Source organism: Corythoichthys intestinalis, chromosome 5 (assembly GCF_030265065.1).
Source record: "Corythoichthys intestinalis isolate RoL2023-P3 chromosome 5, ASM3026506v1, whole genome shotgun sequence".
NCBI classification, from domain to species: Eukaryota; Metazoa; Chordata; class Actinopteri; order Syngnathiformes; family Syngnathidae; genus Corythoichthys; species Corythoichthys intestinalis.
This window is the reverse complement of record NC_080399.1, coordinates 55,512,453-55,741,466: the sequence shown is the minus strand read 5'-3', so window position 1 is coordinate 55,741,466 and position 229,014 is coordinate 55,512,453. Positions and strand designations below refer to the sequence as shown.

Sequence of the window (229,014 nt, the reverse complement as noted above, 5' to 3'; positions counted from 1 at the left end):
ATCACTTGAAGAGTGAAACTAAAAATAGAAATGAAACACATCAATTTCGTCGCAAATAACAAACAGGTTTGCATCAACGTAAATCAGCGATGATTAGCTGCTAATACATCTAAACGGTTAGCATGCGTTCGCTAGCATTAGCACATCGTTCGACTACACACCTGGATTTAAGTGTCCGATCGCGAGTGGAAGCACACAACAACAACACAAAAGACGATACATACAGGCGTTGCCTCTGTAGATATTTTACAAACATTAAAAAAGAACGTAGGCTTGTAACAGTGTTTCCCCTCTCTCACTAACTCGCTTGGACGCGGCATTTCTTCTTCGCGTGTAAGCGCGCTCTTCTTCACGTGAACGCGTTCTTCTTCGCGTGAGGAAGCGCAAGGGCGCCCCCACTTGAGCGTGAAAGCGCCATAAAAACTAATGCATTTCAATATACTGGTAAATAATACACTTTAACAGGGATCCCCAAACTACGGCCCGCATTTGGTCCGACCCATGAACAATACCAGAGAGCATTTTGAATTTTTTTTTTTTTTTCCTTAATAGTGTTATTTATTTTCTGGCCTTTTTTTGTGAAGAACTCAGAGAGGGTTATTTGGTTATTATCTATTTGATTAATAGTGGTATTTATTATTATTATTATTATATTATATTTTTTATTTTATTTACTTTTGTTCCATAAAGAATCCAGAAAGGGTTATTTGATTGCGGCTTTCTGAAAAGCAATAATTTTTTACATTTTAGCACTCCTGCAATCGTCACACTTTTTCTGTGTTCTGTCCAAACTGACCCCGGCCCCTCATCAGTTAAAAGTTATGTGGCCCTCACAGGAAAAAGTTTGGGGACCCCTGCTTTAACACTTATTGCCAACGGCAGAACAACGACCTATATGCCAATATTCATTCATTCATTCATTTTCATATTTTTTATTTCTATTAGAAAAATGTTTCAGTAAAATATTACACATTCTTGTGCATTTGCCACTTATTGCCACAGTTAATATTGAGGCTTTGGGCCTCTTTTGACCTCGTTGTGAGTTTGTAAGGTTGTGACTTCTGATTAAACTCGATGCCAATCAAAACGTTTGTTCTTCTTTTTCCCCAAATTAGAATCGATAAGAGAATCGATAAAGAATCGAATCGTTAAGCAATATCGATAATGGACTCTGAATCGTAAAAATCCTATCAATTCCCATCCCTACCCATAGACTTCCATACCTATTGACGTGGCACTTCGTCATTCTTTGCGTAACCCCTTATCAGAGGGGGCCGAGCTTCATTTAGTAATAGCCGAAGACGGCACACGCTCATGTCAGATTTAAGCTAGGATTTTTGATGAACTACGAAAGCAGTACCGCAGACAAACAGGAAAGTGATTTTTTTCGAGTATTCAAGGTAAATATATTTTTATATTTTATATTTTTTGTATTATGCATGCGTGATTGAAGCATTTATTCGCAGGAATTTTCTTCTTTGTTTACTAATTTTCCATAACTGACTAGCCTCATAGTTTACTTTAAACCAGGAATCGAGACTGTTTTACGTCCATATATATGAAGAATTCGGGGATTTAAGCATTTATTCACAAGAATTTTCACCAGAAAAGCTCTATTTACGCCAGGTGGCCACTAGCCTCATTCCCCATCAGAGTAGCATTGTAGTTCGACAATATACGTAAAATAAACGCTAACTGCACGGTTTCTTTGCTTTTAACCAAGAATCGAGACTTCTTCACGTCCATATATATGAAGAATTCAGGTATTTATGCATTTATTCACGAGAATTTTCGTCAGAAAAGCTCTTTACGCCAGGCGGCCGCAAGCCTCATTCGCTAACAGAGTAGCATTGTACTTCGACATTATACGTAAAATAAATGCAAACTGCACGGTTTCTTTGCTTTTAACCAAGTATCATGACTGTTTTACATCCATATCTATGAAGAATTTGGGGATTTAAGCATTCACAAGAATTTTCGCCAGAAAAGATCTATTTACGTCAGGCGGGTGCTAGCCTCATTCCCCAACAGTATATAGTGTATAATGATTATAAAGAGCTATTCTATTCCATAATAAATTGTGATTGTATATAGAATTGATTAATAATCTATTTTCATATTATAATTGATTCTGCATGTTTTCCTCAAGTATTAAGTTTCTGATGTTGAATTGAGTGATTTATTAGCTGTTGAAAACTTACAGTAAATTAAAAAAAAAAATTACTATTTTGGTCAAAAACGTATATGTTAAATATTGCTACTGATCCTGAAAATATAGTTGATTATCTCTGCATTTGTTGATTTTTGTGCATCTAGTGTAAAATCTGAATAACTTTTATAGCCATTTTAAGTTGTGTATACTTATGTAAAAAATATTGGGATTTTATACGGGAATGACGATGAATTTTTTTAAATGCTGCTGCTCTTGGATACTTATATATGGCTAAGGTAGGTGCCTGTTTTGGTTTTATGTCGGTAGCAGCTTTGGTTTTGACAAGATTTGAAGTTTTTGAAAATAGGCCCCCTACAAATCGGTCCCGTTTCCCGTGTCATGTCAATAGGTAATGAAGTCTATGGCACACCTCAGCTGCCTGCCTGGAGACAGCAGAGCGAGTGGGGGTTGGAGGGAAGGGAATGGTGACGCCGTTGCAAAAGCGATGATGATTGGCTAGGTGGGTGGATCACGCCCTGCTTCACATCATGCTCTGGCAAACACAACAAGACAGCACTATTGGCAACGGACAGGGAATTTTAAAGGTAGCGCTTAAAACTTGAATTATATTTAATATTGTTAATTTACAGAATATTAAAGGAGAGTTTTCTGCTTATTGTGCAGTAGGCCTAACGCAGTTTCAGAGATTTTCAGTTTATTTGACATTTGTTTTCTTAACAGACTAATATACGTTATTTGATCCAAATAAATACCAAATGTTCTGAAATATTGTATGTAGTGTTTTTATTCTTCAATCAGTTAATGTAAACATCTTAAATGTGATATTATAGAATGTATAATAACGTGTAGAACATGAAAAGTCAATGACTTTGCTGAGTAACTAATTACTCTTACAATGAGGTAACTGAGTTACTAGCTCAAATACTTTCTTGGGGGAGTAATTTGTCACTGTAACTACTGTATTGGCCTGAATATAAGAGGGCCCTGATTATAAGACGACACCCTCTTTTTCAAGACTCAAGTTTGAAAAAAGACTTTTTGAACACCAAATTAATATTTATACAGAAAATAATTTCAGTACATCCTAAACAAAGGATTATAATATATTTGAGAGAAAAAGCATGTTATTTTGCCTGATTCTTAAATCTTAAAATATGAACATTTAAATATGTAAACTAAAGTGCAATCACATTCGTAAATGAATGGCTTTCGTAATGTAAATAAACCAATCTATTGTGATAAAACAACAAAATTGCAATAACTGCATTAACCATCAAATGGAAGTCTAACTAACTTTAGTCTAGAAAAAAATATGAATAAGAAAAAACAATGCAATAAATTAATGCAAACTGGTTAAACTTGAGAGTAGCTGAGATCTGTCATGACAGAACATTGCTTCAATGATATCTGGCGCCATCTAGCGTCGTGAATGGGTATAATGTCTAGACCGCGAATATAAGACGACCACCTCTTTTTCAGTCTTATTTCAATGAAAAAACACTGTCTTATATTCGGGCCAATACGCTAATTACTTTTTTAAAGTAAGATTAACAACACTGTCCATACACAAAATAAAATAACTCGTCCAGTGAGGGTGAAAATGTGAAGTTGGGTCTTCCCATCTGAGAGCACCTTAGATCTTAGAGCAACCTCTGATAAGTGAGAAATCTGAGAACACCGGCAGGATGATCATCAATCTGGACAGCGCTTTTATGTGACAAAAATAAGGTAAGACTTTATTAGACACCAGTAGAAGTGCATCGTTTTCGTGTGCTGTGATGCACAGGCTGTCCACCAAAAAAAAAAAAAAAAAAAATCAAACAGCTGTTTTACTGTATGCCCTAATCATACAGTGGTATGAAAAAGTATCTGAACCTTATGGAATCTTTCACATTTATGCATAAAATTACCATCAAATGTGATCCGATCTTTGTCAAAATCACACAGGTGAAAAAAATTGCTTTAACTAAAACCACCCAAACATTTATTTATTTTCATATTTCAATGAGGAAAGTATGCAAACAATGACAGAAGAGGGGAAAATAAGTAAGTGAACCATCACATTTAATATTTTGTAGATAACTGTCGATTTATGAACATCCAGACTTTTAGAGATGGTTCCCTTTCCCAGCTTTATACAAGTCAACAATCCTTAATCGCAGGTCTTCGGACAGCTGTTTTGAGCCATGATGCACATCAGACAATGTTTCTCATCACGACAATTCTTACCAGGTGTGTGTTTTATAGTGGGCAGGGCAGCTTTAAACCACTCATCAGTGATTGGGCACACACCTGACTTAAATTGATTGGTCAAAATTGGTTTCAATTGCTCTTTAAGTCTCCTTAGGCAGAGGGTTCACTTATTTTTCTTTTCTGTTATTGTTTGCATGCTGTCCTCATTAAATTATGAAATCCTATAAATGTTTGGGTGGTTTTAGTTAAAACAGACACTGTTTTTATATCTGTGTGACTTTGACAAATGTCCGATCACATTTGATGGGGATTTTATGCAGAAATGTGAGAAATTCCAAAAGGTTCAGATACTTTTTCATACCACAGTATGTAAAGCACACGACAGCTCTGGATGCTAACTATCTCCATAATAGTATTGGAATAAATTTGATCCTACAATAGTTTACCGTCAAGATCTGCAAACATTTTTTACATTAAACACACTCCTGCTCCGTCACTAGAGAAGGAGACTGCTTTTACTAGCGGACTTGACACATGAACGCTACTCTCGTCTCATCCTGTCTTTCCTATTCATATTGCTTTTGCTGCTCGTTTTGTGATATATCGATAAGGCTGTCCTACTCATTAATGTTCCACTCGGGTTCAAATTAGTGGGGCGGAACCAACATGACATGTTTATGTAGTTAAAGAGTGACACTCTGGAAGCCCGGCAGCGTGGCAATGTTATGTCACCGCCCTCCTTGCAATTAAAGATGAAAAAGAAACCAATCTTTGTTTAAGCTCAGGTTTGGGGCAACTCCAAATATAGGGGTTCGACTCAATAATGCACAAAACGGCTTCAGATAAGCTGTGAAAAACAGACTTCCAGAAACTTGAGGACCAAAACTTGTGGACTAAAGTACTACAACATCTGATACAAGTCGGGTCAACATTTGGCTAAATGCTGTATACACCAATTTAGCTTTTGTAAAGTGAACCTGGTGGACAACTTTAAATTGTATGAGTGCTTGACGAATACACATTGAGGATGAATGAACCTGATCCAATATAGAGTCGCACACATCATCAGAAATTAGATATATTGGGTGTCCTGTTCCCAAACAGATTTGATGGCAGACACAGGTGGACCATGAGATAATAGATCTTGGACAGTACTCCTTTATGGGGTCAGATTAGTCTCATAAGTACTCGTACATACATTGTGGGATTCGTAAACACATAGCACGCGAAACACACACACATTGTGGGATTCGTACACACATAGCACGCGAACCACACACATTGTGGGATTCGTAAACACATAGCACGCGAAACACACACACATCGTGGGATTCGTAAACACATAGCACGCGAAACACAAACACATTCACCAAATGTGTGTGTGAATTGTTTTACGCGCATTTGCAACGTGCTTCCAATTACAAATTCCCACTTACGAATACAAATTCCCACTTACGAATGTGTGGATCGTTTTGATACCCGTCATGCGCAACTGAGAAGAACACATGCATTTTTTTAACTGGAGCCCGTCTTCAGCCAATCAGACGTCTTCTTCTTAAACAGCCAATCACAAGGGCTGGGCTGTTTCGTTACGTCACTGCTGTGCGCCTTCAAGTCCGGTGTACTGAGTGACAAGTGACAAATGGGGAGCTTTTGTAAAAGTAGGAGCCCCGTTTTTGACAGCTCAACTCGACCGCGGGGACTATCGATGCAAGGTGTCCCGTCGAACGTCCTCGTACGTGTAGCATACGTTTAACGGTTTTGCCTTTCTCTGTCATTGACAGCTGAAGACGTCCCATCCATTTTGAGTGGGAGGACCTCCCATGCACTTCAAATGTATTGGATGTCAACTGGTGAAAAACTCATTGAACCGCTCAGCAGAGGGATGATGAGAGCAAGATTAGATGTCTAATACTGTACTATATGTGGCACATTTTTAACAGGCTTTTTTTCCGCTAAATAAGTCTTTTTAAGATTACTTTCTCCATTTCAAGCCTATTTGAAAGTCATACTTGGGAAAATTCAGACTTCTTAATGTATGATTGTGATGTCTATGCTTAAACCAATTTAAGACCATTTTAAAAGGAAAAAAATAGACATTATAAGCTTGTTAAAAATGCTACCTACAGTGACAGTATTTAAAGGATGGTAGTCTATTACGGATATAAAAAAATATATTTTTTGAAAGACTTGGAGCAACAGAGCTTTCTTGCCAAATGAATCACCTTTGATACACTTAGGATTTAGAACTCTTTCCTCAAAAAAAAAAAAAAAAAAAAAAAAAAAAAGGATGCAAGTCAACTCATGCATCTGCATGTTCCATGAGAAAAACAGGATTTAACAAGGAAAATAGATATTAGAGCGCTTATTACACATTTTTCTTTACAAATTTGGAAAAAAAAAGGTTTAAGACCTTATTTTTCACATTTTGTGATTCTCTGACAATTGCTTCATATTGCAGGCATTAAGGGGTTAAGACCTGCCACATGAATTTTACTACCTTTTTAAACACTTTTTTTTATTGCGACAAACCTAATAAGTGATCAATGATGGCAAGAGAGGATAAAGCGCAGCAGCAAATCCTCAGATCTGTTCTTTGGATGCCTTTGAAAGTAAATAGTGACATTGAGAGCAATCAGGAGTTCAATTATGTGAGGTGAGGAGACCAAGTAAGTTTTGAGACATTTTTTTAATTTAAATAGACATCTCAGACTCCCAGCCTGTAGGAGGGCACAGGCTAGATCTCCTCGAGCCTTCAGAACTTCGGGAAGGTGGGTCTGGTTGTGCCTGAGATCTCCATTGGCCATATACTCTTCCGCAAACTGAAATGGCATTTTAGGCATTCTGTTACATATCAGTGCTAAACAACAACAGCAGCAAAGTTTTACTGCAGAGACTCCGAAATCTTAAAATCATTACCTTTAATGTGAAAACCCCACAGCTACTGTTGTTCTGCTGCTTGTTATGGGCCACAGTTTTGGTAGTCCAAGTTTCTATTTGGAACTCACGGCCCGCCAACCTCAAGAAGTTCCTAATTATTGTTTTATAAGCAAAACAATGAAGATGAACATTGAACTATTAACTTCCATATTAACATAATACTAGGAATTTAAACTTTCTGAAGCGGTTACCTCCAATTCCGCAAGATTTTGCTCATATTTGTCCTCGTTACTCAAGGGATCGTTGATCACCAGTGTTCTCTTAGAAATGTGGACAATCTATAAAAGGTTAGTTCCTTTGTGTAATTCTGCACAATGACAGATTTATGTAGTTAACTTACTAATGAAATTTAACTTCTGTATGGCATCAGCTAAATTAATAGCTATATATAATACATTCCAGAATCGGTAGGTCTTAAGAAAATATAAGAAACCCACTAACCACTAAAATCCAATGAGCGCATACAGGACAGGACAGGACAAATACACTTTTTTTTTCAACAGGGAATTTCCTCTGAAGAACATACAATACCAAATTATTGTTATTTTGGGTTACTGGCGTTAAAATAATATAGCTAAATATTGGCATGAAATGGATTACCTTTCTAACAGGCTGAAATTTTCCCAAAAGCAGACTCCCAGCTACCACAGCAGAGAGTTGGTGAATGGGCTCCTGTTAAAAAAAGGGGTAACAACATTACAACTATACTCCGGCAAAAAATAAATGCATTGAGAAAAACTATATCCAGCACTTGGCTGCTGCCTTTCAATGAGGATATGCATGTATGCATCAAATACTTGCATAGCAAAATAAAAAAATTGGCAAAAGGCAAGAATCTTTGTTATTTGCTAAACACTTATTGCTCCCACTGACTTCATCAGACAGCCAGCCGTTGCCTTTTAGCGTATGAAAAGATGTGTCATATAATTTATACGGTCCAACGACAGCCTCCACCTTGCCTTGATCCTCTGCAGCCCACAGTAATTTAACTGAAAACACAACATTGTTAAATCAAAAAAGTTATTATTTACGGCACTTGACCAGATGACCATCCGGTCAAAATTATCTACTGAATAGGCCAAACCACCAAACAAATCCTGTCGGTCGTTCACCAATTTTGTAAGAGCTGTACGAAGTAGAAGGGTACAATTAGATATACATTTTAGAACACCAACAACAACTTGCCGTTTTATGTTTGCTATTTGTCCTCTCATCCAGCCCATTCGTCTTAGGATGATATGCAGCTGTAACACTCCTTTCAATGCACAGGAGGCACAAAGGTTATCGTTGAGCTGAAAAATTGATACATTGTAAATAAATCCAATTAAAAAAATAAAAAATAAATAAAAAAGGGGGAAAACAACAATGCCAAAATCCCACTGTGAAAATAATTTAATGCATTCAGATACCTAATTGACAAATTCTCTTCCTTGGTCGGACAGGATTCTTTGGGGGCATCTGTGTCTATAAACAATTGAGCAGATACGTTATGCCACTTCTGATGCTGTTTTGTTTTTTAAAGGAAAGGCCTCAACACACTTGGAAAAATAATCGGTGGCAGTAAGAATGTACTGAAAGCCATCCTTGGTTTTTGGGAGAGGCCCAGTCAGGTCTATCCCAACCAACTCCCAAACAGCAGACACCTGTGAAAGGCAAATCCAATATTGAACATATCTCTTACAGCTATTCCTACAAAATCTGAAGAGCACCATGTTTTATCTTTGAAGTTTTTAACTTAATCTGGGTAGATGGCTCCCACCTTGATATGAAGGGAACACATAAAAACCTAATTTTCACGCATGTCCAAATATTAAATACATGCGTGACATTAGACAAAGCTGTTTCCAATTTTTCACGCATGTAATAAAAACCAGAAATACATTTCTTTATTTGATTACACACGGTCAGTATGAAAATATACCTTAATGCTTTGTAATGGCTGTGTCACACACAGCCAAAGAGTTACCAGTCCTCTGACATCCGTCGCATTCAGAGACCTTAAAACAAATCGTCATGAGAAACGGGTCAGGTTAATAAGATCTGAAATAGCTCACCAAAATTAGTTAGTGACAAAATGCAGAAATAAACCATCACATACCCATCAGTCAATGTCCACCGTCATGCCATCCCAATAATTTCTGGAGTACATTGAGGATCTGGTTTTAACAGTGCCTGTGTGTGCACCAATTGAAGCCGAGTGTACTTCATTAAACAGTGATCGTGCTTCTGTTTGGGACTGGATCACATATAAACACAAATACACACAAATAACAATTATATAGCTGTATACACACACACACACATATATATATATTATAAATAACAGCAACATCACAAATACTTTGCCTACTCACCCTTCAGTTTGAGCTTCTGCATATATCTTCTTAAAGCACATTTCTGAGATTCACTATAAATTAGGGAATTCACCCCTAGACATAAAATTGAAAATCTCCTGGAACCTCTTCTCCATGTTGTACACCAACTGTAAAGCACATGCACAGAAAGACAAATTTGAAAAATGACTTCCAAATACTTTATACATACACTCCCGAAAACAATGATTAGCAGTTAAGCTTTTTTGAAAAATTTTAATATATATAGGACTTAGCCTTCTCAAAATATAATGGCTTAATTGGGTCACTAGCCATATGGTTAATTTCTGTATGATTTCAAGCACGAAACTCCATTAAAACCCAGGTGACCCAAATGTTTAATGCTTATATCATACAATGCTAACTTCCGTACGCTGTTAACCGGCTATAATGTAAAAAAATCTCTCTTGAACAATAACCGAATCGCCATTAAAACTTTGGCGACCAACATGTTTACTGCTTAGACGTTAACTTCATTACGCTTTTGTCTTGCAATATCATCAATATTCCAATTCAGTCTTTCGTGTATATGTATTTGCTTACAGAGGTTAGCGGACAAAACGCACTATACAATGAATATACTTTAGAAATATTACTCCCTTCCAACGACAACAATAGAAGCAAGGAAGCTAGTGTTTACTCCTTATCATGAGACGTTAACTTCGTTACGCTTTCGTCTTGCAATATCAACAATATTCCAATTAAGTATTTCGTGTATATGTAATTGCTTACATAGGTTAGTGGTCAAAAGGCACTATAAAAAGAAAATACTTTAGAAATTTACTTACCCGCACGACAACCGCATGAACTGCGTTGTAGTCTAAAAGGAATCTCCAGCCGGACTTGAAGGCGCACAGCAGTGACGTAACGAAACAGCCCAGCCCTTGTGATTGGCTGTTTAAGAAGAAGACGTCTGATTGGCTGAAGACGGGCTCCAGTTTAAAAAATGCATGTGTTCTTCTCAGTTGCGCATGACGGGTATCAAAACGATCCACACATTCGTAAGTGGGAATTTGTATTCGTAAGTGGGAATTTGTAATTGGAAGCACGTTACAAATGCGCGTAAAACAATTCACACACACATTTGGTGAATGTGTTTGTGTTTCGCGTGCTATGTGTTTACGAATCCCACGATGTGTGTGTGTTTCGCGTGCTATGTGTTTACGAATCCCACAATGTGTGTGGTTCGCGTGCTATGTGTGTACGAATCCCACGATGTGTGTGTGTTTCGCGTGCTATGTGTTTACGAATCCCACAATGTGTGTACGAATCCCACAATGTGTGTGTGTTTCGCATGCTATGTGTTTATGAATCCCACAATGTGTGTACGAGTACTTATGAGACTAATCTGACCCCATACTCCTTTGGAAGTAGGCCTGATTAATAAAAATGAATCGAAGTTCTTTTCAGGTTTACATGGAAAATTTGTGGTCATGCTTTGTAGTCCTATCTGCCTAACCTACAGAAATCTCAAAAATTGTGTCAGCTTGTGCATTTCTCAAAACAATTAGTACAAGTAGCAAAACACAGTGGATTACCTGCAAAATGCAGTTCTTGGTTAAAAATCCTTGGTTGATCTCTGAGAAACCCTTTTTAAAACAATATATTGATTCATGGCTGTAGCATATCGATAACCTTTTGGGATGCAAAGGATCACAATATATCACCATTTCGATATTTAGTCACATTCCTATTTGCAACTCGTTCAAAGAAACCAGAAACTGCTTTTTTGATGTTCACAAGTGACACAGTGTTATGAAGATTGAACCAGTAGTTTTTGGCATTTAGGATAGGACAGGATAGACTTTATTAGCCATTGACACCAACAGGTGACAACGAAATTGCGTTCGATGAGTGAGCATCAGGCCGCTGCAGAGGTTCCGCGCCGCCAACATCTCTCTCCGGAAATTACCAGGCATGAAAATCTCTCACCTTTCGGCGAAATTCGCCGTTTTGAAGTAAAAAAGGATAACCTACGTGAATCGTGTAGATCCGAGGAGAAAATTTTTAAGGGGGGGGGGGGCATCGGGTGTAGGCATGTGCCAGTTACCTTCACGGATTACCATGCTATGAAAACATCGCGGTTACAAAACCACTAAAATTTCCCGTCATACAGTAGTACGTATTCGTTATTTTTCATGTGTCGAAAATGCAGCCAGACGTGGCTTGGCGCGGCAGCGCTTCCCCCGCTATTCCAGCAAACCCAAAAACAAGCACTCCAAATGCAAGCCGTAAAATCTTCAATATACTGATCTCTCAAATCGTTGTAACTGAAATATACCAAATGAATACATTTAAAACGTTGTACACTCGTATTTTTCCACATGTGAGTAGCTTCAACAGTTTAGCTTCATGAAAAAGTTCGCCAAAAACAAAACACACATTTTCCTTTCAAATTCAATACACAAAGTTACTAAAAACGTACAAAGACGAATGATAGGCAAGGCTTAGCTAGGACAGCAACTTCATTGACGTTAATCACAGCCGCTGAGAGAGAAACAAGTTTGTATGCGGGGAGGGGAAAAAAAAAAAAAAAAGAGCGTCAAAGATCGCTAATTGCGACAGATGATCTTGTACTAAGCACAAATTCACATTCGCTGGAGGAGGTAAAGTATCACTCCCAATTGTTTTTAGATGAATGCATTTGCCAGCATATTGAATTTGGTGAGTAATGGTTTTCGTTATCATATTTTGTGGTATGACAAAGTTACTGCCGTTTGTTGCAGCTTGCGTTGAACACTGCCGGAGCGTCCGGTAAAAAAATAGCTCCCGTTAAGGTAGCGTCAAGCTTGTGTATTTAACGGTAATATAAAAGCAGTGTTGTCAATAACGCGGTATCGTAATGCGTAACTAATCTGATTACTTTCTTTCAGTAAAGAACAATCTAACGCGTTCATTTTTCTAAATCAGTAATCTTTCCTTGATGCCTGTGCGTTACTATTTTGTTATTGCCCCATAATGTGTGTAGAATGAAGAATACTGTAGTCATGGGAGTGACATCACATGTCACATTTTTTAATCGGGGATGGAACAAAAAGGGTCACGTGTATTACCATGATGCGTGAGCGCTGGGAGTTTGCGCCCAAAACAACATAGCCATGCTACCTCGCCAGGATGCAATGAAATAGGCAGGAGATATACTACAAACGGCTGCATTTGCACACTGGAAACACAGCCATTACTTCACATTTTTGTCCAGTAAAGATAACAAAAATATCTTCGTGCGCTGCGAACTTTTCGCTGGCTCAAAAAGACTGTCGATCGCTATAAGCATCCAATTCAAGCACCACTTGGAATAACAGCACAACAGGTAATAAGACAGCCAGGACTTTTTGATACTGCTCGTGCTCAATCCTCGGTTCAAGCTCAGTTGTTGTTGAAGGTTTTGAAAGCTTAGGTTTAAAGAAGTTCTAAATATCCATCTTGCCTCCTCAGCTGTAGTTTTGGCTAAGCAATGCAAACGGCTGTCTCTAAGGTTCTATAGTCACATGATCTGTTCGAAAAATAATTTGGACCCATTATGAAATACTTTGAAGGATTCCTGTTCATTTTATTCATTTTTGTTGTTTGTTTTATTGCTCTAAAACTTTTATAGACAACATTTTAATGGCCATATTCAATGGTCTTTATTTTAAAGGGGAAGTTCAGAATTTTTTACATTAGGCTTAATCTTTGAGTTAGCCGGGGTTTAATTAGTCGTTGGAGTTGATTTGAACAAATTCTATGCAGTTTGACAGTTATTTGTTAGTTTCAGGGCTCCGGAGTGGCTAAGCTAGCGCGAGTCAATGGTGGTTGAAATCAACTCCTTCAACTAATTAAACCCCCGTTAACTCGAATATTAAGCCTTATGTGAAAAATTAAAATGGTCAAATTTGCCACATGTAGGACGTTTTGCCGACGGCGGACATTTTGGCAGAACGCCGGAACATATTTCCTCCACACCTTTCTCACCTTTTTAACCCCTGACCCATTTTCATGCCTGATTACAGAGCAGTTACAGAAGTTACAGTACACACATATACAACATAGCAGGGATATGACACGACGCACAGGTTACGTGCAGGGATTTTTTGTACGAAAAAAAATGAAAACTACCAGTCATGGCTGGATGAATTGGGGGGGGGGCAGAGATAGTAAGAAAAGGCGGTAGCGGACTGGGCGGGGGCGGGGGGGGGGGGTGCGTGTGTATGCACAAGTCAATGTGCAATGTCAATGATTCTGATGATGATGACAATGACAATAAAATTCTTTCATTCATTCAAAGTCAATCAGTATTTGTACGTGTCTGTAGACAAAATAAGAGTCGCAGGGCCCTGCGACCGGCCGTGAGAAGAGAATCAAGGGCAACAGATATGGCCATCTGTTTGGCTCTCTCCAGGAGAAGGGAGGGGTGGAAGAGTGTTCGGGAAAAGGGAAAGGAAAATTATAATCGAATTAAGCCGAATAAGTAATTTAATATGTCCTTATACAGTTGGTCTTCAGTCAAATTCGCGCTCCTCAGGGCCTCGACAGTTCTGTCACCTAGCGCCAGGTAGCCTCCACTTTTCTCCATCCTTCCTCAGACCGAACCGTGAGTCCACCCAGTTCTCGATACGTGCCTCGACGCGGTCCTCCAATGCCTTGAATCACACAGTTTGATCTGTGGTCAATTTGTTGACTTCTTTGAAAGCTGCCGTCTTGGACACTTTCCGGTAGAGCAGGGTGCCTCCTAAGCCAAGCAAAAGGAACCCCACGAGCGTCACACCAAACAGCCAAATATCCTCGATATCTTCCACAGATAGGACACAGTAAGACACGCTGGCTTCCAGTGATCCCATGAATCTCTCACTTATCCAGCGACGAAGGTACCATCTGGGCAAGACGGCTCTCCAGGTGCACCATGTCTTGTTGAAAAAATCTTGTCAATTGCACTGAGAGACCAACTAACCAGATCCATTTTCGTATGAGGGACCAGCAACAGTTGATCCACAGAGAAAATACAAAAAAAACACAGACTAGACTGACGAAGATAGCAGGAGCAGGGAGGAAACATATCTGCCCCTGTCAAAGGAAGGAAGAAGAAGAAATTCTGATCTGATAAATGTACCAAAGCAATTGAGGAAAAACTGTTAAAGGGCAGACACCCAGTTCGAATTCCAGGATTTAGTGTTATTATTATTTTGTTTTAACGTGAATTAAATGATTTCAACCTTTTTCAATCTGTGGCCTACAAACTTCACAATTTAATTAAAACGGATGTTGGAGCACACCTTGATAACTGTTGGTGTGGCTGTGGTCAGATTTAATTTATGCAAAAACCAATCCATTAAGTATTTATTTATACAGTGGTACTTTCTTTTATCCACGTCATCTTTTTTCATTATACAAACTGTTGATATTATACCCACAAGTACGCTCTTAGCGGAATGACAATTCATTATCAGATCTGGTTACAAATTGTTTCCAAAAAATGTTGCTTGTGAGGGTTCCCTAAATATACTTCCTCAATTGTGTTTTAGTGTTATTGGCATTTGCTGTCACTGAAATATTTTTGGTATCTTTGTTTGATCTAACAGTATGGCTGACTGTCGGCAGTGCAGTTTGACGTGACTGTAACTACAGCCTCGTTGCTGAGTATGAGTCATTTCAAAGGTTGTGGTTGCTTGAGCCTAAAACATAGAGTTGATTAAAAAAACATGACTGTAAGCTACAAACCTGTTGCTGAGTATGAGTCATTTGAAAGGCTGTGGTTGCTTGAGCCTAAATACTAGAGTTAATAAAAAAAAAGAACATCTACTTTATTTGATAATGGGCAATTAAAGATGGATCCTCATGTCGTTACCTAAATCATAGAATCTCATCTTATGAAGAGTGTTTAATTGTAAATACCTGTATAATTGGGCAACAACTTGAAAAAGTTTTTAAGGTCTGACAGCTATTTTGAACAAATCTTTAGATGCCAAATAATTGTTTCTGTTGTTCATTTTTTTTCTCCACAGGTTTCTTACTGTGTTACAAACATGCACACAAATAGCTACAGTGGGGCAAATAAGTATTTAGTCAACCACTAATTGTGCAAGTTCTCCCACGTGAAAATTAATATTTGCGAGGCCTGTAATTGTCAACATGGGTAAACATCAACCATGACAGACAGAATGTGGGAAAAAAATCAGAAAATCCCATTGTTTGATTTTTAAAGAATTTATATGCAAATCATGGTGGAAAATAAGTATTTGGTCAATACCAAAAGTTCATCTCAATACTTTGTTATGTACCCTTTGTTGGCAATAACGGAGGCAAAACATTTTCTGTAACTCTTCACAAGCTTTTCACACACTGTTGCTGGTATTTTGGCCCATTCCTCCATGCAGATTCCCACTAGAGCAGTGATGTTTTGGAGCTGTCGTTGGGCAACACGGACTTTCAACTCCCTCCACAAATTTTCTATGAGGTTGAGATCTGGAGACTTGCTAGGTAGGCCACTCCAGGACCTTGAAATGCTTCTTACGAAGCCACTCCTTTGTTGCCCTGACTGTGTGTTTGGGATCATTGTCATGCTGAAAGACCCAGCCACGTCTCATCTTCACTGCCCTTGCTGATGGAAGGAGATTTTCACTCAAAATCTCTCGATACACGGCCCTATTCATTCTTTCCTTTACACAGATCAGTTGTCCTGGTCCCTTTGCAGAAAAACAGCCCCAAAGCAAGATGTTTCCACCCCAATGCTTCACAGTGGGTATGGTGTTCTTCGGATGCAATTCAGTATTCTTTCTCCTCCAAACACGAGAACCTGTGTTTCTACCAAAAAGTTCTATTTTGGTTTCATCTGACCATAACACATTCTCCCAGTCCTCTTCTGGATCATCCAAATGTTCTCTAGCGAACCGCAGACGGGCCTGGACGTGTACTTTCTTCAGCAGGGGAACACGTCTGGCAGATCAGGATTTGAGTCCGTGGCGGCGCATTGTGTTACTGATAGTAGCCTTTGTTACTGTGGTCCCAGCTCACTGTAGGTCATTCACTCGGTCCACCCGTGTGGTTCTGGGATTTTTGTTCACCGTTCTTGTTATCATTTTGATGCCACGGGGTGAGATCTTGCATGGAGCTCCAGATTGAGGGAGATTATCAGTGGTCTTGTATGTCTTCCATTTTCTAATAATTGCTCCCACAGTTGATTTCTTTACACCAAGCGTTTCACCTATTGCAGATTCAGTCTTCCCAGCCTGGTGCAGGTCTACAATTTTGTTTCTGGTGTCCTTCGACAGCTCTATGGTCTTGGCCATAGTGGAGTTTGGAGTGTGACTGACTGAGGGTTGTGGACAGGTGTCTTTTATACCGATAATGGGTTAAAACAGGTGCCATGAATACAGGTAACGAATGGAGTCTTGTTAGACCTCGTTAGAAGAAGTTAGAGCTCTTTGACAGCCAGAAATCTTGCTTGTTTGTAGGTGACCATATACTTATTTTCTACTCTAATTTGGAAATAAATTCTTTAGAAATCAAACAATGTGATTTTCTGTTTTTTTTTTTTTTTTCCACATTCTGTCTCTCATGGTTGAGGTTTACCCATGTTGACAATTACAGGCCTCTCTAATCTTTTCAAGTAGGACAACTTGCACAATTAGTGGTTGACTAAATACTTATTTGCCCCACTGTATGTCCTTTGCAAAAACAGAACAGTGTTAAATAACTACAGTTGCCCGTTTCTTTCATATGTCCTTATCAATGTTTATCATGATTTTTTTTTAAAAAATAAAACAAGAAGCAGGTATAAGTACAATGTGTTCCATAAAAATGGGAAATCCTATACATTGGTACCTCTACTTATGAAATTTATTGGTTCTGGAAGTATTTCAGTAAACTGAAAATTCCATAAGTGGAGACACGTTTACCATGTAAATGCACTAATCCATTCCAATTCCCCCAAAATCCAGAAATTAATCTTTTATAAAGCATAAAAATCTATCAAAACATGTAACATATACTTGTTACTATTAGATTATTGCGCAATTACACTGAAATAAGAGTTGTGCATAATGTAAATAACAAAGAAAAGTTAATACACTAACGTAAAGCTGTCAGAACACCAGGGATGCTGGGATACACACATACAGGAGAGGTCCCTCTTAGCCAATTGGATGCCAGGAAGATGCTTAGACAATAGCCGATGGCAGAGCAGCGTTAAGTATGTTACGTTCAGTAAACTCTAGGAGCTGTGAGTAGCAGCCCATACTGTATTTTTAAATTTCGTATTCTGAAATTTCTTTCGTGATGAGGCAATATTTGCCCGTTGAGGCGTGCCTTAACCTGAAAATTCCTTATGTAGAGGCGTTCGTAATTAGAGGTACCACGGTAGTTAAAAAACATGTCATAGGTATGTCACAGGCATAATGAGTTCTGTCGTGAAAGGTTTCATGGCTTTAGCAATGTGGTTTACCACGAGGTATGATGCTCTCAGTGCATTCGCGTTTGTTTCTTCATTTGCAAGCTTTTAGCCATATATTATGCAGAATGGACCCTAGTTGTGGGTTCTTCTTTTGGCTCGGCGGGTGGCCATTTCCCCGTAAAAAATCTGTCCAAAGATGTCTGTTTTCAGACATCTTCGCTAACGTGTGAGCTTAATATTTCCGGGAATGATCAAATCTGTTCAAATCGAAAATTACGAACATTTCCGAAAGTATTCCGGAAATAGCCGAATGGGGCGGAGACGTCATAACAAGGAAACGAAAGGTCGAGGCAGGTGCAATCGTTGTTTATCGACGAGAGGGTTGCGTTCGTGTTTTATCAAAAAATCGCTAAAATGGTTCAAACCTTTCATGCTATGTGGTCTACAAATAGCCATTTGTTGCAATGTAGTACCCATGAGTTCCCGAACGTGAAAAAAAGAGCTGGACTACGCAGACAATGAGTAAAGTTCATCCGTGCTAAGAGGGCTAATTTTGCAGACCCAGCCTCCGGCACGGTTTAGTGTAGTGCACATTTTACACCTGAAAGCTATTCGAACTATGGACAAATGAAATCAGGTTTTGCTCAGAAATTGCTGATGGAAGCAGCCACCATACTCGCGCAGCCACCTAAATGTCCCGCGATATCAAGAAAGAGGACGACTGGCTCTGATGAGACCACCCCAGGCTAACCAAAGGAGCGGAGCAGCCAAGCTCGAAATGGCCAGAGTGAGTACTCTTTTATAATAAAAACATATCACGCATTGGATATAGGACTGGACACATGTATAAATTATCGCTCGTAAAATATATAGCACAAATCCTCGAATCCCATTCATATTTGTGTCTGTTGGCAGAGCGAAAACCTATGATAGCACTATAAATGATAATTATTCCAAACATTACATTATTTTGCGGTCACGGTGTATCAGCTTCACAAAAAGAAATGCAAAATAAACCATTCGGGGTTTCCCAGCCGTTGTTGGCGGTGTTTCATCAGTGTGATTGCTCCTCTCAATGATCCTTTCATTAGGCTACATTGGCTGTCGTTTGGGCTCAAATTGATAACCCAAAACACCAAAGAAAGGTTCATAACTCTCCTCGTCACCATTAGAAGAACGTCCGTTGCGTCGGATTCGTCGCTGCAACTAGAAACAAAATTGTCCGCTATCATCGCCGCCATTCAGTACTAAGCACTGAGCCGGTTGTTTCCTCGTAGTGACGTCACGCACACAATACGCTAGATTTCCGGGATCTCGTGGGCGGGTCCTTTTAGCTTGACAATCAATCAAAATTTCTATCATTTTCTTGGTGTTGCGATGTGTGTAATTACACGAAGTGGCATGATATGAATCCAAAAGTCATGCGTTTATGGATAAATGATGGCATTAGCATTTCCCCAGGTGTTGTCATACCCTTTAAGGAATATGGGCCCTGAAATTTAGAGGGTGGTGAGGCATATGTCATTAGCATTGCGAATAAATACACAAAGAAAATATCGTCATCATCTTTATTTTGCTTGAAAGAAGCTACAAGTCCTGTTGACTGGATCTAGTCCCACTATGGGACAACACAAAGTCAAACCCAACATTAGCATAGACAAAAATCCACTGGCTTCCACTGTCAGATCTTCATTCACTCCTGAATCATCCAAACCTTGAAGCATAGCTCAAATAAGCATTACATACGGTACTTTTAAATACTATAAATATCCTCATCCAAAAAAAAAAAGTGTTTTTGAAATACCCAGTGCATTTAAGACATGAGCTTTAGCACGGTAAACATGAGAAATAAATAAATAAATAAATAAATAAATAATTATGAAAGATAAATAAAGGTTCATTCAACTTTGAGCTTTTGAAGCCTGACTATATATTATGACAGAAAAAGGTAAGGTCAACTCCTATCTGTTTAACATGTATGACGCCACATTCCAGGAATCATAGCCGACCTATACGTCGTTTGCCGCATGGCGGCATCACGAGTAGATTCTGGGTGCAGCGCAGGTGCAGCCCACCGACACCTCCACAGAGACAGGTTTCAGATAGTACATCCCACTGTCAATGCACGGCTCCCTCTTGAGAAACACCCTGGTCTGGTTGACTGTAACTGAGTTGTAGTCGTGATTCAGCTCAGGGGTCCCTTTGTTCTTGATCATGATGCAACCGGAGCACAGACACTGGGCTTCAACGTAAGTGTCCGGGTAGTGGTCTTTCATGGTTCTTCGGCTGGTGGTAAACAGCAGAGCAGAATGAGCAATTAGAAACAAAAACAAACTGAGAACAGCTCAATAATATAATTATAATTGAACCGCAGTGTTTTTATGTGGAATATGTGCAGTCCAGTGGTTGAATGTAACAAAGTACTTTGTTACTGAACTGAAGTACATTTTTGGTGTATCTGTACTTTCCTAGAGTACAAATATGAAGAGGTACTTTTTACTTTACTACATTTTACAGCATGTTTCTGTACTTTTTACTCCAATACTTTTTAAATGGTCACCTGTGTTAAACATTACTTTTGTTTTTTTCTCATTGTGAATTGATAGTTTCGTTTTCATTCCTCCAGCGCATTGATAAGCCCCGCACGACAACTGTATACTGTAATTGAGCACTAGAGGCAGCAACACGAGTACAATGAAGATTAGGCAGGTGAACAAGATATTGACCAAAAATAACCAACAGTGGGCACAGCGCACCTTCAAATGGGTGCTACACACTTTTGTACAGTAGGTGGCGGTATGCACCTGATAGTTGCTTGTAATGCACCATTTTTTTTTTTTTTTAGCTTGTTAAGCTTTTGTTTACAGTGCAGTAAATTCAAATGCATGTTTTTTTCCTCCATTCTGCACAATTTTAAATAAAACTGAGCTGTCAATTAATTTTCTGGTTCTTTGAATACTGACTCAGACCTGTGTGTGTGTGTGTGTGTGTATACAGTATATACATATATATATATATATATATATATACATATGTATAAATGGCGGAAAACACAGACAAGACTGAAAAAGCAGTTTCTGCTCTTGCACTCATCTTTAAAACAAACTGCTCTATTTTAAAACAAAACAACTGTTGTGTTTGATAGAACAATATGTCTATATGCTGCCATAGCGGATTCATGGCGCATGAACCCCCCTAAATATTTTTAATTTGTCTGGTTTACCCTGGAAACCCCCGTTTACAGACGTCGCGCAACCGCTTTTGTTTCAACCCAGCCATAAAAAGAAGGTAAGTCATCATATTAGTTATTCGAAATGTCGAACTTTTCGCTTAAAATAATTAATTTAGGTCTAATATTTAGTTTGAACAAAAAAAAAAAAAAAAAAAAAAACGACATTAAAAAATTAATCACTCGCATATTTTAAACTTTTCAAACAAATTACGTCACAATGAAAAAAAGTCTGTAAATAGGTCACGGATATCTACCTCATAACTATCGCTTAATTGTGTTTTTTTTTTCTTTTTGTTACTCCACGATATTTTAGATGATAAATAATCAATCCAAACAAAGAAAAATTGAAGGGAAAAAAAAGTTTAAAAGGGTAAATATTTGAAAAAGAAAATCTTGACCACTCTTTGAGGTCTGCGATTTCTGCATCACGACCCCTGGTATATGAGAGACCCATAAAATCCCCAAAATGTCCGGCTGTGGTCATTCACAGCTGTGTCTTGACACTCGGTGAGACGTGCTACACAGAGTTTTTGGATAGAAAAGGTATATACGCGATAACATTTCGTTAAAATCATGGCGTCTTTAATTATCTCTCGTGTTCTTTTCTCGAGTTAGGGTTTAAAGGTTTAATTTTTTTTTTTTTTTAAATGCCCTCCTGTTCACAATTTTTCTTCCCCCAGAAAATCGAGATTTTAAGCTTTCCAAGGATTCATCACGCATGCATATAGGACAATTTGGAAATCTGGCCGAATTGTGGGATATATATATATATATATATATATATATATATATATATATATATATATATATATATATATATATATATATATATTTCAGATGGGTAGAAAATATTTGTAGATTTTAAAGCAAGTACTTTTGTAATTGGGTCATTTTTTTTTCTTAGATACTTGTATTTTTACTTAAGTGATTTTTTTGCACCTGTATCTGTACTTGTATTTATCTATTTTTAAAGTGAGCACTTTATCCACCACTGAACATTACATGGTGGATAGCAAAGTTGTCACATTTCTTTTTATTTAAAAAAAACAAAAAAAAAACACACATGCATAAACCATATAACAGCTTAGTCTCCTTTCAACATAAACTCTAACTGCAAATTGTCATACAAGAGAGTGTGCTTTGAAATTGGATTTGGATCGTATTTATGAACAACTGTTTTATAAAGAAAACTGATTCATTACAGTCTGCCTCCTCCTTATTCGATTTTGTTGTTTACTTTGTTTAAAGGCAATAAATTAGTCATAGACACAATTTATACTTGTAATAGCGCTTTGCCCACAAGAAAAACATGTCAAACAGCAGCACTTTTTTATTTTTATAATTTGAATTAACAAGACTTAACTGATTTGTGTACTGAAAAATTCTTTTTTTTTTATACTCAGAACATTTATTAAAAACTTTGTTTCATGTACTTAAAACAGTACACTTATAGGCTACAGTACAGTTAAGTCAGAAAGCTGTAATAAAATATCATTTTTGAAGGAAATAGTTATCCATTTTGTCTTCATTGTGACTTACAACATGCCTAAAACGACTTCAAGTTAAAATGAGAAGGTAACTGAAAAAAGTGACATTCATCCGATTGATTAATTGTTTAATTAATCGTCCGATTAATCCATTTTAAAAATAATCGTTAGTTGCAGCCCTACATTCTACAAAAGGTCATTGCAAGGCATGCACGGGGGTTCAGCATCAATTACAGGTGTGTTTAATGTCAATTCAAAATAAAGCGGTTGGTAAAAAGCAGTCATAATGATTATATAATCTTCCATCACATCATTTTAAAAAATAAATAAAAAAATACACCATCAGGGCATATCTGTATCATGATGTAAAATAGCCCATGTTGCAATTGAAAATATTTCCTTATTGCCCTAAACTCATCTTGTCAGTCAAACTATTGGTATTCCACATGGATTCTCATTACGTGACCATTTGCTTCCTGTTTTTTTATTTGAACGGGTATCTGTTATCATATTTCACTTTGAACAAAGGTCCAAGCAAGTTACAAGATAAATGAACCTGGCAACGTTGCGGCAGCACTTCATGACACAACTCTGTGCTGTGATGCAATTGTTAGCTCCGCTCAGGGTGTCACACTGAGTGGGGATTTTCCCTTTTCACTGATCACGTGAGAGCGTCACAATGACAACACCGTCAGGCCAGAGAAAAGAAAACAACAACATTGTCATTCATAGCAATAGTGCAGCTGACGTCGACCACGTAACGCCATGTCACGTGAGGTGCTGAATAAACAACCCGCCTATCAGCATTTATTTAAGTTAGTTCCTTTTTGATGACGCTGAAAACAATTTCAAAATGCGCCAACTTTAAATTGTCAAACTTTGTTCCTATATAAACATAAAATACAAACAAATGAATTCCTACCTCTTACTTTCCTTAATGACGACATTATGTATACTTTCAAAACTGAAATCTTCACCAACTTCAATCCAAATATTAATTGTTAATGACGTCTACTTTCAAAGGGTAAGCATAGAGGAGGAGCTCCCTTTGCTTGTCTGGTTTGCAAAAAAATGTAATGACTGACAGATTTGTGGAGTTCCATTGCTTTGGATTTGAGATTGGCACAGGAGAAATATTTTTGGTTGAATCTCAGTCTATTGTTTGCAGTTATGAGGGAGAGAAATGCCAGCACGAGTTCAGCCTGTGAATTTAGAGTAGGTGTTGCGAGAGTAAAAGTGAATGATGAACACTTATATTAAAAAATAAAAACCTGATGATCAACTCGAGCAATTTTGAGTCTTCTTCAGTTACCGTTTCTTGTACTGTTTTATATCTAAATGGCCCTATTACTATCAAAAGCTTCTTTTTTTTCTGTTTTCTAGTCTGAAATCTCAAAAAAGCAACAATAATCAATTTCAAAACTTAAAAGCCTTTTTTTCCCTGAGTTTGTTTGAAGCAAACTTGTTCATTATACTGGGTAAATAATTGAAAAATGTAGTTAATTTTAATAAATTTTTGGGTGCAGAATTTAACAAAAAAAAAAAAAAAAAATTCTTAGATCACCTGAAGGGAGATCTCAAGTTCTCACTCACTTTGTCTTCTTCTTGGTCAGGACACTAACTAAAATTGTTATTTTAGGATGGATCTGAATGCAATTGGTAGGTAATTTCAAACAGTGTGCGTGCATTGATCCTGGGAGCCGGATTTTTTTTAAATGATTTTTTTTTGTCTCAAGGCTGATTAATTACATTTGTTAAATGCACACTTATTGTTGCCCATAGGTTCGGATTTAGACAGTAGAGGGCATGCGTGATCTTCAGTAGTGCTTTTTTATGTCTCAGGGCCAATAAGCCAGGTGGTCGTAGTTTACTTGGAACTTATTTTTCTCCATAGTTTACAAACACACACACACACATATATATATATATATATATATATATATATATATATATATATATATACTGTATATATATGTTACAACATGCACACAACTATTTGTGATTTGTAAAATCAGTAGTCTTAAATTAACGTTGCAGTCATTTTTGTTTCCTTCATACTTAATTGCATGTAAGATGTTGTAGAAGCACATGTGTTAAGAAGAGTGTTTTTCATGTGATATATATATATATATATATATATATATATATATATATATATATATATATATATATATATATATATATATAGATAGATAGATAGATAGATATATATAGATATATATATAGATATATATATTTATATAAAAATTTTTCAAGGAAACAAGGTTTACAGAATAATTGAGATCCATTTTGGATTTCGCAAACCAAGGACCATAAAAATGATGTTGCCCAGTGTTATTGAAGAACAGAAAACAGGTAAAGTTTTTATTGTTATTTTTTTCTTTCTGGTAAAAGAGTTTGTGTTAGGTGTTAAATTGTCACCTATTGCAGTATTCAAAACAATGTAATTACTAGGGATATCCCGATTGCATATTTTAGCACCCGAGTCCAACTCACCTGATTTTGATTCCGATTCGAAAAAAAAGTTTAAAAAAAAAAAAAGTAAAAAAAGTTTTAAACTTTTAACGTCGAAAAATGCTTGTCTTTATTAAATGCTTCATTGAGTGAGTCCACTCAAATCTGCCCACGCTGCTGAGAACAGCCTCTCACTTACACAATCAGTTGCCACAGCACACTTGTGTGTAACAAGCTAAATGATTATTGACACATTTGCACCTTTGAAGGTAGCACTCCCAAGCTGCTTTGGCAAGATCAAAGATACAAACCTGTCAATCATCGTTAACTTTCAGTAGCTAACTCGAGGGCACTGAAAAAAAAAAAAAATTTAAATAAAAAATTCCCACCCAATTCCAAGCCTAAAAAAAAAGGCGCGATCGGCTCGATTTCCGATCACGTGATATGATCGGGACATCCATAGTAATTACATTCAATATGGCAAGATCACGAAGGCTATATAGTCTACCGATGTTCCATTAACCTCACTTAAGTAATTTGATGCCACTGATGGTTCTCGACATCCAATCCATTTTGAATGGGAGGGCAAAAAGTCCTGGCGGCCCACAAGGATTGTAAAGCGTCTACTCTTATTTACGTACATTTGAAATTTTAAAACTTTATTATTATTTTTTTAAATAAAAATTGGGGTGGTGGGGGCAGTAAATATCCTTATTCACTTTGTTACATAGTCCCTTATATGTATATATATATATATATATATATATATATATATATATATATATATATATATATATATATATATATATATATATATATATATATATATATATATACATATACACTCACCGGCCACTTTATTAGGTACACCATGCTAATAACGGGTTTGACCCCCTTTTGCTTTCAGAACTGCCTCAATTCTTTGTGGCATTGATTCAACAAGGCGCTGGAAGCATTCCTCAGAGAGTTTGGTCCATATTGACATGATGGTATCACACAGTTGGTGCAGATTTGTTGGCTGCACATCCATGATGCGAATCTCCCGTTCCACCACATCCCAAAGATGCTCTATTGGATTGATATCTGGTGACTGTGGAGGCCATTTGAGTACAGTGAACTCATTGTCATGTTCAAGAAACCAGTCTGAGATGATTCCAGCTTTATGACATGGCACATTATCCTGCTGAAAGTAGCCATCAGAAGTTGGGTACATTGTGGTCATAAAGGGATGGACATGGTCAGCAACAATACTCAGGTAGGCTGTGGCGTTCCAACGATGCTCAGTTGGTACCAAGGGGCCCAAAGAGTGCCAAGAAAATATTCCCCACACCATTACACCACCACCACCAGCCTGAACCGTTGATACAAGGTAGGATTTATCCATGCTTTCATGTTGTTGACGCCAAATTCTGACCCTACCATCTGAATGTCGCAGCAGAAATCGAGACTCATCAGACCAGGCAACATTTTTCCAATCTTCTATTGTCCAATTTCGATGAGCTTGTGCAAATTGTAGCCTCAGTTTCCTGTTCTTAGCTGAAAGGAGTGTTACCCGGTGTGGTCTTCTGCTGCTGTAGCCCATCTGCCTCAAAGTTCGACGTACTGTGCGTTCAGAGATGCTCTTCTGCCTACCTTGGTCGTAACGGGTGGTTATTTGAGTCACTGTTGCCTTTCTATCAGCTCGAACCAGTCTGGCCATTCTACTCTGACCTCTGGCATTAACAAGGCATTTCCGCCCACAGAACTACCGCTCACTGGATATTTTTTCTTTTTCGGACCATTCTCTGTAAACCCTAGAGATGGTTGTGCGTGAAAATCCCAGTAGATCAGCAGTTTCTGAAATACTCAGACCAGCCCTTCTGGCACCAACAACCATGCCACATTCAAAGTCACTCAAATCACCTTTCTTCCCCATACTGATGCTCAGTTTGAACTGCAGGAGATTGTCTTAAACCAAGTCTACATGCCTAAATGCACTGAGTTGCCGCCATGTGATTGGCTGATTAGAAATTAAGTGTTAACGAGCAGTTGGACAGGTGTACCTAATAAAGTGGCCGGTGAGTGTATATATATATATATATATATATATATATATATATATATATATATATATATATATATATATATATATATATATATATATATATATATATATATATATATATATATTATATGTATACATACAGTATATATTATATATAGGGTGGAAAACACAGACAAGGCTGAAAAAGCAATTTCTGTTCTGTCCGCCCCTCTTTAAAATACACTGCTATATTTTAAGCCAAAAGAATTGTTGTGTTTGATAGAACAATATGTCTATATGCTGCCACAGCAATTTCATGGCACATTCAGCCCCCAAACCATTTTTAATTCGTCCGTTTTACCCTGGAGACCCCCCATTTACAGACACCACACAACCGCTTTTGTTTCAACCCAGCCATAAAAAGGAGGTATTTATTATTTGAAATGTCTATAATTTTTAGCTTAGAATCATAAATTGATGTCTAATATTTAGTTTTAAACAAAAACGACTTTATAAAATGATTCACTCGCATATTTTAAGCTTTTAAGCAAATTACGTTACAATGAAAAAATTACTGTCTGTAAAAAAGTCATGGATATCAACCTCATAACTATCGCTTAATTGTGGTTTTTTTTTTTTTAAATTCTGCTCTCGCGCGCTCTCGCCTCCAATTAGGGTTTTGCTGTTTAAATATTAAAAAAAAAAGCGTTCCTGTGCAAAATTTTTGTTCCCTCAGAAACTTGAGGTTTTAAGCTTTCCAATGATATATCACACATGCATTTCGGACAATTTTGAAAGTTGGCCAAATCAAAGGTCTTAGAGCGGAACTTCAAGTCACCTGAGTGTTTTCTGCCTCAAATATATATATATGGCGGAAAACACAGACAAGACTGAAAAAGCTGTTTCTGCTCTTGCACTCCTTTTTAAAGAAACTGCTGTATTTTAAGTCAAAATAACTGTTGTGTTTGATAGAACAATATGTCTATATGCTGCCATAGCAGATTCATGGCACAGTAAGCCCTCGAACTATTTATAATTTGCCCGTTTTACCCTGGAAACACCCGTTTTCAAACGTCGCGCAACTGTTTTTGTTTCAACACAGCCATGAAAACAAGGTAAGTAATTATATTTATTATTCAAAATGTCTCATTTTTAGCTTAGAATCATTAATTGATGTCTAATATTTTGTTTAAAAAAAAAACGACTTTAAAAAAATTATTCACTCGAATATTTTAAACTTTTAAACAAATTATGTCACAATGAAAAAATGGCGTCTGTTAAAAAAGTCACGGATATCTACCTCATAACTATCGCTAAATTGTATTTCTTTTGTTACCGTCTAATTTTCCCCGATATATTAGATGATAAATAATCTATCCAAACAAAGAACATTTGAAATTTTTTTTTTAAAAGGGTAAATATATGAAAAAGAAAATCTCGACCACTCCTTGATGTCTACAATTTCTTCATCGCGACCCTTGTTATATTACCATGTTTCACCCATAAAATCCTCAAAAAATCCAGCTGTGGCCATTCACAGCTGTGTCTTGACACTCAGTAATACATGTGACATGGAGTTTTTGGATCGAAACAAGGTAAGTACGCGATAATATCTCGTTAAAGTCATGGCATCTGTAATTCTCCTCTCGCGTGCTCTCACCTCCATGTAGGGTTTTGCTGTTTAAAAAAACTTAAAAAAAAAAAAAAAAAAAATGCCCTCCTGTCCAAAATTTTTGTTGCCCCAGAAAATTGAGATTTTAAGCTTTCCAATGATGTATCACACATGCATATCGGACAATTTGGCCAAATTTGGGGGCCTCAGAGCGGAACTTCAAGTCACCTGAGTGTTTTCCGCCATATATCTGACCAAAGCACGCGGTCCCAGTTGAAGCCTGGGACCGTGTGTATTTTTGTGTGAGACCAAGATTGAGCTTTTTGGCAACAAAAACACTCTAAGTGGGTCTGGCGTGCCACGAAAGATGCGCATGCTGAAAAGCACCTCATACCCACTGTGAAGTATGGGGGTGGGTCAGTGATGCTGTGGGGCTGTTTCGCTTCCAAAGGCCCTGGGAACCTTGTTAGGGTGCATGGCATCATGAATGCTTTGAAATACCAGGACATTTTAGATCAAAATCTGTTGCCCTCTGCCCGAAAGCTGAAGATGGGTCGTCACTGGGTCTTTCAGCAAGACAATGACCCTAAAAATATGGCCAAATCTACACAGAAATGGTTCAGCAGACACAAAATCAAGCTCCTCCCATGGCCATCTCAGTCCCCAGACCTTGTTTTGTTGGCAAAAGGGGGTTGTACAAAGTATTAACACCAGGGGTGCTAATAATTGTGACACACCTTATTTGATGTCAATTTTTTTTTTTCTATATGTGGGATTTTTTCCCCACTGAATGAATGCACTTGTATTGAAGGTTGGATTTTTCTCTTTTTTTCCATTAAGGTCCCATATTATTTGAATTTTTAAAAAAATTATTAGAAGCTAAAAAACATCTTTTTCAGGCGTGCCAACAATTACGGAGGGCACTGTATATTATACATAAATATAAAACAAATAAATGTATTATATCAAATGTTAATATTGTGAGCTCGATGAACCAAAATGTTATGTCCATGTATTTGAATAAAACAAAGTTGCCATATAAAGGGTTTACATACATAATGCGTCCATTTCAGTTTCTTTATACACGTTTGGCAAGATAACGATTGGAAAGGATGAAAAGGATGCTTACACATATCTCCAGGGAGACAGGGACCTGTCTTCCAAATTCCAGTGATTCACGTATAGGTCCAAGGGACACTCGTAGGGGCTGTCATGCGCCACCACCATCCGAGGCTCCTTTGGCTGCGGGTAGTGGCTGGCCAGCTTCCTGTCGGCCGCTTTGCTCAACTCTGACTCCTCGTAACAGCGGTTGACGTTCACCGTCCACGCGGACCCTAGCAGAAGGGCCACTGCGACCAGCACCTGCAAAGGAGGAAGACCAGGTAAGTCGTGCCGAGCTGAGTGACGCTCCTGTGCACTCACCTGTGCCATTACATGCATGTTCTCTTGACCCGCTCCGGTTGTTGTGTGTGTTCGGCGACCGACATGCTCTTGGTTTTTATGGTGTCGATGGCACGAGGAAATGGAAAGATGCGAACACCGTTTTTGAATTTGGGTAACTTCCAACTTACTACACACACGCACCCGCCCCGCACCTCTTCAGGTGAAGTCACGTGATGGTCTATTTTTAACCCATGACCGCATCAGTTTTTTTTTTTTTTTTTTTAAAATCATCTCCCAGGCTACAAAGTTAACACCTAACGAAGGTAAATCTTAAAGTGACGGAAGTTTTCGTCACCGAGTGTTTATGGCTTCCAAAGAAAAAGTTTAACTAGCGTGTGGGAGAGGGAGAAAGAGAACACATTTTACTTTAGTGTGGGTTTGGAATTTTTTGTTTTACGAAATCAGGTATGTCCAGACCATAGGCAGGGGGGGGCACAACATGTTGAATAACCCGAAAGGCAGTGTCAACAATAAAATTAACGTACAGGAATATTTATACATAGACTTCATAACCTATTGACCGTAGGCGGAGTTTGACTTTTGGGGCATAGGGGGCACAACATGGTGATGACCCCGAAACGCAGTGTCAGCAATGAAATTAATTTACAAGAATATTTATAATAATAAGTTGACAATGAGCGTTTTTTGTTTCCCAGAATTCTTGAGGGGAATTCTAAATCAGGCTGCTTAGGCAATACTTTTCCCTAAGATTGTAAACCATTGAAAATGGTATGCCCGCCGGTGTCGTGCCAATGTAGTTACCCCCGTCAAAAACTGTATCCCCTGGGCAAAACCATATTGAGGTAGATTTGTGTCTTTATTATTCAATCCCAAAAAAGTTGCTTCAATCAAAATATATATTTTCAATAAAATAAAATAAAAAGTCGCTTCAATAAAAAAATGTTTTGAATGCAAAAATAAATTTGAAACTAAAAAAAAAAAGCATGTGAAAGCTATTTTTCTTTGATTGATTTTTTTGGGGGGATTGAAGCAACTTTTTTGATTGAAGAAATGTGGATTTGTTTTTGGGCCACATTTTGGCTTGGACGGTTTTGTCTCTATTATGCAATTAAAAAAAATTAATTGCTTCAAAAATATATATTTTCAAAAAGAAAAATCACTTCAATCAAAAAAAAAAAAAAAAGATCAAATCAAAAAATATCAATCATAGAAAACGTTTTTGAATGCGAAAAAATATTTGGGCTTGAAAAATTTGCATTTGAACACTTCATTTTTCATTGATTGAAAATTTCATTTTCAAGTTTTACTTGATTGAAACAATCCTTTTTGTGTTTGGGCCATATTATGGGTAGGAAAATAAAATAATAAATTGCTTCAAAAAAATTTTTTTTCAAAAAGAAAAAACACTTCAATCCAAAAAAAAAAAAAAAAAGATAAAATCAAAAAATATCAATCATAGAAAACGTTTTTGAATGCGAAAAAATATATGGGTTTCAAAAATTTGCATTTGTACACTTCATTTTTCATTGATTGAAAATTTCATTTTCAAGTTTTACTTGATTGAAACAATCCTTTTTGTGTTTGGGCCATATTATGGGTAGGACATTTGTGTCTGAATCATTCAATCCCCCCAAAAGTTGCTTCAAAAAAATATTTTCAAACAAAGAAAAAAATCATTTTGAAAAATAAAATTGCCCCCCCATTTTTGTTTTTTAAATTATACAGTATGCAAAGCAAATGACAGTCTAAGGTGCTAATCACATGATCTGTTCGAAAAAATAATTTTGACCCATTATAAAAACATTTTTTTTGTTCAGTTCATTCATTTTTGTTGCAGTTTTATTGCTTTACAACTTTTATATATATATATATATATTGGAAACTCAATTTCATGCAATGACACTTTTCGGCCTTAAAATGCGCTTATGCTATTGACATGACACGGGAAACGGGGCCGATTCGTAGGGGGCCTGTTTTCGAACACTTTAAATACAAATAATTTCAAAACCAAAGCTGCTACCGACCTAAAACCAAAACAGGCACCTACCTTAGCCATATATGAGTCTCCATGAGCAGTGGCATAAAAAAATTCAAAGTCGTTCCCTTATAAAATCCCGATTAGTTATTTTATATAAGTTATAAGTATAATACAACTTACAATAGCTATAAAAGTCTCAGATTTTACACTAGCAGCACAAAAATCACCAAATGCAGAGATAATCACCTATATTTTCAGGATCAATAAAAATATTTACCGTATCATATAAGTTTTTGACTAAAATAGCAACTTAATTTTTAAAAATGTATTTACTGAAAGTTTTCAACAGCTAATAAATCACTCAATTTAACATGAGGAACGTAATACTTGAGGAAAACATGCAGAATCAATTATAAATAATATGTGAATAGATTAATAATAAATTCTATATAAAATCACAACTTATTATAGAATAGAATAGCTCTTTGTAATCATTATACACTATATACTGTTAGCGAAAGAGGCTAGCGGCCGCCTGGCGTGAACAGAGCTTTTCTGGCGAAAATTCTTGTGAATAAATGCTTAAATCCCGAATTTTTCATAGATATGGACGTAAAAGAGTCTTGATTCTTGGTTAAAAGCTAAGAAACCGCGCAGTTAGCATGTATTTTACGTATATTGTCGATGAACAATGCTACTCTGTTAGCGAATGAGGCTAGCAGGCGCCACGGGCTGCCAGGGCTTGTCATCAAGCCGAGGAAAGCACATTCTTGGTGGGCAGGTGAAGAGGACCGGGCGAGCAAAATACAGCTCGCCGTTCTACTGGGGCCACAGAGGGGTGGCAGTGCTCGTCGCCGGGAACGAAAGCTGAAAATAGCCCATTCTTGGCCGACATCGGAGCACGGAGCTGCTCTTGGCCAAGCCGAGGAAAGCGCATTCTCGGTGGGCACGCAAAGAGGACCGGGGGGGTTACAAGCTGCTGGTCGCCGGCCACAAAATGCAAGCCACTTCCTTATTAAAATGTGTGCCATGAGCCCAGTATTTGACATAATACAAAACACTATGTTTATCCACTTCCTCGTAAATCCAATGGTCCCGCAGCTGTCAGAACTGTTTATGCCAATCTTGGGGTGAACGGGAACTTTTTGAAACCTTAAGGCTCATACGCTTCTTCCTAGTGTAGCAAAATTTTTCTCCAGCACATTTGGCTGGCGTGATGCGAAAAATAAACGAATCAATCCGCAAAAATCAACTGAATCCGCAGTTGTTCTGCATACTGTAGTATTGGATGTATACTGAAGATGACGTCACATTCGGAATCCTCGTCAATCCAGGAAGTCGCTCATTTTCATGGCGCGGGAGCACAAAATACAGCGGAAAATATTAAATAAACATGCTTTATCTGTCATATGCACTTGAAATGTTGTATAAACAAGGCAAGGCAAGGCAAGGCAAATTTATTTATATAGCAAATGATCACCTCTGTCTTCTGCACATTTAACTGGAGAAAATTCTGGCACATCCATTCATTGATTTGATGAATGCATTTGCTCAGGGTGACTAAGGGACTATAATCATGTGGGGACACAGAAATGTACAGTTGTGTGTCATCTGCATAGGCGTGATAGGAGATGTCATACTGTTCCATTATCTGAGCTAACGGAAGCATATAGATGTTAAATAAGAGTGGTCCAAGAATTGACCCTTGAGGGACTCCACACGTGAATTTGGTTCGTTCTGACTGATGGTTTCCGATTGACACAAAGAAATCCCTATCATGTAAATAGGATGTGAACCACTGAAGAATAGTGTCAGTAAACCCTACCCACTGTTCCAATCTGCTGAGTAGTATGTTGTGATCAACCGTGTCAAATGCGGCGCTGAGATCCAATAGTAGCAGAACAGATGATTTGCCTGCATCGGTATTCCGACGAATATCATTTAGGACTTTGATAAGCACAGTCTCGGTGCTGTGTTGTGGTCGAAATCCAGACTGAAATGAGTTAAAAAGATTGTTTTGCATCATATAATTCTGGATCTGTTCGAACACAACCCTTTCGATAATTTTCCCCAGGAATGTCAGATTTGATATTGGCCTGTAATTACTAATGGTTGAGGCATCCAGATTAGGTTTTTTTAGGAGAGGTTTTATTACTGCAGTTTTTAAAGTCTGAGGAAACTCTCCTGTTTGGAGAGAAGTATTTATAATCTGAAGTATGTCTGGGGCTATGCAATGAAAAACAGTTTTGAAAAAGTTTGAAGGAAGGATGTCAAGGCAGCATGTTGTGGGCTTTAATTTCGACACAATTTCTGTTAAAGTGGCATAGTCCAAGAGGCTAAACTGTCTAAGATTGACGTGGGGGACATTTTGGGAGGCATTTAGTGTAACATTTGTTAATCTGGAATTGCACACAGTCTGTTTAATCTTTAGTATTTTGTGTGGAAAGAATACAACAGAACAACAACAGAAGTCTCACTTATCGATAGCGCTAGCCACTAACACAGTGTTACACTGTCAACAAGAATACAAGAGGAACAAAACAAGAGCAAGGAAAGGTTCAGGCGCCAGGTCACGATCTGACTCATGGTCACGGTTTCAGACTAGAAGTCATTTTAAGAATAATATATTTTCATTTGTAGCATACTGAAATGTAAAACGTTCGGTAAGCGTAGTATAAATAAATGTATATTTTTGATCCAGAGTAACATGAGCAATTTGGCGCCACCTTTACTAGATGGCGCCTTAGGCAACAGCCCCAATCGCATATGCTGATGGCCGGCATTGGTTTAGACTGTTCCTTGGTCCCTGCCAGTCAGAACAGATTGGATGTCAAGCACTGTCAATAGCAGCCAATGAGTTAACAAGACTGACTTGAAAAGCCCCAAAATGAAAAGAGTGACCAAAAATCTGGAGGAAGTAACAAAGAATCCCCACGCAATTTCCCCAGAAATGTGCCGTCACTATTGTCCTTGCAGTGATTGGCAAATCTCAGGAATTCGGGCAATCTACGTGTAAAAATCCAGTACAAGCGCAAAACAATTTTACAGAGAAATGAGTCTGAACACGTTGAGTGGGGTTTCCCTGGTGAGGGCCTACAGGTAATGTACGTAGGCTGGATTTGTTGGCTTTTACTCATGCTCGTCCTGCCCTTGTAGGTGCAAGCCAAGCAACAAAATAACAAATCCAGCAATGTGCTCACTAGGGGTGGGAACCTCACAATTACTTATTACTTACGTTACTATGTTGGTTGAATGATGCGAGAAAAGTCCGAGACATGGAGAGCGAAGTGTTTGTTGTGACGATGTTGCAAACGCGATGCTTGGCTAGGTGGCTTCAATATGTCCTGACTGTTGCCGACAGCCTACAATCTATGCCTAGATATCTCATGCATATAGAACTACATGCGAAATGACAGACTCGGTGGCGTTAGTAAACAGCCGCCATTTTAGAGCAGTACACTTCTCAGAAAGGCTCTGTTGTAGTGAACCTTCCTAGCGAACCTGAGCTACTTTTTATCTAAAATACTCCTAAATCGGCAAAATCTTGACTTGAATCTATCATTAAATGATGAAACAGTTTTAAAACTTTCAAATAGAAATGAAATAGTAAATAAATGACTTCCAAACATAGCAAAAGTTACTATGGTTTTTTTTGTGCTTGTTTTGAAAAAACAAACAAACAAAAAAACAAACAAAAACAAAAAAAAAAAACATGAAAGGTAATACCAGTTACTTTGCCAAGTAACTAATTACTCTTTCCTTCAGGTAACTGAGTTACTAACTCAATTACTTTTGGGAGAAGTAATTTGTCACTAATTAATTACTTTTTAAACGTAAGATCAACAACACTGGTCATAAAGATGAAGTCTGCAGAATGAAAAGTGACGAAAACGGAGATTTTATTCTGCCAATTTGTTGCCGAACACAATTTGCATGCAACTATTGCTGATCACTTCTCAGAATTAGCAAAAGAAATGTTCCCTGACTCAAAGATTGCATCGGTGAGTTAATTTTATCAATTGACCTTTTTAATTTATAATTGTACACACTAACGAACTACCTTCAAGTCAAACTGAATTGCGAGCTGAGGTGCCATGAAGTGCAGCCATCAAGACATAATAGAAATTGCCAAAAGAGCTACATACAATTATAACAAAAGTCACTATTAATTTTATTAATCATGATTTGGCTGTAGATATTGATTGTTCTTTGATTGTTCCAGGTTATATGTTACATTATTGCCAATAAATTCATATTATTTTAAAAATTGAGTTTTTTTTTTTTGTTGCATATTGCACACTATATACAACGTTGTAAGATTAGTCACCAATTTGTAAGGGCATATGTCACTATTTGTAAGATTGCCAACGGCCTCGGGTTGATAGGTATGATAACAGTACAACTGATAAACAGAAAAACAAGCTCTTAGTTGTGAAGGTAATTGAAAAAGTGACATTGGTCCGATTAATCGATAAATCATTTAATTAATCGTCCGATTGATTAAAAAAAAAAAACTGTTCGTTGCAGTCCTAGTGATACCTTTTTAAAATGATATATCGATTGATGGGAGCACAACTCAAACCTTTTGCTACAATTGTACACTCAGGTGAAAAAAATTAGGTCACCCCATTTTATATTTAGTTCTTTATTTAGAAATGTTCACATATCAATGTCTGATCTTGTTTTTCTTTATCTCTGGAAATGAAAGTGATTTAATTGCAGGTAACAACAAAAATTAACATTGTTTTACTCATTTAACTAAATATATCAACAATGCATATACTAACTAAGGAAAAGGTTAGGACAACCTACCATCTAATAGCTGGTGTTACCCTCTTTGGCTGAAATAAGTGAGATGCTTTTTGTAGCCGTCTACCAGTCTTTGACACCGGTCTGAAGAAAGTTTACCCCACTCCTCAACACAGAATACTCTCAGCTATGAGATGTTCGAGGGTTTTTTGCATGCACAGTCCGTTTGAAGTCACCCCACAGCAACTCAATAGGATTAAGATCTGGGCTTTAACTCGACCATTCCAGGACTCTCCATTTCTTCATTTTCAGCCAGCCCTTGGTGGATTTACAGGTATGTTTTCCAGGACTCTCCATTTCTTCATTTTCAGCCAGCCCTTGGTGGATTTACAGGTATGTTTTGGCTCATCGCCATGTTGCAGGGTCCAGTTTCGCTTCAGCTTTAATTTCAAGCATCCTCGGATACACGATAGAATTCATTGTGGAGCTGGTGAGCTGGCCAGGTCCCCCTGCAGCAAAACATTCCCAAACCATGACACTTCCACCTCCATGCTTCACAGTTGGTAAAAGGTTTTTTTCCTGGAATGCTGTTTTGCAGGGTTCACTGAATTCGGACCTCGGTGCCAATTTTCCTGTCGTGTTTTCCACGTTTCTCTCCCCTAACACACCTGAATCAAATGATTATGTCATCAGCAACCTCTCCAGAAGCCTGATAATGATCCTGATTATTTTGATTCAGGTGTGTTAGAGGAGGGAGACATGGAAAACACGACAGGAAACGTGGCACCGAGGTCCGGATTTAGTGAACCCTGCTGTATTGAGTTTACGTCAAACATGTCCTCTGTTCTGGTTTCCTAATATTTCAATTTTAGATTTATCTGTCCAAAGGACATTATTCCACAAGTCCTTGTCTTTGTCTACATTCACTCTGGAAACTTCAGTCTGGCCTTCATGTTCTTCTTGGATAGCAGAGGTTTCCTCCTTGCAAACCTCCCATGAAGAGGTTCTTGTTCAGGTTCAACTTCTTGTTAAACTCTTTCTAATTGTAAAGGCATGCACTTTAACACCAGCAGAGTCAAGAACCAGATGTAGTTCCCGTGATGACATTTTAGGGTTTTTTGAGACTTCTTTTAGCATCTTGCGGTCTACTCTCAGGGTGAACTTGCTTGTACGGGCAGACCTGGGTATGTTGGCAGCTGTTTTGAATGTCCCCCACTTGTAGACTATTTTCCAGACAGTGGAATGGCTGGTTTTGTATTCTTTTGAGTTTTTCTGAAATCCCTTACCAGACTCATAAGCGTCTACAATCTTCTTTCTGAAGGTGTCAGACAGCTCCTATGATCTCACCATGATGTTTTCCCTCACTACAACAGTCAGGGGCACACCAAACTAAATGTGAAGTTTAAATAAGGCAAGCCTCTTTCAAAACACTGGATAATGATGTTCTAATCATGTGTAGCTGATGTGATACCCCTGTGTGTGATTGTAGCCATTTTAAGTGGGATTGAATGCAGTGGTGTCCTAATTTATCCCTCAACAGAAATTGCATGTATTTAAAATTACGTTTTGCAGAAATTTATAAAAGAATCTTTTTCAGTTTTCATGTTTAGTTCTATTACTTGTATCTCATAAAGGGCAGCTGATGAGCTTTTCGGATTTCAGTGTAATTTTACGAATGTAAACTCTAGACGAGTTCGTCAAAACAACCATGTCTGAACGCAACAGAGGACTATTCACAGTGAGCATAGCAGCTGCAGCGATATAAGTGCTATTTCCACCGAAAGTAGCCATTCAGGATTAGTCTTTCGTGACGCTAACAATGGCAAGGGCTCCCAGGAAAAATGAGCTACAGTGAATCCCTACATGTTTGAACCTGAGGCATCAGATAATGATGATTTACTCGGCATAGCAGACGTTAATGATGACGAAGATTGACAGCTCCACGCTTCACTAACGAATGAGTGGTAAGCCTATGTCCAGCATTGTTATTTTTCTATGAGCCTTTCTTTCACCAGTCATTCTAAGTGATGACCAATCGAGCAAGCTCGGTCCAAATTCACTGTGACTAGAGAGAATGTGATTACATGGTTGCATATTTTTTCCATGATCTCCAAATTGATGAAACTGGATATTAGGTTATGGGACAGCTCCTACCCATCTAAATATGCTAAAGCATGCCCAAATTTGGCTAAACAAATGATTTATAGTATTGACTTCATTTTTCAAAACAAATGACAAAACAATTTTATTTTCCAGGTAGCTGTAAACTGTCACGAAATTACAATGCATTATAAGAGAATGCATGTGTTGTCAGGAGATCTCAGATGTGAGAGCCAAACTTGAGGAGGCTGAACCACTGACAGGGGCATGAATCATGTTGAAAAAAACATAAAACCATAAATTGTAAACAACATTGACATATTTTGATGATTGTTTAATTTATTCTATTGGTATGTAAAATATTGTAATTATATTACATTCTGAAACAATATTAAATGGGCCACAATAATAACAATGATTTATGTTGAATCAGCATCAGCTTTCACTGTCAGATTGTGACACAACATAGGAAGCTAAGCTATACCAAGCAGACAATGGCACACATCAAAGAACATAAATTTAGTAAGCAGCACAAAGTTATGATAGCAACGGGCTAGCGCAACATTGAAAAATGTTAATGGCAAAAGACTGAAAAGCAGTTTAGAGTGGAAAAAATGTACTCTTTTCTGTAGCATTAAGTGTCTTCTCTATACATACATAAATCATTATAATGATTAAATTATGAAGGTAACTAGATTTTTCTTTTTAAAATGTGTGTATATGCAGGTATGCCAGATCTTGACGGAACAAGATCCGGCACCTCTTGATTTTGGCCTCCCTGTGTTCCGGGACTTATTTGGGCAGATCCAGAACCTCTCGTGTGTAGAAAATAAAAATAATATAACAATGTTTTTAAAAAATGTATTGTAATAACCCTGAATGGAGTGAAAGGAGAGGATTCGTTGATAGCTTTCTCCACTTTATTGTGGCAACAATAAGAAAACAATAAACGAAATAACAGCGGACTGCTGCCACATTTGACCGGGAACTTTTGCTTCTCGCCCGTCTCCCCCTCGTTCCTACTTCTCACAGCTCTCCAGTTCCAGCGTCTCATAAAGAGACATAGTGTCTTGTTTTGTGCTTTTTGTTGACAAAGGTATTGAACACACGACGCGCTGACAACTTTGTTTCCTTATTAACACATGCAGCTAACAACACGAACACAACTTGTGGCTCTTGGCAGGCTGTGCTTCTATATCTCACTCCCGCATCATGTGACCAAAACAACAGTAACAATGCTTGCACTTCAGGGTGCCTCGGAAAACAGAATCAGAATATTACACATCGTTACGGACATTACAGTATAAAATAAAATAAAATAATGATATGCATAAATTAATTTACAGAAAAAAATCCCAAGAATTGCATGTTGTTTATAAAAATTTTACATCATTTGAAAGAGTCAGAGATTTGTTGATGCACTGAAAAGCTGGATCAACAAATCACCCCCCTGACGGTATTTCAACATGCCAAGACAAAAAGACAGTTGCCTTTAGTGCCTTTTTTTCAAAAAGAAGGCAAATGGTTCAAAACGAGTCAGAAAAGCAACAACCGGCGATGCGGGCAGCTAATGTGCAGGACTGGGTGCAGTTGGAGGCTAGCGCCGCAGCAGCTAGCCAGGTTCATGAACAGCCAGCCAAGCCGGGGCAGGAGGCTGCTACCGTGACAGCAGCTGGTCAGGTTCAGCGCCACTCTGAGTGGAGGCCAGCTACAGCGCCAGTAGTCAGCCAGGTGGACCACCAACAGCTGAAGCAACAGGCCAAGTACCCTTATGGGTGATTCGGGATTGGACTGCACAATTTGTAAGGCAGTAGGAACTTTAGGTCCAGCAAAGACGGGGTTGAAACTCGCAAAAGAATGGGTTTGTGTTATTTGTCTTAATCTCTGATTATTTTATTTGATGTTTTACAAGTTAGACTGTACGTTACTGTAATTCCCACCTGTGGTTATGTGGGCAATTGCCCGTGGTGTGCAGAGTAAAGCCTAAATAATTGTAAATTGTTGTCATAACATTTACGTATACCATGGATATTATTTGAAATTGAGTCTTGTAAGTCCCACAGCATGGCAAGTGGGCATTTGCGTTTTGTTTTCAGCACCATTTTCTGCGTATGTTCCGAGACCTCTGCCCATCTCGTCATATATACTTTGCGTTCCGGCACCCTATGAATTACAAATTAAGCACTGTATATATGACTACGGTAATTTATGATTTCACTTCATCAAAATTTGCAAAACTTATCTCTCCCAAGTCATCGTCATCTGATGAAGATATTCAGAAGAAATTCAGCATCTGAGGCCTCAGGATCTCTTCTGTTGTCATCGCTGGACTCCGCATCACTCATGTCATCATCTAACTCGACCCACCCTCTCTTGACTTCGAGAAACTGGGTGGCGACTGACTTGCAACGCTTTTTTTGTCGCGTTGAGGGTTTACCCCGCTTTATTTTTAATGTTTGGCATCCTGGAAAAAAAAAAAAATCACAGTGGCATGAAAATATAGGATGAATCCTAATTTTGATTTGATAATTAATTTTTAATAATAATTTCTTGGTGATTAAATAATAATGCCCCAGTCAAAGCACCCATTTGATGCGATCATTCCCTCTTCAAATAGGCAGACCTTGGTGTTGATGCTGTAGTACAATAGTCATTGTTTTATTGAGATGTAGGCTATTTGGTACATCAGGGCCTGGCAGGTGGATTGTTTTATATACAGTATAGGCTTTATATTTACCCTGTGACAGGGCAAAAAACCAACTAGCCAAGGACCTATTTGGTGCTGGGGTGATTTTAATTTACAGAATACCTATTTATCTCGTAATAAATTCACATGAATAGATGACCTGTCAGGAACCCTATCTACACATGATAGGCCAGCAACAACAATAAAAGAAAAAAAATGTCACACTTCAACAAACATGCAGTAGGATTTCCCCTCGTTGATCAACAGAAGTCAAATTTTAGAATTAGAAAAGCCAGTAAGGTTCCACTTACGTCTTTGTAAGGTAAGGCGCCGTCTTACTACAACAAAGAGCTTTTTATGTTGAAATTCTTGTGAATAAATGCTTAAATCCCTGAATTCTTGAAGTCTCGATTCTTGGTTAATACAAAAAACAAACAAACAAACAAAACAAAAAAAACGTGCAGCTAGCTTTTTTTTTTAACGTAAATATGTCGAATGTGCAGTCGTCTTTAAGTTCACTGTGGCGCCGCCTTACCACAACAAAGAGCTTTTTACGTTGAAATTCTTGTGAATAAATGCTTAAATCTTTGGATTCTTTATAGATATGGATGTAAAACATTCTCGATTCTTGGTTAAAAGCCCCCCAAAAATGTGCAGGTAGCATTTATTTTACGTAAATATGTCGAATGTGAGTTCGTCTTTAAGTTCACTCTGGCGCCGCCTTACCACAACAAAGAGCTTTTTACGCTGAAATTCTTGTGACTAAATGCTGAAATCCCTGAATTCTTTATAGATATGGACGTAAAACAGTCTGGATTCTTGGTTAAAAGCAAAAAAAATACCAAAAAAAACCGTGCCGGTAGCATTTATTTTACGTAAATATTGCAAACTATGATGCCAATGCCTTAGCGGCTAATTTCTCCATTTTTTTTTCACGTTTCAAAATGCATGCATGGTACCGCTTTCATACTTTTTGAACCGAAATCGCAGTGTGCGTGTTTGTGAATAGCTCCTCTTGATGTGGGCGGCCCCCTGCTTCAAAAATTGTGCAGTGCATGGCCGAGCTGACCAATAATGATAATGTCCATGCTATGTAACATTGCCAAATGAGAAACCTGACTTTTTAGAATGGAATACACCTGGCCCATTCCAGAATTCGAGGCCATTCCGTCACCTGAATTTTTAAATACATATTAATTATTGACCTTTTTCACGTGACGTTACACAACTTTCGGTTGCAGTTGATGTTTCACAATAGCTTAAAAGCCAGGTTGACTTTGGCCAAAGATACAATGCAAGTCAATCTGGTGTTCTGTGGTTTCATAAATGATTTTGCAAAATGTTTTAGTGTAAAGTGGCCGAGCTCTGTTGGAAGTGCTAGATAAATTTTGGTCATTATTATTTATTTTGATAAGAATGACCTATATTAGTGGTTATTAACTTGGGTTCGATTAAACACCAGGGGTTTGGTGAGTGAGTCTAAGGGATTTGGTGAGGGTAAAGACATGCAGGGCCCTAATTTTGGAAGCTGACTAAATCCAGGCAAAGTGGCGTTTTAAACCAAGTTTTGGACTGGTTAGCTGCCAATATACAGTATTTATTCTAATTCTTTCAACTCCTAGTCCTCTATCTGAATGGAGGAGAGACTGGTTTGCTCAGTGGAAGGTTGACTCTTACTTGGTATGAAGTAGTACAACAGACCTACGGGTGGCACGTACTGCGTTGACATAAAAAACTTTTGCATCACATTTTACGCCATGAAAATAGTATATGAGGCAAGGATCCGAGAGAATAAGAATGTCGACATGGGGGAAAAAAAATAGACAGTGTGAAATGAATCGAGTTTAATTTCATATTCAAATGTGAAAATCAAATCAAGAGGCAAAAATATTTGTGTGTAAATTAACACAAATTATTGGATTTGTGAGAAGATTCATGTTTTTCTTTTAACATAATAACTAATATCAACTTATTTGACGATCATTTTGTGCAGGATGTTTCATTAAATTTTTTATCATTTGAGATTTAAACATGACAGAAACTGTATGGTCAAGGTTAATGCAACCAAGCAGGTTTAATGTTGAACAATGTAAGAAACAATCATCCAAATTTGAATGAAAAGTAAGACGTGCTTTGGGCCAGTCTTGGTTTCGTTGTCTAACGATCCTGCAGGCATAAAGATAAAAACATACATTTTAGCCTGTTTGAAAACATGCTGTCTAAATGACAAGAAATTTAAATGGAAATTCACTTATCGTAATTTTCACACTATAAGGCGCACCTGACTATAAGCCGCACCCTCCAAATTTGACACAAAAACGGCATTTGTTCAGAGATAAGCCACAATGGACTATAAGCCACAGCTTTCCTCACTGTATTATGGAATGTTTACACCAAAAGATATTAACCGGTAGCATTTTATTTGACAGCAGCATCATACGACTGTCATAAGACCAAATGAAAGCACCATGAAGCTTTGAATCAATTGGCTTGAAAGCTTCATTGCTTCAACAAGCTTTATTTGGCCATCACTGCTTTCTTGCGGGAGACAGTCAACCTATTCTCCCACCTGCTGTCAACACTGTTGTTTGACCAACATGCCTCCTAGCATGCATTGCGGCACTACAGATGTAAGTAACAATTGAAATTCATGTTCTGTGCTAATCAGTTACTGTTCCAGTTGTTTCATTAATTGCTATTTATGGTATTTGGTGACCCCCTTTTTTTTAAGTGGCGCCTTGAGACTGTCATTAGACAATCATAATAATGACATGGCACTGTCATGAGCATTAATGAATGTAAATCGTCTCACTCACTCGGAGAACTGGCTCCGTGGACTCATGGTTCGATCCGAGGAAGGATTGAGAAAAGTGGATGCTACTGTACCTTGCGCCAGGTGACGGAACCGTCAGGGCAGGTGACTGAACTGTCGAGGCAGACTATTGGCAATGACTTAAGGGACCCGAGATCTCGCCTACGCCGTGAGGAGCGCGAATTTGACTGAAGACCAAACGTATTTGGACATATTAAATTACTTATTCGGTATAATTTGATTTTAATTTTCCTTTCCCGAACACCCTTACCCCACCCCTCCCTTCTCTTGGAGAGAGCTGCGCAGATGGCCCTATCTCTTGCCCTTGATCTCCTCCCAAGGCCGGTCGCAGGGCCCTGCAACACTTATCTTGTCTACAGACATGTACAAATACTGATACACTTGCGCATACACACACTCACACACAACCCCCCCCTCTTCAGTCCGCCACCGCCTTTTTCTTACTATCGCTGATGCCCCCCCCCTTCCTCCAGCTATGACTGGTAGTTCTTTTTTTTGTACAAAAAAATCCCTGCACGTGACCTGTGCTTCGTGTCATACCCATGCTATGTTGTAGGATATATGTGGGTCTACTTGTAACTTGCTCTGTAATTTCTGAAGAAGAGAGAGAAGTGGCGGCCCAGAACAAAGCCTGCAGCGGCCCGATGCTCACTTATCGAACGGAATTTCGTTGCATCTGTTGTCATCTTGTGAGAGGCGCTGTCAATGACAAATAAATCTCTGGATCTGAACCACTGACCTATATTTTTTTTGTCATCAGTTTTTGCCTTGTCTCTTCTTTTTCACTGTTGAGTCATGAAAACTGGAATAATAACCTTAACAGAGGCAAGGCAGATTCTTTTGTGACTTCCTGGATGAGTCCTCTGTATGCCCTTTGAAGACATTTTTGTAAACCTGGTTGACCATTGTCCCCCCCCCCCCCATTTATGAATACCGTAATGTGTTTTTATCCCATACAGGAGCATGCAAAAGCTTGTGCACCCTGGATATTCCTAAATGTTTTGATGGCAGTGTAATATTTAAAAATCCACATTAAAAACTTCCTTGGTTATTTCTGTCAGTTTCATTTTCTTACAGCTATGGGAGGGAGTTGACTAGGGTTGCCAACCATCACTTGAACAACGTAATCGTCCCGTATTCAGAAACAAAACTATGCATCATCTATTGAGCTTTCAAGAGACGCACTTATGGTGTCTTATTTGTAGAACGAACAAATACTGGTATGGTGCTTTACAAAAATATACAAAGAAACGCATTTCCCCGCCTTTCCTGCTTTCCCGCCTTTTCTGACCAATGAGATGACAGAAGCAGAATATGTTTATTGTATTTTAGTATTCCTTGTATTAAAATTATATTGCTGATAATTTTCGGACTATAAACCGCTATCCGCCCCCCCCCCTAATTTTAAATCCTGCCACCAATAGTCCAGTGCAGCTTGTTTGTTGGTTTATTTTGGTTATTAGGTAACACTTTAGTTGAAGGCAGCGTCATAAGACTGTCGTCATATTGTAATTATGACATAACACTATCATGAGCATTACTGAATGCAATCATTAAGTGTCATCCGGCAAATTATGTCACTAACTCCATTTATGTCCAGTTTGGATCTTTTACATCCAATCAAAAGTGAGATAAATTCCTGCATGACACTATATGACATCTCTTATAAGCATTCATTAATCCTCACGACAGTGTCATGTCATAATAATGATTTTCTTATGACAGTCTTATGGCACCAAAGTCAAATAAAGTTAATTAATTAATTAATGAAACAACTTGAACAGTAACTGAAGAAATAATTAGCACAGAACATGAATTTTGTCTGTAGCGCTGCAATGCATGCTAGGAGGCATGTTGGACGACAACAGCGTTGACAGCAATATCCCATAATACAGTGAGGACAGCTGCGTTTTATAGTCCAGTGAGGCTTTTCTATGAACAAATGCAGTTTTCGTGTCAAATTTGGTGGGTGGCGGATTATAGTCAGGTGCGCCTTGTAGTCCAAAAATTACAGTAATGTTTTTCCATACGCTTATATCACTCAAATGTGCCATTCAGAATATAATAACAGGGTGAAGATTATGGCTCCACCTTTGAGGAGTCCCTGATTTTTTTTTTCTAGGGAGTTGGCAACCTTAGGGTTGACTCCTGTCATCCAACACTGTGATAGCACAGTTAGGAAGCGATTTAATGCCGGTTATCACCAGTGCTGACGGTGCAGTTAAGTATTCAACAAAATAAAAGACACATTTGAAATATTTGACTCCTTTCCAGTCACCATTACTTCCTGCATTTTTGTGGTTCTTACCGAATTACATGTGGCTTAATTTTAGAGGCGTTATAAGCTCACTGAGAGGATAAAAATAGACAATTACGTCTTCTGTTTGTCAAATATTTAGACTCGTCATCGGCATTTAGATGAACATGAGAACAAGGTGCACCTACCAATAGGAGGTTCCCTTTGGTGCATGCGCGGTAAAGACAAGACAGACACAATGAAATTAGCGGTTAGTTAACAGATATTTTTTTCACGGTCCTTCTTGGTGGAAACTTTATCAGGCCCCCAACGCACATGTAAATGAATCAAACTATAGGTGAAATATGGTGATTCTTGTCACACACAAGAAACATAACCAATGGCGTCACATAAGTTCCTCCCATTCATTGGGTTTGTTGTTGTGACCTTAATTAAGTAAATAGCTGTAATTAGGTGCCTCACACACCTCTGTCCAAACAAAACCTGCATTTTGTTTAGCAGACAATGTATGTGTTCAGGCTCGAGATTAGTTCCATTTCTTGTTTCGTTTTGGTACAAGTTGACCCGATTGTATTGGTCTTACGTGTGCTATGAAATACTCCAGCGTGGGACTTTAAAAGAATAGGTTACCATATTATTTTGGATACAAAAAGTGACAGAGGATCCTTTTTAATTCTTCCTTTCTCAGCTGCTTTTGGCCCCGCCCACTAAAACATCTCCAAACAGAATGATGTCACCCCAAGAATGAGCCGCAGATTTTTGCAGTCGACTAGCACACTATCATTAGGCTTTATTTTCTCATATTGCCGTGTCACCATTCTGCCAACACTTGCTAGCTAGCACAGCAATAGAAAGCTAGAACTAATCATAAATTCTGGTTGTGATTTCACAATGAGAATTACTGAGAAAACATGGGCTTTCCTTGATCATTATTTTTGGGTGGAATAACTATGAAATGGTAAAAAACAAAAAACAAACAAACAAAAAAAAAAAAACACATTTGAGTTCCAAATTCGTTTTCAACATGTAAAATTACAGTCATTTTCTTTTTTTTCCTTTTCCTTTTCTTTTTCTTTTTTTTTTTTTTTTTAAACATGGTTAACATTTCATAGCACCTTTAGTCCTACTTTCTAACCCACTGGCTGCCATTGACGGTGCAAGATGTCCAATCCATTGGGACTGGAAGAGGCTGACAGTGAACGGATTCACAGCCAGTCCTCCCATTTTAAATGAAGGTTGTCAGTGGAAGTTAAATAATATGATATTTAAAATAATAATGAATTAGCCATAACCAGAGTCTATTTGTTATTTTACCCTCACAAGGGTGCTAGAGCTTATCCCAGCCAACTGGGGCGCCCATATAAATATATGGTGAGACGCTTTTTGTAGCCATCTACCAGTCTTTGACATCGGTCAGAAGAAAGTTTGCCCCACTCCTCAGTCCTCAAAGAAGAACATTTTCAGCTGCGAGATGTTTGAGGGGTTCTACAGCCCGTTTCAAGTCACCCCACAGCATCTTAATTGGATTAAGATCTGAGCTTTGACTCGGCCATTCAAAAACTCATTTCTTCCTTTTCAGCTGGTCTTTGGTGGATTTACTGGTATGTTTTGGGTCATTGTCATGTTGCAGGGTCCAGTTTCGCTTCAGCTTTAATTTTTTCACAGATGATCTCACATTCCTCAAGCACCCTCTGATACACGATAGAGTTCATGGTGGATTCTATGATGGTGAGCTGGCCAGGTCCTGCTGAAGCAAAGCATCCCCAAACCATGACACTTTTGAAGTTCTTTTTCTGGAATACTGAATTGGGTTTATGCCAAACATGTCCTCTGTTCTGGTGTCCAAATAATTCAATTTTAGATTCATCCATCCAAAGAACATTATTCCAGAAGTCCTGGTCTTTCTCTACATCAACTCTGGCAAACTTTAGTCTGGCCTTCATGTTCTTCTTGGAGAGCGAAGGTAGAGGCATGCACTTTCACATCAACAGTAGCAAGAACATTTGAGGGTTTTTGGAGACTTTTTTTTAGCATCTTGCGGTGTGCTCTCGGGGTGAACTTGGTTGGACAGCCAGATTTGGGCATGTTGGCAGTTGTTTTGAATGTCCTCCACTTGCAGACTATTTTCCGGACAGTGGAATTATATTCTTTTGAGATCTTTTGATATCCCTTACCAGACTCGTAAGCGTCTACAATCATCTTTCTGAAGGCCTCAGAGAACTCCTTTGATCTCGCCATGATGTTTTGACTCACTTCAACAGTCAGTCACTGTAGAAAGTATTCTGCGTTGATGAGTGGAGCAAACTGTCTTCAGACCGATGTCAAAGACTGGTAGACGGCTACAAAAAGCATCTCACTAAAGTTATTCCAGCTAAAGGGGGTAACACTAGGTCTGATGTGGTAGGGTGTCCTATATTTTTCCTCAGTTAGAAAATGCATTTTTGTTGATAAATTTAGTTTAATGAGTAAAATAATGTTTTTTTTTTTTTTTTTTTTTTACCTGCAATTAAGTCACTTTCTTTTCTAGTGATAAAAAACAAGATTGATATGTGAACATTTCTTAATAAATAACTGAATATTTAATGAGGTGTCCTAATTTTTCACATGACTGTACATACATACACATATCTGTACACACACTGTATATAAAAGCAATTCTAATCTCACAGGGCACCAAAGTATTCTTATTATACTGTATATTATTAGATGAGTCAATATTAGGTTATGCCATTAATGCGGGTAACGTACTCTGACCACACCTTTTGTTGCCATTGAAAAACATCTTCATGCCTACTCACAAATTTGTCATCACCCATGAACTGAAAATAAACAGTACACTCTATGTTCCCTCTCAAAATCCCTAGGAAGTAACTGATATGGTTAACCCAAAGAAGTTAAAAATTCCTCAGCTTTTTGCTACTTCCCTATCACAAATATTTACAAAAAAGCCAAAATAGGAAACAAAACCACTCTGTAAAAAACAAGTTCCCTGTTCAGACTTAGCAAACCACTGCAGGTAACAAAATCATCTCATTCAAATCACATACATACAAGTGTGTCACGGTGCGTGCGCAGCGGTGCTACTAAACATTAAAAACAGCAAATACGGCGGAACGTTGGCTTTAATTTACTGTTTTCATATTATTTTTAATTTAAATATGTTTAATGTTTCAATTTTTGTGCTTTTTGGAACAAAGAAAAATGCCATTGCTGGGAATGGGCAGGCATGTTGTCTTCCGGGCTGAGGAGGTTTTTGGGGAGAAAGTGCATTATTCGCCTTGTAAATCTGCACAGCCCCGAAGGGCCTGGCATGAATACTACATCTTTTTGATGCGGAATTGCGACATTGGTCGAATGGAGACGGAACCATGTAGATGCAAACATTAAATTTTTCGTCTTCTCGGAAAGTCAGCATGTAAACAACCCCTTAGAGTAATACAGTTAGACGGTGCCTATGAGGTCCTTCATTCCTTCACTCAACAATCCCCGAAAGGGGATCGGTAAAAAAAAAAATTACGGCGGTCTCAGAACTTAGCCTTAGCAAGTTGTGAAAAAAATCAGCAAGTCCCCCTCAGAGTTCCTGTTAAAAGGTTATTTAAGACAATTAGATACCACTTCAAGGAGTTATTCGCGGGGTCAAAACCTTGGTGGTGTCTGGTCCTGTTCCTATAGGTATCAGCCCGCAGTGCTCTCCTTTGTATCTGGCATAATCCCATCCAGTACAGGTGTATTAAGAATGATTTGTGCATCAATTAGACGGGCTACCAATCAAGTGAGTCCTTATGTTAGGAAAAAATGAGAAATGAATTGAGTAAAATTTGGCCCATTAAATACATTTTGGTCTCCCCCTCACACTTGTAAGAGAGAAGTGTGAGCAACCCTAAACAAAAAGAGACCTAACAGATGACTGTGAGTCAAAAACATCCGATTAGCTTTTTAGAGGAGGAAAAACCTCACTGGCAAACTGCTACAGTGGGGCAAATAAGTATTAAGTCAACCACCAATTGTGCAAGTTCTCCTACTTGAAAAGATTAGAGAGGCCTGTAATTGTCAACATGAGTAAAACTCAACCATGAGAGACAGAATGTGGAAGAAGAAAAAAAACAGAAAATCACATTGTTTGATTTTTAAAGAATTTATTTCCAATTTAGAGTGGAAAATAAGTATTTGGTCACCTACTACAAACAAGCAAGATTTCTGGCTGTCAAAGAGGTCTAACGAGGCTCCACTCGTTACCTGTATTAATGGCACCTGTTTTAACTCATTATCGGTGTAAAAGACAACTGTCCACAAGCACAGTCAGTTACACTCCAAACTCCACTATGGCCAAGACCAAAGAGCTGTCGAAGGACACCAGAGACAAAATTGTAGACCTGCACCAGGCTGGGAAGACTGAATCTGCAATAGGTAAAACGCTTGGTGTAAAGAAATCAACTGTGGGAGCAATTATTAGAAAATGGAAGACATACAAGACCACTGATAATCTCCCTCGATCTGGGGCTCCATGCAAGATCTCACCCCGTGGCGTCAAAATGATAACATGAACGGTGAGCAAAAATCCCAGAACCACACAAGGGGGCCTAGTGAATGACCTAAAGAGAGCTGGGATCACAGTAACAAAGGCTACTATTAGTAGCACAATGCGCCGCCAGGGACTCAAACCCTGCACTGCCAGACATGTCCCCCTGCTGAAGCCAGTACACGTCCAGGCCCGTCTGCGGTTCGCTAGAGAGCATTTGGATGATCCAGAAGAGAACTGGGAGAATGTGTTATGGTCAGATGAAACCAAAATAGAACTTTTTGGTAGAAACACAGGATCTTGTGTTTGGAGGAGAAAGAATACTGAATTGCATCCGAAGAACACCATACCCACTGTGAAGCATGGGGGTGGAAACATCATGCTTTGGGGCTGTTTTTCTGCAAAGGGACTAGGACGACTGATCTGTATAAAGGAAAGAATGAATGGGGCCATGTATCGATAGATTTTGAGTGAAAATCTCCTTCCATCAGCAAGGGCATTGAAAATGACACGTGGCTGGGTCTTTCAGCATGACAATGATCCCAAACACACAGTAACAAAGGAGTGGCTTCGTAAGAAGCATTTCAAGGTCCTGGAGTGGCCTAGCCAGTCTCGAGATCTCAACCCCATAGAAAATTTGTGGTGGGAGTTGAAAGTCCGTGTTGCCCAATTACAGCCCCAAAACATTTCTGCTGTAGAAGGGATCTGCATGGAGGAATGGGCCAAAATACCAGCAACAGTGTGTGAAAAGCTTGTGAAGAGTTACAAAAAACGTTTGGCCTCCGTTATTGCCAACAAAGGGTACATAACAAAGTATTGAGATGAACTTTTGGTATTGACCAAATACGTATTTTCCACCATGATTTGCAAATAAATTCTTTAAAAATCAAACAATGTGATTTTCTGGTTTTTTTTCCACATTCTGTCTCTCATGGTTGAGGTTTACCCATGTTGACAATTAAAGGCCTAATATTTTCAGGTGGGAGAACTTCCACAATTAATGGTTGACTAAATACTTATTTGCCCCACTGTACATCCATAGTACAGCAAAAAATCCATTCCCCATTGACTAGAGAATGGTAAAGCGGTGTACAAAAGTGGAATGTTGCAATACAGAAAACTTGAACAAAAAGAAACTTGTAACATGAAAGGAACATCTTCACCCCTGAATAGTTGTTGGAAAATGATGGACACAGACGCCTGAAGGAAAACTTAAATCTACCCGAGTTAAAGAAGACTTTATTCCACCCCATTAACAAAGCCATCTACCCCAGATAAACGACAAAAATGGAGGCTACAAAAATAAAAAATAAAAATGGGGAGAAGCAAGGGAAACAGAAAATGGCAAAAATGTACTGTTACTGCGATTAAGAAACAAACAAAAAGTGCTAGTTTTAGAAAAAATCCTGAGCAGGTTAAAGGATCTACAAAAATGAATCTACCACGATTGTGGAACTATCTAGCAAAAATATCCGAGCTGAGCCGAAGAATGACAAAACTCAAGTGTGACTACAAAAAATTGAAAATGTGACGGAAAAATAACAGAAAAACCCACTACATAAAGAAAACATTCCCATCACTCATCAACAATGTCAGAGACACTGCTCAAGTAAAATAAATAAATAAAAATAAAAACACTATAGCGACAGAGACCATGACGGAGGACACTAAACCAATGTATTTCCCTAACCAATTATATCACAGAATGACTGGTGAAAGAAGGGCACGAAGAAAAATCAAGATTCTGGACATAGGTTTACCACTCATTCGTTAGTGAAGCGTGGAGCTGTCGATCGGCGTCATCGTCAACTCTGCTGTGCCGAGTAAATCATCGTCATCTGACGCCTCAGGTTCAAACATGTAAGGATTCATTGTAGATCATTTTTCCTGGGAGCTCTTGCCATTGTTAGTGTCACAAAAGAGTGATCCTGAATGGCTACTTTCTGTGGAAATAGCACTTACAGTATATCGCTGCAGCTGCTATGCTTGCTGTGGGTAGTCTTCTGCTGCGTTCAGAACTGACATCAAACTTCTGGGCTTGGGAAGGGACCATTAACGGAGTGCAAAAGTACTAAAAAAAAAAAAAAAAGTTTATATTTGTAGAATTACACCGAAATCCGAAAAGCTCTTCAGCTGCCCTTTCAGTTCAGTGTAAGTTTTAGACTAGACTAGTTTTAGAGATCAATACTTTAAGGCCGGGTCGTACGTCGTTCCGATGAAAGGAAATGCATGTTATTGGTCGACAGTTATGGACCACTAAAAGTAAGCTTTACCCAAAAACGCAATTATGGAAAAAGACATTATAAAAAAAAAAAAAAAAACCTTTGTGAAATTGCTTATCTTGTAAAATCTTTATTCATACTAATATTACCTTATTTTACAATTTAAGAGCCATAATACACAATTTGTCATTTATCAAAATGGTGTTTATTTCAAAATGTTGGTTTATTTAATTTAGACCTTTTTGGAGTTCCATAGTCTGGCCATACTCGCCTCCTCCTTTACCTGTGACCTGATCAGGTGTGGCCCATCAATAATCACAGCGCACGGTGAATATACCTGTTTGAGATAGCGTAAAAAGCCTTACACATTGGCGAGCAAGCACCGGAGGGAAAGACTCTGCCAAATAATTCCAAATCCAAAAAGAAAGCCAACTTTGAAGCCCTGCACAGGAAATCTTTATACTCAGAAAGACAGCAGATATGAAATTTTATATTGTTTGTTGTTCAATGCTTTTTTTTGTAGGCTCTAATAAGCCAAAATTGTTCTATTTACTGAAATGTTATTAGAAACACATAAAATATTGCCATTGATTTAAAAATGTATAATATTTAGTACATGTTTTGACCTACAGAGGGCGTTATGTTTTATGGACGCTCAGGGTCATGACGTAGCTTGTCACTGTCACTAGACAAACACTACCGGTGTTCTGCAATTACTTCCTGCGCGGCGAGATGTCCAACACATGCGCACATCGGTTAAAAGCTGCGAGTACTTACTATTTGCGTTTTGTGTTTCCCGCTCATACTTTTAAGCATTGTGTTTTGTGGTAGCTTTAAAGCAGATTGTTGATCTGTTGACCAAATTAGTCACGTGGTGTATTTAAACCACCCTTGTTTGATATCACTACATTTAAGTATTTTCTTAAGGCATCTTTAGTATGTTCTGTGTGTATGCATCTAAACAAAACAAGCTGAAAGCGCACAGTAGTACTTTGGGTGTCAAATTCGCCGGTGTAGCACATTTTGAGAGACCCCCCCCCCCCTTTTTTTTTAAACCTAATCTCGTCTCATCCCGCCTTTCCTGTTCATTTAGCTTTTGCTGCTCGTTTTATGAAATATCGACAGCGCTGTCATCCTCATTAATGTTCAAATTGAAAGGGCTGAACAGATGACATATTTATGTCGCTACAGTCATACTCTGGAAGCCCGGCAGCGTAACCCAGTGACGTCACCGCCCTGCGATGTCAACAACAATGGCGACCTACTAGTTAAACTAAATTTACAAATTGTATAAAAACGAAAACATCAAGAGGGGTTGTAATATCAGATTATTTTAACACATAATAATGTTTATCTTTTAAGAACTACAAGTCTTTCTATCTGTGGTTCGTTTTGACTTTTTAAGATACAATTCAACTTATGAATTCAGAACAAAACATGTTAAATGGAAGATCAAAATATTCATGGCAGTAGTTCAAGGTGTGATAAATTGGTTTAAAACGGTTTGATTACGATGACTGCATGTTTTGAGAATTACTGGCAATGGGGGCGGCACCAACAAGAAACATGCTGTCACTTGGTGAGGAGCCAATCGCCTTTTTAATGCTGACTGTCATTTTGTTAGCAGCCAATTGCCTGATAATCATCCTATGTGTGCGCTGTCAGTCGATGACGTAGTGCATCTTCTGATGGTTAACTAAATAAATATTCCACACTCTTAAAATACCAGTGGAAGCATTTTATTCAGCCCTAAATAATCAAGATTTATGAAGGAAACTGATTGGGATCAGATGCCTGCAGTCTGAACGCAACCTCAATTGTGGCCAACCTTAACAGTTTAATCCTCTTTACTACTAAAGTAATTTTTGGATTAAGGGTGGGAACCTCTGGCTAGCTCACGATACGATACGAGCTGCGATAGAAGGCTCACGATAAAGATCGTACGATATGGCGACACAACAATTATTGATACATCGGTCAGGAAATTACGATATTTTACGATACAACTAATAAAAAGAAAAACAAGCCATCGGACATCTATGGCTGTCATTGGCAACCTAGCAGTTTATTTTTAGGGCATTTCACATCGTTTACTGTTCATTTTTAGTCACTTCTTTTTGATTTTGAATTATAATAACCCGGCAATGAATAGGCAGTGACTCAAATTCAACAGGAACTGACCTGTAAATGCCCCCAAAATTTGACCGACTGCGAATGCTCTGCATGGTCATTCACCCCCCCCCCCCCCCCCGCCCCCAATCAAAATGAAATCGATTTATCGATTCCTGACAGGAGTATATAGATAACCTTTCGGGATACAAGGTATCACTGTATATCACCATTTCAATATTTTGTCACACCCTATCTTTGGATAGTATACACATTGGAGAAAATGAGGACTTGTGTTTGGAAAGCTAAGCCTATATAGGATCATGTTAAAATACTGGGGGGAAAGTTCAATTTTAATCATTTCAGAAAGTGGAATTCATATATCAAATTATTAGAGGATTGTTGTTTACAGAAGTCTCAGAATATTGGGGAAAAATATCTACGATAAGCACTTGTATTGAGTTCATTTTGTTTACACTTATGTTTCTTTTATCCCAGACAATTGTTTTAGGTTGTTTTGATTACCTCACTTGTTTCGGCAACTACTTCCGCCTTCATCAGAGTGTCACTGGTGTTGGTGTGACGCTTCTTTAGCAGCGTGACTCACCTGTCAGATTTGACAGGCGAGTCACGCCCTCCAATACCTCCTATGGACATTTGAATACCGCACTATGCACAAACTGTCAGTAGTCAGACCATTACATGACAATAATCACGGACCCGGATGACAGAACACAGGAGGAAAAGCACATACAACACGCATTAAAAAGGTGTCAGTATCCACAGTGGGCAATAGCATAAGGTGCAGGACAGGTTAAAAACCAAAACAACACAACACAGGGGGAAAAAACAAGAGCACAGAGATATGGTTACGTTGCCATACATGAGAGGAGTCACAATGTATCAAAGAGTCATGAAAAAAAATACAACATAAACACATCAGTCAAACTACACACAACACTCCGCCAGATATCGGTACATCCAAAGGAGGAGCTTTAATACAAGAAAAACAGAACACAAGAAGTGAGGAGACAGCAATAAGACAAACAAGGGCAGTAAAAGAACGAGTACAACAGGAACACCACAAGTCAGCCATCACCGATCATTGCAAAAGGGAAAATCACATTATGGACTGGGAAAAGGCCAGAGTCATCAAACACCGCGGGAACTGTGAGGTAATTGATATCCGCAAGCTGGGCCCGAGGACCATCAACAGGGAAGAAGGGGCTTACATGCTCTCTACTATCTGGACCAGCATCCTTGAGTAGTGAGTGGTCAGCGGAGGGCGTGACTTACCTGTCAAATCTGGCAGGTGAGTTACACCTTCATCCATCAGCTGATAAAGACGCGTCACACCAATACCAGTGACACTCTGATTAAGGCGGAAGTAGTCGCCGAAAAATGTCAGGTATTCAAACCAACTGTTGTCTGGGATAAAAGAAAAATGTGCCTAATCTACCATAAACTTGTGGCACTTGATTGGCTTCCCTGACCTAAACCCTAAAGAAAATTTATGAAACATCATCAACGACTAGTATGAGACCTGAAAGAATTATCAAAGCAACCTGGGCTTAGTCCTACAAGCAATTTTCCCACTAAGGTGCGCGCTTGTGCAATCGCGCACTGCTTGCACAAGAAAATCAATGCGGCGCACAAAATAAAATTCAACAGAAACGTATTGTAGTGTCACTAGGACTACTGTCCGCCGCAGCACGACACTCCTATTGGTGCGTTCGATACGGCAACGCGACGCTCCCATTGGTGCGTTCCATACGCCAACGCGATGTTCTTATTTGTGCGTTCCATATGCCAACGCGACGTTCCCAATGGTGGGTTCAAGAATGGATTTATAATGGAATCGTAGCCTCTGAATCGCAATCGAATCGTTAGGCGCCCCAAAATTCCCACCTTTACATATAACATAGTACACATCTCATGATCAATGAGACTTTTGTCTTTTTCATTTCAAATGGGCCAAATCAATTATATTAAAAGTAAACTAATGCAAATTGCTGCTGTATTTTCATTCTTGTAACAAGCAATGTAACTTGCTATGATCCAAGGTTTTGAACAGGCGTGATACAGGTGTGTGGCCGCAGCGTACACATCTGATGTTGCTCACAGTGGTCCTCAGTTTGCTCAGGGAGCTTGTCTGCTCAGACACATGAAACATTAATTAGAGGGAACATTGGCTACAAATTGATTGCATTCATGCCCATTAGAATGTTACCATTTGTACTTTATGTCAGTGACCCATGCCTTACAGATGGGGAGGGAAAAAAGGGCAACTGTGCTCTTTATCAAAATAGTTTATTTAGGCTTTTGTCACAAAAGCAAGACATACCTTGTCTCTAATGTCCCATTTGCAACCTCTCAACTACAAATATGACACAAACAAAACATTGGTTTATAATTTTTGAGAAGAGCTATGAAAAAATTGTTTCTGTTAAAAAGGCGAACCTCACCACTGCTCCGTGAAGTTTCCTTAAGCCTCAGACTTTGTTTTCGTTGTACATGTCTGATAACGCTGTAAAAGTGAGACATACCCTTGGTTTATGATAGGCCTACGCGTTGTGATGTCACTTTTGAGGGAGCGTGCGAGAGAGACTGCAAATTCTTTGTTTTTCAACAACAGATTGAGAAATCGAGCAGATACAACATCAAACCGGACTGGCTCTTAATAGAGAAAACGAGAGGGAGACAAAAATCAAAGCGTTCAGACAACAACGAGAGCAGATTCTGTAGAATTCTGCTAGTCATCAGGCGCACACAAAATTAATTTTATTTTGTCACTCAAATATCAGAGTGACAGCTTCTGTTGGTCAGTAAACTATCCCAGCATTCTCCTCCAATCCCTCAACTACTTGCAGAAAGAGGGAATATGGGAGTGAAAGATGCAAGAAGAAAACTCTCTTGTGGAGGCCACTTGTTCACTTACACAATGTGCACAAGTACTATACAGCATTTGTACATGTCCACTGGAGGCAGAAAATTGAAGTTGAAATCGCTGGGACTGGATCCGACCTCCGAGTTGCCCGGGCTCTACGGGCTGTTAACTGACAGACCAGTAATAAGAGTAGTGGACAGCGTTCTTGTTTATTTGCCAGGGATCTTTGCTCTTTTCCGAGCAATAGCATCTTCGACAGCCTTCAACTGTTTAAGTAGCTCCTCGCGCCGAGACAGTGTGTTGCTGGGTTTACCGGAAGCAGGGGGTGGCGCAGGGGCAGAGGGGGCGACTTTTCCAGACTGGACTCCGGAACCTTTCCCAGATGATTTGGGAGGTGGCGACAGTGGACGTTTTCTACAAAACAAAAGGATGCATCTTTAAATTATTGTATGAGTCAACACACCCAGGGCTGTCAACAGACGTGCAGGGGCCCAGGGACAAGAGACCATTATATGCGCCCCCCCACCACACCACTGCCGCCGGCTTGTCACGACAACATACGCAGTACTGTAACGCTTTGCAAGCAACGACAGTGTAAATTTTCAAATTATTTGAGATGGACAGTTAAATTCAACAGACCGTAATGTGATGTGGTACAATACAATCAAACAATTTCCATCTATTGTCCCATGTAGGCAATGATACAATACAACTGAGAGTGCTATGCCTGCCTGCTAAGCAACAAAACAGTATAACTAAACTGTGCCTGCCCCCTCCACATCCCTAGGGTTATCAAGCTCTCAAACAGTGATGCGTCTAGATTTTTTTTAACAGCAACGTCATTTATAACAGTGAAATCCAGTTTTTGAGCAAGCTCACGCTCAATGGAGAGCATGGTGTTACCAGCATCCCCAAGGAGGCGCCGTCCCCTACAATATGACTGGCTTTACCAATTTGGCGAAGACGAAGAGGTGGGCAAGCGTAAGGGGGTGAGATAGGAGTTGTTGCGCGGTAGCGCTGAGTTGAATGGCTATGAGTTCCCCATTGTTAATAAAAGTTCCAGCAAAAAGCCATCCGACGTGCACATCGCTGCCTTCCTGAAGGACGACCCGGACGAAATGACGACAAACGAGCTGTCCACTCCACACTACGGTACGGAGTTGAGAGCACCGCAACTTACCATATAGTGCAGTTTGGTAACAATGGCAAGGTTGTTAAGCCTGCCCTGAGATATGGTGGAGCGTAGGTAGTTTATTATTATTTTCATTTTACTGAAGGCTCGCTCTCCTCCAGCTACAGTCACTGGCAAAGATAAGAAAATGCGTAGCACTTGAGTGCGCCAGAGCGGGGTCAAATCATTCTCTGCTAAGACGGGGGTGCATTGTGCAAAAAAAGGAAAAGTATATTGAAATATTGAATATGAAGTATTGAAATATCTCATATGTCAAAGTTTTTAAGTATATGTCGAGTAGAACACAATATTTAATCAGATGATTCAAATAAAAAAGAAATATGTGAATGTTAAGTTAAATAAATTATGGGTCATTTAGGGGCCCCTAGGGTCCTGAGGCCTGGGACAACATACCCGGTTATACCCCCACCCCCTTGACGGGCTTGAACACACCCATCTGAAGAGTGAAATGTCAAAATGTGTCATTTAATTGTTAACGTTTGACTAGCTGTAGTGCTCCGGATGAACTGATTTAGCAACATAAGATTTCCTGAAAATGTCAGAAATGAACATTTCAGCAGCATGACATGATTTTATTAAAAAAAAAAAAAAAATAGTCCAGGGGAAGACAATAAGGGAAATTAGCTTTTTAAGTTCACTGGCCCCACTAAAAACCGTTGGCCAGATCAACGCGTCAGTTTTTCGATTCAAATAATCAAAAAAGAACTATTTGCTTGAATAACATGAATAATGTATTCATTTTTTAAAGTCGATTTAAAGAAAAGTGCTCCTAAACAATGCAAAAACACGAATCTAGTGCAAATAATCCTAATCCAATTCCATTATCACATCCATAATCACTCTAGTGTTGCCAACAATTTCTCTTGGGAGCTCCTGGGCGCAGCTTTCCTGTCTTCCCCTTACCACCCTCTGTCAGTCTCCCCCGGCTCAGTTGTCGTGGCAACAATTTAAAAGTCAGAGAGATGACTAAGGCTAGGTTCATACCGCAGGTCTTAATGCACAAATCCGATATTTTCGCGTTTTTCCGACTCAAGTGAGGCATTAACTTGACTGTCTGAACAGGAGAAGTTGCGTAAAAGTGGACCATTACAAATCCGATCTAGGTCACTTTTGTATGAGATTAAAATCCGATCTGGGCCACATTTTTCCAGAATGTGGTTGCGGTCTGATCTGTCAAGTGTCCCAAATCGGAATTGATGCAACAACCACGTCAGCAAAGAGAGAGAGGCACGGAGGACAGCAACGTTTGAGCTGTCTATTAGTGTTAACGCCTAGCATAAACTCTGCTTTTTTGGAAGAGATGGGCTTGACAACAGTCATGAAAAAAATTTAATGGGGGTGAAAAAGGATGAGTCTGATAATGCTTGGTTTCCTGTCTATGCTCAAAATGAGCAATATTTCAAGACAGTTTACACGGCCGAGAGTCGGGGCAAACTGCCCGTATGTGTGTGCGTCATGAACGCACAGTGCTAGCATGCGTTCTATCAATCCATATAAACTTTGAATAGAAGACTAAACAGGGATTATTTATGTCTGTTATTTGTGTCCTCTTTTTGGAAATCAAAATATGATCACCCGAAAATGACGTTGAGCCAGCATGTGTAGTCATTTGTTTTGATGCTCGTGCGCATCTTGGACTCCGAATTAGTGCACATGCGTAATCTGAATGGGCATGCCAAAAAACAGATATGACAAAAAAATCGGAAATTGTGCATTAAGACCTGCGGTATGAACCTCGCCTAAGGAACTAGAGATTTAATCTTTTAACCGCCTACTTATAATTAAACATTTCGTATTTTACTAGTCGATTAAACGCAGCATCATGCATTGAGCCCCTTTCAGACATATGCTGAACTCCGGTTAAATCCAGGGATTTAAACGAGTACCCCTTACGTCTCAAAACAATTTCCTGGGTGACACTGACACGGAGTCGCGTCCTATTACAATGTCCGGGACTTCACCAGCTTCATCAGCATGCATGAAAGCAGCCCTGTGAATTCTTCGATCACAACGTGAAGCCTGATGACGTAAATATCATGGCAGGCCGATCGTTATTTCCTCTTACTTCACAGTAAGACAAAAAGCGATAAACATCGCAATTATCAACAAGGCAAAATGAAAATTCAACTGCTATTCAATTGCTATCGAATCTTAGAATTGAGGAAGAGAAAGCCCATCGTCCGTGTTTAGAAATGTGTGGTTTATTGTGTTGCCAGTGCAGACCAAAAATGACGTAATGTCGTAATGACGGGTTACAAAATCCGTCCCTCGTCCTCCATGCACAGCGGCACACATAATTTCAAAATAGGTTTTCTGTATCGTTTAAAATGTTCTTGTGAGGCGAGACAAAAATGCGACATGGTTTCTGTCAATTGTTCACAATATGTGGCATTTTTATATTGTATGTCGGCCTGCATATGCTGGCCCCTCCAATCCTTACCGGTGTTAAATATACTAAATATAACTCATAGCATTAGCACAGCATTTGCCTTAGCTTCAGCCTTTAGTGTGGTGAGCGTCGCCAGTGACTCTTGGACAATTAAAAAAAAAAAAAAAAAATTTTTTTACATACACATTTTGAAATGACTAAATGATAACGAAGATTAAGAATTTTTTTTGTCCAAAAGACTAAAACAAAAATTAAAAAGGCTGCCAAAAAGAACTCTGGCAACATTGCAAGCTAAACTTTTTCACAAAACTTTATCGTAATCGGCTTTGTTATTTTTTTAATTGTGAATTTGTGTTTAGGTGTTGCATAGTAATGCTTTTAGAAAAATACATTTACATGTGAAAATGAAAAACTTTAGAAACCTGATATAATATAGTATTTCTCCTTAAACCGTGTGTATACTTTTGCAAAGTAAGTCAAGTTTTTTGTTACATGTTAATTGTTGGTAAAAGAAGCTATAATTCACTAGTATGAAAAAAAGTTTGTGTGACAGGTAATTTTCAATGTTTTACCATAAAGACCGATTGCTAGGAATATTAGAGGTGTCTCGTGGTGGTTATGAAAAAAATACTGGAATCGGCAAAAATCGAGTGGCAGGTCAGGCTTTTCAAAAATCAATCACCATATCGATCCAGGAGAGACCGAGGCTCCCCATCTCGGTGTGTGTCCCCTGTCCCACCAACCCCAACCTCTCCGTAAACAGTATGATGCATTTGAATCAAGTGGATGCAGGTCGGGAACTATACAAACCCTTTCGGTATATGATGCATTAGAATCGAGTGGTGGCAGGTCAGGAACTATACAAACCCTTTCCAACTACCCCCCGATGTCATTTTTTGAATTTTCTTAGGTATAAAAAACAATGACAAATCTCGATCAACCATAAATGCTTAAACAAAGTGAGCCCTCAGTTTTGACAACAACAAAAAAAAAACATCGCAAAGTCCACTTACATATTTTTACTTTTCAAAATCTGAATAAATTTATGTGGGCAAATAGTTGCTTTTCAAAGCACATTCAAAATGGATGTCACCAATCAACCCAACTTCATTTTGAGAGTAAATGACTTAACCAATTCACACACAGCACCTGTAATGAGTTGGAAATATGCCATGTTCCTTATTGAAAACAAACACTTGTTACCAAAGCAAACATCCAAGCAGGTGCTGGTAAGGATGACACATCCAATGTGCTTGTGTATGTAATTAAGGAGTGAAAGGGAGTTATTTAAATGTCCACGCTTCTTGTAAAACCGTACTTTTATACTACTAGAATTACTGTTTGATGTAGTGTAACAATATAAAACTGGAGGAAACGTCTGAAAGTTTACAAACCTGTCTCCCTGGGAGGCCACTGGCCGAGGTCCCTGCCCTCTGGGTCGATCCATTCTAGGGGACAGTGGTGGTCTGCCAGATATCCTTCTATCCCGAGCTGAAAGAGATTGATAAGCCCGTCAGCGATGATTCTTGGCTTTTTTAACTACATTTTTAGCTATACGGAAAACCAATGTTAGAACGCCACCACAATTGCTACATCACACTAGCCTTCTGCTGCCATCAGATATGGCGGACAATGGAATGGAGAAACATTCATCAGTTTGGAGACTTTGCTTGGTTATGATAGAGGCTTTCAGGGGAAAAAAGGCATTCAGGGGTAAAAAAGGCATTTGCAGTCTGCCCCTGCCCATTCAACCAGAAATTTCAATTATACTGGTAATTAAAAAACAAATCCACCATACCCAACTGTTTGGTAGGAAATATGGTTCTCACCTCTGTCAGGAGACATAGCCATTCTCTTGCTAAGGGGGGAACCAGGTCGGTCTTTCTCAGAGGGGAGATAACGCTTTCTACTGCCCTTATCACCTTGCTGCTAAAAAATAGTAAAGAAAACAAATTTTGAAGGAATATATATAAATACAGTGGGACATGTTTGAGTTTAATTTGATACATGATCAAGCACTTAATTCTGATTTGAAATTGCATATTAAATCAATAATGTACCGCACAAATGCTATTTTTAGACCGACATAGCATATGGTGGTAAAGGATAGATTGTTGTAACAGGAGAATGTCATTGTCAGTGGCGTAAGACAATGCACACAAGAAAAAGGTGTTGATAAAAAAGCTACCTCTGGATCAGGTCGGCTCTTTTCCCAGTCTTTTTCAGCCCTCGCCACTCAAGCCATCTCTTGAATTGAACATTTGTACAGTGGTACCTCTACATACGATCACTTCGACACACGATCTTTTCGACATCCGACGTAAAATTTGAGCCGCCATTTGTTTCTACATCCGACGAGTTGCTCGAAATACGACGACATGACAGCACTGCAAACGAACGCACGGTGGATTTTCTTGTGTGAGAAATCAACAGTTTTAAAAAAAAAGTTGATACAGTTGGAGAAACAAGGAAAAAAGTGATGCTTACCTTTGAAATGAAGATGCAAGTTATAGAAAAATATGAGCTTGGGGTGCGCGTCCCTGAACTGGCTCAACAATACAGCTCCATGGTCCTCTTCCGACCACCGTTCGCCACTATTTATAAGTTAAGGTGACAATTATTATTGTGGTAACATTGCCAAGGAAATCGCCAGCTTCGTCACGTTTTTATCATTTATTTAAGAACTTATCCAACACAAAACGCCCATTGTCTTAAGCAGTTGACTGCTCTCAAGAAAACGAAAGTATTATCTCTACCGCACCGACCTATCTCACTGAGACGTCAGCTTCGCGGTGCGTTCAGGGACAGTAAAAAGTGTCCGCCATATTAGAATCCGATTCGTTACATTATTTACAGGAATAATTATTAATTATTCTTCTTCTTATTAAATTATTCTGAATTATTTATTTATAACTTATTTGTTTTTCTATGTTTAATTGCCATTTGTAACAGTGCCAGCAGTATTTATTAAGAATTTAGTGTATGTTTTTAGGCTTTGGAATGAATTAATGGAATTATAATGTATTCCTATGGGAAAATCCTGCTCGACATACGACCATTTCGACTTACAAACAAGGTCCTGGAACGAATTAAATTCGTATGTAGAGGTACCACTGTATGTTCTTTCACACCTTTACCAGTGAATTTGGCACCAGGGACAACATTTTTGGACAGAATTGGTAGGTTTAGCTCTGTAACATCTTGTTCGTACACTATTTCCATGCAATCAGCATTACGGACAAACGCGAGCTTGAGCTGCCTAGCAACAATTGCTAACATCATGAATATTAATGAGCAAAAGTGACGTGTTGCGTGCGGTACAGGTGGAGTTTGTTGGCGTCCTGCCCTGGGCCGTCCCGCCGCCGGTCTTGGCCCCCGGGATTTTCGGCTGGGGCTTGTCTGGTTGCGTCTGGCTGTGCGGGGGGTCCCGTCGGGCGCGCGCTGGTGTTGTGGGCGGGTGGGGGGGCCGCGCGGCTGCCGGTCCGGGGCCGCGGCCCTTCCCCGGCCGGCCGGGGTGGGGTGGAGTTGGGGTGGGGGCCGGGGGTCGTATGCGGCAGCCATGGTTCCCTCCCAGGTCCGCCCGGCCGGAGCCGCGTCTCCCTGTACCGGGTGCCGGGGAGGTGCCCTCTGGTGCCATACCGCGCGCCCCTCTTGGCCCGGGGTTGGGTTGTGGGGGGTGCGCTTCCCTCCTCTTGGTCTGTTTCTGGCCCTGTCCGCCTCCTTGGGCCGCGGCGGCCGCCGCTGCCCCCTGGCCGGCGGGGTCGTTGGCGGGGCCTAGGGTGAGGCTTGCTGTCCCTTGCCGTTGGGGTGGACGCCCCCTGGTCGCCGGCGCTTGGTGTGGCGCCTGCTCGGGGTGCAGGGTGGGTGCTCGGTGGGTGGGAGGGGGGTGGGCGGTCACGGAGGCGCCGTGGGTGGTCTGGGGCGGGGCCACGCCCGCGGGAGCCTGCCTCTTAACTCACGCACTTCTCACTTCGGCACTGTAAATATTTTTCACCCTGGCACTTACATGCTCATACATTTCTCTGGGGAGAGTTGGGACGGGGCTTTACAGTCCCAGCCCGACTCCCCCCTGTTTTTAATGCACCACACACCAAGGTTGTGGGATGGTTGGGACCTGTTGGGGTTGGGGGCCTCACGGCTGCCTCATCACCACAGGCCCCGCCATCCCTGCACCTTTTTTAAATGCACCACACACATCATACTCCACAGGAGAGCTCCGGCATAGGGCGGTGGGACGGGCGGCTGGGCAGAAACTCCATGCTGCGGTCCCACTGCCCCAAGCCAAGCTCTCCTATTTTAATGCATACATTGCACTCCCCTCCCCTCACACCCCCATCACGGTGCTGGGTGATGGCTGCCAGTCGGGAACCTGGCAGCCACAGTAATAGGGTCGTAGGTGGGTTCCACACTTTTTCTATATGGCGTGGCTCCCGGGGTGTGGCCTCCCCTCTGCCTCGGCTGCCGGCCGCGGGAGTGGGTTGGGGGGTCGGGTCTCCGATCTTGCATCGCCCCGTGGCAGTTCCTGGGCGTTCTCCTGCCTCCGCCTTCCCCTCTCTTCTCTGGCTGGGCATCCGCCCTGCGCTCCGTCGCGGGTCGCTGGCTGGGCGCCGGTGTATCAGCGGGGTGTCGCCTGCACCGGCGGGGGACCCTGCCTTGCCTGGGGCTTGGTGGACCGCTGGGGGTCCCGTGGCGTGCCGTGCCGGTTGGGGGGCTGTGGCTGTGGCTCGTGGCCCGGGTGGGCGGGCGGGTGGGTGTAGGCGTGGGGTTGGTGATGCGTACCCTCCTGCCATCCCTGAAGGCCGGTTGATGGGCGTGCGGGTGGCCCGGGGGACCACCCTGGTTCCCGGGGGTGGGGACGATGGCTCCTTTGCTGGGCGGCGGGAGGAGGGATGGGCTGCGCATCCCCCCCCGCCCGCCCTCCCTCCCCGGGCTGGCTGGGTGGGGGCCGTGGCCCTGGGTTGGCGCCCGCGCGGTTTCTCCGCCCGTCTGCGTGGCTGTCGCGCGCCCGGTGGGGCTTGCATGCTGCTGGATGTGGTAGGGCATGCTCGGGTTGGGGGCTCCGGTGCCGGGATTGGCGATGCGGAGGCCTAGGGTTGGTCGCCAACGGGCTTACACTCATAAGAGATTCACACGATTACTGGGTTCTAGATCACAGAACTGATTTGTGTACACTCTACCCCTTTCAATCACTTAGCTTATAGTCTTATAGACACCCCCACCCCCATTCTCCTCTTTCACTGGCCAATAGGCCCCCACATGGTGTAAACCGGAAATACATCTCGCTGACGATAGCACCAGCATATTATTAACTAGTTTAGATGTTCAATGTATTTCTTGTTGTTGTTTGTGTATGTGTTTCTTTTCTTTTCTTCTGTCCCCCCATAATCCCTTCCTGTTCGCTGCTTTGTCATAATAAAAAGGTATTTTGAATGATCACAATGGGAGTATGTCAGACTCTCAATGTGAAACATTAAAACTGTTCTGAATCCGGGCACTTAGACTTCCATTCTCTGTGTCAAACAGCTGAACAGGACAGGTTTAAAAAAAAAAAAAAAAAAAAATGGTATGCCACTGTTACCTTTTCTGTTGTAAAAAAAACTTTAGTAAATGGGAAGTGTAAATTGATTATAAAATTAAGATTTGTTGTAAGTGTAAATTGATTATAAAATTAAGATTTGTTATTAATGAAAAAACTAAACGTGTTCGTTGGCTGTAACTGAGTAGCATTTGCGATCGCTACACACAAAAAAAATGTAGATTACCCCCAAGAACGGTCAGAGAGGTAAGACAACCAGAGGATCTAATATATAAGAAAGACATGGCATATGGTGGTAAAGGACAGATTGTTGTAACAGGAGAATGTCATTGTCAGTGGCGTAAGACAATGCACACAAGAAAAAGGTGTTGATAAAAAAGCTACCTCTGGATCAGGTCGGCTCTTTTCCCAGTCTTTTTCAGCCCTCGCCACTCAAGCCATCTCTTGAATTGAACATTTGTATGTTCTTTCACACCTTTACCAGTGAATTTGGCACCAGGGACAACATTTTTGGACAGAATTGGTAGGTTTAGCTCTGTAACATCTTGTTCGTACACTATTTCCATGCAATCAGCATTACGGACAAACGCGAGCTTGAGCTGCCTAGCAACAATTGCTAACGTCATGAATATTAATGAGCAAAAGTGACGTGTTGCGTGCGGTACGCCATTGACCTTTTCCAAAACCTCCACCTCCCTTAGTTACGGTTGCTAAGCCGACAAGCATTAATAGGGTTTACAATCTGCAGCGGGGGGTTACATTCACAATACTGTATATAAGTTTGCAGCAAGCTATAGAGGAAAAAGTCCCAAAACCAATTTCGCAACTGTGTGGCTTGGGTACCAATCAGTTCACTTTCATGGTATAATTTTACCCTATGTTTTTTTTTTTTATATATATAGATACCCCGGGGGGGCTGCCAGCTCAGCCCCCCGGCTGGCTGGGCAGAGGCTTAACGCGTGCTCTGTAACGGCCATCTCCGTGCAATCCGTCACGGGAGGACCAACAATTATCACCGAATTGAAGCATTTCATTGCGACATTTGACGTGTTCAAGATCAACATGTGATTGCACTATCGCTCATCACAGCTCGTTCATGTCAAGCGATTACAGGTTGGCGGAGAGCCAGATGCACTCATCAAAAAAGCCAAATATGGCTCACAAGACAGGTTCCCGACGCCCAATTTAGAATCAATTTTCTTTCAAAATGGAACTTGGTAAACATTTACCTTGTTGAGAAGGGTGAGTTTGATGTCTTTATGTGAACTGGGACCTCCATAGTTTCCTGGTGGGGGCATATTCCCAGCAGGGTGGTGTGCAGGGTTACCACCTCTGCTTCCAGGGACTGGTCTAGGCATGGGGTTGCCTCCTCTAGGTGGACCACTAGATGGGTTGATCTTCCTGCGATCTTCCCTTACGGGTTCATCTTTCTTCACAGGCCTCTCTATGATAACAGACCACTTGAATCAAAATACTGCGTAGGCTCATTCGGCACGGAATTAACATCATTACCACGGTGTGTTGCATTCACACTGACCCCTGTTCTTTTCTCTGCTCTGCGGGGGCCGTTCCCTGGTGGGAGCTGCTCGCTCTTTTCGGGGGTGCCCTGGTGTAGGTGAGCGAGTGCTGGCTGAAGACACGGGGCTAGCCAGGTCAGCATACATGTCATCAGAGTCTGCACTACGCACTGAACTGCTTCCTGATGAACCCGACGATACTGATGACACACTGCTTACACTCAAAGACCTGTCGTAGGAGAAAGTCGGTGAACCCCTTACTCTCAAACAGTTGCATCACATAGGCAATTGCTCATTGCACAACACACATGCATGTTGACACAAGCCCGCGCTTCACTGACTTGACAGATCCCAATAGTGTAGTAAAAACACAAAGACACTTCCTTTAATACAATATAAGTTGTGGCAATCGTACCTGGACTTCCTGGAACGTTTCCCAAGTTCAAGCATGTGGAAACAGAGATTGCACAATTAACGGTTGGTGTTCATTATGAACATACAGTAAAACATGTGTGTAAACAGTATACATTCAAAAAAAGAAATGCGTATGTGTGAATAGAGTGATGAATTTGGGGGGCTAACATAAATTGCAAATTGCTATACAGATAGCATTGTAAATTTCGTGAGAATGGATAACAGATTTTGAAGGGTGAACACATGAGGACGTGTTACCCAATGGATGATGATGTCAATTATGTTAATAATAACCTAAATAAAGGTAATTTCCAGGAAGAAATTATTTATATTATCTTATCTCGTGGAGAAACAGGTGAACAAACAAAAGTGTTGACCAGTGTTGACGTACTTGGATTTTCTGGATCCGGAACGTGAATGTGACAATGAGTTTGAAGAGGATCTGGACCTAGAGCTTGAGCCAGTGTAACTACTGCCACTTCCACTAACACTCCCACTCACAGTCCGCCTATAAGTGAAGGGGGGGGGGGGGCAAATGAAAGAGGCATACAGGCATGCTTTAAATGAAGTCTTATTTCTAAAAACACTTTGTTTACAGAAAATGTGGAATTCATTCCACCAGTGTAAATTTGACTGTTTATTGTATTATTTTATTGTATTATTGAGAGAAATAAGTACCTCCTTTGAAAGAGCTGTTTTTGCCCCTTCTTGTGAAAAAGAACATCTTGTTTTGTATAGGCATGTTGAGAAATAAGTACTGCCTTTAAAATGGTTAATGATTTTGCACTTTCTTGTAAAAAAAAAAAAAAAAAAAAGTAGTTTAAGGGCAGCTTTTTGGTGTATGGGCATGTTTCCGTCGTTCCTGTTGAATCATTGGGATATTTTAAATAAATAATGGACATAAATTTGTTTGGCTACTTTTCGATAATCGTGATAATCGTGACAACCGTGATCATCGCCAATACCTTGATCAACGTTCTGTAATCGAAATGTAGCACCCTGAATCGTAATCGAATCGAATCGTGGGGTGTCTAAGATGGCACACCCCTATGGCCATAGAAGTAAGGCTGCAACAACTAATCGATTATTAAATTAGTTGGCAGTGAATTTGATAACCGATTCTTGCCGGCAGCTATGAGCAATCCAGTTAGGGTCTTTGTGTGTAATTTGAGGCTGCGCGCACATGCGTCAGTGGTTTGAGCAAGATAGAACGAATTCACTGCTACACTCAGGGTGGGTTGCTGAATCAATACAGTAATATTACGAAATGTCGAGAGTTAGATTGTCTTTTGTGTTGTTAGATCCACTGTGTCTCAGTCAGAGGTGAGTAAATGAAGCCATTTGTATTGTCTGTATTCTTTGCTTACGTTATTACTTAGCACGTACCACTAAGCTATTTAGCGATTATTCTAATCAGTGTCTTAAAGTGCTTGTGACACGAAAAAGCATGTTTATTTCATAATACACGCGGTATTTTATGCTCCTGAATGATATGGACCGCTTGGATGTGTGTGGAAGCGATCGCTATATTTATTTAGTTTTTTGAATCCCGCGCCAGGAAATGAGTGACTTCCGGCTTCGGTCTCGCATTGAGGAGGAGGGCGCTGTGACGTGTACGGTAGAAGACGTCCTCTTCACGCTACAGTGTACTGTTGTGTATGAGGACGAAGGATTCAGCTGATTTTGCGGATTAATACTTTTATTTTTTGCATCACGCCAGCCAAACGGCTGCAGAAAAATCATTCTGTATGCGGGAGAGGCGTATGCGCCTTTTTGGAGTTTCAAAAGGTTCCCATTCACCGTGGATATTTACTGTGGGACCATTGGACTTACAAGGCAGTGAGTAAACATCTTGTTTTGTATTATGTCAAATACGAATACAGCGATTACAAAGTAAACACTATAAAATTCCTTTAAATAAAGGACTACTTACGTTTGATCATTGATAGGCATGTAAAAAGCTATCCTCACGCTCATTAGCAGTGAGCTGTTAGCACGTTAGCTACACAACAATTCCAGCCACCCTCCTCCAGGGAACGAACTGTAAATTGCTCTCCGCCGGGCGGTTTGCCGATCCGCAAAGAAACTCGACAACCGGGTCGTCATGTCAAATAATCCAGGCTAGTTATGTGTGATTTTCCACTTCGAAGACTTTGAAACATCCCTCGGTTCGGGTTAGCATGTCGGCTAGCTGTCACTCCTTCTGGTCTGTTTACATTCTCCGAAGCCGGGGAAGGGTAATGACATATGTCCGATTTAGGTGTCATAAAATATCGTTCGGCAGGTGTGACAGTAAAGGTAAAGTCGACTGTTTTGACCATTATGGAGTAATTTTGCAATGTCGTCTTGAATAAATTGATTTTTATTATTTTATATTCCATTTAGCACAAGTTATTTGTCATGACCATGCCATTTATTTAGCAATTGGGGAAAGTACTTGGGTAAAAAGAATATCTTGTAAAAATATTGAAGTAAAGAGACAGAAACAATGACATTTTGCCGCTCTCTTCGTTGCGTTTTCCTCATTGTGAATAGTTCCCCCTCGACGGGCTGACTGGTCCTTCTCAAGCCATTTATATAGCTATTGGGGAAAATACTTGGATAAAAAGAATATCCTGTAAAAATATTGGGAGTAGAGAGACTGAAACAATGACATTTTGCAGCTCTCTTCGTCTCGTTTTCCTCGTTCTGAACAATTCCCCCTCAATGGGCTGAATAGTAAAACCAATGAGCCTAGTCTACCGCTGACGTCATCCACCTGTTGGGGACGCTAAAGCCCTATAATTGTAGGCGTGGCTAACCGGCAGATTAAAAGACTAATTTCTCGTCATCTGTGCTTTGCTAAATTGTTGTATATGGTCGAATCGTCTCAAAATATGATTCTAATTCACATAATAATGCCATTTAAGACTTTTTTTCTGGTGTCGTATGCTCTTTAAGTGTCCGTTTGTATTGTGTTTTGGAAAAGCATATTTAGATGAGTTATTGTCAGATAGCAAAGTTGTCTCATTTCTTTTTAGAAAGAAGCCACACACATAAACCCATTCATATAACAGCTTAAACTGTCCATCCTAAACTCTCTTTTCAACACAAACTCCCATTCAAACTGCAAATTGTCATACGAGAGTGTGCTTTGAAATTGGATTTGGATTGTATTCATGGACAACTGTTTGATAAAGAAAACTGATTAATTGCAGTCTGGCTTCTCCTTATTCGATTTTGTTGTTTAGTTTGTTTAAAGACAATAGTCAATTATCTTTGCGCTTAGCGCTTTGTCCACAAGATAAAAAAATGTCAATCAGCACCACTTTTAATTTGAATGAAAAGGACATTTGTCTGATTTGTTTACTGAGAAGTTCTTTTCATGTTTTATACTCAGAACCTAAAGTTTTATGTATTTAAAACAGTACAGTTGTACACTACAGTTAAGTCAGGAAGCTGTATATATTATACAGTTTATTAGGGTGTTCAGTGTTATATGGTGATTTTTTTTTTTCCTCGAAATTTGAAGTAGCTAAGTACTGAATTGATTCCATTTGGTAAAGCCATTAAATAAGCGAAATACCAGATTTTTTCATAGACCCATTCCCGTGCCTCACTATACTGAGGTATGTGATAGCAACTCCCCTTGCATGCGCTGCCAGCAGAGCCCAGTCGAGTTTGCTGCTCCTAGGTGAAAGCTCCTATCACGCTGCTACAGGGGCGAGAAGCTGATACCATTGCACAAAACCAACTGCCGGTACCGCGTGCAGCTAGACTGTGAAGGTGCGTTCAATGTACAGACTGTTTCTTCAGTAACAAACTGTCGTAAAGTAACTGCATTGTTTGCTTGTACTGTTTGTTCAGTATGTACACTCGCCATACTGATCAGGGACCAACAAGGCCAGAATAAGGTCACTAGCGAGTGTCGTCACAAGCGACGACACACGCTAAGCTGATGTGGTGAGGCACGGGTTAGGGACGTCGGAGGGCAAATTACAAACTGTGGTGCAATAGACTTGGTTAGTAGAGCTGAATTAAAACTCAGCTTAACGAATATAACGGCCTTTTGTTTTTCGAACACCCTATTATATATAATTTGTGAAGGAAATAGTCATCCATTTTGTCTACATTGTTACTTACAACATGCCTAAAACAACTTCAAATTAAATTGTGAAGGTCATTGAAAAAGCGACATTTATCCGATTAATCGTTTAATTAATTATCAAAATAATCTTCAGTTGCAGCCCTAAGTGTGTGTGAGTTTTTTCATATAACAAACTTAACCAGGGGTGTACAAACTACACCTCGTGGGCAAAATATTGAGAACAATTGTAGTCATCATCTTGCTCTGACTACTTGCACTAAATCAAAGGCTAACACAATCATTCTTTCCATCATCACGGAAAGAATCTCTTTAAAATAAATTACGCACATAATTTATTGCATACAGTAGTGCTGTTAATCGCAACTAATCGCATGCGAAAGACTATGTGCGTGTGTGTGTGTGTGTGTAAGGCTAAGCATGATTTGATTAAGGTCAAACTCATTTGCTACCATTACACAGTGCGAGCTAATTCTGTATTTACATTGTGAATACTTGTCAAGATTAATGACAATGGTAACACAAGACTTAGTTTGAATAAGATAACTGATTATTCAAAATTATTAAAAAAATAAAACAATGATTTTTTTTTGTGTAACAAGATTTCTGACAGAACAGTTAAGAAATGAAACATTTCCTATGGACAAAAATTATTGCCTACCTCCGAGGAGGATGCTGCTGCCGTTCCTTCTGCCTTCCTTCCCTCTGGCTGGAAGGTTTCGCGGGTTCCCGGGAAGGTATCTGTCTAACCATTACACCGCCTCCACCAGCACTAGCATCACCACCGGCTCCAATAACTACTCCTCCGGGCTCCCTAAGATTGGTGGGAGGCTTTCCTCCCTCTGGCAAGGGTTTGAAAGGCCTGTTCATTGGTCCACTAGGTGGTGGTGGTGGTGGTGGAGTCTGAGCTTTCTTCATAGGAGGTTTGTCCCTGCGTGGAATAGGTGCAGCACCCTGCTTCAGTGGCACACTATGGATAGGGGGCAAAATACATGTTTTAAGCATACAGACAAACCAAGGCGTAATCATGCTATACATTTTCAAAGAGAACACAGGGTGTTACTAGGGGTGTAAATCACAAATCTCAAGAAGATACAGTGCCTCACCAAATTGAGTACACCCCTCGCATTTCTGCAGATATTTAAGTACATCTTTTCATGGGACTCCACTGACAGAATGACACTCTGACACAATGAAAAGTAGTCTGTTTGCAGCTTATATAATAGAGTTAATTTATTTCCCCCTCAAAATAAGTAAAAAAACAGCCATTAATATCTAAACTCCTGGCAACAAAAGTGAGTACACCCCTTAGAAACTACATCCCTAAATGTCCAAATTGAGTACTGCTTGTCATTTTCCCTCCAAAATGTCATGTGATTTGTTAGTGTTACTAGGTCCAGGTGTGCATAGGGACCAATGTGTGTTCAAATTTGTAGTGCAGGCCTCACACTCTCTCATACTGGTCACTGGAAGTTCCAACCTGACACCACATGGCAAAGAACTCTGAGAATCTTAAAAGACGTATTGTTGCGTTACATGAAGATGGCCAAGGCTACAAGAAGATTGCCAGCACTCTGAAACTGAGCTGCAGCACCGTGGCTAAGATCATCCAGCGTTTTAAAAGAGCAGGGTCCACTCAGAACAGGCCTCGGGTTGGTCGTCCAAAGAAGCTGAGTGCACGTGCTGAGTGTCAAATCCAAATGCTTTCTTTGAAAGATGGTTGCAGGAGTGCTGTCAACATTGGTGCAGAGATTGAAGAGGTGGGGGGTCAGTCTGTTAGTGCTCAGACCATATGCCGCACTTACATCAAATTGGTGTGCATGGCTGTCACCCCAGGAGGAAGCCTCTTCTGAAGACGGTACACAAAAAGGCCCGCAAAGAGTTTGCTGAAGACATGTCAACAAAGCATATGAATTACTGGAACCATGTCCTATGGTCTGATGAGACGAAGATTAATTTGTTTGGTTCCGATGGTCTCAAGCATGTGTGGTGGCGGCTAGGTGAGAAGTACAAAGATAAGTGTGTCATGCCTACAGTCAAGCATGGTGGTGGGAATAATAATATGGTATCTGACTGCCACTGTTGTTACCTTTTCTGTTGTAAAAAAACAACTTTAGTAAAGGGGAAGTGTAAATAAATTATAGAATTAAGATTTTTTATTAATGAAAAAATTAAAAGTGTTCGTTGGCTGTCACTAAGTACCATTTGTGACACAGGAAGTTTTGCTACACAAAAATAACAATGTAAATTTCCCCCAAGAACGGTCAGAGACATAAGACAACCAGAGGATGTAATATATAAGACAGACAGCATGGCATATATAGTGGTAAAAGATAGATTGTTGAAACAGGAGAATGTCATAGTCAGTGGCGTAAGGCAACGCACACAAGAAAAAGGTGTCGATAAACCTACCTCGGCTTTTTCAGCCCACTCACTCAAGCCATCTCTTAAAATGAACATTTGCATGTTCTTCCACATCTTTACCAGTAAATTTGGCACCAGGGACCTCATTTTCGGATAGAAATGGTAGGTTTAGCTCAGTAAACATCTTGTTTGTACACTATTTACATGCATTTAGCATTGGGACAAACGCGAGCTTGACCCACCTAGCAACAATTGCTAATGTCATGAATATTAATGAGCAAAAGTGACATGTTGCGTGCGGTACGCAATTGAGGAACTCTGAACTTCATGGTTAGTTGGTACAACATAGATTTATATTTTTTTATGTAAATTAAAGACAAATCGGTGGCTATATTTATTATCCGTATGAACTGAAAGCATGCAATGCAAATGTCTTCACAGCAAATTCAGATGGGATGCAATTCCAGTAAGAATCAACCACTCCTTGAAAAATGGGGACATAGTTTTGCTGAATAAACATGACTGACGTCTGTCTTTAAACATAAAAAAATGTTGCATTACCCTTTAGCAAGCACTGGAGGAAGGTCTGGCTTATTTTTGGCATTCCTTTGTACTGCTGGGGCTGGTGAAGGAGATGTGGAAAAAGATCTTGACCTGAAACAATAATTAAGCATTCAATATGAACATTGTAAATCTGACAATAAACAGTTATGCTTTTTATACACAGTGCTAAAAATAAATCAGGAGAGCCTCGTTTGTCAAGTAAGCTTGCTATCCATTCTGTAGTGAACACCAATTTTCACAATTAGTGGGGCGGGCCCAAGACAAAACGTTTGCAAACAATATGACTAAATAATTCTTGAATGTAACACACTTTCATGCTTATTACTCGTTTCAAAAGCAGTTTTGTCTCTATATTCATGTATTATTCGCTGGCCTGATTTGTTAGTTTGCAGTGGTATGAAAATGTTAATTGTTTAATTTTTTTAATTTTAATTTATTTTTTTATTAATTAATTTTAAAGATGTTCCTTTATAAATCATTAGTTGTATGGATTAGCGGTTTCAGCTATACATTAAGGCCAAAAAGTAATTAGTGGCAAGATAGTAATTAGTCAGCCACCATTTGTGCAAGTTCTCCCATTTAAAAAGATCAGAAGCCTTTTTTTACTCCACTGTATAAACTGATGTTTTCAAAAGCCTTATTTTGATTCCTGAAATCTTTGGCCCGATAAGGCGCTATTCCCCCCTCTCCACTTTGAACCCTGCAGTTAATCGTCCAGTGCGGTTTATTTTTGGATTTTAAAGGGCAACGAGGTGTATGACTTGTGGTATGAAACTCCAATAATCCAATGTGGACGCCTGCAGCATCTAGTGCAGTGGGGCTTATGTATAAAGAGATTTTATTTTCTTATAAAAATATTTATAATCAAAAGAAATTGGGGGTGCAGGTTTTAGTCTACTGGAGTTTATGCTCACTGATTTGAGTGCTGAAAATTCGAAAGTCAAAGGAAAACAATGTCTCCCAACGATTAAAATCATTTGGAGACGTCGATTAAACGTTGTACCTATAGTCTATAAAATGGATTTCCTTAAAGCAACACTCGGTAACTTTTCAGTTTTGGTCGATTTTAACGACGCAGGTGGACAAAAGCGGTAGTGTTTTGCCTTAAGGAAGACTGCGTTTCCCATGAGGCCCAGCGCAGGGTGCCGTAAAATCCTGATCTCCAAGTCACCTGCAGATGGATTAAACGACATTTCTGTTTCAGCGGCTGTGTGACGGATGAATAGTAATAAGTAGAGGCCAAGTCACCTGCAGATGGATTAAACGACATTTCTGTTTCAGCGGCTGTGTGACGGATGAATAGTAATAAGTAGAGGTGTGCGAAATTTCCGACTCTTAGATTATTCGCGATCGGCCATGGAAGATTCGAGAACGATTCACAAACATCCAAATTCCGATTATTTATTTATGCCAGCTAAAGCGGAACTAAAACACAGTTAGCGCGGTCTTCAGGGCGCAATGAGGAATGGACCCAGGGTAAATATCATGTTCAACTCATGCCGCTAGATAAAAAAACAATAATACCTGACTGTGGCCGACAGCCGCTACAAACAACGCCCAGTTGCTACAAACTACGGCCACACAATGCTACTGTACAGTAGATATCACATGTATATAGAACTAGATGCAAAATGACAGACCCGGCGGCGTTAGCACATGTATAGAGAATTAGATGCGAAATGACAGACTTGCCGGCGTTGGTAAAAAGCCGCCATCTTAAAGCAGTAGAGTTTTCTGGAAGGCTCTGTTGTAGAGAATCTAATAAACTTTTTATCTAAAATACTCCTGAATCGGCAAAATCTTGAATCTGTCTTTAAATGATGAAACCGTTTTAAAACGTTCACATGTTGAAAGTAGAAGGGAAATTATGGAATAACGGGAGCAATTTTAACAACTTTAACTGTTGATTCACAACATTAAATTAATTGAATGTAGTTTAAAGCTGCAGATACAGAATGGGGACTTGAGTATTTTATTTACGTACTGTTTTGAATTGTTAGTTTGATACTGAAATATTTGTTTAAACCTGAGAGGATTTTTCGTACAAATCTGGAAATAATGCATGGAACATTAAAAGCAGCTAAAAGCATGGGGGAGAGGGTGCATCAATGATCGATTTTAATCGAATCGTAGCCTCTGAATCGTAATCAAATCATTAGGTGCCTCAAGAGTCCCACCTCTGGTAATGAATCCAGTTGTAGCTAAACAATAGCATACCAAGATCGATGATGTTGACAGTAAGAAACGTTTGATTTGTACCGTATTAAAAAAAAAAGTAAAAAATCATTCAAAAGCTATGGCGAAACCTTGGAATCTCAGCGAGTTTGAATTGTACATCAAAGGTGAAACTCTTCTGTACCGCTTAAATTCACCTATCCAGTGGTGCTGGAGTCTATCCCAGCCAGAGCCATGTACTCACTATACGATTTTACTTCCGGGTAATGGAGCCAGAATAGTTCCAGACATCGCTTTGACTAGGGCAGACCCCATTTATTTGAATGGCTGGCTGGCAAGTATACTCAGAAGTAAGCTGATAAAAAAAAAGAAAAAAAAAAAACAACCTCTTTTGAATGTTCAACTGTATAACTGTATTTTATCAGAGGCGCTTTATGATCTATATGTTAAGCTTTATTTGTATATGCATGGCGTACTTAGATTTATATTTTATCTCGGTTGACGAGCGATTTTCTCCTACTTTTTAAGATGACTGCTACCTGGGAAGGTATCGTCAGGGATGAATTGATTAAGTCACTACCTCTTTTAAATTGTTAACTCTTTCAGAAGCCGCATTCACTGTATTTGTGAATATTTGTACATGACTGGCTTTCATGTGGTTGTTAGCTCGATTTTGTAAGCTTTGAAGGTATCTCGGTACAAAGTTAGTGCATGACAACCTGTATTATTTACATCAAAATGTTTGACATTATACTGCATTTTGGAGATATAGATTGAAGAGTGATGTCAACGAATAATAGACACAAAATTATAATAGAAAACTAATTAAATGTATATATATACATTTTTTTTTCAGTCAAACGTTACATTTTCATGATGCACATCATGCTGCTGCTTGTGCTGGGGACAGCTGCTGGCGCCTGCTGATGGTGACTGCTGGCTGTGGCCACTGAGCCCCTTCTTAAACAGCAAAAAGCAAAAAAAGCCTTTCAATTCATGCTTTGATGGCTGACCATTGCCATCCATTTTTTCTGCTGCTCTAGGTCCTTGGGGAAACCCTACAAACCATAGCCCATTTCGGACCTATTGATGCATCCAAATGCTGCACAACCAACCATCACAGCCCAGTGATCTATAAAATGTTAGGTGTAAACAAACTGTGATACCAATTTCATCAATTGTTCAATAAAAATATGATTTTCTTTGTCAAAGGGTAAGTGAGTTTTTATCATACATTATCATTAGGGTTGGGCATCGAGCATCAATGGGACATGGTTCTAACGCTCCGATGATCCCGGAACCGTTCGAATTTTAAAATTTCGATTCCATGTTTCGATGCCCTGACCGTCAAACGGAAAAAAATTGCTGCTGAAAATCACGAAGAAGAAGCCACAAAAAGCGCGTGTTTGTGCACTGCAACTTGATTACAACCATGGACACGGTGTGGCGGCGCTCAACAGTTTGGCTCAACTTTACAAAAAAAATACCAGTCAGCTCAGTGCAACATTTGCAACAAAACTATATCATGCAAAGGTGGCTCCACGACCAGTATGATTAAACACCTCCGGCTTCATGGAATACAAGTGCCGAGCAGAGGTTGTGCTAGACTTTTTCGTTGTCTGTCATTTTGACTGACAGGGTAATAAAAATCCGGTCATAATCTATTTTTACCCGTTACTTAAATTTTTAAAATGATAATAATGACATTTTCAATAGTATTTAGTTTACATTCATTTTTAATTAATATTCTGTCCGAACAAGCTTAACAGAGAAACCACACCGTGCCATCACACATCAAGCAGTTGAATATGTAACTTTCTCTGCAGTGACAAAAACAGCTGACTGTGGCCCCAGTAGGTAGGCTACATATGGAACAATGAAATTAACAGTTCACCTGCTGTGGCCTGAACGCAATCTTACACCTTCCTCCTGGTGCGTATGGACTTGAATTGCGTGCCCGCTTGTGCAGTCCCTCTTTTTTCACCTCTTTTATCAACACCATCGTCATTTTGGGGCTTTTTGAAGAAACTTCGGACACTCAGTTGCCTTGACATTTTTCCGAGTAAGGCCAACGACGTCATGCATCAAGAGAAAATAGCTAATTAATATGCTCACTCGCCACCCTGTGGTCTGGGGTGTGAATTGCAACCTTTCAAAATGACAGATGGACTTTAGTTTTTTCCGTCACCGTTTTAAAAAAACCGGTCAACGACGGAAAATATTCGGTTAACGCGACCCCTGGTGCCGAGTACCATAACTAAGTGCCGCGCCGGTTTGTCGTAGCTTCCAGCTAAGGCACATGTATGGCAAAAGAATATGTGTAAATGTTTTCTCTGTTAGCTTTTGAAAAATAAACATCTTTGTGAAAGTGCACTCCTGCGGTAAGAAACTGACATTTATATACAAGTTAAAAATATGAATTATATGAACTTCTCACAGGGCTAAATTTAATAATAATTGCATTAACAAAAATAATAATAATAAGGAATAATTAATTCTAAATTCATATTATTAAAAAAAATCATCCAGAAGTTAAGACATCAATATTAACTAATAAATTTTTAAACTTTAAATTGTTTGACCCTGCCTCTTTTTTTTTTTTTTTTTGTACTTTCTTTTTTTTGACTCTGCCTTTTAAAAGAATCGGAATCAAGAATCGTTCAGAACCTGAATCGAAACATGGAATCGGAACTGGAATCGTTTAATTTCAAACGATGCCCAACCCTATCTATCATCATCTATCAATCTAGACATTCGCTGGAAAAAGCATTATTCTAGTTTTGAAAAAAGAAAACCCTAAATCATCTTGCATTTCAATATAAAAGTCAATTTCCCGTGCTAATGCTAACACAAACATGAAACTTTCCCTTCACAACATAAGAACGTTCCCTTCTGCGTCATAGTTTACGTAGTTTTCAGTTGTCACCTTACCACTCTAAATGTAAAACCAGAATTTACAAATATGTTATAATGCAATGACATAATCAAACATGTACTTAGATACGTGATTTTATCAATTTTTTCCCCACAAAGGTCCCAATCATCGCAGTCAGTTCCATAGAAAACCATTGCAGCGCTGCTTGTGCTTGGAACTATTCAACGCCTACATGAACCACGTGACGACCCGCGGGGAAATCAGAGAGTGCCGCAACTCTCTTTCTACATGGCTCTAATCCCAGCTAACTATGAGCAGGAGATGGGGTAGACCCGGAACTGTGTCAAAAGGTGACATCCCCATTAAAAACGTACCTAGAGCGGCTCCCACTGAACGAACTGTGACGGGAGGAGTGGCTAGAGTAGGAGCTAAATGAGCTGGAGCGGCTGCGAGAACGTGATGACCCAGAGCCTGTGTACGATGAAGAGCGAGACGAAGACCTGCAAAGGACAAACAGTATTGGCTTGATTAAGGACACAGAAAAAAAAAAATAACACAAACTGAAAGCTACAGTGAGGTTGCCTGGAATTGTGAACGCTGTAAAGGAATTTGGTAATTTGGTGGACATACAATATCTATGCGACACAAAGGTGTTTATCATAATAATCGGAGTTCCTCATACCGAGAAGAGTTTGACAGAGAAACAGAAGAACCCGAACGACGATTTCTCCGACGACCTCGGGGTGGGGAGCCCAGTCCAGATCTTCTCCTGGGGGATTTTGACCGACGCCATGGGTCCTTCCACTCATCTGGTTGTCTCATTAATGGTACAAGGTCTTTCTTTGTGGGAGGCTCCATTGGTCGGCTGAAAAGACAGAAGGCATACAAAATTTCAGATAAGATGTGAGCAAGCATTAAGGCTGCAACAGCTAATCGATTAAAATCGATAAATACGGTAAATTAGTTGTCAACGAATAGCCGGCAGCTATGAGCAGACCCGTTTGGGTCCTTGTTTGTGTGTAATGTGATCCTGCGCACGCACGCCAGTGATTAGAGCAAGAGAGTGTTCACTGCTACAGTCAAGGTTGGGTTGCTGAATCAATTATATTACAAAGTGTCGGGAGTTAGATTGTCTTTTGTGTTGTTAGATCCAGTGTGCCTCTGTCAGACGTGAGCAAATGAAGCCAACTGTATTGTTTGTATTCTTTGTTAAAGCAGTAATGTGAAGTAATTTCTTCACATGCCAAATAGGGTCACAAGTAAAGTAGTTAAACATTGTCCAACAAATAAAGCATGAAAAAAATAATCTATATGTTGTATATTTGACAAAATAATTGCGTTTAAGTTCAAGCCTGAAAGGGGACGAACCCGGAAGTGATACGTCACACCGGGAACGCGATGGCACCGCCATACATACGGCTGCCATACAAAGCCCTTCAAACAATGATTCAAACAGCGATATAAGCGATAGATCAAGCGCAAGGGAGGAGATCCAAGTTTTTGAAGAGTTGGAGGAAGAAGAGGAGATTGGAATTTTATGTTATTAGGCAGACGCTAATCAGGATGCAAACAATGTGCCTAGACTTCCTGACATGGAATGGATAAAAGACCCATCGAGATTATAACATTGGTAAGATATAGGCTGTTATTATTTTCATGATTTGAAGATGCAGGCATTTGCACATAATTTTATGTTTTTGTCAATCTGATGACATTGTTAAAAAAAAAAAAAATCAGACTTCATGTTCATTTTGGCAGATCCGGCAGCTCTCGTGCATATAAAATAATAATATAAAAACGTTGGGGGGAAAGAAGGAGATGAGTCGTTGTTATATCTTGACCGAGTGACCCACACGACACCTTTATTGGCTTTTACAACTTTACTCAACGTCTTGCCAAGTGAGTCTGAACAACAACTTTTCTCTCTTTTAGTGAAGGAGTAAGGCACAAACAATAACACATCTAAATGACATGCGTACACTCTACTGGTGAACTCCCGTATTACAACTAAATAATATCCACTATATTACAGTCGCCGATGGCGTTCTCCACTTTATTGTGGCAACAATAAGAAAACAAAGTGGCGTCTAATGGCGTGAGGAAATGTAGTTTTTTCACACAAGCGAACAGATTACAAAGCACCACTTCAGTGTTGTCCCGAGACTACATTTCCCATGATTCACTGCGTGGCCTGCGCGCTCGCTGATTCGCTGCCAGACATTAAAAGCAACACTTGTCACCTGTCATCGGCTCTCGCGAAGCGCCGAAACACAAACTAGAAGGCTATCAAGCGATCACCGTGAAAGAAACGGCGAACTGTACAAATGCAATGCAATGCTTGAAGCATGAAGGTGGAAATACATAATACAAATACAAATAAATGTGCAAAAACTCACCGGCGGTGTGTGTCTCTTACTGCAACGTGACCGTGAATTACCGCGACGCCAACCCGCTTATGTGCACATCCACACCCCTTTCCCGATTGACAGTGGATTAACCCTTTCGGACAAGATCGTAGATGACGCACAATTTAAACACGCTTAACCTAGCGAACGCAACAACAACTGTGATCGGGGATAGCCTCGGCTAACGTCGCTAGCTTATACTGTTCATTCCACAACAGTTGGCAGCTCTGCTTTGACAAAGTCATCAGTCATCTATCCAAAAATCACACTTTTTGGCAAATCCTTGATCATAAGCAGACTGGTTAAGGAAGCAGGCATCTTCGAAGTGTTTGCAGCAGAGAACACTACTCGATGATGGCATGAAATTCATTCGCTTCGTGCGAACGAAAGATGTCCATTTACATGCCCTGCTATCCTTTTGCCACTCATACAACTTTTCGTTTGAGTGAGAACAAAACATTGCCACACACCGCCGTGGCATCTTACCGAGAAGCAATGCAACAAACAATAATGTTCTATGGCGGACTTCCCTCGCACTTCCCGGTGTGACGTAATTTCCGAAGATTGCCGAAGAAAAGCATTTTCGTTGTCAAGGGCGTTGCTATGGGTTAAACAAAGAATCTGGAAGGGTTGCGTTAAAAAAAATAATGAAAATATGCTTATAATTGTTTAGCCATTGATATTATTCAAAAACATGATTGGCCAACCTTAGTTCACATTTCCCTTTTAATGAGATGTTACTACTTAGCACGGAGCACTAAGCTAGTTAGCAATTACGCCAATCAGTGTCTTAAGTGTCCGTTTGTATTGTGTTTTAGAGAAGCATATTAGCATTTGAGTTATTGTTCGTGTTCTCATTTCTGTTTTGAAAGAAACCACACACATCAACCCTTTCATCTAACAGCTTAAAGTCTCAACACAAATTCATATTCAAACTGTAAAATGTCATACTAGAGTGTTTTGAAATTGGATTTTGATTGAATTTATGAACAACTGTTGGATAAACTGATTCATTACAGTATGCTTCTTTATCAGATTTTGTTTTGTTTGTTTTAAGAAAATATACGAGTCTTTGACACAATTTATATCAGCGCTTTGCCCACAAAAAAAAAGTCAATCGGCAGAACTTTTTTTTTTTATTTGAAAGAACAAAGCTTTGTCTGATTTGTTTACTGAGGCATTCTTTTCAAGTTTTATACTCAGAACAACAACTAATATATTAAATCGATTAATGAATTAATTGCCAACGAATTTGATAATTGATACAGTTGAAGACTAGTTAAGTCAGGACGCTGTAATAAAATATTATTTTGGAAGGAAATAGTCATCCATTTTGTCTTCACTGTGACTTACAACATGCCTAAAACAACTTCAAGTTAAATTCTGAATGTAATTGGAAAAAAATGACCATTGTCAGATTATGAAAATAATCGTTAGTTGCAGCCCAAGTCAGCATAAAAGATTTCAGAATATCTTGACTAATCTAAGAAGCAAATAAAAGATGGTAAGTTTTTATTTGTTGAGAAGCCTAACATGAACTGGAGCTGCCACAACAAATTTATGACGACACAGGTTGGAAACAAATTTTATAATTAGTTTGTTACATTGCGTGATTATTGTCGTCTGCTTAGTGTTGGAGCATGTATCCTGCTTCTGCTTTATGAGTTTTTGCCTTCGGGGCAGTGTGGCACACGCATAGAGATAAACACCTACCTGTACAGGGTTTCAGAATTTTTGGGAGAACTGAAATTTTAGGAGCGCAAGTTGTCAATTTAAGAGTGCAGGGTGTAAATCAACTCTTGGTGCAAATATTCACAAAAATGAGAGGGCATTCATTTCCAGAATATTACTGACGCTTACTTTGACAAGCTCGTTTGTGCATTTTCAGCAACAACGTAACAACTGGACATGACTTCATTGTTAGCAATAAAAAAATCCCTTTTCCCTAAATCTAATTTAACACTAAGCTCGAGCACCAAGCTTCTGTTGTTATCTATTGTTTCCGGCATGCAAGCAAAATGCTCCTCAGTCTTATCAACTGAGAAGCTGAGGTTACAAACGGCTGAATGATTTATTGAAAAAATAGATAAGTTAATCAAATAATGACATTATGAATAATACTAGATAAGCATCGTCTTGAGACAAGGTAAATATCAAACGCAGCAGATGAGGGGTGACACCGTCTTGCGTATATTAGGTAAATGAGTTAATAAATGACAAATTCCAAAAGTGTGATGCAAGCTCAAATACATGACTCAACCGACTCGGATAGTAGAACTAAAATTAGATCATGCTTCTATTTTTAGCTCTTCCGCGTTTCATTTGCTCAGGGCTTATAAAATAAAACATGATAAATAAAGCAAGTAAAGCGGTAACAACGTTCATGATGTTGTGTCAAGTTAAATTTATGAAGCTTCAGGAAAAGTATAATCCAATCTGACTTGATAGGAAGTCAACTATAAAAGTGAAGGCAAACATTGCATCATGTTAGTGTGAAAATGCAGAGTTATGATGCTTGTCATAGAACAATTTATTGAGATCCCTAAGGCAACATGGTAATTCCGCAATATTTCAAAACTGGCATTTTCTTTGTCATTCAAAAAAACAACAACAAATAAAGTGAACAAAAAAATTAAGTGTCACTTTTGTTTTGATAAACAACAGAAACAAAAAAGTGACAGTCAATTGAGTAAACTTAAGAGGCATTAATCATTTTCCAATATTTTAAATATTTTCATGCATAAGGTCGGAATGGGAATGTGCTGGACTTGAGTCTTTATCTTTATTTTTTATCTGATTGGTTTAACTTGACAAGTGATTACAAACTGCAAATGCCAACTTTTGAACTCGGTCATAGTGTGACATCCTACTATGCATGCAAGAACCTGCCTTTGTCACACTTCCTCAACGCCCACTAATATCGGGAGCACTGAGAAAATCTGGAGGTTGCTACTTCCTGGTTCTAAAACCTGCCCCATTAAGCATAAAATTAGCATTGTTCAAATGAAAAATATGAAAGACTGGTGGCCAAAAATGATACTGCAACCAGGATCAAAATATTGAAGCACAAAGCACCCCTTCGGGTTGTCAGATAGGCGCGTCGCAATGGAGAATCATGCTGCGTTATCCCACCAATGATGCACAGGGTTTTCCCATTGGCAGTGTATCAAATACTTGTTCTCCCCACTGTATTTCAATCAGTAAGGACGGAGGCTAACAAACTACACATTAACGTCATCATATGAACATATAGAGCTGGGCGGTAAACCGAAAATTTACCGTCACCGAAATTCTTCACGATGACCGACGTAATTTTGACCATGTCGGTAAATTCGGTAAATTAATAAAACAAGAAAATAGTCTTTTCATCCCACTTTGACTCTGTGTTGTTCGCCTATGTTCATTCCCCTTTAAGAAAGCAGTGAATGTACTCACGTAGGGAGTCACGTGATCATCAGGAAGCCAATCAAACAGAAGCCCGGCAAGCTAACGCTAGCAGCTAATGCTACAAGCAAAACGTGATGGAGTGTGGCTTAAGGGAGGTTCGCCAAACTTTCACCCGACATTTAATAGACTCTTGGTGGCATCCAGACGGGCTTTCACCTGCTGTACTCCCTTGTTCTCACAATTTCCGGAGATGGTGCTTTCATTGCTCTCTACTGGTAGCCAGGCCACAGGCTAACGCTAGCGCCTAACACTAGCGGCCGCTAGCGGCTAACGCTACAAATGAACGTGATGGAGTCGGATAGCGGCTCTAACCTTGTCGAAACGGCTGAATTTAATCAGTGGATTGGGCACGGACTGCATCTAGCAATTACTATGTCGCATTGTTTTGTATCTGACTGTGTGTGATTTCTCTGATAGCTTTTGTGATGGTAAAGCATTCAGCATTAAGCACAATCCAACGGTGAAACTTATAATATGACCGAGAAATGGCCCCAGCTATTTTTCTGTATGTGCTTAATTCTGTGTCATTATTGCTATCATAAAATCTTAAGTGTTTCATTTGCAGAAGATCAATATAGCTTTAATGTGTGTCCGTCTGTCTGTTTGGGGGTTCATGTATGCCTGCATTTATTAAAAAATGCACTTGGGGGGGGGGTGGGGGGGCTGAAACCATAAAGTAAACACTTGTATTGAATAATTATGTCACAGCAGCCATTAACAATAAATTGTCTTTTTGAAGCGTACTGTTCAAGCTGCAAGTCATTTGTGTTACAATGACATGTTTGCACAGGCATATTGATTTTGACAATGTAGATTTTTCTAGCCAAACACGCTGTTATAAATCCTCATACTTGAATTCTTATTGTTTACAATACATTTTTATAAACCTAATGTCTAGACTGCATGTACAATTGTCAAATATATCAAATTGAATGCTGGTAACTAAATCAACAAGAAACTGTTCATCTGTATTTCATGCATTGATTCAGATTTTCAAATTATACAACAGTCCGCTTGGGCGACTTTATCGTCATTTATCGTTATCGAGGTAAATCTGCTCCATTTATCGTGATACGTATTTAAGGCCATATCGCCCACCCCTATGAACATATAGCATGCGAAGTTGACAAGCCTATGTAGTACATTACATACCAAAAATTCAATGGGTACATGATGCTACAGTCTTCAAACGTAAGAGTTTCAAATTGCACCGGGGTTAGGTTGGTGCAAAAATAAAACTATTTTTGGAGGGGTAGGTTAATACAAGCTCCACGTTTTTTTTTTTTGCCACGACATGTCACTTAATGGTGGTTATGGTATAACATACTTTCATGCACCGATCCACATTTTTTCCCCACTTCCAATCCAATCCCTGAATCAGGATATCTCTGCAGATACCGATCCAATTTTGAGATCAGATATTTTTTTTGTTGTAGTATTTTTTTTATTATTATTCAGGCTGTGCTACTTTAGCAATTTACTCGCCTACTACCCCCCCCCCCCCCAAAAAACCCCAACATATGCAAATATACAATTTACAACAATGGGTTATTCTGTTGTTGTGTTTCAAGAATACCCTTCAAATCTCTCCATACAGCATTTGCGCAAAATGGCAAACCCGAGGACTCTTACAACTTCTCCGTGTCAAAATGTGATTCATTGCATGCTTCTGATGGCTTTCAGTTTTTTGACGGTGGCTTTTATTTAATAATGCATGCTTCTGATGGCTTTCAGTTTTTTGACGGTGGCTTTTATTTAATAATGCATGCTTTTATTTTGGCACAAAATTTATAGGGCAGGAAGTGCTTTAAACTTACTCATGTAGAATGCACTTACACGCATGCACACATACACTGGTGAAAGAATGGTTCACTTTGCCAGTCTTTGCGTTTCATTAGGATAAAAGACAAAAAGTTTAAATCATACTTACTTGGGTGGCAGAATTAAAGGTGACTGTGGTGTGAGTTTATCATCTTTCTTCTCGCGCATGTCTCGAGGAGGCCGCATCTTCGGCCTTTCCTTCTCATCTCGCTTTATCCTGTCCCTTTCCCACTCCTCTTTCCGCCTCATTCGTTCTTTCTCCCGCTCTCTCTCTCGCTCCCGTTCCCTCTGCCGACGCTCCCTCTCGCGGTGATCTCTCTCACGTTCCCGATCTCTGTGCCTCTCCCGAGGGTCCCGTTCCCTTTCACGCTCCTGGAATTGAAACAAAATCATTCAAATAAATAGTGTATTATGCTTTATATTTTTAAAAACAATTTAAGTAAGACTGGGTGATCTGGGGGAAAAAAAAAAGATCACAATTTTTTTTTTTCATATCGTCTAATCTCTCTGAAACCATTTGTTGTTGGCATTTTTTTTTTTAAATTATTTTTTTTATTTATTTAAGACATTTTAAGACTTTTCAAGGACCCCAGCTTGTCAAGAATCTGCATTAGACAAGGTATCAAGAGTCAAGAATCTGCATTGGACAAGATGATGATGCTGGAACTTTTGTTTGGTGCTGTTCCAGTGAGATTTACAAAGATGACTGCCTTAAGAGGACATCAAAATTCCCTCAGTCCTTGATGAGGGAATGGGGCTGCATGTCAGGCAAAGGCACTGAGGAGATGGCTGTGGTTAAATCTTCAATAAATGCACAAGTTTACATTGAAATTTTAGACAGCTTTCTTATCCCTTTAATTGAAAATATGTTTGTCATCTTCCAAGATGACAATGCATCATGGCACAGAGCTAAAACTGTTCAAGCATTCCTTGGAGAAAGACTCTTCCAGTCAATGTCATGGCCTGCAAATAGCCCAGATCTCAACCCTATTGATAACCTGTGGTGGAAATTGAAAAAAAAAAAAAAAGGTCTACAGCAAGGCTCCGACCTGCAAGGATGATCTGGCAACTGCAATCAAAGAGAGTTGGCACCAAATTGATGAAGAATACTCATCAAGTCCATGCCTCAGAGACTGCAAGCTGTCATAAAAGCCAGAGGTGGTGCTACTAAATACTAGAGCTGTGTTTTGATTGTTATTTATTTGTTTGTTTCTCATGATTCCATACCCCCCCCCCCCCCCCGAATGGAGTGATTCCATATATATTTCCCTACATGTTGTTCTACATGATAAAATGTCTGAGTGAGGTCTCGTCCGAGACTGGCGATTCCATACTTTTTCATACTTCTTGCTACGGGTATAATTCCAGCTCTTTTCAAACCTTTAAAACACGACAGTAAAATCCAAGCATTTTTAAGGATTTCAAGAACCTGTACGAACCCTGAACCCTGCATGAAACCATTAACATTGGTATCTTTCGATGGACTGTTCAAAATTTGCCAAAGTAGTCAGTTTCCATCAGCATCGTGTTATGACCGATATTTTTATGGACTGATCACAGAGACAGACCTCATTTTTTTCCCAATCTTGATTTGAAAATTGCAAAGCTTAATTCTATAATCTTATAAAGTCACCCTGGGGCTGACTGCAGTCCTGCTTGGATAAATGCCTTTTTTTTTTTTGCCAAATCCATTTTAGACCTTTCAGCTTTTTAACACACTTTAGTGCGGATACCATTCCCTTTCTCTACCAAATCTAGCTAGCACTCTGCCCATTGATGGCTACAGAATTCCAATCCATTTGAACTAGGAGGACTAGTTCCCATGTTCAAAGATTATTGTCAATGCCCGCCAATGATTTTAGTGTTAAGCAGTGTTGGGAGTAACGCAGTTATAAATAACGCCGTTACGTAACGGCGTTATTTTTTCAGTAACGGGGTAATCTAACTAATTACTTTTTCCGCCGTTACAACGCCGTTACGTTACTGACGGTCAAAAGCGGTGCGTTACTTACTCTGAATAAATTGAAGAAACTACCAGCCGTGTCGAGTCGACTCTCTGCTCTGTTGATTTGTCATCCAAGACCTGGGGTGCGTTCAGGTTCGAGAATAGCGCACGTACTTCTGACTTCAAGCTGTTTGTCCCTGCTCATTCAATTAGACAATGCTTTCCAAAGTTTGGTAACGTTTCTGTGTTTGCTACACCTGATGCTAGCCTCGTTCCCATCTCCCACTGTCAGCCAGCAATAATTCTGCTTCCATCTTAAGGACGGCAGACGCTTTGAAGGTGACGTGAATTGTCGGGAAACGAGCCTACCTGAATGGAGCCCCTCGAGAGATGCGATGGAAGTGATTGTGATTGGCTGAGGGTTAGAGTCATGTGTCGTGGTAAGCCAATCAGAGCCGGTGAATTCACAAGCAAACCGGAACAGCGCGCGCCGTGTGCGGCAAACACACACACGCAAAATAGATGCACAGGGTCGGGATGGCAGAGCATTCAGAAGAAAAACTGTCCTTTAAGAGGTGGAGATATAGACACTATTTCAAGTTTGTCGAAATTAAAGGAAAGAACCTGCATGTAATGTGTAATTTATGTCCCGGGGCAAAGCTTTTGTCGACATCTGTGGTAAGCAATTCAAATCTGCTGAAGCACCTAACAAATTAACTACCTGTCTGTTCTTCTCTATTCCACTGACTCGAATACTGCTCAGAAAATTTCAAATTCTCTGACATACAACAAGTTCTTTTTAAAGTAACGGAAATAGTTACTTTCCCTGGTAACTAGTTACTTTTACTATAGAGTAATTCAGTTACTAACTCCGTTACTTTTTGGAAGAAGTAGTGAGTAATGTAACTAATTCCTTTTTTAAAGTAACGTGCCCAACACTGGTGTTAAGTGGTACTTTGCAAAATAAAAATAAAAATGGAATCAAGCACTGAGTTAAAAAAAAATCTAATGCACAATGGAGTAGTTGAACAGCCTGTATAAATCATTGTAAAAATGAAGGACACTTACATTATAGTGATAAGGAAGAGGAGCTTCTATATGCTGTACTCGGAAGTTTTCATACTGCCCACCTCGCCACAGTGCCTCCATTCCATACTCATAGTATGGATCAGCATATTGATCACTGAAAACACATTACAGAAATTTAATGGAATCAAAAATATTGGTATACATTTAAAGGTTTTCCAATTACCCCTGAAACCTTTGTTGTGTTATGCACATGGAAAATATTAATAAAAGTTCCCGGTTAAGAATCGATTGTACCTACCCATATATTGGCTCTCTCGTGTCCATTTCACTGAAAGACAAAATCCAATGTTAAAAGGAAACATTCTTAAGTTTTAAAAATAAAAAAAGTACCTGTAGAGAAAAAAGCTCCATTATTGGTGCAACTTGGGTATTTCAGAGTAGTATGTGTTATTTAATTATTAATTTCAATTGCACAATCCAGTGAACTCGGTGAACCCATGACTACTCTTAATAGTAATGGAGGACATCTTTTGCATTTTTCTTGTTAATAACAAAACAAAACAAAAGTTCTATTCGTGTAGTATCGAAAATGCAATTGAATATATATTTTTTGAGCAACATTAGTCAAATTATTTTTAAAATGTTTTCTTCTGTGCCAATTTTTCTAACATTCAATGCCTGTACAACATCTTTCAATGTAATGAACTTCAAATCCACAACATAACTTCTTTTTGAGTGTCTGCCAACGAAAATTTGGCATCTTTACCAATAAAGCATCTTGTCTGCCATGAGTCTAACGTTTTGGTCAAGTGAAGTCACCGTTTGGATGACTTCAGTCAACATCTTTATTCATCTAATTGAACATCTAAATTAGCTACATGTAAGGAATTCATTTCAAACGATGACTCAATGGAGCAAATGCAGTTATAGTATATCGTACTCTCTGATAATGCGGTAGCGGTCCCTGAAAAACTCGTTCTCTTTGTCAAATTCTCGTTCATCTTCTCCAATTGTCACATTGAAACGTTTCTCCTCGAAGTCTGGCTCCTGTTCCTTTCGAATGGTGGCCTTTTTCAACATCTAAAGGACACAAAAAATAACAAATAGTTTAAAAAATATACATTAGTATGAAAAGGTTTGGGCACCCCTGGCAATTTCCATTATTTTCATTCATTCATCACTGGGTATTTGGATCAGCAATATGCATCAAAACCAAATTACACAGGGGCAAAGATTTTGGCACCCCAATAGAAAAGAAGGACCGATATTCAGCAGATTTTCCTTTTGCCAGAATAACAACTTCAAGACACCACTTATGACTTTTGGTATGTGGATAGAGTTATGGACAATTTCTCAGTAGAAAATATCCTCGGTTCAGATAGGTTCGATATAAAATAGTTTTGAACTCATTTTTCCCTCGAAGTGATATATTTCTCAGTTTAAACATTTATTCTTTCATTTATGTTCTATTTTTGATAAAATATTGAAATGTGTTACATCTACATCATTGCATTCAGTCGTAATTCGCAATTTGTATAGTGACTTTTGTTCTGTCATGCATCATTCTTTGAGGTTCAAGGCTTGATGAGCTCTGATGGCAGTTTTGGTTTCCCATTATTCAGTGCTAATGAAGTACATTCATTTAAATCAACAAAATGACAAGGGTGCCCAAACTTGTCTTCTCATTCGTTTAATTTCTTTTGCCCCCGCTAATGACAAAAATGAAATTCTGATATTTAATATGCAAACCAGCAAAATGAGTAAGACAGAAAGATCGTTGGAATGATACTTTGCAAATTAGTTGACTAATCTCAATAAATACATTGAGGAGCAAAATTTTTTGCACCCCTTGGGATTTTGCAATTTCACCCACTTAGAAAATAGGTAGAGGCCTGAAATTTGAATCATATACCCCTTTCCCACTGGCCATAAAACCCGTGTCAACCCGCTAACAATCGGCTTTTGGTGGAAGTGGGAAAGATGCAGCGACCCGCTTCGACCCGTGTCAATCAACCCGCGTTAAAATCACTTTGGCTCTGATCGCCATGCAGTGTGAAAGCAAAACCCCTGGTCAACAGTCAACACCCTAATTTACGTGGTGACGTAGGCTAGTACGTGATGCGTCATAACAAAAACCATGTGCTCTAGCCCGGATCCACTATCGGGTTCAACATACAGCGAACAGTCGGTGTAGCGGCGTTAGCAATAGCCATAACAGATGAAACAAAGGCTCTTCTCCTCCTTCTGTGACGTACACGACTCCTTTCAATTTCAAGCCAAAATTCACGTCGCCTACGTTGCCTCAGCACAAGCAGAGTGTTGATCCTTTGCTGCATTTCGACCATTTTGAGGGCAGTAAAAAGCATGAAAACAGAGAACACAAACGGAAAGGAAGCTTCTATGTTGCTTTGCATTGTTTACTTCCTTGAACTGAATGAATTCGGTCGCACTTGTCGAAGCGCATCTTAGCGTGGTGACGTCACGAACCTTACGCACGGCTGAGGAGGGGTTGGGGGTGAGATGGGTGGGAAAAAAAAAAAAGACACGGCTTTTTTTTTTGTCAATGGGAAAGGTGCCAAATGCCAATTGCTAGCGGGTTGCATCGGCTTGGAAAAACGCGCGTTGACCCACTAGTTTCAGTGGGAAAGGGGTAATAGATGCATTTCCACTTATAGAGACATAATCTAAAAGAAACTCCGGAAATCACCTTGTATAATTTTTCAATAATTTATTCATAATTGACTGCGGTTCAAAAGTATATGTACCCCTGAGAAAATCAATGCTTATATTTAGTGTTTGAAATTACAGAGGTCAAACGCTTTGTGTAGTTTTTCACCAGGTTTTCACATATACAAACAGGGATTTCATTCACACAAATCTGTCAGGTTTCTGGGCTGCCGTTGAGAAACACAAAGTTTCAGCTCCATTCAAAGATTTTTTGTGGATTGAGGGCTGGAGACTGGCTAGGCAACTCCAGAACCTTTGATATGCTTTTTACGCTGCCACTCCTTGGTCAGCTTGGCTGTGTGCTTCGTATCATTGTCATGCTGGAAGATTCAGCCACGACTCATCTTCAAGTCTCTGACTGAGGGAAGGAGGTTGTGGCTCAAAATCTGACGATAAATTTCACCATTCATACTCTGCTTTATACAGTACAGTTGTCCTGTCCCCTTTGCCGAAAAGCAGCCCTAAAGCATGAGGTTTCCACCCCCATACTTCACAGTGGAGATGGTGTTCTTGGGATTGTACTCATTCCTCCACACATGACGAGTAAAGTTTTCACCAAAAAGTTCTACTTTGGTCTCATCTCACCACATGACTTTCTCCCATGACCTCTCTGCGTCATTCAGATAATCCCTGGCAAACTTCAGACGAGCCATCACATGTACTGGCTTTAACAGGGGAACATTCTGAGCAATACATGATTTTAAACTAGGGCTATCAAAATTATCGCTTTAACGGGCGTTAATTAATTTTTTAAATTAATCACGTTAAAATATTTGACGCAATTAACGCAGATGTCCCGCTCAGACAGATTTAAATGACTGTTCAGTGAAAAGCTCACTTGTTGTTATGGAGTTTTGCCGCCCTCTGCTGGCGCTTGGGTGAATGACCATCTCGCATATTGCCTCAAACAGATTATACAATGAGGCCGTTTATGGGCATTAAGAGTGAAGAGAATGCCACCGGCCGCTTGGGGGCAGCGCCGTTCCATACTCATGTTATTTCTTCAAAACGTGGGAGAATTAGTAGTTGTGAGACGTTTATGCTGTATTCACAATGCAACGCAAATTGCTATTTGTGCTCCACACATATTTCGGTAAGTTTTCTTTCTTTTAGTGGCAATTATGTGTCTCTTGTTGTATTTTGGGTAAGATATGTACAGATATATTTAATACAGTAAAGGCGAGTGGACACAGGCGTTCTTTGGACCGCGCCGTTTATTGGCAACTCCTTCACAACAAATCAAATACTTGCTCTCCTCAATGTAAGTATCGTTTAGTGAAAGCACAACAAAAATAATATTCCTATCTCTCAAAAAAAAAAAAAAAAAAAAAAAAAAAAAAAAAAAAAAATTCACAAAAAGAAAAGCACTTCAGTCTATAGTAATGAGGCCCTATTCTTAAACAACAATGCAAAATGAACTGGCATTCCATATCAAAATAGCTATGCAAAATACACGTAAAACTTTGGTCACTCTATTTTTATTATTATTATTTTTATTCTTATTATCATTATATTAACTCTACTTTTGATTGAAAATTTTACAAATTTTATTAAAACGAAAACATGAAGTGGGGTTTTAATATAAAATTACTATAACTTGTAACTATAACATTTATCGTTTAAGAACTACAAGTCTTTCTATCCGTGGATCACTTTAACAGAAAGAATGTTAATGCCATTTGTGGATTTATTGTTACAATAAACAAATACAGTACTTATGTACAGTATGTTGTATGTATATATCCGTCGTGTGTCTTATCTTTCCATTCCAACAATAATTTACATAAAAATATGGCATATTTTAGAGATGGTTTGAATTGCGATTAATTAATTTTTAAGCTGTAATTAACTCGATTAAAAATTTTAATCGTTTGACAGCCCTATTTTAAACTATTGCACCGCAGTGTTCTACTGACAGCCTTTGAAACTGCATCCTTCAGCTCTCTTCAGGTCATTAAGCAGCTCCTGCAGTGTAGTTCTAGGCTGAACCCTCACTTTTCTCATCATGAGTGATGCCCCACGAGGAGAGAATTTACATGGACCACCAATCCCCCCAATGAGAGGTAGATTATCAGTCATGTTAAGCCTTTTCCATTTTCTAAAAATTGCTGCAACTGTTGAATTGTTCTCACGAAGCTGCTTTTCAATTGTCCCATAGCCTTTTCCAGCTTTGTGAAGCTAAAAAAAAATTTCTCTGGTGTCTTTCGAAAGCTCTCTGCTCTTACCCATTGTAGCAGTTGGATTATGACTTACTGCGGGGTGCACAGGTGACAATAATGAGCTCAAACGGGTGGTGGGTGAGTGGTTACTTATAGGGTATAGGTGGACTTTTTTAAGGTAGACTGACAACTCTTTGAGTGTCATAATCATTACTGATTCTCAAGGGTAGAAATACTTATGAACCCCAGTAAATTCCAAATTAACTAAATTCCAAATTAATTATTAAAAACAAAAATAAATCATACAATGTAATTTCTGGATATTTTTTAGATTATATCTATGAGTGGAAATGGATTTATGATTGAAATTTCAGACTTTACCTATTTTCTAAGTGGGTGAACTTGCAAAATCACAAGGGGGGCAAATAATTCTGCTCCTCATTGCAAATAAAAGAATTAAAAAAACTAAAAAATTTGTCGACTATTAAAAGGCTCATTTGTGGCAGCCCTGAACTTCAGTAGTTTTCCAGTTTTGACACATGATGAAGTTACCTCTTTGGCATGCCTGAGGCCTCTCTCCCACGCACTTTCTGAAGGAGATTCTACAGGCGGTGGCGGAGGAGGGAGCTCCTCTATTGCAGGTGTAGCCTATTGGAAAAAAAATTGTTACACACATACGTATGTGTTATAAACCAAATGCGAGTAGTGATGTTAGAAAAAAAAAGACAATAAAAGGAAGAAAGAGTGCCACCCACACTCGTGAATCAATTCGTTTGCTAACTGCATGCATCGTCAGCTTGTACACAAAATATTCAGTGCATGACTCAACTTGGGTAAATATGGACGACGCCAACCAAAATAAAACACAAACACTGTTGAAAAATATTTTCTGTATTTAAAGGTAACACAAGGCCATCCATTTAAATCTTGAAGGACCATGTTACCGCATGTAAAGGTTCCAAGGTAGGCATACTAGAGACAAGGCAGTTTCAAACTAGCGGTAGCCTAGTGTTAAGGGTTCCGACGAAACCTTGATAAATGTTTTTTTTTTTTTTTTTTTTTTAAAGTTTTGACACTCGAAAAATGAATCTCATACCTTTCCTTGCTAAGCTAAATAGTATCTCGATGTGCGTTTGTGTGGAAATGTACAGGGGTTGGACAAAATAATGGAAACACCTTGCGGCAATTACAGCCTCAATTCCCAGAGGAATTGATTCATACTAGAGACGATGGTGGTGGAAATCAATGTCTTAATTTAATCTAAAACTGACCCTAAATGCTCAATAATGTTGAGGTCTGTGGATTGATGCCGGCCATACCTTCACTAGAATGTTCCTCATGCCATTCTCAGGCATGAAAATGGGGCAGGGGTAAAAAGGTGAGAAGGGTGTGGAGGAAATATGTTCCAGTACACTGTACACCCCAACAAAATATTGAGCTCTGTCGACCCACACTGTGTTTCAGCAGGGCCGTGCAGAGACCGGTGGAGGGGCGGGTGCTCGTAGATCAAAAGGGCACATGAACAAGTATTTAATACACCTTAAAACAGGGGTGGGCAATTAATTCCACAAAGGGCTGCAGTGGGCCAACAGTCATCATGAGGACAGCCTTTCACCAATCTGGTTTCTTACAAGTGCAATCAGTTGATTGCAGTAAGGTGCTCCTTGTTTCCACTGAAACCTCATTGGTTATACTGTGTGTGCTGAATCAGTTGGAACAAAGACCAGGACCCACTGCGGCCCTCGAGGACCAGTTTGCCCACCCCTGCCTTAAAACAACATAACTTCAATTTTAACCAGCTTTAGATAATAATTGGCTGCGACTGTGACATACTTTAATTGGGAGGGGGCAACAGTGAATAGAAATCAAAACTGTCATCAACACTTTCTGGCTGTGACTCAGTCAGTCTGCCTCTTTTCTTCCTTCAACCTCTGCATCAAAACTTCCTTCCTCAACTTGTTCATCTGAGAACAAACCACATCAGATGGTCACCGAGCCACCAACAGCACAGTTTTCTTAAAACTATTACTTCATTATTATCCATACTTAACAACTCTAGCACCTAATGATTAATAAAGCAATGACATAAAATCTTACAGAAAAATAACATTATAATTGTGTTTATAATTGTATTTAATACCCGACTATCCTTGCAAACTTGTTCTTGCCAGGTCTGCTATTCACCCAGCTGATGAGGTATCCACTGCCTTTAGCAGCCTCATCTAACTCCTTTTTTTATCCCTCAATCTCCCTTCCCTACGAGGCATGTCTATGTAATGAAATATAAATATTTAAAAAAAAAAAAAAAAAAAAAAAAAACAGACTCCCCGGTGGCTTTTAGTTTTAAAGCTTTCTTAATTTCTTTCTCTCTCAATAACGATGGAGGTAGATTTGTGTTTTTATTATTCAATCAAAAAACAAAGTTACTTCTATCAAAAACAAAGTTGCTTCAATCAAAATACAGTATATACTTTTAATCCCCAAAAAGTCACTTCAATAAATAATTTGTTTTTGATTGCAAAAATAAATTTGAGACAAAAAAAGCATTTGAAATCTATTTTTCTTGATTGAAACAAATTTTTCCATTGAAGTAATGTTGTTTTGCGTTTGGGCCACATTTTGGCTAGGACATTTGTGTCTTTATTATTCAATCAAATAAGTTGCTTCAAACAAAAAAATATATATAAAAAGAAAAACTTGTGCACATGTGTCAATCACCGTTTACCAAAGCCTGAGAGGGTTTGAGTAGACTCACTATGAAACATTTAATAAAGCCAAGCATTTTCTTAGTGGGGCAGTAACATGTTTAAAACTTATCATAATTCTTACATTTTGAAGTGCTTGAAAACCATTTATAAATGATACTTTGGTGAAAAAAGTGAAAAAAAACATGTCATATATATATATATCTTTTTTCCAATGTAAAACCTTAATAAATGCATTGAACACGCACAAAATAATGGGGGGGGGGGGGGGGGGGGCGCTACTTCGCGGTTTTCACTTATTGCGGCGGGTTCTGGTCCCCATTAACCGCGAAAAACGAGGGATCCCTGTATTTCTGAAAAGCTTAAGCAGGACTCATTCCCACCACTCGTCGGGCCGGTGTTGTGCCGACACCGGCCGTCAGCTCAAATCCCAGCCGAAAATAACGCGTCTCCGGCGGACGACGGGAGCGATGTGAGGCGCCCCCTCCATCCGAGAGCATGCCGCTTAATTTGACTCTACAGTGTGTTTCTTCGTTTATATTACCGCTAAATACACATGCTTGACGCCGATTTAACGGGAGCTATTGTTTTTTTCATGGGAGATTTGGCTAGCTCTGGCAGTGTTCAACGCAAGTTGCAACGAATGGCAGCAACTTTTTTATATCGCAAAATGTGAAAACGATTGAAACCATTACTCACCAAATTCAATCTGCTGGCAAATACAGGCAAGTGTGTATGCTGCGCTCTGGTCTGCCCCGGTGTGGATAAGGCCTGCTTTTTGTTTTCGCAGCTTTGCAATGCAACCAAAGGCTCTCCGAGCACTCCATGTACAGAAAGGAGTGCGCGCGTTTGGAATAATGGAACGCAGCTTGGGCCGATGATTGGTTTTCGTTTTTTCGTTTCGTTTTTTAAAGAACCGATTTCTTAAGTGCTCAGTTTACGTACTAAGTTAATCACATGATGATAATAATAATAATAATTAAATAAAACCTCCCGACCCCCCCCCCTCCTCCCAAAAAGAATTTCTCCTCGGATCTACGCAATTCACGTAGGTCGCCCTTTTTGACTTCAAAACGGCGAATTTCGCCGAAAGGTGAGAGATTTCCATGCCTGCATTCTTTAACAATTATGCTCAATGATTATGATAACAAAACGTTAGGGTTTTTCATTATTTTGTCCAACCCCTGTATTTCCTGAACATCAAAAACTATCACTTTATCACCAAGACTACTAAAACTCTTTACACGGCTATAATAATACCCCTACTCCTTGAAACAGGAAAAGTTGATGTTTTCTTGTGCAACAATGAAAAACAAACGCATTGGTGCTTGGTACAAGATAAATATGTGTGCCGCTTTTTACTTCCTGACAGGGTCTAAGTCAGGCCACGTGGCTCCTTCCGTTTTGCACTTGCCGTGGACCGCTCTCCACACTGGGCTGACGCTAGTGTGAAAAGGCTATTTAGGGTGCTTTTACACTAGACCAAAAGGACCAGGGTCCAGTTGGAGAGCTACTGGCAGCAACACTTGCAAATCAGTTGTTGAAAAGGCTCAACATTCACACTGCGCCACCCGAACTTTCCGAGTAGCATCACTTGGACGAAAGGCGCACTCATTGATTGCACAAATAGAAGCGGAAATACATCCCTCCTGGGAGGGGAGAGAGCGTCACAGCGTGGTGCTGTGACACTGCACGTAATGTCGCATAGCATCGCAAGTCGCTGTTCGGTCAGCGGTGGGGTCATTCCCTCCTGACTCAATGCCGAGCGAACATAAAAACTGCATAGGATAAAATTAAACCACGAAAGGGAACCGCGTGGTAACACAAGTCACACATGCGCGGAATCGCTCTCCCTTTCGTGACATTTTGGACTGTCAAATTGTCGCAACTTCCAGGAGAAGGAGACTCAACAAAACAGCCGCCATAAGAGGCTCTGCCTTTCTAAGCCATTGTCACTCTTGCATGGTAAGTTCAGCAACAGCATGCAAAACACAACCGCCAGAGTAGAACCCGATTCTGTGTATCAAATGTTTAGCGCAGCACAACAACATTTGGTCATGGCCAATTGTCTGTCATCTTGCCATTGTTGATTTTGAATAGCGTGCGCGCTGTACTTCCGCTTCCAAGGATGCCTCTCGTGTCCCGTCACAGCCTGGAGCATTGCAGTTCCACACTGTGATGATGAACATAGAGTAGAAAAAGCGGACCCTGCTCCTGTTGCATTCACAAGCGGACCGAGACCCACGATTTTTGAGCAGACCAGAGTTTTTACAGAATTTACAGAATAAAGCAGCCCATCTGGGAAAAAGAACTCTGGTCTGTTTAAAACTGACGAAACTGGTAGTGTGAAAGTGTCCTAAGTAGAGGCGTGCAAAATTTCCGATTCTTAGATTATTCGCGATTCGGCCGTGGAAGATTCGAGAACGATTCACAAATATCCAAATTCCGATTATTGAATTATACCAGGTAAAGCGGAAGTAAAACACAGTCAACGCGGTCTTTGGGAAGCAATAAGGAACGGACCGAGAGTAAATATCATGTTCAACTCATGCCGCTAGATAAAAAAAAAAAAACAATCATACCTGACTGCGGCTGACAGCCGCTACAAAGAATGCCCAGTTGCTAGTTGCGACAAACATACGGCTACAGTAGATATCATATATATGTAGAACTAGATGTAAAATGACAGACGACGTCAGTATTAGACCATGTATTATTGAACAAAGATGTGAAATGACAGACTTTCCGACGTAAGTAAACAGCCGCCATCTTAAAGCAGTACACCTCTCAAGAAGGCTCTGTTGTAGCGAACCTAATTAACTTTTTATCTAAAATATTCCTAAATCGGCAGAATCTTGTCTTGAATCTATCTTTAAATGATGAAATAGTGTTAAAACTTTGACAAAAGTAGACAGAAGGGAAATTATGGAATAACGGGTGCAATTTTAACAACTGTAACAGTTGATTCACAACATTAATTTAATTGAATGTAGTTTAAAGCTGCTGATACAGAATGGGGACTGGAGTTTATTTACTGTTATTTTTGTATATTTGTTTACTGTTATATGTTAACTTGATACTGAAATAGTAGTTTGGTTTAGCCTGAGAGGATTTTTAAACAATTTTGGAACTAATGTACAAAACATTAAAAAGAGGAGGGGGGGTGCATCAATAATCGTTTTATAATCGAATCGGAGCCTCTGAATCGTAATCGAATCGTTAGGTGCCCAAAGATTCTCTAGCTCTAGTCCTAAGTACCTGAAAATAAGTGCCACCATAAAGCAGTTGAACAGAAGAATTTAAAAATGCCATGCAAAATTAAAAAATAATTCTAAAAGAACTAAAGTAATATCACGAAAGATATGGCTCATGAAACTGAAAATACACTGGGCAATGGTGAAAATATTTTTCAATACTTTTTCAATCAGCACTCACTCGGAGGAGTTTATGGCCCAAAAAGTATCTGTCCGATACTTGATGCCATCAGTTTAAGGCTAGCTGAGGATGGTTTAACAGATTTAAGATTTAAAGAGGATTGATAGCCACAGTGTGCTACAACAAAGCTGCTACTGCTACCGCTGACAGCCCTGAGTGATGAAATAGTCCACTCTCAGGATTTTTAGACGGATTTCACAGAGGTCGAGGTAAAGTGGATTTGTTTTCTTTTTTAAATTTAGACGTTTTATTTTTAAGCGTTTGGTTGTTGGAGCCTGCCTCAGAGAACAGGAGTGAGACTTGTGGTGTGTGGCTCCCTCTAAAGGCCGCTACATGCCAAGAAATCACTACTAGTGTTGTTAATTTGTTTAACAACTATAATTTTGATCAAACTATGTTTCTGTGCAACATCTCTCAATGTAAATACCCCATGTAAAGACTTGAGCACCTGTGGTTTATAGTCTGGCGTGGCATATATGGATTTTATTTCTTAAATTTTGTGAAATTTGGGCTGTGCAGCCCATAAATCTAGGGCTGCAGCTATCGAAAATTTTAGTAATCGACTGAAAATTCTATCGATTAATCGAGTAATCGGATAAAACATATATTTTTAGGTGAGGAGAAATTATAAATATACATGAGAAAACAAGAATTTCATCTAATATTGAACCATTTTCAGTCAATCAATGTCTTTATTTTTTATGTACATTGTTGAAAACAGCCAAAAATTGCATCTCAGATGTAACTAGGATATAAGAAAAAGACTAATTCACTACTTTCACTCAAAAAACTTTTCGATCTTATTAAAAAAAAAAAAAAAAAAAAAATATATACATACATACTCACCGGCCACTTTATTAGGTACACCCAACTGCTCGTTAACATTTAATTTCTAATCAGCCAATCACATGGCGTCAACTCAGTGCATTTAGGCATGTAGACATGGTTTAAGACAACCTCCTGCAGTTCAAACTGAGCATCAGTAAGGGGAAGAAAGGTGATTTGAGTGACTTTGAACGTGGCATGGTTGTTGGTGCCAGAAGGGTGCCAGAAGGTCTGAGTATTTCAGAAACTGCTGATCTACTGGGATTTTCATGCACAACCATCTCTAGGGTTTACAGAGAATGGTCCGAAAAATAATAAATATCCAGTGAGCGGCAGTTCTGCGGGCGGAAATGCCTTGTTGATGCCAGAGGTCAGAGGAGAATGGCCAGACTGGTTCGAGCCGATAGAAAGGCAACAGTGACTCAAATAACCACCCGTTACAACCAAGGTAGGCAGAAGAGCATCTCTGAACGCACAGTATGTCGAACTTTGAGGCAGATGCGCTACAGCAGCAGAAGACCACGCCGGGTGCCACTTCTTTCAGCTAAGAACAGGAAACTGAGGCTACAATTTGCACAAGCTCATCGAAATTGGACAATAGAAGATTGGAAAAACCTGGTCTGATGAGTCTCGATTTCTGCTGCGACATTCAGATGACAGGGTCAGAATTTGGCATCAAAAACACGAAAGCATGGATCCATCCTGCCTTGTATCAACGGTTCAGGCTGGTGGTGGTGGTGGTGCAATGGTGTGGGCAATATTTTCTTGGCACTCTTTGGGCCCCGTGGTACAAATTGAGCATCGTTGGAATGCCACAGCCTACCTGAGTATTGTTGCTGACCATCTCCATCCCTTTATGACCGCAATGTACCCAACTTCTGATGGCTACTTTCAGCAGCAAATGCGCCATGTCATAAAGCTGGAATCATCTCAGACTGGTTTCTTGAACATGACAATGAGTTCACTGTACTTAAATGGCCTACACAGTCACCAGATCTCAATCCAATACAGCATCTTTGGGATGTGGTGGAACGGGAGATTCGCATCAACAAATCTGCACTGTGTGATGCCATCATGTCAATATGGACCAAATTCTCTGAGGAATGCTTCCAGCACCTTGTTGAATCTATGCCACGAAGAATTGAGGCAGTTCTGAAGGCAAAAGGGGTCCAACTAGTTACTAGCATGGTGTACCTAATGAAGTGGCCGGTGAGTGTGAATATATATATACACACACACACGCACGCACGCACGCACGCACGCACGCACACACACACACACACACACACATAGTACTGTGCAAAAGTTTTAGGCAGGACACCTGCCTAAAACTTTTGCACAGTACTGTATATATATTTTTTTAATTATTCAATTTATTAGGATCATGGAAGCTTCCACTTGGGGAAAATATATACATACAGTATATCCTGTATATACATTATATAATAAAAATATACAGTACAGTAACAAACATCACTTAAAAGTTAGATGTTTTTCTATTTGTGTTGAACTATTTTTAAGTTCTAGTTTAGTTTTAAGTTAGTCTAAACTGTAAATCCTGATAGGATTTTGAGTTTTTGCAGTGTTTAAAATAAACGTATGATACCTGCTGTATTGGAGCACATTAAGGACAAGTGCTACTTGGTGTTTATCCCGCAATGACTACTGAGCTAAAATTGTCAGTTAGCATTGTCAAGTTTTTATTTTACACCCTCATCACTCTACAGAGCTATGTTTTCGCAGATTAAATAAAGCCTGTATGTAAAACACGTTAGCCACGCATCGACAGTGGTCATAATTAAAAGAAACCTAACCCACTGCAGGGCTAACGTTACGTGAGCGAGTGACAGTAACGTTAAACTTATTTACTAGCGCTTAGAAGTCTACTGCTTTAAGATGGCGGCTGTTTACCAACGCTGCTGACTCTGTCATTTTGCATCTAGTTCAACATACATATGATCTCTGTGAGACGCATCAGAAGCTACCTGCTACCACCGTACCATCATGCGGGCTAGTTTTTAGCAACGTCGGCGTCGTTTGAAGCGGCTGTCGGCTGCAGTAGGTTTTTATTTTTATTTTTATTGCTTCTTCCTCTACGCACGTGACATCAGCGCGTTGTCCGACTTTAAAAGTAGTCCGGGCAAAACGTGATGCTTAGAGCTGTCAAAATTAAACGATTACTCAAGGTGAATAAAATTATTCCCTCGAGTATTCGTTTCAGCTCTACATAAATCATAGCGCACCATAGTGCCGAAATCGGTTGATCTGATACCTCGGCATTGTATTTATGAAGGAAACATGCGCATCCAAACGTTTGTTTATTTATTTTTTCAATTTGAACCATCCCAATTTCATAGCTATAAAACGATCAACTAAAGAGGTTGAAAATGCAAATCTTCTCCCAAAGGTTACAACAAATAATATAAAATATATAAAAATAAATTAGTTAAAAGGTCAACTATGACAAATAATTTTGGCTGAGTGTTACTATTGAGAACTTTCCCCTCCTAAATAGATATGCAAATTAAACTAGTACAAACACCAACCGAAAAACAGAGCAAGAGGCCGTGAGACACTTACCCAGGAGTTGTTGGGGATAAGCGGGAGAGGACCTCCAGGCTGTGCTCCATTAGGTGAAAAGAGGTCTGGCTTAGTGATGAGGGAATAGTTACCTTTGTCATTGACGCCAGGGTGGATGAACCGACAGTTCATACCCCAAGTACAATTTCCTAGTAAAACAAACAAAATTCCACATCAGTTTTTTTTTTTTTACACGCCATACTTTTGAAGATACATGAATCAATCCTGACACTAGAATCACAATTTTAAAAAAAAGTGATCCGTCATTTTTCACGGTTAATGGGTACCCCGCCCGAGTAAGTAATACCTGTCCTATGCTTCCTGCACTAAAATAAAAGCATGCATCACATATCAAAAGTCAACATTACAATCAAATACACGTTTCAGCAAAGGGCAGAACAGTCATATTGATAAAATAAAGTAAAAAACAAGATACTGCGAGGTACAATAAGGTTGAATCAAAAAAGAGGGTGTTGTTAGGGGCCTTAAGTACATGTTCTAAAAAAAAGTCAAGTCAATTATATTCCCAATCTTTAGTAACGGTTTAAAAAAAAATTTTTTTTTTAAACTAAATGGATGAACAAGAATGTGCAAAAATAAATGCAAAAAATGCATCAGATGTAATCTGTAAATTGTCAGAAAAATATTTACTTGTAAACAGATTTATTAACAATTGACTGCTATTCGCAATTTGCTGAGTGTAGTACAACTATTTAGTGGTATTAAGAGTTTTTCCTGACAAAAAGGCTCGCTCAATGTGGATAGAGTGTAATGGTAGTGTAATGTAATGGTCGATAAAATGGGATGTTCGAGTTGTCCAAGCTGGATTGTAACTAGGCCTGCACAATATATCGTTTGCACATCACCATCGCAATGTGCGCATGCGTAATAGTCCAATCGCAGGACATGCGATTGCTTTTTGTTTTTTTATGTAAACCTTTTTCTTCATAAAAGCAGCAATTGTGCAGCCTTTTATATACACCAATTTTCATCTATCACCAACAAACTCCCTTCGCCTGCATTTAGCGGTATGATTACTAGGGATGTCCCGATCGCATATTTTTGCACCAGAGTCCGAGTCTCCTGATTTTGAGAATCTGTCAATACAGAGTCCAAATACCAGTTTTTTTTTTTTGCTTTGACGCTCACGCTGCTGAGAACAGCCTCTCTCTTACACAATGAATGAGTTGCCACAGCAAACTTCGGACAAGGAGTGTGACAAAATGTCAAAATGGTGATATATTGCCATACTTTGTAGTGGTGTCAACAATAATCGATGCGGCGATGCATCCCGATGCGGGGCATGGACGATTCGATTCGATGCGGGCAACAAGCCGAATCGATTTATCGCATTTTAAAATATATAAGTATGTTCGAAAATCTTCCCTGCGCAATTCCGGTGATGCAATGGATTTGGTTTCCCCATTTGTATGATTATTGTCATGTTTCATTTTTTACACACTGCATAACTCTGGTCAAGTTTCCCACCAACCTCATAGAAGCCAAAATGTCTCCAGATGTCAGCTTTCAATGTCTTAGGTGCATCAAGAATCTTTCATGCTCCCTCTTTCTCCGCTTCAGCCATTGTTATGTTATGTCCTATCTCTTAGAGGTTAGATCTTGTGCCCGAACCCGAACGGGTCGGGCCCAAAATGTTAAGCATTCACGTTCAGGTCGGGTCGGGTCGGGCCGCCCCGCGCCGGACTAATAAATTATATTAAAAAAAAAGGGATAAAACCGAGAGCAGGCTCTCTGTATTGTGCATTTGCTTGTGCACTCACATGAGGCAGTGGCGCCGCCCGCTTTTTCTTCTTCTCCTCTGCTGTGGCGCTTGCGATTCGTTACGAAAGACACTTTTATTTATGCACACAAAGGTGATCCTTTTGAATCCTCTCCTCTGTGTTTCTGCAAACTCTTTTTTTTTTTTAAATTAAACTTTCCCAGCGTTATTTCGTTGTGTAAATGATTTTATAATGATCACAAAAATATGTAGACTATTTAAACATTAAGAAAACTTGCGTTTTTTTTCTGCCAACTGAGAATTCGTTACGAAAGACACTTTTTTATGCACACAAAGGCAACACAAATGTGATCCTTTTGAATCCTCTCCTCTGTGTGTCTGCAAACTCGTTTTTTTTTTAATATTGAACTTTCCCAGCGTTATTTCGTTGTGTAAATGCTTCTATAATGATCACAAAAATATGTAGACTATTTAAACATTAAGAAACATGCGTTTTTTTCTGCCATCTCGAAGAAATGAAAATGAATCGCTGCTGCTGCGTTTTTTTTTTCCGCGTCACTCCAAGCGTCGGGCTTCAATACCAGCGGGCCGTGTCGGGTCGGGCTGGATTTTTTTAGGCCCCATCTAACCTCTACTATCTCTCTGCTCTCTCAATTGCAAAAAAATGATATTTCCTCATGTTGAAACAGATTGTTATGGCTGCTAAAATGCTGCTGCACTTCATTTTAATTCATTATTTTTTATTGTTATGTGGTAGTTACTGATTGCATTTCTAAGTTGATTGCACATATATAGTGGGCTAGGCCTACATTTTACTTTTGTTCTACATTGCAATTTAGTTGGATGTTTCCTTTGCAACTGAACTGATCCCTGGATTGATATTGCGATAAAGTTGCTGCTGTACTACAGTATTTTCTTTGTCGCTTTCTTTAATATTTACTTGAATATTTTTATCGATGGGTTGTTGTGACTAAAATACAGTGACTGTTATTAATGATTTTGCACAGGAGTTCAGATGTTGCACTGTGTGAAAGGCTGCTACTGTGTGTAAAAAAAAAAAGAGAAAGCCCTGGTCTCATTCAAAGCACCAATTAAATGCTGTGATGTTTTTTTTTTTTTTTTTTTTTTTTTTTTTTAAATATATATCTAAAAGTATTTTCATTTGACTTCAACCAAGAGTGACACAAGAGCCAATAAAAAGTTGTTTAATGTCTGACCGCTTGTGTTGCCTCATGATTCACGAAAAATATGCTTTGCTTTAGAATTTTAATGCATCCCAGGCTTTAAGGCATCGCGATGCATTGCCGAATCGAACCGAATCGAATCGTGACCCTCTGAATCGAATCGTGGCCCTCCGAATCGTAATCGAATCGAATCGTGAGGGCAGTACCGGTGTACACCTCTAATACTTTGTATCCCAAAAGGTTATCGATATGCACCTGCCAAGAATCGGAGATATCGTTTTAAAAAGGTGTCAATGTTAAAAAAAAAAAAAAAAAAAGGGACCAACAACTTGCTATCAAAATCTTCCACTATAATAGTGTCTTAGTTAACTTTACGGCTGCCATTGATGGTGCTCGATGCCCAATCCATTTAGACTGGAAGGGTCGAATGAACTTTCATTCATTCGAAACCAGAGCATTCACAGTCACTTTCTGATTTTCAGTCCATTTACAGGTCAATTTCTGTTCATTCTAGTGAATTTACAGGTCGCTTACAGTTGAGTTTGAGTCATTACTTATTTATTTGGGAGATTTCCGGGCTACTTCCTGTTTTGTAACCCAAAATCAACAGGAAGTGACTCATAAAATCCGACAAAATCAACAGGAAGTGACTGAAAATCAATAAAGTAATGATATGAATTCTGAAATGCTCAAAAATTACCTCGTAGCCTAGCATTGGCTGCCACTGATGGCCGTAGATGTTCAATCCATTTGAAGTGGGAGGGATGGCAGCGAATGAATATTCATTCGCTGCCATCCCTCCCACTTCAAACGGATTGGATGTCTACTAGTGGTAAACTCATTCCAATTCACAGCAGAAGCTTGTTTTTCCCGTTTATTAGGTGCTAGGTTATCTAAGGTCTTCTTCTTCTAATCTTAAGTTGATTTCATGACCAATGTATCGATAATCATTCTATCGGCATACCGTGAGACAATCGTTATCGTAAGCTTTGTATCGCAAATTGTATCGTATCGTGAGGTATGAAGAGGTTCCCACTCCTACTTCAGACTGTGTACCAAGATTAATGATGAACACATTTGTCCCTTTGATCGTAGAGCTTCCGAGGCGCATTAGGCCAGATCAAAGCTACAAACCTGTCAGTCATCTAGAGCTGTCCCGACTAGTCGACATAGTCGACGTCATCGATGACGTAAATCCGTCGACGAGCAAAACATCCCGTCGACGGTTAATGAAGGGTTAAAAAAATATATGCGTGGAAAGTTCAGAATGTCGGACGCTCTGTATGCAAGCGCGGAAAGCGGCACAAAGCCAAAAAAGGACACCAGTGTGTCCAAAACATTGACTTATTTCAAAGAAACAAAGGAGGGTACACTCTTTTGTCCTGTCTCTTCAATGCCAAGCTTGGCTGCGCGTCGGTCGTGAATAAACACCTAAAGCGCCGTCACCCAGTTTGTAAGTCCATCTAACTAACTAACGACATGTTTTATTGAAGTTGCTAAGCCTGTCACGATATGCAATGAGTCCATTTATCGCACGGCAAATAAAAATGAGGCCGGTAATTTTCACGGCTGCCTTTTATCGCTGCACACATGCGTGCGTGCGTGCGTGCATACATTGGTGCGTGCGTGCTGATGGCATATTCCAGTTCCTTTCTCTTATCAACACGCTGTACAATTAAAGTTAAGACATACAAAATAAGAAAACACATCTATATTAAACACTGTAACGTTAGCACTGCTAAACTGAGGTGAATGGGGGAAAAAGGCAACTTACTTTAGCCTGCTATAAAACATTGGCAGTCGTCTCGTGAAAGCAAACTTGCGGTTAAAAGGTGACACTTCAAACATGAAAAATCGCTGGTTAAAAGCATTTGCAAACGAAAAAAATGACCAAAAAAATCTATTACTGACACTACATGCAATTACAAAAAGTGTTTTTTTTTGCGAGTGTAAAGCTGAAGTTGGGTGAACATTTCAAAATATAAGCATGTCATGTTCTTCATATAAATAGCGATTTCTGGAGTTAATCCCACATACTTCAAAATTCAGATTCTACACTAAGAATACCTTTAAAATAACACCCTTTATGAAAAATCTGATTGGCAATGAATAATATAATTATTATAACACTATAATATATTGTACTATACTATAATATTAATGCTAGGTGTTTTTTTAAGAATTGTTTTGAATCATGTTGGAAAGGCGAAGTCAGTGTTCTGAATCTATTTACATTCCATTATTTTGCACTAGTTAATTCTATCAGCATTTGAACTCGTTGTTAATTTTTTAATGTATTATTGTTATTTACGTGTTTATTTGTACTTAAATAATTTACGTGTTCCAATATGTTTTTGTGAATTGATAAGCGTCAACAAAAATTTTATTGCTAAATTAGAACAAAAAAAAAATTTTTTTTTTAAATTAATTATTAGATTAGTCGACTAATCGTAAAAATAGTCAGCTGACTAATCGGGAGAAAATTAGTCGTTTGGGACAGCCCTAATAAAATGCGCTGCTCTTATCGGCAACATTGGGATTCTCACGGCACATTTTGTACCGCATTTCCGTGCGAGCATCATTTGCTTCTAGCCATGGTACCTCCTGTAGCTACTTTTCAGCAAAAGTCATTTTTTTCGGTAGCTCCGGTGACGTCACTGTCGTCTGTCTGTCTTTTGACGGGGGTGGGGGAACACGGAAGTAATTACTCAGTGTGGCCTGCCTCTTCGACATTTTGAGAAGTTATTTTCTCGTGTCCGCTGCAAATACAGTGGTCAGCCATCGGTGAGCAAAAGCATATGGAAGCCGTTGAGGGCCAGCGCGTTTGTCTACGTCCAGAACGCATGCGGTCATGCGGACCACTTATGTGCACTCCTGTATATATTATATACTTTCAATTTACCATGGCTGTATGATGATTTTGCACTGAAGCCATATTAGAAGAAAATTGTGACTAGAATCTAAATTTCAATATTGTGCAGAAAAACTATTTCCCTCCCCTACGATCTTTGGCATGCTCTTAAAGGTAACAACAGTGTGGTCACTCTAGAACAATGTTTCTTAACCTTGCTAAAAGGTACCGTACCCCACGAGTTTCACATATGAATTCACGGAACCCTTCGGAATTGGATCATTAAAAATCAAAACCAATTTATCTCACCTAATATCTAGCAGATTCCCGTTCAACTTTCGTCTCATTTTGACAGCATGTTTTTAAACAGGTCAAAATTTGAGTCCATGCTGCCCATCAGTCTGTTATATTTCTTCATACCAAGTGTGAGTCAACCTTCCAATGAGCAGAACAGTTTCGCCTCCAATCAAATAGATGACAAACAGTTGAAATAAAGCCTGTAAATTGGGGGCATGCCAGTCAAAAAACTACTGTAATTTTCCTACTAAAAGCTGCTACTTTTCCCCCTTCATTTTGAATCATGCAGCTTATTGTCCAGTGCAGCTTAATTAGTTGATTTATTTGGGTTAATAGGTAACACTTTATTAGACAGCGACATCATAAGACTGCCATAAGACAGTTATAATTATGACATGACATTATCATGGGAATTAATGAATGTTTATCACAGATGTTATTAAGTGTCATCCGGCAAAATATGTCTCTAACTTCCTTTGTGTCCAGCTCGGATTTTTTACATCCTTTCAAAAGTGAGTTAAAAGTTATAGTCAGGTGCGCCTTATAGTGCGAAAATTACAGTAATCTAACACGCCACTTTGCTTAGATTTGGTCAGCGTACAACAATAGGGCCCTGCGGTAGTGATGTTACGCTCGAAGCAGACGCTCGAGACAAGTGTCGAGCGCTCGCGGCAGAAGTATCACGAATCAGTCGTCCCGATGTCTCGCTGGATCCGGTGGAACAGCTTGTGACGTCACGCTCGAAGCAGACGCCCGACAAGTGTCGAGCGCTCGCGGCAACAAGTATTCCGATACGCTGTACTGATGTCTCGCTTCATTCAGTGGAAAAACACCTGGCCGCGGAAGCTAAGCGTTGTGATGTCACAGGCGTGTCGGCCGTGACCGTGGACGTGTCACTCAGGTAGCGAGGGGTCGAGTCAGTCAATTTGGTTCAGTCAAACTCACAATGCTTATAAAAAGGGGATATATCCCTCAAAATGTTGTGAGTTGTGAGGAGAGCTTTTGCGCGCATTACGTCATATTGAGAACAAGGGAGAGTAAAGTGAAATTAGAACAGATTACACATTAATTTGCAAATGCACATAGTATAGGCATTCATTGACACACTATACACTGATTTATATAATACGCACACACACGCCCCCCCACAAGTTACTTTTTGTGTCTGTCAGTTAGTCAGTTTTTGTGTTTGTTTTTGTGTCAGTTTTTGTGTTTGTCTATCTGCCAGTTTGTATATTTGTTCGTGCCATGTGAGAATATTCTCCAAAGTCGGAGAGGTCATTAGCAAAAAGAGGAACCGGCTGAAGCCAAATGCTGCTGAGATGATTTTGTTTTTAAATAAAAATGTGTGAAACACCCAAATCCCCATCCCAGTGTCACTAGCATTCTATACACGTGCCAACAAGAGTTCCCTATTCCACAAGCATTTCCGTTTTTCATTTAAAAGTAACAAAACAGTTTTTTTGTTGTTGTTGTTGTTATTATTATTATTTATTAATCTGGGGAAGAATAAAGAATAAATTTCATGCTGGGGTCGAACCCACTACTGCTTGCACACTAGGCAAAATATGTAACCATCATACGACCCACATATTTAGTTGCTCAGATGACACTTGGTTATATGAAAGTTCAATATATTTTTGTCCAACAGATGTCATCAAACTGAACTGTGTCAAATGCCTCGTAGCACTGAACCATTTCAACACATTTGCTTCAGTGATACACAAAGCAGTGGTGAAGCAGTGTCGTGACTCACCACACTGATTCGTGGCAAAAGCTTCATAACACTTAACCATTTCAACACATTTGCTTCAGGGATACAGAAAGCAGTGGTGAAGCAGTGTCATGACTCACCACACTGATTCATGGCAAATGTTTCATAACACTGAACCATTTCGACACATTGCTTGATATTGATTCACTGCTTCAGAAAGCATCGGTTTCTCCATCACTACCCTACGGGTCTTTTGCCGAACCCCTTAGACTAACTCACTGAACCCCTGGGGTTCGATCGAACCCAGGTTAAGAACCACTGCTCTAGAAAATAGTAGCAGGATACACTTGTACTGTTATTAGAGGGTGAATGGCAATGCACAATTATGGTATTTTGAGTTGGTCTATCTTGATAAACGGCAAAAGCGTGAAATAAAGAATACAACACACATCAAAGTATTAAATTACTGCACCATGGATCTATTGCAAAGACGATAATTTTTCAACATTTTGTGCAGCACCCATTCCTGTGCAAAAGAAGTTAAAGAGATGTCCCTCTTAATGTGTCTGACATTGCCTACCTTTTATGAAGAACCTGCAGATAGGACGAGGTCTGATCTTTCTATCTGAAGGATCTTTAACCTCCCCTTCCTCCAAATCGTCGTCCTGTACATAAAAGGAAACAAAACAATTAAAGTTGTGAATATTGAACAAAAGTTTTAAACTTAAGTTGGACTTTATAAATTATCATTCCAAGGTATAAAATACTTCATTCTCACAAAATGCAACCAACTAAATAATCCAAATAACAAGGAAATATCTATTTGTGGCAGATGGTTTGTGATAGGCTATCTTTTACCACTCACATATAAACAAATATCAGTCAGACCATGTTGCATACTTACATCAATTTCACCTTCATCAATCTCTCCATCATCATCTTCTTTTCTCTTGTCTCTGAAGGAATCTCTGCGGAGTTTAGAGTCATCTTTCTTTCTAGATTCCCCATCTTTGGGGGACGGGGGCAAGATTGGCTTCTTTTCAATTTTCTTTACGGTTGTTTCTTGGTTCACCTCCTCTTCCAAAGCTTTAGCATACTCTTCTTCTTCATCCTCGTGTGTAGGGATGTTGGGCTCCTCTGGGACCTCTTCGTCATAATCCAGCTCATGTTCATCCAGCTCCCTCGAAACAGACGGCGAGTCTTCCTTAACCTTTCTCGATACAGCAGCTCTCCCCACTCCGGCACGCAAAATATCGTTTTCCTCTTCCTCAATGCTTTTCACGCCCTTCTCTTCGTCCTCCTCCTCATCATCCACATCAGCACCAAGGTCTGCTGAACCCCTTTTGTAGTCTCCATTTGCTTCCGATAAATCCTCTTTGCTTTCCTTAGAGAGAAAGTTCTTGCCTTGTTCTGGCTCCGATTCAGGGGACTGAGGAGTGTCAAGTACATGATCATCTACATCACCTACCTCATCCTCTCTATCCAGGTTACCCGCCTGTTGTAAATTGCCATCATCTTCATCATCCTCATCTTTATCATCATCATCATCATAATCATCCCCCTCCATGAGAAGAATTGCCTCAGTCTCTTGCCCCATTCCACCTGTTTCTTCTACAGGTTCCTCATCCTCAGGTTCAGAAACAAAGTCCGGTACAACCTCGTCCTCTTCTCCTCCCACTGCTTGTAACGCCAGACCTCCTCCGGCAATCTCAACTGTATCCTCCTCTTCATCCTCTTCCGCCAGTTCTCCATTCTCTTCATAGAGCAGCTCACTTTCTGAGATGGCCCTATCTTCCTCATCATCAGGTGAATCAAGTATCTCGCTGTCAAAAAGGTCTTTTTCCTCCACAGGAGACTGCAATGACCTGGTAGGGCTTTCAGGTGTATCCATTTGCAAATATTCTACTGCAGGCAAAATACAAAAACAAAAGTACAGTGTAAGGCAAAAGCTTTAAAAGACAACAATCTGAATTTTGAAAGTAAAAGGTGCACTGCTAGATAATACTTAATTTCCATTTGTTAGTACACCTAAATTGGTAGGGGCTAAGTTTAACTCATTTGGCTTCCAATGAGGGAGCTACGAGTCCAATCCATTCTGAATGGGAGAGGCTTAGACATGTAGCGCCGTCAATGGCACTGAAACATAGGAATTCACAACCAGCCACCTTCAGTTAACAATGTTTGATTACTCAAGCCTCCAGGCAATTTCTATGATTTTTTGGTACATAGAAATCGTACATAAAATAGACAAGACAGTTCATTAGCCCGAAATTAATAAAGTATACATAATTAAAGAGACAATAACTGCATACTTTAAATGGCAATATGTACTTGCTACTTATCAAAAGATGCATCTGATGTTCAAAGTAAAAACCTTCGTTAGCATTAGCAGGCTAGCCACTTTTCCAGGGCGTATAAAATATGCGTTTCTGGTATCAGAAATCACGTGAACGATAAATAGTGTCACTTACTAGTGTGTACAGTAATCGAGAACAGCACCGAGTATGTAAACACTTCATATTTCACTGCAGGGTCATTGACTGATAACCACGCTAGCAGGGTCGTGCTAGTCGCTAACAAGGCCCATAACGCGAGGGAACATATTTAACACGCTAACCATCGGACAACACACTCTCTTCGGAGAATTTCCGAAAAATACGGGTTCATCGAAGCTTGCAAAAGTGACATCTGCATATAATTTAGCGAGCACATCCTGCTTTTGAATTCAAAACAATTCACTAACAATAAGCGCCTGCCCCAAAGGGGTGCTATAAGCCTAATGCCACTATGCTAACCCCTGTGATTCACCTTGCCGGTCGGAACTCCTTCAACGCGTCGATGTTGCGTTAAGAACTATGCGTCCACACAGCTCGTGATGTTTGAAGTCTATAATTAGTCATATACGATATAATTTGACCGACGGGATGCAGAAAATAAAACACCCCACTCGGCACAGCGAGTATGGCTGTTAGCTGACGTCATAAAGACACGACGGGTACACGCAAAAAGGACGCGCCTGTGAGAACCGGTTGCGGGGAGGGTAGCTTGTACTACACAGTACTTGCACCGAGTTCAAACGACTTCAGGCTTTGTGACTTTTAGACAACGAGAACAAGTGGTGAGTTTTAATTTCCCCCTGTGAAACAAAGAGACTGTGATGCTTTAAAATTTGGAGCCCGGAATAATAATCCGTCAATATGGAAAAAAAGAGTTCGAAAAACCGGGGCGATAGCCGTTTAAGCGGTGAACAGAAGGTAGTTAAGGACACGAAGAAAGGGGGAACAACAAACGCAATCCTTTCATTGAGTGACGGCGAAAAATCAACAGATATGAATTTACCAAGTGGAGAACGCACAAAAGTATATCCCAGGGGCGCAATGGACGCCTCTAAAGCTCAACCAAATATCACAACCCTGAAGTCTGTCAACAAACGAAGAAAAAGAGAGTCCAGAGAAAACAGTGAGGGTTCCGCTGCTAGTGATCGTGGATTTTTGTCCGCAAGCCCCGAGACGTGCCAAAATATGATTTCCACTATTGAGCTCATGATGGAAACTACTTCATCAACTCGGCGCATTGAAAGGTTAACGTCTACAGTCGAGCAGCTTGGAGTAGATGTTAATTTCCACAAAGAAATTCTGGAGCAGACAAAACTGGAAATTGAGCTACTGAAAAAAGAAAACCAAATGCTGAGAGCAGGAGTTGCTGAAAACAAGCGCAACAATCAGGGACGTTTCTAGATTCCCTTCAGGAAAATTTCAATTCCATTCAGGAAATTAAAGACTGTTTCCAGGATTACACACAATTTGCAATGCAAGATGTTGCTGTTAACATGCAATAGTTGCAGGTCATGAAGTTGTGAAGTGCAGAGATCATTGTTGTCCACTTGGAGTCACCATTATCACATATTACTGTTGCCACGTTGATTCAAGCACAGTCCAGTATGTGTCTTTGTTCAGATTAGTCATCTTTACTGTCCCATTTTATTGGAGGGGTTAATGGTGTCATAGAAGTGATGATGGAAATGTTACCAATAAATTAAAAGTCTTATTTGTTCACTCGAGAGAAGTGTACCGTCCCGATTTTATTTCAAGTGTACTCAGGACCCATTGGTCGTATACCGCAAATTTGACAAATTTCCAACGCAATGCAATGTTTTTTCCTTTCCAGGTCACCTTGGAGGGGAATCCCTGGTTTAACGTTACGGTTTAAGGTTAGATTTGGACCATTAGGGAGTGTTATGTTGAGTGTAAATAGTACTGTGTCATTGAAAGTCCATAGAAATGCCAAAAATGCATTACCCTCTCGACCCTATCATATATTTGGGCTGTCAAACGATTAAAAATTTTAATCGAGTTAATTACAGCTTAAAAATTAATTAATCGTAATTAATCGCAATTCAAACCATCTGTAAAATATGCCATATTTTTCTGTAAATTATTGTTGGAATGGAAAGATAAGACAAGATGGATATATACATTAAACATACTTTACATAAGTACTGTATTTGTTTATTATAACAATAAATCCACAAGACGGCATTAATATTAACATTCTTTCTGTGAAAGGGATCCACGGATAGAAAGACTTGTAATTCTCAAAAGATAAATGTGAGTACAATGCCAGTTCTCTTTGCATTGAGCACTTTTCTTTTTGTGAACATTATTTTTTTTTTGAGAGATAGGAATATTATTTTTGTTGTGCTTTCACGAAATGATACTGTAGCGACCTAAATGTTCTTAACTGCCCAAATGCATGATGGGAATTTGGGGAAACATGAGTCACAATGGTGGCTACATATGGGATATCTTCTCTGCGTTTTGTTCAATACATTGTGTTAAGATAAAGATCATCTCCAGTCATTCTTCCCCATTTTCGCACAAAATGATTATACAGCGCCTTGCAAAAGTATTCGGCCCCCTTGAACCTTGCAACCTTTCGCCACATTTCAGGCTTCAAACATAAAGATATAGAATTTTAATTTTTTTGTCAAGAATCAACAACAAGTGGGACACAATCGTGAAGTGGAACAAAATTTATTGGATAATTTAAACTTTTTTAACAAATAAAAAACTGAAAAGTGGGGCGTGCAATATTATTCGGCCCCCTTGCGTTAATACTTTGTAGCGCCACTTTTTGCTCCAATTACAGCTGCAAGTCGCTTGGGGTATGTTTCTATCAGTTTTGCACATCGAGAGACTGACATTCTTGCCCATTCTTCCTTGCAAAACAGCTCGAGCTCAGTGAGGTTGGATGGAGAGTGTTTGTGAACAGCAGTCTTCAGGTCTTTCCACAGATTCTCGATTGGATTCAGATCTGGACTTTGACTTGGCCATTCTAACACCTGGATACGTTTATTTTTGAACCATTCCATTGTAGATTTGGCTTTATGTTTTGGATCATTGTCCTGTTGGAAGATAAATCTCCGTCCCAGTCTCAGGTCTTGTGCAGATACCAACAGGTTTTCTTCCAGAATGTTCCTGTATTTGGCTGCATCCATCTTCCCGTCAATTTTAACCATCTTCCCTGTCCCTGCTGAAGAAAATCAGGCCCAAACCATGATGCTGCCACCACCATGTTTGACAGTGGGGATGGTGTGTTCAGGGTGATGAGCTGTGTTGCTTTTACGCCAAACATATCGTTTTGCATTGTGGCCAAAAAGTTCAATTTTGGTTTCATCTGACCAGAGCACCTTCTTCCACATGTTTGGTGTGTCTCCCAGGTGGCTTGTGGCAAACTTTAAACAAGACTTTTATGGATATCTTTGAGAAATGGCTTTCTTCTTGCCACTCTTCCATAAAGGCCAGATTTGTGCAGTGTACGACTTATTGTTGTCCTATGGACAGACTCTCCCACCTCAGCTGTAGATCTCTGCAGTTCATCCAGAGTGATCATGGGCCTCTTGGCTGCATCTCTGATCAGTTTTCTCCTTGTTTGAGAAGAAAGTTTGGAAGGACGGCCGGGTCTTGGTAGATTTGCAGTGGTCTGATGCTCCTTCCATTTCAATATGATGGCTTGCACAGTGCTCCTTGAGATGTTTAAAGCTTGGGAAATCTTTTTGTATCCAAATCCGGCTTTAAACTTCTCCACAACAGTATCTCGGACCTGCCTGGTGTGTTCCTTGGTTTTCATAATGCTCTCTGCACTTTAAACAGAACCCTGAGACTATCACAGAGCAGGTGCATTTATACGGAGACTTGATTACACACAGGTGGATTCTATTTATCATCATCGGTCATTTAGGACAACTTTGGATCATTCAGAGATCCTCACTGAACTTCTGGAGTGAGTTTGCTGCACTGAAATTAAAGGGGCCGAATAATATTGCACGCCCCACTTTTCAGTTTTTTATTTGTTAAAAAAGTTTAAATTATCCAATAAATGTTGTTCCACTTCACGATTGTGTCCCACTTGTTGTTGATTCTTGACAAAAAAATTAAATTTCATATCTTTATGTTTGAAGCCTGAAATGTGGCGAAAGGTTGCAAGATTCAAGGGGGCCGAATACTTTTGCAAGGCACTGTAACTGTTGTGTTGAAATGCTACAGCTTATACCAATAAATACCTTTTCGCCCCTTTTGGTAATTGGCGATGCTTTAAACTCCTCGCTATAGTGAGGAGTGGACCGACGATCCAGGTTGGCTCTGTATCGTTGGTTGGCCCGGTTTGTCCGACTTCCTCCTTAGGAAGGCGGCGGCGTGCATATAAGTACCGAAAAGCGTTGGATGGCTTTTTATGGGTACTTTTATTAACAAAACAAAAGCATGTGGGGGACGCAGCATCTCTACTGTCTACTCTCTCGCTCCCTCTCTCTGACTCGCTCGATCACTTTCTTCCTCACTGCTCAATCAATGCCGGTCACATTGAAAAACACAGCAGCCCCTTGGGGGTGCCGGTAAGACTTGCATCCACTCTACTTGCTTAGCTCTCAATATACTTCAAACGGCGCCGTTGTAGTCTGTTCGCAGCAATGCTTGAGTGGTTCGTTCCGCGCATGCGTTAATTGCGTTAAATATTTTAATGTGATTAATTTTTAAAATTAATTACTGCCCGTTATATATATATATATATATATATATTAGGGCTGTCAAAATTATCGCGTTAACGGGCGGTAATTAATTTAAAAAATCACGTTAAAATATTTGACGCAAGTTACGCACATGCCCCGCTCAAACAGATTAAAATGACAGCACAGTGCAATGCCAACTTGTTACTTGTGTTTTTTTTTTAGTTTTGTCGCCCTCTGCTGGTGCTTGGGTGCGACTGATTTTATGGGTTTAAGCACCCATGATAATTGTGTAATTATTGACATCAACAATGGCGGGCTACTAGTTCATTTTTGGATTGAAAATTTTACAAATTTTATTAAAACGAAAACATTAAGACGGGTTTTAATATAAAATTTCTATAGACCCCAATCACCAACGTCACAAAATCACGTGATCGCTGTATTGTGCCGCCATATTGTCCGTCATTGTGTGTCCTTATTGTCAATGCTCATAGTTTCTAAAGGGTGGATTCACTTGCAAATTATGGAAGCCACGGTGCTTTCGAGCGCTGTAAACTCATTGGATGAGTTGCATAAAAGCCGTTATTTGGAAAAGCTTCGGTCGATCATGTCGCCAGATCAATATTTGGTGCCCAAACCGATGTTTCCTCCCGTCCGGTCCCGTCCCATGCGTCAGTGCTCGTCCTGAGACCACAAAATTTCCAATTATACTCCAGTTTATGTCACAATGAGGAGTCGGGTACCCAAAATGGGCACCGGCCCGAATATAAACCAACATTTGGTGAGCTGAGCGTCACCGTTGTTACGACTGTAAAATGAAACTTGGATCGACAACGGGCCGCTGTGTGGCGAAAAATAGCTGCCCCGCATGAAATGTCCCCCGACGGGAGCGCTTATTTATAACGCTTTATTGCAGTGAAAACATCAAATGTTTTCATGGACGCATTACAGTAATGGATTTACGACTGTAAGATCAGTTTTACATAATTAAATTAAGATATTAGTACTGTGTTTTAGTAACAAATCGTGGACTGGGCCACATAACCATCTTTGAACAGAAATGTATTAGTCTAAAGGTTTTCACGACCATATCCCAATGACAATCACACAGGTATGACATTTATTAATTAAAGCAGAGTAAAATAATACATATTCACGGTACAAGAAAGTCGTTTCCGTGTGGGCGCTCCCATCAGGGGGGACATTTCACGTAGGGCGGCTATTTTTCGGCTCAACACCTGTTGTTGCGCTCACCTTCTTGCTGCGCGACCGTGGCGACGAGCTTCGTAGTCTCCGTCTGATGATGTCTGCGATCGTGTTGCCATCATATTGATGTTTTTGCCGCTGTCTGACGGTTGTTGACACAAACGCATCATGGACCGAGATAAACAAACCGTGCTGCCTTAGAGATTTGCCCTTTTAACAATGGGCACACAGCAACTACTAAAATGACCGTTTATCTTCTCTGTAACTGCAACCAATCGCCACACACGCCTTCACCATTTTGATTAATGAATGTTAACGATTGTCAGGAAGGTTTTTGGGTTCGTTTACTAGGCGGTGATTCCTTAGACAAGAAGAAAAACACGCAGTAATAGAGGAATGTACGTAGCGGTAATATGTAAACACGGTGCGCTGACGGACGGGGGTGGAGTTGTGACGTCACGTGATTTGGGTCTATAACTTGTACTAACATTTATCTTTTAAGAACTACAAGTCTTTCTATCCATGGATCGCTTTAACAAAATGTTAATAATGTTAATGCCATCTTGTTGATTTATTGTTAAAATAAACAAATACAGTACTTATGTACCATATTTTGAATGTATATATCCATCTTGTGTCTTATCTTTCCATTCCAACAATAATTTACAGAAAAATATGGCATATTTTATAGATGGTTTGAATTGCGATTAATTACGATTAATTAATTTTTAAGCTGTAATTAACTCGATTAAAAATTTTAATCATTTGGCAGCCCTAACATATATATATATATATAAAATGCTGACATATTCACTGTGAAGTTGCCACAATATTTATTATATATATGTTTAAGTCAATAATCATAACCTTTCTTTATTAACTTAAATATGATCATAAATCTGTCAGTTTTCCCTTGCTTCATAGCAGTGGCGTCGTTAGAGGTGTTTTAGGGGGGCTTCAGCTCCTCCGAAAATAGAGTAAGGTGTGCACTCTTGTTACCTCTATCTTCGGGGTGACTTCCTTCTGGAGCATCAGCTGTGTTTCTCACTTTACACCGATGAGTAGAGGAGCTGAGCTCATTCATGTATAATTATCATCAGTGGATAGTCATAATAACACACAAATAATCACTCCACCACCTTTATTGACCTGTAGCATTCAGAGCAGAGGAGCAAAGACGGTGACAGTGGAGAGACCTTTACTTAAACGGTAAGTAGGAGAGTAATGATTAGAAAGTGGAAACCCCCCCCCCCCCCCCCCACACACACACACCCACACCCACATACAGTACAGGCCAAAAGTTAGGACACACCTTCTCATTAGTGCGTTTTCTTTATTTTCATGACGATTTACATTACGAATTCTTCCCTAAGGTAGTACAACTATGAATCAATATGTGTGGGATTATATACTTGGCAAAAAAAAAAAAAAAAAAAAAAAAAAATCAAAAACTGATTATAGTATCTAGTATTCTTGATGAGCTTCAAGAAGGAGTCACCTAAAATGGTTTTTGACTTCACAGGTATGCCTTGTCAGGGGTAATTGGTGGAATTTATTGCTTTATCAGTGGGTTGGGACCTTCATTTTTGTTGCATTGATTGAGGTGTGTCCAAACATTTGGCCTGTACTGTATGTATTTATGTTTTGAATAATTTTTCAGATATATGTTTGTGTGTCTCTGTGTGTAAGGCAAATTAGCCTGACCCAGATATAACTGAAGATGTGTCCAGATGCATCAGTAGTTGCATGTACACAACACACACATATATAATATATATATGTATACATTCAGTCTTTCTTAGCTGTTTTTGAAGTTTTAAGTTTGTACGCTATGTTCACTTACATCCTGTGTAACTCCTGGGGGCTAAGCCCCCCGTTCTTAAAACCTAGTGACACCCCTGCAATCAGGTATGTCTTATTTGTACAATTGCGTAGTTTTAATCACATCATTTCCCCTAGCTCAACAAATTTAGTATCTGCAATGCTTGTAACTTATTAAGGCAAGGCAGCTTTATATCACACACAAGGTAACTAAATGTTACAAAAGTATGGGGGTAAAGTTTTAAAATTCACAAAAATAATGCATTGGATGCAGTTTTTCTTGATAAACCATCTATATTCTTTTTAGCTAACCATTGGAGGTACACTGTGAGGTGCACTGTACACTAATGCACTATCTGATAGTGCATGATAGTGACTATCATATACATGTAGAAAATCTGTCAACAAACCAGTGGCAGTACAAGGATTTTTCTGAAACGGTGACATTTTTTCCAAATGTCAGTCATTGTTCAGTGTTTGTTTTGGTCAACAAAGCAATACGCACATTATCCTGCAGGTGGTGGTAAAAACATTTGCTTGACACTGTCGAGAAAGGATGAAAAAGTAAAGTTTGTAGCAATTCGTATTTAATCATACTGTGTGCAAGTAAGGAAGTAAGGATACAAACACTATACATGGAAAAAATAATTGTAATCACTTTTTTGAGAAGCCATTTTAAACAAGAAAATCAGCATTAATATATATTAGGGGTGTGTGTTGCCTCATATCTTGCAATACGATTCGTGTAACGATTCGAGTCGATATAAAAAAAAAAAAAAAAAAAATCTTAAAGGATGTATAGCATGTCAATAACAAACAGTTATTTAAAAAAATGCCAGGTCAAAACATTAGCTTGAGCATCCAGGTATACCAACCACCACAAGGCTGTCTTGCAATGTGCGCACACAAGTTTGTGGTACTTTCGCAGTATTTCACTTTTGCATTGCCCAGCTTGCATATGGCGTGGCTTTTGTCACACTCCATGCCTCCGTTTTTGCACTAACAGCCAAAATGAGCCCAAATTTCAGACTTATAAAGGTTGTATGGTGCATCATGTATCTCCATCCGCCATGTTGACACTTTGCTCCGTGGCACCAAACCCTGCGAGACTATAGAACCCAATCACCAACGTCACACAATCACGTGATCACTGTATTGTGCCACCATATTGTCCGTCATTGTGTGTCCTTATTGTCAATGATCGTAGTTTCTAAAGGTGGATTCACTTGCAAATTATGGAAGCCCCGGTGCTTTCAGACGCTGTAAACTCATTGGATGAGTTGCATAAAAGCCGTTATTTGGAAAAGCTTCGGTCGGTCCAGTTGCCAGATCCATATTTGATGCCCAATCCGATGTTTCCTCCCGTCCGGTCCCGTCCCGTGCGTCAGAGCTCGTCCTGAGACCACAAAATTTCCAATCATACTCCAGTTTATGTCACGATGAGGAGTCGGGTACCCAAAATGGGCACTGGCCCGAATGTAAACTGACATTTGGTCAGCTGAGCGTCACCGTTGTCACGATTGTAAAATGAAACTTGATCGACAACGGGCCGGTGTGTGCCGAAAAATAGCTGCGCCGCGTGAAATGTCCCCCCTGACGGAAGCACTTATTTATAACGCTTTATTGACGTGAAAACATCAAATGTTTTCATGGACACATTACAGTAATGGATTTACGACTGTAAGATCAGTTTTAAATAATTAAATTACACAAAATATTAGTACTGTGTTTTAGTAACAAATCGTGGACTGGGCCACATAACCATCTTTGAACAGAAATGTATTAGTCTAAAGGTTTTCACGACCATATCCCAATGACAATCACACAGGCATGACATTTATTAGTTCAAGCAGAGTAAAATAATACATATTCACGGTACAAGAAAGTTGTTTCCGTGTGGGCGCTCCCGTCAGGGGGGACATTTCATGCAGGGCGGCTATTTTTCGGCACAACACCTGTTGTGGCGCTCACCTTCTTGCTGCGCGACCGTGGCGACGAGCTTCGTAGTCTCCGTCTGATAATGTTGATGTTTTCGCTGCTGTCTGACCGCTGTCGACACAAACGCATCATGGACCGAGATAAACAAACCGTGCTGCTTTAGAAATGACTAACTACTAAAATGACCGTTTATCTTCTCTGTAACTGCAACCAGCCGCCACACATGCCTTCATCATTTTGATTAATCAATGTTAACGATTGTCAGGAAGGTTTTTGGGTTCGTTTACTCGGCGGTGATTTCCTTAGACAAGCAGAAAAACACGCATTAATAGGAGGAATATACGTAGCGGTAATCTGTAAACACGATTAGCTGACGGACAATATGGCGGCACCAGTCAGGGGGACGGAGTTGTGACGTCACGTGACTGGGGTCTATAGCTATTGGGATAACTCTTGCAAGATGTTGTTCTGACTTCAGCAGACTATAAGGCAAGGCTGCTGTTTGCTGCCACTAGTGGACGGGAGTAGAAGTGCAGCCAGCGTATTATTTACCGTATTTCCACCAAAAACACGTGTAAGGATCGATATTGCATGATGTAATATTGCGATTATATCTCACAATCGATTTTTCTTAACACCCTTAATATTTAACATACTCTAGAAACAACATATCATTTCTCTCACTTCAGAAAAGAAAGATTCGCAGATCGCCGTGCTTTGTGCTAAAATGGGAATAGGGCACTTCAAATTAGAGGTGGGGCCAGTGCCCCTGTGGCTTCACCTCTAAAACCGCTACTGCAACAAACACAACAGAAGCATGTCGCACATGCATGACAATTCTTTCCATTTTTGTCTTTATGTTCACATACTTATATACAATAATATTTAAATGTGGGTCAATAAAAATGAAGAGTGGATATCATTTAGTTTTATCAGCCATATTGTGACTAGAAAAATGAAAAGATATTTTATAAATGCAAAAGGATTGATGCACCATTTATTTTTCAAGTAAATGTTACGGTGACAATAGTGTAAAATTGTAAATACTGCAAGGCACATAATTTGTACGTTGATTTATTCTGAAGGGATCAGCTTTTATTTTGAAGTCACTCGCACTGCTTCCCAAGTTGTACTGAGTGGCGACTGATCTTGCGAAGGAGCGAAACAGCAGGTAACCCAACGACTGACACATTCAACTGCCTCGGCGCAGCCAGACACGTGAGGAAATAAGAGTTTTGATCATGTTCTTGCAAAGGCTCAAGATGAAGATGTCATTTCAGAGAGAGGCTTGAGGTAAATAACTATTTTTCCTTCTAAAATGAGTTAACAAAAATAAGTTTGGTTCCAACATATGCGCACCTGTATTGATTTCATTGTCCTACATTCAACAGGAGTTTGACACAAAATGAGTAAATCAAAAGAATAGACTAAGAACAGTATAACTTCACTCATCTTGTAATAAGAATTAGCTTCATTATCTAAACAACAATTGAAAATGTTTGCTGCATAAATTACATATTTTTTTCACTCAGCAATTGAGGTTGTCACTCAAAGAATACACAGTTCACATTTTCTGTCATCTTGCGTTCCTAATATGTATGCATGACAATTTATATATAAAGGCTTATTTTGACCAAGTGACAATGTTACATAATATGACTTCGAGTCTGCCATTAGCATATACTCTTCAAATGTTCACATTTTGGCAGTATTTCAACAGACAAAACAATCTCAATATATTAATACATTCATAATTTATGAACTGCCATCTTCATATATGTATGAATATATACATGTGTATATATATGTATATATTTTTTTCCTTTAAGGAATGATTGTTCCATGCTTTACATGGGTACGTTGACCCTCAAAACTGGGCTCGTATGACCAAGTGCGTAGGTTTGGTCTCAACATTAGTAGGAAAGATATAACAGCTAATCTGCATGTACACTTTTTGCTGAGGACAGGGGATTAATAAAACCAAAATGATTGGGTGAATAGGGGTCAGGGCTACATTTCTCACGAATATCAACCTAATTAATTGATAGGCTAAATGATCAATGCAAAATAAGTCTGTATTATGCTAACTTTCATATGTATTGGTTCAGGTGATAAACCATTTGATTCAAACCTGTTAAAAAAAAAAATTGAAAACATAAATGTCTGGATTTTATTAGTAAATTTAAATTGCAATATTTGAACATACATTAAGATACATAATAAATACAAACTTCTTAATAATCAGTTAATCCAGAATGCAAAAAAATAAACATTTGTCTTAAGACCACTCAACATTGTCTGTCTGAATGAATTAATTAAATATAACTGAAAAAAAGGTCTTAGTCAGGGAATAACAAAAATAAATAAAAATGGAGCCTTTCTTCAGATAAAACACTACTGCTTTTGTTCATAAGCACAGCCAAACTCAAAAGAAAATGAAAGCTCCTTTTGGCTGCTTTTAGGCCACATAAATATAACAAAAATGACAATTGGGGAGAAGGGAGTAAACCTCGGTTCACTGCATTTTTCACAGTTTAAGGAGAAAATGCATACAGGAAGACACTTCTCTCTAAGCAGCTTCATACTCAAGTTTTTCAGGTTAGCAAATTTACACGGCTTAATGTTAAGCTAACTCTGATGCAGGTCGGATTTTCAGTAGCAAAATTTGTGGTGTGTTCCCCACCTCCACAACATTGACATCTTTTTACATTACTTACAATGGCTGCTGGTGTTGCTGGCTAAAAAACAACTTCTAATATCCCTTCTCTTTGAAGGGGGCAGAGGAGGTGGCATGTGGTCAACATGTTGTATAAGTAATCAACCAATTAAACATGCATTTGAGGGAAAAAATGGACTGGCACATTCAGCAAGTGAAAAGGGGTAAATGTAAGTCTGAACAAATAATTCAAATAATTCACTTAATAATGGTAGGGTCAATTCTATCCTTACGGCACATGGGAAGACAATTTAATATAACTGAAGTCATTATACAGTGTAAAAATTGAAAATTTGAAATGAAAATTTGATCATCCTAAAAAGTTGGTAGTGTTATGTCCCTACCGTCCCTATGCAAACCTACGCCCTTGCTTATTACACATTCATACAGAAAATATGGAGTTGATTATATTTCGTTAGACTTTCTCTAGGGAATTCTTGTCTATTTAGAATATATATGTGTGGATCAGAAACTAGTTTATTTGTAAGAGATTGCCTGTTTTATGATACTGTATGCACTGTAGATCTTCCTTGAGTCCGATTGTGTTGAGTTCATTTACAGACATTTACACTCACATTCACACCTGGCAATGTATGTATATAAAACATGTTCCCTCAATGAAATGACCTTCTTCGCTATGTTTACAACAGCAAAATGGAAAAGAGGTGGACTGGAAGCATAGTTGATTAATCCAAACAAAATTGGCTTTTCTTGCCTTTAAAGGGACCAAATGAGGGACCATGATTTGTCTCTCAGATAATGAAAGTATGTATACTTAATGAAGAAAATCAGCTGCAATTTTTATCAGAATGCAACTGGGATGCATGGCACCATCGTTTCGAGGAGATGTAGTAGGTTAGTCTTTTTTTTTTTTTTTTTTTGTCTTTTTTTTTTTTTTGCGTGAACTCAGACAAGATAGTTGGTACATTTTGATTAATGGCCAAATAATGCAACTAAATTACATTTCCATTTCATGTCCACCTCAATTTATTGGAGTCAGCCCCCTGGAGAGACGGTCCAATATATGCTTGTGTTCTGCCTGGGAAATGAGTCAACGTATACACTTTTTCATTTTCAGTTGTACACTGGTCATTTGATTTTTTTGTGAACAGGATGAAGACAAACTCAAAATAAATGAAGGTTTTAAGATATCCGATATTGAAGTTCGCTTAAAGATACTGTGGATACATTTTATTGTTTGATTTGTTCCTAAAACATCACATATGTTAAATGAAAAGTGCTAAAAATATGTGCAAACACTCAGAACAATTTAGTTCTGAATTGTTGAGTTAGAGCAATAAACTTTTTTATCCTCCTCAGCCCGCAGGATTTTTAGGTGGTCCAAAACAAACATCTATAGATGCTAACAAGTTCAAATGAACTATGAGCAGCTGGCTAGCTCCATAAACATCTCATCAGCCCAGGGACATGATAAGCACACCCAGAGAGTTTGCATGCCTTCAACTGGCCAACTTATAACCCCCAGGTAACAATAAGTGCATAATTAATGAATGTAATTAATCAGCCCCGAGACAGAAAACTACAATCGAAAGCCTTGGATGGTAGCGGTGCATCTTGCCGGAGTGGCCATCAGTAGGTGTGCTACGGTCGGCTACAATTTCACCAAGGGGCCCCTAAATTTCTGCACTGATTGGGGTTTAGATCCAGAGTCAAATTTCTGTGATTGCAAACAGTTGTGAGTAATCTGTTTTTACAGGCTGAAAGCCTTTCAAGTCGCCATTCAAGTAGTAGTAGAAGTATTAGTTGTTGTTCTTCTTGTGGACACTAACTTTAAAGTCCTGCTCCTCTGTAATTCGCCAACTAATCATCTTAAAACTTGATAGCTATGTAGCATTGGCCAGTATCTATCAATCTTAGGAGGCCGATTTGATTTGTATATCTGATTGATTAATTGCGGACTTATAGATGCAGTAGATTAAAAGTTAGCCAGTAGAAGGCATCGGCACTCTTTATCACAGCCTTCAGCCTGTAGTGTGCTGCAGCATGGTTAATGCGGGTCATTAAAATGCATTAAAAGTTATTAAACCGATTTTGTCAAACTTCAGGCCATAAAAAGCATTACAAAGATTATTTATTATGAAAATTACGTAAACGTGATGGTTAAAATTTTTTAAATTTTTTTTTTTATAAATTTACATAATTTATTAGAGTTATCTGATATTATCGGCCAATAAAAGCATTTTAAAATGATATCAGATAATATCGACATCGGTTTTGGGCCAATATGCATGTTGCTTCATGCTCATCGGCTATTCGATACATGCTTATTGACCATTAGATGTCTCTGAACTAAGATGCTTGGGATTTGTTATGTGAACAGACATTTTGCATTTATGGTGCAAAAATTAAATGAAAAATAAATTATTGGAAAATTAATTAATTATAATCTCATGGCATACCTCATTCTCTGTACTGAAGCTGTGTGTCTGTTGTTATTTTGAGCTAGAAGCACTGTGTGAGCCAAATGTGATGTGCCTTATTGGCACTCTGCGCTTGCACTTGATCCTAAAAACTGATGTTTGCATTATTTTGATTTAAACAATGAATATAGAGGTGCAATATAGGCACTTTTTCCATAACTTCAGTTGAAGTTGTTCTCTTAGTTTTCACAGAATTTCTATTGGAAAACTTTGAAGTTATTACATTTATCATTATTAAAGTATTCAGTGAGGCATCACAATACAATTAGCCATAACATGTTAAGTCCATGACTACATATTTTGGTATCGGTTTGGTATCGATATCGGAATTTTGGAGTTGGACAATAACGGAATATTGGTTATCGGTTAAAAAGTCATTATCAGACAACTCTACTTACAATTTGTGTGTGGGCATTAAATTAGTTTAAAGTGGCATTAAAAAGCATTAAATGAGATGTGGTGATACCTTAAGAAACCCTGTGTAGCCCACTTTATGCTTGTTTATTACCACGCACATTTTCCAAGCACTATATCACACAATTATATGCGAAAATCACACACAGATATGTGTGCATAGTTTGTGAACCCCTGCACACCCTAGAATTACTTACGGAGTAGCAGTGAGGTGTGTGTAAAATGTGGCGTAGACGTTATTCTATAAAAGATGCTTCTCCCGACGTAAACACACACAAAGCCTGCTGGAACCAGAGAGTAGATGAATTGTATCGATCCATTTTCCACTTCATGACAAGTAGAGGCAGTTGATCGATCCATTTTCCACTTCATGACAAGTAGAGGCAGTTGATTGACAGTTGTCATTTGAGCGGGGTGTGTTTTGAGCACAGTCCGAGGACACGCCTACAGCGTCTGAGACTTGACAGGCCACTGTTATTTCTTCCAATTTTGTAGCCTTGTTATATATACTTAGCAATGTTTTTATTATTTCAAAATTGACTGTCAGCACGGTGGAAGAGTGGTTAACATTTCTAGATTACAGTTCTGAGATCAGGGGTTCAATCCCACTTCCCATGTGGAGTTTGCATGTTTTCTCCCAGTGCTACGGTTCCCTCCGCATCCCCAAAACATGCTTGGTAGGCTGTTTGAGCACTCCAAATTGTCCGTAGGTATGATTGCTTGCATGAATGTTGGTTTGTCTTGCTGTGCCTTACGATTGGCTAGCAACCAATTGAGGGTGTACAATGGCTACTACCCATAGTTGGCTGGGACAGGCTCCCACGACTTCCTTAAGGATAAGTGACACGGAAGATGAATGGTTGAAATTTGACTGGCTTCTTAATGTCATTCTTTTCTTTGGCCCAGTCAAATTTATCAGTGTTGATTTCAATTTTACAGGACCTTTAAAGTCATCAGTATCAATTTACTTAAGTCACAAGTCACTAGATGCGTACTTTTTCAAAGTTCCGTCACAAGGCATCAGTTTTGCCTTTTTGTTTATACATTTCTACATACATTCACCTCCCAAAATCTTGTTTTTTGTAACACTTAATTCATAAAGGGTTATGTATTATATCATATATATGCAAACATATACTGCTCAGTATAAATTATAAAGCTTCAATGTCACTGTCTTTGTCATTTGAATGAATGTTCGCGCAACCAAAATTCTAAATTACATGAGCCAATTCATTCCCTCAGGTGTTGTACTGCCTCCAAGCATAGACTTCATAATATATTGACGGGACACAGGGCGCGGAACCGATTCATAGGGGACTTGTTTTGAAAAAGACTTCAAATTCAAATATTTTCTAAACCAAAGCTGCCACGGACCTAAAACCAAAACAGGCACCTACCATAGGTATGTATGAGTCTCCATGAGCAGTGGCATGAAACAAAAGTTTTTCCCCCAATAAAATCCCGATTAATGATTTTTTATATAAGTATAGCAAACTTAAAATGGCCCAAAAAATTCTCAGATTTTACACTAAATGCACAAAAATCACCAAATGCAGAGATAATCACCTATATTTTCAGGATCAATAGCAGTATTTAACATATCATTAAGTTTTTGCCCAAAATAGCAACTTAATTTTTTTTTATTTAGTGCAAATTTGACGTTTTCAACGGCTAATAAATTACTAAATTTTCACATCAGAGAAGTAATACTTGAGGAAAGCGAGAAGAATCAATTATAAATGATATTCAAATAAATTATAAATTCTATAGCCTATACCAGGGTTCACTAAATCTGGACCTCGGTGCCACTTTTCCTGTCGTGTTTTCCACATCTCTATCCCCTAACACACCTGAATCAAATGATTATGTCATCAGCAACCTCTCCAGAAGCTTGATTCAGGTGTGTTGGAGGAGGGAAACATGGAAAACACGACAGGAAAAGTGGCACCGAGGTCCGGATTTAGTGAACCCTGGCCTATACAATCACAACTTATTATTTATTGAATTCCGATGTCACTATGGGTCATGGTGAGAGATGGCCGCTTGAGGATTTATTTTTCGTTTACTTAAGAGAATGATGCAGTGCAGTATAATCATATGCAACATGTTAATTATATTATACACATGCGCATATACTGTATAACCATATCTACCTATGTTAACATGATCAACATTTGCTTTTCTTAAAGGGCCAGCATCGCAACAATTAAACTAAAGCACACACGCACACACACACGCACGCACACACACACACACACGCGCACACACACACACACAATGGGCTTTCCAATAAGATTCTTGGTTAAAAGCAAAAAAACTGGGCAATTATCATTCCTTTTACGTAAATATTTAGCAGCTAATTTCCCCCATTGTATTCATGTTTCAAAATGCGTGGATGGTGCGAAAAATATAATATTTACCTAGAATCCTTGACCAAATCACTCGAGACACTCGTGCCTGCTTGTAGGCTTAAGTTTCGTCCTGTTTTGACTTCAAGCCGGCGTTAGAACGCACAGTGTGTTTGAGAATTGCTCTCCCTGCCAGGGGCTTGGGCTGGTGCGGGGTGGGCCCGGGCTGGTGTGGAGTGGGCTGGGCCCCCACCTGAAGGCGTGGCGCAGGGTTTGCTGGAAGTGTCATGTCAATATATTATGACGTCTAATCTCCAAGCATGTTGGAATATAGAAATAATTGATGTTGAGTTGACGATGATGAAGTTGAATCCTTTCTTCTTTTTTCTTTCTTTTCATAGGTGGCTTTTAGGGCCTGTGGCTGCTCAGAAATCAGGGAAACATTCAGCTTTAATGTAATAATTGGTAACTATTTTATTTCCATCCTTATACATTATAGCTTTAAACAATTAAAAAATGTGAACATAAATACAAACATTCATGAGGGCACTGTATTGTTTTAAAGGACTGATGACGAAATAACAGAGGAAACCTCGTAGCTAATTTGTTGCAACAAATGGCATTCCATGAATTTTAAGTCAAAAAGCATAAACTGAGAGCCAATGCTCTTTATGCAGGAGCATGTCCCTCATCTATTGATTTTAACCAAATGATTCCTGTCTATATTAATTCAATTTTGGAGAGAAAAACAGCTTAGCTTTTCAACCAGACATGACTGACAATGTGAGCTCCAGAGTTGACACCCCAACCAACATTTCCCTGAGTCCCAGCATTGCCATTTCTCAGTCCCTGGAGTACAAGACAGTGTCTGTATTCTTAGTCCTGCTTGTGTGTGGTGTCGGCATTGTGGGAAATATAATGGTGGTCCTTGTTGTCCTGACCACCCGGCACATGAGGACACCTACAAATTGTTACCTGGTGAGCCTGGCCATTGCTGACCTGACTGTACTAGTAGCAGCGGGACTTCCCAACATCTCAGACAGTCTCATGGGAACCTGGGTGTTTGGGCACGCTGGCTGCTTAGGAATCACCTACCTGCAGTATTTGGGCATCAATGTGTCATCGTGCTCCATCACCGCCTTCACTGTGGAAAGGTGAGGATACACACACAACACTTTTAGAAAGCACCTCAACACCCCCCCCCCCCCCCCCCACACACACACCGTTTTATTGCCCACTGCACACCACAAGTCCAATTTTCTTATTTTGATTTCATTTTCCAAATAATACATTTATACATAATAAGACAACAATACTAACATTTTTCAAGCCTTTAACATTCCACGTTTAATGAGAATGTTAACAATTTTCATAATTTGAGATATTAACTAACATGATTGCAGGACACTTCAAGAGTAGCACATCAGTCTCATAGTATAGCACATCAGTCTCACAGTAAAGAGGTTCTGGGGTCAACTATTCTTAAGGCTCTATTTTAATGCCCGGCGCAGATCTTGTGCGACTCCATGATCTACCTACCTATCTACCTAAGCTATCTATCTATCTATTGGCTTCTACTTCGATAGCACTGTCCTACCTTCAGGCTACTGTGCATAAATTCTTGTCTCTTCATTCATATACATACTACGTGCATTCCATTCTTCATATTCTGTTCCTTACTTTACTCAATCTGGAAATTTTCAGATCATTAAATGGTAAGAAAGTAGTTAGCATGTCCGCCTCACAGTGGGTTCAATCCCAGGCCCCGGCCTTCCTGTGTGCAGTTTGCATGTTCTCCCCGCGCCTGTGTGCGTTTTTTGCTTGTTCTCCAGTTTCCTCCCACATCCCCAAAACATGCATTGTAGGCTGATTGAACACTCCAAATTGTCCATAGGTATGAGTTTGTGAATGGCTGTTTGTTTCTCTGTGCCCTGCGATTGCCTGCAACCAATTCAGAGTGTACCTTGCCTACTGCCCATAGTCAGCTGGGATAGGCTCCACCACCCCCATGACCATGAAGAGAATAAGCGGTTCAGAATATGAATGAATGAATGATGATGGATTAAATTGTTTATTAGTATCTTCTAATTTTCACAGTATCTTTCATCGGATTCCTCCTGCCCTTTTAAACTGAATGACTGTCATGGTCTATAGGCTTTCTCAGGAGACCATGCTCATCTACACTAACCCAAGAGACTGGGGGAAAAAAAATAAAAATAGAATAGAATAGAATAGTCCTTTATCGTCATTATACAGTTGTACAATGAAATTGTGAAGCATCTCCCTTTGCAGTGCAGGACAAGTAAAAATCTCAAAAGTGGCTTGCAAGAATAAAAGTATAAAATCTAAATAAATATAAAATATGTATGTGGTAGTTCTATGTTCAGGCAGTGCAAATAATTAAAGTGAAGTAGCAGCAGTTGACAGTGAAGGCATTGAATATTGCACATTAACACTACACGTAAATAAGTATTGTACATAGAATATGTGTGAATAGAAGTTAAGTAGCAGAAGTTGACAGTGAGACATTGAATATTGCACTTAGTAAGTATTGAACATAGTATATTGCATGTAAATGAATATTAGACATTGGGTGATGTGGTTTTACATATGGCTGTTCAGGGTGGAGATGGCTTTAGCAACGAAACTGTTCTTTAGTCTGTTTGTTCTTGCTTTTAAACACCTATAGCGTCTCCCAGAGGGGAGCAGTTAAAACAGCTGGGAACCAGCATGTGAGCTGTCCTTGAGTATGTTTAGAGCTCTGCTGAGGCATCGAGAGGAGTAGATGTCCATCAGGGAGGGGAGAGGACAGCCAATGATCCTCTGCGCCATCTTGGCTGTCCTCTGAAGCTTCTCCCTGTTTGCAGCAGTGTAGCTCCCGTACCAGGTGGAAATGCAGTATGTTAGCAGGCTCTCAATGGATGAGTGATAGAAGGCCAGCAGCAGCTTCCTATCCAGCTTGTTCATCCTAAGGGCTTGCAGGAAATGCAGATGCTGTTGAGCTTTCTTTATGATAGCTGTTATGTTTGCTGTCCATGAGAGGTCATCTGAGATCTGGACTCCCAGGAACCTGAAGGTGTGGACCCTCTCCACACACTCGCCGTTGATGTACAGAAGCGGGGGGTCGGTACCGTTCTTCCTGAAGTCCATGATGACCTCTTTGGTTTTGGTGGTGTTCAGGGCCAGGCTGTTGTCTGAGCACCAGGCTGAGAGTTTGTGAACGTCCTCTCTGTAGGGAGCCTCATCTTCCTGTGAGATTAGTCCAACCACTTTGGTGTCATCAGCAAACTTGACGATGGTGGTGCTCCTGTGGTTTGGACTGCAGTCGTAGGTGTAGAGGCAGTACAGGAGGGTGCTCAGCACCTAGCCCTGTGGTGAGCCGGTGCTCAGTGTGCGGGTAAAAGAATGAAGAATGGTGGGGGCCAAGTCTCACAGTTTGGGGCCTGTGGGACAAGAAGTCCTTGATCTGGGAGCATGTGGGGGGGGGGGGAACTATTATACACAAAGAGCATCCTGGCATAGATCTGCTGCTGTTCCAGTTGACTCAGCACCACGTGCAGAGCTGTGGTGATGGCGTCCTCTGTGGATCCAGTTTCCCAGTATATGAACTGGTGAGGGTCGAGTGTGGAGGGGGGGGGCTGTCCTTGACGTGCCGGAGCACTCATAATTATTGGGGTGAGGGCAACCCCAATAATTATGAAGTGCATCGAGAGGCTGGAAGCTGCAGCACTAACACAGGCAATCAAAGATTCATTCGTTCATTCGTTCATTCATTCAGTCATCTCTTTATTCACTTTTTGACAACATAACATAATGCAACAATTTACAGCTAACACAAAAGGCTCGTCATAAAATTGTCTTATCGTTGGACTTATCCTTTTCTTGGTCCATTTAGTGTGAGAGGGAAATAAACTACAATAAAATAATAGTACTTACTTAATATATTTTGCAGAAATTTCAAGGGAAAACAGAAATAAGGCTGTACAATGAACAAAACTTCAATCTACTTTACACAAACAAGTGGGGCAAATACGTATTTAGTCAACCACTATTTTGTGTAAGTTCTCCCACTTGAAAATATTAGAGAGGCCTGTAATTGTCAACGTGGGTAAACCTCAACCATGAGAGACAGAATGTGGAAAAAAAACCCCACAAAATCACATTGTTTGATTTTTAAATAATTTATTTCCAAATCATGGTGGAAAATAAGTATTTGGTCAATACCAAAAGTTCATCTCAATACTTTGTTATGTACCCTTTGTTGGCAATAACGGGTGCCAAACGTTTTCTGTAACTCTTCACAAGCGTATCACACACTGTTGCTGGTATTTTGGCCCATTCCTCCATGCAGATCTCCTCTAGAGCAGTGATGTTTTGGGGCTGTCGTTGGGCAACACGGACTTTCAACTCCCTCTACAGATTTTCTATGGGGTTGAGATCTGGAGACTGACTAGGCCACTCCAGGACCTTGAAATGCTTTTTACGAAGCTACTCCTTTGTTGCCCTGGCTGTGTGTTTGGGATCATTTTCATGCTGAAAGACCCAGCCACGTCTCATCTTCAATGCCCTTGCTGACGGAAGGAGATTTTCACTCAAAATCTCTCGAAACATGGCCCCATTCATTCTTTCCTTTACACAAATCAGTTGTCCTGGTCCCTTTGCAGAAAAACAGCCCCAAAGCATAATGTTTCCACCCCCATGCTTCACAGTGGGTATGGTGGTCTTCGGATGCAATTCATTATTCTTTCTCCTCCAAACACGAGAACCTATGTTTCTACCAAAAAGTTCTATTTTGGTTTCATCTGACCATAACACATTCTCCCAGTCCTCTTCTGGATCATCCAAATGCTCTCTAGCAAACCACAGAGGGGCCTGGACATGTACTGGCTTCAGCAGGGGGACACGTCTGGCAGTGCAGGATTTGAGTCCCTGGCGGCGCATTGTGTTACTGATAGTAGTCTTTGTTACTGTGGTCCCAGCTCTCTGTGGTCATTCACTGTGGTTCTGGGATTTTTGCTCAACGTTCATGTTATCATTTTGATGCCACAGGGTGAGATCTTGCATGGAGCCCTAGATCGAGGGAGATTATCAGTGGTCTTGTATGTCTTCCATTTTCTAATAATTGCTCCCACAGTTGATTTCTTTACACCAAGCGTTTTGCCTATTGCAGATTCAGTCTTCCCAGCCTGGTGCAGGTTTGTCTCTGGTGTCCTTCGACAGCTCTTTGGTCTTGGCCATAGTAGAGTTTGGAGTGTGACTGACTGAGGTTGTGGACAGGTGTCTTTTATACCGATAATGAGTTAAAACAGGTGCAATTAATACAGGTAACGAGTGGAGCCTCGTTAGACCTTGTGAGAAGAAGTTAGACCTCTTTGACAACCAGAAATCTTGCTTGTTTGTAGGTGACCAAATACTTATTTTCCGCTCTAATTTGGAAATAAATTCTTTAAAATCAAACAATGTGATTTTCTGTTTTTTTTCCCCACATTCTGTCTCTCATGGTTGAGGTTTACCCACGTTGACAATTACAGGCCTCTCTAATCTTTTCAAGTAGGAGAACAACCACCACAATTGGTGGTTGACTAAATACTTACTTGCCCCACTGTATATTCAACAATAAGTAGCCAATAATAACAATTTGAACATTCAATAACACAATAACTAAACAGATTGTGATAAACAAAAATAAAACAAATAAAAGCGGGAAGGGGTGGGGGTGGCAGCTGAAGGCACTTCCCATACCGGAAAGTGAGAGTCTGATCCTCTCAAGGCTAATATGAGTCAAAACCTCCCTAAGCCATCTATTATGTGCTGGAGGCTTTGCATGTTTCCACTTCAGCAGTATAAGACGTCTCGGCAGTAGGGTCATAAAAGCAATTACATGACGTATTGGTGCGGACAGATCAGGTGATGAAGGAGGGCAGCCAAAAAGTACCATGCACAGGTCATTCCCCAAGTTTGTGCCAAACAGTTTCCATCGTATCAAACACCTGGCACCAAAAGCCAACGAGGTTAGGACATGACCAAAACATATGCGTATGGTCAGCAGGTGATTGTTTACATCTATTACATTTGTCAATGGTAGTGGAGTAAATCTTTGCGAGACAAGCAATGATGTCATGTACTCTCAAAGGTACTTTGCACTGTAACGGACCATGTCTGGTACAGATAGATGAATGGATTTCTTCCAACATTTTAAGGAATTATAAATGAAAGGTACGCTCACTATGAAGACCAGGTAGAGCACTGAATCGACCAAGGTGGCTGTTTGGGAAAGTCTTGATAGGTACATTGAACAAAATGCCTAATTTGTACAAAACGGTAAAAGTGAGGTTGAGGAAGGTTCACTCTCTTTGCTAGCCCCTCGAAGTCCACAAAGCGGCCATCATTGTATAAATCCCGATATGAAAGTGGGGTCGGTGGTAGATGAAAGAAATAAATGATTTATTGCTATTGGCGCAAGAATTGAAGGACCCACAGAGCCATAGTTTTTACAAAAATTAAATTCCAAATTTTTGTATGCTTAAATTGTCTTAAATTTAAAATTCAGATAATCAAGGTCTTAAATTGTCTTAAATTATATGGAAAATTGTAGTAGGTTTGCAGATGATGTGTTTAATGCCAGGAAAATCACTGTAGTCCAAAGAAAGTAAACCGTTTTTTTTTAACCTGTCCTGTTCTGCTGCTTGACACACAGAAGAGGAATCTAATACCCTTTTCCCACTGGCCAAAAAACCCGTGTCAACCCACTAACAATCGGCTTTTGGTGGCAGTGGGAAAGGTGCAGCGATCCGCCTCAACCCGTGTCAATCAACCCGCCAAGCCACCCGCGTTAAAATCACCTCGGCTCTGATCGTCATGCAGTGTGAAAGCAAAACCCCGGGTCAACAGTCAACACCCTAATGTACGTGGTGACATAGGCTCTTACGTGATACGTCATAACAACATGCCAGTCGCCTCCCATTTAACACGCCCCACAACCGTAGTTACGTCGATGCTAACAACAAAGCTAGTAGAAGAAGAAGAAGAATTCACGTCGCCTTTTGAGGGCAGTAAAAAGCATGAAAACAGAACACAAACGGAAAGGAGGCTTCCATAATGCTCTGCATTGTTTACTTCCTTGAACTGAATGAATTCGGTCGGACTTGTCGACGTTGATCTTAGCGTGGTGACATCACGTAACCTTACGCACGGCTGAGGAGGAGTGAGGGGATAGACGGGTGGGAAAAAAAAAAAAAAAAGACACGGCTTTTTTTTTGTCAATGGGAAAGGCGCCAAATGCCAATTGCTAGTGGGTTGCATCGGCTTGGAAAAAACACGCGTTGACCCACTACTTTCAGTGGGAAAGGGGCATGAGTATCCTATTGGTCTGAACAGTTTTAATTTATCACATGGGAGTATGATATACTCCCATTGTGATTAATCATTGTGTTTTGTTTATTAGGAGAAAGCAGAGAGCAGGAAGGGGTTATGGGGGGACAGAAAGAAAAATAGAAAAGGAGAGAGACACAGAAGAGAAGAACAACAAGAAATAAATTCAATGCCTGGGTCATTTTCAATATAAAGTGCCTTTTGGTGTCCTCATCAGAAACACCCAGTTATCATGAAAATGTATACAAATAATTAAACTCTTATGTCTTGTTAAAGGAGAACAAAGATTTTCACACATAACTGGACAACAATATGTCTCTTAAATTGTGTTTCCTTTATTTTATGTGTACTTTTTCCTTTTGATATACTCCATTTTGGCATGTCCCACACACTGCACTGCTAACTTCAGTGTGTGTAATAAATGGGTAAATGATAAAAAATGAAACATTTTAGATATGAACTTATTGCCACAACAAGTTATTTGATAGAATTGGTCATTTTGACCATGTATATCCTTACTTTCATAATAATATTTAAAAATTTTCCCCCCCAAATACAATGTCCCTGAAAAAATTGACCACTCTGTCATTTAGGGAAAACTGCCTCTTTAAGAAACCTGCTGATTTTTTCACTGATGTCGCAAGACCAATTTTGTCTTCTTTTATCGGTGACTGAAACAGAGACTAGTTGCAGAGTGTGTATTTACACTTATGTTTAGCAATTTTTGTCATATCAGATGTTGTCAAGCTTTACGTGTCCACTCTGTCATTATAAAATATCAATTATTATAAAAACATTTGATATATTTGAAAGCTATATGTTAAAAAGTCCACAGTCTGCGTGCTAATTGAACCATTTTGCTTACTGAAGGTCCACCATGTGGTTATTAAATACCAATATTAGACAAAAAATCTCCACCCTGTCATTGTCCTCCCTGTCAGCAAAGCTTCCATGACAGGATGGACAGGGTTCTTAAAAGTTTAAGCCACATACTGATCATGTCAACGTGCTAATATGATAAGAGCTATTACAGCCATTTTATAATGGGTCATGCTAGACATGGTAAAAATGGATCAGAGCAGCGCTACAGAAAGCCTAGTTTGATTGGGCAAGGCAGATTTACTCCCCATTAAATTGGTTAAGTTACACTTTTTGTGTTGAACTTTTCAAGGTATGAGATCAAAAGCAGCTGGGATAGTAAGGAGATAATCAGGACTGTCGTGGTGCTGACACTGAAAGAAGAAGAGAATATTTGGAGAAAGAAGAGGCCTCCAAATGACCCTCTTAAAGACATGATCCCTTGGCCGTCTGGGTCCACCTCGATCCAGTTTTGAAGGTAGTGAGAGAACGACACCTACAAGTCACAACAATTTAATCAGTTATGGGCCTGCTACGCGGTATCAACAAAAAGGGCATTTCTCCTCCCTCTCAACAAAGCCCTACTAGTATGGCTTCAAAGAAATGACATGGAATTACTTTGAGGCAAGTCATGGCAAGGGGGCACCAGATGCTGTGGGTGGGGTCCTCAAGAGCTCAGCAGATACAGACATCCCTGATGCTCAGACCTTGTATGACAAGCTGAAAAGCCTTGACACATCTGCCGAGTTGTTCTTCATCTCAGGAAAGGATATTGTATCCAAAAGTGAAGTACCTGCAATAGCTGCCATAAAGGGCACCATGAGAATCCACCAAGCAATCAAGAGGTCACTGCACCTGATTCATCCAACGAGTCCCCAGCATGTGGAATGACATCAGAAAATACTTGGAGACCAAAAATGATTGAGGTGAAACACATTGGAAACTGGTGTGTCATCAATTATGACAATGAAGCATATTCAGATGTCATCAGAGAGGTCTAAGTTCAGTGTATGCACCGCCATGGCATAAACAAGTTCCACTGGCCAAGTACCTGGGATGACATATGTTGGTACCATGACTGGCAGGTACTTTGCCGAATACCAGAACCACAGGCTGTGAACAAGCGCTCTGTACAGATTGAACCATCTGCATGAAAGTGTGCGGCACAGCAACGTAAGAATAGAGCCATGCCTCTGCAGAAATAAAATTTGTTTAGAGATGTGTCTCAGTGGTGTTCAGTTATGTTCATTTGTTTCTCTTCAGGTCAGTCATTATTCACTTAGCAATTTACCATCTCATTGTACAGTTCAATGTATGGCTGACTCAGCAGAATCATCCACGGAGTTAAGCTGTAGAATGCCACAATTATGGCTCATTTTGGTGTTTTGGTAGGTTCTGGTAGTTTCCATCTGAACGGGATGGGACCTCTGGTATATATATTTGAATTTAAATTCTGTGATTCATTCAATCTTTCGATCTTTCACAATTTGTCCACTCTGTCATGCTAGGTCAACCCTGTCAGGTTACTGTCCACTCTGTTATTTTTTATATTCTAGGAAAATAAACCATTTTTTTTCACAAGTTGGCAAACTCTTTGTGCGATTTCTGCATGAACAAGTAAGGGCCTTATAGTATCGGCTGAAAATTTGACCACATATCTTTGTTGACAGATTTTATTAAGAAAAGAATGTAGAATTTTTGCTGATTTTAAGGAAAACCAAATAATTTGCCCTAATTTAATTACTATCCAAATACTTTTTCAATTAAACAAAACGTAGGCCGACGATAAGGACAAAAAACCTTCCTGAAAATATACATTTTATAATCACTATGCAATTAGAACATATTTATTTTGCTTTGAATTTGTCCATGACAGAGTTGACATAATTTGCTGTTTACGTGTACTTTGTCTGCTTGTAGTTATTATTAAAAAAATGTGGGAGCTTGACCAACATGCATTCCTAACAGTATAACAGCTAATTGATACTATAAATGTGAAGTTGAATGGAAAATCTCAGCTTTTTTTTTTGGGCAAGTTGGGAGTTCTCAAAGGCACCGTATATTGATAATGACCCACCTACACTAACTATGAATATAGTAGTGCTATCGTTAGCTAATTGTATTTCCGGTTGACACAATGTATGGGGCTTGATGACCAAGGAGAAAAAAGAGGGAGAGAGAGTCAGAAAGAGATGTGATTAGCTGGGTTGGAGCGTATACAAATCAGCAATGTGAGGTGTAGAACCCAGTATTATCTGAAACACTTGTAAATATGGATATGTTGACATCCTATTCTATGTTGCCTGGTCACTAATCCTGGCACCGATAGTTTCTCTACTTGAGTGGGTCTAATTGCACCCAGTCATGTGTGAATCCCATCAGACGAGTGATAGTCCTGCAGACAAGAAGAAATGTTGCTCGGGGGCCGCCCCAGGGCCACGGCCCCTCCCCAGCCAATCGGGGGGGTTGAGCCAGCTCAGCCCATCCTTCCTCCCGCAGCCCCAGCAAGGGGGCCGCTGTTATCCCCCCGGGTTCCAGCGTGGTCCCCTGGACCATCCGCGCCCCCATTACTCAAAGAGCTGTAAGGCTGAAATGATGTTACTGGAGTTATTTCAAAATTTAAAAAAATTTAGATTGAGGTAAAATAAGCAGTTTTAGGAAAAGTCAGAAAAGCAGGACACTGTAAGTTGAACAGGCACAGAGAAATTTATTTTTTTTCTGGGTGTTGGGTCACTTGACCCAGCCCCACGGTCTTAAGACTGTTAACCAGCCTTCCCAGGGAAGTAATGAGGGGCCCTGCCAACCGCGCCCCCAAACCGCCTGCGCACCCAGCTCCCCCCTCCCCCCAACCAGCCACCCACCCAGCCCACCGGCCACCGCCGCAACCCCCCAACCGACACGGCACACCGCGGGACCCGCACGGCTAACTCAGCCCAGGGCAGGACAGGGTCCTCATCTGGCGTGGGCGACACCCCGCCAGCAACTCGCGCCTGAACCCAAGGAGGATACCCGGGCAGAAAATAGATGGGAAGGCGGAAGCAGGAGCCACCAAGGGGCGGCGCGAGACCGGAGCACGATCCTCCCGCACCCCTGCAACTGGCAGCTAGGCAAAGAGAATGCCATGCCATGGGGAAAAGCGTGGGACCCACCAACTGCCCTATTACTGTGTCTGCCAGGTCCCTGACTGGCAGCCATTACCCGTCACCGTGATGGGATTATGTGGGGAGGGTAGTGTCGTGTATGCATAAAAATAGGAGAGCCTGGCTGAGGGCAGTGGGACTGCCGCATAGAAGTTCTTCTCACCGCCCCTCGCTGAAGCCCCCCCGTGGTGTCTAATGTATGTGGTTTGTTAAACGAAGTGCGGAAATTGCGGGGCCCGCAGTGGGGAGGCAACTGTCATGTCACCCCCCCACCCCACTCTCCAAACTGGTCCCAGTGGCCCACCATCCTCGGTGTATGATGCCAGGACTGGACGGCCCTGTTCCGACTCTCCCTGAAGACAAGAATTTTAAAATATATTACAGTGCCGTAAATCTTATAATGCTGTGTATTTGCTTAATTAATAGTTGTGCACTAAATACGAGTGTTTGGAATTAATATATGTTATACGTTTTGTGTCCGCAACCTCAACCGTACGTCAGCGACTTGAGTTGTCGCCATGATGCCATTTCCTGGTTATCAGCGGTTGTAGAGGTGAGCGGGAAGATGCAGAAATGGGGAATTTTAAATTTAATCAAAAATGGATGGAAGATGGTTATATAAGAGGTCACATAAGATGGGGTTGGCACCTAGTGAAAATAACAACAGTGCCTGGTGCAAAGTCTACTAAAAGACTTTTTCGTTAGGGACAATTGGGGTTGAAGCCGTCGAGTCGAACATGAGAGGAGGAAAACACCAATGGTCTTTGGCAGCAGCTCTGTGTTTACAGTGAAATAAAATTTTGTTTTTTTCTTCATCGGAAATCGTTGCGACATGTTTTGGTCTTACTCTTTTTAAGGTCTCAAAATGTCTTAAAGAAACATTAAATTTGACTTTTAAAAATGATGCATGGACCTAAAGCCAGCTGGGATTGATTCCAGCTGAGCTGGAATTGTAATAGGGATTAGCAGTACAGAATACAGGTGAATGAGAATCTAATGGGGATAAGCAGTACAGAAAACAGGTGAATGAATAATGTAACATAATAGTATTTATTATAGTGCAAACTATGAATAGAAATTCAGCAGTCATTATCTGTTTGTGGTGAATTAGATGCAAACCTAAGAGCCATAATTGACTATTGTATATTAATGTCTTGTACCTTTTCTTGTTTCATCATATATTCAGGTACATTGCTATCTGCCATCCAATTAAGGCTCAGACTGTGTGCACAGTTTCCAGGGCCAAGAGGATTATTGCAGGGGTTTGGATCTTCACCTGTGTTTACTGCATATTATGGTTTTTCCTTGTGGATATTCAGGTAAGAGTAATGTATTTTGCAACCCAAGTTGCCAATATATTGACAAGCAACCTTTAAACACTAATGGGAATGTGAAATGCTCAAAGGACAAGCGTTTGTGCTTGAAATACTACAAAATAATAGAGCTGTGAGGTTACATCATGTTTGCCAAATGTGTTCCATTTTGAACGTACTTAGCCGTCCTCCAATCAATAGCGGTAACCTTTACTAGGCATAAAATGTTAACGAGATCCTCTTTTGTTCAAAGCTTGCTCAACAATAAGTGGAAGTCAAAAGCCAATTGAGAGCAATATTATCAGTGCTGATGTAAACATGTAAATTTGTTATGTCTTTTCCTCCAATAAATTTCTGATCAGGTGAGCCTGGATGGACATGTTCAGTGTGGCTACAAGGTCAAGCGGGAGCTGTACCTGCCTATCTACCTCATCGACTTTGCCATTTTCTATGTTGTCCCATTACTTCTCGCTATCGTGCTCTACGGACTGATAGCACGGATTCTCTACCTTGGGTAAGTACAGTTTTATTATTGGCTATCAGAGACCTACGAGCAGACAATTTTTGCGTTTTTGTCCTGAAACAACTGATAAATGGTCACTCACATTCTTTGTTTACGATTCACAAAGGATGGAGACAAACATACTGTATATCCATTCATCTTGACAATCTAGCTGAAATAACATGTTTTTGTGGGTTCTTTTGCATGAGTCCCTGCTCACCACACACCCCTGTACTCTGGGGCCAGTATAAGGCATGACCTCTGCTGGAACTATATGGCTCCTTTTCTGAATACAAAGACAAAGTAACAACCTAATTTGTATTATCACTCATGAAGACAGCATTTCACAATACTGACAAATGAGACTTGTCAATTCGTGTCCAGACCTAAGCAGCTAGATGCTGCTGATACACTGCAAGACACTCATAATCTTTTCTTCGCCCTCATGTTCACAACTTTGATTAAATTCAAGTAAGTACCAGTTATCTAAAGCTAATTTTGATAACCTACTGTAGCAACTCTGGCTACCTTTTAACATTGATGTTATGGTGTTACTCCTCCGTGAGTCATCACCTTATCGTGGTGTAGGGGTTTGCGTGTCCCAATGATCCTAGGAGCTATGTTGTCTGGGGCTTTAAGCCCCTGGTAGGGTCACCCATGGCAAACAGGTCCTAGGTGAGGGGCCAGACAAAGCATGACCCCTTATGATGAATAATATTAATGGACTCAGGTTTCCCTTGCCCGGACGCGGGTTACCGGGGCCCCCCTCTGGAGCCAGGCCTGGAGGTGGGGCTCGAAAGCAAGCGTCTGGTGGCCGGGCCTGTCCCCATGGGGCCCGGCCGGGCACAGCCCGAAAAGGCAACATGGGTTCCCCTTCCCATGGGCTCACCACCTGTGGGAGGGGCTAAAGGGGTCGGGTGCGCAGAGAGTTGGGCAGCAGCCAAAGGCGGGGGCCTTGGCGGTCCAACCCCCAGCTGCAGAAGCTAACTATTGGGACATGGAACGTCACCTCTCTGGCAGGGAAGGAGCCTGAGCTGGTGTGTGAGGCAGAGAAGTTCCGACTAGATATAGTCGGACTCTCCTCCACACACAGCTTGGGTTCTGGTACCAATCCTCTCGAGAGGGGTTGGACTCTCTTCCACTCTGGAGTTGCCCACGGTGAGAGACGCCGAGCAGGTGTGGGCATACTTATTGCCCCCCGGCTTGGTGCCTGTACATTGGGGTTTACCCCGGTAGACGAGAGGGTAGCCTCCCTCCGCCTTCGGGTGGGGGGACGGGTTCTGACTGTTGTTTGCGCTTATGCACCAAACAGCAGCTCAGAATACCCACCCTTTTTGGAGTCCTTGGAGGGTGTGCTGGAAAGCGCCCCCTCTGGGGACTCCCTCGTTCTACTGGGGGACTTCAACGCTCACGTGGGCAATGACAGTGAGACCTGGAGGGGCGTGATTGGGAGGAACGGCCCCCCCGATCAGAACCCGAGTGGTGTTCTGTTATTGGACTCCTGTGCTCGTCACGGTTTGTCCATAACAAACACCATGTTCAAACATAGGGATGTCCATACGTGCACTTGGCACCAGGACACCCTAGGCCGCAGTTCAATGATCGACTTTGTAATCGTGTCATCGGACTTGCGGCCACATGTTTTGGACACTCGGTTGAAGAGAGGGGCGGAGCTGTCAACTGATCACCACCTGGTGGTGTGTTGGCTCCGATGGCGGGGGAAGTTGCTGGCCAGACCTGGCAGGCCCAAACGTATTGTGAGGGTCTGCTGGAAACGTCTGGCAGAATCCCCTGTCAGAAAGAGTTTCAACACCCACCTCCGGCAGAACTTCTCCCTTGTCCCTGGGTAGGTGGGGGACATTGAGTCCGAGTGGGCCATGTTCCGCACCTCCATTGTTGAGGCGGCCGATCGGAGCTGTGGCCGTAAGGTGGTTGGTGCCTGTCGTGGCGGCAATCCCCGAACCCGCTGGACACCAGCGGTAAGGGATGCCGTCAAGCTGAAGAAGGAGGCCTATCGGGCCTTTTGAGCCTGTGGGACTCCGTAGGCAGCTGACAGGTACCGGCTGGCCAAGCGGACTGCGGCTTCGGCGGTCGCCGAGGCAAAAACTCGGACATGGGAGGAGTTCGGTGAGGCCATGGAAAACGACTTCCGGACGGCTTCGAGGAAATTCTGGTCGACCATCCGGCGTCTGAGGGGAGGAAAGCAGTGCACTATTAACACTGTGTATAGTGAAGATGGTGTACTGCTGACCTCGACTCGGGACGTCGTGAGTCGATGGAGAGAATACTTTGAAGCCCTCCTCAATTCCACCGACACGCCTTCCTTTGAGGAAGCAGAGTCTGGGGACTCTGAGGTGGGCTCTTCGATCTCTGGGGTTGAAGTCACTGAGGCGGTTGGTAAGCTCCTCGGTGGCAAGGCCCCAGGGGTGGATGAGATCCGCCCGGAGTTCCTAAAGGCTCTGGATGTTGTAGGGCTGTCATGGCTGACACGCCTCTACAACATTGCGTGGACATCGGGAACAGTGCCTCTGGATTGGCAGACCGGGGTGGTGGTCCCCCTTTTTAAAAAGGGGGACCGGAGGGTGTGTTCCAATTATAGACGAATCACACTCCTCAGCCTCCCCGGTAAAGTCTATTCAGGGGTGCTGGAGAGTAGGGTCCGTCGGGAAGTCGAATCTCGGATTCCGGAGGAGCAGTGTGGTTTTCGTCCCGGCCGTGGAACAGTGGACCAGCTCTACACCCTCAGCAGGGTCCTCGAGGGTGCATGGGAGTTCGCCCAACCAGTCTACATGTGTTTTGTGGATTTGGAGAAGGCGTTCGACCGTGTGCCTAGGGGAATCCTGTGGAGGGTGCTACGGGAGTACGGGGTACCGAGCCCCTTGGTAAGGGCTGTTCGGTCCCTGGTCGACCGGTGTCAGAGTCTGGTCCGCATTGCCGGCAGTAAGTCGAATTCGTTCCCAGTGAGGATTGGACTCCGCCAAGGCTGCCCTTTGTCACCGATTCTGTTCATAATTTTTATGGACAGAATTTCTAGGCGCAGCCGAAGCGTTGAGGGTTTCCGGTTTGGTGGCCTCAGCATTGCATCTCTGCTTTTTGCAGATGATGTGGTGCTGTTGGCTTCATCAAGCCATGACCTCCAACTCTCCCTGGGAAGGTTCGCAGCCGAGTGTGAAGCGGTTGGGATGAAGATCAGCACCTCCAAATCCGAGACCATGGTCCTCAGCCGGAAAAGGGTGGCATGCGCTCTCCGGGTCGGGGATGAGATCCTGCCCCAAGTGGAAGAGTTCAAGTATCTTGGGGTCTTGTTCACGAGTGAGGGTGGGAGGGAGCGGGAGATTGACAGGCGGATCGGTGCAGCGTCTTCAGTGATGCGGACTCTGCACCGGTCCGTTGTGGTGAAGAAGGAGCTGAGCCAAAAGGCGAAGCTCTCGATTTACCAGTCGATCTACGTTCCTACCCTCACCTATGGTCACGAGCTGTGGGTCGTGACCGAAAGAACAAGATCCCGGATACAAGCGGCCGAAATGAGTTTCCTCTGCAGGGTGTCCGGGCTCTCCCTTAGAGATAGGGTGAGAAGCTCGGTCATCCGGGAGGGGCTTGGTGTCGAGCCGCTACTCCTCCGCGTTGAGAGGAGCCAGTTGAGGTGGCTCGGGCATCTGGTTCGGATGCCTCCTGGACGCCCACTGGAGAGGTGTTCCGGGCATGTCCCACCGGCAGGAGGCCCCGGGGTCGACCCAGGACATGCTGGAGACACTATGTCACTCGGCTGGCCTGGGAACGCCTTGGAATCCCGCCGGAGGAGCTGGCTGAAGTGGCTGGGGAGAGGGAAGTTTGGGCTTCCCTGCTAAAGCTGCTGCCCCTGCGACCCGACCCCGGACTAAGCGGAAGATAATGGATGGATGGATGGTTATGATGTTACCCTCTAGTCCGGCCCCTGCTTGAAATAAAACATGTCATTGAATGAGGAAAATCAACGTGGCAGAGATATGTACAGTATAGGAGCTGCAGTGGCATTCCTAGCCTACCCCTCGCCCCCAATAATACTAATAATAACAATAAAAAAAACAATCGCAAAAAAAAAAAAAAAAAAACAACTACTGTTGACCCAGAAAATACAGTGCATGTAGTATACTTAGCACAATCCAACAACCAAAATACAGTATTTGCTAAGAATGTTACATTTATTCACGCCATAAAACCAGTTGAAAGTGGACAACAATTAATGTGCGCAAGAGAATATTAATTTAACATCACAAATATTAATAAAACATTGAAGAAATGACAAATAAAGTGTGGAAGATTCTACTTGTGACTAGTTGGCTCAGATGTATTGACCACTACAGGGGCTTTAGGGGGAGATTTAAACTAAAATACTTTTTTGGGCTCGTGCAGTTGTGCATACATGTACACACATTTTATATCTGGTGAATAACATACAGACATATAGTCAACATTCACAGACCGCTTGTGTTTAGCTTATTAAACATCAAACCACGTCATTTTAGGTATAAATCAACTACAGGTAGTCCCCGGGTTACGATTGAGTTCCTTTCCTATGCTGACGACGTAACCCGAATTTCCGCGTAAGTCAGAATGAACCCTTTAAGTACCCCTAAATACCCCTCACATCTCAAAATAACTCTCCAAAAACATGTATTACACGTCATTGTAACATCCTCGCCAAGACGTTCGAGCTTAATCCTAGCTAGACAGGGAGCTGAACTCCGAAATGGCGATGACACACATCTGTGTGGATTTCTGACTTTATTCATCTGCTCATGACATCAACACTTGCAGAATGAAACTAAAATAAAATGAAATTAAATCTGTCTCATCTTTAAGTATAGCAATTGAAATTTGCGTTTATAATTAGATGCTGATACAGCACTAACAACCCACACAAATGATTAGCATGTAACAGTTAGCGTGTGCACATGATCAAAAACAATCACATATACTCGCCCCAAGTATTCGACAACAATTGAAAACGCACAATAAACAGTACAAAATGTGTTATACACAAGTGCTGCCTCCGTGGATTCCCATGCGGTCTTCCTCGTGTGTGCAAATACGTTCTTCTTCGTGTGTACATGCACTCTTACTTGCGTGCCATTAGTACTACCTGCGTTAAGATAAAAGCATGCACCACAAAACAAAAGTTAACATTATTAAAAAATAAATACAAAAAAAAAATGAGACTCCGGTGGTGTAAAGTCGAAATCACGGAAGTCGGGTACGTCGTAACCCGAGCACTACCTGTATAGTGAACATTTGCTCCCTTTAAACCACTATATTCACCACTTATTATTCATTTTAATACGATAACTGTCCTAGCCGATAAAAAAAACAAACAAACAAAAAAAAAAAAACAAGCTAACAACTACGAAATTGCGAGTGTGAATGATCAAAAAAAAAAAAAAAAAAGGACACAAAAACACATTGATCACCACTATTCCTCAACCTATCATTGTGAGGAATGATCATGAGCTGTGTGCGGCGCCCTAATTCACTTTACAAGGCATACTCACATCATCACTGAAGGAGCAGACACATGAACCTGAAATGGGACTTTGTCAATTCAGAAAGGCTTGTTAAAACACACATTTTCAATAAAAGGCAGCTAACAAGGGGATATTCTTGTTTGTGCAATTGCACACTTGATGGTTAAGAAGGCCCTCCAGAGAACAAACTGTTTGTATACAAGCAATGAAAAACAACGAAAAGTACATTTTCCATTATCCCCCTTTAATCATTTACTTCACACACATTTAGTACAATTGTCGATTATTTATGATGGTCTAACAGAAGTGATCAGCCCCAAGATTAAATGTACTTTCATCACACAATTTCCTTTTTTATCTAAATAGTGAGGGCTTTTTTTAATGCTTTCGATGGGGAGAAATAAATGGAATTATTGAAGAAGGACAATTTGGAAATTCATGTTAATGTGTCCCTCCAGCCCTCTGCCAAACCAACCTGAAACAAGTGCCACCACATTGCGACAAAGCTGTCGGGAGGTCACAGAACTGGGAAAAAGGGGTCGTCCTCGACGCCCTAGAAGTGCACTCTCCTCCAGGAAACAGGTCTGTCTTATTTGTCAACACCTTTTGCTTCAGCATTTGTCAAGAGGCCCCTTAAATACCGCCCTCGGACCTTCTTTTTTTAATTTACATTTTTGTTTTTCTCTAGTGTCCACAATGCATCTTGTCTCTTGGGGGTGTCTAACATTTTGAGGTTGGAACTAGAGAAAAAAACATTTTTCACCCAAAGTTCTTGTGTTTTTGTGCTGAACACTAACAGAATACAGAAGAGAACAGACAACACTTCATTTTCTTTCAGTGGTTTTTACAGGCTTCAGTTTCTTCAAACTGTTAACAAGTAGAATTGCTGAGTACTTGAGTAAAATTTATGGTATATAAAAATAGTATTGGCTGGAATGTGTACTTAAGAGCAAATATTTTATCACTGGTTTCTAACAATGAAAGCAAAAAAAAAAAAAAAAAAAAAAAAAATCATCGTCATCACTCCGGTTTTGCTGCAAGGAAAATTCAGATTGAATAATCTCTACTGAAAGCACAGCAGGTTAAATTGACACAACCCAATCATCTTTGGAATGATTTACAGAAGAGCTAAAATCAAATATTCCTTTATACACACTATAAAGCTTGGCATTGGCTGTTACTCAAGTTCATATTAGAGTCAATATAGGTCAGTCAGGAATATAGCATATTTTTTGGGGCAGTAGTATAGTATTATGAATGGCTCCAGCTTGGCCTTGGCATAATTTTTTGGGGAGAAAACTCAATCTTTTTAATAAGAATATACACATACTGAATAGTGTGTATGTATATATACACATGTGCATATATTTGCATGTTTTTACTGTATACATGTGTGTATTAATGGAAAGACACGGTAATTCTGATTATTTACAAAAAGAAAAACATGTTTAAAAAAAATAATGCATTTTTAATCGCAGTTTGCATTCCAAGCAACACAGAACATTTTGTCAGTCTTTGCACAGTTCCTAGTCGGTGTTGCCAGATTGGGCATTTTCCTGCCCAACTGGGCTATTTTCAAAGAATCTGGGTAGGAGAGAAATGTACTGTGGTTAGGGCTGTCAAACGATTAAAATTTTTAATCAAGTTATTTACAGCTTAAAAATTAATTAATCGTAATTAATCGCAATTCAAACCATCTATAAGATATGCTATATTTTTCTGTAAATTATTGTTGGAATGGAAAGATAAGACACAAGACGGATATATATATACATTCAACATACGGTACATAAGTATCATGTATTATAACAATAAATCAACAAGATGGCATTAACATTATTAACATTCTCTTAAAGTGATCCATTGATAGAAAGACTTGTAGTTCTTAAAATATAAATGTTAGTATAAGTTATTGAAATTTTATATTAAAACCCCTCTTTTATATTAAAACCCCTCTTAATGTTTTCGTTTTATTAAAATTTGTAAAATTTTCAATCAAACTAGGAGCTCGCCATTGTTGATGTCAATAATTACAGCATACTCATTCATTGTGCTGAAACGCATAAAATCATTTGCACCCAAGCGCCAGCAGAGGGCGCCAAACACCAAAAAAACAAGTAACAAGCAGACATTACACTGCTGTCATTTTAATCTTTTTGAGCGGGACATGTTCGTTAATTGCGTCAAATATTTTAATGTGATTAATTTAAAAAATTAATTACCGCCCGTTATCGCGATAATTTTTGACAGCCCTAATTGTGGTGTTTTTTTTGTTTTTTTTTTAATAAAATTTGCTCTGCTCAGCTATGATGTTGTTGTTGCAGCATTTTCGCTGTAATTATAATCTATTGAGGCTCTAAGTTGAACTGTGCAATTCAAAAGAATTTTGACTTGTCCTGCCTTCAATCAACATGCAATTTGTCCTCATCTACCTTATATAGATAGTCCAAATCTTGAAGGCGGCAAGTGACTCATCTTCATCCATCTCGACTGTCATGTTGCTTTCATACTGCCTTTTTTTCCCTCCACGATCTACTAAAAACCAGTGTATGTGTGTTGTTATTCATATGTATTGCAAAGGTTTAGGGTAAAAAAAAACGCCACTGGAGACACACTTAGAATATAATGATTATTATATAATGTATATATACAGTATATATATTTCAATTCTTGTATCGATTCAAAATCCACCCTTATCGATTCTTACACGTGTGTTTTTGGTTGAAATAAACAATTGAAGTGGTTGGCCGCCATTACTGGGGTGTTTACACGCCTTTGGCAGCCCAGCGTAAGTCAATGTAAACAGTAACATTAGCTGCCATTGGCTGTGTGCTGCGGGCGGCACACCTCAGCAATGGCGGACGAGGTACTTCTGGTCGTTTTGCTCGGATTAGTCCTTTTATGAGTCTGAAATTTGGGCTAATTTTAGCTTTTGGAATGGAATGGAATTTTATTGTCATCATCATCGGTATCATTGGAACCGAAGAAGAAGACAAAGGCGGACGGGATGAAGCATATGCTTATCAGTTTCCCGTCCCCCATACAACTAAAGACGCACATTCAGGCATGGAACATACATCAAGCTTCACGAGCTCAGAGTGCATCTGTACGCGGTGAAGGCTGAGCAGCACTGCAAAAACGGAGTGGTGGAGTATTTAGAATCCTGCATTTAAGCAGGTTTGCACAAAAAAATGGGAAAATGTTATAATGAAACCCATATGTTGTCCAAACATGAAATAAATGCTGGATGAGGTTTCAGGAATAAATTAAAATAAATGTACAGGTAGTACCCAGGTTCCGAACAAGTTTCGTTCCTCCACTGGCGACGTAACCCGAATTTCCACGCAAGATGGAATTAACCGTTTAAGTACCCCTAACTACCTCCTCTCAAAATAACTATCCAAAACATGTATTACACCTCATATTAATGAAATAAAAATAAGATAGCTATTACATCTCCCTGGTAACACTGATCGAACCATAGTTCTTCTTACAACTGATATTTATTAATTTGTCTCCGTCAAACTATGAACACTCTATTACAAAATAAAATACAATAATGACAAAGTGTACAATAATGATTTAAAGTAAATCAATATATAGAGATATATTTTCTTACAAAAAACATACCCCAATGGATGCACAATAATAGCGAGGGAAGTAAGGTCCAAATCTTGGGCAATTCAACAAGGAAAACTGTGGCTATTAGTGGCACCGGTCCAGCGGTGAAAACCAACGCTGCTCAATAAACTAGCTGGCTAATAGCTAGCTAACAGGGGAGGGCATCGCCGAGCCAGTGCAATTTATCGTTTCTCTGCCTTCTTAACTGGCATTCAGCGCCGCTTCCCAACGTGAAAGCAACGCTCGAAACTAACAGAAAATAGCGCTGACATGACTTTAAACAAGTCCAATTGCAACAAAGGAAAGCAGACCGCACATATACTGTAGTATAATGAAATACAGCTATGCATAATAATTACTGTAGAGATCAACCATTTAGATTAATTTACCTAATAAATAACAAAATTTAATGACAAATAATATACTGTACTTATCATCAATGCTGAGAATTGGCACCGTCGGCAACTAAAAAAAAGAAAAACAATGGCGAAAAAACCTGCAGATGAGACACACATTGTAAAGTACATTGGGTACGTCGTGACCTAAAGTCCTAAAGATCTATATACAAATATCTTAAAAATCGTCTTCAAGTGTAATATCGTGATTAATTGGGATATAATCGTGACCTGTGAATCATATATACCAGTTTTTACATACAGTGGAGCAAATAAGTATTTAGTCAACCACCAATTGTGCAAGTTCTCCCACTTGAAAAGATAAGAGAGGCCTGTAATTGTCCACATGGGTAAACCTCAACCATGAGAGACAGAATGTGAAAAAAAAAAAACTGAAAATCACATTGTTTGATTTTTAAAGAATTTATTTCCAAATTAGAGTGGAAAATAAGTATTTCGTGACCACAAACAAGCAAGATTTCTGGCTGTCAAAGAGGTCTAACTTCTTCTAACGAGGTCTAACGAGGCTCCACTCATTACCTGTATTAATGGCACCTGTTTCAACTCATTATCGGTATAAAAGAAACCTGTCCACAACCTCAGTCAGTCACACTTCAAACTCCACTATGGCCAAGACCAAAGAGCTGTCGAAGGACACCAGAGACAAAATTGTAGACCTGCACCAGGCTGGGAAGACTGAATCTTCAATAGGTAAAACACTTGGTGTAAAGAAATCAACTGTGGAAGCAATTATTAGAAAATGGAAGACATACAAGACCACTGATAATCTCCCTCAATCTGGGGCTCCATGCAAGATCTCACCCTGTGGCATCAAAATGATAACAAGAACGGTGAGCAAAAATCCCAGAACCACACGAGGGGACCGAGTGAATGACCTACAGAGAGCTGGGACCACAGTAACAAAGGCTACTATCAGTAACCCAATGCGCCGCCAGGGACTCAAATCCTGCACTGCCAGACGTGTCCCCCTGCTGAAGCCAGTACACGTCCAAGCCCGTCTGCGGTTTGCCAGAGAGCATTTGGATGATCCAGAAGAGGACTGGGAGAATGTGTTATGGTCAGATGAAACCAAAATAGAACTTTTTGGTAGAATCACAGGTTCTCGTGTTTGGAGGAGAAAGAATACTGGATTGCATCCGAAGAACACCATACCCACTGTGAAGCATGAGGGTGGAAACATCATGCTTTGGGGCTGTTGTTCTGCAAAGGGACCAGGACGACTGATCTGTGTAAAGGAAAGAATGAATGGGGCCATGGAGCGAGAGATTTTGAGTTAAAATCTCCTTCCATCAGCAAGGGCATTGAAGATGAGACGTGGCTGGGTCTTACAGCATGACAATGATCCCAAACACACAGCCAGGGCAACAAAGGAGTGGCTTCGTAAGAAGCATTTCAAGATCCTGGAATGGCCTAGCCAGTCTCCAGATCTCAACCTCATAGAAAATCTGTGGAGGGAGTTGAAAGTCCGTGTTGCCCAACGACAGCCCCAAAACATCACTGCTCTAGAAGAGATCTGCATGGAGGAATGGGCCAAAATACCAGCAACAGTGTGTGAAAAGCTTGTGAAGAGTTACAGAAAACGTTTGGCCTGCGTTATTGCCAACTAAGGGTACATAACAAAGTATTGAGATGAACTTTTGGTATTGACCAAATACTTATTTTCCACCATGATTTGCAAATAAGTTCTTTAAAAATCAAACTGTGATTTTCTGAGGTTCCACATTCTGTCTCTCATGGTTGAAGTTTACCCATGTTGACAATTACAGGCCTCTCTAATATTTTCAAGTGGGAGAACTTGCACAATTAGTGGTTGACTAAATACTTATTTGCCCAACTGTGCATATACACATGTACGTATACATACGTACATATACAGTACATATACTGCATGCATATACATATACTGTATACCAGGGGTGCCCATTACGTTGATGGTGATCAACCAGTCGATCGCAACGCTAGTCTGGGTAGCTTGCGGCATGAAATTTTTTTTTTTTTTTTTTCTTAATATGCACAGTTATCTACGCTGTGTGACCAACATAACCTCGGATGTTGCTCACACAACATACTTAACTATGTACATTATTATTATTATTATTATTATTTTTTTTTTTTGTACCACCATACATTAGTTTCATTTACATTAGAGTTGTCCGATAATAACTTTTTAACTCCAAAAATCTGTTACCAATATCAAAGAAGTAACGATATATGCAGTTATGGATTTAACATATTATGCTTATTGTATTGAGAGCCCACTGGTTGCTTTAATAATGATAACTGTAACAACTTCAAGGCTTTCCAAATTAATAAGTGCAAAGTGCCAATAAGGCACTTATTATGTCCTCAATCGGTGTATTAGTACACAAATCAACAGATAGCGAACAAATCAGAAGCTCTAAAGGTAAGTCAGACCCTGGAGTAAAGTTGAATTGGCTTTACCGTGGTCATCTTTCTCTTGACAAGAGCACTGATAATTTTTTGAATAACTAAAAACAACAAAACATTGTGTCAATAATATAAAAAAGACACAAAATAAAGCAAAGCATACACCACGTGTCAAGTTGAATAGCAACTGTTAGTACAGCTTGCAAGCAATGAAATAATGTAAGCACATTTTACCACAAATGCAAATAAAACGAACTATACACATCTCCAATATATTATACAATGCTCATGAATATAAAACAAAAGAAGAATATAACTTACAAGCGATGCTTGTATAAGGCAGAAACAACATGGCGAGATGGAGAGAACTGCTATGGGTCACTTGCTGTAGACGTTAGCTCGTCCGGTAAGCTCCATCTTCATGGAAAAATACTAAACAAAAGGATTAAATTTGGGTTAGCATTTTGGTGTGGCCCTCGACAACTTTTTCCAGTTTCTCTGATGTGGCCTCATCGAAAAATTAATTGCCCCGCCCCCAACTTGCAATGTTTGGACTTTGCGATGATGTCATGTATTTTAAAAGCCACGAGTTCTCAAAAAAAGCCCAGACCAGGTTGGGGGATATAAACGCTTTTGTGAGGGTAAAAAATACTTCTGACCTTTTAGCATGAATAGAAGGGTAGCAAATTAACATTTCATCCAGACAGGTATTGTTATTTTAAGAGATAAATCATTCGATGATACACAAGTGATGGAATATAATGACTAATTATTAGGGCTGGGTGATATAGGCTCAAATATATATCATCATACTTCAATGACTCCAGCACCCCTGTGAACCTTATAAGCGGCACAGAATATAAATGAAAAGAAAAAAGGAAAAGTTGAATGAATGAATACATTTTCATCACATTTTCGGTCATGAACTAAACGACCATTGATTTTATCCTTGTTTTTATATTGTAAATAATATTTGGTTTCATCACTATTAGTCAACTAAAATGTGTACTGATTCCGAGTTTAGTCTTGTCATGTTTGTTTTCATTCAGTAAAAAAAAAAAGGGCGATGATGAACATATTTTGTCCAGTTTTGGTTAAAAAAAATTAACAATACAAATAAGTGGTTTTTAAAAATGGATGGATGGTATTTAATTGCAGAGGGGCAGTGTCCTAGTTCCCACCGTTGACCAGAGGCCAACGGTGGGAAGCGGGAGGCCAATTTTTTTACCACGACTCATACGAAGAACTTCATCTGGGTCAGAATCTTGTCCAGGGCTCAGTTTAGATTTCGAAGTTGTCCCTTTTAAAAAGTTATCCGTGACTGCCACCACCACTTCCATGTGCGTCACAAGGAAGATTGTCAGTCACGTGTGGGCGAGCGATCTAATTGCTTGTCTTGTGTTCAAGAACTGCTCAGAATCATAGCCATCAGCCACCTTGATGTCAGCAACAATGTTGACCCCAGAACATCTATTGTACATCATTTGATTAGACTCGTCAAGCATTGATATACACGAAAGTATCCTTTCCATTTTTTCCAAATGTGACAAACGTCAATCCCCCCCTGCGTTTTATTCCAACACATTGTCATGGACAGCAAGGTGGTTGCTGGCTAGAAATCTGAGCAGTTCTTGAACACGACACAATAACTCGGTGGCCTGCACATGAGCCAAAAAAAAGGCGATATTGGATCATTTCTCGCGGCACACCTGACGATCTTTCGCGGCACTGCCCTAGCCTATTGAGGCTTTTATTTAATGTCCAGCTTGTCATGTGATACTCACCTAAACCAGAACCTTACATTGTTTTGGCCGCCTAACACACCATGTATGAAGTGCAAATGAATAGAAATCATTGAAAAATAAAATGGATACTGTCATGTCATCGAACAATATGGATGGGTTAACACGCATCCATCGGGAGCGTTGTATTTCCAAGATGAAGCAGACTGGTTCATCGGCTCTTTATTTGTTAAAAAAAAAAAAAGTTTTTGAAGGGCATTTTGTTGGGTTCCAAACTTGTAGATTTGGATTTCCGTACTCTATAGCTTAAAAATATCTTGAGTACTTACTAGGGTTGGGCATCAAGCATCGATGGGATCCGGTTTTAACACTCCGATGCTCCCGGAACATTTGAATTTTTAAATTTCGATTCCATGTTTCGATGCCCTGCCTGCTGAACGAAAAAAATTGCTGCCGAAAACCACAAAGAAGAAGCCACAAGAAGCCATAGACCCGGTGCGGCGGTGCTCAAAAGTTGCAATGGGGGCTGTACGACCAATATGATTACACACGTCCGGTTTTATGGAATACCGGTGCCGAGTCCCAAGTGCATAGCTGAGTGCAGCGTATTTGACACGCTGCGCCAGTGTCCTTACAAATTTTGCACCTCACGAATGCAGTGGTTCCAGAGTAAACACTACAAATTTTCTTTGAGGAAAGCAATATTTACTTACGTTTGATCATGGATGGACACGAAGAAAAGTTCTCCTCAGACACATCCTGCCATCTTAGCTGCAAGCTGCTCTCTCACTGTTAACGTCTTTGCCGTGTCGTTGAGCATTAATTTATGCCATATTCATGTTGCACATGTATGGGGTTTTTCAGGTGCGTCCCCTCTTCCCATCCCTGAAGGCTGGTTGTGGGGGCGCGGGTGGTTACACCAATATTGATACCCTCCCTCCCTGGGCTGGCTGGGTGGGGGTTGTGGCCCTTGGTTGGCGCCCGCGCGGCGTCTCCGCTTGTTTGCGTGGCTGTCGCGTGTTTGGTGGGGCTTGCTCGCGGCTGGATGTGATTAGGCACGCTCAGGTGGGGGGTCCCAGCGCGGGGAATGGCGATGGGGCAGTGTAGGGTCGGTTGCCAACGGGCTTACACTCACAAGGAATTCACACGATTACTGGTTTCTAGATCACAGAGCTGATTTGTGTACACTCCACCCCTCCCAATCACTTAGCTTATAGACTCCCCCACACCCCTCCCCTTCTTTCCCTGGTCAACAGGCCCCCCACATGGTGTCAACTAGAAATACATCTAGCTGACGATAGCACCAACATATTCATAATTAGTGTAGGCGTTCAATGTATTTCTTGTTGTTGTTTGTTTTTCTTTTTTCTTTTCTTGTTTTTCTTTTCTTTTCCCCTTTTCCCCTATCACCCCTTCCTATTCGCTGCTTTGTCATAATAAACGAGGTATGTTGAATGATCACAATGGGAGTATGTCATACGCAAATGTGAAACATTAAAACTGTTCAGACCATCCGGACACTTAGACTTAACACTTTGCGTGTCAAACAGCTGAACAGGACAGTTTTAAAAAGAAAAAACATACTGAGTCCAACTGAATGTAAAACAGAGCTTCTTCATTGCTACAACAGCTGCGGTTGCAAATTCTGATGAGGGTGAAAAATTTTTCAGAACACCGGTCCTCTAACCAGTCAGAACCAGGTAAGTTAAACAATAAATAACATCTGTCTTCTGCTGTCCCCGCGACCCGACCCCGGATTAAGCAGTAGATGATGGATGGATGGATGGATGGACTAGTACGAGAATAAGTCGTATTATAACGTCAGGCTATGGTATGATATCACATGTACACAAGACTAGATGCAAAATGACATACTCGCCGGCATTAGTAAACAGCCGCCATGTTAAAGCAGTAGATGTCTCAGTCTATATAGACTATACAAGCAGCTACGTATTTTATATAGCACGTTGCCGCCTCCGTTAAATTCAAAAGTATTGAAAGATCATAAAATTATAATCAATAGAAGAATTCATACTAATGCTTCGTTGTAGCTCCCAGCGAAGGTACATGTATGGCAAAAGAATATGTGTGAATGTTTTCTCCGTGAGCTTTTGAAAAAAACATCTTTGTGAAAGTGCACTCCTTTGGAAAGAAACTTCATCACATTCAAGTTCAAAGCGTGATATTTACAGTATATACAGGTTAAAAATAGCCCTGTGAGAAGTTCATATAATTTAAAAAATAATCGAGAAGACATTAATATAAACTATGCAACTTTTTTGACCCTGCCTTTTTTTTTCTTGTTTTTTGTTTTGACCCTGCATCTTAAAAGAATCGGAATCGGAAATCGTTCGGAACCGGAATTGAACTGTGGAATCGGAATCAGAATCATTCAATTTCAAACGATGCCCAACCCTAGTACTTACATCTACCAAACTCTATAAGCGTACAAAAGCCTCGATGCCTAGACTCCTACTTTGTAGCAGGCTTCGTAAAAGCATTTTTGATGAAAAGTCTCATAGACTCAAAGCGCTAACCTAAATGAAGCTAGCACCATGTTGGGTGATGTTACTAGAATAATAAAAAGCCATCCATGTACACTAACTCTACCCTTGTGAGTAAATAAATGGAATCTCTCCCCTGTACATCATTGTTCTTAGGCCTCTACATAATGTATGCACATTATACAGAGCAATGTAGATACAATGCACAGCCACAAGACTGCAAACAAATCAAGGAATGATTTTCTTAATAAGCACTTTATACACAGACTACCTGCATTAACCTTTGGGAAGGAAAATTCATTTTCGTACCTAATATTAAATGGACATGACACAGACTCAACGCGTCTGTTGGGGAAAAAAGAAAATTAATTACAGCAAAATGGCTTTTTTTTCCACTGCTCCCTCTCATGGGGTTTCTGATAAAAGTGCAAAGAGTCCTTCCAATTTGTGCACCTAAATGCATTTCTTCTGAATGATCCAATGTTTGGAGAAATACAAAATAGAAAGCTGCTAAAAATGAACATTTGAAGAAGAACGTATAGTAAAAGTGTAGTAGTGTAATTTTTATGTGTAATTGTGTGCTGGCTTTGGTAAATGGGTTGGATTTGGCTGTAAGTGCGCTGAGGTCACATGAAAATTGTAGTAATCATCACTTTGATCCAAACCACACACTCAAGTAGGGTCATACTTTGAGTTCATACTTTACCTTTTCAAGAAAATGACTTTATCATGCTCGCATGCAAAGTCACTGCATTTGTCGATGTGTGAGCACATTGCCTGAGGTCTGAGTTTTAAAAAGATCGCAATCTCCTATAGTCAAGGACCTCCATCTAAGAGCAGAAGATTTACATAATGTGATTTTGGATGTACAAAGAAGTGCGCTTAATACTGCTGATGATTTTAGCCTCTCAGCTCCTCAACAGGCACTCCACACGCCTTCATTCATCATTTGATAGGCCAACTTAATCTGATAGGATATTGATAAATTTTGCAGGCTGAAGAATTGCACTTTTATACATGGAGATTAGTACAGCGTGTTGTCAGATTTTTTTTTGAACAGTTTTGATCTCATTTTATTTCTCATGGCTATGATCTTCTGATGTGCATCTTAAAAAGATATGGAGCCATTGTTACTTGCAGCATTTTGACAGCACAGTGATCTAAATATATATATTTATATATATATATATATATATATATATTTTTTTTTTAAGTTCAGAGGGCAAAGCCTTTCTTCAATTCCTTGAGTGGAAATTCTCTTATCTCTTGTTATGTTTGACCAAAGTAGCCTGCCTCAACATGAATTTGCATATTCAAAATCACCGAATGCTGTTCAACTCATTATGACAAAATTACAAAGTTTCTCCTCTCCTTTTAAATGAAACATTTTGCTGTGTATAGACATTTTCTTCTTTATCTACCTGCTGAGGTTGCTGCAGCTGGCTTACCACACAGCCAGGACTTGCAACGTTATCTCAAAACACACTTATGACACGAGGCTTCTCTGCAAAAATTGTGAAAGGCAGGCCGCTTGGTCTCCCTATTTGTCTTTCCTTGGTGGAGAAAAGACAGACAGTTGCATGAAAGGGAGCATACACAATTGAGATGAAACGCCACTGCACGACAAAGGTGGAGTGAAGGCTTTTCCAACAAAATAAATGATAGTCAGAGCACTGAGGCAAAAAGGGGTAGAACGTAAAAGGTGTGCGCTATTATTAGCAACTGATAACATTACAGTAATCACTGACTTTATACCCCCATCCAACCGTCTGACTTTGGCTCTGTAATGTTCAGAAATGTCTGAGCTGTTGCCATGGCCACTATGTGGTTGGTAGAAAGTGTATGGAGGGGTGATTCCAAGCAAAAATGTAAACAGAAATGCAGCCTTTTGTTTTGCCATTAAATTAAACAGTAACCACAGGACTAGTATTGTATTACTTCTTTGTGTGCTTAAAAAGTCAGGATTTGAGTCTGATTGAAACCCTTCAGTGTTCCTGAAATAAAAACAACTCTCCAAGGAAAAGTATCCTAACCGAGATGCGAACAACTTGCCATTTTTAGAGAATGCTTGAATTCAATTGTATCAAATCCAGTGTGGTTAATCTTACTTTTAAAAAGTAATTCATTACAGTTACAAAATACTTTTCCCAAAAAGTAATTGAGTTAGTAACTCAGTTACCTGAATGTAAGAGTCATTAGATACCTTGCAAAATAACTGGTGTACATTTCATGTTTTTTTTCCATTAATTAAAAAAAAACACAACAACAACAACATAGGTCACACTATGTGAAGTTCAAAGGGTTTTTGGGACAATTCGCCCTAGCCCAATTCTTTACCCTAAAATCAACTAGACACAGGGGAATTGTGGATATTGTGATAACTAGATAGTAACCTTTGCTATGTTTGGAAGTCATTTAATGTTGTGAATCAACTGTTAAAGTTGTTAAAATTGCTGACGTTATTGCATTAGATCCCTTCTGTCTACTTTCGACATGTGAAAGTTTTAAAACTGTTTCATCATTTAATGATAGATTCAAGTCAAGATTTTGCCGATTCAGGAGTATTTTAGATAAAAAGTTACTTAGGTTCGCAAGGAAGGTTGTCTAGGAGACAACAGAGCCTTCCTGAGAAGTCTACTGCTTTAAGATGGCGGCTGTTTACTAACGCCGGCGAGTGTATCATTTCGCATCTACTTCTCTATACATTCGCTAGTGCTGCCAAGTCTGTCATTTCGCATCTAGTTCAATATGCATGTGATATCTAGCGTAGAATTATGTGTAGGGATGAGAATAGAGAACCAGTTCCTATAGAGAACTGGTTCCATGTGTTTCAATTCCATGGATTTGTTTGGCAGTTTATCTAACGATTCTCTTATCGATTCCATCCAGTACAATTTACGTCACGTAGCTTACTCATGTTACACACATACAATTAGCAAGTGAGAGCATTCCTTTTCACAGGCCAAGTCATTATTCATGAGACAACGTAAAGAAATGATTTTTTCCCAAAATGTCTATTAATGGGTCTATCGTATTCCTTGTCGAATATAAATATAACATATATGCATCTAAAATAATCCTAAACGATTTTATTATCAATTTTTATATTCCTGTTAGAACGGTTCCTTGGGTATGCGTTCGTTCCCATAGCAACCAGTCAGTTAGTTCCTGTTATTGTCCTACGCCACATGTCGCGTATTCTGGGACCGAGAATAGGCGTAAGGTGCGCATTTCGAGCAGAGTGTGAATATAAGTATTTCCTCTTCATGTCATAAAGTTCTTATGATAAGTTAGAGCCATTATCAGCGCGACTGTTTCTTGTTTTTACTGTAACGTCGGCTGGTTGCTCCCGCTCGTTCTTGCTGCGTCGAGGAGAGCGTTGTTTACATTATATTTGCATTGCACATTTGTCTTAAGATGGAATGTGTTAGTTTAGCATCTTATGATGATGTTTTACATCCATATGAGTGTACATGGCTTAGTTTTCGCCACTTTTATGGCCAAGACGACCGCACGTGCACGCAGCGTGATTCCGGGTTGTGCGCGCGCACTCGTGCCCCCCCATCTTTGTGTTCATTACTCTGTGCGAGTCTTGTATGTGTGTTAATGACTGCTTTAAAGTCAACTTGCATTGTTTATTCCATCAGCATTAATTTTCTTTCCTTTCAGACCCACACATATACCCAAACATTCCAGTCTTTTTCCACACACATACAAATACATGAACATCTTTCCACGCATGCTCTCACCTGCTCATTGAGTGATTCTCATATCAAGTGCCATTGCCTGTATATAGTTGTGCCTGTTGCCAAGTTGGATTAAAAGTCAAAGTGCCAAAGACCAACTCCACTCTCCTCTCCTTGCGTTCTAACCGACACCATGAGGCGAATGAACCATAAAACATATTGAACCCAGAACTTCTTACAGTCCATTAGTCCAAATTAGAATCGATAAGAGAATCGATAAAGAATCGAATCGTTAAGCAATATCAATAATGGAATCGGAATCGTAAAAATCTTATCAATTCCCATCCCTAATCATGCGGGCGTAGATTGTAGGCTGTCGGCTATAGTCAGGTATTATTGGAGCCACCTAGCCTAGCAACGCGTCTGCAACGGCGTCACAACTCCCTTCCCTCCTTTCCACTCCCGCTCTTCTCTTTCCGTGTCTCTCACACTTTTCCCGTGTCATTCAACCATTGTAACGCCCGCCTTTACATCCCCAGTAACGACAACGGCATTGCAAAGATGAGAAAAGTAATTAATCAGATTACTCACTACTGAAATACTGAAAAATAACGCCTTTATAAACACCGTTATACTCTAATGCCGTTATGAACAACACTGATCAAATTAGGTTGGCTCATTCAGTTATTACTTAAATTTGTATTTGTAAATAAAATCACCATTTAAAACTACATTTTATGTTTACTTGGGTAATCTGTCTGATACTTACATTTGTTAGGTAAGACATTCAAATACAGTGATCCCTCGCTACTTCGCGCTTCAAATTTTGTGTCCTCAGTCCATCGCGGATTTTTTTCAATTAAAAAAAAAAACCAAAAAACAATAAATAAATACAGATAAGCTGTCCTGAGCCGATCACGCCGTCTCACGCTGGCTCCCTCCCCCACTCTTCCTGCTCTTTGTCGTTCAGAGGGTAAACTGGAGTTGCTTATTAAAGTAAATGATGATTGACAGGCAGTTAAGCTTTGATCTTGCCAGAGACTCGACCTTCAAAGCGCCTCATGTGTCAATCATCATTTAACTTGTTAAACAGTTGCTGTGGCAACTCATTGTGTGTAGGTGAGCAGCTGGAGAGGATTTGAGTTGACACTCAATAAAGCATTTATTAAAGACAAGCATTTTTTTTAACCTTTTTCAAATGGACTGGGCGTCCAAATTCTGTGGGGCAGTAACATGTTTAAAACTTATAATTATTAAATATAAAGTGCTGAAAAACATTTATTCTCTCTCTCTCTCTCTCTCTCTCTCTCTCTCTCTCTCTCTCTCTCTCTCTCTCTCTCTCTCTCTCTCTCTCTCTCTCTCTCTCTCTCTCTCTCTCTCTCTCTCTCTAATATATATATTAGTGGCGGGACTCGATTAAAATTTTTAATCGAGTTAATTACGTGGTCTGTAATTAATTAATCGAAATTAATCGCATTCTAATTGAAAACCATATATTGACAAAACAAATCGTGTTCTCAATAAAAAAGCCTTTTTGAGCTTAACAACAAATTTATTACTGTTAATATGTAATGTCATCAGCATACAATTGGTCAAAGTGCTCATACAGCTATTCAGGTTTAAAGTGTTTCAGGCACCCAGATTATTTATGTTCTTTGAAAACATTTTTCTTTAGATAGTTACTGTTTTTTAATTGTATACATAACTACTTTTCAGTAGTTACAAGATAAAACTGTGAGGCATAAAATATTGCCAAATATTTTCTTTCAAATAGTGAAATGTAAACACTGATAATTAAACTGCAAGAAAATAACAAAGTGCAACACTTCAACATTAAGTTATTCAACAATCAATACCAATTGTTGTGACTTTTCGTTCAATCTCCCAGGACTCAGCTACCGAAAAAAAACTGGTCTGCACAGTTTACTGTTTAGCGTCTGTCGTTGGCTTTTTGCACAGTCAGGACGAAAGACGCCAAATGCCATTCATTGTTGACGACTTGTATTGTATGTGCGGTCACTCCGAGATAGTTAGAATTGCTCAAGAAAGTCCAGTGGTCCCGTGTCAAACCAACATACTCGAAAGACTTCAATCGGTCTTCTTTGGTCTGCTTTTCGTCATCGAATAGCAGCTTGCACAAGCGCCGGCCGAGGCAGCCCGCCGGGTGCAACCGTGACCGCCAAGCCGACCGCGCCGGGACCCTCGCCGCCGCCGCGCCCTGGTTAAAGGGCGGGCGGGAAGAGGGGGACGAGGAAGGCGCGCGGCCGCGGCGGCAGCTTGCACAAAACAATGCTCTTGTCCATTGTCCCATCAGGATGCGTTTTATAGGGGAAAACTAGCCCCTAACTGTCCAAATAAAATGTCGCCTCCCATCACTGCTGCTGTTAGCGTTTGTTTGTGTGCGTCAGATTTACCGGCGTACCAGAAACACATGAGTAGGAAGGTTCCGCATGCGGACAAATGGAACTGAAACAATTAATTGCGTTAAAATTTTTAACGCGTTAAAAGCTTTATAATTAATTAATCGAAATTAATGCGTTAAAGTCCCAGCCTTAAGAAAGTTAAGTATATGTGTTTTTTTTAATTATACTTTGGGGGGGAGGTATACTTTGGGTAATAAGGTAAAAAAAAAACATGTCTTATATGAATCTGTTTCAATGATGATACATCTGAATAAATATACTGTACAAAAAATAAAAAACGAGGGATCGCTGTAATGCAAAAAATATAACTCAAAGCAGAGAACTAAACCTGTAAAATATTTGATTTAATCATGATTTATTTACTCTTCATGGTCCTGAAGGTGTTCTGGTCTCCACTGCCAACCTTTTTAAATGTTCCTCCACCTATCCTTGCTCTCACAGCTGATCATAACGTCATCTACGAACATCATGGTCCATCTGGATTACAGTCTAATCTCATCTGTCAGACTGTTCAACACTGTTGCAATGAAGGGGCTCAGCACTGATCCTTGAAGCAAACCCACTTCCGACTTATCTAACATTCCTCTGTTTGACTTCATTACTCACTCCAAACCCTAGTAACATGGATTGGCAGTATTTTCAATATATGTATTCAAAATATGTATTCCAAATTTAAGAAATCTGTTCTGTAATTTCTATTTTGAACAAGGATTACAATGCGTCTTTTCTATCAAAACTGCTTCACTTTCAACCACACTGGTATTTTCAGAATACTTCACGTGAGAAAATGTAATGCCATATTTGCTGTTCAACAAGGCCAGCACTGGGGTGAGTAGGTGCCCTGGGAGAAAGTATAGCAAGGAGCTCCACAAAAATGACAATACAGTGACAATACAGTGGTACATAATAGGCCCTATGTAAACTCAAATATTTGACATGTGGATTTTAAATATCTGTGTAAAACCATTAGACAAAATGTTACGATTGTAAAATTGCCTTTGGGAGGAATGAGTCACACTTAGACAAAATGGAGCGGACTCAGATGCAGAATTCTGTTCTTTTAATAACGTAAATGGTCAGAGGCAGGAACAAACTGAGAAGGAGAAAATAACGGGCTATGAAACAAAATAATACAAATCAGAAAACATAGGAGCCAGGTGAAACGCACTACAATAGTCGACTAAAAGGACTATAGCCTTTGTGTGTGTCCAGTAATGAAGGGACGTTTCTGCGAAGTGCGTACTGAGGTTCGCTTCATTTTGGGGAAGTCCCAAAAACGATGACGTCCGAAGCCTCGCTACCCAGCTGTCCTACGTGATTGCTTCAGTGAGTGCTTTAGATTTTACAGCGAGGTTTGACAGCTCATTACACTGGCTGCGTTCCAATCACGGTTTGAGTTGCCCTCACTCACTTGCCCTAAGCACTTGAAGAAAATTATGAAACAATCCAAAGGTGTTGGAGTAGCGCTATACTGCCTATTCTAAGTCATTGACGCCTCCAGAAATTCTTCTTGGGGTGGCCAAATTGGGCCACTTAAAACCTTGGGGTGCCACACCAAAAAAATAGAAGCTGTAATTTCAGGTTTTTACTATGTTATAGTAATAAACAGGCCAGTAGAAAACTGTCAGAAAGACTTCAGGACACGCCTACTGATATACTTTTGTTGATTGTGTTATATTGTATATTGTATTTTATTATATAGTGCAATCTGACATTATACTGACGAGTGGGGTGACCAGTGGAGTGGCCTACAAATTCATTGGGGGGAGCCGTGGCCAGGCCTGGCCCCACCCCCTGGTGGCACCATTATTCCACATCACACAAAATATACAGCGACTAATGTCAATAAGCCAGAGACGTATCCCGCGCTTGATGGCAATTCGTCGGTACCTGGGAATTATCAGAATTATTAGTTATTATTTGTTTATTTGTATCAAATTTTATTTGGGCAATTCATTATTTATTTATTTATTTTTCTATACCTTATAATCTGTAGACAGATCTGTTGTTTAAATACATTTAACCTATTTGAAGTTTATTTTCAGTCCCTCCCAACGCCATTTGCTTGACAGACCATTCCTGTCGTTAATAGCAAAATAGAAAAGGCAAGCGAAATAGAAACGTCAATGACAAAAATTGTCATTGTTTTTTTCCTTTTCATTTTTTAATCTATATTTATTCATTCATGTTTTTTCTTATTTTGGCACTCCTGTGATCCCATACGTCCTGCCATAACTGCCATATGCAGTCTAATTTTTAAATTTTTTTTATTAAAAAACAACAATGATGAATTTTACAATTCGAAAGAAAGTTTGGTATAACATTCAAGCACCGTGCTGGCTCCTCCAATCATTTTCTTCTTCTTTGGTGGTAAATAGACAGCAGCCAATTGTATTTGAGCTTCATTATCACCACCGCATGGACACATATTCCGTGCACCACTGCAATGCACATTGGGATATAGACTCTGGAGTGACCATCATTGTTTATTTGATCACTAAGCCCTCTCAGGGTCAATCTCACAAAGTTCACTTCCCTTTTTAGGGAAATGAAATAGCCCTGGAGATGGCGGCGGGGATTCCCCCAAGGGGGAGTACCTAGGGCAAATGAGCAAGGGCACATTTAAACAGCAATTGAAACGCAGCCACTATATAAACATTTCTGGCTACATTCAAAATGTGGGTGTTTGAAAGGGTTGCGATCAGTTGAAAGTTTAGGTAGTTTAAAGGCAATTTAAAGAGTGAAAGGTATAGGAGTAAGGAGAGAAGTACTGTAGTTGAGAGGATGGAGCCAGCAAAAAAGAGGACTTCTTCTGTGTGGAAAAACTTGTTTTTTTAATAAAAACTGTATGAAAATCCCTATCATCCTGTATCAACATCAATGTCTAAATTACACAAGCAAAATCTGTGCCCTTTTTCAATTTACACAAACACGTTTATTGTCATCTACCTAATTATACTCATGGCATTTTCAGAAAAAACATTGCACAACCTGCCATATAACACCATTTATGGAATAATTTTCACACATACACACACTACATAAAAATATATATTATAGGTTTTTGTTGTACTGTATGTGGCCACGCCTCCTATTGGACCCAAAAGTTATGTATAATTTGTTGTACGTTGATATTCGGGGAGCTACTTGGCACTGCTGACTTCGCGATATCATATATTATTATGACTGTTGAGGTATTGTGTGTGTGTGTGTGTTTTGGTTTTTGTTTCGTATGTATTGGTCCTTTTTTGTGCAGGGGGTACTGTACCATCATTCATTATAGTAACACAAGTTATGAGTTTGATCCCATTGCTGAAGATGTATGCCAAATTTAACTACTTTATTTTTCGGACTATAAGTCGCAGTTTTTTCATAGTTTGGCTGGGGGTGCCACTTATACTCTGGCGTGACTTATGTGTGAAATTATTAACACATTATTATATCATTTCACATGTTGTTTTGGTGTTTTGGAGTGACACTGATGTTTTGGTAAACTTGTTAGTGTGTTCTTTATGCTACAGTTATCTGAATAACTCTTAATAGCTATGTTACGTTAACATACTGGCCACGTTCGCATTTCGTTGTTCATGCATCATGTAACATTATCATACTGTACACTTATTCAGAATGTTGTTCTCTATTGTATTTTTATCTTAAATTGCCTTTCAAGATGACATATCTGTTCTATGTGTTGGATTTTATCAAGTAAATTTCCCCCCCAAAATGCGACTTATAATCTGGTGCGACTTATCTATGTTTTTTTTCTCTTTGTTGGGCATTTTACAGCTGGTGCGACTTGTACTCAGGTGCGACTTATAGTCCGAAAAATACAGTACTGTGATTGGAAAACAAGGGGAAAAAAATACAAGATGATGTGTTTTGAGCTATGGATTTTGTAGATTGATTTGACACAAGTGGCAAACAAGTATTTGGTATTGCATTTGGAAATGCATTCCAATTTATTTTCTGCCAAATCCTGTATACAAAGCAGTCGATTTATAATTTGTAATTCCCTAGTCTGAAACAAGCACCTAATATAATTTTCTCTTGCTCCCATTTTCCTGATTCTCTAGCTCATCAAAGAATTCATTCCATCTATTACTATCTAACACTACAAGCATAGCACTCATTTCCATCTCTATTCTTAAGGGTCCCATGCCACATTTTTTTTTTGTCTGCTTTGAAAAATAATTTGATTGTAAAATGGTCAGGGTGCCCTTTTTAAGCTCTCTATATGGTACAAAATATGTCTACACTTTATTTGAATGCTACTTATTACAGTGTCATAAGACTAATAATTATGACATGACCCCTTTCATGAATATGAATGAATGCTTATGACAGTTGTCATTAGGTGTCATTCAGTAAAATGTTTTTTTGCTGATCAGAGCTATTGCTTATATATATACAATATGCACATTAAATAAGCTTTACAATGATTATACGACGGTCTTCCTTAATTTTAAAAGGGAAATCAGCTTTGGTTAATATCCTGCTGTATTTTATGGTTAAATAGTATGCACTATCTACATACCTACTGTATATCACCACCATAGTCGGTTGGTTACAGTTAGAAAAGCTACCAAAGGGATGCAAGGCTCAAATGTTCATAGCGACATTGCATGTTGAAACTTACCTACCATTAAGGCTGCAACAACTACTCGATTAAGTCGATTGAAATCAATTAATAAATTAGTTGCCAACTAATTTGATAACTGATTTTTGCTGGCAGTTATGAGCAGTCCCATTTGGTTCCTTGTTAGTGTGTAATGTGAAGTGTGGGCCAGTGATTAGAGCAAGAGATCGAGATTTTGCTGCTGCTGCTGCTGCTGCTCTTGGGTTGTTCATCAATAATATAACCATAGACTTCATAATATATTGACGGGACACGGGGCGCGGGGACGATTAATAGGGGCCCTATCTACAGACAAAGAGCTTTTTATGTTGAAAATTATTGTGATTAAATGCTTAAATCCCTGAATTCTTTATAGATATGGACGTAAAACAGTCTCGATTCTTGGTTAAAAGCAAAAAAACGGGCTGTTAGCATTTTTTTTAACGTAAAAATATGTTAAATATGCTGCTACTCTTTAAGCCTCTGTGGCGCCTCTGTGGCGCCGCTTTATCACCAAGAAGAGCTTTTTCTGGTGAAAATCTTTGGGAATAAATGCTTAAAGCCCTAAATTCTTTATAGATATGGACGTAAAACAGTCTCGATTCTTGGTTAAAAGCAACAACAAAAAAAGGGCGGTTAGCATATATTTTATGTAAATATGTCGAATGTGCTGCTAGTCTTTAAGCCACTGTGGCGCCACCTTATCACCACAAAAAACTTTTTCTTTGAAAATTGTTGTGAATAAATGCTTAAATCCCTGAATTCTTTATACTGTAGATATGGATGTAAAAATCTAATGATTACCATCAATCGTCGAACAAGTCACTCCTGAGACAGTCCTTCCTGTTTGTATGCGGTACATTTTTCATACTTTTTCAACCTAAATCCGGCGTCGGATCACTGCATGTGTTAGAGAATAACTGCGACTGACTTCAACCGACTGAAGCGGGTTGTAAGACGGCCCCCTTCTTGAAGGCGTGGCGCAGTGTCTGGGGAGTGTGTCCCGTCAATATCATTATGAAGTCTATGAATATAACAAAGTGTCGAGAGGTAGATTGTCTTTTGCGTTGTCTGCCTCCGTCAGAGGTGAGCAAATGAAGCCAATTGCATCGTTTGTAATCTTTGTTGATGAGCCCTTACTACTTAGCACAGAGCGCTAAGGTAGTTAGCGATCATGCAAATTAGTGTCATAAGTGTCCATTTGTATTGTGTTTTGGATAGGCATGTTAGCACTTAATTATTGTTTGATCGTAAAGTTGTCTTATTTCTTTTTATAAAGAGACCACACACATAAATCCATTCATATAACAGCTGAGAGTCTCATTTCAACACAAACTGAATCATAAATTTTCATACTGGAGAGTGTGCTTTGAAATTGGATTTGGAATGTATCTAAACAACTGTTTGATAAAGAAAACTGATTTATTACAGTCTGTTTCTTCCTTATTCGATTTTGTTTAGTTTAAAGAAAATGAATGAGTAAATGACACTATTTGTACCAGCGTTTTGCCCACTAGAAAAAAATAAAAGTCAGCTGCATTTTTTTGAACAGGGATTTTGTCTGATTTGTGTTACAAGAATTTTTTTTCACGTTTTTTAATCAGAACCTTTTTTAAAAACTAGAAGTTCACAAGTTTTATGTACTTAAAACAGTACAGTTGTAAACTGCAACTAAGTCACGAAGCTGTAATAAAATATTATTTTTGAAGGAAATAGTCATCCATATTGCCTTCATTCAAAGACTTCATAATATATTGACGGGGCATAGGCGCCCTATCTCCATCAAAGCCGACCGAATGGAAACACAGACAAAGAGCTTTTTCCGTTAAGAATTGTTGTGAATAAATGCTTAAATCCCTGAATTCTTTATAGATATGGACGTAAAACAGTGTCGATTCTTGGTTAAAAGCAAAAAAAAAAGTGCAGGTAGCATTTATTTTACGTAAATATTACGAACAATGAGGCTAGTCAGTAAAGCAATTAGTGGCTGCCATAGGTAAACAAAGAGCTTTCTCCGTTGAAAATTCTTGAGAATAGATGCTTAAATCCCTTAATTCTTTATAGATATGGATGTAAAACAGTCTTGATTCTTGGTTAAAAGCAAAAAAATGTGCAGGTAGCATTTATTTTAGGTAAATATTATGAATTATGAGGCTACACAGTAAGAAAATTAGCGGCCGCCATATGTAAACAAAGAGCTTTTTCCACTGAAAATCATTGTGAGTAAAGGCTTAAATCCCTGAATTCTTTATAGATATGGACGTAAAACAGTCTCGATTCTTGGTTAAAAGCAAAACAAAAACTTGCAGGTAACATTTATTTTACGTAAATATTGCAAAGTATAATGCCAATGCTGTAGCGGCTAATGTCTCCCGTTGATTTTTTTCATCACGTTTTAAAATGAATGCATGGTACGAAAAATATAATAATTACCTTGAAATCTTGAACAAATCACTCCTGAGACAATCCTTCCTGTTTGTATGCAGTATAGTTTTCGTACTTTTTCAACCTAAATCCGGCGTTAGATCGCTGCATGTGACCGACTGCTAATAAATGAAGCAGAGTGTTGGACGGCCCCCTTCGGGAAAGTGTGACGCAGTGAATGGGGAATGTGTCATGTAAATATATTATGAAGTCTATGCTTCATTGTTACTTACAACATGTCTAAAACAACTCCAAGTTAAATTGTGAAGGTACTTGAAAAAAAGTGACATTCATCCGATTAATCGTATAATCAATCATCTAAATAATGGATTATATACTAATTGTTAGTTTCAGCCCTGCCTACCACAGGTTCAAACATTTATAAACTGTACAGGTCATATTTTTAGTTTTTTTTCGCGGCGCCAGCAGTACTCTTAGTGACGCTACAATAGAATAGTCATTTATATAAATGAATATTTTTATTTGAAGTAATATTTTACATAAATATTTTACCTCATATTGATGTGCCGAATAAAAGTAATAATTTAGAGCAGCAGCTATGATTGCCTATTTGGTAATGCTCATTTTCAAATAGCTTTCCCGTTCATCCGTACCTACCCTTAATGGTTCATTCGTCCAATCAACGATGAGTGAACTTTCAGACTGATACCTACCTATTCCGGTTTCTTGATGGATTTTTGTTTCTTGATTTGCCGTTATGTTTTGGAGTTTGACATAGCGTTTTGAACTTCAGGGCCACCGTAGCTTTGTTCGCACTTTCATTCACTTGCCCTAAATTGGAAAAAAAAAAAAGTCTTATCAATATAATATTAATAAAAAAAGAACTCTAACTGTCTACAATTAAAACAGTTGTTGAGGCTCGCCAAACCTGTTTTTCCCAAAACTGGTCATCTAAATACACACAAATCAAATGTCAAGTACAAAAAAATAGGCTTTCTTTCATATTTTCTAACTTAAATTCCTTATAAATATTTCCAATTCATTTTGCCTGAAATTAATTTTGTGATTTTGTTGACGCTTATAGAGTTTAATACACTCTTCCCTTTCTGCTTCCTTTCTACAGGTTACAAAGATGTTAGCTGTTGTGGTGATCCTATTCGCTCTGCTGTGGATGCCCTATCGAACATTAGTTTTGATCAACTCTTTTGTGTCCACACCCTATCTCGATGCCTGGTTCCTATTATTTTGTCGGACGTGCATTTATGCCAACAGTGCAATTAATCCAGTGATTTACAATGCCATGTCTCAGAAGTTTCGCTCAGCATTCCGTGGGCTGTACCACTGCAAGCAGCAAGAAGGAAAGCAGAGGACACTATCAGCCATTCCTGCAGGCTTCAGTATAGTCCGTGACCCACGTACATCCCTGTCCAATAATAGCGGAATGAATGAAGAAGTCAAAAGAGCCACTCTAAATACTGCAACAGATGTAAACAAAAAACGTGGAAATGATCAGCCAGAGACAATTGTGATCAACGGCAACGAAGCAGACAATTTGATCAGATCAGCAACTTATTGTTTAGACATTAGTTCCGTTGACACCTCTGTGCTAACTGATGTTAAGGGTTCGCCGTCAAATGATGACACAATTCATACTCCTGACACATATACAACAAAGACTGAGTTGGAGACTATGTGAATGTTTACACAAGTTTGATCACATATTAGAATTTGAAATTCCCATATCCGATTTGATGTAGAATATTTCCCCTACAGTCAATGACCTGTGTCCAAAATAATTAAAGAGTAAAAGACTGCTTTTTTAATACAGTTTAACCTTGACATACAATCGTATCGACATACAATCCTTTCGACATCCGACGTAAAATCTGACATATCATTTGTCTCGACATATGACGACATGCTTGAAATACGACAATTTGAGACAGCGTCTCAATTTCAAGACGGACGCACGGCGGATTTTCTTGTAAGAAAATTAACATTAGTCCCAAGAACGTTAGTGCAAGTGGTGAAAAAACAAAAAAGGTGACGCTTAGCATTGAAATTAAGATGGAAATGATTGAAGAATACAGTATGAGCATAGTGTGTGCTTCAGTGAACTGGCTCGACAATACGGCTGGAATATGTGTACGATTTCGATGATCCTCCTTCGACCTCCATTTACCACTCTTTATAAGTTGAGGTGACAATTAAAGTGGTACCTCGACATATAATCGCTACGACACATGATCTTTTCGACGTCCGACGTAAAATTTGACTTGCCATTTGTTTTTACATCCGACGACATGCTCTAAATATGACGATCTATGACAGCACCGCAGTTTCTTTGTTTTCCTGCAAGACGGACGCATGATGATTTTCCTGTGAGAGAAATCAACATGGGTTCCAACAATGTTAGTGCTGGTGGTGAAAAAAGGAAAAAGGTGATGCTTACCATCAACATGAAGATGGATATGATAGTAAAATATGAGCGTGTGGTGAGCATCGGTGATATGTCTCGCTAAACAATACAGCCTTAGACGGTCTATGACGGTCCTCCTCCGTTCGCCAGTCTTCATAAGTTAAAGTGGCAATTATTATTGTGGTAACATCGCCAAAGAAATCAAGCAGCTTCGTCAGGTTTCTAATCATTTATTCCATCAACTTGTACAACACAACACGCCTAGTGTCCTCTGCAGTAAATAAAGTGAAACTAAAAAGGCTCACTCTATCAAGTCAGCCACGCGATGCGTTCAGATACACCATGCAAACACATTTGCCACATTAGAACCTGGTTTGTTACATTATTACAGATATTATTATACTATTATTCCGATTTTTATTCATAATTTATTTGATTTGCTCTTCGTAATTGATATTTGCAATAGTAACATCAGTATTTATTAACGAATTAATAGAATTATAATGTATTCTTATGGGAAAATCCTGCTCGACATACGACCATTTCGATTTACAAACAAGGTCAAACTTTGTATGTAGAGGTACCACTGTATTATTATTGCAACATCATCAAGGAAGTCGCCAGCTTCGCCATGTTTTTAATCATTTATTTCAGAACTTGGGCAACACTAGCTAGTCTTGTCACAGATTACTTGAAAAAGTAATTTAATTACAGATTACGCCACAAAAAAGTAATCTAGTTACTGATTATTATCAAAGTAAGTTTAATAGTCATTTATCAGTTAGGTTTACCAATTTTTTTCCCTTTGCTGCTTCAACATAAGAATGACAACAGAAAAATGTCATCGCATGCAGTTGAATTTTTCAAATAAGACTTCGAGTTAGCGGGGGTTTAATTAGTTGATGAAGTTGATTTCAACCACCATTGACTCGCGCTAGCTTAGCCACTCCAAAACCCTGAAACTAACAAATAATTGACAAACTGCACGGAATTTGTTCAAATCAACCCCAACGACTAATTAAACTCCCGCTAACTCAAAGATTGAGCCTAATGACAAAAATTCTGAACTTCGTCTTTAAAATGAAGACTAGGCCGTTAAAATAGCGTCTATAAAAGTTGTAAAGCAATATAACAAACAACAAAAATGAACTTAACGAACAAGAATCCTTTAAAGTATTTCATAATGGGTCCAAATTATTTTTCGAACAGATCATGTGACTAGCACCTGAGAAACGGTCCTTTGCTTTGCTTAGCCAACACAACAACTCAGGAGACAAGATGGCTATGTAGAGTTTCTTTAAACCTAAACTTTCAAAAGCTTCAACAACTAAGCTTGAACCGAGGATTGAACACGAACTGTGTCAAGATGTATATACTGTACATACAGTACAGGCCAAAAGTTTGGGGACACCTCATTCAATCAATCACAAATGATGATCCCAACCCCAACATGTCAACGTCAAACTCCGCCTCTGGTTACAAATTGTGACTATAAAATGTACGTAAAGGCTGGTTAAAAACTGTAGAAGTGCTCTTGTTACCTGTAGGCTGTGCGTCGAGTTGTATAGCTCTGTGCTGTAATTCCAAGTGGTTCCTTGAATTGGATGTTTTCAGTGATCGACAGTCTTTTTGAGCTAGCGCAAAGTTTGCGACACACGGAGATTTTTTTTTTTATCTTTACTGGACAAAAATATGAAATAATGACTGTATTTCCAGTGAGCAAATGCAGCCGTTTGTAGTATCTCCCCTGCCTCTTTCATTGTGTTCTGACGAGGTAGCTAGGCTATGCTGTATTGGCCGCGAACTCCCAGCACTCACACAGCATAGTAATACACGTGGCCCGTTATTTTTTTGTCCTCCGATTAGAAAACGTGACACGTGATGTCTCTCCCAAACGCGAGAGCAATATTTCTGTTCAAAATGCTCTTCGGACATGACTACAGTATTCTTCATTCAACATACATTATGAGGCAACAACAAAATTGTAACGCACAGGCACTAAGGAAACTAACTTTAATCAGATTACTGGTTTGGAAAAATGAGCACGTTAGATTGCTCGTTACTGAAAAAGGTAATCAGATTACAGTACCGTGTTACTAAGTAACACTGGCCTTAGCCGATGCCAACAACAACATGAAAAGAGAAAGTAAAAACTCTTCCGCACTGCTCTGACTCTGTCGTCTGTCACACGGTGTTTTCAGGAACACCATTATTATTCCGATTTGTATTTATAAATTTATTTGTTTTTTATGTGTAATTGCTATTTGTAATTGTACCAGCAGTATTTATCAAGGATTTAGCGTAGGTTTGTGGGCTGTGGAACAAATGAATCAAATTACAGTGGTACCTTGACATACGACCGCTTCGACACATGATCTTTTCAACATCCGACATAAAATTTGACTCGCCATTTGTTTCTACATCCGACGACGTGCTCGAAATACGACGACATGACAGCACCGCAGACGGACGGATTTTCATGTGAGAAAAATCAACACAGGTTTCAAAAAGGTTGGTACAGGTGGTGAAACAAGGAAAAAGGTGACACCATTGAAATGAAGATGCAAATTATAGAAAAATATGAGCGTGGTGTGCGCATCCGTGAACTGGCTCAACAATACATCTCCACAATCCTCCTCCGACGACCGTTTGGCAGTCTTTATAAGTTAAGGTGACAATTATTATTGTGGTAACATCGCCAAAGAAATCGCCAACTTACCCAAGAACTTACCCACACGAAACGCCTACTGTCCGCTGCAGTTGACTGTGTTTTCAAGAAGACATTAAAAGTGAAAGTACACTCTCAACTGCACCGCTCCCTCTTTCTGTCACGTCAGCCATGCGGTGCGTTCAGGTAGAGCAAAAAGCATCCGCCACATTAGAACCCGATTCGTTACATTATTACAGGAATTATTATTATTATTATATAAAGCCCACAAACAGTTTGCTGAAGACACGTCAACAAAGCACATGGATTACTGGAACCATGTCGTATGGTCTGATGAGACGGGCGGGCGTTCTTGTGTACCATCTTCAGAAGAGGCTTCCTCCTGGGGTGACAGCCATGCACACCGATTTGATGTAGAGTGCGGCGTATAGTCTGAGCACTAACAGGCAGACCCCCCCACCTCTTCAATCTCTGCAGCAATGCTGACAACACTCCTGTAACGAGTCACATGACATTTTAGAGGGAAAATGACAAGCAGTACTCAATTTGGACATTTAGGGATGTACGTATTTAATAAGGGGTGTACTCACTTTTGTTGCCAGGGGTTTATTTGTTTTGCTATGTGTAATTGCCATTTGTAATCGTACCAGCAGTATTTATTAAGGATTTAGTGTAGTTTTTTTGGGCTGTGGAACGAATTAATGGAATTATAGTGTATTCTTATGGGAAAATCCTGCTCGACATACGACTATTTCGACTTACAAACAAGGCCCTGGAACGAATTAACTTGGTATGTAGCGGTACCACTGTAGAATTTATTTGTCTGTTATTCATTGATGGATCAGAAGGAAATTATATTGGTATATTCTAAGCATGTATATGCCTAGAACCTCGGAGCCCGATTTTTATTTATTATTCATCTCAGGGCTGATTAATTTATTCTCTAACAACGACGTATAAATACGTCTTTTATGTTCTTTTGCGGCTACATAAGGGTCTGACGCAACTTCGCCAAAGGATTCATTTGGAGAGCAATTTTAATGCTCCAAAACGGCCTGCAGGTGGCGAAGTGTATTGGATGCGCTTGGCAATCGTCAGTTAAAAAAGAAAAGGAGGAAGTTTAGCGATATGGTCAAAATGGATGAATAAACACAAATTTAATGAGAAGAGTGTTTCGGAAATAAATTGTTGTTGTCCTTGAAGGATATCCTAAATTGGCTAAAATTAAAGTTTACAAAGCCTTTTTTTTTTTTTTTTAATCGAAAGCATTCACACACACACACGCACACACACACACACACATGCGAGGTCTCACATGCATGTACACACAAGCGATTCTTCAAACTTGAAGACTGAATTATTAATTCTCTTTGATGAGGCAAAACTACTACATATTTTAAACATCAGCCAAATCTAAAATCAATGTACAACACCAATGCCATTTTATTTGATCTTCTTTTGGTGCAATGCAGATTTGAAAAACAGTCAATCCAATATAGAGCATGTACAGTATATGTCAAAGGAATCTTCACTGCTTTTATGAGGTTTCTTAAAAACTACCAAGGAAGAACAAGACATTGATGTTCTTTTTCTGTTGTAATCACCTTTTGTTCTATAAATATGAGGTTTAGTGTTGTGAGTGACCTGCGTGTGCTTTTACAACCTCTAGCAAAAAATATGGAATCACCAGTCTCGGACGAGCACTCACTCAAGACATTTTATCATGTAGAACAAACTCAGATAAAAAGCTTGAAAAAATAATGAAGTAGTTCAAAAGTGCAACTCTTTAGAATTCAGTAACACTAAAAGAAATGAATAGAAAACACTGTTACTTTTATAGAGCAAGAGCAGGGAAATATATATGGAATCACTCCATTCTGAGCAAAAAAAAAAACAAAAAAAAACCTGAATCATGAGAAACAAACAAAGAAATAACAATCAAAACACATCTCTAGTATTTAGTAGCACCACCTCTTGCTTTTATGACAGCTTGCAGTCTCTGAGACATGGACTTGATGAGTATTCTTCATCAATTGGGTGCCAACTCTCTTTGATTGCAGTTGCCAGATCATCCTTGCAGGTCGGAGCCTTGCTATGGATCATTTTTTTCAATTTCCACCGCAGGTTTTCAATAGGGTTGAGATATGGGCTATTTCCAGGCCAGGTGATGATGCTGGAACTTTTGTTTGTTGCTGTTCCAGTGAGATTTACAAAGATGACTGCCTGAAGAAGACAACAAAATTCCCTCAGTCCTTGATGATATGGGACTGCATGTCAGGCAAAGGCACTGGGAAGATGGACGTGGTTAAATCTTCAATAAATGCACAACTTTACATTGAAATTTTAGGCAGATTTCTTTTCCCTCCAATTGAATATATGTTTCTCATTTTCCAAGATGACAATGCATCATGCCACAGAGCTAGAACTGTTGAATCAGTCCATGGAGAAAGTCTCATCCAGTCAACGGCATGGCCTGCAAATAGGCCAGATCTCAACCCTATTGAAAACCTTTGGTGGAAATTGAAAAAAAAAAAAAAAAAAAAAAAGGTCCACAGCAAGGCTCCGACCTGCAAGGATGATCTGGCAACTTCAATCAAAGAGAGTTGGCACCCAATTGATGAAGAATACTCATCAAGTCCATGCCTCAGAGACTGCAAGCTGTCATAAAAGCCAGAGGTGGTGCTACTAAATACTAGAGATGTGTTTTGATTGTTATTTCTTTGTTTGTTTCTCATGATTCCATATTTTTTTCCTCAGAGTGAAGTGATTCCATATATATATTTCCCTGCACTTGCTCTATAAAAGTAATATTTACTGACAACCACAATGTTTTTTATTCATTTATTTTAGTCTTTCTGAATGCTAGAGTTGCAATTTTGAACATATATATATATATATATATACAACATATATATTTATTTATTTATTTATTTATTTATTTATTTATTTATTTATTTTCCAAGCTTTTTATTTGAGTTTGTTCTACATTATAAAATGTCTGAGTGAGTGAGACTGGTGATTCCATACTTTTTGCTAGGGGTTGTACATAAATCTTCTTGTCATTCCCAAAATACTGTACAGTATATTTGTTTGGCCCTGAAAAAGAATGTTTGATTGATGAATCTTTCTGAGTTATTTTGCGAATTTTAATGAATTACAAAACCAAATTCTTTTGACAACTTTATGTTACTGTCTTTCAGATTAAATATTCAATCCACTAATTTAGTATCTAGTTGTTGTCTTAGTCCTCCTGTTGCTGTTGTTTTCAATTAAAATGTATGTATTGTATAGTAAAAACAGTAAGAATGGCCTCTTATAGATTGTCTGTCAGAGACCGTTATTTTAACTTATAACTACGTCTCAGACTGGACTACACTGTAAGATGAAAAAATACAGGAAAAAATGTATAAAATCCTTGTGGCTGTGAGTCCCAGAATTGTACCATTTAAAAAAAAGGGAAAACCATAAAAAGTTTACTCTCAACTGACAACAACTGACTATATTTTAACTGTTGTTTTACAGCAAACGACTGCAAAAAGCACAGCATGTGTAACTGGCCCGATGATTGTGGTGGTCAAAAGCCCACCGGGCTAACAGCTTCAGGTGCCAGTATTTCTAGGTTCTCAGGGAATACGGTTTTCTTCTTCATCTTTGCCACAAATAACAGTGGTTCCAACTGGGTTTCTGTAGCTCAGTAATCAGCATTTTCAACTTGTACAATAACAATGTGAGTTAAAATCCTGGTTTAAAATTGGGGAAGAATGAGAAAAGTAGTGCAGTGATGTCACGACCATCAACATTAAGCCAGTTACATATGGATCACAGTACAATAATATATTTTTAAACCATGATTCGAAACCTTACAAACTTCTGTCATAAAAATTATGGTTAACAAAGCACTATGCCGTTTTACGATGTGAGCTCTTTCTCTTCTAAGGGAATTTATGATTTAAAAGAAAAAGTGTATACGTACTTTGATTTAATAATATATGAAGGAAACTGCAGAAACCTTGTAATAAAATGCATGATTCCTTTTTGTGTGATGTAAATAATTATGTTAATATCACTTAAAAGTCTGAATTTCACAAGGCAAAGCATTTAATATTCAGCCCTGGAAAGCTGCTTTTGTCATATGGTAAGTTCAATGTGCTGTAATTCTGTATATTTAAATATTTGGGGTTTTAATTGACTTTACCTGTATTTCCGTATATGGCCCTTGTTGTTCTCTTTTTTTGCTCTGCAATTTGTGCATGTATAGAAACTTGTTTCCTCATTAAATGAATGGGAATAAATTGTTTGGATAGCATATTTTGGTTCAGCTCATTTCTTAATAATTAAATTCTCTTCGAAAGCAGGAGATATGAGAAACAACAGAAATTATTAATAAATAAATCTTCTGGCAGCGAGCCCAAAATATTTTCCTCTTTTCCATGAGCAGCTCCTAGAAATTGTTCAGTAAGAGCCATATTCTCCATAAACTGTATTTACTTGTCATACAGCATATGGCCTGTAAATATATATGCTCTTTGTTCTGGCTACACTATGAAACATAGGTGGTTGATTTTTTTAAGTAGTACAAAGTAAGTACAACAAATATTATCTAATAAGAATACGGATAACTAAAAGTGTTTTTGGTGCGCTATCTCCCGCGGGTGTTTTTGTGCGTGTACCTACATCAGGGATGGTAATCGAATCCGCTTCCCAGTAACACAATTCCTAGGCAACAAATCTTTAGTTACCAGATAATTCTGCTTTTCAATTCCTCTTTGCATCTCAGATGGTTAAATAAACAGTGCTTTTTGGTCTCATTCTCCGGCCTTGACTTATCAACATTTGCTTAATTCATTATAATATACATGGTTTTGCATTAGTATAAACAGGTAGTCCCTGGGGTTACAAACGAGTTCCGTTCCTACGCTAGCAACGTAACACGAATTTCTGCGTAAATCGGAATTAAACATTTAAGTAACCCTAAATCCCCCCTAAATGGCAAAATAACTATCGAAAAACATGTATTATATGTCATATTCATAAAATGCAGTAACAAATAAGATACTGTGCTTACCATCAATGCTGAGAGGAGTTACTGTTAAGCCCCTTTCAGACATACGCTGAACTCCAGTTAAGTCCCGAAGAAAGCAAATTCCTGGGTCGACTGAAACGGACATTAACCGGGACGTGGCATGTATGGAACTTACTTGCGCCTACAATTTACTTTGTGCCAACTGATGTGGAGCTTGTATATATAAGTATATATAAACAGATAGACACAGGGGACCTGAAGTTCTGCTCTGAGACCCCCCATTTGGCCAAATTTCAAAATTGTCCTAAATGCATGAATGATACATCATTGTAAAGCTTAAAATCTCAAATTTCTGGGGGAAGAACTTTTTTGAACAGGAGGGCATTTTAGAAAAAAAAACATTTTTTTTAAACCCCTGAACCTTAACTCGGGGTGAGAGCATGAGAGAGCATAATTAAAGACACCATGATTGTAACGAGATATTATCGCGCACTTACCTTGTTTCGATCCAAAATGTATTTCTCACCGAGTGTCAAGACACAGCTTTGGATGGCCACAGCCGGACCTTTTGGGGATTTTATGAAAAGAAAACAAAGTGATATAACAAGGGTCGCAATGCAGAAATCGCAGACATCAAGGGATGGGCGAGATTTTCATTTTCATATATTTACCCTTTTAAACTTTTTTTTTTTCAATTTTTCTTTGTCTGGATTGATTATTTATCATCTAAAATATCGGGGAAAATGCGACAGTAACAAAAAAATTATAAAATAAAAAATACAATTAAGCGATAGTTATGAGGTAGATATCCACGACTTTTTTACAGACATCATTTTTTTCATTGTGACACAATTTGTTTAAAAGCTTAAAATATGCGAGTGAATAATTTTGTAAAGTCGTTTTTTTTTTTTTTTTTTTTTTTAATTAACTATTGCATGTGTGATTAAAATCTCAATTTTCTGGGGGAAGATTTTTTCTAAACAGGAGAGCATTTTAGAAAAAAAAAAAAAAAATTAAACCCCTGAACCCTAACTTGGGGTGAGAGCATGAGAGAGCATAATTAAAGACACCATGATTTTAACGAGATATTATCGCGTACTTACCTTGTTTCAATCCAAAAACTCCGTGTAGCATGTCTCACTGAGTGTCAAGACACAGCTATGAATGGCCGCAGGTGGACTTTTTGGGGATTTTATGCGTGAAACACGGTAATATAACAAGGGTCGCAATGCAGAAATCGCAGACATCAAAGAGTGGTCGAGATTTTGTTTTTCAAATATTTACCATTTAAAACTTTTTTTCTTCTTCAATTTTTCTTTGTTTGGATCGATTAATTATCATCTAAAATATCGGGGAAAATGCGGCAGTAACCATAAAAAAAAAAAAAAAAATACAATTAAGCGATAGTTATGAGGTAGATATCCGTGACCTATTTACTGACACTATTGTTTTCATTGTGACATAATTTGTTTAAAAGTTTAAAATATGCGAGTAAATAATTTTATAAAATCGTTTTTTTTTTTTTTTAAAGTAAATATTAGAAATCAATTAATGATTCAAAGCTAAAAATGATGCACATTTCAAATAATAAATATAATTATATACCTTCTGTTTATTTTTATGGCTGGGTTGAAACAAAAGCGGTTGCGCTTTGTCTGTAAACGGGGGTCTCCAGGGTAAAACGGACAAATTAAAAATAGTTTGGGGGCTTAATGTGCCGTGAAACTGCTATGGCAGCATATAGACATATTGTTCTATCAAACACAACTGTTTAAAAAAAAAAAAAAAAAATTAAATACAACAGTTTATTTTAAAGAGGGGAGCAAGAGCAGAAACTGCTTTTTCATCCTTGCCTGTGTTTTCCGCCATATATATACTGTATATTTATATTACATATATTTTACTACTTACTTGTACAGAGCTACAACACACTGTATGTTCAGTATATGGCGGTTTTGTGGATTTATCTGTGTAAAACGGGAAAATACATATTGTAGTTATAATCAAAAAGGTTGACACATTTGAAAAACACCTGGGGTGATCCGTTTTTCCTTTCCCCTGTCACAAAGAGCTCCCTTCTTTGGCCCTAAGAGCAATAGGTTATTTATTTTGAGAAATAGCCAGGTGAAAATAAATTGTGTCTCTAATCAGTGTTCCTTGGACCTTCCACATGTGACCTATTGCCAGGAACAGAGCACCTGTCAGAAGCTAAACAAAGGTTGAATTAGAGGATTAGCACAGGACTGAAGGATCTTTTTGAGATATTTTAGGCTTTTATTCACGTGCTGAATAACAAATCATTTTTCAGTGAATGTACACGAAAAACAGTTATGAAAACATACATACTAGATAATAATACCAATTGTCACCAGCATCTTTGAAACAGAGGTACTTTTAAAATAATTAATGCACACAGTTTTCAGTTTGATACTTGCTTTTACAATAAGCATGCTCAAATTACTTATGTGCAATTAATAATAATGATCTAGTCATATCATGTTGTGATTTCTCTTGCAAGGCGAGAAACAAAAACTAAATATCAAAATGAAACATGGGCAAGCTGTTGCCCACTGGGACCATGGAGGATAGTGAGCCCTGGTATAGATGTTTGAGGTTCCATATGAAATAGCACCATATATATTTAAGCCGTTATCAGATGTTATAACCTTCCTTGAACATTGCCACATACAGTATCAGCATGCAATATTCATACACATGTGTCACACATAAGGCAATTAAATTATGTGAAAAGCTACCACCTGCACTCTTGATACAACTGTTAGTTATACCTCAACACAGGCTTGTGTTCCTATAATTCATAGATGCTATTTACAGGCACGTATATTGTGTGCATTTCTTATTCCTATTCACGTCAATCATGATGTCGACTTGTGGTTGCATTTGCTGTAAAGTTTGATCTCACTGTATTGATGATCATGCCGAGTGAAACCCATATATGAATACATAATTAATTCCTTATGTGACTATGCCATGAAGCCATGAAACAATATTTCATTTCTGTATTTTAGTTTCTGAAGCAATTCCAACTAAACCTTTTGCAGTCTGCAGTGATGTTTTTTGCAAAAATGAGATACAGTTTTAAGAAAAAAAGTATCTGAACCTTTTGGAATTTCTCATATTTCTGCATAAAATCAACATCAAATGTGATCTGATCTTGTCAAAATCACACAGATGTAAAAACAGTGTCTGCTTTAAGTAAAACAACCCAAACATTTATAAGTTTTCATATTTTAATGAGGATAGCATTCAAACAATGACAGAAAGGGGAAAATAAATATGTGAACTCTCTCACATTGTTTGATTTTTAAAGAATTTATTTGCAAATCATGGTGGAAAATAAGTATTTGGTCAATACCAAAAGTTCATCTCAATACTTTGTTATGTACCCTTTGTTGGCAATAACGGAGGCCAAACGATTTCTGTAACTCTTCACAAGCTTTTCACACACTGTTGCTGGGATTATTTTCATTCCTTCATGCAGATCTCCTCTAGAGCAGTGATATTTGGGGCTGTCGTTGGGCAACACGGACTTTCAACTCCCTCCACAGATTTTCTATGGGGTTGAGATCTGGAGACTGGCTAGGCCACTCCAGGACCTTGAAATGCTTCTTACGAAGCCACTCCTTTGTTGCCCTGGCTGTGTGTTTGGGATCATTGTCATGCTGAAAGACCCAGCCACGTCTCATCTTCAATGCCCTTGCTGATGGAAGGAGATTTTAACTCAAAATCTCTCGATACATGGCCCCATTCATTCTTTCCTTTACACAGATCAGTCGTCCTGGTCCCTTTGCAGAAAAACAGCCCCAAAGCATGATGTTTCCACCCCCATGCTTCACAGTTGGTATGGTGTTCTTCGGATGCAATTCATTATTCTTTCTCCTCCATACATGAGAACCTGTGTTTCTACCAAAAAGTTGTATTTTGGTTTTATCTGACCATAACAGATTCTCCCAGTCCTCTTTTGGATCATCCAAATGCTCTCTAGCGAACCGCAGATGGGCCTGGACGTGCACGGGCTTCAGCAGGGGGACACGTCTGGCAGTGCAGAATATGAGTCCCTGGCGGCGCATTGTGTTACTGATAGTAGCCTTTGTTACTTTGGTTCCAGTTCTCTGTAGGTCCTTCACTAGGTCCCTCTGTGTGGTTCTGGGATTTTTGCTCACCGTTCTTGTTATCATTTTGACGCCACGGGGGGAGATCTTGCATGGAGCCCCAGATCGAGGGAGATTATCAGTGGTCTTCTATGTCTTCCATTTTCTAATAATTGCTTCCACAGTTGATTTCTTTACACCAAGTGTTTTACCTATTGCAGAGTCAGTCTTCCCAGCCTGGTGCAGGTCTACAATTTTGTCTCTGGTGTCCTTCGACAGCTCTTTGGTCTTGGCCATAGTGGAGTTTGGCGTGTGACCAACTGACTGAGGGTTGTGGACAGGTGTCTTTTATACCGATAACGAGTTAAATCAGGTGCCATTAATACAGGTAACGAGTGGAGCCTCGTTAGGCCTCGTTAGAAGAAGTTAGACCTCCTTGACAGCCAGAAATCTTGCTTGTTTGTAGGTGACCAAATACTTATTTTCCACTCTAATTTGGAAATAAATTATTTAAAAATCAAACAATGTGATTTTCTGTTTTTTTTCCCACATTCTGTCGCTCATGGTTGAGGTTTACCCATGTTGACAATTACAGGCCTCTCTAATCTTTTCAAGTAGAAGAACTTACACAATTGGTGGTTGACTAAATACTTATTTGCCCCACTGTATACTGAGACTATGTGCATTTTACCCGGCGGCGGCCGAGAGGCTGGGCCTGGGAGACAGTGGCTCGCCTCGCGGCGGATGGTCAGCTTGATCCCGAGATCCAACTACGAGCTTTTTAACTGCAGCAACTTTAAGATTAGCTATTGGAGCTGGAATTACCGAGGACAGCAGGAGAAAGCCTGTCTGGAGGCCACCGAGGGTCTCCGTAATGTCAGGTGAAAGTCTTGCGAGGCTCCGGAGCTCTGCTGTCTGATAACACATTCCTCGTATGCTCAACCTTCGTTAATATTTTTCTAATAATTTTATTAATTGTGATTTCTTGACCTGTTTCGCACACGCACCAATCGTTTTAAATAAAACAAGAACTTGAATCATGTTGTCCAAATGTTATATCAAGATTAATATCCGCGATAAAAGAGAATGACATACTATTTCTGTTTATATGCACATACCTTGTGGTATTTCCTTGTAACAACAAAATCCAAGTCAGCCCTTCTGAATTCAGCAAATGTAAAATTTTTTGTAATTTCACCTCATTTTGGTCACTCAAGTGGCCGCGTATCAATTTACACCTAACGTTAGCACAGGCTGACAGCTTGTTAAGATTTTGTCCACTAATGATCAACCAAGTGAAAAGAACAATCATACTATCTTTTAGGTATATCCTTAGGTTTAAATCACATCCTTAACTTCTTGTCTGCAGCTGGTTTCAATTTAATGCGTATAGCGAGTAGATCAACACTGGTGCTTTGAAGCTGGACGCTGTTCAAAACATTCCACTTCAAACCATATACTAGTATATAGGAGCTACCAGGAGTTGACGCAGAGCACAGAAGGTCACGGAGTCTTATCTACGTCATGCTGAATCCATTTTTGGAGATTCCGTAGGTTCCTCTGGTTTGATTTTGTAGTTTTAACTTTGTCAACACACTGCTTCCCTAAACCGCAATTCATGTTGTTCTTTCTAAACAGGAAGTTCGGAGCAGAAATTTTCCAAGATGGCGCTGCCCATGTTTCGCTCAGGAAACTTGTCTATAGTATGAAAACTACAGTATGTGAACTGGTTGGGTGGCAACAATGGGGTGGATATGAACTACCCTAATTTTCCGACTATAGACTGTATTTTTTTCCTGCTGCTTTGAACCCTGCGTCTTATATCTTTTGGTGTGAACATGCCTACAGTTTATAGTCCAGTGCGGCTAATATGTGAACAAATATAATTGTAAAATTTAGTGGGTGTGGCTTATAGACAGGTGTGCGTTATAGTCCAAAAACTGCAGTTGTTCATGTTTGGAACGATGAAGTTGGTTCAAAATGTTCATTTATAAACTGAAATACTGTATTTTTCCGACTACAAACCACTAGCTACCTTTTTAACCGTACACCACCAGTTGTTACACCACAGGATCAGGCCTGCGTGTTTCTGTTTTTTTCCCCCCACATTGTCATTAGCGCTCATTCAACCCACATGTTCAGCAGACCTGATCTTCAAAATTGCCTCCCTACTTATACACCCTCAGCCCTCTGCCTTAATGTGAGTTTGTTAGCCCTTACAGCAACTTGTGAGTGTTACCTGTCATCTTGCCTTCCTATACCTTGATATATTTTTGACCTTTGAGATCTCTGCCCCTAGCCCATACCCTTGCCTCTTCTTTCTGTGTTTCAGTGATTCTCAGCCTGCGAGTGAAAACGGACCCGGAGCAGAATCAATCTCTATGAATTAATTGCCTATCTTTGGGATATAGTAACCTCTGACAATTTTGTATGTGTGTTCATCATAATTTCCAGCTCTTTTACAAGAATTTCATTTGTTACTGCAGTCTCTCTAATTGGTAACAAGATGTATTGTTTTTTTTATTTCTATTTCACTCAAACAGCATTTCTCTTGCAAATGCAAATTAGAAAAGTTATTTGCTCGCAGCAAGGATAAATCAGCAAGGAGGAATAAGAGACGTAAACAAGGTCACAAGGTTACCGAATAATTGCATAACAGTTACATTGATATATCCCTATTTCTGTCCAGACAAAGTAGAGCAGCAGAGTCCAGGAAAAGGTGAAGGAGAGATGGAAGCTGATGAGCATGAGCAGAGGTGAATTGACTGTAAACAAGTTATGTCCCAATTTTGATTATGAATAGCGATGGCTGAAAAACATAAAAACTGTAATTTTTTTTTTTTTTTTTTTTACAGGAACTTGTATTATGGTCAGGTGACCTTGGTCAAAAGGAAGGGTTAGAATAAATTAAATCAAATAATACCGGAATTTTTGGACTGCAAGGTGCTACTTTTTTTTCCTTCATTTTGAATCCTGCGGTTTATAGTCCAGTGCGGCTTATTTGTTGATTTATTTGGGTTAATAGGTAACACTTGATTTGAGAGCGGCGTCATAAGACTGTTATAATTGTGACATAGCACTATGATGGGCATTACTGAACGCTTATGACAGATGTCATTAAGTGTCATCCGGCAAATTATGTCACTAACTCCATTTATGTCCAGCTCGGATCATATATATCCATTTAAAAGAGAGATAATTTGCCGGATTACACAAACATGAACAACAACATCAATTTTGATTGTTATTTACAACTGTAGCGCTGCAATGCAAGCTAGGAGGCATGTTGGACAACAACAGTGTTGACAGCAGGTGGCAATAGAGGTTGACCGTCTTCCCCAAGGGAGCAGTTATGGCCAAGTGAAGCTTCCAGAAGCAATGAAACTTTGCAGCCAATTGGTTCAAAGCTTCATGGTGGTTCATTTGGTCTGATGACAGTCAGATGATGCCGCTGTCAAATAAAGTGTTACCGGTTAATATCTTTTGGTGAAAATATCCCATATTACAGTGAGGACAGCGGCGACTTATAGTCCAGTGTGGCTTATCTATGAACGAATGTCGTTTTTGTGTCGAATTTGGTGAGTGGCGGCTTATAGTCAGGTGCGCCTTATAGTGCGAAAATTACGGTATATAGTTTAACGCGCTATTTCTGACTTACTGTGCTATAAAAAAAAGTTTTGCTTGCTTGCCGGTGCCGCGCTGTGTCCCAGTCTTGTAGTGTAGTAGGTCTAGTGAAGCACCTGCTTGTGGTAGTCCAGTGAGTTTTACAGTGGGGCAAATAAGTATTTAGTCAACCACTAATTGTGCGAGTTCTCCCACTTGAAAATATTAAAGAGGCCTGTAATTCTCAACATGGTTAAACCTCAACCATGAGAGACAGAATGTGGAAAAAAAGCAGAAAATCACATTGTTTGATTTTTAAATGATTTATTTGCAAATCATGGTGGAATATAAGTATTTGGTCTATACCAAAAGTTCATCTCAATACTTTGTTATGTACCCTTTGTGGCAATAACAGAGGCCAAATGTTTTCTGTAACTCTTCACAAGCTTTTCACACACTGTTGCTGGTATTTTGGCCCATTCTTCCATGCAGATCTCCTCTAGAGCAGTGATGCTTTGGGGCTGTCGTTGGGCAACACGGACTTTCAACTCCCTCCGCAGATTTTCTATGGGGTTGAGACCTGGAGACTGGCTAGGCCACTCCAACACCTTGAAATGCTTCTTACGAAGCCACTCCTTTGTTGCCCTGGCTGTGTGTTTGGGATCATTGTCATGCTGAAAGACCCAGCCACGTCTCATCTTCAATGCCCTTGCTGATGGAAGGAGATTTTCACTCAAAATCTCTCGATACATGGCCCCATTCATTCTTTCCTTTACACAGATCAGTCGTCCTGGTCCCTTTGCAGAAAAACAGCCCCAAAGCATGATGTTTCCACCCCCATGCTTCACAGTGGGTATGGTGCAATTCAGTATTCTTTTTCCTCCAAACAGGAGAAGCTGTGTTTCTACCAAAAAGTTCTATTTTGGTTTCATCTGACCATAACATATCCTCCCAGTCCACTTCTGGATCATCCAAATGCTCTCTAGCGAACCGCAGACGAGCCTGGACGTGTATTGGCTTCAGCAGGGGGACACGTCTGGCAGTGCAGGATTTGAAACCCTGGCGGCGCATTGTGTTACTGAGAGTAGCCTTTGTTACTGTGGTCCCAGTTCTCTGTAGGTCATTCATTAGGTACCCCCGAGTGGTTCTTGGATTTTGGCTCCCCGTTCTTGTTATCATTTTGACGACATGGGGTGAGGAGGGAGTTGAAAGTCCGTGTTGCCCAATGACAGCCCCAAAACATCACTGTTCTAGAGGAGATCTGCATGGAGGAATGGGCCAAAATACCAGCAACAGAGTGTGAAAAGCTTGCGAAGAGTTACAGAAAACGTTTGGCCTCCGTGATTGCCCACAAAGGGTACATAACAAAGTATTGAGATGAACTTTTGGTATAGACCAAATACTTATTTTCCACCATGATTGGCAGATAAATTCTTTAAAAATCAAACAATGTGATTTTCAGTTTTTTGTTTTCTTCCCACATTCTGTTTCTCATGGTTGAGGTTTACCCATGTTGACAATTACAGGCCTCTCTAATATTTTCAGGTGGGAGAACTTGCACAATTAGTGGTTGACTAAATACTTATTTGCCCCACTGTATATATGTACAAACACAGTTTTCTTTTAAAATTTGGTGGGTGTGGCTTATAGTTGGTTATAAAGTGTAGTCCAACATTTTCAGTAATTCAATTTAGAATTTTTGAACTGAACTTTGAATTAGTTACTGCGGAAAATAAAGCTCCCCAACACCCCAGGAATCCGACAGATGAAGAAGCAAAATTTTGAAATTTATAGAACAAAATGCTCTGGACAGCAAGATCTTCAAAATAATTCTTATTCAATAGTTATTCTAGGAGAAAAGTTTTCTTGTAATCTATCAAACCTAACTCTGTACCCATCCGTGTCAATTCACTGACAGTACAGGGTCGCAAAGGGGTCAAATTCACAGTTGGCTGAACTCGCCAGCTGCCTCAACCAGTTGGCGACAATGTATGTTGCTGGAAAGCACAATGGCATTGCACTGCATTTAATTAGGTAAAAATGAGGGCCGTTCAACAATGTATGTTTAACATTTGGTCCCAGAACACAGATTAGTCAGCAGAAATGCTAATTAATTTTAATCTTAATTGTCTTTTGTCAGTTTTGAACATGCAGTTGAAGAAGAACAATACATGCACAAGGCGCTTCCTGCTGGCTTTAGCTCAGTGGGGAATTGGGAGATGGCAGGTGGGCAACACAGCAAGATATGTTCACCAATCATTTTGCTGACACACATTGCAGTTACTGCTTGAACAATTATTGAAGAGATGTCTGGTGTAAAAGAAAGATATTGTATTTCCAAAATTCTCACTCATGTATATATATATAAATATATACATACAGTGGGGCAAATAAGTATTTAGTCAACCACTAATTGTGCAAGTTCTCCCACTTCAAAATATTAGCGAGGCCTGTAATTGTCAACATGGGTAAACCTCAACCATGAGAGACAGAATGTGGAAAAAAAAAAATCACATTGTTTGATTTTTAAAGAATTTATTTGCAAATCATGGTGGAAAATAAGTATTTGGTCTATACCAAAAGTTCATCTCAATACTTTGTTATGTACCCTTTGTGACAATAACAGAGGCCAAATGTTTTCTGTAACTCTTCACAAGCTTTTCACACACTGTTGCTGGTATTTTGGCCCATTCTTCCATGCAGATCTCCTCTAGAGCAGTGATGCTTTGGGGCTGTCGTTGGGCAACACGGACTTTCAACTCCCTCCACAGATTTTCTATGTGGTTGAGATCTGGAGACTGGCTAGGCCACTCCAGCACCTTGAAATGCTTCTTACGAAGCCACTCCTTTGTTGCCCTGGCTGTGTGTTTGGGATCATTGTCATGCTGAAAGACCTCGCCACGTCTCATCTTTAATACCCTTGCTGATGGAAGATTTCACTCAAAATCTCTCGATACATGGCCCCATTCATTCTTTCCTTTACGCAGATCAGTCGTCCTGGTCCCTTTGCAGAAAAACAGCGCCAAAGCATGATGTTTCCACCCCAATGCTTCACAGTGGGTATGGTATTCATCGGATGCACATTCTCCCAGTCCTCTTCTGGATCATCCAAATGCTCTCTAGCGATCCGCAGACGGGCCTGGACGTGTACTGGCTTCAGCAGGGGGACACGTCTGGCAATGCAGGATTTCAGTCCTGGCGGCGCATTGTGTTACTGATAATAGCCTTTGTTCCTGTGGTCCCAGCTCTCTGTAGGTCATTCACTAGGTCCTCCCGTGTGGTTCTGGGATTTTTGCTCACCGTTGTTGTTATCATTTTGATGCTACGGGGTGAGATCTTGCATGGAGCCCCAGATCGAGGGAGATTATCAGTGGTCTTATATGTCTTCAATTTTCTAATAATTGCTACCACAGCTGATTTCTTTACACCATGCGTTTTACCTATTGCAGATTCAGTCTTCCCAGCTTGGTGCAGGTCTACAATTTTGTCTCTGGTGTCCTTCGACAGCTCTTTGGTTTTGGCCATAGTGTAGTTTGGAGTGTGACTGACTGAGTTGTGGACAGGTGTCCTTCATACCGCTAATGAGTTAAAACAGGTGCCATGAATACAAGTAACGAGTGCAGCCTCGTTAGGCCTCGTTAGAAGAAGTTAGACCTCTTTGACAGCCAGAAATATTGCTTGTTTGTAGGTGACCAAATAGCCTACTTATTTTCCACTCAAATTTGGAAATAAATTCTTTAAAAATCAAACAATGTGATTTTCTGATTTTTTTCCACATTCTGTCTCTCATGGTTGAGGTTTACCCATGTTGACAATTACAGGCCTCTCTAATCTTTTCAAGTCGGAGAACTTGCATAATTGGTGGTTGAATAAATACTTATTTGCCCCACAGTATACGTACAATCCTCCATCTGTTCCGACCCATGTAAGAGTACTTCCAAGGAAAAGGAACTGTTGAAAGGGCAAATATAAAAAAATAATTGTATTAAATCAATACTTTACATCAGAAGACAAGTTCCTTTTATGGACTGCTAAGTTTGAAATAAAAATTAAGCTTTCGACCCATGCTTCGCGGATTTGGTTGACAGTCTAAGCCAAATCCGCAATGCATGTACAGGCATGGATGAAATTATTGGCACCCATGGAAATTTTCCAGAAAATACACAATTTCTCCCAGACATTAACACAATTACAAATGTTTTTGGTATGAATGTGTTTTTTTCCCCTGATTTGCATTGGAAAAACACAAAAAATGCTGAAGAGAAAAGCCAAAATGTACACAATTTTACACAGAATGCAAAAAATGGGCTGGAATTAATTGTTGGCAGCCCCAACTCAATGTTTGGTTGCACATCCTTTAGAAGAAATAAGAGAAGGCAATTCCTATAACCATCGACTAGTTTCGTGTACCTCTCAGATGGAATTTTGAACCACTATTCTTTTGTGAACTGTTCCGGGTCTCTCAGATTCAAAGGCTGCCTTCTTGCAATAGCAATTTTCAATGGGCTTTAGATCCGGACACATTGTTGGCCACCTCTGAATTCCCTAGCGCTTTGTCTCCAGCCATTTCTTGGTGCTATTTGAGGTATGTTTTGGGTCATTGTCCAGTTGGATCACACATGACCTCTAACGCAGACCCAGTTTTCTGACACTACATCCTAGATTCCGGCCCAAAATATTTTGATAGTCTCCAGATTTCATGACTCCTTGCAAACTGTCAGAGGCAGCAAAAGTACCCCAAAAGATCATTGGACCTCCATCATGTTTGACTATAGGCACTGTGTTCTTTTCTTTGTAGGTCTCATAAAATATGGAGACGATCAAAATGTTTTGGGCCAGAATGTAGGGTGTAGTGTCAGAAAACTGGGTCTGCGTCAGAGGTCATGGGTGTTCCAACAGGACAATGATCCAAAACATACATCAAATAGCACAAGAAATGGTTGGAGACAAAGCACTGGAGAATTCTGAGGTGGTCATCGAGGAGTTCGGATCTTAATCTTATTGAACACTATGGAGAGATCTCAAAATTGCTGTTGCAAGAAGGCACCCTTCAAATCTGAGAGACCTGGAACAGTTCGCAAAAGAAAAGTACCGGGTAGTCCAAAATTCCATCTGAGAGGTGCACGAAACTTGTTGATGGTTATAGGAAGTGATTGCTTTTTGTTATTTCTATTAACGCTCTTTCCTCCGGCTCCGAAGTCGGGGCAGGGAAATAACAAAAGCCGGACTAACTCTAGTGACTATTATGCAGTAATTTTGCCCTGTCGTACTGAATACATGCATCTTTAATTTTTTATATTCCATTTAGCAAAAGACTTATTTGTCATGACCACACCATTTATTTAGTAATTGGGGAAAAATATTTAGATAAAATGAATATCCTGTAAAAATATTGTTGTAGAAAGATTGAAACAATGATATTTTGCTACCCTCTGTCGCATTTTCCTCATTCTGACTCTTCCCCCTAATCGGGCTGAATTCTAAATCAGTTAAAATCATTACCCTGCTGACGTCATCCTCCAGCTGGGAACGCTAGAGCGCTATAATGACATGGCTAAACGGCAGATTAAAAGACTCATTTCTCGTCATCTGCGCTTTGCCAAATTGTTGTGTTTGGCCGAATCGTCCCAAAATATGATTTTAATTTACATAATAATGCTATTTAAGATTTTTTAATGCTGTCAATGGCACTTTAAAAGTAATAGAAATGAACGAAAAGAACAGACTTTGTTTCAAGTATAATATGAGAGTGGCACATTCCATGGTGATTATTTTGAGTGCAACTGATTCCTGGTTCATTTTGTGCAATAAGACCATACATATCTGTTTTTTAATTTGAAAATAAAACACATGCACAGATTTTTTTTTTCAACTACAAAGGGTTCAGACAATGAAACTGGTAGGGTCAGTGCCAAGAATAAGGCTGAGAGTCACCGATCTGCAACAAAGCTCTTATTCGAACCACTCGTGTTTTCATCTCAGCTCAACACTTATAAATCATGTGCATTGACATGGAAATGAAACTGAGACTGTGCACCCCGCATTCAGCATTAAGAACATGTAAATGATGCTGTCTTAAGGACAAAATAATGCTTTGAAAAACTCTACTGCCTTCCCATTTTGAACTGAAGTAGACACAATGCAGATTGAAAACATAAGAGGTGCATTCAGGCATATATATTTATTCGAATGTTGACACTCTGTCTGGCTTCAGCCCATATGAGAGTAAAGTAGTTATTATTCACGTCTAAACATTGTGCTTACAATAAATAGGATGTCAATATGCTAATAAACAATTCTGCTTCATGATAGAACACGTGTGGTATTAATGCTATGAATATTTCCCTGATTAAAATACAAAATCTACAGTTGTGTTATACCGTAAATGGCTTATAAATCTTGATCAACATTCGTGCAAATCTCAGATAAACACAGCAAGTAAAAAGGCTTTCTGCTTCGGGTATACAGAGAAGCAATGAAAAATGCTCATTGTAAATTAAATGGAAGGCGTATTCAAATTACAGTGCAGTTTGTCAGTTTTCCCAGTAACGTATTTCACAAAATAAACACAGTCGTTGCAATTTTAGCAATCAAAATATAAATGTTTATTTTCCAGTTCTGGGATCTCTCGTCAATGTTTGTCCTATCTATTCTTAATTTTTAATTTTATGTAATTATGCACTGCGGGGTACATTAAAGCAAATTATGCCCCATACAGTCAATCACCATTGAGTTTGACATAGCTAAAATATCAGTGGATGCTTAAAATATCATTGAAATTGAATGACTACGTGCACACTGGAACACATCAATATTCACGCTGTTGTTTGTCTTACTTTTGGAACAACAACAACAAAATCGATCATTAGGAAGGCTTAAACTTGGCTGGAAACTTGAGAATATGAACAGGGGCAGTAGGATCCATACTGAAAGTGCTAACTTCATGTCATGCAAAAGTTACATAAGAAGAACCTGACATTTATCTCATTTTTAGTTTTTTTTTTGTAAGTTCAGCAAGTCCCTCATCACTTGGGACTTTTGGTCAGTGTTGTTAACCTTGCTTTAAAATAGTAGTTACAGTTACAAATTACTTCTCCCAAAAAGTAATTGAGTTGGTAACTCAGTTACCTCATTTTAACAGTAAATACGCAGCAAAATAACTGATAACTGTTACTTTTCATGCTCTACACGTTATTACATTACATTTTGAAACATCTTTCACGTCAACATTCTATAACATTTTTCGCATTAAATATCTTTATATTAACTGACTGAATTAATTTTTTTTTTTTTCATTCCCCGCAAAAAAAAAACAGGTCACATTTTTTAACATTTTTTAAAAAGATTTCACCTATATAAGAGTGTAATGGTATACAAACTTTGACCTTCAAATTGTTACGGTCCGTGAATGCGGCGAACATGATAGGACCCAAGATCAGACAACCGAGGGGAAGTGTTCAGGGATTTATTAAACACAAAACAAAACACATGAACGCGGAAAAGAGGGAATAATAAAAGGGGTCCGTGACAAATAAGTCGACGGGGATCAATAACACAAAACTGAGCAGTGGGCAGGGAGCCAAAAAGGCAAACAAAAATACTGTAGCAGATGAATGTTGTGAGTCTCGCTGGCTCGTTGAGTAGATGTTCGTGTCGTGCTCGGCCGCTCGTGACTCTGCTGACTCTCCGTTAACTCAGCCGGAACGTACACGGCTCTCAAGTGTCTATGCCGGAAACGCGCGCAGCAAAATATAGTTTCCCCCCGGAACACAACATGACCCACATAAGTTCCCTAGGTGAATTCTGTCACAAGGTAGTGGTTACCACAATACACTCAATACCTGTTCAAGGTAGAGGGTCACAAAACAAAGACAGCTGACGAACAAAATGGCAAATAAAAAACGACTCGAAAGTAGTATGTGTCGAATGGCTAACAGCAACAAGACTAAATCTCTCGGCACGGTTGTCTTGGTTCGCTGGCGTTTATATACACTAGTGTTAATTAGCTGGAACTCGCTGCCGGGGCGATGTCGAGAACGCTCCCACAGCCAGCTCTGAAACAAACAAAATCTAACAGGCAGCAGAATGTGACACAAATGCTGTGAGGAAAAAAAAACCTTTTTGTTTGCCCGCATTTGTGTGTCGTGTACCGTCAAACCCTTCATATATACACAATTCCTAGCAAAAAGTATGGAAAAAACAGTCTCGGTCAAGCACTCACTCAAACATTTTATCATGTACAACAAACTTAGATAAAAAGCTTGAAAAAAATAATGAATTAGTTCAAAAGTGCAACTCTTTAGCATTCAGAAACATTAAAAGAAATGAATAAAAAAAATGTGGTGGTCAGTAAATGTTAATTTTATAGAGCAAGTGCAGGTAAATATATATGGAATGTTAGAGCCCCACAGCAGGCCTGTATACTTTTTCCTTTTTTTCCCCCTCAGTCATCAGCACTCATTCCACACACCTGTCCTGCACACCTGGTCATTACCACAGCCTCCCTACATAAGCACACACAGCCCTCTGCTCCATTGCGAGTTTGTTAGCCTTCACTGCAACTTACGAGCGTTTCTAGTTACCTTGTCTTGCCGGATTTTTGATACACTTTTTGACCTTCTGGATTTTTGCCTCTAGCCTGCTCCTCGTCTGTGCCTCTGCCTTTGATACACTTTTTGACCTTGTGGATTTTTGCCTCTAGCCTGCTCCTCGTCTGTACCTCTGCCTTTTTTCTGCGACCTGAACCCTGCTACAGGACCGGATCTAGACGCATCCTGCCTGGGCCTTCGCCTTGCTCGTCCCCCCCTGCTCGAACAGCCTTCAAGGGCCAAGACTTCTTCGTCTCAGAACCATTGTTAATAAATCTTCTCTGAGCACTGCATTATTGGGTCCGTTTGTTCTCTGAGTCGTGTCAGAACAAACTCGCCATAACATGGACCCAGCAGGCTCTTCCCTGTATGAACAGGCCGTCAACAACCAAGGCCAGCGTTTAAACAAGCATGAGCAGCTCCTGTCTCTTCTGGCCCAGAGCGTGTCTCAGCTTTCCCACATGGCTGCTTCATTCCACAACCGACCCGCTGCCGAAGAGGAAACACCAGTGTGGCCAGAACCCAACATCCCACCACCTACGAAATACTCAGGTGACCCGGCAACATGCAGAATGTTTTTTAACCAGTTGAAGCTAATTTTTGTGTCTCAGCCCCGTCGCTTTTCCCGGGAAACGGCCAAGATTGCCTTCCTAGCCAATCTCCTGGAGGGGGCACCATTGGGCTATTTCAATGCCCTAATGGAACAGAATTCCCCGCTGCTGGCCTCATATGAACATGTGGCAGCCGAACTGAAAAAGATCTATGACCACCCTCTCCGCGAACAGGAAGCTGGCGCTCTCCTCCTTCAGATGAGGCAAGGCGGAGAACCCATCAGGGAGTATGTCAGCCGGTTTCGCTCCCTGGCGGTGGAATGCGGCTGGGACAACAAAGCCCTAATTTCGTCATTCAAGACTGGGCTTAACCCAGAGATCGGCAGGGAGATAGCGCTCAGGTGCCGTTTTTCGACGCTGGACGAGGTCATTGGCACCGCCATAGAAGTGTCGGACCAATTTACCCAGTGGATGCCCCATCCCGTCAGTCCATCTGTTGGACCCACAGCTAACCGAGGTATCGCGGAGGCCGCATCCCCCACACAGGGAGAACCAATGCAGATTGGCAGAGCTAGGCTGTCCGCTGCAGAGCGCAGTCGTCGTCTTTCGGCTAGGCTCTGCCTTTACTGTGGGGAACCTGGGCACTTTGCTGTCAAATGCCCCAACAAGAGGCAAGATTATGCACATAAAGTGTCCATCAGTCGCACTGTTTCTTTAGGCATAACCTCTCGGGTCCAACCCACTGTGGTCTTAAGCTCACCTGTCTTCTCTCTCCGGCAGAAAGCCCTGATCGACTCAGGGTCAGACACCAATCTGTTACACATGGACCTGGCCAATCGACTTGGATTGCAGCTCATCAGGATGTCTTCACCTCTAGAAGCCGTGGCTCTGGATGGAAGCCCATTATGGCGGGTAACGCACCGCACACCCATTATTCAGATGGAATTCCCTAGTCATGTCGAGAATATCAGTTTTCATGTCTACACTTCACCCCACGAACCACTTGTTCTCGGCTTGCCATGGCTGAAGAAACACAACCCCCACATTGACTGGGACACCGGGACGGTGATCTCCTGGAGTCCATCATGTGACACAACTTGCATAACACATGGCTTGGCAAAGACCCAGATTGCTTCTACCACACTTATCGCGCAAAAAGACGAACAAGCAGAGTTCCCGGCCCTCGATAAGGTTCCCACCTGCTACCATGACCTCAAACAGGTGTTCAACAAATCCAAAGCCACTAGCCTCCCTCCTCACCGCCCACACGATTGCGCCATAAACCTACACCCGGGCTCAATACCACCCAGGGGTCGCCTGTACTCTTTATCAGGCCCGGAAACCCAGGCAATGACAAAGTATGTAAATGAGTCATTGGCATCAGGGCTCATCAGGAGATCCTCCTCTCCTGCAGGCGCAGGATTCTTCTTTGTCGAGAAGAAGGACAAGTCCCTCCGTCCATGCATTGATTATAGAGGGCTTAACGACATAACTGTCCGGGATCGGTACCCGCTACCATTAATGTCCTCTGCTTTTGAAATGCTTCAGGGTGCGCGGGTCTTCACAAAGCTTGACTTACGCAACGCGTACCACCTTATCCGCATAAGGGAGGGAGATGAGTGGAAAACCGCATTTAACACTCCCATAGGTCATTTCGAATATTTGGTCATGCCTTTCGGACTGACTAATGCCCCAGCTGTCTTCCAAGCATTAGTCAACGACGTTTTGAGGGAGTTTCTGAACGTGTTTGTTTTCGTCTATTTGGATGACATTCTGATTTATTCCTCTGACCTGGAGACCCACATCATTCATGTCCGCTCAGTCCTGGAAAAGCTGCTACAAAACAACCTGTTCGTCAAAGCAGAGAAATGTGTTTTTCACCAGCCATCTGTTCAGTTCCTAGGTTTTGTCATCGCTGAAGGGGAAATACGCATGGACCCAGAAAAGGTTCGAGCCGTCCATGAATGGCCCAGGCCCAGTTCACGTAAAGAGGTACAGCGTTTTTTGGGATTCGCAAATTTCTACCGAAAATTCATAAGAGGATTCAGTTCGGTGGCGTCACCGCTACACTCCTTGACGTCACTCAAGTGTCGCTTTCAGTGGGACCCCAAGGCTGAGGCGGCCTTCTGCAGGCTCAAACACCTTTTCACCTCCGCTCCAATCCTCAGATTCCCTGATCCGACTATCCAGTTTATAGTCGAGGTCGATGCTTCAGACTCGGGAGTCGGCGCAGTCTTATCCCAACGCTCACCCCTCACCGGTAAGATGCACCCATGTGCATTCCTATCAAAGAAACTCACAGCCGCAGAAAGAAACTACGACGTTGGAAACCGTGAACTTTTGGCAATTAAGGTGGCCCTTGAAGAATGGAGACACTGGCTAGAGGGGGCTGAACAGCCGTTTATGGTGTGGACCGACCACCGGAATTTGGAGCACCTCAGAACCGCTAAGAGGCTCAACGCCCGACAAGCCAGGTGGTCCTTGTTTTTCACCCGCTTTGATTTCGTTGTGTCTTACAGACCCGGCGCCAAGAATGCCAAACCCGATGCCCTTTCCCGGGTGTTTCCCTCAGAGGGACGTGTGGAGGACCCAGAACCAATCCTTCCAAGATCTTGCTTGGCGGGAGGATTCCAGTGGCAGATCATCAAGAAGGTCCAAGAGGCCACCAAGGGACTGACCAACCCGCCCGGTACCCCCGCGGGTTTGCTGTTTGTGCCACAGGGCCTCCGAGGGGATGTCATTCACTGGAGCCATGCTTCCCGGTTTGCAGGACATCCGGGGACCAGACGCACCCTTGCTCTCCTGGCCCGGAAGTTTTGGTGGCCGCACATGAGGAGAGACGTCAGGGATTATGTGGCGGCATGTGTGGTCTGTTCCACCAACAAGACACCTCGTAGGCCACCTGCGGGCGAGCTGCTCCCATTGACGGTTCCGACACGACCCTGGTCGCACATCTCGGTGGACTTCGTCACCGGACTACCACCCTCGCAGGGGAAGACCACCATTCTGACGGTGGTGGACAGGTTTTCGAAGATGGTCAGGTTCATCACCTTCCCAAAACTGCCCACAGCTAAAGAGACGGCCAGTGCTCTGCTCAACGAGGTGTTTAGGGTCCACGGCTTTCCGTCAGACATAGTGTCTGATAGAGGGCCACAATTCGTGGCTCGTTTCTGGAAGGCGTTCTGTGGGCTCATTGGTGCCACAGTCAGTCTGTCCTCAGGGTTCCATCCTCAGAGCAACGGGCAAGCGGAGAGAATGAATCAAGATTTGGAAACCACTCTGCGCTGTTTGGTTTCCAAACATCCCACTACGTGGGCCCAAAACATCATGTGGGTTGAGGTTGCCCACAACTGCCTGCCATGCTCTTCGTCGGGGTTTTCCCCGTTTCACGTTGTATTTGGGTATCCGGCCCCTCTGTTCCCACAGACAGAGACACCAACACGAGTACCCTCTGCCTTGTTGTGGATCTGCCGCAAGAAGAGGGTGTGGAGCCAAGCCAGAGCCAGTCTCATCAGGAGCGCAGCCCGTATGAAGAGGATGGCAGATCGTCATCGCTCGAGCAACCCGACATACGAGGTGGGTCAAAAGGTGTGGCTGTCAACCAAACATCTCCCTCTTAAGGTTGGGAGCCGCAAACTAGCTCCCCGGTTTGTTGGCCCCTTCCCGATCTCCAAAATCATCAACCCGGTGGCTGTACGGCTGCGACTCCCCAGGACCATGAGGGTCCATCCGACCTTTCATGTTGGACAACTAAAACCGGTCTGTGTGAGCCCTTTGGTTCCCCCCACGCCACCTCCTCGATTGATTGACGGCGGCCCGGCCTACACCGTGACCAGACTCCTGAAATCCAGACCGCGGGGTCGTGGTTTCCAGTACCTCGTTGACTGGGAGGGCTATGGCCCCGAGGAACGTTCGTGGGTCCCCTCCTCTCACATCCTGGACCCGGACCTCATTCGGGACTTCCACCGACTCCACCCAGACGCGCCTGGTCCGTCCGGAGTCCGTCCCTAGGGGGGGGGTTCTGTTAGAGCCCCACAGCAGGCCTGTATACTTTTTCCTTTTTTTCCCCCTCAGTCATCAGCACTCATTCCACACACCTGTCCTGCACACCTGGTCATTACCACAGCCTCCCTACATAAGCACACACAGCCCTCTGCTCCATTGCGAGTTTGTTAGCCTTCACTGCAACTTACGAGCGTTTCTAGTTACCTTGTCTTGCCGGATTTTTGATACACTTTTTGACCTTGTGGATTTTTGCCTCTAGCCTGCTCCTTGTCTGTGCCTCTGCCTTTGATACACTTTTTGACCTTGTGGATTTTTGCCTCTAGCCTGCTCCTCGTCTGTACCTCTGCCTTTTTTCTGCGACCTGAACCCTGCTACAGGACCGGATCTAGACGCATCCTGCCTGGGCCTTCGCCTTGCTCGTCCCCCCCTGCTCGAACAGCCTTCAAGGGCCAAGACTTCTTCGTCTCAGAACCATTGTTAATAAATCTTCTCTGAGCACTGCATTATTGGGTCCGTTTGTTCTCTGAGTCGTGTCATGGAATCACTTCATTCTGAGGAAAAAAATATAGAATCATGAGAAACAAACAAAGAAATAACAATCAAAACCACAACTCTAGTATTTAGTAGCACCCGCTCTGGCTTTTATGACAGCTTGCAGTCTCTGAGGCATGGACTTGATGTTGACTCTTGACACCTGCTTTGGACAAAGGTTTCAAGAGTCAACAATCTGCATTTGGGACCAAATTGATGAAGAATACTCATCAAGTCCATGCATTGACACCTGCATTGGAAAAGGTGTCAAGAGTCTGCTGGAACATTTGCTTGGTGCTGTTCTAGTGAGATTTACAACGATGGCTGCCTGAAGAAGACATCAAAATTCCCTCAGTCCTTGATGATCTGGTGCTGCATGTCTGGCAAAGGCACTGGGGAGATGGCTGTGGTTAAATCTTCAATAAATGCACAAGTTTACATTGAAATTTTAGACAGCTTTCTTATCCCTTCAATTGGAAATATGTTTGTCATTTTCCAAGATGACAATACATCATGCCACAGAGCTAAAGCTGTTAAAGCATACCTTGGAGAAAGAGTCATCCAGTCAATGTCATGGCCTGCAAATAGCCCAGATCTCAACTCTATTGATAACCTGTGGTGGAAATTGAAAAAAAAAAAGGTCCACAGCAAGGCTCCGACCTGCAAGGATGATCCGGCAACTGCAATCAGAGAGAGTTGGCACCAAATTGATGAAGAATACTCATCAAGTTTAGGGCAAGTGACTATATTTGGTATATTGTATTGTAGCATCTTCAAGGACAACGCCAACTTGGTGATGATAATGCATACTCAATAGGAAAACAGTACATTATTTTTAATTAATTGCACCCACCTGGATGCCATGAACTGTAATGCAAAAAAGACTTGCCCGAGAGTTGACGCTCGCCACGCTAAATGCTAACGCCGTGCCACCTATCATCCCATTTGCAACGGCGTCACCACCCATTCCGCTCCTCCCTCCCACTCTGCTACCTCCGAGGCAGCTGTGACAAAATCAGACAACAAGCGGTTAATTCAACCAAATTGTAGTAATGTCGCTAACGTAGGGTGACCATATTTTGATTTCCAAAAAAGAGGACACTCAGCCCGGCCTCAAGATACTTGAATTTTACTCGAAGTTCACTCAAAGACGCGTATATCACTTTAATATATTTAAAGTGTGCCCCCTCACTCTGGATTGGAAAAATGCAGTTTGAAAAAAAAATAAATAAATAAAATAATGACTTGAATAGAAATGTTGTCCAGTCAATACAAATACACACAGTAGGCTATGTGCCAACTAAACATTTTTATAAAATACTATCACGACAATTGTCCATGAAAAATTGTTATTTCCATTCAATTGATATTCTCATTCAATGTTCTAGATTGCACACAAACAATAACCGAAGTAAACTCACAAACTATTCAACCAGCATGTTTCCAAACGTAGCAGTTCAAAACTACGTTTCCCATAATGCCTAGCGTGGTTTAGCTTACTGATAGCTAGCTGAGGCAAAAATCAAACTTTGCTCGAAAAGTTTACAATCATCGGCAGCCCAACGATGCGACACCAAATGGGATTTTACAGTCAAAGCTCTGACAGAAGTCAACAGTAGCCATTATTTACGTATTTATCGTTAAAAACTTAACAACTGGGCAGGCGTTGTGGCCAAACCGTCAACCCAGTAGATGGCGGTAATGCCTCATGATAGGGGTAAACTGCCACCAAAAACAAGAAGAACTACTACCCTCCCCTCTAGTAGGAGACATGTCAACTGCTGCCACCCAGCGGCCAGAGGGATTCTCTTCAAATTGGTCCCGTGAAAAATCATAAAAGCCGGACATTTTTATGAATTTATAAAATCCGCCCGGACGACGAGGATACTACGTGAAAGTAGGACTTGTCCAGGCAAAAGAGGACATTTGGTCACCCTACGCTAACGTCTTCAGTAACGGTAACAACGTTGAAAAGATGGGAAAAGTAATTAATTAGATGACTCATTACTGAAAAAAAAATAATGGCGTTCGTAACACTTTATACTCTAAAGCCGTTACTAACAACACTGCATTTGGTACACACATTTGTTTTTCTGATTGCTTCGTACAATACGGCTCCAGGGACAAAAAAACAATTAACTTTATAGTTGTAATAGATTACAAACGAATTCCCCTTCCAAATATCTGTAGCATCGGTTTTTAAGGGTATTACACGATTCCCAAAGGTGGTATGAAATGCTGACCAAAAAAATGAAAATGACAGCACTAATGTACTTTTAAAGGTAAAAAATGAATCTGGCAATCAAATTTGGCGATTTTCTATTCTTTTCTTTTTTTTTTTTTAACCATTCAATTATTTCATCCAAAGCAATGCATCAAGGGATGCAGCAATTCTGGTTGTGACATCACTAGCGAGCTCATGTTGACAGAATGACTGAACGGTCAAACGGCAACAATATGGATAGCATGCTAGCAGACTGCAAAAAGCTGCTGCTCAAACTAAAGCCATGTCTACACTTAGCAGGGTTTAAAAATTTTTTTTTTTTTTTTAACTGAGGCTCCTGCCCTAATATGTCCGGAAAAACTAGTCTTTTTTTACAGACATTACAGTCTTTCTCAATTACTTTGGTACGTTTCTCAGATCAGAAGTGAAATTCTCAAAACTACTTGTTCAATCCTCAGAACATGTCGTACAAGTAGCAAAACAACATGGATTACCTGTAAAAGTCAGTTTTCTGTGCAAAATACTTCATCCATCGCTCAAAATTGAATTTCTGTGTCAATGAACATGTCAGTGCTATCAGAATGATAAGTCCTTGTTTCACTGTGTACAGACAAGACAGTCAAATTGCTTAGTCATGCTATCAATTGAACAGTTACTCTGGTGGAAGGCTCTGATGCTAAAGATGGTGTACGTACGTTTTGATGAAAATTGCAAGTAACACCTTTGTGTGTGGGGGATTGATTGCAAGAGACTGGACAAGATTCAGTTTACACTTTTGCTGTTTTTACAACCTTTACAGACCATGTAATTGCAATACAGAAAGCAAAAGACAGCACTGAGTATCACAAAGAAATATAACATAAAAGAAAAATTAGAAATGTGAACATAAGAATCAGCACAACTAAACTTTAAATGCTTTTATGATTATTCAACTATTCTTTCGACACATCTTGACGTTCCTCTCTGTTTGGCCACAAATTTTATCCACGTCACAACGGATGTCCTCTCTTGCTGTACAGCATGGAGAGAATCTTATTGAATGCCTTAGCCAACCTCTGCAGGCATCTGCTTTGATGTCACTGCATGATGCATTCATGGCATCCAGGAGAGTCATCTGATTGTGAGGCTGGCGATCATACACTTGCCATCTCCATGTGGAGAAAAATTCTTCTATGGGTTTTGAGGAATGGGGAGTATAGTGTAGGAACTTCATTACCATTTTATTGTGGGTTGCAAACCATTCCCTGATTACGTTGGCGTGGTGGAACTCACATTGTCCCTAACTATTAGAAATTTCGGCAGGTTAAAATAAGTAATGACAATACTCAGAAATAAGCACACACATGTTGATATATTCTGACAACACGTTCAACCATTTGGCATGTAAAGGGTTATGCGAAGAAGTAATGACTAGATGGTGTGGAGGGTGAGACTATTCAATAGAGACCCATGATAGTCCATTTTGACCATCATGGCAAATGCAACTGATAATATTGGAAACAACAAGTAATTGTACAAAATTACAATTACAATTACAACTGTTGGCCCTCAGTTGGCTGCTGAAATTCCATGCCATACTGTTAATAATTGTCACAAAACGATAACAAGAAATCCATCTTCGATGTTCCTCACATGTACAGACGACAAGGAAATTATTAATATTGTATTAAAATGTAAAAGTAAGTCATCTGTGGATTATCATGATATTAACATGTTAGTAATAAAAAAGATTATATTTTCCATTGTAAAGCCCTTAACATATTTCTGTAATTTATCACTTCAGTCTGGTTGTTTTCCTCAAAAAATGAAAATTGCTAAAGTAATACCATTATTCAAGAGCAACGATAAACACAATTTCACAAATTATAGACCAATCTCTCTATTGCCACAATTTTCAAAAATTTTAGAAAAACTTTTTAATTCTAGACTTGAAAAGTTCCTAGAGAAACATCAAATACTAAATGCAGGACAATATGGGTTTAGAACGCATAGAACTACTTCAATGGCGATAATTGAGGCAGTAGAGGGAATTACTAATGCACTTGACCAGAATAAATATGCGGTTGGGTTTTTTGTTGACCTCAAGAAAGCTTTTGACACAATAAATCATTCAATCTTACTTGAAAAATTAGAAAAATATGGTATTCGCGGGGTAGCTGGGGACTGGGTGAAAAGTTATTTAACAGGCAGGGAGCAATATGTCAACATCGGCTCCTATTCATCAAATAAACTAGGTATTTCATGTGGGGTTCCACAGGGGTCAGTGTTGGGGCCTAAGCTTTTCTCTTTGTATATAAATGATATATTTAATGTATCCCAAGTTATAAAACTCATTCTCTTCGCAGATGATACAAATATTTTTTTACAGTAGTGATAGTTACATTGAACTTGTAACTACCGTGAACAGGGAACTAAACTTGATTAAAGAATGGATGGATATAGATAAATTATCATTGAATATAAGTAAAACTAAAGCAATGATTTTTGGGAATGCAAAAATGGATACAAAACCAACATTTAGTATTGAAGGTATACAAATTGAAAATGTTGTTGAGAATAAATTTTTGGGAGTTATAATTGATGACAAACTGTCTTGGAGACCCCACATCAGACATATAAAAACCAAAATTTCAAGAAGCCTTTCAATTTTGAACACAATTAAAATATATCTTGATCACAATGCACTCTGTATTCTGTACTGTACCTTGATTCTCCCATATCTTACATACTGTGTGGAAGTGTGGGGGAATACCTATCGCAATACGACAAATCCTTTAGTCATAGTACAGAAACGAGCAGTTCGCATCATTCATAAGACTGGATTTCTGGATCATACCCATGAACTATTTCTTCAATCTAAATTGTTTAAATTTCAAGACCTAGTCGATTACAACACTTCCATAATTCTATATAAAGCTTTTAACAACACACTTCCCGCAAAGTTACAAACACATTTCACCATTCGTGAAAGAGCTCACAATTTAAGAGCTTACGGGGAGTTCGTACTTCCTAGATTTAGAACGACTCGTAAGAGCTTCTGTGTGTCTGTACGAGGAGTTAAATTATGGAACAATCTGAGTTCATCACTAAGAGAGTGTAAAAATATTCACATATATAAATTTCATTATAAACAATTAATTTGGTCTAAATATATTCAGGGAGGGTCTTAAATGTACAGTGTAGGTCTTTTTACCATACTGGTATGGATATACGCAATATAAGTGTGTGTGTATTTGTATATATTTACACACACATATACACACACATATATATATATATATATATATATATATATATATATATATATATATAAATACACACACATTTTGGTTTTGTTGTTCTTGTTTTCTCTCTTTTGACTGAGGGAATCGATATTGAGGGTTCGGCCCTCCCGTTACATGTGTCGGGGAAGGATGTATTCTATGTAACTAAACAGAAACAGGTTGCAGGAAAATAGTTATTTATTTTGATGATACTTGAGAAATCGGGGTGGGATTTAATAAGTTTTCTTCGTCCCACTCCCTTTCAGGCATTTTGTTTTGTTTTGTGTCTTTTTTTTTTTGTGTTGTTTCTTGAAAGCAAAGATCTGTATTTGTGAAGATGAATGTAACTGCCTGAAATGACAAAAAAAAAAAAAAAAAAAAAAAAAAATTTAAAAAATCATTTGCATGGATGCACAAAAACATCTAGTGCTGCAACAATTAATCGATTAACTTGATTATTCGATTGGGCAAAACAGATTCGAATTAAATTTTGCTGCTTCGAGTATTCGTTTAATTAAAGTGGCGTTGTAATGGTTTGTTGTGAAAGTGTTTGCATTTAGTTTTATTGATTTGGGTGGTTACACTGACTCTAGTCTGCCTCATTTCACATTGCTGAATCCAGCTGCTCCCTGTTAAGGTCATATATAAGCTCAGTTTTTGTTTGAGCTAATTTTTGTTTTTAATGCATTCATAATTTAGTTTACAGGTATATTTATCCATTCATTGTGGGAATATGTGTCTGAACCATTTGTTAAGAGAATTGTAAAAAAAAAACAACAAACAAACAAACAAACAAAAAAGTCAGCATTTTATAGCATTTAAGCTACCGTAAATTCCGGATTACAAGCCGCTACTTTTTTCCCTCATTTTGAATCCTGCGGCGTATGCAATGATGCGGCCAATTTATCAATTTTTCTAACGACCGCCAGGAGCGCTCGAGCATAAAATGCAAGCATAAGACACGTGGAATATGTGTGTCGAGGAAGACGCTAGTTGGCACTCTTACCCGTATTTTAACTTTGTGCTTTGTGCACGAATAAAAGTAGCAGATCCTCATCTTTGTGCATTAGTAGAATTAGCATAGCCTGGTACTCCAGACTCACCGCTGTTCCAGCTATTGAGTCTGGCCACCATTAAGCGGATAAAATTTTCAGGGCGGAGCAAGCCACAGCAAACAGACAGCGGAGTGGACCAATCAGCGACGGGCGGGACGAGGGACTTGCGCGCGGAAGTAGACATACGAGGAGAGCGGAGTTTATTCAACATGGCTAGCGCGAGACAGACTGTTGTCACTGACTTGTGTCGATGTGTTTTTGGTAATTTAAAACTGATTTTACCGTGGATTGGAACATATTTTCGGCTCTCCTGTTCGCCATCTGTGTTGTGGAGACGACTTCCGACGCGGAAGAGTGACACCGCTCGTTAAGAGCACGTCACGCAAATAAACCAATCTGATTTATCGATTGATTTTGTACTTGCTCGAGAGGGCGTTAATGGGCTGGGTCTCAGACTATTCTCTCAGTGTTTGAAAAACACACGGAGAACAGTGTGGCCGTGCCAGGCAAGAATTAGCATACCCACATCATGCTAGAAGAAATGGATATGATGTGCCGAGTTGAATTGAAGGCTTGGATGGCCAGCGGCGTCAGATCGTTTACAAAAGTGGTCGTATGCGAAGAGCAACTTTTGCAAATGTCTGACAGCGTGGAGCAGCGTGAAAAAAATCCACCATCACCAACGGGTTTCGAAAAGCCGGTCTGCTGCGTGATGAAGAGGACGACACGCTAAGCTTGAGGAGTCAGCTAAGTGCCGTGCTGCTGGCGCTGTTTGGAAAGAAAAGTTAAGGTATTGTAACGATGACAAATAGTAACCCGTTAAGTTAGGTTGCAATTCTTTATTTTGGAAACTCGTCGAACAACACACGACTGCTGCCTCTAGCAGCCGACGCACACACACAGACACACCCGCAGCAACAATGACAGTACGTCTCTTGCTCTTCCGCACCCCCCTTACCTGTAAGTCACGCGCTGTATCATAACCCGATTCGTTAAAATATGGAATTTAAACTTGGAAAACTGTGTATTTCTTCATAAATATTTCAGTTTAATATGTGGGCACACGCGGCTTATAGGCAGGAGAGGCTTATGTATGTACAAAATGCTTTTTCCTTTAAAAATGTACTGGGTGAGGCTTGTAATCCGGGGCGCTCAATGGTCCGGAATTTACGGTACTGGACTTTTGCTACGTAAGTTAGCCAATTGTTCTTTTAGAGCCTTATTTATTTATTTTTATACCGTTTGAGGCTCAGCTCAGGTATTTTAATTTTCATTTATCTTATCCGAGTACTCGATTATTCGAACTAACTACTCCATCGAGTAATCGATGGCTGCAGCCCTAAAAACATCTGCAACTTGCTGAGAGGAATAAGAAACTGCTCTTTTTGATGTGCACTAGCAATGCGATGTTGTGAGGATTGAACAAGTAGTTTTGAAAAAGAAAGCCCGCAAACACTTTCTGAAGACATGTCAACAAAGCACATGGATTACTGGAATCATGTCCTATGGTCTGATGAGACGGGCAGGCTTTCTGTGTTCCGTCTTCAGAAGGGGCTTCCTCTTGGGGTAACAGCCATGCACACCAATTTGATGTAGAGTGCGGCGTATAATCTGAACACTAACAGGCTGTCCCCCACGTCTTCAATCTCTGCAGCAATAGTGACAGCACTCCTGTAACGAGTCACATGACATTTTGGAGGGAAAATGACAAGCAGTACTCAATTTGGACATTTACGGATGTACGTAGTTTGTAAGGGGTGTACTCACTTTTGTTGCCAGGGGTTTAGATACTAATGGCTATATTTTCAGTAATCTTGCGGGGAAAATAAATAAACTCTATTATATAACTTGCACACAGACTACTTTTCATTGTGTCAAAGTGTCATGTTGTCAGTGTTATCCCATGAAAAGATATACCTAAATATCTGCAGTAATGCGAGGGGTGTACTCACTTTTGCGATACACTGTAGCTCTAAATCCACTGCGAAGATAACCATGAACATGAACATTGGTCTTATGTGTGACGTACAAACAAAGTTTGTCACAGTCAGTGTCATTTCCACAGTTAAATCTTCGGTTATCATTGTCCACATGATGGCGCTACTAACGCAGAATTCGCACATCTCCACTTTGGACGGAGTTTTTAGGAACCCTCGTTTTCAATGCTCAAAATGTGCGTGCGGATGGTAGGCCAAACGGTAGAAAAAGTTCTTTTTGCCAAATACCCTGCTACGTGTAGACATGGCCTGAGTCTGACATCATCATCTGTTTGGAGATTTTTGTAGGCAGCTGAGAAAGGAGACTAATTAGGATGAAATTACATTATTAAGCCTTATCTGTCACTTTTTCGGATGGATTTGTGTCCAAAATATGATCTGCTATCATTTTAATGTCACTAAACCTTTCATAGCACCTTTCAAACATCCATCCATCCATCCATCCATCCATCCATCCATCCATCCATCCATCCATCCATCCATCCATCCATCCATCCATCCATCCATCCATCCATCCATCCATCCATCCATCCATCCATCCATCCATCCATCCATCCTCTTCCGCTTGATTCGGGGTTGGGTTGCGGGGGCAGCAGCTTTAACAGGGAAGCCCAGACTTCCCTCTCCCCAGCCATTTCAACCAGCTCCTCTGGTGGGATCCCAAGGCGTTCCCAGGCCAGCCAAGAGACAGTCTCCAGCGTGTCCTGGGTCGTCCCCGGGGCCTCCCGCCGGTGGGATATGCCCGGAACTCTCCAGGGAGGCGTCCAGGAGGCATCCAAACCAGATGCCCGAGCCACCTCAGCTGGCTCCTCTCTACCTCTCTGCCTCTGGAGTCCCACAGGCCAAAAAGGCCCGATAGGCCTCCTTCTTCAGCTTGACGGCATCCCTTACGTTCGGGGATTGCCGCCATGACAGGCACCAACCACCTTACGGCCACAGCTCCGATCGGCCGCCTCCACAATGGAGGTGCGGAACATGGCCCACTCGGAGTCAATGTCCCCCACCTCCCCCGGGACAAGGGAGGAGTTCTGCTGGAGGTTGGTGTTGAAACTCTTTCTGACAGGGGTTAGACGTTCACAGCAGACCCTCACAATACATTTGGGCCTGCCAGGTCTGGCCAGCATCTTCCCCCGCCATCGGAGCCAACACACCACCAGGTGGTGATCAGTTAACAGCTCTGCCCCTCTCTTCACCCGAGTGTCCAAAACATGCGGCCGCAAGTCCGATGACACGATTACAAAGTCGATCATCGAACTGCGGCCTACGGTGTCATGGTGCCAAGTGCACACAATGAACCCCTATGTTTTAACATGGTGTTCGTTATGGACAAACCGTGACGAGCACAGAAGTCCAATAACAGAACACCACTCGGGTTCTGATTGGGGGGGCCGTTCCTCCCAATCACGCCGCTCCAGGTCTCACTGTCATTGCCCACGTGAGCGTTGAAGTCCCCCAGGAGAACGAGGGAGTCCCCAGAGGGGGCGCTCTCCAGCACACCCTCCAATGACTCCAAAAAGGGTGGGTATTCTGAGCTGCTGTTCGGTGCATAAGCGCAAACAACAGTCAGAACCCGTCTCCCCACCCGAAGGCGGAGGGAGGCTACCCTCTTGTCTACCGGGGTAAACCCCAACGTACAGGCGCCAAGCCGGGGGGCAATAAGTATGCCCACACCTACTCGGCGCCTCTCACCATGGGCAACTCCAGAGTGGAAGAGAGTCCAACCCCTCTCGAGAGGATTGGTACCAGAACGCAAGGAGGAGAGTCCGACTATATCTAGTCGGAACTTCTCTGCCTCACACACCAGCTCAGGCTCCTTCTCTGCCAGAGAGGTGACATACCTTTCAAACAACCTCTGTAATATAAAAAATAAAGTTGCATGGGCCCGGATGGATAATAAATATTTAAGGACAGAGCAAATCTTATCCCTGGTGTTTTATGGTTAAAGGCAGACTTACAACCTGGAATGTTCAAATTCATGGAGCACTTGTGAAAGGATAGATCTTGTGTTCTTTTGGATTTAAAGTACAATATTAATGCTCTTGGTGCTTGCTATGACATTTCAAAAACAGTATACCACAACTAGAACATTTACTAAAGGGGGAATATGGACAGAGGACACACAAGGCAAGGTCCATCATTAATATCTGATTTTATTTTTGTCAACATCTTTCCGTCAAATGAGCCTTACTTCTTTTCTGACTCTTACAGATGCAGCGAGACTTCAAACTCACTTCAGAAAAACATATCTTTAAAGCAAAATGCCCAACTGTTTGATTTCTAAGTGCTGCAATTAGGCTTTCTGGGTTAATGGGTTCCCTTTAAATGACTCTGAAAGGGGCCCTTTCAAAGCAAGTGGGAGAGCCAGCCATATAAGCTCGTCTCCTTGGATCTGACAAAAATCCATAAAACACTTTGCTGTGAAGATGAACATTGGAGCATAAAATTATCTTTTATAGACAATATTCTCATATGCAAAAAGTGATTCCGGGGGATTTTTTTTTGGTGAGTTTAAAGGTAAAATTCCTTAATTAATGCAAAGATTTGTGTTAATCTTGCTTTTAAAAACTAATTAGTTACAGTTACAAATTACTTCTCCCAAAATGTAATTGCGTTAATACCTTAGTTACCTAATTGTAAGAGTAATTAGTTACTTATTAAAGTAATTGGCGTTACTTTTCATGTTCTAGACGTTATTACATGTTAGATTCTGTAACATTTTTCACATCAACTATGTTTATATTAACTGAGTGAATTAAATTCTTCCCCCCCCCCCCAAAAAAAAAACATAGGTCACACTTTTTACATTTTTAAAAATTTCACTTACACGAGTGTAATGGTATACAAACTTTAACTTTCAAATGCTGTGAGAAAAAAACCTTTTCTTTTCCTGTTGTACTGAACCCGCACTTGTGTGTATTGTCACACCCCTAATATATATAGATATACAGTATTTTTCAATATGCAGGTAAGGAAAATATCCTTCCTTTGCTCTAGTTAATTTGATGGGAAAACATCACACAAGGTTCATGGATACGTCATTCAAGAAAGGTTTAGGGCAAGAGACTATATTTGGTAATAATAATAATAATAATTATATATGGCGTATTTTTCGGACTATAAGTCGCATCCGAGTATAAGTCGCACCAGCCATAAAATGCCCAACGAAGAAGAAAAAAACATATATAAGTCGCACCGGAGTATAAGTCGCATTTTTGGGGGAAATTTACTTGATAAAATCTAACACATAGAACAGATATGTCATCTTGAAAGGCAATTTAAAATAAAAATGACAATACAAAATAACATGCTGATTAAGTGTACAGTATGGTAATGTTACATGATGCATGAACAACGAAATGCGAACGTGGCTGGTATATTAATGTAACATAGCTATTAAGATTTATTCAGATAACTATAGCATAAAGAACATGCTAACAAGTTTACCAAACCAACAGTGTCACTCCAAAACACCAAAATAACATGTGAAATGATATAATAATGTGTTAATAATAATAATTTCATACATAAGTCGCTCCAGAGTATAAGTCGCACCCCCAGCCAAACTATGAAAAAAACTGTGACTTATATTCCAAATAACACGGTATGTATACAAAATATATTATATTGTAGCATCTACAAGGACAATGCCAATCGGTTATGATAAAAAACAGTACATTATTTTAAATTAATTGTACCCACCTGGACGCCACGAAGTGTATAGAAGTAGAGTTGGCCGAGCGTTTAAGAAGACACTCACTAAGCTAAATGCTAATGCTAACGGGAACGTGAATGCTATGCTAATGCTCCGAGCCACCTAGCATCCCGTTTGCAACTGCTTCACCACCCATTTCCCTCCGCCTCTCTCCCAGGCAGCCGTGGTCATTTAACCAAATTGTAACGCCGCTAATTTGGCTTTCACGTCCTCAGTAACAGTAACGGTGTTGCAAAGATCGGAAAAGTAATTAATTAGATTACTCACTACTGAAAAAAATAATTCCGTTTGTAGCAACACTGGGTTTTAACAACAGGAAACCCCAGGAGTTATTGCATGTCTTTGATTTTTTTAGTTGTGCAAAATTGTTCTTTACTTGACTGCGTTTTAGTTGTGACATTGAAAAATCTTCTTTCTTAAGGGATAATGCATCCCACAGAAGCGGTAGAGAGGGAACAGAGTTGGCACTAAATGACTGAATGGATAGGAAATTTAAACATTATTTTCTACAGTATATCTGTGATTGACGAAGTGTATACAAGTAGAGTTGGCCGAGCGTTTAAGAAGACACTCACTAAGCTAAATGCTAATGCTAACGGGAACGTGAATGCTATGCTAATGCTCCGAGCCACCTAGCATCCCGTTTGCAACCGCTTCACCACCCATTTCCCTCCGCCTCTCTCCCAGGCAGCCGTGGTCATTTAACCAAATTGTAACGCCGCTAATTTGGCTTTCACGTCCTCAGTAACAGTAACGGTGTTGCAAAGATCGGAAAAGTAATTAATTAGATTACTCACTACTGAAAAAAATAATTCCGTTTGTAGCAACACTGGGTTTTAACAACAGGAAACCCCAGGAGTTATTGCATGTCTTTGATTTTTTTTAGTTGTGCAAAATTGTTCTCTACTTGACTGTGTTTTAGTTGTGACATTGAAAAATCTTCTTTCTTAAGGGATAATGCATCCCACAGAAGCGGTAGAAAAGGAACAGAGTTGGCACTAAATGACTGAATGGATAGGAAATTTAAACATTATTCTCTACAGTATATCTGTGATTGTGAGTTACTTACATATGAACAAAGTAATGTCTGTTTCAAAACTGCAGGCTTTTGTTTACATTCAAACCACTTGTTGCTTGATCTTATCAAATATTTAATCATTGTGTCTTATAAACATTATTTTATTACAGCAGGGCTGTTAAAGTGCTCAATAGAAGTTTTTTATTTTAATCTAGGAGGTGGCAGCAATAATCATTGATTTTCTATAAAACCCCATAAAGATAAGAGAACTGAAAAACATATCATGGCCATGAATGAGCTTTTAAATCCTTTAAAGTGATAATATTACTGCTGCCATGCACTCTCTGACTTTGAATTATACATGAAGGTCTTCATAGGTTCAGAAAGGTAGCCTTAACTGCATCCTGCTGATGAGAACCAAGATTCCACAGTGAATGGCACAATACTGAACGGGCCTCAACATAATGCAAATAAGCCTGGGTTTTGGTAATGTGACGTTGTTTAAGCGGTTCACGCCTATGTGTGAACAGAATCTGTTGACGCACTTTACTCCGACATTACTTTGTAATTGACTGCCTAGCGACCTAGTCATGATTTCGGATCATTTGTGGTAGCGTTGTTGTCTGAATACAAGCAATAGTGTTCTGCTTCAAATGCACAAGTTGATGATATAAATGCTATACGACAACAGCACACGCTGGAGTACTCAAATTCATTTCCTTATTCTTCTTTACCGCGATAGGGAAAAACTCATTGCAGTAAATGCATTCCGACCAAGCGGAAAGACAGTTGACTTCTGCGTGATCACATTGTTCCCAACTCTTAAAAACACTCTCAACACTGTAATCTTTTAAAATTGAAATAACGTCACCTGATCTTAAAACCGCTCCATCCACATGTGCGTTATACAGTATGTGCTGTCACATCAGTACAATATTATGTGATTCCCCCGAGCAACGGGTTGTTTTAGTAGATTGTAGGTTACAGTTCTCATTTTTGTGGCACTGCAAATCCACAAATCTGAAAATTCTGGGCAAGGTTAATGAATATTAGTAGTAGACCTTGCTGACTAATCCCATACACAAAAATGCATTTTTGCTGTACCAATATCTAGAACAGTAGTTCTTAACTAACTGAACCCCAGGGGTTCGGTGAGTAAGTCTAGGGGGTTCGGCGAAGGTAAAGAAATGCAGAGCCCTATTTTCGTACGCTGATTAAATCTAGGCAAATTTGCTTTTTAGACCAGGTTTTGGACTGGTTTGCTCCCAATTTACAGGTTCAATCCATTTCTTTTAACTATTATTTCTCGATCTTGTGGGAGGAGGAACTGGTTTGCTCAGTTGAAGGTCAACTCATACTTGGTATGAGGAAATACAACAGACCAATGGGCAGTGTGGTCTCAGATTTGGACCTGTTTATAAAGCACGTTGTCAAAATGAGAAGAATTTTGAACGGGAATTTGCTAAATTATTAGCTTGGTAGCTTAGACATAATGGTTTTGAATTTGACAAAAATAACTTCATTATCTAATTCCGAAGGGTTTGGTAAATCCACATGTGAAACTTGTGGGGTTCGGTACCTTTAGCAAGGTTAAGAACCACTGACCTAAAGACAGCGATTCAAGCCAGACATCCCAGGAATCTGACTGAACTACAGCAGTTTTGTAGAGAAGACTGAAGTTTAGTCCTGCTCGATGTGCCAGACTGATCTGCAGCTACAGGAAGCGTCTGGTTGAAATTATTAAAAAAAAAAAAGGGGGGGGGGGGTTCCACAAAACATTAAATGTGATGGTTCACTTACTTATTTTCCCCTTCTCTCATTGTTTGCATACTATCCTCATTAAAATATGAAAACCTATTAATGTTTGGGTGGTTTTAGTGAAAGCAGCCACTGTTTTTTCATCAGTGTGATTTTGAGATCAGATCAAATTTGATGGTGATTTTAAGCAGAAATGTGAGAAATTACAAAAGGTTCGAATACTTTTTCATACCTCTGCGTACTGTATATTTGCATTAGCTTTTACTTTGCTTTAATCTGCTCAAATATGCAGTGGTGCCACCAAGGGGTGGCCAGGGGTGGCCACGGCCCCCTCTATAAATTTGTTGGCCACCCCACTTGCCAGTAGATCGTTAGATTGTAGTAGCATCATTTATACATTTTATCCCAAATGGGATAAAAATACACTTTATGCTTAATATATACATAACACAATACAACAGAATTATTGTGGAACTTAAAATGTTGAGTGTACTGTTATGGGCTATGCACATAAAATCATTAGTAACATTAAATATAACACAATACACCAAAGTAAATAAGTAGGCGTGTCTTTCTGATAGTTTTCTTCTGGCCTTTTTAGTGCAACAACACCATAAAAACATGAAATTATGGCTTTTAGTTCTGGTGTGCCACAAAAAGATTTTAAGTGGCCCCATCTGGCCACCCCTATGAAAAATTTCTGGAGGCGCCGCTGCAAATATGTTTACAAAGAAGAAAGATGCGCTTACAGATCACGTTTCAGAAAGGCATCCAGGGCTTGTCGTAGCAGCCGGCCCAGGTGTCCATTTTGTTCAGCTGCCCACTTTGCCAATCTGTGATCAGGTACAAATACGTTTTAGAGTGCTTTGACATGAAAATGAAGTAATATTTTACTGGAATAAAAAGGGGCCACCAAGACAGCATCCGACGGACTGCGACTGACACGACCGGCAAGCCCAGTGGACCAGATGCCTCCGACTTCCACCGCACCCCTGATGTGTCCTTGCTTTGCAGCTTTTAGAAAGTACTGAAAGGCTATGTACTGTAGGAACAAATCGTAGAGAACAAAAAAGTGCTGCAACGGTTAATAGCTGATGTTGAATTATTAAATTAACCAGAAAGTATGGTCTTAAAAAGTAGAAATAGTGCTGAAAACTGGACGTAGTAATCTTCCTACATGGTCAGCGTCTCTGCCTGGGTCAAGCCAGAGCAAGTACACAACTCCAAGGTTGAGAGCAGCGTCAGCATTCCCGAGGACATCCGCTTACTCCCTCAGCACCACCGCCTTTTTGTATTGCTCATAATACCAGGCCATTGCACTCATGGCGGTGACAAAACCCTGAAGGACCAAGTAATGACAATTGGAACCATTGGCATGGTTATATTAGCCATTCATTAATGGTAACCTTGCACAATGCAATAATCAGAATGATAAAAAAAAATGATCCATGAAGAAAAAAAAAAAATTAAAAGGTCTCCAAAAAGCTAGGAATGAATGAATAACAAACCCTGTCCATTGCTTTCTCCAAGAAACATGGGTAAACCTCAACCTCAACCATGAGAGTCAGAATGTGGAGAAAAAAAAAAAAAACAGAAAATCACATTGTTTGATTTTTAAAGAATTTATTTGCTAATCATGGTGGAAAATAAGTATTTGGTCAATACCAAAAGTCCATCTCAATACTTTGTTATGTACCCTTTGTTGGCAATAACGGAGGGCAAACGTTTTCTGAAACTCTTCACAAGCTTTTCTTACACTGTTGCTGGTATTTTGGCCCATTCCTCCATGCAGATCTCCTCTAGAGCACTGATGTTTTGGGGCTGTCATTGGTTAGCACGGACTTTCAACTCCATCCACAGATTTTCTATGGGGTTGAGATCTGGAGACTGGCTAGGTCACTCCAGGCCCTTGAAATGCTTCTTACGAAGCCACTCCTTTGTTGCCCTGGCTGTATGTTTGGGATCATTGTCATGCTGAAAGACCCAGCCGCGTCTCATCTTCAATGCCCTTGCTGATGGAAGGAGATTTTCACTCAAAATCTCTCTATACATGGCCCCATTCATTCTTTCCTTCACACAGATCAGTCATCCTGGTCCCTTTGCAAAAAAACAGCCCCAAAGCATGATTTTTCCACCCCCATTATTCACAGTGGGTATGGTCTTCTTCGGATGCAATTCAGTATTCTTTCTCCTCCAAACACGAGAACCTGTGTTTCTACCAAAAATTTCTATTTTGGTTTCATCTGACCATAACCCATTCTCCCAGTCCTCTTCTGGATCATCCAAATGCTCTCTAGCAAACCACAGACGGACCTGGACGTGTACTTTCTTCAGCAGGGGGACACGTCTGGTAGTGCAGGATTTGAGTCACTGGCGGCGCTGTTAGGTTTTGTGTTGGTTCCCTCCTAGTGTGTTCCTGTGATTGCCCATTGATTTCACCTGTTGTGTCTCCTCCTGCATCCTTCTGTGTCGCCCATCTGTTCCTCGTTGTCTCGTTACACCTCGTCTCTGTGTGTATATAAGCTCCCAGTTTCTTTTCACTCCTTGTTGCGTCATTGTCTATGTCAATGTCCATGTGCACGTCCGAACCTGTTCTCGTCAGTTTCCGCCAAGCCCTCATGTTCGCCTCAGTAAGTTTTTGATACCCAGCCTTTTGTTAGTGACCTGAGTTTTGTTTGCTGCGTTTTTTGGGATTTCCACATTATTTGTTGATACTTTTTGTTTTGTTTTTTTGCTTGCCTTGATTAAATCATTTTTGCACCGTCTACCTGCCTCGCCTCCCTTTCCCTGCATTTGGGTCCACATACCACCTGCCTGCCCGCGTCCCTGACAGGCGCATTGTGTTACTGATAGCCTTTGTTACTGTGGTCCCAGCTCTTTGTAGGTCATTCACTAGGTCCCCCCATGTGGTTCTGGGATTTTTGCTCACCGTTCTTGTTACATTTTGACGCCACGGGGTTAGATCTTGCATGGAGCCCCAGATCGAGGGAGATTATCAGTGGTCTTGTATGTCTTCCATTTTCTAATAATTGCTCCCACAGTTGATTTCTTTACACCAAGCGTTTTACCTATTGCAGATTCAGTCTTCCCAGCCTGGTGCATGTCTACAATTTTGTCTCTGGTGTCCTTTGACAGCTCTTTGGTCTTGGCCATAGTGGAGTTAGGAGTGTGATTGACTGAGGTTGTGGGCAGGTGTCTTTTATACCAATAATGAGTTAAAACAGGTGCCATTAATACAGGTAACGAGTGGAGCCTCATTAGACATCGTTAGAAGAAGTTAGACCTCTTTGACAGCCAGAAATCTTGCTTGTTTGTAGGTGACCAAATACTTATTTAGAAATCTTTAAAAACCAAACAATGTGATTTTTTTCCCCCCGCATTCTTTCTCTCATGGTTGAGGTTTACCCATGTTGACAATTACAGGCCTCTCTAATCTTTTCAAGTAGGAGAACCTGCACAATTGGTAGTTGACTAAATACTTATTTGCCCCACTGTATGGGGGAAAATGCGATCAGTTCAAATCAAAATGTCGTGGCACCTTGACTTTTAAGCAGGAAAAAATATTTGGTTGTTGTTATGAACTTATGCTTCTCACTGTTGAGCCTGAATTAGCGGTGCAAAAAATACTCAAGACGCAGCTTCTGCTCTCACATTAGCTATGGTTCCTACATGTGATTAGCTCAACAAATGTTGCCTTCTACTTAACACAACTAAAACTGTTTGTATGATGTTTACAAAGAAACCTTTGGACATCAAACATTCAGGTGTATTTTCGGGAGGAGAGGAACTACAAATTGTCTGAATTTAAGTACCTTGGGGTGACGCTTGATTCCACACTGTCTTTTAAAAGACATATTAAAAGAATATGTAATACTGTGAAATTCAACCTGAACAATCTTAAACAAATAAGATATTTTATAACACTGGTTGATAGAATGCTTCTACACTTAATGATTTTATCACAGATTGAATATTGCATTACTTGTTGGCAACTGGCAGGTGTAAATACTGTACATGCAGTAACACAGAATCACTCTACAACAGATCGTTAAAGGTCTTTGCCAGAAAACCAATGTCATTCCATGTTTGTATCATTTTGAAAAAGTACTTTTTATTGAGCCTTGAGAATTTTTTTTTTTTTTTAAAACGGCTTGTCTAATGTACAAGGTGTTAAATGGACTCGCCCCATCTACCATGTCGGACTTTTAAAAGAAAATATATAAAAAGGCTCACAGCGGTCTCAGGGCCTCCTCTAGAGGCGACTGTGAAGTCCCAATCAGAAAATCAGCCTTCGGTCACAATTCTCTCTCTGTAAAAGCATATGTACAACTTTTAGATGTCCATTAATGTGCAATGTCCCTATTAATTAAATAAATAAATAAATTAGACTCGTGACTTTGAGTTGGGTTCCTATACTGCCACTAGAGGGTGGTGGCTAACATTTTAACAACAGACGTCGTGGTTACCTTACAGCAGTGGTTCTTAACCTGGGTTCGATCGAACCCCAGGGGTTTGGTGATTAAGTCTAGGGGGTTCGGCGAAGGTAAAGAAATGCAGAGCCCTATTTTCGTACGCTGATTAAATCTAGGCAAATAGGCTTGTTAGACCAGGTTTTGGACTGGTTTGCTCCCAATTTACAGGCTTAATCCATTTTTTTAACTATTAGTCCTCAATCTTGTGGGAGGAGGAACTAGTTTGCTCAGTTGAAGGTCGACTCACACTTGGTATGAGGGAATACAACAGACCAATGGGCAGTGTGGGCTCAAATTTCGACCTGTTTGTAAAACATGCTGTTTATAAAACACCTTGACCTGTTTGACCTGTTTATAAAACATGAATGGGAATTTGCTAAATTATTAGCTTGCTAGCTTAGACATAATGGTTTTGAATTTGACAAAAATAACTAACGGTTCGGTGAATCCACATGTGAAACTTGTGGGGTTCGGTACCTTCAGCAAGGTTAAGAACCACTGATCTAGAAAAATGAATGAAAAGTCCTTAATGTATAATTCGATCAGGTTACAGTCGTCATTTTGTGGTACTTTAAACAAGTTCTGAAGAACAAGACAAGAACAAGTTCTGGTTGGTGAATATTAGCAGTGGACCACTCTGACTACTCTCGTACTCAAAATTCTGAAATTTCTAATTAAAAGCCCTCCATGAATACTTTGATCATGTTACAGTTCTCATTTTATTTGGTCCTGCAAGTCCACAGTTCTGAATAAGTTCTGGAAAAGGTTGGTGAATATTAGTAGTGGACCTCTCTGACTACTCACAAACTCAAAACTTTTTGACTGTACTGTAAAATTGAATTAAAAGTCCTACATGTGTACTTTGATAAGGTTACAGTTTTCTAATGGTTTTCTCATGTTATAGTTTATTGTATCAATGACCTGTTTGCGTTAAAATCATTACACTTTTGTAATTATTTTACTCTAGAACAGTGGTTCCTAACCTTGCAAAAGGTACCGACCCCCACGAGTTTCACAGGGGCATTCACCGAACCCTTCGGAATTTCTTAACAAAGCCATTTCTTTAAACGAATTCAAGACCTAGCAAGCT

At 39.9% G+C, this 229,014-nt stretch overlaps 3 protein-coding genes and 2 long non-coding RNA genes across 20 annotated transcripts; 2 read left to right on the top strand and 3 right to left on the bottom strand.

Moving 5' to 3' along the window:
- The first annotated feature begins 5,532 nt into the window (after window positions 1-5,532).
- LOC130915819 (uncharacterized) lies at window positions 5,533-8,487 on the top strand. The gene is made up of 2 exons (XR_009063162.1): window positions 5,533-6,081; window positions 6,151-8,487. It is a non-coding gene; the product is annotated as an uncharacterized LOC130915819 (long non-coding RNA).
- LOC130915817 (uncharacterized) lies at window positions 7,037-10,622 on the bottom strand. Of its 11 annotated transcripts, none has more exons than XR_009063158.1 (11): window positions 10,467-10,622; window positions 9,661-9,788; window positions 9,405-9,542; window positions 9,228-9,303; window positions 8,846-8,949; window positions 8,716-8,770; window positions 7,907-8,598; window positions 7,748-7,819; window positions 7,498-7,613; window positions 7,286-7,397; window positions 7,037-7,188 (listed from the first exon to the last, which is right to left on the bottom strand). It is a non-coding gene; the product is annotated as an uncharacterized LOC130915817 (long non-coding RNA). The 11 variants fall into 11 exon arrangements; XR_009063155.1 differs by having other exon boundaries at window positions 7,498-7,584; XR_009063154.1 differs by having other exon boundaries at window positions 7,498-7,819; window positions 7,907-7,978; window positions 8,180-8,598.
- A 9,005-nt stretch (window positions 10,623-19,627) lies between these two features.
- Window positions 19,628-30,943, bottom strand: il17c (interleukin 17c). Its single transcript, XM_057835921.1, has 3 exons — window positions 30,274-30,943; window positions 29,981-30,213; window positions 19,628-20,329 (listed from the first exon to the last, which is right to left on the bottom strand). The coding sequence occupies exons 1-3, from the start codon at window positions 30,289-30,291 to the stop codon at window positions 20,080-20,082; spliced, it is 501 nt and encodes a 166-aa protein (XP_057691904.1). The 5' UTR covers window positions 30,292-30,943; the 3' UTR covers window positions 19,628-20,079.
- A 27,059-nt stretch (window positions 30,944-58,002) lies between these two features.
- zc3h18 (zinc finger CCCH-type containing 18) lies at window positions 58,003-117,577 on the bottom strand. Its single transcript, XM_057835924.1, has 20 exons — window positions 117,379-117,577; window positions 115,475-116,475; window positions 115,151-115,235; window positions 106,784-106,932; window positions 97,791-97,886; window positions 93,293-93,432; window positions 92,651-92,680; window positions 92,392-92,506; window positions 89,488-89,750; window positions 82,388-82,570; window positions 82,080-82,205; window positions 76,653-76,745; window positions 74,389-74,697; window positions 70,035-70,151; window positions 69,645-69,653; window positions 69,250-69,458; window positions 68,942-69,156; window positions 64,006-64,105; window positions 63,571-63,667; window positions 58,003-59,009 (listed from the first exon to the last, which is right to left on the bottom strand). The coding sequence occupies exons 2-20, from the start codon at window positions 116,459-116,461 to the stop codon at window positions 58,805-58,807; spliced, it is 3,528 nt and encodes a 1,175-aa protein (XP_057691907.1). The 5' UTR covers window positions 116,462-116,475; window positions 117,379-117,577; the 3' UTR covers window positions 58,003-58,804.
- Window positions 117,533-179,750, top strand: trhr2 (thyrotropin releasing hormone receptor 2). 6 transcript variants are annotated; one of them, XM_057835914.1, is made up of 8 exons: window positions 117,533-117,688; window positions 123,938-123,991; window positions 134,862-134,925; window positions 135,230-135,614; window positions 147,016-147,148; window positions 147,505-147,656; window positions 153,604-153,727; window positions 178,049-179,750. In XM_057835914.1, exons 4-8 carry the CDS (start codon window positions 135,232-135,234, stop codon window positions 178,619-178,621), a joined length of 1,365 nt encoding a protein of 454 aa, XP_057691897.1. In that variant the 5' UTR covers window positions 117,533-117,688; window positions 123,938-123,991; window positions 134,862-134,925; window positions 135,230-135,231; the 3' UTR covers window positions 178,622-179,750. The 6 variants fall into 6 exon arrangements, with proteins under 6 accessions (XP_057691897.1, XP_057691893.1, XP_057691895.1 ...); XM_057835910.1 differs by lacking the exon at window positions 123,938-123,991 and adding an exon at window positions 130,578-130,743 and having other exon boundaries at window positions 117,534-117,688; window positions 134,862-135,614; XM_057835912.1 differs by having other exon boundaries at window positions 117,534-117,688; window positions 134,862-135,614.
- The last annotated feature ends 49,264 nt before the right edge of the window (window positions 179,751-229,014 follow it).

Bases quoted from the DNA above. Each gene is read 5' to 3' on its own strand.
- il17c (XM_057835921.1), bottom strand. The intron at 20,330-29,980 runs GTAAGCATCCTT...GTTTACCACCAG, and splicing joins CTGTCTCCCTGGAGATATGT to CCGAAGAACCATGAAAGACC.
- zc3h18 (XM_057835924.1), bottom strand. From the start codon at position 116,461: ATGGATACACCTGAAAGCCCTACCAGGTCATTGCAGTCTCCTGTGGAG. The intron at 70,152-74,388 runs GTAGGCAATAAT...CTTCACTTATAG, and splicing joins CAGCAGCATCCTCCTCGGAG to GCGGACTGTGAGTGGGAGTG. The intron at 69,157-69,249 runs GTCAGTGTGAAT...CTGTTATCATAG, and splicing joins GAGCAGAGAAAAGAACAGGG to AGAGGCCTGTGAAGAAAGAT.
- trhr2 (XM_057835914.1), top strand. From the start codon at position 135,232: ATGACTGACAATGTGAGCTCCAGAGTTGACACCCCAACCAACATTTCC. The intron at 135,615-147,015 runs GTGAGGATACAC...TCATATATTCAG, and splicing joins ACCGCCTTCACTGTGGAAAG to GTACATTGCTATCTGCCATC. The intron at 153,728-178,048 runs GTCTGTCTTATT...TCCTTTCTACAG, and splicing joins CACTCTCCTCCAGGAAACAG to GTTACAAAGATGTTAGCTGT.